At 42.9% G+C, this 244,924-nt stretch overlaps 5 protein-coding genes and 1 long non-coding RNA gene across 12 annotated transcripts; 3 read left to right on the plus strand and 3 right to left on the minus strand.

Moving 5' to 3' along the window:
- Positions 1–4,269: 4,269 nt before the first annotated feature.
- Positions 4,270–119,871, minus strand: ARMH4 (armadillo like helical domain containing 4). Of its 4 annotated transcripts, none has more exons than XM_072115766.1 (8): positions 119,655–119,870; positions 97,616–98,719; positions 89,349–89,546; positions 87,066–87,266; positions 81,522–81,785; positions 18,897–18,928; positions 6,140–6,274; positions 4,270–5,997 (listed from the first exon to the last, which is right to left on the minus strand). In XM_072115766.1, exons 2-8 carry the CDS (start codon positions 98,676–98,678, stop codon positions 5,932–5,934), a joined length of 1,959 nt encoding a protein of 652 aa, XP_071971867.1. In that variant the 5' UTR covers positions 98,679–98,719; positions 119,655–119,870; the 3' UTR covers positions 4,270–5,931. The 4 variants fall into 4 exon arrangements, with proteins under 4 accessions (XP_071971867.1, XP_071971865.1, XP_071971866.1 ...); XM_072115764.1 differs by having other exon boundaries at positions 4,270–6,000; positions 119,655–119,869; XM_072115765.1 differs by lacking the exon at positions 119,655–119,870 and adding an exon at positions 111,155–111,244 and having other exon boundaries at positions 4,270–6,000.
- A 3,361-nt stretch (positions 119,872–123,232) lies between these two features.
- ACTR10 (actin related protein 10) lies at positions 123,233–139,455 on the plus strand. 2 transcript variants are annotated; one of them, XM_072115768.1, is made up of 13 exons: positions 123,233–123,397; positions 125,922–125,994; positions 127,145–127,227; positions 128,542–128,650; positions 129,481–129,588; positions 130,613–130,680; positions 132,134–132,213; positions 132,660–132,695; positions 134,399–134,478; positions 134,558–134,631; positions 135,531–135,612; positions 136,539–136,740; positions 138,719–139,455. In XM_072115768.1, the coding sequence occupies exons 1-13, from the start codon at positions 123,321–123,323 to the stop codon at positions 138,898–138,900; spliced, it is 1,254 nt and encodes a 417-aa protein (XP_071971869.1). In that variant the 5' UTR covers positions 123,233–123,320; the 3' UTR covers positions 138,901–139,455. The 2 variants fall into 2 exon arrangements, with proteins under 2 accessions (XP_071971869.1, XP_071971870.1); XM_072115769.1 differs by lacking the exon at positions 123,233–123,397 and adding an exon at positions 123,626–123,678.
- Positions 139,456–144,081: 4,626 nt separating this feature from the next.
- PSMA3 (proteasome 20S subunit alpha 3) lies at positions 144,082–153,785 on the plus strand. Its single transcript, XM_072115773.1, has 11 exons — positions 144,082–144,241; positions 145,121–145,203; positions 147,379–147,502; positions 148,968–149,069; positions 149,151–149,224; positions 151,022–151,094; positions 151,489–151,554; positions 152,381–152,427; positions 153,223–153,290; positions 153,480–153,544; positions 153,626–153,785. The coding sequence occupies exons 1-11, from the start codon at positions 144,221–144,223 to the stop codon at positions 153,668–153,670; spliced, it is 768 nt and encodes a 255-aa protein (XP_071971874.1). The 5' UTR covers positions 144,082–144,220; the 3' UTR covers positions 153,671–153,785.
- Positions 151,023–172,809, minus strand: LOC140069730 (uncharacterized). Of its 2 annotated transcripts, none has more exons than XR_011848840.1 (4): positions 172,625–172,809; positions 169,639–169,750; positions 168,558–168,764; positions 151,023–151,984 (listed from the first exon to the last, which is right to left on the minus strand). It is a non-coding gene; the product is annotated as an uncharacterized lncRNA (long non-coding RNA). The 2 variants fall into 2 exon arrangements; XR_011848839.1 differs by lacking the exon at positions 151,023–151,984 and adding an exon at positions 166,908–167,354 and having other exon boundaries at positions 172,625–172,808.
- ARID4A (AT-rich interaction domain 4A) lies at positions 172,755–212,847 on the plus strand. Of its 2 annotated transcripts, none has more exons than XM_072115772.1 (25): positions 172,755–173,089; positions 174,600–174,656; positions 177,997–178,107; positions 178,865–178,930; positions 181,305–181,395; positions 182,250–182,329; positions 182,410–182,504; positions 184,025–184,154; positions 186,700–186,779; positions 189,784–189,857; positions 190,684–190,844; positions 198,205–198,277; positions 201,811–201,905; positions 202,040–202,137; positions 202,689–202,932; positions 203,647–203,894; positions 204,277–204,474; positions 205,180–205,264; positions 205,386–205,581; positions 206,444–206,500; positions 206,594–207,754; positions 208,745–208,849; positions 208,935–209,141; positions 211,399–211,545; positions 212,624–212,847. In XM_072115772.1, exons 2-25 carry the CDS (start codon positions 174,651–174,653, stop codon positions 212,725–212,727), a joined length of 3,912 nt encoding a protein of 1,303 aa, XP_071971873.1. In that variant the 5' UTR covers positions 172,755–173,089; positions 174,600–174,650; the 3' UTR covers positions 212,728–212,847. The 2 variants fall into 2 exon arrangements, with proteins under 2 accessions (XP_071971873.1, XP_071971871.1); XM_072115770.1 differs by lacking the exon at positions 172,755–173,089 and adding an exon at positions 173,145–173,308.
- Positions 212,848–217,701: 4,854 nt separating this feature from the next.
- On the minus strand, positions 217,702–222,549 carry TIMM9 (translocase of inner mitochondrial membrane 9). The gene is made up of 4 exons (XM_072114162.1): positions 222,431–222,549; positions 219,993–220,057; positions 219,422–219,517; positions 217,702–218,184 (listed from the first exon to the last, which is right to left on the minus strand). The coding sequence occupies exons 2-4, from the start codon at positions 220,029–220,031 to the stop codon at positions 218,050–218,052; spliced, it is 270 nt and encodes an 89-aa protein (XP_071970263.1). The 5' UTR covers positions 220,032–220,057; positions 222,431–222,549; the 3' UTR covers positions 217,702–218,049.
- Positions 222,550–244,924: the final 22,375 nt, after the last annotated feature.

The raw sequence follows: 244,924 nt of genomic DNA on the forward strand, positions 1-244,924 counted from the left end.
CTAGCCAACGACCATCCCCATTATATGTGTAGAAATGTAACCATGCAAAGTGCAGTTCCGATACTTCTACATAATCAATGCTTTCACACATAAAGCAACAGAAGGTTGAACCCTTTTTAATTGGATATCAGGTCATGTTGATTTGCATATAATTTTACTGTGACACCATGCAATACATGTTAAGAAGATATTTATTTAGTTCTCTTGTCAAACCAACGGTTACAAAGTCAAAATTCAAAGTTGCCCCTTTATTTATTGACATGGCTTGCTGTCCACGTCATCGGTACAGTAGAAAATTGACAAGCACATACTAGCATTCAAGAATATTTCTACATACATATTAGTATTGTCACATGTTTACACTATATTGAAAAATGCTGGAATTGGGCTACTTCATACATGGAATATATTTCATAGATGTCTCAATTCAGTCACATGTCCAACTTTACGTCAATCAATTGAGATCCTGTATGTTCCTCTAAGAATAAGACCCTCAAGAATAAAAAGTGGCCTGGCCCCTGGTTAGTTGTTCTTGCCTATAAGGTCAGATAAGGTCTGATACTCTTCAGTCAGCCTAATCATTAAAGCGGCTGCTGATCCCTTTTCTGTACATTCTGATGTGGCTCTCTGTTTCTCTTTTAGGAGAACATAACAGAAACTAAACAGGTGAATGGAATGGTTTCTCTTCCGTTACACTTCCATTATTAATAGCGGAAAAAAATACATGGGCCACTGAGCTATTTTTTTAACTATTTAATAATGGAATGCTGAACTGAGCCTGGAGTGAACTTAGCCTTATATTGTTATATTGCTACTTTATAGGACACTCATAAAATATATCACATCTATAAGTAGTGAGATAGGATTTCATTTTTGTTCACTAGGCTAGTAATTATCCTGACATTTCCCTATTTACAGACAACATCTGAGAAGACTAATTCACAGTTTGTATACTTGTTTACCGCCTTGTATATCTAGTAAAATCATTATGTTCTAGGCTCCAGTATTCTCATGTTATTGCATGTCACTTCCGTCCTGAAATATTGCGCTGGACTAAACAGAAGATGACTTAAAGGGGTTGTCCCACGAACCTAATTTATCACAAATCTACAGTATAGGACAGTGGTGGCGAACCTATGGCACGGGTGCCAAAGGTGGCACTCAAAGACCTCTCTGTAGGCACGCAAAGCACAACCTTAAAGTAGCACAACCTCGGCTAACTGGGACTACAGAAGAAGCAAGAAGGTATGGACAGGCTTGGACTATCATTGGAGCTCCTGGAGGGAAGCTACAATAATATTTCAAAATTCTCCTCCTTCTTTCTACTGTATTCATGTCCTCAAGATGCCAATACAATTGAAAGCTGTGACAGAGCAGTATTAAATTATTTCTTTAATTGCCGTGTTGGCACTTTGCAATAAGTGAGTTTTAGGCACTCAGTCTCTAAAAGGTTTGCCATCCCTGGTGATTGCTGGTGGTGAGACCGCTGGGGCTACCAATCATTGCTGATGTGTATGTGTTTCTGATGCTTCATAGGGGGTCATTTACTAAGGGCCAGAATCGCGTTTTTACGGCAGGTTACCCAAATTTTTCCGCTTTGCGCCGACAATGCCTGGAATATTGATTCTGATTGGCCGCTGTAGTGAGAGTATGTCTTGTCAATGTATGGGTTCATAACTACTGTAGCCATATACCAGTCTCATCAGTCACATGTTATTCCTACATGTCCTTCAGGCCTTTGTTCCCTTTAGAACTGAAAGTAATGAATTTCCATTCATCTATACGTTCTCTATAAAATGCAGAAATGCACAGAGCATGACATATGTGAGTAATATCAGAGCAGAGACAACCTGTAGGGTTACTATGTCACTAAGATGCTCTTTATGTGGCTGTGGTGGCGAACCTATGGCACGGGTGCCAGAGGCGGCACTCGGAGCCCTCTGTATGGGCACCCAGGCCATCACCCCACAATGAAGTTCACAGGACAGGACTCAAAGAATCTTCCTGCAGAATCCTCCTACAACGATAGACATATTGGCCCTCCTCCTTTCAACTGGGTTGGTGTCCTTAGGAGGCTGAAGGATTGAAAGTTGTCAAAGAACAAGGAGAAATAAATTACTGCTTAAATTGCTGTGCTGGCACTTTGCAATAAATAAGTGGCTTTTGGTTGAAGTGGTTTTAGAGGCTCTAAAAGGTTCGCCATCACTGGTATAGGTCATAAAAAGCATAGTTTTTTACAATTTCCAGTTGATAAGCACCCCAATATTTCTGCTGCCTCATGTTACCATTCAGTGACAAGTATAAAGTATACAGTTAAACACCTCAGTGCCAAAGATTTACTGCCTCTTAACTCTGGCAACTTTAAAGGGAATATGCAATCAGTTTTGACCATAAAGAGCTGGAGACAGGGTAATGTATCAGTCCTGGAGAACTGTGTAACCATACCTTAGTGTCTGTTGTTGGTAGAAAAGTGTGGAAATGCATTTATATTCCCGGATTGTAGCTGGATCTGGAGCACTCTGGTGTCTGACATCTCTCTAACTCCCTGCGTACCGCCTGCTGACTTTAGACCTCAGCGGGCGCAGGTCCGGATTCAGTTTTCTCCTGCTCCTGCCGTAGGGAGAAGGAAGATGTGGTTTATTACCGCTTCCCCCTTCTCCGCTCCTCACAGCATCACGGAGGAGCAGAGCTGGCGCTGCCACCGGCTCTGTAAACTCGGAGTGACCGCTGGGTCTAAAGGGGTTAAGCAGAGCCGCTGGGTTTAATTAGACCCTGTCCAGCTCTGATCAGAATCCCTAGTCACAGGTGGTGGTTTCCCCCTGTAACTGAGGCTCTTATAGATGCCACAGTTACAGGGGGAAACTTGTAAGGGTGGGGACACACATGGCGTTTTTGGTCCGTTTTTAGTTTTCAGATCATTTCCAGATCGTAAAAAACGCATGGGTTTTTGACAGGTTAGACCAATTATCTTAATTCAAACTGGTCAAAAACGGATGTGATTTGAAAACGCAAATGGTGCAAAAACGGCCTAAAAACACCATCTGTGTCACCAGCCTAAAAGAGAAAAAAAGTTAATGAGAAAAAAACTGAAAAAGTCCATCTGGGGTCTTTTGTGACCTCACTGGGACATATAAAGTAAAAGCACACACACACAAAATATTAATAATTTTGCATAAAAATACATTTGCATTTCCCATTAGAAAACAAATCACCCGCTAAAATGCAAATAACACTGCCATAGTCACCCCATTTGCCCATAACATACATGCCCATACATATTATATATCAAAACAACCAAAACAAAATAAGGAATTCATTAATAATGTTCAGCTTAAGTTAATTTGACAACTTAAAAAAATCTGTACTAATATGTAAAAAAAGGCTTTTTCCAATTTTATTTCCAAATAAAACTAAAAATAAAAAAAATCTTAAAAGTTTTATTATGTTTTAACTAGCTCTATGTGTCCCAAAAAAACACAGCAAAAAAAAATTAATTAGCACGCAAAAACAAAAAGTTATGGCCTTAAACCGCCTCATATGTAAATTTACTAAAAAGGCCCCGGTCACTAGAGCTTTTTTAGGCCACGTCACTAAGGGGTTAAAGGGGTTTGCTCATGAAAGAAGGCTTCTTCTATAATTCACTGATGGTCAGTGTAATATTCCAGAGTGTGGGCGGGAACTCTCTGAGCAGACACATAATGATCCATCTAGTTCTGTGAGATGCTGTGTGCTGACAATGTCCTTAGATTACCAGGGTCCAGGGTTTAGCTACAGGTTTATTAAGCTCCTGAACATTCTACTAGTATCTGACACATAGAAAAAGAGAGATGAGATCAGAGATCATGAAATTCATGAGATGCATATAACACACAATGACACTCAGCTCTGCTATTTTACATAATCAATAAAACACACAGTCAGCTATGCTATAAAGACCTTATCTTGCCTGTAGCCAGTAGAGTCAGTCTCTGCACAAAATGCCTGTGTCTGAGCTGGTCTTGTAATGCAGGGGGACGGGCAGGAGGCAGAGAGTACTGTAGTGTGGAATTATATCTGTAAAATTCTGTATTTTTGTTAATAAAAATTAGAAAGAGTGTTATTATGTTGCAATTAACAACCACACAGGTATGGTTACACAGCTCTCCAGGGCTGCTACCTAACACTGTCTAAAGCTTCGTATGGTCAAAACTGGTGACACATTCCCTTTAATTCTAAGAGAGAGTATTGTCCAGTTGCATGGAGTGGGTAACATTTTACTCTTTAACTTGGACATTTTTGTTTTGTAAATGAAACCTACAGATCTGATTAATGGATCTAAAGGCACAACAATAGGTAAATTCTATTAATAAAATATAGATGATGAATTACAAAGTACTTCTAGAATGTTCCTAGAATCTAGAATCTTTCTTTCCTAGAATGTTCTTGAATTCCTATACACTACTGTTTCTTGCACAACTTGGTTACTACAATTACTGAATCTCTGGTAAAATATACATCTAAAGAGCCTGTAGGCTACCATTCACCAGATATATGCGTAAGGTGTGTCCTTTTGGCCAACACTGGACCAATATATATATGTAACTCCGCTAAAGCTCTACTTGATGGTGCAGTGCACTATACTTTTCAGTAGAACAGCAGTCAGGTATATTCAGGTATATAGGCACATAAATGCATAGGCCTACAGCTTACATTTCCACTAACAATCATACCAAAAGCTTTGGTTTTGCTTTCCAAGCCCTATTTTGCATAAGATTCACACATTTTGACCAATGCTATTCACATCTATGTGACCAAAAGTGAAACAAAAATCCACCCATTTCCAGGAGTCCTCATTGGTTCCATCATTTTTGTCTTCTGTTCTTCATGTTGTGTTTCTCTTGGGTGGCAGATTAGAAATAAAGCCATAAAGAAGAGGAATACCTTTGATAAATTTTTAGGAGAGCTCCCTTAAAGGATTTGTCAAATTTTTTGCCATATCCCTGTTTGGGCATATGGATGTCAAAGAAGAAAGTCATATGCCAAGAACCCACCTATATTAACTAGAACTTCTAATCTTAACAAAGATTTGGTCCATACATACATCACATGGTCATCCATTTATTTGGATGATGGCCATGAAATATTACTATTCCCCATTATACTCCCGGTGTTAGGCATAGGAGGTGGACCAACTAGTTGGCAGGGTGTCTTTCTTTAGAAAAGGAGTTACCTTTGGAACAATCTTTTAAAAAAAAGGATACATACTGCAAAAAAAAAAATAATGAGTGACACCAACCAAAATCTTAAATCTTTTTTTTTTGCATTAACCATCTGGTTTGTAATAAGTTTAATTGAAACATTCATCCACATATTTTCATGGCTAAAACAACATGGGTTACTTTATCACTGAAACCGTGCTGAATATGTTTGGTAGCAACATGAACTTACATTGCCATAAAATAAGGGAAAAGCCACCATGGTTTCCAGAAACAGCACCACAGAGGTCAATAGGTTGTGTTTGGTATTGCAGCTCAATGTGAATGGTGATGAACTGCAGTACCGGCCTCAACCTTCTGACATAAAGTGGTGCTGTTTCTGTAAGAACACAGACATATCCTTTCGGTATTGTGGTCACAAAGTTTCCCATGTAGCTGTAGCCTAGATGTGTTCATACCTACTATATACATCTCCTGCGTGTTTGACAGCGACTGTACAAAAAATAGCTTGCTATAAAACGGATCACACTTGCACTAGAAGGACTTTGCATATTAACACGGATCATTTCACTGTTGTATAAAACAAACATGTACAAGACAGCATGCCGTCGACCTCAATGCATGGTAATCACTACAGGGTGTTATACAGCTGGCTGATAGCAGTGACATTGCAGGGACTCAATTCTCTTTCTTGCAAAACTGTCATGGATTCCCAGGGTGTTTGAAGCCGCTCCGATCAAAATTCATCTTCTGAACTGTCCGCCAAGAGCATGACACGGTCTTGCATGCTGTTAAACTCTCTCTGCTGGGGGAAACAAGGAAGACCAGTCAATAACCTGCGTCCTGCACTGTGGATATGGGGCGCCTAGATTGGGGTAAGGTATCGGGTTAGTCAAGGATAGACATAGACTGGGGGCTATAGATGAGCCGATTCTGTGGCTTACCTTTCTTTTATGTCGTTTGAAGACGTTTCTCCTGCGGCGGTTCATAATCTTTATGCTGTACAGAACTCCAAGGATAAAAAGTGCTCCGACTATACCAACTCCCACAGGTACCAGCATCCCAGACATGTATCCCGCCTGCATGGGAAACAGCAGCCACATAAATATTCAGAACTCTGTCTCTCTGGGGCAATTAACCCTATGAAATCTCCAGATTAAAAGTAATACCTTACATAGCCCAGCATCAGCATTACATTTCAAATTTGTTATTCAGCATATCCATAGAATTTTCAGTGTAGCTAAACTTCAAGCAAAATTAAGAAACTCAAAAAACACTACAATTAATATATCCATAAATTGACAGCTAGGTGTTACCATCCCTGGGTCTGATACCGCTAGCACTGTTGAGATGGTGCCAGACTGTGAATGGACCCCCACACCACCACCATTGAGTTGTACCCAGTTGTTATCATCCCTAGGTCTGATACCGCGAGCACTGTTTGGATGGTGCCAGGCTGTGTATGGAACCCACCACCACCACCCCCATTGAGTTATACCCAGGTGTTACCATCCCTGGGTCTGATACCGCTAGCTCTGTATGGACCCCACCACCACCCCCATTGAGTTATATCCAGTTGTTACCATCCCTGGGTCTGATACCGCTAGCACTGTTGGGATGGTGCCAGGCTGTGTATGGAACCCACCACCACCACCCCCATTGAGTTATATCCAGGTGTTACCATCCCTGGATCGGATACCACTAGCACTGTTTGGACAGTGCCAGACTATGTATGGAACCCACCACCACCATTGAGTTGTACCCAGTTGTTATCATCCCTAGGTCTGATACCGCGAGCACTGTTGGGATAGTGTCAGACTATGTATGGAACTCACCACCACCATAATTGAGTTATATCCAGATGTTACCATCCCTGGATCTGATACCACTAGCACTGTTTGGATGATGCCAGATGGTGTATGGACCCCACCACCACCACCATTGAGTTATATCCAGTTGTTACCATCCCTGGATCTGATACCGCTAGCACTGTTGGGATGGTGCCAGACTGTGTATGGACCCCATCACCATCATTGAGTTATACCCAGTTGTCAAACTATTCATTAATGCCCTCCAAGATTGATGCTTTGATGCAGATGTCCACAAACACATTGGACACAATCCAAATAGGCGTACATATACTTAAAATATAAGAATGAGTTAAAATTATGATCAAAATTCCACCTAAGCAAAGAAAATTGTAAAACCTTCATGAATTATTTCCATAACTTTAGTATTTTCTGGAAAGGTCCAGCCCTGATAGTAGAACATAGAATATTCAAGCTTTTGTCTCTTAAAGGTCACCTTTGCTTCAGATTTCTTGCTATGTCATATAAAATATATATTAATTCTGGTAAAACCTCTGTAATGTGAGTTAATGTATCAATTTTTCAACAGCTGCCATCTATCCTTCTTCTCACAATGATCAAACTGTATAATAAATCTTCATGATTACACACTCCGGTGACTACCAGTGCCGATACGGCCATAGGAGAATGTCAGGCTTACGAGATTATGGCCATAAAACCGAGCATTATTTTACACTGTTGACAATTGTTGTCCACTTCCTATCTTTGTAATTTTTTGTTAGTATAAGTCAATTTTTGGGGCTAATAATGATATGGTATAATATACTGATTTGATATCTTGATGAATTTTTATCATTTTAATTAGATTAAAAATTTCAAATGGGGCAGTGATGATGAGTCTTATAGAGACAGAGAGCCAAAACTACAGCCAAAAAAACGCCACTTATTTATCGCAAAGTGCTGACACAGCAATTTTATCAGTTCCCTGCTCTGCCCCAGCTTTCAACCGTGTTCGCGTCTTGAGGTCTCCAATACTGTTGAAAGAAGGAGGAGAAATTTGGATTATCATTGTAGCTTGCCTCCAGGGTCCACTTGAAGCGTGGGGCAGGAGATGTCCACACCTACTTGCTCCTCCTGCAGTCCCAGGAGGACCATGCTTTAAAATATTGCTGAACGCAGCAAGTTCTGGGCTACCCAGGACTATAGGAGGATGCTGCGAGTCATTCAATCTGCCTGGCAAACTCTGTGCTAGGATAACAGCCTGGGTGACACAGAGGTGGTCATAGGTCCTCCAACACTGAGACCCTTGTGTAAGACCCATATCATTCAGCTGGATTGAAGAGTAACACCAAGGAAGATCTATTGCTTTGAAAGACCCAACTTATTCATGTACTACACAAATGAGAGAATTTATTAAAGTGTCACCGGCTCCAGCTGTGCAGAGCTCGACAACATTATTTTTTTGCTATAACGGATTCATCATTGTAATGATGAATCTGTTGCAGTTTAAAGGGAACCTACCACCACGATTCTACCTATAAAGGTAGAACGGGTGGTCGGTGGATGTATGGGACATGAGAATGGCCCTTTTTAGAGCTAATCCCCACGTCCCCGCTATAATTTAAAAACTTTAATACCCTAATATGTAAATTTGCGTAAGCGGCTACTGGGGCGTGGAGTAGCCGGACATGAGGCTACACGTCGCAGCTACTCCACGTCCCAGTAGCCTCTTTTCTCCTCCTACTCTGACATATTCGGCGTACAGCTCCTCATAGCTGTGCGCCATCTTCCGAGAAGCCTGAGTTCTGCGCATGTGCAGTAGCTCCGGCTTCGGAGCAGTGGCCGCACAGCTGCGGCCCGGCCATTTTGCGCTTGTGCAGAATGCCTGCTTCCCAAACGAGGGAGCGCAGCTACTAGGGGCAGCACGCCAAAGATGTCAGGGTGGGAGGAGAAAAGAGGCTACTGGGGCGTGGAGTAGCCGCGACGTGTAGCCTCATGTCCGACTACTCCACGCCCCAGTAGCTGCTTAAGAGAATTTAAATATTAGTGTATTAAAGTTATAAAATTATAGTGGGTACGTAAGGATTGGCTCCAAAAAGGGCTATCCTCAAGTCCCATACATCCACCTACCACCCGTTCTACCTTTATAGGTAGAATTGTGGTGGTAGGTTCCCTTTAAGACTGCCAAATTCTACCTATAGACCTGTTTTAGACTTTAGAGATTTTTTGGCGCGCAGACTATTTCCTCTCTGACCAAGCCCCTTTTCCAGAGATCATGCCCTTTTCCAAGGTCACTTTGGAAAAGTGAAGAAAAATAGGTCTAGATGTCGCCTCTCTCCTAATCTCAATTGCACCTCGGGGAATGCTGAGCACTGAACATCTTAGTAGATGGAGTAGGAGCATGCATATCCGACCTGCCGATCCGTTCCCTTGTGGTACAAAAAAACCCTGTTCTTGTGATCTGTCCCACCCACCGTTCAGACAGTAGAGATCTGAACATACAGACAATGCGATTGTTTATATGATGTTTCTACTAGTTACTGAAATCCAATAAAACTTAAATATGAAAAAAAAAAAACGTGGACAATGATTAATCTGTGATGGTGGGGAGTAGAGAAAAAAATTACTAAGCAAAAATATTAAAGTATTGGTGCTAAAGGTTTCCTTTTAGACTAGACTGAAATGTTAATATCATCATGAATCATAATAGATTTTTCATGAGTTGTTATAGACAGATGTCAAAACTTGTGACAGTGAAGAGATTAAGCTCCTAAACATGATGTATTACCAAGAACGAAAAACTTCTCTCATATATTTTCTCCCATTAAAATTGACTGTGGGCCAGGGACTTCTGATGAGAATAGATGAAGGTTGATAAGAAATGGTTAAAGGCTGCTGTCCTCTCTAGGGTAAGCAATCCGTTAACCTTGAAGACTGTGATGTCATTTCTGACACTGATAGGATTCTTGGAGACAACACATGGTCTCGGCTCGTAGAAGAACCCTGATGCTTTGCTCTAGGGATCTAATGTGAGACAGAAATATTTAGCCTGCTCTTCACATGACATAACAAAATCACCTCCCTGAGGGCTCGGGGACAGTAAGGGCCTCGACCACAATGAACTGGTTTACTGAAAAAGCTGGTGATCTCAAAGAGATAACAACCTACTTACTAAAAATACAGCAAACAGATGAGGATATAGATATGCAACACATGCACTTTTGCAACAAGATGCAACATGCTTCATTTCAACTATGAATCGTTTTCTCAACCAAAGTAGTGGTCCCCATTGGGAACTTATTTTTCCCTCAAGCTGAAATCCAACATGTCTTGAAAATTTGATATACTGTAGGTGACTCTTGATGACAAAGGTTGGGTAGAAAGCCATCTATAGTCCCAAATTTCAGGGACAGTCACAGGAAATTCAGACATGCCCCCATTCTGAAAAGAGTTGGGCTTATGAAAGAGCTCCTCACTCAAAAGTAGGAAAGTCTTCCAATTTTAGATTTTTATTCTTGATGAAAATGTATACATACCTGTGGCCTTTTATTGAGTGTAAAAAGCCATAATTTGGTTATATAAGTTGCCCGGTTTGCAAAGCCCATACCTGCTCACAATCTGCAGAAAAAAGTCCAACTTGCCTGGCTTGGGTCTGAAAAGGGGCAGTGTTTGTACAAACGCTGACAAAGGTAGGTGTTGTCCTGGTAGAGTTAAATGACATCTACCATCAGATTACCTGATGGCAAAATTTGGTAATTGTAAATGCAAAGGTGCAGATTCCTTTAGTGGACATACATACACTAAGCTCTACATCTTATAAGATTACCACAGTCACGGTGCCTGGATCTATGAGTAAGTGTCCCTTGTTTATAATGATAGATTTTGGTGGTAGGTTTCCTTTAATGGGTTATTCCCATGAAGACAAGTTTCTCAAATGTACTCAAAATAAGAAAATAACACATTCTCTAATTCCCTGTTATTAATAAAAATAAAGTATTTCACAGATATAAGTCCAACCTGTCTGTACACAATCAGTCCTGCTGTACACAAATTCAGTTGCCCCTAGCCACGACCCTGGAACTTGCGACTTAGGGTCAGGGATGCCATCTTGGATTTCTATGTGACGGCCGTGGAGCTGAGTTTCTGTCTCTCTGTTCCTGCACTCTAGCCCCACCCCACTGCACTCTAATACCGCCCCCTGCAGTCTAGGACGGAGCTCACACAGACACTGATTTTGTGCCGGCAACAGCATGAGGAGAACTACAAGCTATAGACATATAAGTTCTTTATCGGGGAGGCACAGCAGATCTAGTGTGTTGTGGAATAGCAGAGATATAGGAGAGCTGACTGTGTCATTGTATGTAATAGGCATCTCATGGATCTCATCATCTCTGGTCTGTCTCATTTCTCTCTTTCTATGTGTCAGATACTAGTACAATGGTTAGAAGGTAAATGAAAGTGTATATAAACCTGTACCCTGATAATGTAACCCCATTGCCAGCTCACAGAAATAGAGGGATCATGAAGTGTCTGCTTAGAGAGTCCCCACCCACACCCTGGAATTTTGCACTTACTGTCACTGAGTGATTGGAGCTAAAACAGCAATACAACTGGGTAAAATTGCGAAGTAAAGGGTTAAAAATGATCTTTATTGTGTTAACATCACTAGGGGAATGAAATTTTCGAATATTCTTTCGTGGGAAAACCTCCTTAAAGACAGCAATAAAATACAAACTCAGCAATATCCACAAAATGTGGAAGACAAATCGTAAATATTTTTTTAAACTAATGAAACATAAAGAGTAGGGTGAGATGGTGTATTAGCCTATTTACAGAGTGTCTGTGGTGTAACCTTTCCTGTCCCACTTAGCACAAAGAAATCCAAACTGACCTTCAAGTAGACGCTCAGTTAGAATTCCCCTACGTAAGCAGCACACATCAGTATAGTGGCATGCATTACAATATCAGCATCCTCAGTGCTCCTTGTGAGGACAGAGTACGGGGAAGCAGGGGGTCCAATAGTGAAAACACAACAGATTGACCCTTCAAAAAGCCAACAATAGACTTATCTCCTTGGATATACTATCCCTTGTTCCAAAAATTAAAAAAGTGGATCTGAGGTTCCAGCATTCTTCAGTTATTGTCTTAAAGGAAAGCTGTCACCAGGGACCTAATTTTCACTAAAGACAGGTTGCAGAAGCCCATCACACTTGCAGTACAAAAATGCCTCCCTGTTTTCTATAAGCATTTGCATTACAAAATAATTGTGTGTTATAGCTTACCTTGCATCCTGACAAAATCCTGGAGTAGTCCCAGGGGTTGAGCTTTGGTTTGAATGCATTTCAAAAACCAACATGAGATCTGTCTGTGTTAGGCTGCATTCACACTACAGTATGGGGGACGTATATACGGCCGACGTATATGCGGCCGATATACGTTCCCCATACACTTCTATGGGCTTGCGGCGCCCTACGGGAGCGGTACGGTGCAGCACACGTGCGGCACCGTACCGCTCCGTAGCCCGGGAAAAGATAGGACATGACCTATCTTTTCCCGTATTACGGCGCCGCGGCCATACATCGCTATGGAGAGGGGCGGGGGTGAGCTGCGCTCACCTCCTCCTCCTCTCCCCACGCTGCCTTGTGCCCGCCGTGCTACTGTGCTTCGGGCTCACGGCAGTGTGCATGCAGCCTTACTCAGTCCTCAGACCTTAGCCCCAATCTTTATGCTCCTGTAAAGCTCCTCCCTCTCCCACTGATGTCAGCTCACCAGGCTGTGACCTCTGAGAAGAAGCAGGAGGAGGAGCTGTACAGAAGCACAAAGCTGGGGGCTAAGATCTGAGGAGTAAGTAACACAGACAAGTCACATGTTGTTTTTTAAATGCTTCCAAACCAAAGCCCAACCCCTGTGACTACCCCAGAATTTTGTCAGTGTGCAATGTAAGTTATTATATACTACCATATTGTAATGCAAATGCTTATAAAAGGCAGAGAGGCATTTTTGCACTGCAGGTGTGATGGGCTTCCGCAACCTGTCTTTAGTGAAAATGAGGTCCCTGGTGACAGGTTCCCTTTAAGATTTTAAAGAAGAACTCTAGTCATTTAGAAGAGGCCAATATCATAGAATAATCAGAATCCTAAAAATGCCTTTGCATGCACCATTTATATTTATAGGGATTTATCAGGTTAAAAAACAAAATAAAAAAAAATATGGAAACTGAAAACTCCATAAGAGAATTACCCCATTTGTTACTGGGAAACTGACTGCTTTACACTTAGAGCAATGCTGGAGGTACATGATAGAGGGAGATTAATGAGGGCTGACGCTCGCTCCTTACCAAGGCTCTGCCTCGATCGATACTGAGGAGCAATTCCACTTTGAAAATGGAAAACTGGGCAGTGGTGACAGTAAATAGAGGAGAAGAATTGGAAGATAATTCCACAAACAGGGACAATGACACAAACTCAAAGAAGCATAAAAACCGGCATTACAAGGGCGAGATGAGGAGTAATGTACAAGTTGGCGGGTGACTTAATGGCTTTTCTATTGTACTTTACTTTACTGCAAATTGGCTGCTTTATAAGGGAAACGACATAGGACTGATCTGGACAGAGTTATTACTAAATCTTAAGGAGGGCGGTTATCAGGGCTTGTAGTGGCACAAGGCCAGGAATTGCAACTTCCCCACCTTATGCCCCCTCTAACTAGTGGTGTGATGTGAGTTAGGGTTAGGCTGGGTCCTAGAGTGGGGTGGTGTATTGCAGGGACACTCCATGAAGGTGCATTAGCTATAGTCTGCGCCACTTGTTCATTCAGGTTATAGGGTATCAGTGCAATTCCAGGCCCTGTTGGGTGTACAATTGATCCGTTTGCATGGTCGTGCACAACCTGCTGGGCTGGGGGGAACAACGATGCGGCAACGTTTGATGAATCCCCCCCATTAGTTTTTTCATTTGTGATATGGGAAGTGTATGTGTATACCCTGTCTCTGTTATATGGCTCATAGTTGACTCATAGAGGGTGCTGAAAAAAATGGTCTTTCAGGGTAAGGGGTCTTCTTATAGGAGTGGTCTTCTGGGGAGTTTAATTATCTACTGCATGTGTGTATAATGTGTCTAGTAGTAATCCACAGTGACATGGGTGACAATAAAGTAAACCTGTTAGCAGGAATAGGATGTGTCAGGGAATAAATATTTATGTTGTGCTATAAATATATATGTATACGTTAGTGAGATAAGATGATTTGAGCCTTTAAAACCTTCCACTAGTCGAAATGTATAAATATTCCCATCCCCAGCGTGTGAGATCTGATTCCTATAACTGTCCAGCCCCATCCATCAGTGCGGATTAATCTGCACTGCACCAAAATGAACTGGCGCTGATTGTGTAGTAATAAAGCCCCGGCTCTTAGCGACTGGGACTACGTACAGCGCTCATCATTCAATTATCAATGTGTGTGTGTGGTCTGGATGGACTGGTTATTGTGCTTTATTAAATTCCTTAACAACAAACAAGAGCCTGGGTTCTCTGCAATGATCATGTGCTAGGGAAAACAGGCACGATGTTACAAGGTATAACGTAAGCCGAGCTGACAGAACGCAATAGATTCAGTATATGGATTTTTTCTAAGCAGACTTCTCAGAAAGTATTGTTTAAAGGGACACTACATGTTTATGTCATTTCATATCCAAGATTATGTGCTGATTAATTTTTTTTTATCTATTTTTTGTAACAATCACACCTCTCTGGACCCACTTGTAACTTTTTGGACTTCCTCTTTAGTTGATGATATCATTGGTCTGTGGCAATAATCTGGCCAAGTATAAAATAACTAAATTAATGCTCCTGGGGATGCCCCTCCTTAACTGGATGCCCTAGGAACTTTAGAACCTTTAGTACTTACTTGCAAATACAGCCCTGGTGTATTGCTGCTGTTAGAGGACGTACAACCAAGGGAAGTGCGGACGGTAAGTCCTAACGGTAAACCCACAAAGCTGTCCCAACCTACCTGGTGACCCTACCCTACTTGGTAGGTGACAACTGGGAGACATTTCCTCCCTGTACTAAAGTGAAACACAGAGACAAAAACAGGACAAAGCAAAACACGAGCGGAAGGTCATACAAATATGGGTGAAAACAAAGAGGACTACTCAGAACAGGAAAAGAGTCAAACAGAAGGTAAGGAGGTCAGCAAAGATCAGAAAAAAATAAAATAAATTAAATAAAGCAATACAGAATATGCTAGCAAGCTCCAGAGAAGACTTGTAGCTAGCACTATGGAGAGGGCATTTGATCTTCTTCTATGATATCAAAGGGGTTATGTTTGTAATTCAACCAGATGGCGCACTCACAGTGTAATATACAATTCGGTTTATTAAGGATCTTTTGTGTTTTAAGATCCTTAATAAACCGAATTGTATATTACACTCTGAGTGCGCCATCTGGTTGAATTACAAACACTTTGTGTTTTAAGATCCTTAATAAACCGAATTGTATATTACACTCTGAGTGCGCCATCTGGTTGAATTACAAACATAACCCCACTATCCAAAAATTCCTGAGTGATACGGCTATACCACACAGGAGATCCTCCACCGGGAAGCAGCACCAGATCATTTGCCATCTAAACCTCTAACATCTCATAGCGTTGTGCCTATCCTAGCACAACCCTACACGGTGAGCACAATTTTTCACCCAAACCTCTATCTTTTCAAAAAAGGTGTAACACTATTAGCGCTTTCCCCCTGTCCTCTCTTGCCATATTCTATCACTCTATGATATCAAAGGCCCACCTAACATCTAAGCCAAACAGAAAGACCAGGGGAGGAATGTGAATAGAGAAAGCATCTGTCCATCACAACGAACTTAAAATTGTCCTAATTAGACTGCTTTCTTGCATCTTTATTAATTAAAAAATAACCTTGTAAAATAGCCGGAGGAGCTCAAGCTTCCAGCACGTGAGCCCCTCTCGGCTTCCCCGGCTTTTAATTTATGCACGACCCCGCTGCAAGCCTCTTGCTGCTCCAGGTCGGGGAACTAGGAGAGAGCACACGCCTTGCTCTCTCCACGCCCTGGCTCTGACATCACCCGCCAGATCGTAATTCCCCGGCCGGAGCATGAGGAGGCTTGTAGCGGGGGCGTGCATAAATTAAAAGCTGTGGAAGCCGAGAGGCGCTCGGGGGCCATCAGCCTGATCCCCTCCGGCTGTTTTACAAAGTTATTATTTCATTAATAAAGATGCAAGAAAACGTGTTAAAAACAGGTCCCCCCATCCCCTAGACCAGTGATGTCGAACCTTTTAGAGACCGAATGCCCAAGCTACAACCAAAATCCACTTATTTACCGTGAAAAGCCAACATGGCATTTTAAGCAGTAACTTATTTCTACCTGTTCTTTCACATTTTTCAATCGTATCAGCCCCTGAGGCCACCAATACAGTTGAAAGAAGGAGACCAAATTCAGACTCTCATTGTAGCTTCTCTCCAGGGCCTCTCTGTAGAGAAAGAATGAAGGGTCCAGCAGGAGAACCTCCAGAGATAATGCAGCCCTGTCCAGACCTTCTCACTTTTCCTGCAGTTCAATGAAGTGCCGCTTTAAAACAGTGCTGAGAGCAGCATCTTTTAAGTTGCAGAAAGATTTGGTGGATTTGTTCCTGTCTGGTGAACTCTGTCCTGGGGTGATAACCTGAGTGCCCACAGAAAAGGATCTGAGTGCCATCTCTGGCACCTTTGCCATAGGTTCTCCACCACTGCCCTCGACTGAACGAGCAGGAAACTGGTTGTAGATGTCCTTTAACTGTCTGCAACCCATAGCAAAATCAGCAGGAGACAGATAGGTGTAATGGAAATCAATTAAGACTGCAAGGAGTATGTGGTATAAATAAGTACAAATCATAGTCCACAGCACATCCCATGCTGTACTTTACGGAAAAAGGATGACGCAGAAGCGCAAACTGGCACAAATGTTACACCTGCCCAGGGGGTCTGATGGTTCTTACAATTTATTGAAATACTCCATATACCCTAACTGATATGACAAAATAACATAAGATGCTGTCAGACAGAGGTTAAAGAAGAACTTCTCAGTACATATGATTATAATATGGTGGGCTCAAGTTGACTATACTAAGGAGTGAATTTCCATATTGCATGTAAAGTACATGTATATATTTGCACCCAATTTTCATTTCAAACTGCACATTATATCCCAAAGTGTAATATAAACAGTATCTGCAGACTTATATGTTTATACAGAAACCGACTACAAGCAAAAGTCTTCCTGTATATAAATTATTTAAAACTATTCATTAAATGGAACCTGTCAGCAGGTTTTACCCCACTACACTGCCAGTTACATCAGGTAGGGTATACAATATCCTTCCTAAATTCTAAATCTCATCTGATTACCTATAAAAAAAATCTACCCCAAAGACAGGCAAATATGACTCTTCTCATCCAATTTTCACATGAGATTAAGCAAGTTTAGTGGTTGCAGGGGGAGTGGCACTTCAGATGCCCTTATGTTTGGTTCTATAGCACCTATAAACATGTTTTTGTGCTATATCAATGATAAGAGTCTCATCTTTTAGATCCCACATTATGTTTTTGGGAGTTACATAAGAGGACATGTAGGCAGTTAAATAATAGACAGGAACTGGATCTCACAAGGCAATAAGCCTGATATAATCTAAAAGATTAAATAATGATCTTTAATATGACATCAGCATGTTTATAAGTACTACAGAACAGAAGATAGGGGCTTCTAAATTGACACTCCCATTGTAACCAGTAAACTTGACTCATCTAATTTGAAAATGAGATGAGAAGGGTTGTATTTGCATATGAGCTCGGAGGAAAACTGGTGAGATTTCACATAATTGAAGGAATTTAGCCCCCTGAGGGGGTAGTAGTTCAGTAGGGTAAAACCTGGTGACAAGTTCATCTAGAGATGAAATCAAGAGATGAAATAAGGGGTTTTAGGCCCATAAAAGAGTTTTGGTTTTTACAACCTTCCGAGGCCTTTGGCTTTTGCATTAACAGCTTTGACTTACCGTATATATACTCGAGTATAAGCCGAGTAGTATACTCTAAAAAATAAAGTCAAAACTCACCTTTCCGACGCCCCCGCAGGTCTTCTCTACAGGGGCAGGAGCTGGCTATATCAGGGGCAGGAGCTGGCTATATCGGAGGCAGGTTCAGGCTATATTGGAGGCAGGTGCAGGCTTTATTGGAGGCAGGTGCAGGCTATATTGGAGGCAGGTGCAGGCTATATTGGAGGCAGGTGCAGGCTATATCAGGGGCAGGTGCTGGCTATATAAGGGGCAGGTGCTGGCTATATAAGGGGGCAGACTGTTTATATACAGGGGCGGTTGCTGGCTATATACTGGGGCTGGCTGGATGGCTATATACTAGGGGGTTGGCTGGCTATATAAGGGGGCTATATACTAGGGGCTTGTTGGTTGAGGGAAGGGCCTGGCTATATAAGGGGGCTGGCTGTCTATTTATAGGGGCATATGCTGGCTATATACTAGGGGTTACTGGCAGGCTTTATACTAGGGAGCAATGGCTGGCTATATACTGGGAGCATGGGCTAGCAATATACTAGGGGACATGGGCTGGCTATATACTAGGAGCAGGAGGCAAGCTATATACTTTGGGCATGGGCTGGCTGGTTATATACTGGGGGGCATGGGCTGGCACCAATGTTTTTCCCACCCTAGGCTTATACTCGAGTCTCCCTGTTTTTGTGGTAAAATTAGGTACCTCGGCTTATATTCCGATCGGCTTATACTCGAGTATATACAGTAATTTGCTTCCATTATTTAATAACTACACAGTCCTCCGGGTTTACTCTTATGACATATCATAAGAAATTATTGAGAAATGTCATTTACCTTATCTTTCAACTTCTCCATCCAACTTCTTACTAAAAAGGATACAAAAAAATGACAATTAGTAATAGAAAGAAAATACTTGATTGGCACAGAAATCATATACACTGTACTATACACAGTACACACTTTAGATGTATGTTGGCCAAACCCAGCAATATCAGTGGGCTTGGCCAACACTCTACTGTGAGTGGGCTTTTCTCAACAGCAGATATCGGGGTATATAGGGGGGAATTTTAAACTATCAGATCAATTTGTTCTCGGGGAGATAAGACTTCCCTAGCAGAAGCAAAGCATCATCCAAATCAGTGTTCAGATGATAGATAGATATATATCATGTCTCCATCTTTAGAGCTATATTTACACTACAATCTTCTCTTGAGTTTTTGCTTATAGGCTAAATGTATCCATAGGGCCTAAGTGTCCTGTCCTATGGCAATTGGGTGTCCTATGTGCATACACCAATGAGTTATGTGGCCCTTTCCTTTTTTTCTGCGGTACTAATATATTCGTAGTAAATCACAATTTTCAGTGCAAAGGGATCTATATTCTATACTCTTTTGACAAGGCCCTATGAGCCTTGTGTGCCACATACATTGAGGATTTATGTTTAGAACATACTGAAAGATTTCGATTAGTGTTTCCATTTGCAACCACATTTACACTCGGAAAATAATGCAAAGTATCTGATTCACTGGCATGAAATCAAAAGCACCAAAGGGGGCATAGACTGCTTGTAACTCTGAGCTAGAATGGAGCCCCAATACACCCTTGTGCCCAACGTGTTATAGGCACATTGGGGCACATCTACTAAGGGTCCGCACACCGTAGTTGTGTCGGGTTTCCCAACTATTTCCGATTGGCGCCGCATTTAACAAGAGTTTTTGGCACACACGATAGGATTTTGGCGCGAGTGCCGACTTTCATGCCACACAAATCGGGGGCGTGGCCGTCAGACAACCTGACAGATTCGGACTAAGCGTAGGATTTAAAATTCAAATTGTGTCGCAAGACATGCACTCACATACACCGGGAAGAAGAAGGTGAACTCTGGTGGACCTGAGTGGGGAAGCGACACATGCAGGATATTGGGCGTATGATCTTAGTGAATCGCGCTGGACTTCATCCTCAACAGGCAAAGTACCTCGGGGATCGCGACAGGACCGGGTAAGTAAATGTGCCCCATTATCTACACTAGGGTGTATTAACTCTTGGTGCCCCTTGTGCTGTCAATTCTAATCACAACTGTGGTGTTAACAAATCTAGACAAGCATGACAGTAATGTGGAGAAGGGGAAAAGCCACACTAAGTGTAAGTTTATTCAGTATCAATGTCATGAAAGCCTCGGGGGTACTGAGGCTCGTGTGCGTCCCACTGGGACACGCTCTATCATTTCACTAAATGCAAAAACATGATTACGTTGAAAGCTCTCATTGTGATACAGACGCAGTGTCTTCTGCAGCCACGAGGCATTCCTGCTCCCTTTTGAAGAATATATTAGAGTTGTGTTAATATTTTATATTGCAGAGATGTTCTTTTTGTTAATAATACCCCGAGGCTGTTGAAGACCTTAAATACAGCAGTGACATAGAGCTCAATGCAGAATAGTCATCCACTTGTATAAACAGGCAGCTTTTTCACATATATAGATGGATAGAGATGTAGGGATTTAGACAGAGGTTTATATGGTGCACTGATTGTCAAGCTACATGCACTTATCCCCAAGCCACAGGACACAGGGTAAGTATGTGATCAGGGGGTCTCCATCAGCAGGAACACTTACCCGGCTGCCAATTTACAAGGATACTACTGACCAATAAAACTGAGTAACAGTGCAGAAATCAGAAACGTATCCTCTATATAATTTATAAACTGGGACCATCCATTTGAGGACATGTGGTTTTATACTAATAATAGACCACCATTTGTTGAACTGTGCAGTACCTCACATTCATCCCCCATTTATGTGCCTATAAAACCACATTATAAGACTAAAATTACACACGCACTGTATAGTATACATGCATTGTACAGTGCATTTACAAAGTCTATATCACCATATATTAGCTTAAAGCAAATATCCCTGTGTGATCAAATTCATACATAAAGTCATCTAGCAATAAGATTTGTGATGGACACAACACTTAATGGGCGTCTGTCACCAGAAGACCCATTTTTAGCACTCCCCCAGTCCCCACAGAGCATAGTACATACATTGCCAAAGTTTTTGTATAAAAAATAGGCTTTACAGAAAATTCTACATTAACTCTCAGTGTCTTGCCTTGTGCTGTGTGACTTGCCCCTTGTCCTCTATAGCCATTTGTCCCCTGGGAGTGGCTATAGAGGAGCAGCCCCCACCCTTGGGATATTGCTCCTCCATGTGTCCTTTTCAAATATATGAAAAAGCCCATCACTCGGTCAAAGTCAGTAAGAGGAACCTTTAATATATAATATTTAAATAATAATAATAACACGTTGAAGTTTACAATCAGTAGTAGGGTAAGTATCTGTAATATGGGACTGTAGGAGAATGTTATAGTAGATGGACAGATGATTAATGATAGAACATAAATCTGAAATATGATATAGATATATAGATGCATAAATAAAAAGTAGATTATATATAGATAGCTAGATAGATAATAATAGAGTAGAAGAGAGATAGAAGATCAATTGATAGATGGATAGATAGATAGATAGATAGATAGATAGGAGATAGAGATATAGATAGAAGTTATATAGATAGACAATAAGCTAGATAGATACATGGTTAGATTGATATATAGATAGTAAATAGACAAATTATAGGAAATAGATAGCTAGACAGACAGATGATAGATATATAGACAGGAGATAGATGATATGATAAGCAACTTCACCCAAGGGGTAAAAAAGGGCAATACATCCTCTGCCCACATGCAGGGGTCTCCTGGGAAAATGTCCACTTTGCTGTCCCTCATAATACTAACATCAGCTGCTGCAAAACCCTGTAATATAAAGCTTATCTGCTGAACATCACAAAAAACACCTCAGCTGTTGCAGAACATCATATCACACCCCATAGCTGCTGTAAAACCACATAAAACACACTTCAGCTGCATGTCTAGCTCCTGCCCTGGATGTCAGGAGGTCCTGCAGCTTTGTGCAGGAATAGAAACAGATATTGAATAGTGACCTCTCCCCATATGGGCCCAATTGGGGTCGCACACCCAGTAACCGCGATTGTAACACCCCCGTGGATTACAGTCAGGCCCGGCGCCAGCACCCGGCCAGCCCGGGCAAGTGCCGGGGCCCCGGGGTACTGGAGGGGCCCACTCGGGCCCCCGGATCAATTGTACCAGTGTCGCTATAAGACACTGGTACAATTGATCACCATCCGGATGGATCACTATTCTGCATCTATGCTGCGCTGGTCGGGAGCGCAGCATAGAAGCAGAATCTAAAACTCACCTGTCCCGGTTCCAACGATGCGGCGCTCCGCAGGGTATGCGACGGCTTTGAAGCCGGCGCACATGATGACGTCATCGGATCACGTGTGCCGGCTTCAGAGCCGGCGCGTACGGGAGGCCCAGGCCGAAGACAGCTGCAGGCGCTGCTCCGGGGGAACCAGGACAGGTAAATTCTTTCTTTTTTCTTTTCCAAGGGGTGTCCGTGGGGGGCGGGGTCAGTGTGTATACAGGGGGAGGGGGGGGTGTTAGTGTGTCAGCAGGGGGGGTCATTGTGTCCACAGGGGGAGGGGGGGGGGGTCAATGTGTCTGGAGGGGGTCATTGTGTCAGCAGGGGGGTTCAGTGTGTCCGCAGGGGAGCGGGGGGGTTCAGTGTGTCCGCAGGGGGGGGGGTTCAGTGCGTCCGCAGGGGAGGGGGGTTCAGTGTGTCCGTAGGGGAGGGGGGGGGTTCAGTGTGTCCGCAGGGGAGGGGGGGGTTCAGTGTGTCCCCAGGGTCAGTGTGGCCACTGGAGGGCGGTCCACGGAGGGGCCCACTAAGGCTCTGTCGCCCAGGGGCCCACTAAAACCTGGAGCCGGCCCTGATTACAGTGACTACACTATTCAGCTGATCAGTTGGATCGGATCTGATATTAATAGTCTAAAGACATATAAGAACATTTAACAAGATCTTCTACTGGTCTGACATAATCTCCTTTACATTTACCTAAATCATCATATATACAAAAAATACCTATAAAATATTCATTTTCAGCTTATTTTTATAACAAACCTCCAAAACCAATTTCTATTCTTACAGAACATTTCTCAGGGTAACATCATTCACAATATCATAAACCACCCAATTCAAATTTTTTTTTCTGTGCATGCATCAGTAATTTTATCCCTAAATCTTGATGTTTATGTATAATTATTAAATTTCAGGGCTGAAAACACAAGGTTTATGTGCACAATGAATAGTAACCAGAACAAACTGAAAGTGAAATATGTAGCATCACAATATTTCTGGCAGTAAGAATTTGTAATAATAAATGTATTCATGTGCAGATACATTACAAGCACATTTCTAGATAGGATCTTCAGCACATTGTACTAAATGTCTGTAAATTCTGATTTACACAATATTACATTTCCTGTATTGAGATAACTGATGTATAATAATAATGGGATTTTGTATTTTGGAAAATTCAGTTTTGTTAGAACGGCTCCTATGATAAAATGATCACAGGAATCAAAGGGACGCCTATGTAACAATATGCTAAAAGGGGGTTTCCTGTCCATCAGATAAGGGATAAATATCTAATCACTGAGTGCTACTTAGGGGACCCCCCAGTGATCATGAGAACAGGGGCCACAAATGCTGCATGTGGGGAGCACGCTCATAAAAATACTCTCATACTTCTATGGACTTCCATGGTGGTCTCCAACAGACCCATACTAGTGAATGGAGCAGTGACCAAGTGTGCCCACCAAAGGTCTACCCACAGGGAGCATTTGGGGATAAATCTCAGTAGTGGCAACACCAGTTGAACGATTGAAGAAAAGGAAACCAACAACTTTAAGACAATTAGACATATTCCAAATATACTCTAGAGAAACAAAGAAAAATCTTCTCTTGTCATGTCATTTTATTTTATCCTTTTGAGCGATTACCTTTTAGCACACACTTCACCATAGCAGCGATGACTCTACTAGAAGGTCAATGGGTACATTGCTCGGCTACAGTAAATGACCTATTTCACACCAGGCATTGAATTACAGGAAGCTAAGAATGTCTGAGATAGCAAAGCTATCACTGAGTGTGCCCTCAACGCTGCCACTTGGATGCGACTTGTCCTTCCATTCTTCTTCTATATCTTGAACTTCAATAACCCCATATGTAAGACAAACCAATTATGTAATGGAAAAAAGAAGGCACTTTGCCAGAGAACTCTGTGTATTCGGTATAAATATAGATTTACCTGCAGATCCTGTATTTTTTTTGTCACAAACAACCACAATTGTCTTTTGCTTCTGCATCTGGAGGCAATTATTCAGCGCTCCGTGCCACAATTATAGGTGCATTATACAAAATACATTTATGAAATTGTGTGCTACGGGACATGGAGTACACTTCATACAGGATGTTGCTCCAGTGGTTCCCGATCATAAAAAAAAAGTTCTCCAGTTATATTACACTGTTTGCTACACATTCTGAGGGGTAGCCGAAAGCCGTAACTATATCCATTGCTCCCATTCATTACATTTTGTGACCTCCAGCACTGATCAGATATCCTGATGGGCATGTGCTTAAATAATCAAAATAATTCCTTGATAGAAAATGCAATTTTCACTGAACAGTGAATTATGCATCTTGTAGGAGTTAACAGTAAAATAACATGAATAAAAAAGTTCTACAGGAAGCCACCAAAATTCTAAATAATTACCCACAGCTTAGCTGGCACTCCCTGATTCCAGTCCACACCGGAACAACAAAACTGAGGGCAACCACCATTGGAAAGTTGCCTTTTTGTGGCAAAAATACAATAAAGAGTACAACTAAAGGGGTTGGCCAGGATTAAGATGTTTTAATATGGGATCCAGTAGGTACCACTATGCCTGTGGAGATGAATGGTGCTGAGCTGTGCCAGAGGTACGGAGTAAGGGCTAGTTTGCAACGTTTTAAACCATATTTTAAAAAAAATTATCCCAGACAACCCCTTTAACAGACCCATTATGGGTCAATAGGGTAGAAAACAGATGATCACAATTTATAACTGATGTTAAACTTCTACACATATTTATTTAATCATTCATGGATCCCCTAAGAGTAGTCATGAGGTGAGTATTTTAATTTTCCCGTTTTGTCAGCAAAACAAGATTTTTTTTGTTTTCTATTTGCATAAGATCAGATTTTCTTCCAGAAGATATGATCCTTTATTTTTAGTCCCACAGTGGGGAAATTTACTGTGTTACAGCAGCAGAGAGATTACAATGACAGAACAATACTATTAAAGGGGTTATCCTGGTTTAAAATTTTTTTTATGGCCGGGCTGGGGAGGGCTAGTTAAACATAATAAACCTGTACTTACCTCCTCCGGCGCCGCCGATGTCCCGCGCCGCGGTCCCTTCGATCCGTGCCCCTGTTTGTTTACAGGGGCACGGAAGCCGCGCACAGGGAGCTTCCGGTCCGCGATGTGGACAGCTCCTCCCATCCGTCCCTATCTCTCAGCGTTGTAAGCGCTGGGAGATGGTGCGCATGGGAGCATCCGGCCGGCCGGAAGCTCCCTGTGCGCCCCTGTAATGAAACCGGCGCACAGAGAAGACGGGCCGCGGCGCGGGACATCGGCAGCACCGGAGGAGGTAAGTACATGTTTATTGTGTTTAAATAGCCCTCCCCAGCCCGGCCATAAAATTTTTTTTAAACCCGGATAACCCCTTTAAAGACTTGAGCCAGAAGTCAACAAAATTACTCTTTATTGTAAGTCAAACTCAAATTACTTTATCACTCATCTTACACTTACAAAATGTAAAAGTAAAGTCGCACCATTCAACTCAACCCACAATGACTAACCTAATCTAAATCTGATGGACTTGCAGCTGAACTTAACAGAATGTAATGTCAAGAATGGCGCCACTGTAGGTGGCTGTCTGTGCATCTGATCCGGTAAAAAAAATACTATCCTATCATAGAGATAAATGAACAAAAAGAAAAAATGATAAAAAAAGACAAGAAGAAGACAAGCAATGATCGGCAGTTTGATATTCAGTCTGTGGATGGGACCTGCAGGCACTGGTTTGATGGTGGGCACAGTTTACTTCCATTTGGTCCTTGTTGGTTGAACATCCTGATCACCACAAGGAAGAATGACTTTTGATAACGCTCTCTTTGCAGTTGGTCACTGAAGGTGCTACCCAATGCCACCACAGTCTCATGCATGGGATGGGAGCTATTCTCCAGAATGGATTTTAACTCACACAGTATCCTCCTCTCAGATACCACCTGCACTGTGTCAAGAGGACCCCCAGGACAGAGCTGGGTTTCCTACTGAGTTTGTCCAGTCTGCTCCTCTCCGTCGCTAAGATGCTGCTTCCCCAACAGACTACATCCCAGCAGAAGTGTCCCCTGCTCTCCAAATACCCTCAGCCTCCTCAACAGGTATAGCCTGCTCTTACCCTTCCTGTGAAGTGTGTTTATGTTCTCTGCCCAATCCAGTTTATTGTTGAGGAGGACTTCTCTATCTCAATGTCCATCCCCTGGAGAAATGCTCTTATGGAAGTCAACAACCATCTCTTTAGTCTTCCCAGCATTTATCCTAAGGTGGTTTTTCTGGCACCAATCCATGATACCCTGGATCAATTCTCTGTACTCCCTGTACTCACCAATAATGAGACTTAATATAGCCATCAGAAAACTTCTCTAGGTAGCAGCTAGTTGAATTGTACCTGAAGTCTGCTGTGTACAAGGTGAACAGGAAGGTAGCAAGGACTGTATCTTGAGTCCAACACACACAATGAGGCACATTTATTTACCCGTCCCGTCACGATCCCCACCGTGTGTTGTCCGACGAGAATTCGGATCTGCCGCGATTCACTAAGATCGCGTCCAATTTCCTGCATGTGCCGCTTCCCTCGCTGAGGTCCGCCGGAGTTCACCTTCTTCTTCCCGGTGCATGTGAGTGCTGATCTTGTGACATGGTTTGTCCGAATCAGTCGGGTTGTCCGACGTTCAGGCCCCCCCGATTTGTGTCGCATGCAAGCCAGCGCCGATGCGACACAATACGACACAATACGATCGCATTTTAGTGCAAAACGGAAAAAAACTTGAAACCCAACGAAAATTTGGCGTTCGTAGCCTTAGTAAATGTGCCCCAATATATACATTTCTATTTATATATATATTGGAGGGCAATGATCCAACTTAAAACTGACAAGGCAATCAATAGCTCCCTGTCTCCTCCTACTGAAAAATTTGTAGCAGCCACTTCATTTATTTCCATTGATTCTAGGAGCCGCATTCTGTTTTCTCATGTTTCCTACCGAGACAATTGACGTGATCTGTTAATAGTCAATTAATCTCAATCCTTGGGATTTTAACACAGTGCTAATCAGTTCTTCAGTATTTCAATCACTATCCACTATAATAAACTTTCTCTTAGTTCTTTCCTGCTGAATTATAACGTTAGTTTAACTTGGTGTAATGGATTTCCAATAAATAAAACACCTTTTATTCTTTAGTATGTGAAATATGACTGCTCTGCAGTGCGTGAAGTACCGGCATATCACCTGCTCAATATTCAATATTCTATGGATTTATTTTATCTTATCCTCTACAGAAGTTCCTTATGGGTAAATGTGATCAGTCAATGGTACTGGAGCTGTTTTATTAGAAATACTTTTATAATTGTAGCTATTATGACAAATTTTTGTAGGACAGCACGTTTCTGCCTGGACAACCACTGCAAAGAGAAGGGAGCTGATTGGGGAAGACTAGTAACATCAGACCCCCACTGCTATGATATTGACAAACCGGGCATCAATATGAAAATACTGGAATACCCCTTTAAAACGGTTTTCCAATGAAGATAAAAACTAGGCTAGGCAAAGGATAATAAGAACACATACTAACTCTGCTGTAACCTCTTGGTTCTTGTGTCACGCCAGTACTATCTGAGTTGGCCCAAGCCCTACTGGAAGCTCCAATGATTTCAGGGCTTCCAATCCAATTAGTGGCTGCTTGGACCAGGAGACAACACAGAAAGTTAAATCTTCTGGAAAATAAGTCAACTTATTGGATGAAGTGAATCCTGTGACCCTTAAAAGACAAAGTCAGACGCAACGCCTGAAACTAAAAGTACCAGAGCAATAGGAGACGGGGAGCTGGAGCATGGTAAGTGAGTGTTCTTTTTTAGTTTTTTGCCTCGCCCCCTGAGATTTTCCAGACTCATAAAATACCCCTTCCAAGATCTGTGTGGAGGTAACAAAGGATTTCCGCTGTAAAAAAAAGTGGTACATTTTGAAAGATTTCTGTGGCAAGTGATTCCAAATCGTAAAAGTGCTGCAAAATATTCCTGCGGACATGTCCCTTTTCTATAGGTCATCTGCTCATATTAAAGGGAACCTATCATCAGAAATTGGAGTAATAAACCGCTTCCAGTATGTTGTCAAGCAGCTTCAACAACTTCAAGAATATGTTTCTTCACGGCCCAGTCTGGTGGCATCAGCCAGAAAATCAACTCTTAAAGTAAGATGTTAATTGGTTGTATCAAGTCAGGGAGGCAGAGAGTTCAGCACTGAAGTCAAGCTCTCCCTGCCTCTGAACACCTCTGCTCATGTGATTAACATCATGTGCCGGCCTTCAGGAGATGTGTTCATAACATCCCTGCACGCAGGACCCTTATTGCAGTAAAGGGGCGTTCTAGGTCAGGGAAAGCTTGACTTCAATGTTAAACTCTCCGCCTCCTTGACTTCATAAAACCAATTTACATCTCACTTCAAAATTGATTTTCTGGATGATGCCACCACACCAGGTCATGAAAGGAACATAATCTAGAAGGTGTTCACCTTTGTTGCCACATACTGGTAGTGGTTTATTAGGCCAATTACTGATGGCATGTTCCATTTAGCATCAGAATATTATTTTGTCAGAAAACTGGACATAGTGTTGAACAATAAAAATATTAATTCAACAATATTTCCCATTTGCCGTGCTGAACGTCTGCCAGGGAATTTATGAGATTTTTCAAAGTTTTACAACAGATTGTAACTTTCTGTTCAGAACAAATTTGCATTAAATGACTTATGAGTTTGTGTAGGACGCCTGACATTGAGCGGTGCCTTGGGGAAGCTCGTACTGTTGCTTATAGAAACTTGTATTAGATATATCATATAAATCAACAGAAAAGAAAATGTTTACTGAACCATGACCAAACCATAGGGGGTCCAATGTTCTTCTATTTTTTTCTTCCTATAGTACAGGTGAGACTAAGGAAATATGTCAGGTGGATACATACATGTTATGTAGATTTTACAAGACCTGTAGATAAGCCTCAAATATGCTTAACCATATGCTTAATATGGTCATATTAAATTAATACATAAATATACATACAAAAAACAGTAATATACAGAACACGGGTTAAGAGGTCATCAAATTAACTCACAGTAACTAAAATCAACTGAACCCATGACTAGTAATTAATAAGTAGGTTAATTAAAGGGAACCTCTCACCAGGGACCTCAATTTTACTAAAACAGGTTAAAGAAGCCCATTACAGCTGAATTGCAAAAATGATTTTCTGCCTTTATTTGCATTATTTGCATTTGCATTACAATATAATTTTGTGTTTTAACTTACCTTGCAGCCTCAAAGAAGCATGTCCTGAGTGCCAGGTTTGTTTTGGTTTGGATGGAAAAGTATTTGACTTACCTGTGCTGCTCACTCACTCCTCAGCTCTCAGCCTGTACGGGGGCACAAAGGGGGGGCTCAGAGCTGAGGGGTAAGCAGGTTTCTTTTTTCAATGCATCCAAACCAAAACAAACCTGGGACTCAGGGTGCAAGGTAAGTTACAACACACAATTACACTCACCGGCCACTTTATTAGGTACACCATGCTAGTAACGGGTTGGACCCCCTTTTGCCTTCAGAACTGCCTCAATTATTCGTGGCATAGATTCAACAAGGTGCTGGAAGCATTCCTCAGAGATTTTGGTCCATATTGACATGATGGCATCACACAGTTGCCGCAGATTTGTCGGCTGCACATCCATGATGCGAATCTCCCGTTCCACCACATCCCAAAGATGCTCTATTGGATTGAGATCTGGTGACTGTGGAGGCCATTTGAGTACAGTGACCTCATTATCATGTTCAAGAAACCAGTCTGAGATGATTCCAGCTTTATGACATGGTGCATTATCCTGCTGAAAGTAGCCATCAGATGTTGGGTACATTGTGGTCATAAAGGGATGGACATGGTCAGCAACAATACTCAGGTAGGCTGTGGTGTTGCAACGATGCTCAATTGGTACCAAGGGGCCCAAAGAGTGCCAAGAAAATATTCCCCACACCATGACACCACCACCACCAGCCTGAACCGTTGATACAAGGCAGGATGGATCCATGCTTTCATGTTGTTGACGCCAAATTCTGACCCTACCATCCAAATGTCGCATCAGAAATCGAGACTCATCAGACCAGGCAACGTTTTTCCAATCTTCTACTGTCCAATTTCAATGAGCTTGTGCAAATTGTAGCCTCAGTTTCCTGTTCCTAGCTGAAAGGAGTGGCACCCGGTGTGGTCTTCTGCTGCTGTAGCCCATCTGCCTCAAAGTTCGACGTGCTGTGCGTTCAGAGATGCTCTTCTGCCTACCTTGGTTGTAACGGGTGGCGATTTGAGTCACTGTTGCCTTTCTATCAGCTCGAACCAGTCTGCCCATTCTCCTCTGACCTCTGGCATCAAGAAGGCATTTCCGCCCACAGAACTGCCGCTCACTGGATGTTTTTTCTTTTTCGGACCATTCTCTGTAAACCCTAGAGATGGTTGTGCATGAAAATCCCAGTAGATCAGCAGTTTCTGAAATACTCAGACCAGCCCTTCTGGCACCAACAACCATGCCAGGTTCAAAGGCACTCAAATCACCTTTCTTCCCCATACTGATGCTCGGTTTGAACTGCAGGAGATTGTCTTGACCATGTCTACATGCCTAAATGCACTGAGTTGCCGCCATGTGATTGGCTGATTAGAAATTAAGTGTTAACGAGCAGTTGGACAGGTGTACCTAATAAAGTGGCCAGTGAGTGCAAATGCTCTGAAAAGGCAGAAAGACATCTTTGCAATCCAGCTGTAATGGACATCTGCAACCTGTCTTCAATAAAAATTAGGTCCCTGGTGACACAACACAGAACTTTACTGAAGGTGCACTAATCATTGGCATAGGCAATAGTGATGAATATACACATCTCCTCATGTTAGAGCATTGATGACTGTGCAATAAAATACCTTCAGGCCTGGGGGTAAATGTTTTAATGAGTTAAATTAAAGACCAATTAATTCATTAAGGACTGAGAAGAATGCCAAAACACTTGTCTGCAGATTACTATCACTGATTTTATGTTTACTTGTTTTCCCATAGAGAATTACCGTACATGGAAAATAATTCTCCTTAAACCAACAATTCTCTAAAAGTACCATTGGTGATGTATATCACATCCAGCCATCCATCAAGCTTCTTAAAACAAATAGATTTCAATGTCCATTACTATTGTCCTCCCACATGTAACCATCCTGTCGGAAGATAGATGTGGTGGATATGTCTAGTCTGAGTGAATATACAAAGCTGTGTATATGACATTAGGAAACATGTATGAAGTGTACGTGTGAGTGTTTGACATCATAACTAATAGAGGACAAGAAATGCCTGATGTATGGTGTTGCTGGGAAACATTAGGACAGTCTCAAATACTGCAAGTAAGGAGCAAACATTCTCTGTGTCCTTAAAGTTAGGTGCACTGGGTCTGCAGGGTTTTATACATTAGTGTGCAGTCATCTCTGTGAGCACCTAGCTATCCTGGGACATCTGAGACTAAACAAAGAGAGCTTCCTGGTAGTAGAGGCCATATACACAAATGGTACATAAAAGAAAATAGAAGGTTATGCTGAGAAGAACCCCTGTTAGCACACCATAGGTTAGTACTGAAGTCAAGCTCTCCTCGACCTATGGAGAGACATTTTTGATGCCGCTGGATGTAGAGAAGGGAACACTATGGAGGGGAGAGCTTGACTTCAAGAATAATCCTTTCAGATGCCCTTTGATATTGTGTGTTTGTGGGATACTTTATAAGGAAATTCTGTTTAATTTCTATAGAAACAGGCTGCAATTTGCCCCTGCTATGTCAAATCTGTCTACAGGATTGAAGGCGTGTCTGTCTCCACTCTCCTATTACATAGCTGTGAGTGTCAACCTTTTCCGCTCTCTCTCTGGCTGTAGTATGCTATGAGCATTATTTTCAAAGATCAAGCTGAAAGTGAAGGGGCTAATCCTCCCTTCTCAGAGCTGTTTAACCAAACACAGGGAAATTAGATGTTAGCTCATGTAGCTTCCATAGACACAAAGGGCCACCACCCTGGGCCATGAAAGTAATATTAATTGAAAGGTGCTTAGCTGCTTGCCAACTTACTGGTCATTGTATATTAGGTTGGCTGCTATAATGGCTGCTGAGAGATTCCTTTTAAAGGGATTACATATGATCAGAATAATTTTTTTGGTTTGTCTCAAGTCTTGCAAAAATAATAACTAAAACTTACCCCTGTCCTTTATTTCGATCCAGAACAAGCCTATCATCACCAGCGGCCTCTGTTGGTATACAGAGACTCAGCAGTCATGTTGCATAGACAACACATCCCCAAGTCTGCCGGTGAAGGAAGTAACCCTTCTATCAGTTGGTAAGGGCAGAGGTGAGTTTTACTTCTTTCTTATTTTTAAACCAAATATTCTGAACCTGACAACCCGCTTTTATGTGATGGAAATGTGGTTTATAGTTTTGCCACTGCTGGGGATGCAGAGGTCAGATCCTACTAAATTTGGGGTCACAATCCTAGTATGTTTTCCACATTGCCCACACAGAAAAATTTGACTAAGTATAAAAAAGTGAGCCCCAGACTCATTTATTAAGAGCCCAGTGTAAATCTAGATTCCTCCTGGTATTTTTCATTCTGACATTGTCCCTCTTCAGGCTTCTGTTCTGTCCCCTCTGTCCTATCCTGTTTCTGATCAATAGAAATGGAGAATCTCTGCCGTGTTCATTTTCTGGGCTTTAATGGTGTTTTACTCCAGCTTTCTTATTTGTATCAAATACGCTCCTAACACAACCCCCGTAACGCCCACTAGCTACTGAACTGGAAAATTGAAATTCTGGGGTAGTTAATAAGGAGGAGCAGAGCTCAAGGTAAAGCAATGGATTTTTAATTTAACTCTTTATCCTCTAAATGGTTACATAGTAGATAAGGTTGAAAAAACACACAGTCCATCAGGTCCAACCTACATTTCTACAGTGTTGATTTAGAGGACGGTATAAAAAAACCAATTTCCAACTCCAAATTTCTAACTTATGTCCTTATGTGACCAACATTTATTCTTGGATTATAACCCTATCCCGTTTTTAAATGCTGCCATAAATTCTTCCATTACTACCTCTTGTGGTAGGTCACTATAATATAACTGTAAAGTACCCTTTATAAACATCCAAATCCACTTGCTTCCATTTGTATGTCCCCTGATTTTGCTTACCATTCTTGCAATAAAAAAAAAAGTGTTACTTTTTGGCAATGTAGATCAGATCCACCTCTAAGGCCTCTATTTTCCAAGCTGATTGATCACACTTTTTGAAGCCTAAAGTTCTAGGTAAGTTGTTCCATCCCATGTATCTCTTACTCTCTTCTATCCTTAATAATTCCTTTATTAATATAGCGCACCCAGATTACGCAGATCACGCTGCACAGAGCTTGCCAAATCAGTCCCAATGGGGCTCACAATCTAATCAACCTACCAATATGTTTTGGAGTGTGGGAGGAAACCGGAGGAACAGAAGGGAACACACACAAACACGGAGAGAACATACAAAGTCTTTGACCTGGATTAGACTTGGACCCAGGACCCAGCGCTGTAAGGCTGTAGTGCTAACCACTGAGGCACCATGCTGCCCATCCTTATTAGAATACCCCCCAAGTGGCCCCCACACTGTATAATACCCCCTTCCTATGATAACTAACCATATACAATGCCCCCTTCCTGTGGCACACCCACATTGCATAATACCATCTTCTGTGGTTCCCACATTACATAATACTCCCTGTCACCCTAGTTGTAAAGCCATCTTATGATGGCCCCATTTTGAATGCCCCCTAATGTAACCATCTGATAATTCTCCCTTTTAGGAGCCCCCCACTTTTAATCCCATTTCCTATGTTCCCTATAATACCCCTCCCTAGCAAAAAAACACTGTCCCTCTTTTAGAATCCCCCTTCTCTATAACCCGCTTATGGTGTTTTTCTATGGCACTAACTATTTTGCAGATTTTTAACAACGCTGACACTTATACTAAGCCCCCACTTATAGTGCCTACTTTTTGGTTAGAAGATTGTACCAGTGGTTTGCAATTTCGCCAAGAGCTATAGGTAAGAATCTAACCAAGGACAACATCTGCATGGAATAGGCATGTCCTACCACTGTACCGCCTTGCAGAATATGTTGGTGATATATGACATGAAATAAATGAATATGGGCCCCCCTGATTTTATAATAGTAATCAGACAAAACACTAATGTATTTGTAGCTTGTGCATAAAATAAGGTATTTCTGGTAGACTTGAGCACGGCAGCTTTCTTGGAAACCATTATTACGGAGTGCACAAATAAATGTTTAGGACTATAAATAAAACATGCCTTTCCTGCTTCAGATTACATCAGGCTGTATGTATAGATCTCTGGATGGATTAAATATCGGGAACGTTCATATCCGCTGCTTCCACAGAAAAAATAGCGGCTGCTGCGTGGTCTTTTTTCTTATGACTTTGCAGTCCTTATGAGAAAAGAACAACAGCAACTAGAAAATGACAAGATAGGATGCCATAAGCTGATCTGAAATGTTAAATATAGTATAGAGCAAAGTACAGGCAGGCCCTAACATAAAGGGGACCTGTCACCAAATTTTTTAAAAAAAACAGCTAGTGGCAGGTTCCCATAGAGCCCTATTAATTAACTGACACTCTTTTTTAATCTGAGTTATAAACCTGGTATCCAGGGTTATCTAGAGCAAGGCCTAATATCATGGCAGAATGTCATGACCAGGGTGGGTGACATCATCTCTGGTACTATAGCCTCCTAACATCAGCAAACTGTACCCTATGCATATATCTCACCACTTGCCTGCATGGACTTCTACTTCTCTCCATGTAGGTTGCTGTGATTTCATGTGCTCAGATATTTGCATGGTGTAAAGTTTGGTAACGTTAGGAGGCTAAAGGACCAGAGATGATGTCACCCTCGTCACATGACATTGACCAAGCTTTATTGTTCCCATGACAGCAAAGAATTTAGAATTGGGGTTTTTTCAAAGAAACAAGTTCGACCCTATCCATGGGACACCTTTTTTGCTGGACTTATTATTTGTTCAAAAGGCTTCAAGATTGTTATTTAACACAAGCACATTTAATTATAGTATTTTTTGGACTACAAGGCGCACCGGAGCATAAGGCGCACCATCAATAAATGTCTGCTAAAATGTCTAGGTTCATATATAAGGCGCACTGTACTATAAGGCGCACCTGATTATAATGATGAATGACCAGCAGGTGGCAGACCTGTGCACAGCTCAAGGCAGCTGTTGTCTGTAAGTAAGGTTCGTATATAAGGCGCACTGGACTATAAGGCGCACCTTTGATTTCTGAGAAAATCAAAGGATTTTTTATGCGCCTTATAGTCCGAAAAATACGGTACATCATATAAGCTTTATGACTCCTTAGAACAGAGGAGTGACTACCTCAGAGTACAATCTCAATAGCACTGAATGTTTTGGGGTTACATTCAGGGGTGTAACTTGAGGGGGTGCAGAGGGTGCGGTCGCAACCGGGCCCAAGAGGCTTTGGGGGCCCATAAGGTCTCACTTTCCCATATGAGAAGACTATTACTATAAACCATACATTATAGTTGGGGGCCTGGCAACGACTTTGCCCTGGGGCCCATCAGCCTCAAGTTACGCCACTGGTTACAATGATCATAAGAAACAAAAGATATTCCCAATTTCTAGGAAAAAAATACACATAAATAAAATGGGATTAATTTAAAAAAATCCTAAAATGCTACTTTATTTGTAAATAGGAGTACTGTAAATCTTGAGCCAAATAGGTTGATTCCTATAAGCCTGCATCGTCATGTTGACTGCATACAGGGTTAATGTTTAACCGGAGGCACAGATGATGATTGCTTATCTGGAAAATAATCCAAAAATTAGTCACAGCTTCCTATGAAATGGTGGAGGCAAGCTATATGAACGGAAAGGCATGTGTCTACAGCTGCAAGCTCTGCTCCCTGTACCGAGAGGCACGCTGGTGCAGAATACTAACGAACCTTATTAGCTCCAACGTTCCATGGATGCATACAAATCCATTCTCCTGCAGCAACTCCTGCCCATTGATCTTACTAGCAGAATACCAAATCCATCATTAACATTGGGACCTATTTATTTCATATGACCCAGACAATTCTGCACACACACAGCGGCCGCGCATAGACTGCAACATGCTGGGAAATATTTCTCCACCGCTATCAATAAAATCACTCATGTCATTTTCTTCGGGTAGCAAAAAAGGCTAAAACAACATATCAAAGAGCTTTTTAACTGAAAAAAAACTCAGACTAATACCCAGGGATATAAGCCACAAAGTTTACCACGTTTTAGCTTCACAACACAAGTGGCAAAAATAGACGCCACAGGGTAAAATGAAGTACATGTAGACCCTGACTTAAAGGGGTTTTCCTATGAAACAAGTTAGGCCCTATCCACAGGTACCGAGATAACCCCGTCAGAACCCTCTTTGCTCCCCGAGCTCTATAGAGCTGACGGAGATTGTAATGATGCGCGCCCGGCTGCTCTGGGAGCAAAGATGGGTCCATCGTAGGTCCAAACGTAGGTACATCGGACCCCATCGTGCACCCCTTTCTCGTGTTCTGTGGAGGTCTCATCACTGAGACCCCCACGATCAGTAAGTTAGGCTCTATGGATAGGGCCTAACTTGTTTAGTGGGAAAACCCCTTTAAGTCAGAGTACTTAATTTTACCCTGTGGCGACACTGCACAGGAACTTTACACCCTTGGTCTACTTTTGCCACTTCTGTTGTGAACCTAAAACGTGGTAAACTTTGTGACTCCATTTCTATCACAATCATTGGCCCCAATCTTTCATATTTAGCACTTTCCTTAAATGAGCCCTTCTTGTCCAGGTAGCTGCTCGTAGAGCATTTGTCTATGAATTTATCCCATGAATTTGTCACAAATGTCACAGTAGTAAATAATACTACTAATACTAATATATGGCGTGGGGGGGGGGGCGGCTGCAATTTTCAGGTCTTATTTTCAGGGGAGGCCTTATATTTCTAAGCTTAAATAAATTGTATTAGGTCTAATTTTTTTTTGGGGGGGGGCATATTTTAGGGGAAACAGGGTAATACTGTTATATCACAATATCAATACACATAATGTATATAGTCCGAGCAACGCAGTGTATAAAGAATCCAAATATGGTCTGGTGCAGGCCTCCACAGATTGGATATATTTGGAATGATTGGCTCAAAGAAAAGGCAGCACTCATGATATATTTTTCTTTTTATGGAAATCTACCTCCTGGAATCTTCTTGCAGAAGTAGATCCTGGGGCACATTCCCCAGTGCAGTGTGACGCAAATGTGGTGTTTGATATTGCTGGATATGGCCTTTTTTTTCTGGAATTACTTTCTTAAATAATATGCTAAGTTGCTGCAAAAGCTACTGGGGCGTCACCATAGCACCTGTGCGCTCTGAGAGGTATGGGTATTACACTCCACCAGTAACCCCCCAGCGACACGTCTGCACTGATAGTAAAGCTTCAAAGAAGCAGCGCTTATACACGCACATAGGAGGAGAGAGAGGAGATGTGGGCATTTTCTCCGAATGCCGGTTGGAAAACTGGAGACGGTGCTCATTTGCGCCACTGCTTGACCATCAGCATGGACGTTCAAGGGGATGTCGCTGCAAGGGTTACTGGGGGTGTGTAATACCTATAGCCACAGTAGCCTGCAAGAGCTATGGTGACGCCCCAGTAGCCCTTGCTACAAATTAGCATATTATTAAATAAAGATTTTTGGGACAAAGGAGGCCATATCCATCTATATCAAACACAACCTCTGCATCACGCTGCACTGGGGATCTACTTCTATAAGTAGATTCCAGGTGGTAGGTTTCCTTTAAGACTTCTGGCTGTCCCTTTATGTGGAGTTGTCATAATTATAATAGAATATGTTTTTTGTAGCTATAGAGAGGCTCAAAATACCTTCAAAAAGTTGTAACTATCACTCTTTTCTCTATCTGTCACATATAAACATAAGGTTAGGGAATAAATATATTTATATATATACAGGCAGTCCCCGGGTTACGTACAAGATAGGTTCTTTAGGTTTGTTCTTAAGTTGAATTTGTATGTAAGTCGGAACTGTATATTTTATCATTGTAACTCCGCCCAAAATATTTTTTGGTCTCTGTGACAATTGGATTTTAAAACGTTTGGGTTATCATAAGAACCAGGATTAACAATAAAGCATAACTGCAGATACTGTACCTTTGATAACTGTTATAGCTATTTATTGTAGCCTAAGGCTAAAGTACAGTAAATTACCAACATCCTGAGGTCCGTTTGTAACTAGGGGTTGTATGTAAGTCGGGTGTTCTTAAGTAGGGGACCGCCTGAAATGTAAAATCTCTGTGAATTATGCATTTAGCTTACTGTGGCCAGTGAAACTCTTTCAGCATTTGGTCTACAAACCGTGTGATGTCCGTCAACGACTTGCTGCCTGCATGAACAATGAGATCACTGCTGGAGCATGGCAGAAGTCAGGAGAAATGCCAGACCCCAGGAAGCTGGCAGAGGAGGAAAAATGGCAGCTGCTAATGTTCTGCTGCAATGTATACCTTACACCAAAAATGTCATTTTGATTTTTCTTTTTTTACTTTAGATGTCTTATTTTCCAGATGAGTAAGCTTTACGAAAACGGTGCTATTAAGCTCCACTATTGATAAAAACAATATGCAATGTATTCTGGTAAAATCAATAGATATTTACAACAATAAATAATAAAATATATATGTTGATGCGTACATTCAGGTATATGCTATATCTATGAATTTGCAATGATATCATTTTAGCTGTTTGCAGCCAGACTGCTGTTTCTATTAGCCTCCGCAGTATGTGGGCTGTCATGTGGTGTCCAAACCCCAGCGGTAATAAGGAATGACAAGACTCATCCCATGGAGAGAACATGGGGGAAGACCGAAGAAAGAAACGGAAGATTCATTGTATAATCGTGTGCCATAGATAGATAATAGATAGATATAAGAAAGCGATGGCTATTAGATAAAGTCACCATCCAAGATTTTGAGTGCTTGATCCTCCCAAGATGAGGTCAACATGAGTCATCGTTACAAAAGAGGGAGAAAAATATCAGTGGGTTTATTGGGTTTATTCCTTTGCGCTCAGGATGGATGCGCTCAGGATGGAACCACTGATTTTTTCAATGGTTTTGGAGTCTTGTTTTGACTTTTCATGTGCAGAATGTGTAGAAAGATAGGTAGATGGGTAGGAAACACATAAAAGATAGAAATATCATATAATAATATCATATAAGAATAGAGATAATATTGTACCCATATTTGAACATTTTTATGGTGCACCTTTCACAATTTTGCTCTAGGCAGCTTTTAGAGAGACAATCTGACAGGTAGGGTAAAAAGATAGAGATCAGACTGAGGGCCCACAACCTGGCCATGGAGCCTCTTCTGCACAGACATAGGTCATAGGTGCGCAAGGACTGTGCCAACCGTGCCATGATCAGGAGCCCATCAAAGACAAAGTCCACTGCCTGCTACATTGCTCACTTTAGGAGACTCTCCGATCTCCTCTTGGACATCAGCTCCATGAAGGAGGAAGAGAAAATCCTGATGGGGGAAGAAGAGGCCACATGGGCCATAGCGGCAAAATATGTAACTGCCTCCATGGACTGAGAGACATATGATACCAAAGACTGCTACAACCGACTGAACTCCATGTCCCACATCATCCCTCACCCTTTATCTCACAATCCTATATTCTTTATAACTTGACAAAGGCTTCAGACAGAGGCTGAAACATTTCATTATGGAATACAAGTCCGTTCAATTTTGTTCACAAGTTTTGGAGTGCTGCCAAGTGTTATTTTTGTAGATAGGTAGCTACAAGTTAGATGCCTTACATCTGTGTCTCAGTTTTCTGTTGCCGTTCAGCTGAGAAGGTGCTGAATTCTATACAGGCGGTCCCCTACTTAAGAACACCCTACTTACAGACGACCCCTTGTTACAAACGGCCCTAGATGTTGGTCATTTACTATACTTTAGCCTTAGACTACAATGATCAGCAGTAACAGTTACCAAAATTTTCTGTAATGAAGCTTTAGTGTTAATCCTTGTTCTTAGAACAATCCAACATTTTTTATATCCAATTGTCACACAGGTCAAAAAAAAAATTGGCTGGGGTTACAGGTTGGAGTTACAATTATAAAATATACAGTTCCGACTAACATACAAATTTAACTTAAAGGGGTATTCTCATCTGGGCACTCACATTCAGTTTCATTAATCTACTATATATTTCTTCAATTGGATGTTATTAAAAAAAATGCTACTGTGTGAAGATAATTTCCCATAAATGTAGTCATGTTGTCCCTTAGAAACGAGATAGCTTCCTCGGATACGGCCACCTCTACTGGAGAGATTGCACAAAGAAACAAAAAGTTTTTGTATATGAAATGTCCGGGAGTAACTGCATGTCCCACAGTCGTGCTGTGGTAATGATTGCTGAATCCAGGAGGTCAGGCAGGACTCCATAGCGCATGTCTGGCCACCGCTGCCAGAGTGTGACGTGGTCGTATCCGAGGAAGCTATCTGGTTTCTAAGGGACCATATCACTACATTTATAGAAAATTATCTTCACACAGGAACATTTTTTGTATTAACATCCAATTGAAGAAATGTTTACGTATGGTAAATGAATTTAATTAAATGTAAATGCCCTGATGAGAATACCCCTTTAAGAACAAACCTACAGAACCTATCATGTACGTAACCCGGGGACTGTCTGTACTGTGCTTTTCGGTTAGCAGTCTGAACTGCGCTCTCTTTACACGCAAGTAAATGTGCCCCATAGTTTGAAGTGCAATGAAATCTTGCATTGATTGCATTGCTGATCACCTTATGCGATTGGCCAGAGGCCATGCCCATCCCCAGGCACTCCTTGAACACTCTGATTAAAGCTCTGCGTGCGCCATCTTTCTTTGCTAGTCAGTTTGTATTGCTAGTTCTATTCGGTTTGTGCTGTAATTTCTAGTTGTCTTGTTTTGTGTCTGCACAGTGGCTTAGGGAGGGAACGCCCAAGTGTTAGCCACCAGTTAGACCAGATGACAGTTTGGGGGTTCAGTCGTCTTCTTGTGCCAAGGTAAATTGGTACCAGATTGTTAGACAGGTAGGTAAATTATAGATAGATAATGTAAATAAAATATAGCGATAGAGATAGAAATTAGATTTATAGATAAATTGATGAATAAAATAAATGAGATAGTAACAGTATTGTTGTACACATGACAGGGTCGGCTCCAGATTTCAGTAGGCACCTGGGTGACAGAGCCTCAGTGGGCCCCTTTGCAGTCAACTCACATGGCAGCGTTAAAAATTCAGAAACTATAACAGTCTCCTGTTCCCTAAAATATTTCCTAGTTTATCATACCAAACAGTCCCCTCATGGTTATTTTATACACAGCCCCCTCATGGGTATTTTGTATAAAGCTATCCTCACCCCCTATGGATTAATTAGATGCAGCCCCCCTCACCCCTATGTATTCCATACGTGGGCCCCCCAGATGCTCTGGGCCCCAGCACTTGCCCGGGTATGCCCAGTACTAGTGCGCGGCCCTGAACATGATGATTAAATTAACAGAATACAATTAGAGATGAGCGAACATGCTCGTCCGAGCTTGATGCTCGTTCGAGTATTAAGGTACTCGAGACGGCTCGTTGCTCGGACGAGTATTTCCCCTGCTCGAGATCGAGCATTTAATTAAAAAAACACAGTGAAGAACAATGAAGAATAGAATAAAAACAGTGAACACAGTGAACACAGGATCATTTAAGTGAAAAAGACAGTGAAGAACACAGTGAAGAATAGATTACAGATGTTCGGCACATCTGCTTACTTGTCGGAAGATACGCGCGGAACGGTGCGAACAAAATACTATGTGAAGAACAATATATATGTGTGAAGAACACATTGAAGAACACGGTGAGCAGGACAGAGACAACGGGGAGCAGCACAGAGACACCGGGGAGCAGCACAGAGACACCGGGGAGCAGCACGGAGACATGGGGCAGCGGCAGCACAGAGACATGGGGCAGCGGCAGCACAGAGACATGGGGCAGCGGCAGCACGGAGACATGGGGCAGCGGCAGCACGGAGACATGGGGCACGGAGACATGGGGCACGGAGACATGGGGCACGGAGACATGGGCACGGAGAGCAGCGGGGCACGGAGACATGGGGCACGGAGAGCAGCGGGGCACGGAGACATGGGCACGGAGAGCAGCGGGGCACGGAGACATGGGGCACGGAGACATGGGCACGGAGAGCAGCGGGGCACGGAGACATGGGGCACGGAGACATGGGCACGGAGAGCAGCGGGGCACGGAGAGCAGCGGGGCACGGAGACATGGGGCACGGAGACATGGGGCACGGAGACATGGGCACGGAGAGCAGCGGGGCACGGAGACATGGGGCACGGAGACATGGGCACGGAGAGCAGCGGGGCACGGAGAGCAGCGGGGCACGGAGAGCAGCGGGGCACGGAGAGCAGCGGGGCACGGAGACATGGGGCACGGAGACATGGGGCACGGAGACATGGGCACGGAGAGCAGCGGGGCACGGAGAGCAGCGGGGCACGGAGAGCAGCGGGGCACGGGACAGCGTATCTCCCGACAAGTAAGCAGATGTGCAGAACATCTGTAATCTATTCTTCACTGTGTTTTTCACTTAAATGATCTTGTGTTCACTGTTTTTATTCTATTCCTCACTGTTCTTCACATCTGATAACTTGTCGGGAGATAATATACGCGCGGAACAGTGAAGAATAGATTGCAGATGTTTGCATACATCTGATCACTTATCAGAAGACATTCTTTTTCAATTAATTAACACATTTTATTCCCGAACCATGGTCCCTTTGAAAAATGCTCGAGTCTCCCATTGACTTCAATGGGGCTCGTTATTCGAGACGAGCACTCGAGCATCTGGAAAAGTTCGTCTCGAATAACGAGCACTCGAGCATTTTAGTGCTCGCTCATCTCTAAATACAATGCATTGTTAGTCATGATGCCACTCTATTTTGGCTTTATACAACAATGGGGCACATTTACTTACCCGGTCCTGTCGCGATCCTTGATCCAGACTGTCCAACGAGGATGAAGTCCGATGCTATTCAACAAGATCGTGCGCCCAATATCCTGCATGGGTAGCTTCCCCGCTGAGGTCCGCCGTAGTTCACCTTCTTCTCCCCGGTGTATGTGAGTGCATGTCTTGCGACACAATTTGAGATGTTAAATCCTGCGTGTTTTACGAATCCGTCGGATCGTCTGACGGCCCGCCCCCCTGATTTGTGTTGCGCGAAAGCCAGCGCCGATGCCCAAAATCCGATTGCATGTGACAAAAAGCCCTTCTAAATACGGCACACATCAGAAATCGTCGGATATTCCAAAGATAGTGCAGTCCACGGACCCTTAGTAAATTATGCTATGCTATGGTAAGGAGCAGCCATTATATGTGCATGTATGTGTTGCTGAGGACCACCAGTCCTGTAACCGTGAACACTTGATGAGAAGATTATTGCATGTTTGGGTTAGTCCACATCTCATCGATGAAAAGAACATTAGTCAGATTATACACTCAGCAGAGCTGCAGCAACATAAAATAAGTAATTAATGTAATTTCAGGATTAATTTTACCGTAGGCGTCTTCACAGTCTGACTACCTCCCCCACGTATTACAAATTGTACTACTTTCTCATTGCTAGAAAATAAGATGTTGTTGTTAAAGAAGATGTCATGTGTACGAAATGTAAAACTTGATAACCATACAACAATGTGCATGGAGGGTCTTGCCATGGAGAGATGTTATCTGTAAATTATGGCGTCCCATCACAGCAGAGTTTTTAGGAACATTTGTCACATTAATCATGCTGACAAGCTAAACTTTTTCCTGATTCCGGTTTTTATTTTTGTAAATGTATGAAAACATTATAAAACCTATATAAATTTTATATCTCCCATGATCATACCAACCCAAAGAATTTGGGGGCACAGTGAAAGCCGTGAAAACCAAGCCCACAAGAAAATGGTGCAAAAGCGTTTATTCACCAATTTCAATTAATTTAATTTTTTTCCCCACTTCCAAGTACATGGCATGGAATATTAAATACCATTAACAATGAAGTGCAATTTGAAAGGCAGAAAACAAGCACTCACACAGCTCTTTACATGGAAAAATAAAATAGTTATAGATTTTTGAAGAGTTGAGTAAAAATGAAAATGCAAAAACAGAAAAGGGCCAGGTTGTTAAGGGGTTAAGCTTCCTATGCCCTTGTTTTTAAGAAAAAAGTGTTGCAAAAATTATGCAAATGAGCCAGAGGGGCTCCAGGCATCAAAAACACCTATGGAGCCCCTCATGCTCATTTGCATATTATAAAAAACCTTTTTTTTTTTAACAACGGGGCATTAGAACCTAAAAGGAGAGCAGATCCTGCCAGAGGGAGTGCACACCAGTATGTCAGTGTATTTGGTTTACAATCCTTCATCTTGGTGGTAGATGTCCTTTAAACACATAGGGCCTTATTTACTAAGGGTCCGCGGCCACACTTTCGTCGGATTTTCCGTCATTCTCGGGATTTGCGCCACTGTGACAGGTATTTAACTAGGGATTGTGTCGCACGTGATCGGATTTAACTTTCAAATTGTGTCGCAAGATCAAGCACTTACATGCACCAGGAAGAAGGTGAACTCCGGCGGAGCTGAGCGGGGAAGCAACACATGCAGGTTATCGGGTGCACAATCTTAGTGAATCGCGGCACAGTGCATGATGGTCGTACAATGCACTTTCGGGGAACGCGTCAGGACACTTAAGTAAATGGTGCCCCATAGTTTGAAATGCGAGCTGCAGATAAAGATCCTGTGTCTGTCTATTTGTTTTACTCTGTTCTGTATCATTCTGTTGTGTAGCTCACAGAACCACAAGCCTGACGTGGTCTGAAAGATGAGATTGCTATCTTTAATATGAAACTAAACGCATCTTTTTAGCTATTATAGAACCAAAGTTAGGGGCAACTCAAGTGATACTCACCCTGCAGCATCAAAATTTGACATGTGAAACTTAACATAAAAGAGGGAATTCTAGAAAGGACATTTCATACCCTACCTGAGCTAGTAATTTAATTGGGTATACTTTGGTGATAAGTTCCCTTTAAAACAGATTAGACAAGAAGAGACAAAATGCAAATTACCTGATATACAAACTAAATAGGTTCCTTTTAAAAAAGTTTACTGCTTGGCAAATCATAAAAAAAAAATAGGTCAAAGAGGAGAGGAAATTATTCAGGGCTGATATAAAGTTTTGGGCATGTAATGCCCTTTCAGCAGAGTGAATGGGTGACACTGAAGAGCATGGCTCCATGTAACAACCTTACTTGTGTGGGCTGAGAAAACATCAAGTGCTGAATCACTTTAAGGGTTATTAAGAAGTGAAATGCAACAATGAGAACTCAGTATAACTGCTGAAAATGTAAAGCAATTTCCTGCTGCTCTGACAAATAACCTGAGCTCTTTGGTGTACGTTTTTAAGGAATCATCAATATCAGAAATAAATGTTGTTCTTCGGTGTCTGCAGATTCCAAAATTTCTCATACATTGACTTTCCACGGCATATAATTGCACTAGAGGAGGGGAACTGCAGCAATTTATACATTTAATTAATGATTTTATTTTAGAAATTTGCTATGTAATATAATTTATGGAAAATCCAGCATAGGACAAGTCGTATGCATAACTTGTGCAATAGTATAGAGACCCTGTACATAGGGAGACGCACACTCACCAAGACTTAGAATTATAGGACATTGGATCAGTCATCATTGGAGAGGGTAGGGAGATAATATTGACACAGTGGGGCAGATTTACTTACCCGGTCCGTTCGCGATCCAGCGGTGCGTTCTCTGCGGTGGATTCGGGTCCGGCCGGGATTCACTAAGGTAGTTCCTCCGCCGTCCACCAGGTGGCACTGCTGCGCTGAAGTTCCCCAGAGGCGCGCTGGAATGCCCTGAAATTCACCGGCCTATACCTGGTGAAGGTAAGTATAATTTTCGCAACACATTTTTTTTCTTAAATGCGGCGGTTTTTCCGAATCCGTCGGCTTTTCGTTCGGCCACGCCCCCCGATTTCTGTCGCGTGCATGCCGGCACCTATGCGCCACAAACCGATCGCGTGCGCCAAAATCCAGGGGCAATTCAGGTACAATCGGCGCAAATCAGAAATATTCGGGTAACACGTCGGGAAACCGCGAATCGGGCCCTTAGTAAATGACCCCCAGTGTATATGTAATGGCCCGGAGTAGTGGGCATTACTAATTCCTAATGGGAGATTACTGAGAATTATTGGACTGTCCATTGGATCAGTCATGATTGGAGAGGGTAGGGAGATAATATTGGCACAGTGTATATGTAATGGCCCGGAGTAGTGGTCATTACTAATTCCTAATGGGAGATTATTGAGAATTATTGGACTATCCATTGGATCACTTGTCATGGGAGATCCACTGGTAGGGATATAATATAGGCACAGTGTATTGTATATGTAATGACCCGGAGTAGGGAGCATTACTAATTTCCACTGGGTAATCCTGCTGGAGTGGGAGATTACTGAGAATTATTCGACTATCCATTGGATAAGTCATCATGGGAGATCCACTGGTAGGGAGATAATATAGGCACAGTGTATTGTATATGTAATGACCCGGAGTAGGGAGCATTACTAATTCCCACTGGGTAATCCTGCTGGAGTGGGAGATTACTGAGAATTATTGGACTATCCATTGGATCAGTCATCATTGGACATCCACTGGGAACAAGTAGGAGGATAATATTTGCACAGTGCATATGTGATGACCCAGAATAGGGGTAATTTCGACGAGGCAATCCTGGTCTCATCCTACCCCTGCTCCACCCGAATTTCCCCCCTTCCTCTCCCTGATGTTATCTCACTGCAGCAGAGGGAATTTCAGCAAACAGTGCTCCTGCACAGTGTAACAGCCTGTGAATCTGCAGCACATAGGGGATCTGCAAATGCCCCCAACCGTCCTTCTGGGTCATTAGTACGATTTTAAAAGTTTATTTTAGAAGACAGGAGGCCATGGATAAGAAATATAAGGATGTTACCAAAGTCTATCAGGATGTTACCTGGTTTATCATGATGGGTTTTGATTTTCTTTAAATAAGGTAGGAAAGTAAGACTGGTGTTCTCATTATCTATTAACATGCCATAGATTCCTGGTATTATGGCTTTATGCTCAAGCCATATTTTTACTGCCAAGGATGGAACCGAATATTAAAGGGAACCTGTCATCATAAATGGGCATCATAAACCACTACCAGTATTTTGTCAAGCAGCTGTGCAGTTTCTAGATGATGTTTTTTTCATGGCCCATGGCGGTGGCATCATCCAGAAAATTATCTTGGAAGTGAAATGTTAATTGGATGTATAACGTCAGGGAGGCGGGGAGATTAACACTGAAGTCAAGCTCTTCCTGCTACGCCTCGTCCCATGTGATTGACATCATTCCCCGGATTTCAGGAGATCTAATCAATGATATTCCAGGGCATAGGACCATAAATAACAGTGAAGTTCTAAGGCAGAGAGAGCTTGACTTCAGTGTTAAACTCTCCACCTTCTTGACTTCATAAAACCATTTTACATCTCAATTCAAAGTTGATTTTCCGGATGCCAACACCATGCCATGAGAAAAACAAGATCTAGAAGCTACTCAGCTCTTTGACAATTTACCGGTGGTGGTTTATTAGGCCTATGTATGATGATAGGTTCCCTTTAACATCAAATAGAGCACTAAAAAGATAAAATGGTTTCAAAATCCATTAAGGAAATAATCCAAGTATAATGAAAGAGATACAATTGTGAGACAAGCAGCAGACATGATATATAGGTAATCCTATATACTGCTGTGTAGGGTAATATTTCATTTTTGTGACTAATGCCCTGGAAAGGCCGTAGTTTATTCCATCCACAGAATGAAGTCTTACTACCCACCCGGTGATATATAGACCTGACTATGTTTCCTTCAGCATTTGCTGCATTACAGACAGGGTAAACCCAATGAGTGACTGCCACATCCCTGCAATATATCCTCTCACTCCTTTAAATATAGACAAGTCGTCCATCTGCTGATGACTAAACACTTCCCCGATGCCAGCCTTGAGAAGCCGCCGGTTGTCTTTTGATAGGATATTGACAGATTCGTATTGAATGATGATCTCCCGTCAGTGATACACCACCAGGCACGCTAGATGCTAGAGACTTAAACAATGGAAACAATTTAATGGCTTTCCCAGGAAGGAGGAGAGGGGGGGGGGTGTTTATCAACATGTCTCATAGACAAATATATTTAAAGCCCGGATCATTTTACTAGCAATCATTTATTAATGAGAAAATGTATCCTGCGGCAAATAGTAGGGTCCTTCTTTATAGTAAAACACACTAGCAATGTTTACAATGCAGCAGTAAATGGTCCCATCTACCGTATCCCAACAAAGGGTTACACTACTGTCTAGTGTATCAGTGACACTTTAAGCTTCACCAGCAAGTTTGATCTGTCATCTGGCTGACAACAGAGAATTGTGCAACTAAAGACTCTGAGCCAAGTCATTGGATTGTGTTTTAGAGATGCTTTTATTGCTACGACCACACAGTGGACTCCAGAGCCAGGAAAGAGCAAAGATAAATGAAATATTTACAATCATTAATTGTAAACTATGCCAATCTGCTTAGCTCCACCTGCTCTATAACATGCTACCTACAGATAGGATACTGTGGGCAGATTTATCACGGCTTGTACGCATTAATACCAGAGTAAAGAGGCATAACTTATTCGGAATTCCTAGAGCCGGGAATTGTGATTACTTCTCCCCCTTCACCGATTGGGTGGGAAGACAGCAGTGCAGTACAATGGACCGGCACGGAGCGGGCACGCTCCACACCTGCACACCAACTATAGCTTGCACTAGGTTCAAGCGCAGGCTATAGCACAGTTTTACTCCAGGCCTAGAAGGAAATTGTGTGCAGTATCTATCAGGAGGCCAAATGCCCCCTACAGCATATAATGCATCCCCCCTATGTACTATCTGCTCAGCTACTCTTGCTCTATAACATGCTGCCCGCAGATAGGACACTGTGTACAATTTGCTTAACTCCTAATATTCTATAACATGCTGCACGTGGATAGGACACTATGTACAATCTGCTTAGCTCCTCCTGCTCTATAACATGCTGCCTGCAGATAGGACACTATGTACAATCTGCTCAGCTGCTCCGGCTCTATAGCATGCTGCCCGTAGATAGGATACTATGTACAATCTGCTCAGCTCCTCCTGCTCTATAACATGCTGCATGCAGATAGGACACTATGTACAATTTGCTCAGCTCCTCCTGCTCTATAACATGCTGCCCGCAGTTATGATAATATGTACAATCTGCTCAGCTCCTCCTGCTCTATAACATGCTGCCCGCAGGTATGATAAATATGTACAATCTGCTCAGCTCCTCCTGCTCTATAGCATGCTGCCTGCAGATAGGACACTGTGTACAATCTGCAAAGCTCCTCCGGCTTAAAAACACGCTGCCTGCAGATAGGACACTATGTACAATCTGCAAAGCTCCTCCGGCTTTATAACACGCTGCCTGCAGATAGGACACTATGTACAATCTGCAAAGCTCCTCCGGCTTTATAACATGCTGCCTGCAGATAGAACACTATGTACACTCTGCTTAGCTCCTCCGGCTCTATAATATGCTGCCCACGGATAGGACATCCCGTATAATCTGCAGAGAAGGTGCTTTTTTTTTAGATTTTTTTTTTTTTTAGAAAAATCATCTTAAATCACCATGTAACATATTGTTAATAACGTTAATAAATCATAGTTCACGAATCACGATACATACAGCGTATTTCCCAACTCTCTATATCTCAGAATGACATCAAATTTTCCTTTCGAAGACACCTGAAACGACTTCTTGTACAAAGATATGGAAGCACCGAGGCTCAATCCAACCGCGCAATAAGATCTGTGTAATAATTAGAGACACATAGACGGCTCTGTTTACGGATTCCTGCCTTTCCTTCCGCCAGCCAACTCATTCTTGTAGAAAATTGCCCTGGCTACAAGGTGCCTTTGAACGGCTGAGGTTTGTAGATGAAGTCATTACTATCATTCAGAAGCTTTAGAAGGCGGCCTCATTACTATTCGCATTTAAATAAGTGGAAGATTGTTCAATAACGGCACGTTTACACCAGTCACTTAAAGAGACATTGGAAAAGACACCCGCGGCCACGTGATATGAATGCTGTATGACTTACCTAAATCTATAATAATCTTAAAAGGGATTTCCAGCACAAAAACTATTTATTCAAATCATAGGATAGGAGAACCCCCACCAATCTTATATAAAGGGTCTATACAGTAGATAGGTCATTGATAGCTTTTGAGAGTTTGATGAATATACACTTTTTACTGCTATGTGGTATTTAGGTTAATATTATGTGCTAACAAAGCAGCTTCTCAATGTATACAGTTAAGAGATAAATTCAAGTCATCTGCAGCTACCACTAGAGGGAGCTCTTAAAGTTTACTGCATTATGTGTTATCATTGAGTTCCATATGTAAGTATTGTGCACGTAGCTCTTAAGCTCCCCCTAATGGAAGCCAAGGAGAACCACAATGTCAGCAAGGAATCAGTTCAATTTAATAGAAAGGGATAACCTTTAACTTACATTGAGTTCATCTATAGGTGGATTTATAAAGAGAGTTAAATGAGTCTTCTGGACTAACCAGTGTTTAGCAGTGACTTCACTTCATTACAGAAATGATTTTCCACAACAGTCAAGAGAGGCTTAGCACTACCAGTCTGGCTGTAGCCATAAACAGTATGGGGGTTCTGCTATTAGGAAGCTGAATGAGGGTGATTATTTTGTACTTTATTTCTTTTAATACCTGCCCAGGTCTCATAGAGTTTTTCAATTACATTTCTATATTTTGGTTAATTCTTATAGTGGAGTCTGGGTAAAAGCTTATAAATTTCTGCAGTGTTTAGGAACCAAACATTGGATGATTTGCTTTTATTGCATTCATTACAGAACATGGAAGGAGCAATTAAGTAAGAAATACAGCTATACTGCAACATCTGTTCCCTTTCGGGCTTCAGCGGCGTCCTCTGCCCGTGAAGTATGTCAGAAGATGCACGGTTGACTGTGATTTTGTAGCTAGTTTGTATTGTATCCTGCACTAGTCTGAATACTACCTTATTTCACAACCGTCTGTCTCCTGCTGACTTTGTTCTGGGCTGCAGACGGTTAAGCTAGCTGTAATAGACAGACGCTTTCTCCACTCACTTTCCTTCACTGTTAGTTTGATTCTAATGGATGTCAGGTGGGTGGGCCCAATCACTCTCTAGACCAGGACTCTGATATCTCATTGGAAAGCTGTCTGCTCACTTCCCAGTGCTTGCAATAAGACTTATTTGCAGCTTAATAGCATTTTATGGACATCAGCATTTTTGATCTTCTGACATTTGTCTGCTGACCATCCCTTTGTCTCTTGATTCTGTACTCCATGTTTTCAGGGAACATCCAACAGTTGTCACCCATCATCTAGGGTAGGTTCGGCAAGTTGATAGGGACAGCTGGATTGGCCTAGCTTAAGGGCTTCCTGTTTGTGCCTGCCCTGCCCTTCTCCATCCTATTGTACATTCCCAAACAGCAGCATTACATATACTTAAAAATTCATACCTCACAAGCCAAATTACATTTCTGTGGATGTTTTCCCCCCTTATAAACATAGAAGAGCAGCACCATGGGTGTTTGTTATTTGCAATGAGTGACGCATAGATCCTGGCATGAAATTATTTGAGCCCATCTATTGCTCAGACATATTAGTTTTAGCCCATTGGACGAAAAACTTCATCATCAATGTTTCTTGCATATTCTGGTCTCCATGGTGAAAAGTATTGCTGAGGTCAGAGGTAATTTGTATTTGTTCAGAATTGTTCCTGATATTAAACCTACCGTAAGTCTTTCTGACTCACTCTACGTCTGTCTCCTTTCTGTTTATCCTTTCTAAATTTCTTATTTTTAATACTTAGAAACTAGGAAGATTTACAGGGTATATAACTATGAATATACAGTTTTCTCCTAGTAAGAGAGACACATAGCCTGTTTCTTAATGCTCAGGACCGCAAGAAGACAAAAATTGTCATGGACAGTCAGAGACAGAAATGGTCGGGAGACCGTCAGAGACAGCAGGAGACAGAGACAATCTGAGACATTCAGAGACAGAGACAGTCAGAGAAAGAAATGGTAAGAGACAGTCAGAGACACTCAGAGACAGAAGTGGTCAGAGACACTCAGAGACAGAAGTGGTTGGCGACAGTTGAAGACAGGGCGACAGTTGGAGAAAGAGACAGTCATGTGTGATCTAATACTGATAGAGGCAGGGAGACAGTTAGGGAGAGAGAGACAAACAGGACAGACAGAGAGACAGTCCAGAGACACACAGAGAGACAATCACGTACAGAGAGACAGACAGAGATACAGTCAGAGACAGTCACATACAGAGAGACAGTCAGAGACAGACAGAGAGACAATTATGTACAGCCAAAGACGCCGACAGAGACAGAGACACACTCAAGAGAAAGACTGAGAGAGAGTCACATACAGAGAGACAGAGACAGTCCAGAGACAGACAGACAGTCAGAGATAGTCATGTACAGAGAGATAATCCAGAGACAGTCACATACAGAGAGGCAGACAGTGAGGCAGTCACATACAGAGAGACAGTCCAGATACCTTTACAATTACCACATTTTGCACAGCCGCTCTCTCTGACTCAGGGAACATCATAGACTAGGCTTTAAATTCATATTTTCACCCTGCTCTTCTTAAAAAAACACCTAAATAACACCAGGGAGCCATTGTCTGCTGGCTGCCACAGGTCATTAACATAAGCTCTGAACTTTGATTGGTTACTATAGGCAATAAATATAAGACAGCTTATGTGTGAGGTAAGATGTGAAATAATGAGTGAGGTTATATAAGGTGATATTAAAGATAGATATAGATATATAAAAATAGAAAATAGAAAGCGGGGCACTCTGTCGGAACAGTGCAAGGGGTGGCAGATTCAAGAAGAAATCCTGAATCTGGTGCCCTCTGCACTATACACAGGCAAACTGCATATAGTGCAGTTTGCACTGTTCTTAGTAAATGTGCCCCAATATGTGAGATAATATGAGGTAATATTATAGACAGATATAGAAAGATTTATATAGATAGAAAGAAAGGAAGGAAGAAAGAAAGAGATGGATAGATATAGAGATATAGGTAGAGATCGTGAGAGAGATAGATAGAGATATATAGATAGATGTAAAATATTTTTTTGTAAACCTATTCATTCTATTTTGTTATAGGTAAGAGCAGTTATTTACTATCCTGAGCTACGTTGGGAGCTACAGCTAGTGTCTATTAAAAGAGTAAAATGCCTTTCTTCATAATAAGGGACTTTTTTTATTGACATTAACTCTGAAATCTCTGCTGAATTCCATCTTGCTTTTTCAATCTTTCAAGAACAACTGCACCCCACTAAGTCTATAGAGAAAGGAGGGAGAAGAGAAGGGATGTAAGACAGAAGGACATATATTTTTTCCGTGGCCAAGCCAGTTCTCATTTAATGCAGCTTAAATCAATTTTTTGTGATGAGGAATTCAGTTTCTATTGCGACTACCACTTATAGGGTCCGTGAAAATAGCTAAAAATGTGAGAAGCTAAGTTGGAGTGTATTGTATAGCTTTTATTAAATAAAAAGACTGTCATCTGTAAAAAAAAAAAAAAAAAATCTATAAAAGACCAATGTATAAAAGAGCAATGAAAATGTCATTACAGAATTGTCAGTCAATGACCTGCTCCTGACAACCAAAGGCTCAACCGGAGGGGGCCAACAGATTTCTGTAATAGCCAACATGAAAACCCAGTATTAGACTTGCTACTGTAGTAATACGATATTTTACAACTCTAAGCTTCATATATCTTTTTGATTGTACTCTTCATACATCTTATTGATGTGACAAGGTCCAAGTATAACACGATTTCCCATTACGTGGAAAGATGTTACAATGATTACAATAGGGATTTTCTGTGACCATATTTTTAGGTAGGACACTGATCAGATTAACCATTCTAGGACCAGAGTAAGAAGCCTTACTATTAAAATGCCTAAATCATTGTTTGTTAAAGGGGCTGTGTGATTTAAAAAAACAAGCAAATGTATAATAATAAATCCTGGGATCTGGACATGGGATGCCAAAGCTCTCAACCTACCTCAACTCACCTGATTTGCTTATCCCAGAAAACGCTTTTGCTGGGAACCTGTCAGCAGAAAGTGACCAATGAAACCATTACCAGTATGTTATCAGACTTCCTGATGAAGTTTCTATCATGGCCCAGTGTGGTGACATCATATGAAAAATCATGTTTGAAGTGAATGTAAAAGTAGTTGTACAAAGTCAAGAGGGGAAGAGCTCAGCACTGATGTCAAGCTCTCCCCACCTCAGAATGCCAATTCAGTGTAAATAACACTCCTGCCTTCAGGGACATCATTAACCGACTCTCCTGAAGTCTGGTGTAAGGTATCAATCACAACTAAGGGGACATTCTGAAAAGGGAGAGCTTGACTTCAGTGCTATACTCCCCACCTCTCTCTGCTTCATGTAACCAATTTACATCTCATTCCATAGATGATTTTCTGGATGATGACACCAGACTGGCCCATGAAAGATACAAGAAGGTGTTAATCTGCTTCTTAACATAATGGTAAAGATTTATTGTGTCAATTTCTGCTGACAGGTTCCCTTCAAAGGGGTATTCTCATCTGTCATTGACCTCTTAAAAAACTTATTTGTGTGATGAAAATTTCCCATACATGTAGTCATGTTATCCCTTAGAAATGTGATTGTTGACCTTGGATACAACCACCACAGCTGAAGGGATTGCACAAATAAATAAATAGTTTTTACATATGAAATGTCTGGGAGTTACTACATGTCCCTCAGCCATCCTGTGGTAAGGAATGCTGAATCCATGTGCTCAGAGAGGGCACAATACTGCATGTCTGGCCACTGCTGCCAGAGTGCTGGGGTGGTTGTATCTAAGAACAGCTATCTAATTTCTAAGGGACAACATGGTTACATTTATGGGAAATTATCTTTTCACATGTGAATTTCTCTTTTGAATAAAATCCAGTTGAAGAAATGTATGTACAGGCAGTCCCCCAGTTATGTAAAAGATAGGTTCCATAGGTTTGTTCTTAAGTTAAATTTGTATGTAAGTCGAATTTGTATATATGATAGATCCAGACAAAAAAAATATTTTGCCCCAGTGACAATTCAAAATTTTTTTGCTGTAATGGGACCAAGGATTATCATTACAGACACCTTACAGCAGATTATTGCAGCCTGGACCAAAGGAGAGCACCCAGAGAGTATACAAAAGATCACAGTGGTCAGAGGGGTCAGTCTTTATCTGGGGGTCATCTGTAAGTCGGGTGTCCTTAATTAGGGGACCACCTGTATATGGCAGATGAATTAAATTACACGTGAATGCCCAAATGTGAACACCCCTTTAATGTATACAAATAAATGTTACTATACAATACTGCAATAGAGTTCCTGAGGCCTACCACAGCACCATGGTTACACCATACAGCACAGAACAGCAAACAGCAGTAATTTATGGTAAAAAGGGTGAATTTTTGTATTTTGGTTTTTATGGTCGTGTAGCACACTATTACAATATGTGAACTAAATTTTAACTTTGCAAATGCCTTTATTGCAATTCACTCAGTTTTTAAAAGATTAAAATCCCTTTAATGTTACCCAATACAACATAAAAAACAGAATGGACTCAAATTGCCACAGAAATTGTTATCCAGATTCTAAAAAAAAACAAAACTTCATTACTGTTGGATGCGCCAATTACAATCACTCAATGCCTAATGTGAAGTACATTTAAGTAGGTCAACCCCACTTGACCTTAAATTTGATTGAAAATAATCTGTCACTCACAAAATCAATGAAATTTGTACATGATTGATTTGATAATCTTTCTTTTCATCATACCAAAATGAGTAAACAAGATATAAAAAAGCAACCGCAGCTCCATCGTAATGAAACAGTAAAAATCTCATTGAATACCATGGAAACCAAATATTAACTTAAAGATTAAAGCTAACCATTGCTACGATATAAAACACATTTGCAAAAATGGTACCATAGTAATGAAAGCAAAAACTAGGAGTCACTTCTGCTCTGTGCCCACTCATCTCACGGTAAAGGAGTTTGGAATTTAAAAAGCCATTAAAAAAATGTTATCAAACATAATGGAGATGTTTGTTTTTTACAAAATATTTGTTCATGTATCGTGCCTGCAACCCATTATAGTAAATGTGGCAGTAACATATATAGACCGTAGTAAAAAAAAGAAAACCATTTGCGCTGTTTATGATTATATACATATTGGGGAAGGTTTAGCAGAAGTTTCTGAGGTAAAACTGTTCCAGTTGTCCATGGAAACCAATCAGAGCTCAGCTTTCATTTTATAAACACCTGTGGGAAAATGAAAGCTGCGCTCTGATTGGTTGCTATGGGCAACAAGAACAGTTCTGCTGTCAGATACTATTGATGATTTTCCACCAGATTGACTTGGTTTAAATGAATTTCATTGAGCATTTAAAGTAAAAAGCCACACAACACAATTATGAGAACTAGGGTGGCTCATGGTGCGTCTGCCACTGCTGTGTGGGGCCAGCAGGTGCCATGTGATGGTGCACTTGCCAACATTAGAACCTAAAGAAAAGGGGGCTACAGAACGGTGACATAAGGTTGGGGGCTACAGAAGGGCAGCATAAGGCTGGGGTCTACAGAAAGGAAGGTATACGGTGGAGGAGAGCTACAGAAAGAGGGGCGTAAAGAAGGGGGCACTACAGAAAGGAAGGTATATGAGGGGGGGAGCTACAGAAAGGAGGATGTAAAGAAGGGGGCACTACAGAAAGGAAGGTATAAGGTGGGGGGCTACAGAAAGGGGGGCATAAAGAATGGGGTACAACAGAAAGGAAGGTATAAGGTGGGGGGGGAGCTGCAGAAAGGGGGATGTAAAGAAGGGGGTACTACAGAAAGGAAGATATAAGGTGGGGGGAGCTACAGAAAGGGGGATGTAAAGAAGGGGGTACTACAGAAAGGAAGATATAAGGTGGGGGGAGCTACAGAAAGGGGGATGTAAAGAAGGGGGTACTACAGAAAGGAAGGCATAAGGTACAGGGTCTACAGAAAGGGGACGTAAGGTTGGGGGCTACAGAAGGGCAGCATAAGGCTGGGGTCTACAGAAAGGAAGGTATACGGTGGAGGAGAGCTACAGAAAGAGGGGCGTAAAGAAGGGGGTACTACGGAAAGGAAGGTATAAGGTGGGGGGAGCTACAGAAAGGGGGATGTAAAGAAGGGGGCACTACAGAAAGGAAGGTATATGAGGGGGGGAGCTACAGATAGGAGGATGTAAAGAAGGGGGTACTACAGAAAGGAAGGTATAAGGTGGGGGGCTACAGAAAGGGGGCATAAAGATGGGGGTACAACAGAAAGGAAGGAATAAGGTGGGGGGGAGCTACAGAAAGGGGGATGTAAAGAAGGGGGTACTACAGAAAGGAAGATATAAGGTGGGGGGCTACAGAAAGGGGGATGTAAAGAAGGGGGTACTACAGAAAGGAAGGCATAAGGTACAGGGTCTACAGAAAGGGGACGTAAGGCTGTGGACGATCTAAGGTGGGAGGCTACAAAAAGGGGGCATAAATTGTTGGGGGATACAAAGAGGGGTATTTTATGCAGGTCAGAAAGCAGAAATGGGGAATTATGCATGGTGGGCTGAAAGGGAGAGAAGACATTATACTGTGTGCAGCCTCTTAAAGGGGTACTCTACCTTGTGGGCACATAACTTTGTAGGGTTAGGGCACTAAATATATTTTTATAAACAAGTAAATATATATCATGATGGGCGCTATATATTCACACACCACAACGTACAGTTATGATTGGCCAATAGCAACAAGTTTCTGATGGGGTCCAGTCATTTTTCATTACACCCCTAAGCCCCAGATTAATTCTATCCAGTGGGTCCAAAGGCTCCCATTCTTTGGTCCCATACACACAGCTATAGCTACAAGAGATGATACAGATATTGGATTAAACTAATTAAATTCCAACATCTCCATTTTTTACAGCCTTCATTATACATCTTCTATATCCCTGGGTCGTATATGAATAATTATGCGTGTGGTTTCTAAGCAGATGCACATGAAATTACAAGTACACTTTAGAAATTCTAGACACCTTTCACTGAAGGATTTACATTCTGAGAATAAGCGATGCGAGCCATCACTAGTATTTCAAGTGAAAATGATTTCCACATCTAGCCCGGTACATTTTAATGGAAGAGGCAGCAATGTCACAATAAGAGTCATTTATGAGAAGAAGAAAATCTGCAATTGTGGTGTCCTCCTGATATCTCTGATGGGTGGCTGGGGGGTTTACACATCATTGCACTGGTATTAAGCCCCATGACTAATGTATGTTTTGCTTTTTGTAATAATCTAGTGATTTAACTGGGTCTAACAAGGCTCAGGAGAATACTTAAAGGCAGACACTTAAAGGGAGAATCTAGAAATAAAAGCTTTTTATATCACATACGGTTCAGTAACCGCAGATTAGACTTTGGCTGGGTGGCAGCACAAACCTAACATCACTGGTTTTGCCTTCCTGCTGGTGCCCCTCTAAGATAGACAAAATAGACAATGGTCTATTTTTCTTTGTCACAATATTTGACTATTAACACCATAAAATCCATCACCAAACTGGAACATTTCTGGAGCAACACATTAGGGCAGATTTACTTACCCGGTCCATTCGCGATCCAGCGGCACATTCTCTAAGCTGGATTCGGGTCCGGCCAGGATTTATTAAGGTAGTTCCTCCGCCGTCCACCAGGTGGCGCTGCTGCGCTGAAGAGCATCGGAACACACTGGAATACACCGAGCCGGGCTGAGTGAAGGTAAGTGCAATTTTCGCGACACTTTTTTTTAAAAAATGCGGCGGTTTTTACGAATCCGCCGGGTTGTCTTTGGCCACGTCCCCCGATTTCCGTCGCGTGCATGCCGGCGCCAATGCGCTACAATCCGATCGCGGGCAATTCAGGGGAAATCTGCGCAAATCGGAAATATTCGGGTAACACGTTGGGAAAACGCGAATCGGGCCCTTAGTAAATGACCCCCATTGAGGCACATTTACTAAGGGTCCACGGACCGCATTTCCATCGGGTTTCATGACTATTTCTGATTTGTGCCGCATTTAACAGGGGTTTTTGGCGCACACGATCTTATTTTGCTGCAATCACGACGACTTTCGTGCGTCACAAATCAGGGGGAGGGCTCTTGGAAAACCAGACCGATTCTGTGCCCCATTATTTAGTAACCTTACAGATAGTCACCAGCTTTTAAACTACTAAATTACCTATTTTATGTTACAATTCGCCCATTTAGCCAAAAAAATCAAAAGTCATATGCAAATAAGCAGAGAAGAGTCACTTTTTGTCTTAGATGAGTCACCCTTAGAGGCTATAGGGGGAGTGTCAAATCAGACTTCCCTATTTAGGCTCTGTAGTGCCTAGCATCATGTTTTGGTATTAAAGACTCCAAAGTAAGGGCATGTAAAGTGATACTTCCCCTCAAACCCCTCAAAGCTTATGATTTACAGGGTTAAAAGCTGGTGACAGATCCCATTAAAAGTTAGATTAATGATAAATCAGTATGTCTATGGAGTGGGATGGTCGATTACCCACCCCCTTGTCTGCTCTCAATCCAGTCATAAGATCTGTATCAACCCCAATGGCAAGCGGAGAAGAGACCATCCAAGCTTGTTCCCATCATCCAAGGGTCCCGCTACATCCTCACATTGTGCCCGTTGAGTTTCTATGGATTCTAATACTGAAGGTTTGGAAATGTTTTAATATAATTATATTTCTCCTTACGTTTTCTGTACAAGCTGAAACTCGCTCATCTATGTTACGTGTCTAGATGAAGGAATGTAATCATTAGCGGCTGAAATAAAATCATTATTCATTATCATGGGGTAGTTTTTTCCATTATTAATGGATTAACATTATAGATTGCTCTCAGGTTTTGTCTGCTTGCAGTATCTGGAGGGTTGCGCTACAATGTGAAGGGGGAAAACATTGCCGTGTTGCTGGTATTTGCAGGAACACTGCCATCTAGCAGCTGCTCTTCCTTCGCGCACCTCTAATCACAGACTTAAATCGCACAACCCACGTGAGATTGCAGCTTTCAATATTTTATGGATGTTTTACTAGAAGTTAGTGACATGTAGGAAAACAGAGAGAGAGAGACAAGAAAAAGGCGGCATAGTGTGGAGACTGCAGCAATGCGGTTCTATCTGCCGGCAGCTTTACAGCTAGAAACAACAGCGCCGCACATGATATACAAGATTGGCGCAGAAGGTACCAATAACAAAGCAATCGATGGTTGATGAAATTCACCAAGCACAATGTGACAAACTTCAATAAATTGCGTCACAAAGATAATTTGTTTTAGACATTTTTTTGTTTGATCTTAATCAAATAACTGTAATTAAAAAAAAAGTAATTTGTTCTAGTGCAAATTATTGGTAAAAAGTATTACTCATGTGAGGTAGTAATAGGAGGAATGGTTCTCAATAAGATAATAGTGAGGGACCGGGACTCTTGCCTTCTCCTTACATTGTTTCCCGGATTCTTACCTGGTCCTTTTTGGTCATAGTCCTTGGTGGGTCAACACAAGCCCTGGCACTTCCGCCAGGGCTAACAGGTGACAAAGGGGTTTGACCATGAAAGAAAGTTCTCAAATTTTAATCCCCAAGTTATGTTTATGCAATAAGGATAATTTTTAACCCCCTAACTTTAGAATTTTACTCAGGTTTATTTCTGTCTTAGCTCCTATCACTCAGACACTTCATGATTCCACTGGTGTTATGAGATGATGTGTGCTGACAATGTGCTTAACCCCATAGCGCAATAAGACGTAACCTTACGTCTTGCTGCGCATGGGGGAGTATGAAGAGCGCTCACAGGCTGAGCTCTCTTCATACTCACCGGGCATTTGCTTCATAATGAAGCAAATGCCTGTTGCTAGCACCCGCGATCGGGTGCAAAGCTGCCGGCGGCATTAAAGAGCCGGCGGCGCGTGGGCGCCACCATCTTGACTCCGATCGTCGATGCCCGTGACTTCATCGGGGAGCGGCGATCCGTTGCCATGACAGCCTCGGATCACACAAAGATCCGAGGCTGTCATGATCTAGGCTATCTTTTACAATGTGCGATTTGCACATTGTAATAGATGGTGTGCAAAATCCCCATATACTGCCATACTGTAGTATGGCAGTATATGATAGTATCAATCAGACAACCTAGGGTTAAAGTACCCTTTACACTTTTATTTAGTTTCTGAACATTCTACTAGTATCTGACACATAGAAGAGATGAGATGAGAGATGAGATCAATCAAATGGATATAAAACACAAAGACACACTTCAGCTCTGCTACATATGAGCTATAACACACACAGACTCAGCTCTGCTATATGCCTCTCTCCCGGATATAGACCTTATCTTGTCTGTAGCTAGTAGAGTATGTCTTTGTATGCTGCTTGCTGAATATAAATGCTTTTGTCTGAGCTGGTTTTGTAATGCAGGGAGGAGGGGCAGGAGGCAGAGAGCACTACAGTGTACAGACAAGAGAAGCTATTCATGAGAAGAACCTGACCATAGTCAGAAGCTTTACAGTCAATTTCAGAGGCAACCCAAATTGTATACTCCAGGACTGATAAAGACAGGTTGGAATTATATCTGTAAAATACTGTATTTTTGTTAACAACAGTAAATAGAAAGTGTTATTTTGTTGTCTATGTGGAAATACCCCTTTAAAGTACAGCTACCACCAAGTTGAAGAATGGGTAAACCAAACATACTTACATGCTGATGTGTGCCCCCTCTGGCTTAAAAAAATATACAAATGAGCCTGAGAGGCTCCAAGCTCCATTGAAACCTATGGAGCCTGAAGCCTCTCAGGCTTATTTGCATATTTGTAAAATCTTAAAACAAGAGTGGATCCCGCCAGAGGGGGCACACACCAGTATGTAAGTGTGCTTGGCTTACCTTTCATCCTGGTGGTAGATTTCCTTTAAGCAGGGAACTGGAAGAGGTGGCTGACTTCCCCCATCTGAGTTCCAGAGGGTTTAGTAGGTCATCCATTGCCTGACATACATTCATGACGTCTTGGGGTTTGACTGTGCTCTCACCCCAAACAAACTGGTCTGTGAAGATGATCCACGTCCTACTCCCTATCACACTTCTATCTCATTGGGGGTCATTTACTAAGGGCCTGATTCGCATTTTCCCGAAGTGTTACCCGAATATTTCAGATTTGCGCCGATTTTCCCTGTATTGCCCTGGGATTTTGGCGCACGCGATCGGATTGTGGCGCATTGGCACTGGCATGCACGCAACAGAAATCGGGGGGGGGGGGTGGCCAAACGAAAATGCGACAGATTCGGAAAAACCGCTGCATTTTTTTTAAAAAAAGGATCGCTGGACTCGTGCTTACCTTCACCAGGAATAGGTCGGTGAACTTCGGTGCATTCCGGTGGGCCTCGGCGGACATCAGCGCAGCAGCGAAACCTGAATCCACCGCAGAGATATACCTTGCATACTTAGATGGGCTTTCTCCATCTGCCAGTGCTCCCAGCTTTTAGAGTTTTTCCACTAGTCTTTGGTAGTCAGTAAATACCAGGACACTGGATATAAATTACTGACCTGATTACATAAAATGTTTCCTTCTGCTCCTGCAACCTGTTAAAGGGATGACTCTGCTCTGGACACCCTTCTACTCATCTTTTGGGAATACCCTTGTTTGAGACTATGAATACTATCCTTGGATTTTAATGTCCGCCTGGACCTTCCACTGTCCGTGGTTTTTGCTGTCCAATTGGATGTCCTGTCAAGGACTGTAAGTCAATCCTGAAAACCTTCTTGGGCATGGAAAAGTTCTGCATTCCCATAAAGTGAAAGTCCCCCTCCACACAGTGGTTAAAAAATGGAGAGTCTGTCTGCCTCTAATAAGTAGGTTGCTTGCCCTACTGTAAGCCTCAATCATTTAAAGGTATAATCTAGTGACAGTTGTGTCAAAAGTAGGTCCTGAAAAGGTGGTACATAGTACAGGTAGGTGATCTTTGAATACTTTTGCCCCCGTACTAGGTATATCACAGTCTATGAGCCACCCATAGAGTGCTCCTTTAAAACATTGTAAATGCATAACTCTCTCCCAAGGAAACAATGCCGGAACGTTCTAGACGTCTACTGTTTATTTATCCAGTAACATTATATTCAATGAGCTAAAACACAAACACCCTTGAAGTGTGACATATCCAAATCCTAACACAAAGCATTGCCTGGGCTTCATTTAATATCTTCCTGACACCTTCCTAATCTCCACTAGTCTGGTAAACACGCCTGTAATCCAGCATGGTTTTATTATTGACTCTCGCGAAAGATGTCCAATTAGCAGGCGTCTTCAGAAGAAACGCCGAAGCCTGTGTGTACCCGGAGTTTGTGAGGATGGAAGAAAGCCATACCATCCCATTCATGAATTATTTACGTCCAATCAATGCAGTCAATGATCCACTTGTTAAGATGCATGTAGGACTATTCTAGTCTGCACTGCCGAAAGAAAGGAGGGGATTAACTACAAATCTTACATTTTGGAGTTATTCTTACATATATTTGAATATTTGTTTTCTACCCTTGGATAGGAAATTAGACACAAAGTACAGAATTATTCATAGAAATCTGTGTTTATCCAATTGTAATTTGGAAGACAGGTTGCTTAGCACCTTTAAAAAACAGTGTTTTTTTGTGGTTAAATGGCTCATGGCTCTACAGGCAGTCCCCGGGTTACATACAAGATAGGGACTGTAGGTTTGTTCTTAAGTTGAATTTGTATGTAAGTTGGAACTGTATATTTTATCATTGTAATCCCAGCCAGAACTTTTTTGGTCTCTGTGACAATTGGATTTTAAAAATGTTGGGTTGTCATAAGAATCAGGATTAACACTAAAGCTTCATTACAGACACCTGTGATAACTGTTACAGCTGATTATTGCAGCCTAGGACTAAAGTACAATAAAATTACCAATATCCAGAGGTGCGTTTGTAACTAGGGGTCGTATGTAAGTCGAGTGTTCTTAAGTAGGGGACCGCCTGTATTGTACTAAACTACACTAAGGTTTTTTTTATCAATAAATAATACAATAAATAATACATTGCACTTGCAGGGAAAAGTGAAACATCCTCATGGACCTTCAGGATCGGCCAACCTGTATCTAAAATACTTGGGGAACTTTAGTTTTTCATACACTGAACATCCATCCTGTAGGGAAGACATAGATTACAAACTACCAGAACATTGCAGAAATTGATAACCTAGACTAACTCCATGATGGGGAGGGGGCTTCATCACAAGATGGAACAGTGACACCATGCTGCTTGTTTGATTGTGCCCCTGTTGAGTCCTGATATATTTGGACATAAAAAACGGAAAAAAAATTCAATACATAAAGTTGTTAATTTATCCTTGCTGCTTCCACATATAGGGGGTCCTTTACTAAGGGCCTGATTCGCGTTTTCCCGACGTGATACCTGAATATTTCCGATTTGCGCCGATTGTACCTGAATTGCCCCGGGATTTTGGCGCACGCGATCGGATTGTGGCGCATCGGCGCCGGCATGCACGCGATGGAAATCGGGAGGCGTGGCCGAACGAAAACCGACGTATTCGGAAAAACCGTTGCATTTAAGAACGGAAAATGTGTCGCTCGGGGCGCGCTTACCTGCACTCAGCCGGCCTCGGTGAATTCCGGCGCGTTCAGATGCTTTTCAGCGCAGCAGCGCCACCTGGTGGGCGGCGGAGGAACTACCTTATTAAATCCCGGCCGGACCCGAATCCAGCGCAGAGAATGCGCCGCTGGATCGCGAATGGACCGGTTAAGTAAATCTGCCCCATAGAGTAACAGTGAGTAATCTTACAACACTGAACGCAACACTATGGGGCTTATTTACTAAGGGTCAGCAGATCGCATTTCTGTCGGACTTCCCGACATTTTCAGGGATTGCGCGGCTGTGACAGCTATTTAGCAGGGGATTGTGTCACACTCGATTGTTTTTTGGCGCGGACCTGAGCGGGTAAGCGACACATGGAGGATATTGGGTGCACAATCTTAGTGAATCGCCGCATAGTGCATTCCGGTCGGACAATGCACTTCGGTTGAACTACGTCGGCCTGGGTAAGTAAATATGTCCCCATGGCCCAGATCTATTATTCTGGCTGCACCAGTTTTCTGTTTGACTTTGCACTAGAAAGAACATCTTTGGAGCTTGCACATGTATTTAAGGCCCCTTCTACACTGGCGTTTTTCACGCGCGAGTTCTGCGCGTGCATTTGACGCGCAGAACTTGCATTGCACTCTGTCCCATTGTATTCAATGGGTCTTTCTCCATTAGCGTTGTTTTTGACGCGCGTGCTTGCGTTCGTTTGCACGCGCGTCAAAATCGCAGCATGCTCTATTTTTGCGAGTCACGCGCAATTTTCACGCCCCATTCAAGTCTATGGAGATGCATCAAGAACGCATTGCACTCGCAATCATTGCAAGTGCAATGCGAGTGCAATGCGTTTTAAACGTAAGGGTTGCTAGGTTACCAGAATAACAGTATTTCCCCTGCTCGCGAACGATCATTTAATTAAAAAAACACAGTGAAGAACAGTGAAGAATAGAATAAAACCAGTGAACACAGTGAACACAGTGACCACAGGATCATTTAAGATAAAAACACAGTGCAGAACACAGTGCAGAATAGATTACAGATGTTCGGCACATCTGCTTACTTGTCGGGAGATACGCGCGGAACGGTGCGGCCAAAATAGCATGTGAAGAACAATATATATGTGTGAAGAACACATTGCAGATGTATTTAAACATCTGCAATGTGTTCTTCACACACATATATATTGTTCTTCACATGCTATTTTGTTCGCGCAGTTCCGCGCGTATCTCCCGACAAGTAAGCAGATGTGCCGAACATCTGTAATCTATTCTGCACTGTGTTCTGCACTGTGTTTTTCTCTTAAATGATCCTGTGGTCACTGTTTTCACTGTGTTCACTGGTTTTATTCTATTCTTCACTGTTCTTCACATCTGCTAACTTGTCGGGAGATAATATACACGCGGAACAGTGAAGAATAGATCGCAGATGTTTGCAAATTATCAGAAGACATTATTTTTTAATTAAATAACCCATTTTAATCCCAAACCACGGTCCCTTTGAAAAATGCTCGATTCTCCCATTGACTCGCGCGTGAAAAATGCGCCGAAAACGCAAAAAAAACGCTAACAACACGCGCGTGAAAAACGCAAAAACGCTAATTACTCCAAGGAAAAATGGAACAAAAACGCAGCCAAAAACGTCAGTTTTTCACGCATTGCACCCTGACGTGAAACGCAACGCTAGTGTGCAAGAGGCCTAAGACGTGTTTGTGCCAGTTTTGTGTTGCGGTTGCACTGTGCCCATAAGATAGAAACAATGTGCATCTAAAGTGTTGAGGTAGTGCTTAGTCTGAGTTTATGACTAGAGATGAGCGAGCACTAAAATGCTCGGGTGCTCGTTATTCGAGACAAACTTTTCCAGATGCTCGAGTGCTCGTCTCGAATAACGAGCCCCATTGAAGTCAATGGGAGACCCGAGCATTTTTTTAATAAAACTGAACAGTAAAAGAACAGTGCAAAAAAAAATTTCCAGATGTCTGCAGATGTTTTACTTGAACACATTGAAATATCACTATTCTTCACTTTGCAGGTGTTCGCGCGTGTCTCCCGCTAAGTTAGGAGATGTGCACGAACATCTGGAATGTGAAGAATATTGTTCTTTCAATGTGTTCTGCACTTAAATGGTCCTGTATTCACTGTTTTTAATGTTTTAATTCTATTCTTCACATTGCAGGTGTGCGCGCGTATCTCCTGATAGGTTCGGAGATACGCGCGCACAGCTGCAAAGTGAAGAATAGAATTAAAACATTAAAAACAGTGAATACAGGACCATTTAAGTGCAGAACACATTGAAAGAACAATATTCTTCACATTCCAGATGTTCCGAACATCTCCGAACCTAGCGGGAGACACGCGCGAACACCTGGAAAGTGAAGAATAGTGTTATTTCAATGTGTTCTTACAAGTAAAACATCTGCAAACATGTGTAATATTTTTTTTTACAATAAAAATACTTTTATTCAATTTATTTTATTAATTTACTGCTCGATCTCGAGCCGGCGAGATACTCGTCCGAGTAACGAGCCGGTCCGAGTATGCTAATACTCGACCGAGCAGTATACTCGGACGAGTATACTCGCTCATCTCTATTTATGACACATTTATTACAGCTACTCAACAGAATTGTGTTGCATGCTGTATGTTAAAGGTGAACCTAAAAAAAAGATAGTGCTCACTTCCCGAGCAGTGCAGGGGAAGCCAGATAATTGAAGACTGTACGCACCCTGCACACGACTGCAGTTTGCACTACCTTTCATATAGAAATATACTCAATACAAAAATAGTGAAACAAAATAAATGAAATATAATAGACAAGAAACCCAACAAAGCCCCATTCCAATTCTAAGATTACAAATAAAATCACATAGAAGTAAAGGTGAATGGCCATAAACCACAATGGACACTATCCAAATCTTCTTCCAGAGTGGGTTGAAAGCACATGGTACCTGTAGGATTTCTAATTTCTAGACAGCAATTGATTCCACACAGGCAGCAGTTATACAGTTAACAGTGCAGTAAAATTCTCTTTCTCATGGAAAAGCCCAAAGCTTGGTAGGGGTCCTCGGGCCACATTGAGAGGAAAGGATGGAATTGCTAACCCCCCACTCCAGAGCCTTATGTTTGACATCTGTGTAATAAGGACAAAGCCATTGGGGCACATTTACTAAGGGTCCGCACGGCACATTTTCGTCGGGTTTCCCAACTTTTTCCGTTTTGCGCCACATTTAGCTGGGGTTTTTGGCACACATAATCGGATTTTGGCGCAATCGTGCCGACTTTCATGCGACAGATATCGGGGGCGTGGCCGTCAGAAAACCCAACTGATTCGGACTAAGCGCAGGATTTAACATTCAAAATTCTGTAGCAAGCCGTGCACTCACATACACCGGGAAGAAGATGGTGAACTCCGGCGGATCTCAGCAGGGAAGCGACACATGCAGGAAATTGGACGTGTGACCTTAGTGAATCGCGGCAGCTCCAAATCCTCGTCGGACAACGCACCTCGGGGATCGCGATGGGACGGGTAAGTAAATGTGGCCCATTAAGTACTGCAATTTGGTGTGAAAGACTGTATGACCTTCACTGAGCCTGATCTAAACCCCGGCGTCTAACTTGTGAATTGATCAACAACATGTCAAACCTATGGATTTAAGATGGGATGTTGTAAAAACTGATATGGATCTACAAAAATATAAACAAAACGTATTGGGGAGAATTTAATTCCCAACCACCATGGTACTTCATGCCGGATTTACTAAGAGGCTCCCAGCTACAGTAGATTTCAGCTGTAGTCTCCATGTTTTACCAGTAAATACGATGAATGCCCCGATCTTCCCACTTTAGAAAACATTAGTCTGTGGGTCAGGAAACCAACAAAACAATTTCTGTCATTCATCAGGAAATTAGGCTTATAGAACTTATACGAAATCGAGTAATATTCCATAGAATCTATTCAACTTAATGGGTGCCCCAAAACTACATATTTCTCTGAAGATAACCAGAAACGGGGCTTCTCTATGCAACTGTTCCCAAAAGTTATAAGGAGAGGGATTGCCCAGTTGGGCCAAATAGATTTATAATACATGTTCCTCATTTTCGGTAATAGGATGAAGGTTGCCATAAGATGTAAGAGGAGAGAAGTTCATACATATTCATGATTCAGCGTGACAAGGGGTTCACAAGTAACGATTACTAAAGCCCTAGAGATTTATGCTGCTAGTACAATAATGAAAGAGTATTGACATGCAGAATGCTCATGAATTTGCAGAGTTATTGAAAATAATTATGGAATATTAATTAGAAGGGAACTATGTTACCAGAGGAATATGAGTCAATATGATCTTTGTTCACCTACATCCGCAAACTTGTATCTTGTTTATTTGTGGGTGTGGCTTGTCTTTGTTTATTGGTTTGGTTTAGGTTGTGATAATCGGTTGGGTGGGGGTTGTGGTAATTGGTGCTTATTCATTTTGGTGTATTGTAAGTTATTGTTTTTGCTAGGTATGAATGGGACTGGACCGGCAGGTAAGATATTGTATATATTGTATATTATGTTTGGTTTGTATTGTTATGTTTTTTACTTTTATATAAAATAAAAGATCTACAGGTAATATGTCCTTCCATGAGTTATCTGCACTGGGATCTGACCTGATCACTGCGCTGTTGCTGATCCCTTAACTCCCTTAACTCTTAATATTGTATTATATTTGTTCTTTATGACTATTAAAGAGCCTTTTGTTCTAATGACAAGGTCACTGCTCAGGATGGAGTTCAGCAGCTAAGGTGCGCTGTAAGACAAGCCTTTTGGAGGTGCCACAGTAATAGTTATATCTCAGTGAATTATGGAGTTGAACCTTCCCAAGCTGCTATATACGCCTTACAGTGTAAAGTTGTAATAGCCCCATTCAACACATATGATCAGTGTGTGGTCATCCATTATAGGGGGGAATTTATTAACCCACTTGCACCAGAATTCTTGCGGATTTGCGCCCAAAAAAATCCCTTGCGCAACATTCATCAAGACTTTTACAGCCTTTTGTGTCTCTTTTCTGACTTGTCCGATAATGGGAACATGTCCTCGAGAAACAGGTCCTGGTCTCGGGAAGAGGGGCGTGCCTTATGGAAATTAGGAGGTGTAGCACATTGTGGTGTACAGTTTAGACCAGCTAAGAGCAGGTCTAAAAGTAAAACTCGAAAGTCTTATACTGCAGCAGATTCGTCATCACAATGAGGAATCTAGTGCAGTGCTAGGATAGTGTTGTCAAGCTCTCATGGGACACAGTAATGAATTCCCCACTTTGCGCTTAGAGAAGGCAGTTTTTACAAAGATTTACAGTCAACAATTATTCCTCGTGACCCCTCATACACATACACACTAGTTTGTCAAAGTAAGTATGCATGCTTTATGGGAAGAATGGGAACGGGCTGTGCCAACAGCTATACTTCATCAATCCATATATAACTTTATATCAATCTGTTTAACTACACCTGACATATAACATGCTGATTGCAGATAGAACACTGTGTAGAGCTCCTCTGCTCTATAACATGCTGCCTACAAATAAGACACAGGGGTTATTTACCATACATTGGTGCACGGTGCATCAAGATTCCCCCCCCCCCCCCCCAATACTTTGGTGCATCACATATACCAGGAGGCTCCAGACTCTGCCTGGTGAAGAATTGCTCTTTAATCTGTGTCAGTTGAGACCTGAACGGGTGCAGACGATAGCTAGTGAGTAGGAGAGTGGATTAACACCCCACTCCTCTGCCGGCCCACTTGGCTTGGAGGGTGTAGGTGGAAATTATTACATTTCGCAGAGTCGCACCAGGAGTTCCGTTTATTTCATGGCTTGTATGCCCCAAAAGCCCTGATAAATATTCCCCCCCCCCCCCCCCCCCCCCCGTATGTACAATCTGCTCAGCACCTGCTCAATAACATGATTCCTGCAGATAGGACACTATGTACAATCTGTTAGATCCCCCTGCTCTATAATATATTGCCTGCAGATATGACATAGAAATCCTTTAAATCTAAAAAGGGAATGGGGGGCAGGAATTTCCTGCGCCAGCAGCACACTTCGCCACATGGTGCACCTCCATTCACACCCACTTTGCGTGGAGGTGGTGTAAAGTGGGAAATAATTACAATTCTTGGAATTGCACCAGGAGTTGCAATTATTTCAGTGTGTGTATGCTACAAAAGCCCTAATAAATATCCCCCAATATGTACATGATGTCATGCTGTCTGCAGAAAGGACCCTGAGTACAATCTGCTCAGTTCCTCCTGCTCTATAAGGGTGTGGGCACACCTGGAAGCATGTGTTGGATTTGATACACGTTGCAAGTGCCAAGTGTAACATATCCCAAACTATCCTGCTACCTGCAGATAGGACACTATGTACAATCTTCACAGCTTCTGCTGCTCTATAACATGCTACCAGTAGATAGGACACTATGTGCAATCTGCTCAGCATCTCCTGCTCTATAACATGCTGCATGCACATAGTACACTATGTACAATCTACTCAGCTCCTCCTGCTCTATAAGATGTGGCCTGCAGATAGGACACTATACAAAATCTACTCAGCTCCTCCTGCTTTATAAGATGTGGCCTGCAGATAGAACACTATACAAAATCTGCTCAGCTCCTCCTGCTCTTTAACATGCTGTCAGCAGATAGGACACTGTACAATCGCCTCAGCATATCCTGCTCTATAACATGCTACCGGCAGATAGGACACTATACACAATCTGCTCAGCTCCTCCTGCTCTATAACACTGGTGGAACGTGCTGGCTAAGGCTGGGAGCTTTGCTCAAGGAGGAGCGCTGGATTTCCAGGGGAAAACAAGTACAGTTTATTATGTTCCTAGCCTACATTTGGGGGGACATTTGAAAGCCGGGATAACCCCTTTAATATTAGGATTGTATAAGGGTGTATCTGCACATAATATTATATATATATATATATATATATATAGTGTAGAACATTTTTATAAGGTATATATTATTTTATATACGGTATGTTTATGGTTTTGCTATACATACACTAAGAAATTCATATAGCTGCCTGGAACAGGTGCAACATAATTGCATGCATAATTTGCACAATTTGGTAAATTGAGCCTTAAATCTTCAGCGTAGACTGAGTGCACCTGATGATACCATAGTAACTACAAGGACATGTAATTGGTAGAATAAATCACCTCTGCTTCCTACTGCCACATATAATTGGCCGAATAAATCACTTTTGCTCCCTTATCTTGATGTGCACTTACCACAATCACAATCTAACATCAATGCATTTAAGAGACAGACCCCCTGCATCACATGGGATCTCACTGTGGACTCTATTAATAATGTTAGCAAATGGTCGAGTATTTGTTAGTTTGTAGAGGAAAGAAATATCGGGGGTCATTTACTAAGGGCCCGATTAGCGTTTTCCTGACGTGTTACCCGAATATTTCCGATTTGCGGCGACTTTCCCTGTATTGCCCCCGGATTTTGGCGCATCGGCGCTGGCATGCACGCGACGGAAATCGGGGGGCGTGGCCAAGCGAAAACCCGACGGATTTGGAAAAACCGCCGCATTTAAAACAAAAAAAGTGTCGCTTGGGACGCGCTTACCTTCACTTGGTCCAACCCGGTGAATTCCAGTGCGGAACGATGCTTTTCAGCGCAGCAGCGCCACCTGGTGGACGGCGGAGGAACTACCTTAGTGAATCCCGGCCGGACCCGAATCCACCGCAGAGAACGCGCCGCTGGATCGCGAACGGACCGGGTAAGTAAATCTGCCCCATTGTAAACTTTCAAAAATCCAATGTGTCAATTCGGTTTACAACTTATCAGCGTCATTCAAAGCTTTGAGTTAATATATAATATACTTGTAAGGCTAAGTTCACACTACCGTTCAAACCTCGATTAAAAAAAAAAAGTTTAACATGTCAACATCCCATTGACATCAATGTAAATTTAAAGTCATCCGTTATGGCCAGTTTGACAGGTATCCGTTATCCATGTGTGTTTTCAAATGTAGGAAAATTACAGAAGCCACCGTCATTTTTTCCATCCAAAAAACACATGGATTAAGGATCCCTGGCTAAATGAACATAACGGATGACATAAAATTTACATAGATGTCAATGGGATTTTAATTGATACGTTAAAGCTCCGTTCTTTACTTTTTTAAAATTCGGTAAGGAAAGGAGGTTTGAATGGTAGTGTGAACATAGCCTAAGGAGTTGTGTACAAGGATGATGACTGGGATGAAGAAACTCTTGAGTTGTAGCCCTAATACACACGTTTGCCAATAGGCTATTTCGACTATTTTATACAGCACATAGTTGGGATATGTATAAATCCTGCCCACTAAACTGCTAATGTAACTTTCCCCACAATCAATTAAAGGTGTAATGGCCCACTGGACAGGACCGTTACAAATCTTTTACGCTTTAAATATCCCTAAAATGTATGTTTAGTATGGCCAACTGGATCTTATGCTCTAAGTTGTTTCTAAATGAAGTTACCTTTAATATTATATTCATTACTTTTAATAACGTAATAATTCCTTAGTATGGACACAATCTACTTACCATAACTAGTATTACAGCTGTTTATATTGACCAATGATGTGTCATGTTCAATGATTGTCAATCCAATTCTGTCAAAGGGCCCCTGGTTGAATGTCTGAACTCTCCACCCCCTCAGATAAAGTTTATATTAAACTCCCTGTAGCTGGGAAGTTCTTACTCAGTAGTGAGGGGATTTCGGCTCTTCTTAGTGATCTGGCTCATTAGACTCCGCTCACTAAAAAGAGACGGCTCTCCTGCGCCTGAAAGGCCCCCTGTTAAATATATAATAGGGAGCCGCAGGCCAGTGAGGCGCCTCCCACCACTCCACTTTTAACCCGATATTATTGGGTTAAAGGGGGCATGGTGAGCTGTTTAGGGGGGGGGGGGGTTAGTGAGCCATCGGCTCGTTCACGCAAATGAGCCGGCTCTTTGTGCCGGTTTGTCCGGGAACGACCCATCATTATTACTCAGATTAGTCCTGATCTTTGAGATGAGACCAGTGTGAGATTGATTCTGAGATATCAGGCCTGCTGCAGCTCTGGTCCCTGCCCAGAATTGCCCAATAACCACATCACAGTGCATGCTCCCCCAGTAGCCACGTCACAGTGCATGCTCCCCCAGTAGCCACTTCACAGTGCATTTTCCCCCAGTAGCCACGTCACAGTCTCTGCTTCCCAGTAGCCACGTCACAGTCTCTGCTTCCCAGTAGCCATGTCACAGTCTCTGCTTCCCAGTAGCCACGTCACAGTCCCTGCTCCCCAGTAGCCAGGTCACAGTGCCTGCTCCCCCAGTAGCCACGTCACAGTGCATGCTTCCCAGTAGCCACGTCACAGTGCCTGCTCCCCCAGTAGCCACGTCACAGTGCATGCTTCCCAGTAGCCACGTCACAGTGCTCCCCAGTAGCAAAGTCACATTGCTCCCTTGTAGCCGAATAATAGTGACTGCTTCCCAGTAGCCAAGTCACAATGTCTGCTCCCTAGAAGTCACATCACAGTGACTGCTCCTCAGTAGTGCAAATTAAATGGGAATGGCCCGTTAGAAACATCCCTTTTATGACCAATGCTAAGGATACACCCTATCAATATTATAAGCCACCTTTGCATATGCAATACCATATATAGTTAAGGGTCCAATCATATATCATAGAATGCAAAAATAAGTTTTTGGCCATCGTAATATAAGTTTTTGGCCATCCTCTTTCCATCTGTGCTCATTACTTTGAGTGGTTTGACAACAGAGGTGGCAAGAAACAGCTCAATGTTGATGGTGCTGGGTATTAGACCACCATCAATCTGGTAATTAAGATTAATTCTAAGAATATCAAATATCATATATAATTAAAATAGAAACTAGTACAGTTTTTCACGTTTCATGTCCAAAACCAATTCTGCAGATGGCTAGCTCCACAACATACACACCAGTAATCCACAAAAGATAATGTAATCCACCTAATCCTCTCCTGTAGCTGATGTTCTCAGGAGAATAAATCTGAACGAAACCTCAAGTACCACTAAGGATATCGGGTACTTAGAAGTTACATTAAGAACTAATCATCATAGAGTCACCTTAATCCACCATAACGTGACCCAATACTCTACTACAGATCCACTTACAAATTTAATTTAACTTTGTGTTGTGTTGATACTTTGTTCTAACAGACTAATTTGTATCATTGTAGTTATATCAGTTTTATGGGATATAAATGTTGCACATTTAACACAACTGACAATCTGTGACTTTTGCCCACCCAGTCTACCGATTTAAAAATAGTGTGTACAACCACTTTAATACTTCAATTAAGTATTTAGAAGGTTACAAAGTCTCTTGCTCGGAAGGACCTGGCCACTGTAATGCATCATTTTCCCCGGGCTGTACTGCAGGGAATCTGAGAACTCACCACAAGTCTACAGCTGATGATGGAGGGAGACACTTTATGACCTACTAATTGTTAGGGGGCAATTCTATTAAAATAGAATGAACCTTTTACTTAGAGAAAACCTACCATTTGATTTCATGCATTATGAATCAAACATACCTTGAGAATGTTGTAGCTACACTGATGCAGGATCATATCTTGGTTAATCCCTGAGCTGAGTGGTTTTGCTGAAAAAACAATTATAACATTCAGGACCTTGGGAGAGTTGGGTCAGCATGGCTGCCTCGATCAACACTGAGCTTGTTATTACAAATCGAGGTTAGTCAAGCATGACTAATCAACCTGAGCTGGATCACTCATACACAGCAACTGGGGATGGTGCAGAAATTGATTATTCTGTCTGGCAGGGAGAAGAGTGAATGCATCATCTTCTCCTGCCGAGAAAAACTGACATGGTGAAGGAGCATGCTGAAGGAGCCATAGAAGGGACAGAGCTTCATTATCATAATGTTATATCTGTTTTATCAGCAAAACCACTCAGCACAGGGATTAACCAAGATATGATCCTGCAGCAGTGTAGCTACAGCAGTCTCCAGGTATGTTTGCTTCATAATGCATCAAATCAAATGGTAGGTTTCCTTTAAAGTTCTCTCTTTAGTAAATACTTGTACTCCCCATGAAATAACAATCCTCCAGCATCTTTTCTTAGATGTATTCAATGTTTCCTCTGTTATTCCTCTTTGTAAGCGATGAATAAATTGACAACTAGGTGTAACTTTTTCCTTGGTCACAGGGGTGTGTCCTTACACAATCTAAATTGTCAGCACTGAATGGACAGTGATACAGGGGTAAGTGTAGGACAAAACCCAACTAGTAACATCTAAAATCAGTGAAGTAAGACGCTGCAGAAATATAAAAGTAATTACTAAAACAACAAGGTAAGGGAGGTAATAAGTTCTCTGTCCTCCTATTGTGTCTAAGGTAATTCATATTCCATGCCAGCACCAACAGACCAACATGTATTACAGACTGAATAAGGCCCGGTGCACAAAGATCAGAAAATCTACCTCATCGTACCTATGTCTGTTGTTTGTAGCAGCAGGACAGTGAAAAATGTATTTATATTCCATGTTTGTAGCTGAGCTTGGAGCAATGAGGTGCACTTCTGTGTGAGATCACACAGCATAGTCCTCCCCTCTGAAGAATATAAGCAGTATAAAGCTACTGGTTACAGCATCAGGGATGGCCTGGGGAGATGTTAGAGTGCAGAGATGTAAGAACACGGGAGTGTAAGGGGACTCCTCCAATTTCCCCAATCCCCCAAAGTCCATCTACAATCCTGGTATATAAATGCATTTGTCACAGTCCTGCATCTACTAAGAACATACATAAATGTCTGGTTACAAGGATTTCAGTGGCTGCTACCTAACACTGTCTATGACTTTGTATAGTTACAAGGACTGTCAGATTCCCTTTAAGCAGAAACTGTAATAGCTCTTTAAACCTCAAGGGGCGCTGCAGGGAAACCCTAACTTTTGGTTCTTTCACAGATAACACCTGCAGTGAGATAGAAATCACTGAGGGTTTAGATATATTCCCACGAATATTTGTAAAACATTACAGATCATCTTATGCTACGTTGTGTATAGTCTTCACTATAATGTCTGTTCCAGAACTTGACTGTTAAATGAAATCTTGTGAACCCTCAGATTTAGGGCTTTACTACTAGAGCACTAAAAATACTACGAATAAATGTAAAGACATGTCCCATCAATAATTCACTTAAATGGAAGTTAAATGGATTTAGAATTAAAGTGATTATATAACTTGTATAGAGTTTAATGTTGTTATAGATGCCTTAACATGAAAATGCTTTTTTAATTACATTTTTTGTTTTCTCAAGGTACCACCATCAGTGAATCAATCCTGATTATTTGCCGAAAATATTTTAAAGGGAACCTGTCAGCAGCAGCATGTAGTTTACAATACACTGAATACAACACTGTTACTAATATAACTAAGAGCCTGTAGGCTTGTATGAAACAACAACAGCACAGAAGGGTAGAGGGTGATATACATTTGTATATCACCCTCTTGTAAACGCAGTGCTAGCAGTACGTGTGACCACGCCCTAAGAGTGCCATTAGTTTTGTGGGGTAAAACATGGTGACAGAGTCCCTTTAAGTTCTGCCTATGGTTAAAGGGAATCTGTCAGTTTACCCAGTAAACGAGTACTTGTATTTTGTCAAACAAATTAACCCCTTCCAGATCATGTTTTTTTCATGGGCCATCAAAGTGGCATTGTACAGTAAAGCAACCTTTAAGCGAGATGTTAATTGCTTGTATAAAGTCATGGGGGTGGAGAGTTTAGCACTACAGTGAAGCTCTCCGTGCCTCAGAATGTCCCGTTTGTTGGGGCTGACATCATGCAACAGACTTTAGTAGATCCGATTAGTGATGTCTTGGGATGCAGGCGTGTAAATTACAGTGATGGGAAAATTTGGAGAAGGGGAGAGCTTGACTTCATTGCTACACTCTCCACCTCCCTGACTTTATGCAAACAATTTACATCTGACTTCAAAGTTGATTTTTTTGTATGATGCCACCACATTTGGGCATGAAAGGAGCATGAAGTGGAAGCTGTAACTATGCTTGACAACATACTGGTCGTTGGTTTATTAAGTTGATTTCTGTTGACAGGTTCCCTTTAAAGGACACCTGTCATCAGGTCTGTGTCACTATTTCTGTCACTACTACCTGTTGGAGCAGCTCACAAAGATCCCATCCCAGCCTTTATCTAGCCATTTCATACATTATTCATTGTAAAATCATCAATTTTTTATTATGTAAATGAGGCTGGTCACATGGTCAGAGGCAGTGATGTCACTCCTGTTACCCCTCCCCTCTCCTCCCCCTGCTCATGTCTGTGTGTAATGTATAGTAAAGCATTGCTAGTGTGTGTGCTGCATCTGCTGACATGCTGCATCCTCCTTATATACAGGTGAGAGACACAGACATCAGCTACACATGAATCTGACATGTTCTGCTATAACATGGCTGCCTGGAGCTGTTGTATCTTTCCTAAACACACACACATGCACACACAGGCTGCAGGGGGTGTGGCCACCAGCACCAGGAAGCACATCATTATACAGCCTCACATCATTATACAGGCTGTCAGTCATGCACTGGGGGTGTGGCTGTGCCTCCCACTCATGAATAAGATGGACAGCTTGAATATGCTAATGCTTCATTGGACATTTCACAGGTCATTTGCATACAGCTTTAGGACCTCATTGCTTAGGTTTACAGGCATGTAGAGGGACAATGGAGGGATAGAGGCAATGCTCTCTAATGGCAGTTTATGAAAATATATTTAGTTTAGGGGGGTTATTTTGCATGACGGGTTCTCTTTAAGGCAGTGTGGCTCTTGGTTGTAACTATGTATTTAAGTATGCTCATCACCTGCTCTAGTCAAGCACCTCCTTGACCCAGTTATGGGACAAGAACAGACCAGAGGGCATTGGTCCGCAAGTTAATCAGTTCTCTGATCTATAATTAATCACAGTTGAATAAGATTTGGACACCTTTCATAGTAAAGTATATCAGAAAAGTTCTCGAATACATTCAATTCACTCTTATCCCTCTACGCAATAAGTCACATTATGAATTTTACTGAACTTAAGTCATCATTGAAGGCGTCTTTTCTTATCTCCTGCTTGCAGTGACTATTGTCCATTATTACACAACAGCTGAATACAACTCCTATCCTATATGCTGCTTTATGGTATTTTAAGGCAATTAGACGCCTGGTCTATTTCAGAGCACTTTCTATTTCCGAATACCCTCTGGGAAGCTCATTCATGACAGTTTTCTTTTCTTTGCTACAATTGAAAGTTGATGATATTCATAACTGTGACAAGATATAAGGACGAGCAAGGTCAGGCTGAGATAATACAGATGATACGCGGTGGTGCGACACATGTACGGCTCATGCAGAGAATGATTATTGGGCTGGAACGGTGAAACGATCCAGTTATAGAAAATCTAACACAGCAAATTAAATAAATATACAGAGTATATTATACCTGGGTGTCATGTATGGTACAGCAGCATATTACATACACTTCTAGACTAGTCACATCATGACCCACATTGTCTACTATTCACTAAGTGACATCGTTATTTGTACCCCACAGGGGTGTCCTTTGGGTGGCCAGGAGAATAACAATAATCTGCAACATGTTCAGTGTGGTGTAGACCGCTGCTGCCCTCTAGTGTCTACATTTAACGGAAAGATGTAAGGGTCAGATCTGAAGCCGCTTTCAAAATTATTGTAGGGAATTGTTATCCTGAATATTTTATTGTTAGATTGACTTCAAAATTGATAAGAACCCTGTAGGATGTGCAAATTCCATATTGCTACCCAATGCAAACCTGATGCCAGTATGTATCACACTGCTCTGTATTGTCCCCTCGTGTGCTCGGCATCCTCCTCTTGGTCGTTGCTGTTTGGCACCACTTGTCTGTGATCTCACATTTTTGGCCGATCTCTGTTTCTGTCCACTGCCAGGATACAGCCAGTTATTGGAAACTAATACAAGCTGTTATATACAGCAGAGTTACTCTGCAGAGGACATATCATATCTCAGTAATTTTATATTTCAGTAAAGTGTAGGATAATGTACCAGGCTCCATCAATTATAAGTACTTAAAGGAAATCTACCATCATAATCAGGCATGATAAACCAGGAACACTTACTCCAGCCACCGGAATGTGGTAATCTTCTTATATTTGTTATGTATGGCCTCCTTCCTTCTAAAATCAACTTTTGAAATTATGCTAATGATCCAGAAGGGTACTGGAGGTGTAACCAGAAAACCTCTCTGCTGCAGCTGTTACGGTGTCTCATTCTCTGCTCTCCCACCACTTTCCCCCCTCCCTCTGCCTGATTTAATTTCACTGAAGCTTAGGAAGTGTCAAAACAAAGTGGAAGGGAGAAGGGCTCCTGCGCAGTGCAATAGCCTTTGAAGCTGCAGCATGAAGGGGCTATAGTAACACTCCCATAGCCCTTCTGGCGCATTCGCATAATTTTAAAAGTTGATTTTACAAGGATGGAGGTCAAGGATGGGTAAAAAATATAAAAATATTACTACAGTCACGGTGCCTGGATCTATGAATAAGTGTCCCTGGTTTATCGTGATTCATTTGATGGTTGAATTCCTTTAAGAAGACACCAAGAACCATCAGTGACCATGTAAATGCCCAAAGGTGCCAGTCGAGTTTTATTAATTTACAGTAGCATGTTCATATAAAATGGCTGCTGCAGAACTTCTTTTTCGAAAGCAAGGATGGCTGAAGCGCGCTGATCCAAATAAATGGGGCAAATGTCTGATGAGATAGACCCCCAGAAATTATGAAAACATGGGGCTGCACAATGCACAAAACAAGCAGTGGAGTGGTGGATTTCTATGGGACTTCCTAAAGCCTCATCATCAAATTTACTACTACTCAAAGGCCAATACCTCCAAATCTGTATGACTGCGACATAACGCTATTTCAATATTGTACATACATAGTAATTGCTACTTCTTACCTAGCCCCTGATTCTGCTGTTCCCATTCCATGGTGTCTGGGACTGGATAAGCTGCTCCTTCAATCAGGGCTACATTGCCATCATCTTCAAGAGGTTCTTGAGAGGACAGTCCTGGGAGAGTGAAAAGTAAACCGTCTGAATCCTTTTCTGAGCTTTCTGAGTCGTTATCTTTATTGTCATCCTCCTCCTCTTCATCATCGTCTTCATCTGCCTCATCATCATCATCATCATCATCTTCCTCATCTTCATCCTCCTCATCTCTTTCTGCACCAGCAAAAACAATAAAAAGATCAGAGAGCTTCCTGTGATATACCTGTCATAATTGTGCCACCATGTGTTGATTAATTTGGTAATATATCTTCATAAGGGAGTTTTTTTTTACACAGGTGCCTAAATATATTAGGGAAACCATAGCTGAAAATGCTAATTTAAACCAATGCCAGAGCTGTTGACATCCCCTGATTCCCTTCTTCCCAATTGTTCAAGTATATGGAAGAGTCAAGAAAAACTGCTATGCAAGTATACAGCAGATTAATATAATAAATTCTATAAATTCTAGATACACAATGTCACCACTGGGGGGAGCTAACTGCATATAGAATTCTACAGACAATTATTGCGCAAAGGGGCACAGTTACACGTATTGGGCAGTGTATAAAAAAGAAAATGTCTGCACAAGCCGGCACCGCCCCACCTCTGGTGCACTGATAAGCAAATTTTAATAAAATTAAAACCCTTATTTTCTCTAAAATAATAGATTGCTGTTAAATAAGTAAGGTATATCTGAAAAGCTTCTAAAGTGTCCTATACAATGCAGTTGTGCTTGTTTGAACTGCCAGACTCCCTGTCAAATGCTTCAAAATAATAGCCCCTAATAGCCACAAATGTAGCTCCCAAAGAGGTTATCTATCACATCTACATGACATATAAACTTGTACTGTATGCAAGGCCCTCACATCTGCTCCAACACTTATTTATATCCTTTGTTTTGCTCATTCGTGTGTCAGTCTTTACTGTAATCCTAGCATTCTATTCATGAACTGTGGTCAGAGCTATAGATTGATTATGGTAAAACGTAAATGCTAAAATTCATAAATAAAATAAAACAATGAACATAATATAAATAACATTAGACATAATGTGAATGAGATGAAGAATTAAAATAATATGTGATGTGTGTCTATGGAAACTCCTCCTTGGAACATTCAGACCTATTTTTTCTTGGATTTATCTTGACAGGTCTGAATGTAGTATCAGGAAAGAAATGGTGAGTACAGATGGTGCAGATGTTAGATGGGAAGGGAAGACAGGGATCAATGAGGCAGCAGAGCAGTTAGGGGGGAGTAATGGCAGGGTGACAGCTGAGTGACAACGTACCACTCCGGCAGTTCTGCACGGCTGGAGGAAAGATGTAGCATGCAAGCCAGCAAACTGAACAAAAGCTGAATAAAAAGAAAAAGTGGTGCCAGTCATAAGAAAACTGCAGACCAAATGACTCATATACACCTCATTAAAAGAAATACTGCTGACGAAATTAAGATTCGCTGTAGTGAAAATGCAAGGAATGCTGGGAAATTGCATAGGATCTCCTGCTGTCTGCTTAATTTTATGTGCTATAAATTGTGCATTATAAAAATCCCTATGTGCCATAGAATAATAGTAAAAGGTGATGTGGAGGGAGGGTTATGGGAAAAACTCTAGATACGGCACTTTTTATGACACCGGTAAACACGATTTGCATTTCATTTGTCTCTGTATTTCATCTACTTCCAGATCTTGGTGCTTGATTTACTATTGGTTTGTGCCTAAAAACTCACAAAAAAACACTCCAGTCACCATCAGGCATAGTGAAAACATAAGAATGGGTTGCGACTTATTGCACCTAAAAAATTGTAAAATTGCCACATAACACCTAATAAATCAAATGCATCAAGCACCCTAAGACAGACAGGAAGGGGGGCTGCCTAATAATAAATACCCCCCTCTAAGGTGGTAATTATCAAAATATATTTTCTTTGTTTCCCATAGAACATGTGACATGCATACTGACATGCAAATTGGTGTTACAATCTTATTTGTACCCACCTGCTGCAGAATGTAAATTCTGCAGTCATGGGGCTTAAAGAGTAACTAAATCATTTCCACATTTTTTAAATTTCAAAAGTAAATAGAGCGAGTCAATAGTAAACTTTTTAATCTACTTCATTCATTTTCTGCTTCTTTCTCCAGCACTGAGCAGTGTATCTGAAAGCATTCTGAGGTTCCTTCCACTTCAGAAAGATAAGGGGGGCTAATGATTAACTCTTTCCATACCTAGAATTTTTTTGCCTTGATTATTCATCGCTCTGAGGAAATTAAGACTATCCAGAGACTGCCTGTAAAGAGTTAAGGCGAACTTGCTACCAGGAATGTCATTTTTAGCTGGTGACAGGTCCGAATAGAGAATGTTATGATCAATTTGTTAATATCATTCTCAGAATTCTCAGTAGTGTGTGGTAAATTCCAGGAATGGGAAGCTGCCGAAGCCTGCGTGCTTGTGTCTCAGTCTCCTCATGCATTTTTCCTCTACTCTACGGCATCTCCATCCCCTTCCAGCTCACTGCTCATTAAAGGAAGTGGGGAGGAAGCTTTTTGATAGTTCCTTCGCGTGAATGACGGTAGTTGGCTTCCCTCAGTGACCCAATGGCTCACTCTACCCCGCCCCTAAATAGCTCACCACGCCCCCTTTAACCTAAAAAAAAGGTTAAAATTTACATATATATATATATATATATATATATATATATATATAAATTGGAAAAAGCGAGCAGCACTCCAAAGGTAGAATTCAAAAGTTGGTAATCTTTATTGAGGCAAGTGGCAACGATTCAGTGTTGGACACCTTTTTCAAGCCTTGCCTCAATAAGATCACCAAAGCCCCCCCCTCCCCCCCTCCTTAGGGGTTCCACAAAGCTGTGCGGACTTGAACTTTACTATATATATATATATATATATATTTAATAGGGAGCCATTCAGAAACCAGAAGAGCTGCCTCTTCTTAGTGAGGAGAGGCTAATGAGCCAACATACTAAAAAGAACCGCACTTCCCATCACTCCTGGTTGAGAGTGGAGGAGAGGAGACTGAGACATAGGCACACAAAGGCTGCAGCTGCCTGAACCCAGCACCTTCTGACACCTCCTGCCCAGGTCCTCTTCTATCCATTGCGGCTCCGACATCGGCTCCGTGTCCCCATGCGGTCCGTCGCACACATTAGAATGTCAGCAAGCGGACCGAGACACGGAGCCAACACTTTTTGGTTTTTTTCTTGACTCAAGTATAAGCCGAGTTAGGATTTTTCAGAACATTTTTGTGTTGAAAAACTTGCCTTATACTCGGAGTATATACGGTAATATTTATGATGAACCTGGTCACAATCATTAGACTTGAGGATGCACGGAAATCTCGGCAGGATGTGCATACAGTAAAACTAAAATAAGTTCCAGGACTTCAGGCTCCACTTGAAAACAAAATTCTTTTTAGTTACTATATGAGGATAAAAACCATCAAAACTTACTTAAGCAGTTTTGATGCTTTCATCCCGATGAAACCTGGAGTTCTTGTTTTAGTTGATGGAATATTTCTACAGTCATTTCTGTCAGTATCTTAGGTTGTGGAGCCCTCTGCTGGATTTGCAGTGTAACACCCAGTTTGACTCTGGTATTAATATTATTCCAGAGGCTTGTAGGTATTGCCTGAGGCAAAGAGTAATCAACCACTTCATGAAGTCACTGCACTGGAAGGCAGCGCTATAAAAAGATACACTACTTTAAAAAAATTGCTTAGGTGTGAAATAAAATATAGCGCAGATATGATCCAGGATTACTAGGAATACACACAGTTACAATATAAGTATATTACACCAGTGTGTGAAAGAATTATATACTTCATCATCCTATTATATCATACAACAATGCATAACAGGGTGGTCAGGGTCACACAACTATCTCATTCATTACATTGTAATAATAAGGCTGGCGTGAATCTTCATTGTCATTTTTGCAGATCTCATCATGAAACCATGGCAGTGCCTCAAAAGTTTACTGTGATAATAATAACCTAATAATTAATTATTATTATTAGCAACCTTAAGGGCAAAATCTGTAAAAATGATCTTCTGATGTGTCATAGATTAGAAACTCTTTCAAAAGGGTTATGCCACCGAACCCCACTAATCCAAAGAACAGTATCCAGCCTCCCCCCTGTAAACAGAGCATTAAATGGAATCTAACAGTAGTTTATTAACATATACAGTGGCATGCAGTGTCAAGCAGCAGTACTTGAGATCTGTGTAACCATACCTTTGTATGTGTTGTTAGTAGCAGTAGGACTGTGAAAAATACATTTGTAGTCCAAAATTGTAGCTGGACTTGGAGCTCTGCGGTGCACCGCTGTGTGAGATCTTTCCGCTAAACTGCTGCACGGCCCCTTCTCTGAATCAGAGCAGTAGCAGGCTTCTGGTTAGATATCACAGCAGAGAGGAGGAGCCGTTCAGCAGTTTGAATATAGAAATCAAATATGTATTTATTATTTGCTTTTGAACAACAGACTTGAATGGAAATACTTTAGTTGAACTTTTTTTGCACAACAGTACTCCAAGTCCATTTACAATGCTGGAATACAACTACATTTTATTCACAGTCCTGCTGCCACTAGTAAAACACAAAAGATATCTGGGCTGCTACCTAACACTATCTACAGATTTGTGTGGTAAAAAAGGCTGGTGCGTGCACAATGCCACTCAATTGATTCTTTATGGAGCCATCTACAGTGTTTGGCTGTCTCCCTAAAGGTGATGCCACACATGTCGTTTTGAACGTGTTTTTGGCCCATTTTTAAGCAGTTCGTCAAAAAACGCAGCCGTTTTTTTACAGGTTTTTCCAATTATCTTAATTAAAACTGGTCAAAAATGGATGCGTTTTCAAAAAACACATGCGTTTTTCAAAAACGTATGCATTTTTTGACAGACTGCTTAAAAATGGACCAAAAACGGGTTCAAAACACCATGTGTGGCATCACCCTTAGTCCGATACAGTACAAAGAGAGTCGGGTGTGCATGTGCAACTTGCTGCTCCATTGAAAGGAGTAGCTGGGAATAGGGCCGGCGCCAGCACTGGGCATGCCTGGACGAGTGCCGGGGCCCAGAGCTGCTGGGGGGGTCCACATAAGACTCAACATAAGAAATCCTCGGGGGTGAGGGGGCTGTATCTAATGAATCCATAGGGTGTGAGGGGGGCTTATTTCAAATAACCATGACGGGGCTGATAAACTTGGGAATATTTTAGGGAACAGGAGACTGTTTTCATTTCTGAATTTTGAATGCCATTATGTGCGTTCACTGCTATGGGGCCCACTGAGTCTCTGTTGCCCAGGGGTCTACTGAAACCTGGAGCCAACCCTGGCTGGGAACCCATTCTCCGGACCTCCACCAATAAGGAAGGAATCATTTATCCTGTGGATTCTTTAAAGAGAGACAGTGGGACTGATCATGAATGTATCACTCCTACCTTCAGATTCTATCCTGTCCAGCCCATACGATGCTGTGGTGGTGATAATTCTTCTGGTTGGGGGAATATCTACACTCACATGAGACATAGATGTGACTGTACTGACGATAGAAGTCGATTCAGCCTCTGTGGTGGCCATTAGTGGAACAGATGATGTTGAAGTAGCCAGAAACTCTTCATCTTTGGATGAGGGATTTAAATCTAGAACAAACAAAGGTAAGAAAATATACATTTAAATATATAGACAGATGGATAGATAGATAGATAGATAGATAGATAGATAGATAGATAGATAGATAGATAGATAGATAGATAGATACAAGAAGGAGAGTCTGAAGCAGCACAGGCAGGCGAGGGTGCAGCAGCCGTAGGACCCTTGGCTGGGGTCCGTCAAGATATTTGTAGGAAAGAGGCAGCACTCCAAAGTACGTGGAAAAGGGTGAAGCGTTTATTCCATGTGCAACGTTTCGGCGTTGTGGCACGCCTTTTTCAAGCATAAAGTGCAATGTGCATGTCCAAACATTTAAGGACCAAGCAGGTAGCTGATTGGTCAAGGTACATAGTGACAATAAATATGATACACAATAAAAATCAATACATATTTAAAAAAGATACATTGGGTATTGATATAAGCAATAGTAAATGTAACAGTGATATCATTTTTTGTGCAAACAAGCGTGTAAACAAACATAGTATAAAGTGCTAAAATACAGTCCTCCCACCGGTGTCTCGACCCCGCCCACGTCTCCTCCTCTTCATTCATGTATAATCGGTGGCTCGTCTCCATCCACCTGTTTTTGAGCGCCAACCGGAAGTGAGAGCGCCAACCGGAAGTGACTTCATCTACGAACCGGAAGTGACATCATCTGAGAACCGGAAGTGATGTCAGTTAAGGGCGCGCATGTGCTCTGGACACTTCGTTTCACACTCATTGACCACATTCCCCCCTTGAGAAGAGGTGGGGATAGAAGTCTATTATTGAGAAAACGCGAACTGATGTGGATTCACCGACTCAACACTTTACAACCACATGGTCTTAACATAGAATATAACCTTACCAGTGTCATTTGAGTTATGATCTGTTCTTATATGGCTTCGTATCAACTGTATACTGCATATCTTTATTTCTCATAATCATAGTTGTAGACCTACACTGGGAGATACCCTTATGTCCAATCTAATGTGTTTTTCTCTTTTTACGTTAGATACGTCCCTTTACTACCACCCCCATCCGACTGATGATCTCTCTTCCACGTCTCCATCTGATCACCGGTCCACTCGCTCCATCCACCAACATTTTCTTCGCATTGAGGTGGAATTTCCCAAAAAATGCAACTTTGGACCTTGGTACCACTACCGTATTCCTGAAAGGAAACGGGCTGGTCATTCTGATCAGCCCCGCCCCCCCCCCCCCCCCCCCCCGACGGGCAGGTAGTCCATAGAGTGAGCATTAACCACTATGTACTCACTACAGGTACCGCCAAGATCCATATAATTTTGTTTTTTGATTCATACACACCTCTATGCATTTACTGCACTTTGATGCTTTTTGGAATAGGTCTGCCCTGATCTAAAATGGCCGCCGCAACTTCTCCATGTCCAGAGCACATGCGCGCCCTTAACTGACATCACTTCCGGTTCTCAGATGATGTCACTTCCGGTTCGTAGATGACGTCACTTCCAGTTGGCGCTCTCACTTCCGGTTGGCGCTCAAAAACAGGTGGATGGAGACGAGCCACCGATTATACATGAATGAAGAGGAGGAGACGTGGGCAGGGTCGAGACACCGGTGGGAGGACTGTATTTTAGTACTTTATACTATGTTTGTTTACACGCTTGTTTGCACAAAAAATGATATCACTGTTACATTTACTATTGCTTATATCAATACCCAATGTATCTTTTTTAAATATGTATTGATTTTTATTGTGTATCATATTTATTGTCACTATGTACCTTGACCAATCAGCTACCTGCTTGGTCCTTAAATGTTTGGACATGCACATTGCACTTTATGCTTGAAAAAGGCGTGCCACAACGCCAAAATGTTGCACATGGAATAAACGCTTCACCCTTTTCCACATACTTTGGAGTGCTGCCTCTTTCCTACAAATAGATAGATAGATAGATAGATAGATAGATAGATAGATAGATAGACTATGATCTCCACACAGTCCTATCTACAGACCGTGTAAAGCACTGCGGATTTGGTGGCGCAATATAAATAAAGATTATTATTATTTGTACCATCACTGCTAGGGACTTCACTATCCGGGGTCTTACCAGCAGCTGATGGACCATCATTACTCTCATTCTGTGGGATCTCCATGTGCAGAGTAGAATTATCCATCACTGGATATGTCACTTTATCAGTCACTTCAGGTTCCCTGGTGGTATCTTGACTTGTAACATTCATCAAGATGGCAGCTGTCACAGTGACATTGCTTTTTTCGCTTGTATCTGTGGTCAGCTGTTTAACACCTAGCAAGAGAGATGGAGAACTTCTTTAAGGCAAAACCAGTAGACTGCAAAGATTTAGACAACACATTTATATCAGTACCAGATAGTAATAATCAGTTCTTCAGTGTGGAGTAAGATGTTGAGCAATAATGGATATGGTTCCTAAATATTACATATTAAAGGGAATGTCTCATGTGTAAGGATCAGCAGGTCATGTTTGGGCACATCTAGTTTGTATACATCTGTATTATTACATGGATTTATATATGGCCACCATCTAACAATGCATCTCCCCAATAATTGCCTGTACAGTACCCCAGAACTATTTTTCTATACTTCTGTGGGGGTTTGATCTCTCTGAGCAGCTGTATCCTGGAATCATTACTCCAGGTCTAGACAGGCCCCAGGACAAGTCACTGCAAGACCCTCAATAAGAAGACAGAGGGACAAATTTTCTTACCTGGTCCTGTCGCGATCCCCGCTCCGGACTGTCCGACGAAGAGACACTTACTCATAGATCCAATTTTTAAAATAACTCTAATGAGTCAGAAGGGCTCTAAGGGGGGGTTACCCAAGCCCCTCCACATTGTGCCTGGGTACATTCCCCCTCCCACTATGGGGATGCTGGGGGAGGGGGAGGGTAATGTAACAGACTGTGAAGCCAGAGCCCTTCTGACTCATTAGCATAATCTTAAAAAGTTGATTTTAGAAGGAAGGAGGCAATGGATAACAAATATAAGAAGTTTACCACAGTCCCGGTGCCCGGACCTATGAATAAAAGTCCCTGGTTTATAAGTCTTGATTGTGGTGGTAGATTTCCTTTAAAAACTGTATCCACTGTGTGTGTAGCATTGCTGAATGCGAAGGTTCCCCAAATGCTGAGCAATCTGTGTTGTTAACATTCAGTATACTAATTTGGTTCCCTACTACCAGAAAAAATTACAACTTCCAGTGGAAAGATTAAAGGATGCAAAGAGTTGTGGAGGTAGTTTATGTCCCTGTAATTTTAAGAGAACACTTACTTCTTGACCCTAGTCACAAGCCTCTTACTCGGCAAAACCAGTTCCCTACACTGTACTGAGGAGACCCAACCAGTGGGACAGCACAGTTGAAACAGTGCTGTCTACAGTTGGGAGTCTGTTCCTTCTGAGGGCAGGAAGGAGGGCACTAGACCTGGGGGCAGGAAGGAGGGCAATAGACCTGGGGGCAGGAAGGAGGGCACTAGACCTGGGGGCAGGAAGGGGGGCACTAGACCTGGGGGCAGGAAGGAGGGCACTAGACCTGGGGGCAGGAAGGGGGGCACTAGACCTGGGGGCAGGAAGGGGGGCTCTATAACTGGGGGCAGGAAGGGGGACATTAGACCTGGGGGCAGGAAGGGGGACACTAGAACAGAGGGCAGGAAGGGGGGCACTAAAACTGGGGGCAGGATGGGGGGCACTAGACCTGGGGGCAGGAAGGGGGGAACTAGAACTGGGGGCAGGAAGGGGGACACTAGACCTGGGGGCAGGAAGGGGGGCTCTATAACTGGGGGCAGGAAGGGGGGCATTAGACCTGGGGGCAGGAAGGGGGGCATTAGACCTGGGGGCAGGAAGGGGGGCATTAGACCTGGGGGCAGGAAGGGGGCACTAGAACTGGGGACAGGAAGGGGGGCACTACAACTGGGGGCAGGAAGGGGGACACTAGAACTGAGGGCAGGAAGGGGGCACTAGAACTGGGTGCAGGAAGGGGGGCACTAGAACTGGGGGAAGGAAGGGGGGCACTAGAACTGGGGGCAGGAAGGGGGGCACTAGAACTGGGGGCAGGAAGGGGGCACTAGAACTGGGGGCAGGAAGGGGGACACTAGACCTGGGGGCAGGAAGGGGGGCACTAGAACTGGGGGCCGGAAGGGGGGAACTAGAACTGGGGGCAGGAAGGGGGCACTAGACCTGGGGGCAGGAAGGGGGGCTCTATAACTGGGGGCAGGAAGGGGGGCATTAGACCTGGGGGCAGGAAGGGGGCACTAGAACTGGGGACAGGAAGGGGGGCACTAGACCTGGGGGCAGGAAGGAGGGCACTAGACCTGGAAGCAGGAAGGGGAGCACTAGATCTGGGGGCAGGAAGGGGGGCTCTATAACTGGGGGCAGGAAGGGGGACATTAGACCTGGGGGCAGGAAGGGGGACACTAGAACAGAGGGCAGGAAGGGGGGCACTAGAACTGGGGGCAGGAAGGGGGCACTAGAACTGGGGGCAGGAAGGGGGACACTAGACCTGGGGGCAGGAAGGGGGGCACTAGAACTGGGGGAAGGAAGGGGGGCACTAGAACTGGGGGCAGGAAGGGGTGCACTAGAACTGGGGGCAGGAAGGGGGACACTAGACCTGGGGGCAGGAAGGGGGGTACTAGAACTGGGGGCAGGAAGGGGGGAACTAGAACTGGGGGCAGGAAGGGGGCACTAGACCTGGGGGCAGGAAGGGGGCTCTATAACTGGGGGCAGGAAGGGGGGCATTAGACCTGGGGGCAGGAAGGGGGCACTAGACCTGGGGGCAGGAAGGGGGGCACTAGACCTGGGGGCAGGAAGGGGGGCTCTATAACTGGGGGCAGGAAGGGGGACATTAGACCTGGGGGCAGGAAGGGGGACACTAGAACAGAGGGCAGGAAGGGGGGCACTAAAACTGGGGGCAGGAAGGGGGGCACTAGACCTGGGGGCAGGAAGGGGGGAACTAGAACTGTGGGCAGGAAGGGGGCACTAGACCTGGGGGCAGGAAGGGGGGCTCTATAACTGGAGGCAGGAAGGGGGGCATTAGACCTGGGGGCAGGAAGGGGGCACTAGAACTGGGGGCAGGAAGGGGGGAACTAGAACTGGGGGCAGGAAGGGGGCACTAGACCTGGGGGCAGGAAGGGGGGCTCTATAACTGGGGGCAGGAAGGGGGGCATTAGACCTGGGGGCAGGAAGGGGGCACTAGAACTGGGGACAGGAAGGGGGTCACTAGACCTGGGGGCAGGAAGGAGGGCACTAGACCTGGAAGCAGGAAGGGGAGCACTAGATCTGGGGGCAGGAAGGGGGGCTCTATAACTGGGGGCAGGAAGGGGGACATTAGACCTGGGGGCAGGAAGGGGGACACTAGAACAGAGGGCAGGAAGGGGGGCACTAGAACTCGGGGCAGGAAGGGGGCACTAGAACGGGGGGCAGGAAGGGGGACACTAGACCTGGGGGCAGGAAGGGGGGCACTAGAACTGGGGGAAGGAAGGGGGGCACTAGAACTGGGGGCAGGAAGGGGGCACTAGAACTGGGGGCAGGAAGGGGGACACTAGACCTGGGGGCAGGAAGGGGGGTACTAGAACTGGGGGCAGGAAGGGGGGAACTAGAACTGGGGGCAGGAAGGGGGCACTAGACCTGGGGGCAGGAAGGGGGCTCTATAACTGGGGGCAGGAAGGGGGGCATTAGACCTGGGGGCAGGAAGGGGGCACTAGACCTGGGGGCAGGAAGGGGGGCACTAGACCTGGGGGCAGGAAGGAGGGCACTAGACCTGGGGGCAGGAAGGGGGGCACTAGACCTGGGGGCAGGAAGGGGGGCTCTATAACTGGGGGCAGGAAGGGGGACATTAGACCTGGGGGCAGGAAGGGGGACACTAGAACAGAGGGCAGGAAGGGGGGCACTAAAACTGGGGGCAGGAAGGGGGGCACTAGACCTGGGGGCAGGAAGGGGGGAACTAGAACTGTGGGCAGGAAGGGGGCACTAGACCTGGGGGCAGGAAGGGGGGCTCTATAACTGGAGGCAGGAAGGAGGGCATTAGACCTGGGGGCAGGAAGGGGGCACTAGAACTGGGGACAGGAAGGGGGGCACTACAACTGGGGGCAGGAAGGGGGGCACTAGAACTGAGAGCAGGAAGGGGGCACTAGAACTGGGTGCAGGAAGGGGGGCACTAGAACTGAGGGAAGGAAGGGGGCACTAGAACTGGGGGCAGGAAGGGGGGCACTAGAACTGGGGGCAGGAAGGGGGCACTAGACCTGGGGGCAAGAAGGGGGGCACTAGAACTGGGGGCAGGAAGGGGAGCACTAGAACTTGGGGCAGGAGAGGGGGCAAAAATGGGGTCAGCAGGAGGGGGAACTAGAACTGGGCGCAGCAGGGGGGGACCAAAACTGGGGCAGGAGGGGGGGGGCACTAGAACTGGGGACAGGAAGAGGGGCACTAGAACTGGGGGCAGGAGAGGGCGGCAAAACTGGGGTCAGCAGGAGGGGGAACTAGAACTGGGCGCAGGAATGGTGAACAAAACTGGGGACAGGAGGGGGGATGAAAACTGGGGGAAGGAGGGGGAACTAGAAATGGGGGCAGGATGGGGGGTAACTAGAACTGGTGGCATCAGGGGGAATAGAACTGGGGGCAGGATGGGGGGGACTAGAACTTGGGGGCAGTATTATAGGAATTAGAGTCTTGTACATAGGGGGCAGTATTATAGTAGTTATATACTAGTACATAGAGGGCAATATTATAGTAATTAAAGTCTTGTACATAGTTGGCAGTATTATAGCAGTTATATTCCTGTACATAGGGGGCAGTATTATTGTAGTTATATTCTTGTACATAGGGGGCAGTATTATAGTAGTTATATTCTTGTACATAGGGGGAAGAATTTTAGTAGTTATATTCTTGTACATAGGGGCAGTATTATAGTAATTATATTCTTGTACATAGGGGGCAGTATTATAGTAGTTATATTCTTGTACATAGGGGGCAGTATTATAGTAGTTACATTCTTGTACATAGGAGGCAGTATTATAGTAGATATATTCTTGTACATAGGGGGCAGTATTATAGTAGTTATATTCTTGTACATAGGGGGCAGTATTATAGTAGTTATATTCCTGTACATAGGGGAAGTATTATAGTAGATATATCCTTGTACATAGGGGGCAGTATTATAGTAGTTATATTCTTGTACATAGGGGGCAGTATTATAGTAGATTTATTCTTGTACATAGGGGGCAGTATTATAGTAGCTATATTCTTGTACATAGGGGGCAGTATTATAGTAGTTATATTCTTGTACATAGTGGATAGTATTATAGTAGTTATATTCTTGTACATGGGGGCAGTATTATAGTAGTTATATTCCTGTACATAGGGGGCAGTATTATAGTAGTTATATTCCTGTACATAGGGGGCAGTATTATAGTAGTTATATTCCTGTACATAGGGGGCAGTATTATAGTAGTTATATTCTTGTACATAGGGGGCAGTATTATAGTAGTTATATTCCTGTACATAGGGGAAGTATTATAGTAGATATATCCTTGTACATAGGGGGCAGTATTATAGTAGTTACATTCTTGTACATAGGAGGCAGTATTATAGTAGATATATTCTTGTACATAGGGGGCAGTATTATAGTAGTTATATTCTTGTACATAGGGGGCAGTATTATAGTAGTTATATTCCTGTACATAGGGGAAGTATTATAGTAGATATATCCTTGTACATAGGGGGCAGTATTATAGTAGTTATATTCTTGTACATAGGGGGCAGTATTATAGTAGATTTATTCTTGTACATAGGGGGCAGTATTATAGTAGCTATATTCTTGTACATAGGGGGCAGTATTATAGTAGTTATATTCTTGTACATAGTGGATAGTATTATAGTAGTTATATTCTTGTACATGGGGGCAGTATTATAGTAGTTATATTCCTGTACATAGGGGGCAGTATTATAGTAGTTATATTCCTGTACATAGGGGGCAGTATTATAGTAGTTATATTCCTGTACATAGGGGGCATTATTATAGTAGTTATATTCTTGTACATAGGGGGCAGTATTATAGTAGTTATATTCCTGTACATAGGGGAAGTATTATAGTAGATATATCCTTGTACATAGGGGGCAGTATTATAGTAGTTATATTCTTGTACATAGGGGGCAGTATTATAGTGGTTATATTCCTGTACATAGGGTCAGTATTATAGTAGTTATATTCTTATACATAGGGGGGCGGTATTATAGTAGTTATATTCTTGTACATAGGGGGCGGTATTATAGTAGTTATATTCTTGTACATAGGGGGCGGTATTATAGTCGTTACATTCTAGTACATAGTGGGCAGTATTATAGTCGTTATATTCTTGTACATGGTTTGGGTCACCGCAACATGAGGAACTGTATTGCGGGGTCATAGCATTAGAAAGGTTGAGAACCACTGTTCTAGAGGGTTCATGACTCCCTCAGACAGCGCCTAACCTGGAGAGGGCGCTGTTCACAACTACTCCCTTGCCATTGTACTGGCAAGGGTGTTGCACATGTCATAAGGTTTCCTGCAGGGACTAAAGGCATGGAGCATGACACAGGGATTTTCCTTATTTTTCTTTACACGCTAGACATACACTGCAACTTTGGCAGTGTCAAAGCTTCCATGCCCAAAAAGATTACAAAGACGATCTTTGTGTAGACTTTAGTTTTAATATGGGTTTACTTATTAAAAAGTATTTAGGCAGCTTTCACCTAGATATTTAGTAAAGAATGAATTTGTTTCTGCTAGAAACAGAAAAACACCCCTAAGCTTCAAGGATTGATAACTAAGCTCTGAATTAAATGGTTTGCAAATCTTTAGCAACTTAAAGGGCTTTTAAATAAATCTCTTCCATTAGACATGTCTCTGCATGTATATGTACCTGTGTCTTTGCCTCCTTTGATAGTTTTAGCCTTTCCTTGTTCTCACCATGCTGCCCTCTGCATATATATAGAACTTTTTCTCTCTCTCTGCTGTAGGCCATCCTTATGGCAGCACAAACTGTGTCTTTTCACTGTCCATCCTCAATGACAGAGACTGGGAGAGGGGTAAGGAGGATTAATCATAATCTCCTGCTGCAGCTTCCCCTATTCATCAGTGTTCAGACATGTAAACAAAGAATCACAGCAGGTCTGCACACAACACGAAGGTAAGTAGCAGGAATGCTGAATCACTTGATGAACATTCAAAGATTATTGTTAAGGCAGTATAGGCACATGGGAAACTTATGTAATAGAGTGTCCAACACATTTAAGACAAATCTCTTTCTAAACATACATTTGTCTGTTTGATCATAAATAAAGAAGCTAAAATGCGGTTTCAAAAGATGCCCAAGAAAGTTGTATTTCTCCTTTGAATAAATGGTTATCACATCGACAAATTAATTTCTCTGGGCTCATAAACAAAGCCATGGTTCCCACTGCCCCTTCGGAGATGAATGGCAGAGCTAAAAATTTCAGAGCGGCTCCTATTCCTGTCCACGTTTGCAGTCTTTTCTGCTATCATCGGGTGTGAGTGGATCTTACACATGAATGATACACTAGCCACACACAACGAACCACGGATCCATTATTGTAAAGGGAGAGACCCTTTGTAGAGCAAAACAGACTATTCCAACAATTGAATCAAATAAAATTATGTTGTATTGTGATTAGGAAGCAGCAGTAACTTAATGGCTGTGATCATCACATTTACATTTGTGACATTAGAAGAGTCACTGCGTAGAATTAACCTGTACCAAACCCAAATATCCTGTACTAAGCAATACACAATATACACTGTTTGCCTACAACAAAAAACTAAATAAACTGAGAAAAAAACATGCTGACACTTCAGATTTTCAGCATCAATAATGTCGAAAAAAGAAAGTGAGTAAAGTTAGTCAACCATCTATCTGCTCTGTATGGCACAACATCAGGTTTAGCTAACACAAAAAAAAAATCACAAGTCTGATCTAATCTTTTCAGGCAGCCATGACTTTTACGATCTCCTTCCTGTTAATTGAATCAGTGAGCATTTCTTACGCCTTACACAAAATAATTCCCTTCCCAGAAAAATAAAGCTTAGTGGTGACAGCGACTGACTGCCTGAGGGTAATCAGAAGAATTCAAGGAACGGTCCCTGCTTCATCCAATAGATCTATCAGCTGGAAAACAAGCAGTGGTTGAGACTTCCATCTGCATGGCTTACTCCCTGAGCAGTCGTTGCAATGTGAGCCAGGTATAAGCACTATGAGATGTGGCAACAAAACAGCATCAATTCAAGAGAACTCGGACTGATGTGACATTTTTATTTTACCTCTACACATTCCCGGCGTTATTTCCTTCCCTTACCTGTGTCTGCTGCAGAGAAGTCTTGACTTTGGTTCACCTCTACACTTGGTTGGGGTGTGAACACAGTAACATTGAGTATTGGGTTTAACTCAAAAGTGGAGTTTTCTGACCTGAGAGAATCAGGAGAAACCCTTACTCCAGATTCAGTAATAAGAGAATTGTCTGTAACATTGAAGACAGATTTATCATCAGATATAACAGTCATTCCAGAAGAAGTGGTGACCATTGCTGCCTCAACATGTTCTTCTTCCATATGATGCTTAGGATCTATTGTTGTAAACTCAGCCCTACCTAAACTTTTAGGACTCTGGGTTGTAACCTTTGTATCATCCCAGTCTTCTTCTAATTCTGGGATAGTCTGTTCTACATTCACATTACTTGTATTGACCATTGTGGTAGGGTCTGAAGGAATTTCAGTGTTGATTGTGGCCAACAGCTTGTCAGCAAGATTAGAGGATATGGTGGAATGGTCAATATCAGCATCTACAATGCTGGTTCTTGGGTTGGTTGTCAACATCTCTATGGTGTTGACCTGAGATGAATTTTCCAATGTGTTATCTTTTATATCCATTTTAGTCTCTTCTGTTGGAGAAAACGTCTCCTCATCATTCTCGTTGTTGGCTTTAACACGAGATGCCACACTTGGGATATAATCGGTGGTAGAAACTGCAGTGGTGAGAATTCCATTCTCAATCAAAGTCTTACTCTGCCCAGTGGGACCATCCCCGATAATAAAACCAAGATTAGTGGTCTCTGGGCTCATTTCATCCACTGCACTGTTACTTAGTAGCCTTGAATTATTTTGTGTTACATTGGAAGCAGCAAGTACATCGTCTGATGAGGTCACATAAGAAGACGTGTTATTTGTTTCTTTTTCCAAGGCAGATGGAGTGGGTGGAAGAATATTATCAGAATATGAGTTAACTGTTCCATCAAACCCTCTGTTGCCTTCAGGGATATTCTGCTTGCTCAGTCTCTGGAGAGAAAGACATATTGCGCTCGGTGAAAGCAGCAGGATGCTACATAGCACCCCACATATATGGAAGACGAGTGACCTCTTCATGGCAGATGATGGGACAAACGTTGTACCCAGGAAGTAGTATCCTAAAAGAAAGAAAGAAATCTATTATTTTGTATAACTACAAGTTGAATTATGAAAGGGATTGAGTTTTATGGCCAGAAACAGCCCAGAAAATCCCCTTTAAGTATAATCATGCTTCATATTGCATAATGAGCACAGTAAACATAATGGAGGGAGTGTTACAGGCATACAGTGAGAAAAAAAAAGAAGAGAAGGTCTTTCTAACTAATGTTTGCCAAAGGTAGTGTTCTCAACAGCAGTATAATGAGCACCGACCAGGAAAATAAATCATTTGCCCAGAAGCTTCTAATAAAAATGTGGCTATATTATAGCTTTCTTATATAACGTATAGTTCTTTGAAAAAAATTAGATGACAGCAACAGCAAGAAAAATCTGTAACAGGGTCCCATATACAGTCTATCATCTATATGTTTGCTTATGTAGCAGAAGGACCTTTGGACCCCTTCAGATACAAAAGTCATTGCTTCAATGCTACCGCTGTACCCCCCACAGTACTGTATACTCCACTGCTGTATACCCCACAGTACTGTATACTCCACTGCTGTATCTTATTATCCAGCTAGAGGAGAACATCCTGGTGCAGCTTTTATGACAAAATTTATGGCTTTTCCTCTCTAATTTCTTGATTGACATCTCCCTCTTAATAGGATCCAGCTCTGCAGTATCTATTTAAAACATATGCCAACCCACAATAAAAATATGGTAAAAACAATCTTTTTTAACCCCTATGTACCAATTTACAGCAGCCACCTTCTCATGGTTATCTTGCCTTCTAGTTATTAAGACTGGGAAAATTGTGTTTTAAAGGGAACCTGTCTACAGGGGTATAATTTGGTGGGGTGCAGATGGTGCAGTCATTTACAGGCCCAGGGAGCACATATGGTATCTTTAATTACAGGAGAAGACTAAATAAGACTATACACATATACAAATATATTGCAGTTAAGGGGCAATTTTGGCCAGCAGTTTTAAGTTAAACCTTTGTATTTCACTATATTTTTTTCCTTTAGAAATAAAGGGGTGAAGGGGTTCCCCTAAACCAGTGATGGCGAACCTTTTAGAGACCGAGTGCCCACACTACAACCAAGTCCCACTTATTTATCACAAAGTGCCAACACAGAAATTTAATTTGTGAATTATACTCCCTTCTCTGTCACAGCTTTCATTCATATCAGCACCTGAGGACACCAATAAAGCAGAAAATAGAAGAAATTTGGACGATCATTATAGCTTCCATCAAGAGTCCCATAAACAGGAAGAATTGTCATGGCCGGAGCAGGAGCTACAATGATAATGCAGATCTGTCCACACCTTCCCACTCCTCCAGTAGTCCCTTGTAGAGCTGTCACTTTAAAATACCTCAGTGCACAGCAAGTCCTGGGCTGTCTGGGACTGTAGGAAGATACCTGGAGTCATCTCTGGTGATGGCCTGGGTGCCCACAGAAAGGGCTCCGAGTGCCACCTCTGGCACCCGTGCCATAGGTTCGCCACCACTGCCCTAAACAATACAAGCATTAACCCCTTAAGGACGCAGGGTTTTTTCGCTCATTTCTCGCTCTCCACCTTCAAAAATCCATAACTTTTTTATTTTTACGTGTACAGACCTGTGTGAGGGCTTATTTTGTGCGTAACACATTTTACTTTCCTGTAATGTTATTTATTTTAATATGCCATGTACTGCGAAGCTGAAAAAAAATTCCAAATGTGGAAATTTTTTTTAAAAAAACGCACGTTCTTGTGGGCTCAGTTTTTACGACTTTGACTGTGCACTCAAAATAACACCTCAGCTTTATTCTTTGGTTCGGTGCGATTCGCAGTGATACCAAATTTATATAGGTTTTATTGTGTTTTAATACATTTTCAAAAATTAAACGAATGTGTACAAAAAAGAAAAAAAAAATTTTGCCATCTTCTGAAGCTAATAACTTTTTCATACTTTGGCGCAGTGTGGAGCTGTGTGAGATGTAATTTTTTGCGAAATGAGCCAACCTTTGCATTGCTACCATTTTGAGGTCTGTGCGACATTTTGATAATTTTTATAAAATTTTTTATGTGATGTAAAAAGGTGTAAAAGTTGCATTTCGGACATTTGGGCGCCAATTCCCGTCCCGGAGGTCACCGCCGGCCGTAACCGTTTTTATATTTTGATAGATCAGGCATTTTGGGATGCGGCGATACCTAATGTGTCTGTGATTTTTACTGTTTATTATGTTTTATATCAGTTCTAGCGAAAGGGGGGTGATTTGAATTTTTCTTTTCTTTTTTTTTCCACTATTTCTTAGACCATCTAGGGTACATTAACCCTAGATGGTCAGATCGTTCCTACCATATACTTCAATACTTCTGTATTGCAATATATGGCATTTTTGCAGCTCATTCATTACAATGAGCGACTGGCTCATTGTAACGAATCTGCAGAAGCCATTAAGCCTCGGGTCAAATGAAGACCCAAGGCTACCATGGCAACCGATCGCCGCCCCCGATGACGTTCGGGGGCGCGGCGATCGGAATAAAGATGCCGGCGGTGACTTTGCCGGCGGCAACAAAAGGGTTAATAGCTGCGATCGGTGCAAGCACCGACCGCGGTTGTTAGCGGTGGGGGTTTGATGCAATATGCAACAACCCCCACCCTTGTATGAAGAGGACTCAGCCCGCGAGCCCTCTTCATACATTCCCTATATCTCTGTGCCGTAGAGCTACGGCGCAGAGCGTTAAGGGGTTAAACAACAATTCATGTTTATTGCATTTCTGAGCACCCAGTTAAAACAAATTATAAGTAAAGAAGTTACGTTTTAACCAATCACATGATCACACAGTGCTTATTTGTTATGGTTATATGATTCCTATGAGCTTTAGATGTCTTTAAAGGGGTATTCCGGGAATATGAACGTCTGATAAAAAAAAACCATGATGCTATACAAAAATTAATATAACAAAACTCAATCTCATTAGTTACAAAATGGAGCTTAAAAAGTTTGATTTTATGATTCACAAAATTTTATGGCCTCTCTAAAGTAGGTGAAGTTATAACCAAGATGGCCGCCACTGAAAACTACAAGTTCCATGATCCTTTAGTTCTAAGTAACTCCTCCTCCTTCTTATTTTCTGCCCCCAGTGATGATGTATCAGACTGTCCTCTCTGTTATCATAGTAACTATGTGTAACTGCCATCACTGCACATTACATCACTGAGATGACGTCTCACCACAACACCGGCCATACTGGATGCAATGCAACCAACCGACTACAGCCAAAATAGTGATGATCACATGACCTGCCCAGGCAAGTGCAGGACATGTGATGTGGACATGTGACCTGCGGCCATCTTCTGTCCTGTGTCTTTTCCCCGTGGAGGAAATTAACAGACTGATGAAAGGGCCAGTAGCATTTTAATTGTTCATTACAGTCTATGTCACCAGCATTTTTCAGCTAAGCGGAGAAACATTTTAAATAACAACTAATTACATATTAGCTGATTCCTGGAATACCCCTTTAAGTTTAAATTTTATATATCTAGGAGAAGATTTATCAGAAGGGCCTGAGAGCAAAACTGTATAAGTTGCTCATGGAAACAAATCAGAGCGCAGCTTTCATTTTCCCACAGCTGTTAATAATATTAAAGCTGAGCTCTGATTGGTTTCGAAGGGCAACTAGAACAGTTTTACCTCAGAAACTTCTGATAAATCTCCCCCTAATATTTTACACTACTCCGTTGCATTATTCCAGACAGGCACAACCAGAGGGAGGCACTGGGTGCCATAGGAAGAGCAACAAGATATTCAAGGCCTTTAATAAGAAACAGGGCAAAGCCATAAAAAAAATCAATGGGAACTTCAGAATAAGTCACCAATCTATAATGAGGGGAAATAGGCACAGGCTATAATAAGCAACTGACACATTCTGTAATAACAAAATAATTTTGTTAAGGGTTGTACAATAGTTATAATAAAAGATTGAGAGTCAATCTCTGGAAAACAGAATCCCAATTAGTATAGGAAGTGTTCCCTGTGTGGCGGGGGTATTGTGTCTGGGTATGGTAGGCGTAATGAGACAACTCCCACATGTCATCTCTAAAGACAGAAGAAGTCATCTCAAGGGACTCCTCAAATCCAAAGCAACACAAGAAACAACTCACTTTCTCTAGGCACAACAAAGGGAAACAAAAGATGCATGTATAAAAGCATTATAGTATACACAAGTGCTATCATAACTCCTGTTTTCTTTTATTATTCTATTTTATACTTCTGCCGTGCAGCGCTGGGGTCCTGGGTTCTAATCCCTCCCAGGTCAACATCTGCAAAGAGTTTGTATGTTCTCTCCGTGCTTGCATGGGTTTCCTCAGGGTCCTCCGGTTTCCTCCCACACTCCAAACCATACTGGTAGGTTAATTAGATTGTGAGCCCCATGAGGACAGGGAACAATTTGCCATGCTTTGTGCAGCGCTGCGTAATCTGTGTGCGCTATATAAATAAAGAATTATTATTATTTTATATTTGGACTTTTAGATTCCAGGAACAAAAAGGCCCTTACATTTTGTAAACAATATGCAATCCATGAAGCATGGATCTGATGCGCTAGTGTCTCGGGGTTACCATGGAGACACTATCATCCTACTGATGAACGATGACCCACAATGCAATGTTTCAGCCCCCCCCCCCACCCTGTGACTGGCATACAGTGGCACTGCAGGCAGATAGGACTATGCTTGGTCTTGCAAACAGGACTGCAATGCAGTAAATGCTGACAATGAAGTATATTAACCTGTTTCGTGCCAGTGCACGTGTAAATGCCAGTGCAAACACACCAGTAGATAAGATGGTAAATGATCAGGAAGAACAATGTGCTGCAAGTAATCACATAAATGAACGGGAGGCGAGATTTTCTGAGCAGATGGTAAAAAAAAAACACATGCAAATGGAAGAAAAATTGTAAATGACATGTGACAGGGTAATGTGTTGTAACCCAGGGTGTACACAAAGAGAAGAGGAGCGTTTACTATCTAAGAGGACTAGGAATGTAGCATGCTAACTTTACCCAGGGTAATACATGTATTTCTATATGAAAATAAAGCAATGTTTCTATTCCGAGAAAAAGTTCATAGGTTTTGCTAAATCTTTTATATGCTTTAAAGTGTAGGGCTTTCTCATGAAGATTAACGTATTTTTCAAACTATAAGGCGCACAAAAAATCCTTTGATTTTCTCAGAAATCAAAGGTGCGCCTTATAGTCCAGTGCGCCTTATATATGAACCCTACTTACAGACAACAGCTGCCTTGAACTGTGCACAGGTCTGCCACCTGCTGTTCATTCATCCTTATAATCAGGTGCGCCTTTAATCCGGTGCGCCTTATACATGAACTTAGACAATTTAGCAGGCATTTATTGATGGTGCGCCTTATAGTCCGAAAAATACGGTAAATGCACTATTAGGGTATTAGGCTAAGTTCACACCGCCACTTTTCAGCTGTGGAATAAAGGAAACTAGAAATGGAAGGTGAACGGTCACATGGGATACATGTACAGAAGACACCCTTCCATCATCATTTTATTAATTATACAGAGACCTGTTATGAGAGAGAGACTCACATTCTGGAAGACTAAAGCCATTGTTACATTACATAGATAACTACCTATCTACATGACCACCATGTTAAAGTACATAATGCCATTGCAGGGGAGATGCCTGAGCTGGAATGTTTGAGCGGCTGGTTGAAGGGGCTTTAGCACTCTAGTGAATGTCATTTTGTTGCCATATGCCTTTACTTATAATAGTGGCTGTACTAGGTATTACATCTAGTGTGAACAGGACTGAGCTGTAATAACATGCAGATCATCTACTACAGGAATAGAGAAAACAGAGAAGCGGTTATTGCTGGAGAACTGTCAAAGCTGCGTAAATCCCAAAAATGGCGAACAGTCCAACAAAAGTGCGATCCGCAACCCATGAAGAGGCTGTTATCCCCTTGTATCCTGGAGTCTGCTCCAACTACTGTATTTCCCTAGCATTTGCATAGGTCAGATAGAAAGCTGCAGTTTAGGGAATTTGGAGAGGGGTGTGATTCCAGACTCTTGTTATAAAAAACAAAAGTCTTGGTTTACTATGGACATCTAAAGAATGCAATATCTTGTCATGTATCAAAAGAGGTATGGACTCTCAGGGTGTAATATTACCACTGTACAAAGCATTGGTTCTCCCTCACCTGGTATATGCCGTATAGTTCTGGGCACCAGTCCATAAAAAGGAGGCCCTGGAGCTGGGGAGGGTACGATGAAGAGCCACTAAAATGCTGAAGGGTATGGTGGGTCTCATGTATGAGGAAAGATTAAAGCAATTAGATTTATTTTATCTCAAAAAGAGACGACTAAGAGGGGACATGATGAATTTATATAAATATATGAATGTTTCATACAAAAAATATGGTGAAAAGTTGTTCCAGGTTAACTCAAATGAAAAGACAAGAGGGCACTGTCTGCGTCTGGTAATAAAGTAGGAAATGCTTATTCACTGTAAGAACTGTGGATCTGTGGAATAGTCTTCCTCAGGTGCTGGTCACAGTAGGGAAAGCAGAGAGCTTCAAGAAGAGCTAAAATGCCTCATCCAACCACTTCCTAAGCCTCTTGATGTATCCGGATGCGACAAGGTGGGATCAGTCTCCTCAAAATGTTTACACATGGGGGATTAACTTAAAGGACACCTGTCATCAGGTCTGTGTCACTTGTCCTGTCACCTTTACCTGTTGGAGCAGCTCACAAGGATCCCATCCCAGCCTTTATCTAGTTATTTCATACATTAATCATTGTAAAATCATCTATTTTTTATCATGTAAATGAGGCTGGTCACATGGTCAGAGGCAGTGATGTCACTGCTGTTACCCCTCCCCTCTCCTCCCCCTGCTCATGTCTGTGTGTAATGTATAGTAAAGCATTGCTAGTGTATCTGCTGACATGCTGCATCCTCCTAATATACAGGTGAGAGACACAGACATCAGCTACACATGAATCTGTGGTAACATGGCTGCCTGGAGCTGCTGTATCTCTCCTAAACACACACACATGCACACACAGGCTGCAGGGGGCGTGGCCACCAGCACCAGGAAGCACATCATTATACAGCCTCACACCATTATACAGGCTGTCAGTCAAGCACTGGGGGTGTGGCTGTACCTCCCACTCATGAATAGAGTGGACAGCTTGAATATGCTAATGCTTCATTGGACATTTCACAGGTCATTTGCATACAGCTTTAGGACCTCATTGCTTAGGTTTACTGGCATGTAGAGGGACAATTAAGGGATAGAGACAATGCTCTCTAATGGCAGTTTATGAAAATATATTTAGTTTAGGGGGTTATTTTGCATGACGGGTTCTCTTTAAGGGGAAGCTGAAAGTACAGTTGCATATGGACCAAGAAGTCTTATAGGGCCTATATGGACTCTTTTCCCAGTATGATACAACTAGTACTATAAACATCTCATTACAGGCAGTCCCGGGGTTACTTACAAGGTAGGTTCTGTAGGTTTGTTCTTAAGTTGAATTTGTATGTAAGTAGGAACTGTATACTTTATAATTGTAACCCGAGTCAAAATTTTTTTGGCCTCTGTGACTGTTGGATTTTAAAAATGTTGGATTGTTATACGAACCAGGATTAAAGGGGTTATCTGAGTTTAGGAAAATTTAGGGCCAGGCTGGGGCCTGGATATTTAAAAATAATAAACGTGTACTTACATCCTCCGGCGCTGCTGATGTCCCGTGCCGCGGTCCGTCTGATCTGTGCACCGGTTTGTTTACAAGGGCGCACAGGGAGCTTCCGGCCGGCTGGAAGCTCCCATCCGACACCATCATCCAGCGCTTACAACGCTGAGAGATAGGGACAGATGGGAGGAGCCGGCCACAGCGCGGACCGGAAGCCCCCTGTGCACGGCTACTGTGCCCCTGTAAACAAACATGAATGGCACTCACTCTTCTCTCAGTTCTTCTCTCTTCAGTCCAAGAAAGACTGTAAGCTCTTGCGAGCAGGACCCTCACTCCTATTGTTCAATATACCGTATATACACGTGTATAAAATGTGCTTAAAAAACCACACCTCGACTTATACACGAGTCAATTAAAAAAATAAAGTTATATACTCACCCTCCGCCGGTCGGAATGCTCAGCGTGGCTCCTCTTTTGTCTTCCCCGCGGCTCCTCTTCTTTCTTCGGTCTTCTGTTCAGCTGGCAGGGATGCAGCCATGTTATCTAACTGGCCGGCGCATACTTTGATGCGGCCACTGATGACGTCATAGTATGCGTTGACCAGGAAGATAACATGGCCGAGTTCCTGCCGGCTGCACAGAAGACCGAAAAAAGAAAAGGAGCCGCTGGGAAGACAGAAGAGGAGCCGCGCTTACATCAGGCCGCCGGAGGGTAAGAATAGGGAGCTGGCAGGCTGTGTACAATAGGGAGCTGGCTGTATACTACAGGGGGCAGGCTGGGCTGGCTGTATACTACAGGGGGCTGGCTGGGCTGGCTGTATACTACAGGGGGCAGGCTGGGCTGGCTGTATACTACAGGGGGCAGGCTGGGCTGGCTGTATACTACAGGGGGCAGGCTGGGCTGGCTGTATACTACAGGGGGAAGGTTGGGCTGGTTGTATACTACAGGGGGAAGGTTGGGCTGGTTGTATACTACTGGGGGCAGGCTGGCTGGCTGTATACTACAGGGGGCAGGTTGGGCTGGCTGTATACTACAGGGGGCAGGCTGGGCTGGCTGTATACTACAGTGGGCAGGCTGAGCTAGCTGTATACTACAGGGGGAAGGCTGGGCTGGCTTCATACTACAGAAGGCAGGTTGGCTGTATACTACAGGGGGCTGGCTGTATACTACAGGGGGCAGGCTGGGTTGGCTGTATACTACAGAGGGCAGGCTGGGCTGGCTGTATACTACAGGGGGCTGTCTGGGCTGGCTGTATACTACAGGGGGCAGGCTGGGCTGGCTTTATACTACAGGGCGCAGGTTGGCTGTATACTACAGGGGGCTGGCTGTATAATACAGGGGGCAGGCTGGGTTGGCTGTATACTACAGGGGGTAGGTTGGCTGTATACTACAGGTGGCAGGCTGGCTGTATACTACAGGGGGCAGGCTGGCTGTATACTACAGGGGGCAGGCTGGATGTATACTACAGGGGGCAGGCTGGCTGTATACTACAGGGGGCAGACTGGCTGTATACTACATGGGGGTTGGCTGGCTATATACTACTGGGAGCTGGTTGGCTATATACTACTGGGGGCTTGCTGGCTATGTACTGGGGGGGGGGGCTGTGACCAATGCATTTCCCACCCTTGGCTTATACTCGAGTCAATAGGTTTTCCCAGTTTTTGGTGGAAAAATTAGGGGTCTCAGCTTATACTTGGGCCGGCTTATACACGAGTATATACGGTAACTATATTTGTGCTCTCTAATGTCTTATTTTATTTGTATATGTCACCTATCATTTGTAAAGGGCAATGGAAAGAATATGAATGGAATATGGAATATGATCATGCAATATAAATTAAGATTATTATTATCACAATAAAACATGCTATATAGGGGAGGGAGGACCATCAGGGCATTCCACATTTTACATGTTAATGTTGAGTTGCCAACTACAGAACACAACCCACTGAAGGTCTACCCAGTAGTGGATTATAATATAGGGGTATTGAGTGGTAGAAGCCCAAGCCTTCTAGGGGGCCCATGGCCACCAAACCACCTGCCAAATTTGACCATGACCTTCACCCATTAAATCTTCATATATCTGTTCCTGCTCTCAATACACATGTGCACAAGAGCCATTTCAGGACCTTTAAAGGCCCGCCAAGGGTCCTGAAACCGCAGATTTGAAGCAGGCAGAAGGGACGTATCCTCCATTCTCTAAGAATGTAGGAAGTGAATTCAAGACTTGTAGGGGCTTTAATGTTCATACAGCCCAGGGCCAATGGCAGTCTTAATCTGCTAATGGGTCTATCCCCTTAAATCCCCTTGGTAAAGAAGGTTGACAGTAGGCAGTCACCACTCTTCTTACATGTTTAAATATATTATATTTGATATTTATATTATATATTATATTTAAATATATTATAAAATATATATATATATGTAAGGCCCCTTGTACAGATGTCGAATACAAGGCCCACAGGCCTAAATCAGCCCACGGCCTTGTGTTATGCGGCCCAGCTCCCTACCCTTTTTGCTACGCTTGTCAGGAGCACAGCAACGGGGAAGGGTAACCATGGTACTCACCTTTCCACATGTGGTGTGCATTCTGACACCTGTGGGGGCAGTGTAGCTACTGTAGGGGGGCACTGTGACTACTGTGGGGGCACTGTGTCTACTATGGGGGCACTGTGACTATAATGGGGTGGACTGTGTTTGTGGCTCTTGTGGGGCGGCACCGTGGCTACTGTTGGGTCACTGACTACTATGGGTGTACTGCGGCAGCTGTGCAGGGCAATGTGGTAACTGTGGTGGGCACTGTGGCTACTATAGGGGCACTGTCGCATCTGTGGGGGGCTCTGTGGTAGCTGTGAGGGGCAATGTGGCAACTTTGGGGAGCACTCTTGCAACTGTGGGGGGAACTGTGGCTGCTGTGGGGTCAGTGGCTGCTGTTTGGGGGGCACATTTGCCATGGCGAGGTCATTTAAGAATATGTTGAGCTTTATAATTGCCCTCAAATGGCTGATTGTAGTGGTAATGCGGTATAAATGTAACTACTGAACAGCTTGAGTATTTATACAATAATAAAATTACATTCAGGCCCTTTAAGGCAACCACAAGACTGAAGTGGTCCCGCGGAAAATGAGTTTGCCACCCCTGCTTTAGAGTAATAGATTTTTCAAAGGTAGCCTGTCCAAAGTTTCCATCCCTAGTTTCCATAAGAAATATAGGCTCAGAGGTGACGCCATGACCCTGGCTATAGCCTCTGCCTGCGCCATGACCTGGAGCATGAGCGCAATCCGGTTGTGACATCACATATAAACCTTCACATATACACCGGGAGACTCATTGCTGGGCCAGAATGCTGGAAGAAAGCTAAGTATAGCTTCTTTTTTGTTTTCGCACCACCCATGGCCTCTGTTAAAGAAAAAGCCTGGACAACCCTTTAAATGTGCAACTAAAAAATACAGAAGCATACTGGATTGATGTAAAATCCATGATTTTAGGAGTCCAGGTCCACAGGCAGTTTTCTCTGAATATGCCCCCATGAGAAGGAGGCCTTAGTAATTGCTAAATATGAAAGTCATTAGCTGAGATGTTGACATATAATCTAATTTTACAAACTGAATATGACTGTGTGTAGGGGACCTAACAGATAGTTAGTGGATAATGTCCTATGGCTAGATATAGCTTAACAAGATGCTTACGCTCACAGAAAATAGGTGAAATGCATAAAATATGCAACACTCCTGCCAATGCATGGGATAGGTCGGTGTTGCGAAAATGCCCTTCTCCATGCCAGTAGCTACCTGGTGGGATTGAGCACCTCACCAGGAGGTCTGCAACATGGAAAATTTAGTAATTGCAGCTTGAAGGCACTTCCTGGTAAGTAAAAAGTAAAGGAAAATTAAATTAAAAATTAAAAAAGTAAAATTCAAGGCTATTTCTGATATTGTTCATCGACACATTTCACTTCTGAAGTCAGATTCTATCCTGGAGCAGATTCTTGATGGAGGTTGCAGAATTGTATCAAAGAGGGGTCAAAGTCTTGGCAATTTATTGTCACCATCATTGTACAGTTCAGAGACCAAACAAACATGGTTATCCACACAAGGGTTTTATAAATGTGGAGCAACCAGGTGCACTACGTGTAAGTTTGCTTCTAATAAGAAGAAATCTTTTTCTGACAGTGCTGGCCAAAAATGCTTTCCAATCAAAGTGCAACTTGATGTACATTGGACACCCTACACGTAAATTTAAAACTAGGTTCACTGAACATCTTTATGATATATCCAACCCAGTAGGTCGCAACCTATCGGGTGCATCAAAACACTTCATTCAGATACATAAAGGTGATATCAGCTCGCCCAACACCTAATTAAAAAACAGAGCAGAGGTGGAAATTTAGGAGCCAGACTGGCAAATAGAGAGGCTTTTTGGATTTTTTCTTTAGGAACATGTTTCCCTCATGGCTTAAATTCAAGGAGACAACTAATGTATCACTATTAGTTATTCCGGTAAAATCAGTTTCCTTTCTCCCTGCCCCCCCCCCCCCCTCTCTTTCCTTCCCCTCCTCTTTCCATCAATTTTTCCGCTCAGTTATAAGTCCGTTTATGCATTTTAATTGCACTAGAGTTTAACAATCTTACTGCATTTTAATTATTTTCCTTTGTACTTTTTAGATTTCTACCCATCTTGCACTATACCCCTTCGGCCACGCGGTGTCGGTCGACGGTCCTAACAGGAAGCCGCGTGTGACTTACCTCGTACCGAAGGTGTGTGTTCCCCCGCTTCCAATCACATCTTTTACATTGATCCTCACCGCGAAGCCGAACGGACCTCTCCATTATTTATTTCTCCATCTGCGATGGTCAGCGTCTTGTTTCCTAGGAGATGCATCAGCTGACCATGCCTCCGATCACGTGACCGTTCCGAACATGTGATAATCATTGTCTCATTTGTTTGTTGCAGCGATCCCGGAGGTCTAATACAAGACATTCTTGATCAATGTTTTAAATGCTTTATGCTATATGGGGGTTTGAATTATGAGATCGTGTTATAAATTTCTCGTAATATACATTTATTGATTACGGAGGTCATTTTCCATGCCAGGGTTGGAATCGGAAGTTTGGGGGCAGAGCCTAGGGTCAATTTTTAAGTATAAATGTTTGCATGTTCTGTTAGTTGTTAGCTATGATTAAGGACAGTACACCTGTCCGAAACGCGTAAGCCGTGATGTGTCTGCTACAAGTGGATTTTCTGTACTGCTATTTAATGCCTCAATAAAGAACAAAGTTTTTCAATTGTTTGGAGCGTGGCTGGACCTTGGATTTTTGGTGCTACAAGTATACGTATACCCCAGCAGAGGGGTGGCCTGTGCCTCACTCAACACTCAAGGAGCAAGGTGAGCTGGTTCCTCCAAGTTTTCTATGTTTTAAGGCAAGGGGTAACATGTGAAATGTTATCAACCAATAATATAATTTCTACTATTGTAAAGCAAACTGGAAGCTGGTTGGATGGTGCTGCCACCTGACCAGGAGAGTATAAAAACCCCTAGTGGGCGGGAGCACAGAGGGAGACCCAAGAGGTTCTTATTAGAGTCAGAGACTTCATCTTTGAGCACAAGTCAGCAAAGCAAGCAGAGAAGTGTGCAGCATCTGCCTGTGCTGCACCAGCCAGTGTCATAATGCCAGGAAACAGAGGTGTCTCAGGCCAATGCCTGACACCCTGGGCAAGTCAGGAGACTAAGCCACTGTGCAGAGGTCCACAATTTGTATTCAGTTCCATCTTTACCAGCCCAGCCTGAAGTTACTACCAAAAATATCCATACTTGTATACACACAGATTGTTACACTCTTACACAAATACACACATTTATACACTTATACGCACACATTTATGCACTGATATTTACATTCATACACTTACATAGATCTCTTCCAATAGTTGCTGACCACATGGAGGAAGTACACGGCAAGAAATAGAGATGATAGATCCCTAGTCCTTTCATGCAATGTGCAGCATTATATGTATGTAATGTTGCATAGCCTCCAGTCTTTAGTGTGTCAGGTCAGATGTCGGGGCCCCTTGACACTTTGGGCCCCATAGCAGCTGCTACAACTGCTACCACTGTAGTTACTCTTAATCCCCTTACACTTGTCTAGCCTAGTTGAAGGACCTTTACTGTAGCTAGTAAGCCAAGTATAGTAGAGTTTCTTGTTATACATTGTCCCAAACTTAATTTTGTTAATCTTGAATATCCAATTCAGTTAAATACTAAAGGGACATTCCAGATAAAATAAATAGGCTGGTGTTATGTCCAATACAGTAACTGAGATTAAAATGTGTTACATACAATACACAATATACCTGTACCTTGTATTCAGTCTGATATGAGTATTCTTTCAAAGATGTTGGAGTGCTTCTGTAAGTGGTATTTATGTTATATAAAAATTGGCTGTCCAGTTCATGTCCTACAGATTATGTATAATCTACCAAACCTACCATGAAAACCAAGCCTGATAAACCAGGGGCACTTACTCATAGATCCATGCACCATGACTGTAGTAATCTTCTTATATAATTTATCCACAGCCTCATTCCTTCTAATATCAGCTTTAAAATTATGCAAATGAGTCAGAAGGGCTCTGAGGGGGGGCTTTAATAGATCTCCTGCTGAAGTTTCACATGCTGTTAAACTGTGCACAAGCACTTTCCCCTCTCAATGTGCGAGACTACAGCAGGGAGAGGGGAAATGCTGAGTGAGCAGGAGGGGGGGGGGGGGGATAACAGCCTGTGAAGCTGCAGCACGGAGGGGCTCTGGAAGGAGGCCATGGATAACAAAGATTACCGTAGTCACAGTGCCTGGATCTTTGAGCAAGTGTTCCTAGTTTATCAGGCTTGATTTTCCTGGTAGATTTCCTTTAATGTCTGAACCAAGGTAATCAACCATTTCGTTGCCATTTGATGTAGGGTGAGCACAGAGTATGGTGCCAGTAACAGACAGCTCAATACACTGTATAGTGGCCATGCTATGGTACTGCAGCTTAGCTTCTATGCACTTAAGCTTCCAGCCCTGTGCCATGTGCATAGCCAGGGTCTATGGCAGCTGATCATCGGATTGCAGGATGTCGGACCCCCACAATCTGATATTTATGACCTATCCAAAATACTACTGATATAAATACCACCTATATATATAATTGTTTGTGGAAGTTCTCTGGACCTGAAATACAAGAAGTAAAACAGCAATGATAGACTTCTCTGTGCCCTCTTGCTGGAGACTACATTCAGCCTCTCCCTAGTCTTAATCAGCTCATAACAGAGAGAATAGAAGGAATTGAACAATGGAATAAGCTAACAAACATAAGGCGTATAAAGGGCTAAGGTCCGTTTCAATGGCATTCAGCAGTTTGCCTGATACAGAAGAGGTTAATTCTGAAGAGACAACTCGCGTACCCATGATTGGATCTGCCAAAGACAGTAAATTGTATGAGAGTCAAGCGGCACCACATTCCGCTATTTCCCAGTTGGTACAGCTAATATGTCACTTTGTAAAAGATTATCCACAAGGACAAGGAGATTAATTATATGATGGCATTCATTATAATATCTGACTTTACTGGAGGAAAGCGAGTCTATCAATTAGAAAGTGACATCTTTATGTATTATAGCAGTGGGCTGCAGTATTCTGACCTGACACATGATGTCATGTTGGGAAGTCATCGCTGAAGGTGGTCCCTATTTCAGTCCTAGTTCCTACGTAAACATCTCCAAATAATCTTATGCCTGCACTGCTATAATATGAGATTAATAACAATCTTGCTGCTTAAATGTCAGTCTTTGGGGACTCAGGACCCTCTCCCCCTGCACATAAAATATATACTGAATAGCCTTTGTGGAGATTCAGACTGGATACAATTGATTATATATTGAACATAAGTGCAAGAGCTTCACTAACACAAAGACGCCATAGACTAACCATCCAATCTGAGGTGTGGGGTTCCCCATAATGTATATTTGGTGCATACGTTTTTACAGCCCATTCATCTGTATGGGCCATGCAATTTACCAATATACATCTGTTAAAAGTTCTGCACCGCTTAATTAACCCTTTACGCCCCGTGAAAAGGCTCTAGTGACCGGGCATTTTTAGCAAATTTTTGTAAGCGCTGATTAAAGGGCCGTAACATTTTTTTTTGTGCTACATTCAAAAATTTTTGTGGTGTTTTTTTCAGCTAGCTAAAAAGGTAATAAAAGTAAAATTTTTTTTTTCATTTTTATTTGGGGCCAAAAGTGGAAAAATGGCTTTCTTTGTAATTTATAGTACTTTTTTTTTATTTTCAAATTAACTAAAAATGAACATTATTAATGAATTCCGTATTTAATTTCGGTTGTTTTGATATATAATATGTATAGTCTCGGGCAAACAGGGCGACTATGGCAATGCTTTTTGTAGTGTAGCGGGGATTTAGTTTTTTATTATATGGGGAAATGTAAATGTGTTTTTATAAATATTTATTAATATTTTTGTGTGTGTGTTTTTACTTTATATGTCCCCATGAGGTCATAAAAGACCCCTGGGGAACATCTTCACTTTAAAAAAAAAAAAAAAAAATTTACTTCTTTTACAAGATTTCCGGCTAGAGGCCGCTGACGTCTACAGTCCGAGAAGAGTTAAAGGAAATTTGGAATTTGGGTGTGGTGAAGTGTCAGGGTAGCCACAGGAAAGACAGAGCCTCATTATCATAATTTTATAATTGTTTTTTCATAATGCATAAAAAGAAATAGTAGATTTCCTTTAAAATGTATATAGCCTAATAAAACCTCATATAGCCTTAAAAAGTAAAGCCTCCTGGTTCAGGTAATGTCTTTTAAATCTCCCCATAGACAAAGTGACAGTCGGAGACAGTCACTGGAATGAGAGTGTCTTAGACAGTCACTGGAAAGAGAGTTCTGGCGCCAGACAGTCACTGAAAGTGACTACCAGCGACAGACAGTCACTGGAATGAGAGTGCCAGAGACAGTCACTGGAATAAGAGTGCCGATGACAGATAGTCACTGAAATGAGACTGCCGGTGGAATGAGAGTCACTAGAATGAGAGTGCCAGAGACTGAAAGTCACTGGAATAAGAGTGCTGACGACAGAAATGAGACTGCTTGTGGAAGACAGTCACTGAAATGAGACTTCCGGCGACCGACAGTCACTGAAAGAGACTGACAGTGACAGACAGTCACTGAAATGAGACTGCTGGTAACAGACAGTCACTGATAGAGACTGCCGACGACAGGCAGTCACTGAAAGCGACTGCCGACGACAAACAGTCACTGAAAGAGACTGCTGGCAAAAGACATTCACTAAAATGAGACTGGTGGCAACAGTCTCACTAAAATGAGACTGCCAGCGACAAAAACAGTCACTGAAAGAGACAGTGTATAGATATTATAAATATTTTTGTTAACCCATTCTATTTTGTTGTAGCTAAGAGCAGTTATTTACTATCCTAGGCAATGCCAGGAGCTACAGCTAGTACTGTATATAATTACACTGCATATAGGGTGGTGTATATATTTATACTTGGGGTAGGGGTCTGTATGTAGAAAGCTGTATATAAATTCAATGGGGGGAAACTGTATATAGGAAACTGGTGTTGGAGCTGAATATGGTTTACTTTATATATTAAATGTAGAGGATCGGTATATAGAGGACTTTAATTAAACTGTGGCTAAAGGGTCTTATATGGGGGTCAGATTTTAGTTAAAGGACATCTACCACCAGAAATACTCATGGTAAAGTCCAATACAGTAATGTACTTACTCACCAGGATGTATTCTGTCCAATACTGTTTTTATTAAATCTTGGGACATTGTGATTTCACTAAATAAAAGCTTTATACAACATGCTAATGAGCCGGAGGCGCTCAGGTTTACGTCACCAGAGCATCTCCTGGCTCCGGGGGCTGATAATACATGCACATCCCCATTCTTCTTAACATAGCTGGGTCGGCCTTGTGCTCACTCAGACTGCCGGTGACGTCATCTGGCAGTCGAAAATCTCTTTGTGAAGCCCTATACAATATGATAGTTTATAGTATAGATTTTAATACATTAGGAGGGCCACACACAGTGGATTTTCTAAATGGGGGGGAAACTGTGAGTTGTCAGTTGTGTTGTGGGGGTATATATATATTATAAGCATGTTATCCATGTAACAGTGAATGTGGTATTTTTATGAGTGCAGTGTGGAAATATGCTGCCAGGAGCTGAAGACAACAAATTCAACAATGATAAACCATTTCCGGAAGAAGTTGTAAGTCCTCCTGAACATTGTCACCTTAGGCAGCAACAGGGCTAGAATCAGCCCTGCTTTTACTTTATCAGTCTTATCAGTTATTCCTGTCCATAAAATGGTTGTAGATGGGAGGGTCATGTGATCTCTAAATGTTCATGACTACTGTCCACCTTCCAGGACCTTATGTATTCATGAATTGGAGATTGGTCATGCACAGTTAGAGATCACAAATCTGCGGCCATTTTATAGACAGGAATTTCTGGCTGACGAAGTAGAAGACAGGAGGTTTAACTTTACATATCAAGAAAGTGGTGAATGTATATTGGTAAATGACTTAATATCCTGCACCTCCCACACATTAAAAGAAACTTGATGTAAAGTGTACAACCCCTTTCAAATGTATAGGCTACTTTAGGGCCACGTAACACAGACCGAGCATTAGGCAACAATAGAAGCAACATGTCAAATGGCACAGAGTTAAAAGACCGTAACAAAGATGCTGATCAGTGGTCCCCCATACAGAATGCATTAGGATGGCAGCACAATCCATGTTTACAACCAGAATTATGGTGCCCACAATGATGATTATTAGGTTGTATTCAAGTTGCATTTAGCTGATGTCCTATAATCCCTGCTCATATATTAAAATCTATATATATTGCTTATAGTAAGTTAAATACATATGTAATAGGTATTCATGCAGGTGCTTTAATTACAGGAAAGGTGTTAGATATGTTTGTATCCAACTTATGGAACCTTCAACAATAACCAGAATTGGGATTTTGGATCTCCTGTTCCCCCAACCAAAGAAGGGGAGGTTTTAGTGAAGCAGTACTTGAGCATACACACTACTAATTCCATACTATAGAACAGTGACGGCAAACCTTTTAGATGCAGAGTGCCCAAACTACATCCAAAACCCACATATTTTTCACAAAGTGCAGATGCGACAATTTAAACAGTAACTTATTACTCCCTGCTCTGTCACATGTTTAAATTGTATAAGCACCTGAGGACACCAATACAGTAGAAAGAAGGATAAAAAGCTTTTGTTATCATTGTTGCTTCCTTCTAGGGTCCTGGGCTGCCTGGGACTGCAAGAGGCCTTGAGTCCTGCGGTGGGTTGATGTCGAGAGTGGCCATAGAGAGGGCTCTGTGTGCCACCTCTGGCACCCGTGCCATAGGTTCGCCACCACTGCTATAGAAGTTTTGCTGCTTAGTGGTACAAGGAATTTGGGTCTTCTGTTAAAGTCATCAATGTGGATCTCAGTAGTTGGACCCCCACTAATTTACCACTTAAAGTTTTGTCCCTCTCTCTTCTATTTAGCCTCCCAGTGGCCCCTCATGTGTTTGCATGTTATTACTTTTTCTTGATTGCTATTGTTGTATATTATGTTTTGTGTTACAATGCATAAATAAACACTTAAAAAGGTGATAAAAACTTCTGGCAGAAACATCCCTTTAATTAAACATCCCACCACAAGCATTCATAAAACAGACCTCCTTTACATGTAATCTGGTGTAATCTCCCTCTGCTGTCATTGTATTGGATTAAAAATATGGATGTGGCTTTATGACAGCCTAGCACCCTTTCTCATGAAGAACTAAATAGCCATATTGTCATAAGTCGTGTTCAGGTCAGTCATGAGAAAACTGGTCAAATGTTCATGGAAAAGCTGAGTGACAGCAAACACACACCACACTGTAGTAGTAACTAAGCTATATTATACTTGTGAAAGGTTAATCTAGTAATACACTTTGCATTACACTTCACATAAATGTACAACTAAGCAGGTTTTCTGTTCAGGGCTTTAGGAAAGTTTTGTGTCAACCATTACAGTGACCTCATCAGTACACAGCTTTTTCTCATAGAGGGGAAATCTTGAGTGGGGATGCAAATTATGAAACCCCTTTAAGAGGAAATAGTATTTAGTTATATGGAACTTCTATAGTGTTCATAAAGTCCAAAGTGTTTTTACTGTGAATCTAGTAAGAAAAGCAGTGAGCCCCCGGGTGGTGATGTGGGCAGTCATACTACAAGTATTTCTGGTACAGTAGCTGCAAACATAGACAAGTTTTTCCAGATTGCAGCCATTGTCACATTTTCACATATTTCATTTAGAGTCTGTAAAAGAGGTATATATATATTCATAAAAATATATATTTGCGTTGGAAAATGTCACTTTGGTTATGTCTGTGGACTTTTTGTGCAGCACTACAGAATATGTTGGTGTTTTAAGTGAATGAACATTTCACCATAACAAGAATATTCCAATAATATTATATATGGGAAATAGTAAAGCAGACCTTAACCTTTTGTGTCACCCCCCTTCTTCTTAATAAATTATTAGGGCCCTCACCCCTGTTGTTATATCAATTTATAAAGCTATTACTGTGCAATGTCTATATGTGCCTGTGTACATAGCCCCGATTTGTAAAGCACTGCAGAATATGTTTTATTATATTATTATGTTATCTTATATTCAGGAGTGTTGGAAAGTTGAGTGGAGAGATATTAGTGGTCTTTAAGTAGTTACCCAGCTTTCCCATTATGAAACAACAAAAAAGAACGGTCTTTTTCTTATTTTAGGATATTCTATGCATCCACAATCGATCTGATACAATGTATCAGCTATTGTTTGAATATCATAGAACCATTTGCTTACTATTTAACAGGAAGGTAAATAAATTAAATAAATCACAGATGTATTCCTGTAAATGACACATAATATGAAAGTTCAAGGTGCCACCCTGCAGCAGGTCCCATCCTTGACATCATATATTCCAGCCTGCTCCATAGAAACATGCAAATTGTCACATAACCTGGTAAACATTGCTGCTATGACTTGCTGTTCATGTGCTCAGGGTTGCAATGGGCAATGCAAGATCAGAGCTGGTATTATGGCATTTGCCCATCCTTATACAATCAAAACAAACAATAGTAAAGGTGACAGCATGAGAAGGACCCTTACCAGCCAGTGTTCAGTGCAGCCTGTGAGCCCTTGGCATCAGTCATGTCCTGTGATCAGCATCCTCTCCATGCATCCAGGGCTGCCCTGCTAACGATCAGAGGCTGCTATTGATCTCCCTCTCTGCTCTCCAGTGATGGACCCGCCCAGGCTGGTGCTATTCTCCGGAGAGGGGCAGGTAGCACACACATCAATCTGACAGCCCCATTCTAGTGACGCGCATGCGCAGCCCTCCTCCCTCCATGCCCACACCATTCATTCCAGTCTGCAGATGTAGTCACAGCAGGAGCTGAAGGGGTGCAGGGGGGGTCCACTCCGGTCTTAGATGGGATGTTACTGATGGTGAATGTGCAATGTCACAGGTCATAGTATCTATTTCCTATCCATGCACATTTATGTACACTAAAAGAGGAATATTAGTGCATAAATCTATTCAAGCCTGGTTTAGCTTTACCCTTCAAATAATAAAAAATATATCTAAGAAACAGGAGGTTATGCTGCCGAGAAGCTGTTCTGCTACTTGTTTTGTTTCTGGTAAGGTTATGGTAAGTATTTAGCAGGGTTGCAACATTGTTGTTTTTTCTTATTGTGTAAAAATACCTAATTCAATTATAAAGTGTTACATGAATAGGTTAAATTGACTTTCTGGAGTTTTGGAAAGCTGGGTGATAAAAAACTGGCGGCATTATTCAGATTTGTGGTTATTTCTTATTGTGTAAAATACCTAATGCAATTACAAAGTGTTACATTAATAGGTTAAATTGACTTTCTGGAGTCTTGGAAAGCTGGGTGATAACAACTAGCGGTATTATTCAGACTTGTGTGTCCATCTACCTAGCCTTTTTAATCTTATCCTCAAAAAAGCAATGATGCTTCTTTATTCCTCTTCTTCTTCATAGATTGTAAGCTCTTGTAAGCAGGGGCCTCATTCCTATTCTATCCTCTGACTATGTTATTACTCTGTAATGTCTTATTTTCTCTATATATGTCCCCGTGATCTGTACAGCGCTGTGGAATATGATGGCACTATACAGATACAGATGTATTATTATGTTATTGTTAAATCGCTGCAACTAAATATTCCGATTATATTTATAGCTGATACATTGGGGGAATTTATCATTGAGTTTACAACAGTTTTGTCTGTGCGCCTGTTGCGCCTTATTTATGAAGTGTCGCGTATCAAAAAGTAAAACAAAAATATTGTAGGCAGGCGAACTACAGTAAATAATTATTCCATTTATTTCAGTATCCAGCAAACAATATATGTTAAAAACAATTAAAATGCAAGTCATTATTTTGATCTCCCAGCACCAATAACCAACTGGCATGGACACAACACTTGTCACATGGGTGGTTACCCGACAATCCCCTGCAATAAATATACAATATAATATACAATGGTAATATACATTATCAAAGAAAAAATGCAAGTTTAACAAATAAAAGTTTGTATGTTCTCTCTGTGTTTGCGTGGGTTTCCTCCGGGTCCTCCCACACAGCAAAAGCATACTGGTAGGGTGATTAGATTGTGAGCCCCATTGGGGACAGGGACTGATTTGGCAAGCTCTGTGCAGCGCTGTGTAATTTGTGTGCACTTTATAAATAAAGAATTATTATTATTATAAATGTATAAGTATACATTACCAAAGTCTAGAAAGTACAAATGAATGATGAGGGGGTTATTGGTAAAATGCACCACGCGTATTGCTGCACCTTCCTCACGGGTTTGAAAATTAATTATTATTTACTGAATCTCACCTGCACAATTGCTTAATTTATTTGATTAGTGGTGCCAACCTCTCTGTTTTTTTTTATGTTATTTATGAAGTGTCTGCACCACAATATTTGTGCTTTTCCAACACTCACTCTTTTTTATTTTGGGCGCACAATTTGGGCACATCTTTGAAATTCTGACACAATTTTTGGCGCACCAAAAAGCTGGTCTACAGAGCTCTATTTCACCATCATGAATGTGGAGACAGTTCTTACCCTTTTTGGCCCTGCTCCCATTCATTAACCCCTTGCTCCACAATCTAACATCCCATTGTAAATTATGGCACAATTCTTTTGCCAAAAAAAAAAAAACGGACCATGCACCACAATTGATAATTGCCCCCCATTGTATGGAGCTTTCAGCACTTATACTAGATAGATAGGGGGCATTCATTATTGGCTTTCCAACAGTTTTTTGCCTGAATCTATTTCACCCTTGCTGCTTTTTATGCGCCAAATGTATGAAGAGTTGGTGCCACAATATTGGTCCTTTTCTGACACTCAGACCTTTTTTGATTTGAGGTCGCTCAATTTGGGTGTGCTTGGTAAACTCTGTCTTTCACTTCTAGGTTCTCCATACTTTTTGGCGCACAAATTGGTGAACTAAAAGTTGGCCTACCAAGTTCTATTCACCTACAAGAATCCACAGGATAGGGCCTAACTTGCTGATGGGTGGGAGTCTCAGTGATGAGGATGCCATATATCACGAAAACAAGGGGTCCCATGGGGTCCAACGTACCTCAGTCGGACCCCTCGTCACTCCATGAGAGTAATGGAGCAGACAGCCGTGCATGACTGTTCTGCTCCATACATCTCAATGGAGCCGATGGAAATTGCTCTCTGTCAGCTCCATAGAGGGCTGTATATAGTCACTGTGTGGGGGACTGCATATAGTCACTGTGTGGGAGGGCTGTATATAGTCACTATGTGGGAGGGCCATATATAGTGGGTGGGTGGGGGCTGTATATAGACTGTGTGGGGGGGGGCTGTATAGGGTCTGTGGGGGGCTGTATATAGTCACTGTGTGGGGGGCTGTATTAAGTCACTGTGTGGGAGGGCTGTATATAGTCACTATGTGGGAGGGCCATCTATAGTGTGTGGGAAGAGGCAGTATATAATCTATGTGTGGGGGGCTGTATATATACAGTGGATTGGGGGACTGTATATAGTTACTGTCTGGGGGCTGTATATAGTCACTGTCTGGCGAGCTGTATATAGTCTGTGTGTGGGGGCTTATATATATTCTCTGTTTAGGGGCTGTATATATACAGTGGATTATACAGCGCATATAGTCTGTGTGGGGGGGGGCTGTACATAGTTACTGTGTGTTTGGGTGCTATATATATACTATAAAGGCTCAGTTCACATAATGCGTTTCTATTGTGCATTGGAATGCTTTGAAAGAAACGCATCATGAAAAGCATATGTGTTATATTAGTAGGAAAATATGTTTTGTTAATCCTTATTATTAATGTTAAAAGACAAAACCCATGTGGTTACTTATATGTTACTCTTTATAATATGTAGAAAGTTATGTTACAGATAGATAGATAGATAGATAGATAGATAGATAGATAGATAGATAGATAGATGAGAGACAGTTCTATAGATGTGAGATATATGATAGATAGACAGGCATACAGAGAGATAGAAAGATAATTAAAATTTTTAAGTAGGTAATGAATTAGCTATATATTAGATAACTGCCTAGTTCACACTCTAATAACAATGCCACTCGGTCTATGTAGAATGATCTGCCACAACGTTGCAGTTTGGATGTATTTCCACGCAGGCATTGCGATGGACAGCCAGTTACTGGTGTGAGGCCCCTCGTCCTGACAGGCCCCGCCCCCAGCAGTCAGTGATCCTGTGAGGCGGCGGCCGGGAGCGGAGATGCCGCTGTACGAGGGTCTGGGCAGCGGGGGAGAGAAGACCGCGGTGGTCATTGATCTGGGGGAGGCGTTCACCAAGTGAGTACCCGGCTATGTCTGTGGTACGCGGCGTCCTCGTTGGTTATTGTACGTCACGGGCTGTGCAGGCAGCGGGAGGACCGCAGCACCATAGAGTCGTGGTCAATCCCTGGTGTTTATACTGTGGAGCCTGGCCGCTCTGTATCACAGTTCTCCAGCATATGAAGCGCTATGTAAGCACTACAGCACCCGGGAGGGGTCAGTCCTGGTGCTGTCACGTGACCACAGTGCCCCTCACTTTCTATGTGTCACTATGGAGGTCCTGCCCGCCCCCGTGTATTGTATGTACATGGCTATGGGGTGATGCAGGGGGAGACATCTGGGTATCTGTAGTCTCCATTTATGTTGACATTTGCTGCCGTGACTACCATTATATTTAGTAAAAATAAAATGTACAGGCCTGAGCTGTAAGTAACTTACTGATAACTATGGTGATACCCTAATGTAGGGGCAGCTACACAGAGTCAGGGGCACTTTGAATTTTCTTTCTAGTCCCCACGGTTGCTGAGATATCAGTCCCAGTATCTGACCATTGTAATCCTCTCCACTGTCAGAGAGGAGGTGCTGGAAGGGGGTGTGTTATACTAATCTTCTCTGACAAATAGATCATAACACACGCCTCTCCTCTGTGCCAGCTCCTCCTCTCTGACAGTGAAGAGGATTACATTGATCATATACTGGGACTGATATCTCAGCAAATGTGGGGACTAGAAAGTAAAATCCAAGTGAATCTGTAAAGCAGCCCCTACAGAATGACTATTGTCCACATGTCTGGGGCAGAAGGGTGGACTCTAGCCTGAAGTGCTCATCTATCCACTGGGTACATGGTAAATACTAGGTCTGCATTGGTCTCTCTTCTGGGAACCAAACCTCTCTCCATGCATCCTGCCTCTCCATTCAGTCTATGTCACTGAACCTGACAGCCCGGCCTCCTCTGGTGTCGCACTACTTCTAGCCTCAGTCTTACAGCTGGTAGAGGCGTAGTACAAGGGGTAGGGAGCTTGTTATCCCTACATGTCATAACCTATCCTATGGACAGGTAATAAATGCTTTTGGCGGGGACACCCTTTCAATGTACCATGATATCTTGCTGTAGGTACAGTATGGTGACTAACCATTCATGCTAGGGGGCTACTATGTGAACAATCAATAGGCTTTTTGCCTTCATAAAATATTTGATGGAAATGAGCGACTTCTCATTAATTGAGCCTTTCGCACTGGGCAAAGATCAGAACTGATGTTTGTCTGAACTTTGGTTCTGATAAATGTATTAATTCTGAGACCCCCCACCTCCCTATAACCTGCTCATATTTGCACGTGGGAATTCACAGACCACGCACTGTCCCCTTGTAGTGGTCCATGTGTCATTAGTTTGTAACTTCTCTATAACTTATACATGGAAACCACAGCAGTGTGCATGAGCCTATAGCTTTGCACTGGGACCAAACCAATTGCGTGCAGCAAGCCTTATTTAAAGTTTGTATATTTGAAGGAATATAATAATATCGCTGGGGGTCCTAAGGCAGGGTTTCTCCCAATCACAGATGCATTTACACTGAAACCCTTAGGTTTTTTTTCTGCATTATCCAAAGACTTGACTTGTGATCAGATGCTGAGGTTACTTTACGCTTTAGCAAATTACAGTGGAAAGGCAACAAAAAAAGCAACGCATTGTGTGAATGTGGCCTGAAGGGATCCTCGGCTGGGGGTGGAGTGGACCCAGACAGAACAATATAGTCTGCAAACTTTTATTTTAAGTATGTATTCGCTAACTGAAGCTGAAGTAGCACACCCCGGCTGCACTGCGCATGCGTGATGAACCCAGAGCAGTGATGGCGAACTTTTTAGAGACCGAGTGCCCAAACTACAACTGAAAGCTACATATTTTTCACAAAGTGCCAAATGCCAATTTAAAGTAAATTATTGCTCCCTGCTGTGTCACAGATTTGAATGTATTGGTGTCCTGAAGACACCAATACAGTAGAAAGATGGAGAAATTTAGATTATTATTGTAGCTTCCCTCTAAGGTCCCCTTAACAGGATGAATCGCAGGCCCTGTGAAGGGGCTTCAATAATAGTCCAGCTCTGCCCACTCCTCCTTGCTCCTCCCTTACTCTTCAAGTCACTTTAAAATAGTGCTGAACATGGCACATTCTGGGCTACCTGTGGCTGCAGGAGGAGGAGTCCTGAATGGTGACCTTTGTGCAGGGTGATGGCCTGGGTGCCCACAGAGAGGGCTCCGAGTGCCACCTCTGGCACCCGTGCCATAGGTCCGCCACCACTGACCCAGAGTCTTATCACACACAGCATTGCGGGAAGATTTAAGACCCTAATTCACCCACATAGAGAGGGTGGTTTATGGCGTTTATGACAGGTTTTCTTTAAAATACCGGGCTAATCCCAGTATTACAAGGAGACTTCCTCCTGACTGTTGACCATAGAATTGCCTTTTCCCTGAGATTGGTCTGAGATGAAGTTTTTGCATTGTTCATATAAAGTTGTAACAAGGATTTCTGTGTTACAGGTGTGGATTTGCTGGTGAAAGCGGTCCGAGATGTATCATACGGAGCGAAATAAGAAAGCCTGGCGTTGCAAAGGTATTTTCTCTATGATGATGATCTGTTTCTATTATGTTTTCTTAGTTCTGGCTTATTATAGGCTCTGCAAGGAGGAAGGTTAAGTTGTGTGGTTCTTAGGGGTACGTCACCCTATGAGAATTATCTCATTTGCTTAGTTTTGGATTTTTAATTTAACAGCAGTGAAATCATAACAGCCATTAGTAAGCAGTATATAGACTTTTCAACATTGGGTTTTGCCAAAAAAAAGTTTTCAATTTTTAACCCCCTAGTGGTGTTTACACAATAAAGATCATTTTTGACCCTTTACTGCATTTTTTTGCAATTGTACTTGGTTTTATTGCTGTTTTAGCTTCTATAACTCAGTGGTGGTCACCTGTTGCCTCACCTAATCAATAAAAGAGAGTCAACACTGCTATGTCACCCTCTCCCCTGGATCCAGATTTTATCTTCTTTGTTGAGCAGCTGCTCCTGTGTCCTCTCCAGGCTGCTGTAGAAGCACGGCTGATCCAGGAAATGCCTGTGTCTTTAGTGCTGTCTGCCTCCTACCCCTCCCCCTTCTCCTGCAATGCAAGATAAGCTACAGGGAATTGTCCGACCATAGTAAGGAGTTTACGGTCGGATCTAGGAACAAACAAAAACTGTTAACACCAGGACTGAAGGAGACAGGTTGGAATTATATCTGTGAAAAGGTGTATTTTTGTTAATAAGTGTTTGTATGTTCTTTCACAATGACTGCACTGGATGGCATAGTGCAGAATACGGTATTGTTCCTATCAGTGCGGCTCTGGTTAACCAATGCAGGATAAATTACTGCAGCTATTAAAAAATTGTTTGTCAAAGTTTTCCATCACATGCCATGTTCAGTGCAGACTGAGGCAAAATTATGTGTTTTATGTTCCAGAAGGACTAGTTCACATCAGTTACTTTTGAGCTTCAACTGGGAGAGGTAGAACACACAGAAGTGCTGCAAATCTTTCTATGATACCTTATTGGTTTTGACAATAACTAATGCAAATAAAAGAATATTAAGAAGTTACCAAGATGTGAACTCCCATAAGAAGCGCGCGACCCACCAGGCGCTGAGCACAAGGCTCATATCTGCTTATTCTACTTTTTGTTGCATATTTCTTATAAACAGGTGTAGATCAGCAGTATTTTTCTATTCCAGCCAATAAAGGTTGTCCAGTATCACATCAATACAGAGGAGCTGTATTCCTACCTGATCGAGTTCATTCACATGCTGTATTTCAGGTAAGTGCTGTCGAATTGTTGTCATTGATTCACATGATGCGGATTTATTGCAGAAATTTCTGTAACTAAAAAAAATCCTCCCCGAATGAGGTAGTTTTATTGAAAGCTCGTTCATTTCTAGAAAAAATGGAACAGAATAATTTCTGCAACAAATTTGCTGTGTGTTAATTGCCCTCTTATGTATTTATTGTTATCAGCTGGGACTCCCCTGTTATTGGCAGAATGGCAGACTTCAAGTCCTCCTTTGCTGCCCAATATGACTTCAATGGTGTCTAGCGCCTCCAATAAGCAGTATTACCTGGAGAAATACACTGCAATTTCTGATACTTGTATCTGTCCATTATACTATTTCCAAGATATTCCCATTTAATTTCACATGAGGGAATTGGTGCACTCGGGTTGTTTCCTCCTCACCTACAGCACTGCATTTCCTGCCTAAATCGCTTCCCTCCTAGTGTCTCCCGTGCTTCTCACAAGACAATCTCCTCTTTACCTGACAGAGAAGGTACTGGTTCAGACAGGAATAGTAGTGGCCCGAGTGGACCAACTGCCTCATTATCATACAGATTAAAAATGGGCATTTCTCAGATTTAGCATAACAAACAGAGATAATAAAGGTATTTTGGAAAGCGCAGTGCATTTCTCTATTACATGTTACCAACAGATTGTAACCTTTGGGGAGGTGGTAGACTCAATTTCAATGCAACCTGTCATCAAAAAGGTTATTTTTACATGACGACAGGTTTTGGCCGAGTTCAGATTGTACATAGTTGGAATCATAACGTGTTGAAATTATTCCCCCTGTTGACATGTGTTTGGACAACAAAGGTAGAGGCAGCTGATGAATTGCACTCTGCATTATCATATATCAAGAGTGTTTACTTGGCTTTAGCTCCACTTTCGGATGACCTTCCCTGGGTTTCCTGTTTGTCATTAATAATCTTCATTTTTATGTATTATACAAAGTGTTGAGATCACCGGACAGAAGCTGAAGTCAAGCCAGATGCAGCGCTGTATAATTCATTAAATAGAACACAAGGGAATGAAAGTCATCGGCCATTTTCCATTAACGTCCAAAACGCTGCTTATCCTTTCTTCCCAATTACCTGATTGGAAAGAAACACGCTGCCCTCTTAAAGGGAGTGAGTCCTCCCTTTAAGAAGAGGTTATGCTGTAGTCATGCAATATATGATGTCCCTGCTTTTGCAAGACAACATACAAAACTAACTATAAGAAATGGCACAAGTGTTAGGACTGTTATTTATGTCCCCCATGTCTGCTGTGGTCACAAGCATTTCCTTATACTTCCTCCAGGCACTTGTTGGTGAATCCTCGTGACCGCCGCGTTGTCTTGATTGAATCTGTACTTTCCCCATCCCACTTCAGAGAGACTCTTACACGGGTTCTTTTCAAGTATTTTGAGGTAAGAAACTTTGAGGTTAAGAAATTAAGTTAAGTAATACATTAAAAAAATGCTACTTGATTTAATGGCATTTCTGAGGAAGGTCTTTAGTTTACAAGAGCAACTATGGTTGTGTGCAGTTCACACTCATATTTACTGTTTTTATGGATCATGTGACTGTCGCTGAAGATCTGAGCATATTGTACATAGTGTCCTATCTGCAGGCACCACGTTATGGACCCGGGGGAGCTGAGCAGATTGTATATAGTGTCCTATCTGCAGACAGCACGTTATAGAGCTGGAGGAGCTGAGCAGATTGCATATAATGTCCTATCTGCATGCAGCATGTTATAGAGCAGGAGGAGCTGAGCAGATTGTACATAGTGTCCTATCTGCAGGCAGCACTTCATGGACCCGGGGGAGCTGAGCAGATTGAGCATGTTATAGAGCAAGAGGAGCCGAGCAGATGTATTTATTTTTTTTAATCTGCAGTTATAATGTTATGGAACATTAAGCTTGTGGGAAATGATTCAGCATTTAAAAAAAAATATATATATATTTTTTATGCTGACATGCAGTCATCTAGTCCTGGGGACTGGTGCGATTGAAAGCTATCCAGTTGGGACTGCAGATTAGTCTGCAGTTTAGTTCAGTGTGCATTTCTATGATCCACTAAGGAAGCTGTCACTTAGCCAGTAGTAGGTTAGAAAAATTAGTCTTTTATACTTTCTGTCCTTTTTTATGATTTTTTTGGATTTACAAACTGCATTAATAAGAACTGCATGTGTCATGGCTTGTAGACATCCCAGTATGTGCTGGTAGCATCTCACCAGTCTTCTTGTCCCTGGCAGGTTCCATCTGTGCTGTTTGCTCCAGGACATCTGATGTCTCTGATGACACTTGGTCTCAATTCTGCAATAGTCTTGGACTGTGGCTATCGGGAGACGCTTGTTCTACCTGTATCCTCTCTTGTTAGTGATTATATGTGTAGTCTTAGGACACTGTACATTAATTTCTTGCTGAAACCCTGAATTCTAGGAAATTATCGGATCACAAAATCTGTAGGTTGTACATTCGCTTTAGATAGGAGGTTGATAGGTGAACCACTGTGATGGCCATTGATGTATTTGTGTTTAGTGACCATTGGCGAAGGTTGAACAATATTTCTGGTAATTTTCTGTCATGCCTAGCAACTATTGTTGAAAATGGTTGCCAGTTTTACGTCATTTTCTAGACACATTCTGTGTGTATGGCATTATAGCTCCTGGTCTACATGCTGATTGTGTTCATAGACATACTGACAGGCATCTTATTTGCCTGTATACCTCCCATTTATGATGGTAAAAGAAAAAGTATACTTTCAGTGGAAGCCATCACATGCTATGGGGGACAGATGCCATCCCTGATGTCCACTGAACTTATACTGTGGGTGTTTCCCAGTGATGTCATTGGAGACCCCCTGAACATTGGCAGCTACAAATCACTGGCTGCTGAGGAAATGCTGAACCAGAGGACTTTACCCACTGTATGAGTATACAGCGGGATAAACTATTCGGGATCTCCCCCCAACGTAGCGGACTGAGTACAATGCAGTGGAGGAGGGTCCTTGCATCATACAAAAAGCCATAAAGCAGAACCAATATTTGCTGTTACAATGTTGGCGCAGCTGTTCACCCGGGGGCTCAAAAATCCTATGTCTGTATTATTCAAGGACTCCCATCCACTGCACCGCTCATTGCCTGGGATCTGACCAGCAATGGGTACGTTTCCATGGGCCAAACATGTTCTGTGCAGTCAGTTTTAATCTGCATTGACTTTTTCACAGTTAGTGGTTAGTAGAATCCATTGATTGGAACGGAAACCACAAGTATTTCTGCTTAATAGTCATGCTGCTGCTTCATTTTTGGCTATACCTGTTGATACATGTTGATGTTGTTACAGCCAGGACATTTCTGTAGAGGTTTTCTCCTTTACAAGTGTTAGATATATGAAGGTATTCCTATTCTGAGCTGCTGGGGAGCCCTTCCCTTGGGTGGAAAAGCAATTCACAAGTAAGTGCTGAGATAAAGCTTTATTCACAATACGTTATTAAGTGAATACAAACATTAGAAGTGACACCAATTTATTGTTTTTATGTGTTCTATTTCTTTCACATCAAGTTTTTGCCCCTTTGTCAATCAGTGTGAAAAAGAAACCTTATTACATTGGATTTGTATTCTGGTTGCTTTGAATGGTTAACTAGGTGCTTAAAAAAATGACGAGCTGTTTTATCTCTACTACCCAAAGCCTTCTACGGCTCATAGATTTAGAGCTTTGTCTAATTAACAGTTAATGGGAACAGGATATAAGTTTAAAGGGATGATCATTCAAATACTCAACAAAATCAATGTCAGGTTATATTGCTTGCACTCACCTGCAGGTCCATAAGGAGGCGCTCTTTCCTCATCTTAGTCTCAAGCATGGGCCCCTTTTCAGACTCTCATAACTGACTATATGAACGGAGGTTGTGATAACTGAAAAACCCCCTTTAAGAGGTGTTGACGTGTCCTAATAAAACTTTGGACCTTTTGCCACCTCCACCAAATTTCCTTAAAGCTTTGATAAGTAGTGTTCCCTGATTTCAACACTGCTACAATTGTTTCTGTAGCTTTCGCTATTCCCAAAGAGCAGTGTTTTTCATTTAACCCTCAATATTATGATCCTCACTAGTGTCTGGTGCTAGATACATATGTTCTGTGCCCAGCTCCATGTTAAAGGGGTTGGCCACTCTTTTACATAAGTTGCCCATGAACCATTACTGCCTTAATAATAATAATCCATGGATGTTCATTAAGTGATTCAGCATTCCTATACTTACATTTGTGCTGTCTGCAAACTCTCTGGATCCTTGGTTTACATGTCTGTGCACTGATGAGTAGGAGGAGCTGCAGCAGGAGATTATGACTCATCCTGCTCTTCCCCCTACCCTCTCCCTTAGTCTGTCAGTGAGCCGGACTGTGTGTGAGAGAGACCCACTGGATGACGCCGTTAGGATGACTGAAGGAATAAGAAACAGGAAGCTGTGTATATATGCAGAGGGCAGCATGTTGAGAACAGGGAAAGGCTGAGCAAGGTGAAGGAATATGTACATATTACAGGCATATACAGGTACATTACAATGTGTATTAGAAAGTGGCCAACCCCTTTAAGTATGTGCCAAGGCATCGATTACAGAGGTGTTTATGATATGAGTGATTCCAGGTAAGTCACTGGTATCCAATCTGTGGCTTTCTATGTATTGCAACACTACAAATTCCTGTCATTTTGAGTAGTACTGGACTGGGAGAGACACAGGTTTGATACCCGGAGGTGAACCATGCTTGCATTATGGAGCCTCACGAATAATAAATTGCTTCTAGAGCTTCCTCCGCGATGTCTATTAATGTTTATTATGAATATTCTGTTAGTCCCAGGTTTTGTCTGCATCTCTGTGATTGTAAACTCAGTTTTTCCTCTTCTATACAGAGAGCTGGAGGCTCAGTTGTTGGAGCAGTGCACTGCCGATACAGGGACAGCCAAGGAGCAGAGCCTCCCGTCTGTGATGAGTAAGGATACACATAGGTTCTAGGATTAAAAGAAAAGTTAGAACAGGAGGAAAGTTGATATAATACAAAGAAAATGCAATATTCCCCTGCTTCAGTGCTGCCACTTCACTAGTCGGCAATGAGGAAAATGATCACAATAGTCAAATGCTAGGGGTGAGGCTAAAATGTACAACGCGATACTGCGGAGACCGGTGATTGGATACCGAGGTCACATGGATGTTATGTCTTCACTGCGGTAAACTGAGAGCGTCTGAAAATGTTGCAATTACGCTGCTGGACAAGTAGGACCTGAACATGTATGTTGCCATCCTCTGTTTTATTATATCAAGTTTTCTGCTTTTAGAACAGTTTTGTTCAATCCCATCTTTATTTATCACTGTGTGATACATGTAGGTTGTATCGTCACTGAGACTGTTTGTATTGACAGTTGTTTTGTCCCTTTATAGGCAGCGTACCAGAAGAAGTAGTGGAAGATATTAAAGGTAAGAAACATAATATGATATTCGATATTAACCTAATAAAGAAATCGGCTGCTTTTCTGCCTTGGTGTGACTACACTGGATAACAATTGCCACCAGTTTTTAGCTGATTGGACCTGTACATATCAAGTCCTGCTCTCAGCTCATCTGGTTGTGATTGTGTCCAGTCTAGGAGTGGAAAGTGAAATGGCCTGCACTGATACATTGTAGCAAACAATTGTATTGTGACATTGTGCGGTTTACCCAGAGGTATAACTGAGGACAAGGGACACATATGATACATACACAGGTATATACAGACCTGACAAAGCAAGGCAAAACATGTGTTGGGTGGTGTCCACTTCTGGTCTGTACATGCCTGTATATGGATTTAGTGTTTGTCCCTTGTCCTCTGTTATTCATCTGGGTAAACTGCAATACCTGTTTGTAAGCAAATACCTTGACTTGTTCTGAGGACTAGAACCTCTATATAGGTTCTTGTGATCTATTTATCATGAATATTTAGTTATTTCACCATTGATGGACTCTTTTAGGTAGATTTATCAGAAGTGTCTCTGAAATAAATCTTCTAGTTGCCCATGAAAAGCAATCAGAGCTCAGGTATAATTTTATAAACCGCTCTATAAACAGCAGATGAGTTCTGCTCTCAGACACTTCTGATAATTCTCCCCCTTTCTATGTATGTTGTTGATTTGTTTGATTTGATCTAATACAAGTGTTATTTTATGCTTTCTATATATATATTGTTTTGGTGTGATTTGAGTGGGGGTACAATGTGTCTATGCCCCCTGTTCATTGTATTGGTGTTCACTACCAGTGTGTTGTCAAACAGCATAACACCTTCTAGAGCATCAACTATGAAGTGAGATGTAACTTGGTTGTCAAAGAGGTGAAGCGCTCAGCATTGAAGTAAAGTTCTCCCCCATCAGAACTGTAACTGACCGTCCAGCATCCGGTGACATCATAACGGTCTTTCCAGACTGATGTGTGATGTCCATTACAACGGAGAGGGAATTCAGAGGCGGGGGAGAGCTTGACCTCAGTGCTGAGCTCTCCATGACTAAATACAACCATTTTACATCCCACTTCAAATTTGATTGTCTGGATGATGTCACAATGAACCATGAAAGAAACTGATAATCTGATAATCTGAAAGGTGTTAATCTGCTCGAAAACAAACTGGTTTCTGCTGACGGGTTCCCTCTAAGTTCAAAGAACATTATCTTGAATTGAGATGAGAGCAGGACTTGCTGTATACAAAACCTGTGAATGAAAAACTACATTGTATTCACCGACAGCTAAACCTGTATCTTGCGAATTAATCGATGTCTCAGTAGTCGGGATAGGCCATCAATGTCAAGTAATGGGTGCCTGGCTTGGCTCATACACTGTGTTGTCCTGAAGTACCTGATAGGGCAAATATTCAGGGAGGTGGAAACAAAATAATATCCCCCCCCCCCCCTCCCAGTGCCAATGCTGCGGTGGTCTCCTGGAGCCAGAGCAAGGGAAGTACATTTTTGGTTTTTTGGTCACCCCTCTCCCAACCCCTAGGGAGTTTCGCTATTCCTGGCAACCACTTTAAGCCTTTTTTACTAGAAAAAAAATTTTTTTTAAGCTTTCCCTGACAGACCAGTGACATCACGTTTATTACTTGCGTATATCGGGTCATTTTGCTGACGGGGATTCTTTCTATTATACGGTTGCAGTTCGTGTTTGTTTTGTAAGTGACCTGCAGCGAGGACTGAAAATCCAGGCTGCCAGATTCAACATTGATGGCAGCTCTGAGGTAGGTTTCTTTTCTGAATTCATCATAATCTTCAACTTATCTAATATTTTAGATTAAGCATGTTATTTTTTTTTCCCAGCGTCCTGAACCACCCCCTGATGTTGACTACCCACTGGATGGACAGAAGATTCTGCATGTGAAAGGAGCCATCAGGTTTGATGCCGTTTATTTGAGTGAAATTTGGTGTCTTTTGATACAGAATGTGAAAAGGGCCATAGAAACCCTTGTATTTCACATATAATGCACCATACGGTTGACTTGTTTTTTAATACATGCTGCCACACACGCGCATACAAGAACCAATTACCAAGCTGGAGAGTTTGCCTCCATTTTCTTCTATTCTCACTAATGTGGATATTCCTGGATGTTTTTATTACAAACAAATAAAATTCATAAGTGGGCGGACAATGGCTTACAAGAAAATTTCTTTCCTGAGCGCAAGTAAGCCTCTTCATACAACCACAAAAGGGGTGATACTTAAAGGCATTGTCCAATTTCAGCAAATAATTGATATAATTTTCCGATATACACTTTCTTTATCAATTTATTAACTGTTTTCTAGATCTCTGCTTGCTGTCAAGCTATAGGAAGCTTCATTGTTTAGTTCTAGTGTATAAAAACCGGTCCCTGGTCATATGATGTCCTTCAGGTGCACGGTTTGTTATATCCCTGGTCATGTGATGTCACACAGGTGCACGACTCGGTATAACACACAGCTCTGATTACTCTGTGATATGTCGTGCACCTGGGTGACATCACATGACCAGGGACCAGTTTTTATCCACAGCAAGTAAATAATGAAGCTTCCTATAGAAGGACAGCAAGCAGAGATCTAGAAAACTGTGGGGGGCTGATACAGAAAGTATATTGGAAAAAATTAACAACATTTTCACTGGAGCGTTGTCTTTTTTTATTCTTTTGCATCTCGCATGCAATTTTTAGTTTGAGCTTCTTTATCATGTGGTAGTGGTTTCTGACTTCTGTCGAATGCTCAAGATGAAGGTGTCCAGGACTTTGTGCAGTTTCTCTATAATGTGCTGTTTTCTCTGCAGAGACTCTGTGGTAGAGCTGTTGTTTGAGCAGGACAATGAAGAGGAGTCTGTTGCCACTTTAATACTAGACTCGCTTGTACAGGTAACACAGCCTTCATTATTGATAGAGTACAAATCTTCTTTGCACATAATCCTCTTTAGAAATAGTATAACATGTGTATAAAGCTCCTGTGAAGACCATTTGTCCTTTGGGCAGCAAACAAGCCCGCTGGTACCTTCAGCCAACCAAACATATGTGCGCAAGAGGTAGGGAATACTGCGGGATCAGACTACACAGGGATGTCAGTTGTATCCAACTATAGAAACGCATAAGTCTGTATAGGAGCTGGAGACCTACTAATTTAATCCAATGAGTCCTTTGCCTCAAATCTGCAGATCACGTTATGCCATTTTCATTATAATCCTGTTGCTTTTACACCGTGAAAAGAGCTGCGGATGAGGATCCCAATGGCACCTATTATGGGCTTGTTTTTCTCTGACAAAGCTGCTGAAAGTTATGATACATTATAAAATCCTCTGCATAACCTGCTGTAGATATACTGCACACTTTGAAGTTGGTTTTTGGTATGTAAAACCATCTGTACACAAACTAGTTTGGCCCGTGGAAATGGACCCATGTGTTGGTCTGATCCTCAGGACTGAACACAGTGCAGTAAACATTAGTCCTTGCATCATACAGCAATATGATCTAAGGACTCCCTGTCTGCTGGCCGGACTGCAGCACCGCTACTGTAGTAGCTCAAAAGCTGAGCAAAGGGGCTGAATACTTAATTTTCTTGTTTAATAAAGTGGCAAAAATATCTACGTTTCATTTCCGTCAGGATGGAGTGTACAGAGTGCTCATTAATGAGAAAAAATAAGAACTTTTTTGATCTTGCCATTTGGCTGCAATGAAACAAAGAGTGAAAAGGTTAAAGGAGTCTGAATACTTTACGTACCCACTGTATATACTAGATGTGTCACAGATCACAAGGTGAATGTTTATGATCTCGCCCTCTTGTGTGTCAGTGCCCTATAGATACCAGGAAACAACTATCTGAAAACATTGTGGTCATCGGAGGCACAGCAATGCTGCCAGGATTTCTTCACCGGTTAATGGCCGAGATTCGATACCTGGTGGAAAAGCCAAAATATAAAGAAGCCCTCGCCACCAAGACCTTCAAGGTGCATAGTCCACCTGCAAAGCCAAACTGCGTGGCCTGGCTGGGAGGTAATGTATTCTCACTTGTAGGAGATGAAGTGTTGTCTGCTCAATATTGCCCTCATCTCAATTGAGAGCATCTTTATGAGAATCTAGTCAAGGCTTTACCCAGGCAGTGTAGAGAAAAAAGTCTTTAGAAAGTCGGTGGTCACTCGGGTATATCTGGCATGTGGCTGCTGTGACCAGTGATTGGCTGGTCACATGTCGCATCAGCTCTGTTAGTGTCAAAGGGTTGCTGTATTTATCCGCTATTGCAGATTAAAGGAAACCATCCACCTAAAAAAACATTAATTTTACTCACATTAATTAATACTCACCCTAGCTCCTCTTCACCTTGATCCCGGCGCTGTCCGTCGCTAGTCTTGACACGCTGGGATCACCTAGAAAACATGCAAAAATTATAATTAGCAGCGCTGGGACAAGATGTCTGGCGATCCGGGCTGCTAATTATGCACACCCCCGCTCCTCCCTCTCCTCCGTCTCCTATGCTGAGGGAGGTGGCGTGACACGATAGGTGTGAATATACACCTCTCGCGTGACATCACCTGACTCTCCCATGCTCCCAGCATGGGAGAGGGAGGTGCGGGGCGTGCATAATTAGCAGCCCAGAGTGCCGGACATCTTGTCTCCACACTCCGGGCTACTAATTAAAGTTAGTAGCCCGGACAGTGCGAGGGTCTAGGTGAAGAGGAGTTGGGGTGAGTGTTAATAGGTTTTGTTACCTTTTTAGGTGGTTGGTTTTAAAGGGGTTGTCCGGGAATTTAAAAATGGGGGGAGGGGGCTGCAGAGATGACGTTGATGCCTCTACTAACGTTTGTAGAGGCAGGTTTTTTTTTTTCATTCAGAAAAGCCTCAAACATATTTTAAGCAGGTCTCATCTCCCCTCTCCCTATATTGGGGTCGATGCTGCAGCCCTCCGCCTGATAGGTTATGTGACCATAGCTCAGTTATTCAGTACAGGCTCCGGTCACATGACCTTCTAAAGCAGCGGAGAGGGTAAAGCTGTGTTCACCGTGGTGTTTACTTTGCGTTTTAAAGCGTAACACAACAGCTGAGCCAAGAAGATTTGACTAATTACTTTGCTGTCAACATTTGCATTTAAAAAACTCGATGTTAATGTAAGTGTCACCATTGTGGTAACAGTTTTGTTTTGTAAACACAAATGTTAACAATGGAATTGGGCACAATCTCCTCCCCCAGCTGTTGTATTGCATTTCAAAACACAATGTAAACGCCAGGCGTGAACGCAACCTCATGCAGGGGGCAGCTTGCATTTAAAAGAGAGGGCAACAGCACCCAGCAGCATTTATTAGTGAAAGCGTGTGTCCTCATCTATATCATGTAGAAACAACACTGTGAGAAGCAAGTATAGGTAATGTGCTGTGTGCATTGTGCTATTTTTGTATGTGCAATGTCTGATCTACATGTGAACACTGTGTACATGCTTATTCACTTGTATAATGTATGAATGTAGTGTTTCTGCTTGTACTGTATATGGTTTGTGTAACCCCCCCCCCCCCCCGTCATATATAAAGCTTTTGTTTTTATTACTGGACAATCCCTTTAACACTAATGAATTAAGCTGCAATATTGTACACAGGAGTCGCCTTCTTCCCTAACCCCAGACAAATAATGACTTTCTGCAGGAGCTGTCATTGTGCCCTCGGAGTCATTTGGTTATATTAAATCTATTGCTTAACTGAAGGGGCCAGTATCAATAAACTTTGACAAACTGGTATTTGTACAATTATTTCTTATGTTTTGTAAGTTTTTTTTCAATATGCTGTCATAGAATCCTTGGTGACGTCCCTTTTCTGGATAGGCTAATAATATGGTGATGGTTAGAGTCCCCCAGGATGGCTGTACAGTGCACCATGTGTAATTGTTTAGTATACTATGTATTCACTAAACTATCAACTGGTAAAACACTTCATGTGCATTTATTCAATTTGCACCACATTATTCTTAATCTTTATTTCCCACCCAGGAGCAATATTTGGAGCTCTGCAGGATATCCTCGGAAGCCGCTCTGTGTCTAAAGAATATTACAATCAGACCGGCCGTATTCCGGACTGGTGCTGCCTTAACAATCCTCCTCTTGAAATGATGTTTGATGTTGGAAAGTCTGCACCTCCGATGATGAAGAGAGCATTTTCTACTGAGAAGTGAAGACTGCACCAGAAATCTGCAAAAAGACTACGCAAAATCCCAATATTTATTATATTTGTTATCGCTAACCAGGCTTGTGTATATTTGTATGAAATAATTTTCCTTGTTTACACAGCATAACTGTAGGTAGTCATATTCCATGAGCTCCTGAGTATTATGAAACCATGTAATATTACTTGCAGGGCTTCAGCATTCCTTCATGTGAGCACTGATCATACAGTGGACCTGTTGGCTACATGGTGCAGGCACATATTTTGGGATACCTATGGGTCTTTGCTGTGGTGCAGCCTATAGGTTTATGATGTTCTGTTTACTAATATAATAGAGAATTGCTGCCTTTACCCATGAGAGGTCTTCTTTAAAATGCACTTGTTCTTGGATAAAGCGCTTGGCTGTGTTCCCTATGTGAGTATAAATGTTGCTATATAAGTCTAAGGAGATGGGACATTAGTTAATACTTGGCCTTTTAGTGGTAGCCACAGGTTAATGTTTCCACACGTTGTATTTGTATTCACCTGGTATCTACACAATAAACAATCGCATAACTATGTTCATTTTACTGTGTATGAATTTTACTTCTTAACAGGATAGCGACATTTTCTTCAAGTTTTTATATTTAAAGGGGCTTTCCAGGAATTTCATAAAATGAAATGAATACAATGCTGGGTGCACCCCCACAAAAATGTCAATTTCTCATTAAAGTAAACCTACCATCTTGAATCTGGAGTAGATTCGGTGGCAGGTTCATATAATAAATATAATTGGAGCCCTTTTTAGGGCTAATCCTATAGTGCCGCTAAGTTCTGAAATGTTTTATTACCCAAATATGTGAAAGAGGCTACTGGGGGCATGGAGTAGGCAGAGCTGAAGCTACACGCCGAGTCTACTCCATGCCCAGTACCCTATATATATATTCAGTGCACAGCTCCTGTAGCTAGCGGCTGTGTGCACTCTGTTCCGCTCTGGCTTCGGGGGACAGTATGCGCAGCTACCAGCTCTGCATAGAGAGTCTATCTGCTGAAGATCTCATGGTAGGAGCTTCAGCTCTGGCTACTCCACACTCCAGTAGCTTCTTTCACATATTTACATATTAGGGTAATAAAACATTTCAAAACTTAGCAGGCACTGAAGGATGAGCCCTAAAAAGGGCTCTGATGATATTTATTAGATGAACCTGGCACAGAATCTACCTTAATAGGTAGATTGGAGATGGTAGGTTTCCTTTTAGTTTGTCATGTGGTCTTAAGCATCAATTAAACCTTGAAGGGAACCTTGAATAATAAACCATTAGCAGTGTGTTGCCATGCAGCTAAACACCTCAATTTTGTGAGATGTAAATTGGATGTATAAAGTCAACAAGGTGGAGATTTTAGCACTGAAGTCAAGCTCTCCTTTCCTCATAATGTCCCCTCTCCTGTGTCTGAGAATATTCACCAGGCTTCAGGAGAGCCAGATAGTGATAATCCTGAAAGTAGAAGGGGCATTCTCCAGGTTGGGGGGGGGGGTACTAAAATCTCCACCTCTGTGGATTTTATACACCCAATCTATATTTTACTACACAGTTCATTTTTCAGGTGAGGCCACCATGTGGGCCATGAAGAAACACGATCTAGATAGGTATTATATCTGCTTGACAACAAGTGGTGGTTTATAAGGTAAATTTTTGCTGACAGGTTCACTTTAACAACAACTTGTGCTGTTCATACAACAATGAATTGTCTGCTGAGGCAGTGTCACTCTTTTTGAAGGCCCTCAGCTCATTGAGGTTCCGGGGGTATGTAGTTAGGAGCCTTCACACAGCAACTCAGTAGATCCAAAAGATTTTCAATGGATTTCAGGTCTGTAGAAAGTGCAGGCCACTCTATTTGAGGTCCTCCAGTCTACAGCAGCCATTTTCTGATGATGCAACCTCCATAAGCCTGTGTTGTTCATGCAGAGGCACAGTGACTGAATTAATGATGTTATACAAGTAGTATTGGCTTTTCACTGTTACTTGGGACCTGGGTTCATGTCCCAGGGTCAACATCTGCATAAAAAGTTTGTATGTTTGTGTGGGTTTCCTCCCAAACTTCCAAAACATACTGGCAATTTGATTGTGAGCCCCATTGGGAACAGGAACCGATTTAGAAAGTTCTGTGAAGCGCTGCATAATCTGTGTGCACTATATAAAGAATTATTATTATTACACAGTGTCCAGTAGGGCAGTTCTCTAGTTACCAGGTACACCTGCACGCACTGTAACACCACCATGTGGCAACAGTGGCTGATGCTGCTTTCCTTGACGTCTCTCATCAATGTACATCACTGTGGCCTTTTTTGGCTCCTCGTCCAATGTAGAAGCTCTCTGACCCATGCACAACAAAAAATTCACAATAACGGTTTGATCCATAAATCCCCCCAATACATTTACCGGTTCAATTAGTCCTCCTCATGTTGCTGCTCTTACTTTGACAGTGCAACATCCCCCACCGGGGCCTAGCCTTTTCTTAGGGCCTGGAGGCAGCCTGGGCCCAGAATACCGGAGTGGCTAGTGGAGCACGCTGATGTCACGGTGCTTGGTATGGGGACAGGTCTCCAGAAGGTGGTGTGTGCAAGAAATATGGAGGGAGAGGCAGATGTACTGGTTCTCCCTGGGGCAACCCCTGAGTGTCTGTAGGATGAATCTACAGCTGCTTATTACTTCAGGCTTATTGCACTACGCCTTAGGTGAGTTGTGCAGGCTCACCTGATGGGGAGAGACAGATAGATGGCCCTATTTGCAACTACCCCCTTGCCTATACATTGGCAGGGGTGTTGCATACCCCTAGGTAATTGAAAGAGCCGCCCACGGCTTGACTATGGACTGGATGGGAAGGGGAAACCCCCGAAGCCACACCCCCAATCACTCCCTGGCCACGCCCCAAATTTTAACCATATTATAATAATAAAAATCATCTCAATAATAAAAATTTTTTTTAACCTGATTGGGATTTGAACCTAGAAACTGCAGAGTCCATGAGTAATAATGACACAGCGTTTCCACCAACTGAGCTATGATCTCAGTGATTATCTAGCTGAGGAATTACTGCTACTGTTACACTGTGACACCGATTTAATGCCTTGGTATATAGAGAGGGATCTTCTCAGAGATTATTATTGTAATTATTGAGACTATGACTAGGTCATGGTGTAACAGTTGCAGATAAGTTCTTAGTTACCAAAAATCCTTAGCTATATAATCACTGGCCTCATAGCTCAGTTGGTAGAGGCTCCTATCTCTAATGCAGAGGGTCTTGGGTTTGTATCCCAGACTGGGCAAAAATGTATTTAATTACATAAAGAGCTTGTGTCTGGGGAAGCCCTGGAGACCATATATGGACAGATGCTGAGCTGAACCTGATGATGTGGTCCCTTCTCTCTACCCCATGTCTGCTCTGGGGAACCCTAGGAGATGCAGTGACCATATATGGATAGAGATCTGGACCTGATGACGTGGTCCCTGCTCTCCGCTAACCCGACACTTCTCTGAAAAGGATTCCCTGCCCGATGTCTGTAGAAGCCATTCTGTACTATTAGTTCAGGCTTTGAAAGTATTTGCTATGGGGACACAGAGCCGGAACATGCAGGACCTGGAGGGAAAATCCGTGCCTGTGAGGCGGGGCAGAGGTAAGAAAAATGGGACTGTCCCAGACGGTTGGGAGCTATGATTACAGTGAGGCTCTATTGATCAATTGTTATGTGTTGTCTTGATCTCATGCTGTAAACAGCATGATGAGGAGGACTGTGAGAGCGCATTCACACGATGCGATGCGTCGTGCGTTGCGTTTTTGATGCGTTCCACTGGCTTCAGCCTTGATTACATGCTGAGGTTACATTGTGTTTCCACTGCATCTGCTAAAACGCGGCATGTGACCTTAGCATGTAATCAAGGCTGAAGCCAGTGGAACGCATCCAAAACACAACACGACACAATGCATTGTGTGAATGCGCCCTTAGAAAACTAATTCTAACTGAACCAGGACATTTATTGATGGATTCATGAAGCAAATCCCTAATTTGTTTTCATGTATTAACAATTTTGCTGCAGATGAATTCTGTACAGGGATTCGCAGCAGATACATGACATCTTATGGAACATTTATCACTTTGATAATCTGGCGCCACATGAGATAAGTCTCCTAACAATACTGATGCTTTTATATACAGGCGGTCAGTGGCGTAACTAGAGTCCACTGGGCCCTGGGACAAAATTCCTAATGGGGCCCCCCCCCCTCCCCAACTATACCTAAAAAAAAAACCTCAAAACCCTTTCTGCTGACCGATATTTCAGTGATTATTACATATTCTGCCCCCCACAATGAATTATTAAATATTCTCTCCCCCCACAATGAATTATTACATATTCTCTCCCCCCACAATGAATTATTACATATTCTGCCCCCCACAATGAATTATTAAATATACTCTCCCCCCATAATGAATTATTACATATTCTACCCCCCCCACAATGAATTATTACATATTCTACCCCCCCACAATGAATTATTACATATTCTACCCCCCCACAATGAATTATTACATATTCTGTCCCCCCCACAATTAATTATTACATATTCTGCCCTCCCCCACAATTATTACATATTCTCCCCCCACAATGAATTATTACATATTCTGCCCCCCCCCCCCAATGAATTATTACATATTCTGCCCACCCCCCCCAATGAATTATCACATATTCTGCCCACCCCCCACAATGAATGGGCCCGATGGGCCCGGTCTCAATGGCGACCGCTGCGACCGCGGTCGGTACGCCACTGCAGGCGGTCCCCTACTTAAGGACACCCGACTTACAGACAACCCATAGTTACAGACAGACCCCTCTGACCTCTGGTGAAGCTTTCTGAATGCTTTACTATAGTGTCAGATTGCAATAATCAGCTGTAAGGTGTCTGTAATGAAGCTTTATTACGTTTTTTTGTCTGGATCTATAATTATAAAATATACAGTTTCGACTTACATACAAATTCAACTTAAGAACAAACCTCCAGACCCTATCTTGTACGTAACCCGGGGACTGCCTGTATTGGATTTATTTCCATCGAATTACAGGTTGTGTACTGCAGGCCTCCCACCACTGGAGGGCGCGCTTCTACACACGCTACACACATTTACCATGTTTAATTTTGCTGACTCCAGTCACCGCGCATGCGTCCTAAAAAAACGTCTCTAAGTGGTCAGGTCCTGAGCAATCAGAGGGCGCGATACTGGCTGGTGAGTGTGTGGAGGAAGACAGGAGTGAAAGTGCCGTCTCACCGCCACATTCAGTCCAGCGCTGTCAGCTATGAGTTCTATCGGGACCGGGGTGAGTGACCGCTGTGTCCCCCCGGGGAGGACGCCATGTCTATCCGGGGCCGCTACCTGAAGCGTCTGAGTCATTAGACCGGGGATGTGCTGGGGGGTCTGTGTCTCTTTGTGCGGTGTGGAGAGCGGGAGGGCAGACAGTGCAGCACCCCCGTTTTAGGATGGTATATTCCTGTATCTTCGGAGCTGAGTCATTGACTGCTAGTGAAAGTGAAAGTTCCATCACTGCATTACAGGGGGAGCCGGCCCTTTGTGGTTCCTAGTGTGTGTATAAGATCTCTGCTTGCTGGCAGTGAGTAACCCCGTTCTTGCTAGGAGGGCTCTTCATGATAGTGATGACATCTCTCATTCTTGGGGTGCAGATTCAGTGCTATGTCATCCTCTATGTACCTGTACTGCTATACTTCTACATGAATACCTTTAAGGGATTGTCCATATTCTCATTCCCTTATGTTTACAGCCCCTCAGCTGATGTCAGTAGTGACAACTCCTATGTGCTGCAACCAATCACCGGCCTCAGTGATGACACAGCACGCACATCACATCCCTGTTGAGGCCAGGTATTCACCTGCTGTTTTTGCTGAGGCTTGTAAAAACGTCGATACAGGAAATTGAGAGAATAGAAGATTTTATTTATTAGCTTTCCCATATCTGCAGCTAAACAGTTGAAGAGGACAAGCATACGTCCACCCATAAGTGAGAAAGGGATGCTCTATCTCCAGATTGCTGGGGGTCCTAACAGTCGGACCCTCACTGATCAGCTTCTTGTCCCCTATCCAATGGATTGGGGGTACTTTACTAGCTTTACTTCCTCTGTGGATCCAGCCTGGAGCCGCTCATTTGCTTTAGGATTTATGGCCATTTCTTTGTTTGCTTGCAGTATGATCTGTCGGCCTCCACATTCTCACCGGATGGCAGAGTATTTCAGGTAGAATATGCAGCCAAAGCAGTGGAGAACAGCAGGTAAGTGCTGATCTAGTTATCAATTACAAATAAAGAAACAGAACAGATACAAGTGATATACTGTGTAACGTTTGGTGTTGATGAAGATCATTTGGGCCGTTTACTGGGCATAACACATCTATTGTTCTTTTAAAGGATGTGGTCGACTTGTTTTTAAAGCTAATTGAAGACTGCAGTGTGTTAAAGGGAATCTGTCACTAGTTGTGACTATATAAAGCTGCAGACACTGTTGGGTATTGGCCCTGGTGATCTGTGTAACCATAGCTTTCTGTATATTAGTAGCAGGGGTTGTGAAAAATGCCTTTATGTTCCAGGGTTGTAGCTGGACTTGGAGCCCTAGGGGAGTGTCCTCTGAGCTGTTTCCCCACACAGTGGATGTTGCACTTTCATGCATAAATAAAGGACGTTAAATGCACTGCCTGGAGCCTGGCTGAGCCGTTATTTTCGTTTATTTAGTGTCCTCTGAACCCCAAGTTCTGTTCCCCTGCTTCTCCCCTTTGTTGTCTTAAAGGGAACCTGTCACAAGGGACCTCATTTTTCACTTAAGACAGATTGTAAAAGCCCATGACACCTGCAGTGCTCATATGCCTTACTGCGTTTTCTTAGCATTCGCATTACAATATAGTTGTGTGTTATAACTTACTCTTGCACCCTAACAAAATCCTGGGGTAGCCACAGGGGTTGGGCTTTGGTTTGGATGCATTTCAAAAAACCACATGTAACCTGTTTGAGCTGCAGGCTGTCTCCATGTTAGTGCTCCTGTACAACTTGTCCCTCCCCTACTGATGTTAGGCTGACCAGGCTGTGACCTCTGAGAAGGAGCAGGAGGTGTAGCTCGACAAGAGCACAAAGGTGGGGGCCAAACTCTGAGGAGTGAGTAACAGACAAGTCACATTTTTTTGTTTTTTTGAAATGCATCCAAACCAAAGTCCAGTCCCTGGGACTACCCCAGGATTTTGTCAGGGTGCAAGGTAAGTTATAACACACAATTATATTGTAATGCAAATGCTTAGAAAAGGCAGAAAGACATCTTTGCACTGCGGGTGTGAAGGGCTTCTGCAAACTGTCTTAAGTGAAAATGAGGTCCCTGGTGACCGGTCCCCTTTAACGAAAAAGAGGCTGGCTGCACACAAACATGCTCCATGGACAGAGCACAGTGCAGTGGATAGTGAAATATGCTGCAAGGACTCCATGTTACAGTGTTGGCGCTGCTGTTCAGCCGGTATACAGGGAGTCCTTACAGCGTATATCACTATGATGCAAGGACTCTGATACAATACACTGTGCTTGTTCCTTGGGATCCGATCAATACTAGGTGCTGGTTTATGTTTGTGCGCAGCTGACCTTCGCAGAGGGGAGGGGGACGTAGTACATCACTGACTGGCGGAAGCTGCAGGGATGTGTTTTCTATTAGTCCCAGTTGAGACGTGTGGCCCGTCGTTAAGTGGAACATCTGCATTCGGATGGGGAATACTGATTCGGTTAAGCTTGATTTCTTAACAGACACTTAAAGGTGTTCTCCAGCCTGTTTGTATACAAACTTGCCTCTCTTCCCGCACTGGTTTCTTGGTGAACACTAACCCAGAGCTGATCATGTGCTGCTTGTATACAGACTGGTGGCAGAAACGATACATCAAAGTAAAGAAGCCTCATCAGCAGGTCTGTAGTGGAGCTGCCCAAGTCTGTGCTGGAATGAAACTACATATAAAGGGGTTTTCTGCACTAAAATATCAGTAACATGACATCCATAGACATCCAGTACCCCCACTGTTAAACTGGACAGCACCGATCTGTGTAGTGGCTAAACCCAATCCCTGCAGTTTAGCTCTCATTCCAATGCCTGGGAAGTGATCTGATGTAACCTGGTCCGACCCCTGCACAGAGAACAGAGTGATCTTCGTTGTGGTTATCTGTGGGAACCCCATCAATCTGATATTGAGGACCCATTCCATGGATATATCTGTAGGATGTATGCTGTTATCCCAGATCACACCTTGTGTCATAATAAATAGCGTAAAACTGCTAGACTTCCACGGAATTCCCTGTGATTTCCATGAGAGCCGTGTCATGTCTGTTCTCTACACATATTTGGCAGTTGTAGGTGAATTCACGTTAGTTTCGTGTTATGATGATGTGGCTTCTTAGACATTTATGTGTACGTCTCTTCTTTTTCAGCACGGCCATCGGCATCAGATGTAAAGACGGCGTTGTGTTCGGGGTAGAGAAGCTTGTGTTATCGAAACTTTATGAAGAAGGGTCTAACAAGCGCATCTTCAATGTGGATCGGCACGTTGGCATGGTAAGGAACATGCGACTTCAGACACCATTCCATACGCTTTATGTGGAGGAGGCAGTGGACACAGAGGTCACCATCAGCAATGTTCCTCCTGGAAATAGAAGAGCCTGCACAATGTCCTGCCGTTCTTTAAAAGGGATTTGAATAAATAATGCAAAATAAGCCAGGCACCGGCTGCTTTCTATATGTATAGATGTAGGGGTAGCCTGTGTCGGGAGTTAGGGTAAAGAGTGAGGTTATTTGTGGTTAGGGAATGTGATGGGGCTCCCTGAAGAGATGTTTTTTAGGGCACTCTGGTAGTTCAGTGTGAGTCTGGCTTCTGAATTAAAGGGCTTGTACCCGCTTATATTATTGGATAGGGGATAATAATCTGATCGGGGGGCCCAAATAATTATGCCTCCTGCTGCTCCATTCACTGTTTCTGGAGCTTTGGCAAATTGTAAAGCGCATAGTGAATGAGAGTGCAGGAGATGCAGAACACTGTGCTGGCTCTTTCTGACACTCCCTTTGGTTTGAATGGAGCAGCAGGACACTTGCTCGCCCCACCGTCAGTTATTTAGAATAGTAGCCCTGTTCTCGTGGTTGGACCTTCCACCAATCTGATAACATCATAACTTGTAAAACCCCTTTAGGAAAATATTGCGGATTGTTTAGTGTTTAGTGAGGTTAAGTAATTTGAGATGTGAGTGAATCAGAGCAGCAATTGGGGTTTTAGAGATTTTTTTTTTTTTTAAAGTGCAAGTGATTGAAGGTAGGATGTAAAGGAGAGGTTGGAGTTAAACACGAGCGCAGCAGGCCGGGTGCCCTGGATTTGTGGGCTGAAAGGGTTTGATCAGTGAGAGGCAGTATTAGAAAGATTCTGCTTCAGGTAGAGGGAGCGCATGGTGTTAGAAACAGCAGAAAGACAATCATTAGTGTTCTGCAGTAAGGCAGGGGTAATGTATAGCCGGGTATCATCAGCGTAGAGATATTGGAAACCAAATCTGCTGATGGTTTGTCTAATGGAGAAAGTGTAAAGGGAGAAGAGGACCTAGGACTGAGCCTTAATGAAAGCCCAACAGTGAGAGGAAGAGATGGATACGGAAAAGGTGAGAGTGCAGTCAGAGAGAAAACCACAAGAGCCCAATGTCCTTTAGGCCAATGGAGTGAAACCTCCCGAGGAGGAGCTGGTGGTCTATAGTATCAAACACTGCCCAAAAGAATGTGGAGAGAATAGTCACCTTTGGATTAATATAATTAAATGCAAGGGATCACACAATTATTGTCTCAAAAAGAAAACTGGTGGAAACTAGAGCAAAATACTCAGTTCCGATCTGACCTACAGGTTGCAATTGGCAGAGTTTGCAGCCATATTCACTAGGAGGCCGGAGGCTCTTGGCGAATACGGTCACAGGAGCTCCAGTCTCCATGAATTCCCCCCGTTGTGCTGTGTCCTCTCCCTAATACTCCTGTTCTGTATAATCCGCAGGCTGTCGCTGGACTCCTGGCAGACGCCCGTTCCTTGGCAGACATTGCTCGAGAGGAAGCTTCCAATTTTAGATCAAACTATGGCTATGACATTCCCTTAAAGGTATGATGGTCCTGAGTGTAGTTTTACCTCACACTGTAGTAAATGTTTTAGCTAATGTAGGTTATTATTGATTCTTCCTAGCATCTTGCAGACAGAGTGGCCATGTATGTACATGCCTATACACTATACAGCGCTGTCAGACCCTTCGGATGCAGGTGAGGAATGCTGCTGTTTGTTTTTAATTCAAACTTTTACGCAGTTCACCATACAGTATAATAAACATGATAAAATGATTCTATGGGTTAGTATGATTAAGGTGATGCCAAACATGTACAGGTTTTCTTAGGTTTTACTACTTTAGCAAATAAAAAACGCCTTTTTTACGGAAGCCAAATTGCCTATGTGTCGCCATATTCTGAGAGCTAGAACTTTATTTTTATTCCTCAGTCAGAGGATAAGGTTTTAGGCTGCGTTTATTGTGGGAAAAGGGTAACGGTTAGATTAGACCTGTTATAGGGTACATCTGACTTTTTGATCGCTTTCTCTTACATTTTTTTTTTTTGGGGGGGTGGGACCTCTAAAGCTGTAAATTTTAATTAGTTTTCATGTTTATTTATTTTCTACCCTTAACAATTCAGGTATAATTCCAGCTTAGTTGGCGCTATGGACACAACAATATCAATTTTGCGGGGGGAGGTGTATGGTTTGTTTGTTTTTAAATCACAAAATATAAATAGATATAGGCAAATGGGTAATTTTTGTGTTGTGCTTTTTTTTTTAAATTTCAAAAACTTTACTTAACTTTATTTATTTTTTTACTCTACCACTGGGGATCCCTTGATCCCTCGTACAATACATTGCAGTACTTCTGTACTGCAATGTATTCTGTCAGTGTTTTACTTGGACTGGGCGTAATAGGCCACCGTACATGGCAGACACAGAGCTCTTTGTCAGACCTCCGACTGCCATGGCAAACCTCCCAGTACACCGCAGCCACATTCATCTCAACTCAAATCCTAGTAGGGGTGCACAGCTCCTGGTGACAGGCGATCTCCCTGCTGTGCATATACAGCAGGAACCAGGTTATATGTAACAGCCTCCTGCTGCGGATTGTGCTGATCCCGAAGAAAATATGGATCGTCCTAATGCAGCAATGGCACGACAATTAGAACAATTTATATCGTCTGGTGTCCTTAACCAGTTAATGTGACGCATCCCTGGCTGCCAGGGACTAGAGGAGCAGCGAGAAGTTAACAGGGCTTATTATCATTGGAGCTCCTGCTCTGGGCCCTGCAATTCTTCCTGTTTAAGGCACTTAAAGAGGACCTGTCACCCAGAAATTTGGCATACTAAAGTAAGCAGCTCCTAGTGCTAAAACAAACCCCGCAGTGTTAGAATGATAGTTATGGAAAACCTCCGATAACACTATCTTAACACTGCGGCGGAGTACAATGTAAACGCTGGAACAGCTCTCAAAGCTGTCCAGTGTATTCATGAGGAGGCCTCTTCCCCGGACCGCCCCCCTCACTCCATAGGCCGGCGGTGACTGCCGCGCGTTTTGCAGCAGTCACCGCCCCCAAACCCACCCACAATCCCTCCCCCTCATGAATACACTGGAACGCTTTGAGAGCGGTCCGGTGTTTACATTTGTACTCCGCCGCAGTGTTGGATAGCGTTATGGAAAACCTCCTATAACGCTATCATTCTAACACTGCGGCTGCAGCTCCTAGTGCCAAATTTCTGGGTGACAGGTCCTCTTTAAAGTTACAATAATTATCTGAATCTCTCCTCTTTCTACTGTATTGATGTTTGCAGGACACCGATACAATTAAAAGCTATAAATTGCTGCTTAAATTGCCGTGTTGGCACTTTGTGATAAATAAGCAGGTTTTTGTTGTAGTTCTCGGTCTTCACCATCACTGGCCTATGGCAGGTTCTGATGTAGCTCCATAAGAAATTGTTGTAGAACCAAATGAATTGTACCTCCTTTACAACATTTTTGTGTTTTTCAGCTTTATGTTGGGCTCTTACAATGAAGATGACGGGGCTCAGTTGTACATGGTTGACCCATCAGGTGTATCTTATGTAAGTTTACAATATTTCTAGTGTGTTTGTGTATAATCCCCAAAATCTACGACTCCTTTTCTATGATGAGGTATTAGTCCCTGCATGCAATTAATAGTCTGCTTGTAAAACTAAGCTCCTGTATGTCATCCTTGTCCACTACTCTCAGCTTTGTGAGTCCAGTTTCAGCTGAAGATTTGGGAGTGATTCCTGTGATTAACTGGAGCAGAAAATGCTGCTGATCGCCTGTGTATTGCACTTACCTCAGTCCATAAAGTCTCGTCTCCTCCCATACACATAAACTGAGCCAGCGTGCATGTCACATATAGTGCAGTTTTATGAGAAGTTTGTGAGTCAATCCACTTATTCTATATAATTCTATATCTGCTATATATTTACTTTCTCCACCCTTCAGGGCTACTGGGGATGTTCTATTGGGAAAGCCAAACAGGCAGCCAAGACAGAGATTGAAAAACTTCAGGTGAGTGTGACATTGATGTAGAGAAGAAGTGGGACCATGAGCTTACTGCCTGTGTGACAGGGCTGCAGAGCCAAACTTCCAACTTCGACTCCTCACTTTCCCCAACTACGACTCGAGCTCCATCAAAATGGTCACCGACTCCACAGTCCCGTTTTTTCCAGGTCACTCTAGGAGTACTGTGATAACTGCAGTCATTCCTTGCCAGTGCCTTATTTCTCTATTCTGTAACAGAGGAGCTTCACTACTGAGCATGTACATAAAGTGCAGCCACATTCATCTCAACTAAAATCCTAGTAGGGTTGCACAGCTCGTGGTGACAGGCCATATATGGCCTGGGAAGCCTTAAAGGAAATCTACCACTTCGGAAGAAACACTCTCCTCCGTCCCTCCTCATTTTGATCCCAGCACTGTCCTCCGCTAGACTCGACACCTAGAAAAAAAAGACTCAGAATTAGGAGTTGTGAGTGCAGCTGAGAAGTCCTCACTTCTCCTTGGTCCTCTCCTGTCGCTCCACTCTGTCCTGACTCCTGACGCTGGTTTTATGCATAGGGTTAAGGACACAGAAAAGAGGGCGCAGGAGTGGTAAGTACTTGTCAGCTGTACTGTACTGTACTGCTCCTGGGTCCTGATGCTGCCGCATACAACCAGCGCGGCACAGAGCAGAGCGGCACATGGAGGAGAGAAGAAGCTGCAGTGTGATGCAGGGAGAAGAGTCAGGAAAGGAGAGGATTATTATTATTTTTTTTATTTTTTGTGGCTTCCTGATTCACATTTATTACCTGGTGTCTTGTTGGAATTAATGTTCTTTTTTCCCTCCCTCTATCAGATGAAGGAAATGACATGTCGGGAAGTAGTAAAAGAAGTAGCAAAAATGTAAGTATGTATTCAAGTATTTGCACCTTTCTGATCGCTGCAGAAGCTGCACACCCCAAATAAATGGCCATCCATGTGTGATCCCCTGACTTCAGCAGTGACAGGGAGACATGGGGCAGAGGACTGCTATATACTGTAATGTCCTAAAGGAAATCTACCACCAGGAGGAAGGATTGTACACCAAATACACTTACATGCTGGTATGTGCCCCCTTTGGCAGGATCCACTCTTCTTTTGGCTTCTTATGCCCTTGTCTTTACAAAAAAAAGCCTTTAAAAAATTATGCAGATGAGTAGCTGTTGATTTTGCCTGGAGCCCCTCAGTTCATTTGCATAATTTAAAAAGCATCTTTTTCATAAAAAATGAGGGCATAAGAATCTAAAAGAATATCCTTTTACTACTTCATCCTAGATTTCTTTTAAAATCTTTCTAAAGACTTTGAAGCGACTAGTCCAGTGTGTGTACTGGATGATTTTACATCATATTATATATCTGAAAGCGCTCATCTATTTGTGTCTCACTGACTGTCTCCGCCAAACCTGCTTATACTTTCCTTGTTATCTGCACTCATTGAGCTTCTGCCTTGTTTCTATCAAGACTAAGTGCAGGAGAAATATCTGAGTGAATAGCAGCTTGGGGAGGATAAGAGCCAAAGTGTAGAAGGAAGCACTCGCCGTCACTAGTTCTATTGATTGATGCAAAGTTATTGTCCATTTGAATTCCATTTGTGTGCGCAGTTCTGTGATTTACCTACAAAGTGTAAGGCCAGATTCTCATCCTTTCTTTTCCTTCCAGTATCTATATAGTCCACGATGAAGTAAAAGATAAAGCATTTGAGCTGGAGCTGAGCTGGGTTGGAGAAGGTAAGTGTTGTCCTGGCTGCTACTTCTGGAGTCTGATAACTACTAGAATGTACGAAGCCCCATGAGGCTGCTGCTGCTGTCTTGTATATCATACAATGTATTGGACATTTTGTGAGTGTAGAACAAGAAAAGCAATGGTCTGAATATCCGCATCACACAGGAAAGTAAAATTCTTTTTTTATTTTTCAGTCACTAATGGAAAACATGAAATCGTACCTAAAGAGATCAGAGAAGAAGCAGAAAAATATGCAAAGGTAAGATGTCCATGTAGTATAGTAGTAACCCAGGGTATAGCGTCTGTGTGCCAGGTCTAACCCCCTCATTCTCTCTGGCAGGAATCTCTAGAGGAAGAGGACGACTCTGACGATGACAACATGTAATTTCATTTCTATTGTTTCCGCTCGATTATTTCAACCTTGACTCCAATTACTGTTTTTATATGTATGTATGGACCTGAACATGTAGCGACTGGCAATAAAACCACTGGTTACACGGCTTGTCGCTGAATCTCTTGTACTGATCACTAGTCGTCATCCTGTGGATAAAAGGTAAAACTGTCTGCCTTATTTTATCCCATTTTCCAATATTCATTTGATGGGTTGTCCATGATTAGAATCTGTCACACCGATCAGTGCATTACTGTCAGCACACGGGGTAGAACATGTCTTGTGTGTAAGGTGACCTTTGCGGCTAGGCATGCAACCTATTTGAGACCATTTGGACTGTGGTTTCCAGCATTGGGTTCAGATAAGCTGATGATCCCCATGTTCTTCATATCGATGGATGACAATTATTAACTATATCAGTAGTATCCATCATGTGGCACTCAAGCTCTGGAAGACATTGCCGAGTTGTTGTGTGCTCAGCCATGCAGCGATGGGATGGTGGGATGTGTAACATGGACATTGAAATGCAGGTTTGTTTTGCAGCACAAAATGCAGAGTTCCTTTTTTCCAACAAACGAGGAGCATTGAACTGTAATAATAATCACAGTGGGGAAGCAGGGACTCCTTGCATCATATTACTAGATCTATCCCCAGTGTGCTTAGTCCATTGCATGGCCCTTGATTTCTGGAGTGTGAACCTGCCCTAAGGCTTATTGTATACCAGTGACTATAATGGGGTCTGTTGGACCTCCACATCTTTATAGCAGATGTGACGTTTAAAAAAAAAAATAATAATAATAACCCTACTGCAGGATATTTAAAGCAGATGTCACCTTCACACCGTATTCATTGTATGTACTGGCAATGGTACACTGATCTGAAGACCTTGATTCACCCTACAGGGATCAAAGTAGTTACTGTTCAGATTAGGGATGGGTACAATCCCATCCTATAGCATAGTGTATGCCATATGCCACATCATTCTGTGTGTATGAACACCATTTAGCAATGACTTCAACTACTTGCCTTACAATAGTAGATATTTGGGTGGAGGCCAGTAATCCAGTTCCCAGCAGTGGCCACTAGGTGGTGCTACCTCCCTGTCAGTGGGGCATCACGCTGTGTGGGTGTGGAAGACTTGTCTCAGAACCCGCTGGCTTTGTGCCAATGTTGCTGTTTGTTCTGCACTAGTGGGGGAGGAGGCGGATGAGAGGCCATTACAGCTAAACTATGACTACTGCACACGTCCAATCATTATAAATACTATTGGGATATGTAGTAGGACCAAGGGGTTCCACTCCCCCCCAGGTACCCTACTGTCATGCCATGGGCATTACTACAGAGTGTAAAGATTTCCTAGCATGTAAATGGCAGGGATCTCATTTTCACATGCCAGGAAGGAAGCCGGCACCATAGGTTACATAACACAGCTGTTTCTCTAGAACTGGGGATTGTTCTGTCTTCAAGGTGCCCACAATACTGATTTATGCCGATGTGCAATTTTTACAATCACCAAGGGAATACGTTAGAACGGCTGGAAACTTTTAATGTAACTTCATTAAAAAAAAGTTGCATGATGGGAAGTAAAGGGGTTTTACAAAACACATTGAAAAAATTTCCAATAAAATTGGAAAATTACCTCCTTAGTGTATGTCCAGCGGTGGGACTCAGATTGTAGAAGGAGGCCATGATTGGTCTGTAGGGTGACAGGGGGCAGTGTGTGTGCGCACCTAGTGTCCGCTACCCACACCAGTGATGGTCTGCGTTGTGCAATGTGCTGCAGAGTAGTGAAAAACTTGTAGGTGCAAGGATTTATCAAGGGGACTTCCTTTTTAATGGGCTTTTAATAATTGCTTTTTTTAAACCAGACCAGACCAATGGTTCATGTACATCCTTAAACTGCATTGTGATGAATTGTCTTAATTCATTTTATTAAATTCAAGTAAAAAAGACCACTACAAAAATGAAAATACACAACAGAATAAATTGTTTCCACAGATCCATTTGATGTACCACAAAAAACATTGTTTTCAAAATGATTTCATATGACATCCTGACATAATACTGATGTAGTTTCATATAAAAGTGCTAATGCCAGTGCATTTATGTGCTTAAAGGGAACCTACCACCACGATTCTACCTATAAAAGGTAGATCGGGTGGTAGGTGGATGTAAGGGACGTGAGGAGAGCTCTTTTTAGAGCTAATCCTCACGTCCCCGCTAACTTTTAATAAACTTCATTCCCTTAATATGTAAATTTAGTTATGCGGCTACTGGGACGTGGAGTAGCCGGGCACAAGGCTACACAGTGCGGCTACTCCACGCCCCAGTAGCCACGTTACTCCTCCTACCCTGTTGTGTGCGGCGCGCAGCATCCGACAAGCCGGAGTTCTGCGCATGCGCAGTAGCTCCGGCGTCTGAGCTGTGGCTGCTCAGCCGCGGGCCTGCGTCAGTACGCCAGGATTATCAATACATATGACTCAAAAAAACAAATAAACCCTACATAAGGGTAGGCTCGGGTTACTATTAATTTTCCCAGCAAAGATCTCTTTTGAATCCACTTACTCATAATGTATAAATGTTTGAGCGAGGGTGCGCTGCCCCGACACGCGTTTTGCGTATCCCTGCTTCCTCAGGAAGGCCTGTGAGGGGCGTCTAGTTTAAAATTGCTGCTGGAGTGGGTTTCAAATAAGGTGAATTTACCTTAGAGATAAGTTAGTTATTTTGTGCTGCCTATTTGGTTTGGTTTTAACAATTGCTGTTGTAGGCCACCAGATTTAATAACTCGGCCCTGGTAAGTTGTATACATACTGGATTTTCATGCACCGACACAAATTTTAAAGAGAGCCTACCACCACGATTCTACCTATAAAGGTAGAGCGGGTGGTAGGTGGATGTATTGGACGAGAGCCCTTTTTAGAGCTAATCCTAACGTCCCCGCTATCTTAAAACTTTAATACCCTAATATGTAAATTTTCTTAAGCGGCTACTGGGGAGTGGAGTAGCCGGACATGAGAAAAGAGGCGACTGGGGCGTGGAGTAGCCGCGACGTGTAGCCTCATGTCCGGCTACTCCACTCTTTTCATTTTCAGGTGATTTTTTTTTTTTTTTTTTAGTGGGGCAGGTTCAGCCCCACTAAGGAGAGAATGTTCAGTCTTTAAAATAAGAACTCTCAGTTCTGAAGATACCTATTGTAGGCATGATGTCTGTACAGACCTGAAAAGCAGGGACTCAGATGTGGCTGTGTGAAAAGGTCCCTTCCTGTATTGGCACAGTAAACACCAAACCAATGTAGGTCAAACTGCACAAATTCTCCAGAACATGTGAAGCTGTTGCTCTGCATTTTGCCTTCTCCCGGGTTAGAGCATGTTACGTGCACAGGGGTGTGACATGAGTGAACAGTCGTGTCATATTACATGTGCGGAGCAGCGTGCTGTGATACTACACCCAGGTATGTTACTTACTATGACAGCCAGACAAGCAGCAAGGTTTCTGCTCTTCCGATTGCTCAGCTATCGGCTTTCTCTGCACAAAAAGACGTGGAAGGAAACTGGAGAACTGGGTGTTTTGTAGGTTACAGTCTGGCTGCAGCTTTCATAGGTGTCAGACGACAGCATGTATGTCATCAAAAAGGTACAATATGAACATAGCTTTAGATGTATGGGTGGCTTCCTTTCAAGGGTTCACCCAGAAGTTAGAACATGATAGACAGCCCTGTCATGTACACATGCCACAGCGAAGCCTATGGAAAAGTGCAGACAAAGGCAAACTCTTCCGTTTACTGTTCCACCAGGTGTATATATAATTCCAGACTGTAAGCTCTTGGGAGCAGTGCTGTGGAATATGACGGCACAATCTAAAGATTTACTATAGGTTTAGTGTCTACATTAGGGATCTGCATCCATATCCTATGGCAACTATAACTGTTTTCCTTAAAGAATCAATGTATTAAACCCATGGATCCGAAATACAGGATTATGAAAACCTTTCACACCCCATGATGGCCATTACAGCTGCACCCCCACCAAAATTAATAGGGGTGCATAAAGTGGAAGAGCCATTTCCTTGGAAGGTACAATGTTATGCAGCAGTGCAGCCTTAGGCTAGGGCCCATCCTCCTTGCTTGCTGTGTGCATACTTCACAGGCTTACTAAACGCTGTACAGCAATCCTGGCACAGAATCTATGAGTAAACTGGGCACCTTCCGCGTTGCTCACGTGGAGCTTTTAAAACAAGTCCATTTATTACATACAGGTTTGAGGTCTGAGTGTCAAATGATGAAACACAACATATGATAATAAGACAAGCTCTTGGCTATTACTATGAAAGGTTATCATCCATGATGGGAAGTTCCCAGGCACCAGCCTCTCCAAAAGAAACTTTATAGCGCACAAAACGCATTCAAAGTCTATTTTCTAGTCCCTGTATTTGCGAGTAAGGTAGGTCCCCATAAATTTCTATGGGTGCATACAAACAAAGATTTCAGCCTCATGAGAAAACTTGTATTCATCCTGAATCATTTAGCAGCGTCCTGCAAAAAGAGATGGCATGTAGCCCATTTTTGCAGATGATGAATGAACCCCCACCAAATATAAATAATGGACCTAGAAGGAGGGGAGGGGGGGGGGGGGTTTGCAAGAAAAGTGTCTAAGGCTACATTCACACGAACGTATGGGGAACAATTATATATGGCCCGCATACACTATGGGCTCACAGCCCTGTACTGATGCAGTACAGTGCAGCTCCATAGCCTGTAGAAAGATATGACATGTCCTATCTGTCTACGTAATACGGCGCCATGAGCTGTATACTCCTCTGGAGAGGGGTGGGGGGTGAGCTGCGCTCATCCCCCTGCTCCTCTCCGCAGCGCTGATGTATGCCCACTGTATTACGGTACGGCAGGCATACATCGTGTGAATGTAGCCTAAGGGTAATATCTAAAACAAAAATGTAAGCAAATGTATCACATGCAAGTTGTATGCAGCAACAGCCGTCACACTGCCTTACTAGGACCGGGATTTCACATCAGTATTTGTAAGCCAAACGCCAGGAATCTACATGGAAAAGGAAAGTCTTCCACATTTTTACTTCTATTATGGATTAAAAAAAACCCAAACAAACAATCATTTACACAGACTAAAAAGAGGAAAAAGTTAGAGATGTCCTGTAACTACTTTTGGAGAGTAGTCAGGACTACACATCAGCAGATATCGGTATAGAGCAGGGATGGCTAACCTATGGCACCAGGTATCTTCCAGACAGCCCAGGACTTGCTGTGCACAGAGGTATCTTAAAGTTACAGCTCTACCTGGGACTATTTTCTGCTTTATTGGTGTCCCCAGATGCTGGTATCAATGAAAACTGTGACAGAAAAGGGAGTATAAATCAAATTAAATTTCTGTGCTGGCACTTTGCGATAAATAAGCGGGTCTTTGATGTAGTTTGGGCACTCGGTCTCTAAAAGGTTTGCCATCACTGGTATAGAGTGACGTGGGAAGCTCACATGACCCCACCACCAGACATAATACACACCCACAAGTGCTAATTGTGCTGGGTTTTAGTTTTATAAGAACATCTTGTTACTTATGGACCATCAGAGTGACAGACACAGCACTCGCTGGGATAGGTGCTGCTGTAAGACACCTAGCATAGTCATTACATAGTAAAGCATTGCTGTATGTGTGCACCAGCCTACATTACTCAATAAGGGTGTGATCGCCTGAAGGTGTCTGGGGGCGTAGACGCGATACAAAGAAACAACGTAAAATCCACACTATGTTACTACTCGCCAAACCACATACCAGAGAGAACTGCAGGAGAATGTCACAATGTTTAGACAACGGCACAGGATCTGCTCGGAGGCACGTGACTCCACGGGAAAGCTCTGGTATTGGAACAATGTCACTGGGTAAATACCACATGACAGACAAGCTACAATCCAACATCCTACAAAATAGATTTACCTTCAGGATGGCACCAGACTCATGCAGACAACTGTATATATGGCGGCCAGACCTGGCTGCACAAACAGCACTCAGCTCATGGCCATTACTGATCTGCATTATGTGCAGTCACATTGCGGGGAGCACACGAGGTCTCACCTTACAGCAACATTGTGCCTCGGTTTATATAGCAGGTCCTATTCTTACCCAGATTTACAGAACAACCAGCATGTGCTCCATGTGCTTATCGTGGGCTTCAGGGGAAGTGTGTGGCCCATTGGAGATGGTCACTTCTAAATACACTGTACATACAGTCTGAGGTGCATTATAGAACATACTGCTGAACTAAGGCATGGATATTTCTTTGAGGTAGAACATGTGTAACAAGTAGAGTTGAAATTCAGCTGTGTACACATCCCCTTCAGAGCGCTATATACCACATTAGTTTATTTTAGCAGGACCCACCAACTATTTATTGGGCCTCCATGTTCCCCCCCCCACCCCCCAAACATGCCTGTCCATTTTCAAGATGATAAGCCACTGCCAGTTGTCTGGCATAGATAACACATGCGTGCTGTCTGGCATGTGTAGGGGGAGGGGGTTGCGAGAGATAGTAGCCTGCACATAACTATGTAATGTGAATAGATAGCACAAGCGCTAAGGTGACCATTCACGTGTCAGAGGATTTGGGGAGGATGCTTTACACAACTGCGCTCTGTGGCCAGATTTCACAGACCGATTACAGTCCCTGGAACCCAAGCCTTATAGTGATACATGATACAAGGAGTCCCTTCTTCCCGTTTGTATCACACTCACCTCTGCACTGTAGTCAGTCCATGAAGTCTGGTGAGCTCGTGGTTTGATTCATATGACCAGTCATATGCTGCTGGCCTTAAGCCAACCCCTTTAATAAAAATGTGACGCAAGGAAGCCCTTGCACTGTGAAGTGGATGAGGCTTGCATATGAATGCTGAGGCCACTGGTTATACAACAATGTGGCAGAGGTGAAGCATAAGTCTGTATTGTGGGATGATGCAATTTGTGAAGTTCTGGTCTTCAGTAGTATACAAAACAATTTACCATTCATTACAGGAAGGAGGACTAAGCAGAAGGTACAGACAGTCACCTGTTCTTTTCACTGCACCAAGTGTCCTTACATGACCCAGGGTCAGCTAATAAGCAGCTGCTTACAGCATACAAGACGGGGGCGAGAGTCCAGCAGTCGCCACTAGCACAAGGCACAGAGAAGCTTCCTCCAGCTATAAATAGTCCTCTCATCCCTGTAGTAGCTGAAGCCTCCTCTCCTAGGAAGCAAGGTGGAGCTATGGAGGCCCCCTGTAGGGACAACGCAAGCATTACCATAGCAACAGCTAAAGCCGTGTAAAGAGCCTCGCTAACGGAGGAAGACGGCAGCTCCAGTCACTACATGCACCAAAATAAATAAATAAATGAGCAGGATATTACTACAGGCGGTCCCCTACTTAACACCCGACCCCTAGTTACACACACACACACACACACACACTTCTGGATGTTGGTAATTTACTGTACTTTAACCTTCGGCTACAATAAACAGCTGTTACAGTGTCACAGGTGTCTAAGTTTTATTGTTAATCCTGGTTATGACATATATACTGCCAGTACTGTATTCCTGGCACTGCACTAAGAAGATCTTCATAATCTCATAAAAGATCATCATTGTAGAATTTTGTATTTCATGCAGATTCCACATCTCTGCTATATCTATACATCTATATCTCAGCAGACCTATTCTAGCAACAACGTGCCCAGATACAATTATATCCGAGTCATAAACCACTTCCCGAGATAAAGGATATAGCCAACTACAGCCAGAGAACGAGCTACGCAATTACATCCTGGGACTAGTAATACAGCTACATCCACGTCACCTAAGAAGCCTTCCGTATAACACATGGAGGATTACTACGGAGAAACCTTCCTAGACTGTACCTTGTACGCCATTTCCGGAATGTTTTTACATAAAACACAAGTCTCATGAGGCCAAACACAGGATGGCAGGGTAATGCTTTACTTCCAGTTAACCCCTGAAGCTCAGCTTTGTGAAATGCAGCAGATATTAACCCCTTAAGGACGCAGCCTGTTTGCAGGTTAAGGCTCGCAACTTTTTTTTAAAATTTGACCAGTGTCTCTTCCTGTCGTAATAACTTTTGAACGCTGTTACTTATCAAAGCGATTCTGAGATTGTTTTTTCCCCACATGTTGTACTTCATTTTAGTGGTAAATTTTGGCTGATAAGTTTTGCGTTTATTTACAAAAAAAAAAATGATGAATTTTTAGAAAAATTTGCCATTTTCGAAATTCAAAATCACCGCGTTTTCAGGCAGATAGATTTACCACCTAAATAACATTTCCCATTTGTCTACTTTACATTTTCATAATTTTTGAAATGTTTGGATAATTTATTTTGACGTCACGCGGCCTACAAATCGAATAGCGATTTTCCGTATTTTCGGAATTGACTATTTTGGGGATAAATACTGTTTGAAATCAAATTTTACATATTTAGCAACAAAACCCCCTATATAACCAACCCATTTTCAAATCTGCACTCCACAAACTATCAGAAACAGCATTTACAAAGATTGTTAACCCCTTGAGATCTTCATAGTAATTGAATCAAAATGGCGGTGAAATTTAGAATGGTCAAATTTTGTCGGTTATACGTTCATTTAGCCCTAAAATTTACACATTTCCAAAAGATAAAAAGAGAAAATCCACCATACAATTTGTTCTACAATTTCTCCTGAGTGCAGCGACCCCCCACACGTGGCCGTTACTTGTGTTATGGGGGCACAGCGAGGCGCAGAAGGGAAGGAGCGCCCTGCAGCTGCCAGGATTTTAGTTTCCTCGGTGCCCCCTTTTGAAGGCTATAAAATTTTCGCTTTTCCGTTATTTGGGCCATGTGACGGCATTTTTGTTGCGGGACGAGATGCTTTTTCCAGTGTTACTATTTTGGGGTTGGTATCACCTATTGTTGAAAATTTTGGAACTTTTTTGAGGTCATGAGTAGAAAAGCATCAGTTCTGTACTGGATTTTTTACTTTTTTTTTTTTCGTGTACACCGTATAGCCTAATAATCCTGTTATCTTTATTCTATGGGTCGATACGATTACGGGGATACCAGACATGAATATTTTTTCTTATGTTTTACTAAATTTGCCAAATAAAACCCTAATGTGGGGAAAAATCTATCATTTTTGCATCGCTGTCTTCCAAGTGGCATAACATTGTTACGTTTTTGGCTACAGAGCTGGTCGATGGCTTGTTTTTTGCGGGACATGTTGTTCTTTGCAACAATATCATTCTGGAGTACATATGTTTTGTTGATCACTTTTTATTGCATTTTTAGTGGGATATAATAGGTAAAAATCATAATTTTTGGCGGGTTTTTGACGTTTTTTTTTTATGGCGTTCATCATATGGGTTCAATAGTTATTTAGTTTTATTCTATGGATTGTTACGGACGCGGTGATACTATATATGTGGGGTTTGTGTTATGATTTAGACTGAGCGTTATACGTCTCTTTATATGTTTTGGGGCTTATGGGCATTTTTAGTGATTTATAAAGTAATTTTTTATTGAAAAACATTATTTTGTACATTTTTTTACATGATCCACCATGGGATATGAACAAGCAATCATCTGATTGCTTGTTCTTGATAATACTCTGCAATACTAATGTATTGCAGGGTATTATCAGTGCCAGCCTATGCAGATGCATAGGCTGACACTTTGCCTTTAAGATGACGTCACAGACGCCATCTTAAAGGTAAACCCTCCAGGCTTCTCTGGGGTCCCGATCGGACCCCAGAGGAGCCAAAACAGCGATCGGCCCCCCGAAAACGGTGCAGGGGGGCCGATCGTGGGGTAAAGACCCCCAGAAGGCATGTTAAATGCCGCGGTCGCGTTGACTGCGGCATTTAACGGGTTAAACACCCACGATCGTAGCCCACTCCGACCGCGGGTGTTAGCCGGGGATGTCAGCGGTAGATTACCGCTGAAATCCCGCGGCTAACGATGCCGGTTCGGCTGCTATGCAGTACAGCTACGGCGCAGAGCGCTAAGGGGTTAAGAAGCTGACAGTTCAATAAGTGTTTATTAGACCAAGTTCTTAGGCTACATTCACATGATGTATGCCCGCCGTACCATAGTATGGCGGGCATACATCGGTGGCGCCCCTCTCCATAATTAGACACGTCCCATCCTTCTACAGGTTACGGAACGCTGACGCACATATGCTGTTAGGCCATAGAAGTGTATGGAGGATGTATATACGTTCCCCATACGTTCGTGTGAATGTAGCCTTAGTTGGCGTTTCTCTTAGACTTGGCCCCGTAAGTCTGCAGCACTGGCAGTAAAGTGAGTTATATTGTCCGCACTGTGCTGGAAGAGCAAACAAGACTGGGGTTACCAGGTTTACAGACGAGCTGATTAACTCCTCGGCTGCTGGTTTCGGGTACATTGAAGGCTTCCTTTTCATTGCAGGCAAGCTGAAAGTGTTCACATGCTCATATCTGTGCAGCAAATTTCTTTTGTCGAATTAAGGATGTTAAAGGGATTGGCTACTTTTGCTCATGTAATGTGTGTACGAGTTCAGTGGCTTCACTTTACAGAAATTCCTGACCATAAAACGGCTGTGGTCTTTTACCTCAAGAAAGTAGTGCTGAACTTTAAATAGATGTAGATTGGTAAATTATCTAACATCCTGGCCACCCCCAAACTACAAAAAACATGAAGTACGATGGCCATCCCCTTTAAGGAGAAAGCAGACAGACCGCCTGTGAGCCAGGAGCAGCAAAAACCCATAACACAGCTTGTGACCAAAAATATGCCAACACACGCAAAACCTCTACGTCTATTCTAATTCTGACCATAGCGTAGTAACGTCAGCCCAATCTTACACATCAGGGTATGGTCACACGCTTACTTTTTGGCTACGCCTGTTTTAACTGGCGAACAAAGAACTTTTACTGTGGAGAGAGGAATGACAGGAAAAACAAACCCAAGATCAGTCCCATGGACAGGTCAAAGAGCAGATCGGACACTAAACACTTTCATTTACAAATGTTATTTATCCTCTCCAGGAGGAACCAAAATGTCAGGCTGCCCTTTCATTATTAAGAAAATAGACTGGTAACCTGTAATACAGAGCGGAGCTATGGAAAGCTGAACATTTAGAAGCCGTCACATTAATAAGTCAGATGTGTTCTGTCTCCTTAATGTGGAGCTTACAGGTTACATGTAAAACTACATTCACCGACTTCCTGACTATACAAGAAGGTAAATGTCCAACCACTGCTTAAACAAAAAGTGGTTGGTGTAAACTTATTAAGAGTCAATCTACGCATCATTTTTTTCCGCCAAACTCAGACAAGGCTGCTCTTCACTTTATGCAGTTTAACAATAAATGTGCACCATAACGGTAAAGGGGTTGTCCGAGAGTTCTGGAAAAAAACCACACTAAAAAGGTGGCAGGAGGGGCTGCTAAAAAAAAAAAAAAACAAAGAAAAAAAAAAACCAAAGATCCGGCCAGACACGACAACCATCCGGGCTGCATTCACAATGCTGTGAATAGGGACGGGTAGGCGTGGCTGGTGGCTGGCCAGAAGCTGAATCCAGCGACAGCAGCACTGGACACCGGAGGGTGCCAGAAGGCAAGTAGATCTTTATTTTTTAAGCAGCCCCTCCGGCCACCTTTAGTTTTTTTTTTCAGAACTCGGACAACCCCTTTAATTCTCCTGACATATCCTTCATATTTCATATCCTTCCTGACATATTTCAACAAAATACCACAGCACTCAGACATATAGTTACCCCCTTTATCGCTACAAGTTATTCTGGGAGCTTTCAAGCATCCGGAACGCATCATGAAATACATATGGGAAGTGATGCAACTACAAGATAAACAGAGCTGCTCCATGACTGTAGATCATACTGAAGTGGTAACTAATGCAAGATCTGGTGATGTGGATCAATGTATTGTTAAAATGGATTATAAGGTCACATCAAATGTGCATTTAATCAGTCTAATTTATGATGCCATTTTAATCATGTATGTGTTGAGTGAGACTATATATGGAAGGGTTAGGGAAAGGGAACACACAACTATGAATTTTAGCTAGGAACCTAACCTGCTCATTGGTTAAAGGAAATCTACCGTCTGGAATTTACTTAGCGATGTAGATCCAGTGGCAAATCTCCAAGCGCAGGATGATCAAGGCAGTGCGTTTCATATTGCCGTTTATCTCGCCCTTTGCCTGCGCAGACCATCCCTAAAGCCACTGGGTGCAACGGCTTCGAACATCTCAGATATAAAACCCATTAACCCAGGAGCTCACAGGGTATTACACCAAGTAGCCCCTGCAGCACATTAGCATATCATAAAAGATCATTTTTAAAGGACAAAGGAGGCCATAAACTGCTATACGAAACTAACTTTGCCAAATAGATTTGAGATTGTAGATTTTCTTTAAAAGGGGCTTTGAAATAAAGGTTTCTCTTTTTTATTATCCTAGACAACCCCTTTAAAAAGTAAACCAGTCACATTTCTCGAGAAAGTAATGGGGAGCGAACCCTCCACAACAGAACCTGCTGTCACATTCTTAGAATTACAAAGCTGCAGTATTTTCCAGCCAGCTGAGAGGTGATCCCAGGAGCTGGGACTACATGTTGTATGTACACAGTTTATAAAGACAGTCCTGCCTTCAGCGTGCGCTCTTCAAGGATCTACAAGCTCTTGACATCACCACATCAGAATTTCCTCCAGTGTCAGACGCACATGGCGGCATCTCGACAGATTTATAGCGAAGCATAGTGAAAGACTTACATCTAACCCCCAGCATTTTCATTGGATTTTGTATCAACAATCCGCTGCAACAAAGGCTGAGCTTCAGGACTCCCACCAATCTTTTGCTGGCCTTAGAGCTGCACCACACGGAAAAACAAGAACAGGGATCTAAACAGTTATTATTCTGGCAAACCCTGGTCCACATTGAGAGTTATATTACCTGACTTTATGATAAATACACTTTAGTCTTAATTTCTATTGAGGCAGGTTGTTAAACTCATTTTCAGCACATCAGAATAGTCAGCTTTTTATAGCCAGTCACCCCCCTGGTGCACACACAGCGTATAACCCCATGCTTACGTCTACACAGTGACCAAGAGTGAGTGAGAAAGCTTCCACGTGACAAAATGCATCATTAATCCAGAAGGTGACAAGTCACAATAACTTCATACACACCAGTTGTTGTGGTTAAAAGGATTTTAACTTTATTTGATTATTAAAAATATCACATATACAGAACTTTTCAATTCCTACCACTACTCTACTGCAGCCAACTCCCAACCTTGGGGATCGCCATGGTCTACACAAAGAAGCTTCATCTCAAGTAACAGGACTATTCTACATAATTCCCATTTAGATAGAGTAAAGTATACATTGTAACTATATTTAGACATTCACATTAGAAAAGCCAACTTCTGACTAGTAAGGATTATTCACTATGTAAAGGCTTTGTTTGGATGTTTCTTGCTTACGGTAAATAGATCCCAAGCAGGAACACAATCCAAAGCCACGTCTGTACATCCTATAAGACTCTTAGCAGGTTTTACCTGACCTCTGAAAGACGACAAGCATCTATGTGTGCATCAGACGAAGAGGACACTCCTTCTCATCTTCTCCAAGCCATTCCTACAGAGGTAGACATATTGGAATAAATTCTAGAATACATTACAGAACTGGCTGACAGCACATCATTACATTGCATGTAGCTCTTACACAGGATTTATTATTTTCCAGAGATTTAACAGAAGTGTCTGGAGGTAAAACTATTCTAGTTGTCCATGGAAACCAATCAGAGTTCAGCTTCAATTTTATAAACTGCTGTGGGAATATGAAAGCTCATCTCTGATTGGTTGTAATGGGCAACTAGAACAGTTCCGCTATCAGACTTCTGATATCTCCATTCTCTGGTCCTTCATCTTTTGTGAACTTTACCTTTCGGGACAATGCCAACATTCACCTAATGCCTGGGAAATATCAGAAAATGCATCAGTCTAAAATAAGTGGATGTCTAACAAGCCTGACTCCTAAGGTTTTAGATTAGCTTTTACATATTAAACTTTATGATTGATCACAGTTACAGTCCCTTTATTTGTCAAATGTAAAGATCTTTGACCACCTCCAAAGCAAATTCAAGGTAAAGAGTAGTAATATTTATAGAATACCAGTCACTAAACTGTTAGCAGGACCCCTTACACAACTGGTCACTACAGTGTTGGTCTACTGGGAATGCATCGGCTTAAACAATTGAAAAAAAGTCTCAATTGGCGCTCATTATTAAAACAGAACCCGCCTGTGTAAGAGCCCTTGGGGCGTATTCACGTGGTGTAATGACAATTATATTTTTTGCTGGAAAATTGAGTTTAAGATCCATTATGCAACGCGGATATGGTCTAAGAAAAGAAGTCCATTGGAAAATGTCCCTCACTCCCATTGTTCCATATGACAATTTTTACTCCAATGTAATATATCTGCATATGTCCCCAATAATTTGTAAAGAGCTGCAAAATATGAATGTGCTATATAGATATTATGCCAAAATACTCTTGTACCTCTAAATGACATAACTAAGGGCATCCTCAGAATACCTCAGGCCTATAATGGCAAGAATTATATAATAGAACGAGAATTACAGGATATTTTTCTAGAATGTCAGATATTTTTCAAGTATTAAAAAAAAATGTAAAGTAGCCAAGTAACATTGTTTTATTCAATGTATGATAAAATGAGCAGCGGTCGGCATTCTGAAGATTCTCGCTTACGATCAATATATTAAGATCATAACTGAAAGTTTTATCACTACACTATTTCCATCTAACACACCAAATATACCTGCAGGGGGAGCAATCCAAAATGTTTGTTCAAGCGACCAACAGCACTCACTATCCAGACCTCACATTTTCACGTGCAGACGAGTATTGGCTTTACGGTAGTAACCGCGCTGCGGAGCAATGACAGCCAAGTCTCATGGTAGTGTCCTTGTGTGTGGAGACCCTCACCTTGTTGAGGTCCTCACTCTAAGGGGAAGCAAATTTTTACCTGAAAAAAAAACAAAACAAAAAAAAACACTGACTTAATATACATAGATCCTAAACTGTACATAGAACGCTCACAATCCAACAATGCATATAGTAAAACCACAACGCAGGAAATTCAATGAGCTGAACTTAGCAATAGAAGTTTGCTGCCTCCTGAAAATTAACTAGAAAAAAAAAAAATAAAGCTGTACAGGCCAGGGCACCTTCTCTACAGGAATTTTATAAAAAGCTAGTAGTTATATACACACCTTGCCCCCCCCCCCCCCTATTTTTATTTAAACAAACACACCAATATATACACATTTCTAATTAAGGTCACATATGACAACATGCCACCAACAGTCCTAGGTATTGTCCTCCTTAACAGGGCTACTCCCTATTCCCACTTTGGGCACAACTGTCCATTGCCACAACATAACATAACCAGCTCTAACTTGGAGCGAGGCTCCCCCACCCTTGGTGGCCTCATATCTCTCTCCATTCTGCATGGAGCACCCATGACTAAGGTTTGTACAAGTCTGTATTTAGGTCCCTGGCCTAAAATGTTTTTCCTAGGTAATACTGTAACGCTGACAATGTTAATATTACAGTCACACACCCATCTTTGAGGTCCCCTTGCCCCACAGGTTTTCACTAGGCTGTAGTATTGAAGCTTGAGCTATTAGTGGGTGCAATGTAATAGGATTGTCACTGCTCTAGCGCCTAGGAAACAAAATCCCTCTGGGGAAGCTCCGAGACAGCAGATAGGAAAGTATGCGGCCATGTTATTTTTAGTAATGTGCCTCTTGGGTTAAAGGGGTGTTCAGCCTTGTAGGTTAGATTAAAACAGAAGTGTAAATATAGTTTACAACAAAAATATAATTAACAGCACTTGCCTCAGCTTCCTCCTGGTGATCTGGTGCTGCCAGGTATTTGCTTATGACTTGTCAGCAGTGGGCTAAAGCAATGCTATGTGAGCCGAGACCACCCAGACAGGTGTGCAGGTAACTGGGAGAAAGCAGAGAATACCGTTTCATTTGTGTTTTGGCACATAAAAAAGGACACCTACCATCAGGAATCTACTCATTACGGTAGGTTCCCTTTCATAACCTAAACCATAATCTATCCTTTCCTAACCATATAACAAGGTCTAACCTCAGTGGTGGCCAACCTATGGCACGGGTACCTATGGCACTCAGAGCCCTTTCTGTGGGCACCCAGGCCTTCACCCCAACACAGAGTTTGCTAAATATGCCTCAATGCTTTCTCCTGTGGTCCAATACAGCCCAGGACATGCCATGCTCAGAGCTATTTTAAAGCAACTTCCTTGGTTGCCAGTACTATAGGAGGAGCGGGAAAGTGTGGATAGAGATGGATTGTCAATGGAGCTCCTGCTCCGAGTTACCTGGAGAAAAGCTACAATCCAATGTTCTCCATCTTTCTATTGTATTGGTGTCCTCAGGATGCCAATATGATTAAAACCGGTTTTTACAGCAGGGATCAATAAGATACTGCTTATATTGTCATGTTGGCACTTTGCAACATATATGTGGGTTTTGGTTGTAGCTTGGGCACTCTGTCTCCAAAAGGTTCGCCATCACTGGTCTATCTAATATACAAGTTTTTCGAAGGGCATTGAGTAGCTTCTCTAGAGTGGGAGCAAAGCCCACTCCACGCCCTAGTAACCTCTGCTGTCACTTCCTTCTGCTGCACCTGTCGTTTATATATCTGCCAGCACCTTCAGGTAGTATTCAAAATATCTTTAAAATTCCCTCCAATATGCTAGATCTCCTCTGAAAAATAAGCAGAAGAGAGTCATTTTTGCATACGATGAGCCAAGTTTAGAATCTGCAGGGCATTGGCTCTTCAGACTCCTACCTGCGGTTCTATGGTACCTAGAAACTTGCTTTTGATGTCAAGTTGAATATCAGAATCTCATCTTTCAGACAAAGATGCAGATAAAGGTTTTCTACCACCAGTCTGATGGTAGACTAGTAGAACTAACATGTGGGATGTCAGTCACAGGTACTGGAACGGAGCAGCATGACTGTCAAGAAAAAATGTACGCCACCTGAGCGCCTCTAGGCAGCGTCATCTTGTAATCTATACATGTCCCGCCCAAGGAGTATGCAGAAAGCTGACGCCTTGCACTCTCCAAGCTTTGGGCGGGACTATGATGGCATCATAGTATCATAGTTTATACGGTTGAAAGACGACATGTCCATCAAGTTCAACCAAGGAAGGGAAGGGATTGGATGAGGAAGAGATTTAGGGGAAACAAATCTATATAACATAACAGTCATTGTTATTTGGGTGTAAAAAAGGCACCTAGACCCTTGAACCTCTCTGCTGTCCCTGCTGTGACCAGCATCTGAGGCAGGCTACTCCACAGATTGACAGTTCTTATAGTAAAAAAGTCCTGTTGCCTCTGGTGGAAACCCACCACTTTAAAATGACCCTTCTGACCCACAAAAACCTAAACCTCGATTTCTCCAGGCGGAGATGGTGCGGGTCGTGCAGAGGCGTTCAAGTGACGTAAACTCTTGACAATCGTGCCGCTCCTGAACGTAAGAACAGTTCCAACAGCTGTGACAGACAAACATGTGACTTCTACGAGTCTACCATCAGTCAAACTGGTGGCAGAAGTCTTCGTTCTCCATTGACTTCCATGACCAAAGGTCATGAGCTGCTGTGCCATTTCATAACAGAAGAGGGAACGGAAGCTGCAGAAAGAGGTGTGAACTGAGTTAAAGCAAGATGAATACGGTCACATTTATGTCATGTGACCAATTCCAAAGAAACCTGCAACATTTAATGACCTATAAAAAGGTTCTGTTTGATTCCAACTTCAAGGGGTTCTCCAGTGACATAACTTACTGATCGAGGGGGGTCTCATTGATGGGACCTCCAAAGATCATGAGATCAGGGCTCAGTTGTATCCCAAAATGAATTGAGTAGCCGTTCTCTCCCGCGTCAGCAGCTCCAGTTATCTCTTTGGCACTGAGATTGCTGAGCACAGCGCTCAGCTTCCCCCACTGATCAGCAAGTTAGCTGCTATCCGCAGGATAGGGGCCAACTTCTATGTCACTAAGGAATCCCTTTAAGTGTCCATATAATGAGAAGAATACATCTCCGGACGTATGCAGACACTGTGTGCTAGATGTAACCAGCATGAGCACAAAGTCGTGTGCATAAAAACCCAAAATAAAGGTCACATCCCAGAATAAGCGCGATTGTGCCACAAATTTTGAGGCCAGATCTTGGACCCCATCACGGTTGTGTGCATAAGGACTCAGGCCACGTTCACACTACTGTCAGGATTTTCATTAAATTAAAATAAATAGAAAAATTGATATATTGAACATAACCGAAAACGTGTCAGTTACAGTCAGTATTACTACAAATCATCCATCTAGTTATGCAAAGTAATGGAATAAATGTTAATTATTTGTGTCTCCCATTGACTGCAATGTAAAAATGACAGCATCCATTGCTCACAAATTCTTTCCAAACGGGAACAAAAAAAAAAAGGAGTGCGGCAAAAATAAAGTGCAGAACAGAAGATAATGGATGACACAGATTACATGGATGTCCCTGGGAATATAACTAACGCGCAGTGAAGGAGGGAGGATTGTACGATAGTCTGAACTGAGTCTAATATTCATAAAGTGACATCACCCCCGGAGTATATGTGACACGTCAGGCCGCCATTACGAGCAGCTGTCGGCCCGCACAGGGCTCAGCACACGCGGAAGCCGCGCTCCTTTGCCAGTCAGGACTTCCTGTGACGCGGATGATGTCACCTCAGCAAATGGATTCCAATGCCAACAACGTCACAGCCTTGATGTGACCTCTGAGACGGGCTGGAGGCGTCTATCTTACCGTTACGTGCCCCTCCGGCGCCCTCATCCGCTGTATGTCCGGAGGGGATAGCTGTAGAGGCCCCGCTGCCCGGCTCCATGGCGCCCGCCGGCCTCCCGCAGCCCTGCGCCTCCCGCACAGCTCGCTCCTCCTGTCCGTCTAAGCATAAAATGGGAAACATCCCCCTTACAAAATGGCGCTGAGCCCTTTAGCGAGCGCATGCGCACTCCGCCTAAGCGCGCATCTGTCCCCGCCCCCTTGCGCAGCCCTTTCAGCTCGCTCTAAACTCGGCTTTAGTTCCGTTTCCAGGAAACAGTGCAGCCAATGACATGACAGGGACAGCTTCAGCCCTCAATCCGTGCAGCCAATCAGCGTTCCTTTAACTTCATCCGGATGCCCGCTGTCCACTCGTACGCAGTGAGGGCCTGTCTTCGCTGTCAGAGATCCAATACACATCAAGGATCAGAATGAACCAATCCGCATGCAGTATGATCATACCTGTATTCTGAAGAGCCAATCATAATTTTTCATTCCCGCAGCAAATCAGCGTTTTGTATCTTCCGACCAATTAGGCGCTGTGTCTGCTCCCCACGGCATGAGGATGAGCCAATGGTCTTCGGAGAAGGATTGGTTCTGCTCAACAGCTTGTTATTTCGTTTATTGCTTGCAGTTCCGTGCAAGTGGGGAGTTGTAGGAGCCGAGTGTGTGAGTGCAACTTTCACCCGTTTTGGGGTCACTTTAGGGTCCGGGGCTGCGCTGGAGGGATGAGGTTACGGTGTCGGGGTTAGGAGGGGGGGGCGGGATCCTTCAGCTCGGGGCATCCGGCTTGGCCGGGCGCTGACTTCTCCGGCCGGAGTTTGGAGGTAGGTGACGGCGCTGGGAACTGAATGGCCGGCGGCTGCGGAGCGCCGGGAGCCGGGGGGGTGCGAAGCGGCAGCGGGAGAAGTGCGGGGAAGCCGGGAAGTGTCTGCGGAGAGGGAGGAGGGGGCAGTGGGCATACGTGCTGCCGGGGCATGTCCGTGTCACCCTGCGGACAACTTCCACCAGGGAGCCCGCAGGGGGATGCGCTCAGGCCGGGGGTGAAGGGCTCTGACACGGATCCAGCCAGAAATGGCGACGTGACAAAGCCAGGCTCCCCCTCTGCACATCCAGACCACCCTGATCCTGCCGGGAAGCTGTGACAGGGGCTGCACCCCCAGTCCTGCCCTCACATGCCCCCCTCAGGTGGTGGGCTCTGGTGTCTATGACACTGGGCTGTCAGGTCACTGTCAGGGGGGAGGGGGGCACCAAAAAACTGGGGTCCCCATTGTTGTCAATTAGATTTGAAACATGATGGAAGTTTGCACTGTCACCCAGCAGGGAGCGCCGTGTGCTACTACCCCCAGACAGAGGGGCACATGGCCAACCTGAGAGGTCACTACACCACCCTGAGTATATGGTTATGGTGTAGTATGGAGGCTGTCACCCAGCAGGGAGCGCTGTGTACTACTACTACCCCCCCACGTCCACTTAGACAGGGGGGCATATGGCCAACCTGAGAGGTCACTACCCTGTGTGTATGGTTATGGTGTAGTTTGGAGGCTGGAAATTCGTGCTGTCACCCAGCAGGGAGCGCCTTGTACTACTACCCCCATCTTCACCTAAACAGGGGGGCACATGACCAACCTGAGAGGTCACTACTGTTAGTATGTGGTTATGGTGTAGTATGGAGGCTGGTAGTTTGTACTGTCACCCAGCAGGGAGCGCCGTGTACTACTACCCCCCAACTCCACTTAGACAGGGGGGCACAAGGCCAACCTGAGAGGTCACTACTGTTAGTATGTGGTTATGGTGTAGTATGGAGGCTGGTAGTCTGTGCTGTCATCCAGCAGGGAGCGCCGTGTACTACTGCCCCCCACCTTCACTTAGACAGGGGGGCACAAGGCCAACCTGAGTGGTCACTACTCTATGGAATATATTATGATGTAACATGTCTGTCTCGTCTTCTTCCTTGCAGTTGTAGTGAAGACAAATCTTCGAGCTGGAATCCCTCAAATAACCTTGGACGATGAAGGTAAGACCTTAATACCTCCAGCAGGTGAGGATAGCGGTGCCATGGCTGCCCGTCACTGGTCATACATGTAGCTGCACCCTCAGTGTATGTAACACGTGTGCATGCTGTACGTCTGTAGTAGAGTGCGGTGCTGCCTGATGTCTCTAGTCTTATTACACGCAGAGCCTTATCACAGTGCAATAAAGAGAGAGGTGACCGGCTCGGCACTGCTTCATCTGCCCATACTTTGTTCACAGAGAGCGCCGTAGGGTTTAGGCAGTGTTTACTTTGGCACTTCATCTCTTCAGAGCCGGCTATGACGCTCACTGTCACTAGCTTTAGACGTGTCAGTTTGTACTGCTTCTTTCTTGTGGTTCTGCTCTAGCATATGCTGCCTGCTTAGTTACTATACTCCCTGAGGAACTTTCCCTGGCGTTTGCCTCCTTTTATCAGTTTTGTGCTTGTCTGTTTGCTTAGGGCTTTATATGCAAGTCAGATGCATCCTGTGAGTTTTACTATGTAGGGCAAAGCAATGAGCTCCCCCGCACGTGCCCTGAGTCTAGGGGCAGCATCTTGAGAGATATTGATCACAAGGCTTGGAGGAAGTTCTGTATTAATCCCGTGCACATGGTCTGGCCTTATAAGTTGCAAAGCTGGGGCTCTTCTGATAATTTGTGCCCCTTTTAAATTTTACTTTCAGCCGTTATGTCCCTTTAATACCGGGGCATGTCGTCTATTCATATCATGTTTGGCATTTCCCTTTTGTGACTTGTGTGTAGATAATTATTGTAACACGCGGAGTGCTTTTCACGGTATCAAAGTTGATTTGGGTTATTCAGTACTGGCAAAAGATGTGTAGTGGGGAACGTAGGGTTAAAGGGAGGTGCACTCTCTTACCAAGATGGCGATACACCTTGGTAATCGAGTGTGCATGTGTTCTCACCGGGGAGAGGGGAATAAGCTGCTGCTAATATTCCAGGAGGCCGCGATTCGGTCATGTTTTTGTTGTGTTTTGCAACATGGTGCAAACACATTGGGAAAAACGCACGCTCTTATAGGATGCGGCTTTCCTCGACGCGTTATAAAACGCAGCAGAAAAAATGCCCACGTCTGAACATGTTGTTGTTGTCCTCCATTTATGCTCAATATCTGCCATCAGGGGATGGTTGGGGCACCCCATATACATTAGTTGGTTCAGCTGAAGGTTCTCTAATATGTATGGTCACTGATCGTACCATATAACATAGTATAGTCTTTGCTCTCTATATCTTTACTGTGAAATCTCCCTCGAAAGAATTCCAGCGGTCCTACTCATTTCATTAGAAGTATATGGGGACAGACTGCGAGGGAGAGCGGCCCTGGTGTCATGATGCAACGACCGATTCACATACACTTTGGACGTGACTGTGACATTTATTGTCAGCTACACAGTTTTGTCATCTTTCCTCCAAGCGCAGTGCAGTGGAGGAAGGTCTATGTAGAACATCTGAATGGGAAATATTTGTGTTTTGTATAAAACAATCCTGATGTGGAACAATATAAATTGTAAATAACTGAGAACTAAATCTTGACAATATACACTAGATAAACATTGGAAGAAACTGCTTATTAATCTTATTTACATTGAGATGTTTGCGATCCCCGTTGAGGGCAGATGTCTGGGATAAGAATGGTGGGTAACATTGAATTTGAGCTCTTATTGAGAACACTTGCTATCTGAGAGCACACGTGTATGGGGGATCAGAAGAAATGGCTGCCCACAAGATGAGATTTCTCACTTTTTTTTTTTCTCCCATCTCCACCTTGTACTTGTACGCTCAGCTGAGCTTTGTGTGCAAGTGTATTGCAATGGGGAGAGGAGAATAAGCTGCGACTGGAGACCTGTAGCAGAGTTTAGAGGATTGAGAATATCGATCCGCTTCCATAAGACAGGGCTCCTACACACATAATCCAACCAGGTCCAGGCAATTCTGAATCATGCATATGGCCAGCAGAGGTCTGTATTGTGTGTGTGTGTGTGTTAAAGATTATATATATATCTATCTATATATCTAACACACACATAGCATACAATACAGACCTCTGATGCGTGATTCGGAATAGTCTGGACCTGTTTGGATTGTGTATGTAAGAGCCCTCCCTTATGAAAGCTGATATTCTGAATCCTATATCTATATCCGGCCATCAACAGCCTCCCAGTGACCTCAGCACTCGATGAACAACTTTCTAAAACAGATCAATGTCTGTCTGTTTGCTGGTGTCGCCTATTTTCTGCCCCAGTAATATAACTGCAACATTGACATGTATATATCATATAGGTACTGGTAAAAAAAATTCATGGGACTGAAAATCTGTATTGGGAGCCACTGTTGCGAACGAGATGACATGCGACAAATCTGACCCTGTTATCATTTTACATGCTCTTGTTAAACACCTCTGTGAAGGTAGCATTGCATATAGTATACCCCCTGATGTATCATTTACCTTCCCAATGTGGGCACGATTGAAGCTGCTTTCTGTTTTCAATATTGCATTACATTAAGCAATTATTGATTCAATAATATTATGCACTAACAGTAAATTTTGTGACGTGGCATGCAGATTGCAAAGTTGCATTGTGACATAGTTACCAAAACTCCAGCAGATTTGTTTTTATTGTATACGGTTGCATATTACTTTTCCAGCATGGCTTATGTTGCACACATTTGTCAATTTGCATGCAACAGAATTGCAGGTCCGCCTGCAGATCTTTCTGAAATAGTCTTGACATGCAAGTTTCAGATAAATCGCACAAATCTTTGGTCACATGTTACGCAACTGTATTTGTTGTGAAGCCTTAGAGTAATGTGTGGGTTGATTCTGCAGCAGAGTATGGGATAAACCTAGACATGGGTGCCCTGAAGCCCTCTCTTCAGGTTCTGCCTCAGGTTAAGTGGCAGATCTGATTGACATCTTCATAATAATAGATATGCTGCAGATTTATATGATTGCTAAGTGATCTAAAGATAAAAACAGATGAATGACTATAAAGATTTATACAGATTTGTGAAATAGTCAGCATTTTCTTTCCACTACAGCTGAATGTGCCCTTGGGGTTACATGCTCAATGGTGTGAATGAATTTTTAGTTTAAGGAATTTCTGCAAACTTTTTAAGTGTCTAATAATTTTTAGCTGCAGTACAGAAATTCTCTGGTGCCATATGGCAAGTGACAATGGTGGTCACATTAGAATGAGCCACTTTTTATACTTCTCCAGCCCAGTAAATTATAAGTATGTATTATGTTTATTGTAAATTACTGTAATGGTTCTTGTTGTTGTGTGGATTGTAAGTTTGTTTCTGCATTCTTTTTGTCTCTTTAGGCAGCGGATGAGCCTGCCTACCTAACAGTGGGGACAGATGTCAGCGCTAAATACCGGGGTGCCTTCTGCGAGGCAAAGATTAAAACTGTTAAACGTTTGGTGAAAGTAAAGGTACGTGATCCAGTACAGCACTAGAAGAACGCGTCCATATTTATTGTAAGAGTACTAGCAGCAAGCCCAAATCCAAAAGGCAGGTATTCCTGCTACAGACATGGGACTCACATACATTATGAAATAGAAATAACTCTGCTGGTTCTCTGTTTACCAGGGAACTTGATGATTTGATGTCTGCAGTGATGTTGCATGAGAACAGAGACCAGTCATTTCCTTCTAAAGTGACATTTAATTCTTAAAGGGATATTCCCGCAGGATTTGCCTGAAGTGTCAGACAAGGATCCCATCTCTGGGACCTCCGCACACCTCTTCCGACTCCTGCCTTGCCTGGTGGTATGACCACAAGTAGTTGCATCCAGGTGATTGTTAACTTGTATTGGATTTACCACTTCTTCATTCTCCACCTGCAGCGGCCGGTGGTCAACTTACCAGGCTCGATAGATTGTGTGTTTTGTCCTTATAACAGTCATCTTCTAATTCTCTTGTTAATGCAGTCTCTGCATCATCATATCAGGTTTATTATCAGCCCTTTCCATATAAAGTCTATATAAACCAGAACATCTTGTCATCGACTTGGTTCAGAAATGCCAGCGGTGTATTCCCTGTGACCTACCTCTTCACGCCTGTGCCAGTTGCTCGATAATTGGATTTCCAAACCTCTAATTGATTTACTCTTCTGCTTCCCTCCACGAGGTGCTGTGTTTTACTGTGCCGGCACTAGAAAATAGTTATCTGATTGTGGCTTCATTTACAGGTCACTCTGAAACAAGACAGCTCTACACAACTGGTGCAGGATGACCAAGTTAAAGGGCCACTAAGGGTAGGTGTATCTCATCCTCTGTGTTATGTAAAATATATATTCACATGTTCTTTTAGCGTTTTAACAGAAGGTTGTCTCCCGAAGAAAATCCTGGTTCGTTTGACTGGTGCAAATAAATGTCACAAAGGGTGAAGGAAGTGCCCCCTCTAGATGTTTGACTTAAAGGGGTTGTCCAGTGACATTGGATAGTGGCCAACTTGCTGTTTGGTGGAGGTCTCAGTGACGTTGTACCCAGACTAATGTTCCATTGAGGGTAATTGGGGCGGCAGCATACATGTGCAACTGGCTGCTCCATTCTTTCAGGTTGCAACTGGCTGCTCCGTTCTTTCAGGTTGCAACTGGCTGCTCCGTTCTTTCAGGTTGCAAGTGGGGGTACAAGAAATCTCCTTTCTCGTGGTTTGTGGGGTTCCATCACTGTGAACCACCCAAGGATCCTGTGGATAGGGGCTAACTTGTTATTGAACAACGCTTTTAAAACTATGGCTCAGAGCAGTAATACCACTAGATTCTCTCAATCTATTAATGTGATTTTCCTCTGATTAAAAACTAACACTCGCCATTGTGGTGGTCATTAAATAACATGTCCATAATTCCAGTGTCAGACAAACTTTGTAGTTGGTATTCTCCAATATGGAGTTATCCCAAATTAATTGGCTGATGTGTGTGCATGGCGGAGAAGTTCATTGTCACCTGCTTAATGCTTGGGATTGACGTGGAGCATATTTTCATGTGTCTAATGTATCTGGGGGTTTGGCTGATATTGAGAGAGATGTTGAATTATCGTATGAATAGAATGTCCTCTGTTTCCTCGATACAATTAGTTATATACGCATAATTTTTAGATGGGTTCAGGTTTTGAAGTTTTCCTTCAAAATGGTTATTGCAAGAAATCTCTTGTGTAAATGAACATAGTATTTTATGGTGTGTTTTTGGATCTGGTCTTGGTGTGGCAGGTAAGGTCTCAGATCTGGATGCTTACAATCTGCTGACGCTCACTGCTCCTGCAGCCCCAGCTTTCCTTTACATTTAGAGGATGCGATGATGTCTCATTATACCGTAGTATGTTCTGGGCACTGGGGAAAAGAGCTGGAGGTGGATGGGGAAGACTGCAAGGTCAGCTGTAATCATGACTGTTTGAGAGTGGAAGGTTTCTGCAGCCACCAGAGAGAATAACCCCCAGTATTATCTTCTCCTGCAAACTTAGGAATAATTTGGATGAATGTTTTTAGTGTAAAGATGGAGAAAATAAGGGGTTAAGTCTTGCCATATTGTTGTCTGCAGGTGGAGCTGGGACGACTCAAGGCCAGATTCTTTCAGCACAAAGCGACCTGTGCTGTAGTCAGCTTTTTGCAGGTTTACTGCCACAAAAAGAAAATTCTGCGATGGAAAGTCAGCAGCTTGTCCATTCCTGCTTCTTCTACTATCTCTGAGGACAAGCAGTAGCGTTAGGCCAAGTTCACACCATCATTCGTTAGGTTCCAGTACACATTCCGTAACAGTGGAAAAATTGGTGTAGAGTTCCATTTTTTTTTTTTTTTACTCCATAATTGTTACTGGGCGGCTCTATGTGGTAACCAAAAACATTCACTTTTTTTATTGCCGTTACGTTCTTAAATAGAGAGTGTAACGTAAAACCTAGATGTGGTGTGAACTCTGCCTAAGTAGTGCACTACATGTCATAGGACTTGACATAGGATGTGTTTCATTTTTCTTTCTTTGATATAAATATTTTTAATTAAATTAAAAGCTACTTTGAAACCAGTCTGCTTTTTTTTTTCTTTTTTTTTTTTTCCCTCTGCTCAGTGGTTAAAAAACATGGCTGCTTTCTACCACAAACACTGCCAGACCTGACCGTGCTTAGCGTGTGGTGTTACAACTAAGCTCTCTTCATCTCTGTATAGCTGAGCTGCCATACCAGCACAATCCATGGTCAGCTGTGGCGCTGTATTTGGAAGAAAGCTGCTATAGTTTAAAACTTTTGGACAAGCAAAAGTTCTGATGTATTTTTCCAGAAAGAATAATGCAGCAAACTATGCTATCCTCACCATCAGAAACATCAGAACTCTAACAGAAATAGAACCGAGCCATCGTTGTTAGGCCCCATGATCACAAACCACAAAAGTCTGTGGCACGCGGTGGTGGTATGATAAGCAAGCGCTGTCTCACCGCACCCGTGACCATGCAAACAAAAATGTAGAACATGTTCTATATTATGGCGCTGGACACCAGCCTCCATATGTAGAGGGGAGGGATGAGGAGCAATCGTCCCTCCTCTCCCCTGCACCTAGGTGTAAGCTTGCCTTAAAGACCAATGAATGCCAAGCTTTAGTATAAATTTGTGCATCCTGTAACCTTTACTATTGGTGTCTTGTAGGTTGGCGCCACTGTTGAAATGAAAGCACCTGATGGATCTCTCCAGGAAGCAGTTATTAGTAAGCTGACTGATGCGAGTTGGTATACTGTGGGTGAGTATAAGCTTACATTGCATATTCAATAGCATAAATACAACTGAGTTAGTCTATAGATTTGTTATTAGGAGTAGAGGGGATTAAATAGACAAATATGAGCAGTTGTCTTACTATGAAGCCAGAAAGACGGGCTGATCTGCGAAAATATAAGCTGATGGTTAAGTAATGACTTAAGGAACAGTTCATGAATTACACAGAGAAAGTTGGCTGCAATGGGCTGTGATCTTTCTCTGGATATTGCTCGCAGCTAGCAACACGCACAACTAGGAAGTAAAACTTTTCATGCTTTTCACCAGGTCTTCCTAGCGGCTCTAGAAGCAGCTTGTTTTGCTGGTGAAATCGCAGCCAGTTGAGTGTTTCTTCCTACAGTTGCTGCTGCATGGGAAGCATACATCTTATATGTAGGTAATTTGCATGTATTGACATGTGAGTGGTTTCTTCTTCTGGATCAGAGTGGCCAGTGGTGCTGCTCTGACATCCATATGCCCAAATAGGAAAAAATTACCAATGGTTATAATTTTGGCACAGCCCTGAGGTCCAAAGTGTGTGGTGGCCATACTCCTGTTAACACCCTGTATTCAATCTGACCATAGAAGATGTGACTTTGCTTTACAGAAGGTGGCAGTGGACTCCTTGCAATGACTTGTGGACTCCATTATGTAGCATTACCTTGCACAAGTTATTACTACACAAGGTGATCACTTTGGGGTTTTGTGTAAAAATAGCAAGGAAGTCACTGTATGAACCGTGTTACTTTCCACATCTTGTTCACTTTACATTGTAGCACTGCCGTTTACTCCATCTTGAGTGATCTGCTTTTTATGGGTTATGTATGGCTTTTCCTCTTCTAGTCTTTGACGATGGTGATGAAAGGACTCTAAGACGGACGTCCCTGTGTTTGAAAGGGGAAAGGCACTTTGCTGAGAGTGAGGTAAATCTAATGAAGGTTTCTCAGTAGATTCATATATGTTTATTGTTCTCCGTTTAATAACATGTTCTTGTTTCTTGCAGACTTTGGACCAACTTCCACTAACCAATCCAGAGCATTTTGGCACTCCCGTCATTGGGAAAAAATCCAACCGGGGAAGGAGGTCGTCCCTTCCAATGTAAGCATCAAGCAAATCTCCCCTCTGTGTATCTCATATATCCCTGATCCGTTTTACTTGAGGAAGCCATGTATAATGGAAACCTTTTTTTTTTTTTTTTTTTTTTTTTTTTTCCCACTCTTTGCTGGATTATAATATGGTGGCGGAATGATCATAATATGAGCCTTTAAAATATTTACTCCTTTTTCTCTGAAAGCCTGGGAAATTCCAGTCCAGCGACCTGTTTACTGGAGTGGCAGCCACTCTTCAATTATAATGTTACCATAGAGATTACTCCCTTGTCTACAAAAGCATAAATATAGAGCACCGCTGGGTGAGACGGAATTTGTGCTAAATGACATCTGTGACTTTATGCACAATGGCTTTTGTTTCAAGACACTTTTGAGTTTTTCTACAATATGACATCAACAATAAATCACTGGTAGTTCTGTATGGACCATCTAGGCCAGTGATGGCAAACCTTTTAGAGGTCGAGTGCCCAAACTACATCAAAGACCCGCTTATTTATCACAAAGTGCCAACACAGAAATTTTAATTTGTGATTTATACTCCCTTCTCTGTCACAGTTTTCATTAATACCAGCACCCTGAGGACACCAATAAAGCAGATAATAGTCCCAGGTAGAGCTGTCACTTTAAAATAGCTCTGTGCACACCAAGTCCTGGGCTGTCTGGGACTGCAGGAAGATACCTGAAGTCCTCTCTGGTGGTGGTCTCAGTGCCCACAGAAAGGGCTCCGAGTGCCACCTCTGGCACCAGTGCCATAGGTTAGCCATCACTGATCTAGGCCGTCTTCACTTGTTTCATAAGTATTTCTGATATCTGCATTAGATGCCCTAATATTCTGCCTCTAGTAATACACTGGTGATTCCAGAAATTCCAAAGAAATGATCTGTGGCACAGAGCAAAATTGGAAAATGTCTCTAATCCACATTTCTGCCTCATAGGCTCTCGCTAGTACATGTTGAAATGTTCTATGCAAAATTCAACATCTCCTTAAAGGCGTTCTACCAACTATTAAAGTTATCTCCTATCCACAGATACGGACACTCAAAATCGCTCAAGAAATAAACTTTATTGTGGCAGAACCTGAAGGGCTCTGGGGTCTGTAGCTGTTTGTTAAGCCTCGAGCCCCTCACAGGCTGATTTGCATAATTTTTAAAGCCTTTTTTTTTTTTGTCTAACGTGTGGAATGCTTCTTCTAAAAAGGTGATTTCAATTGAGCTATAGAGTGTCTGGATAGAATATTTGTATAGGATTATCTGAGATTCACAGAATGGTTGATTACTTTGCACCGAATGGACACAACTGATCAGGAAGTGATGGTATCATTTACCAATGTTCCTGTGTTAGAAACACTACTTCTGTTGTTCGTATTTTTATTTTCTACTTATGGTTTAATGGGTTATCTAATTTCATTAGAGTACTCAAAATATTTCTACCTGGAGAGGGTCTTCTAGTTATAAAAGATCAGGTACTGCCTAGACCTAACTCCTGTCTTCCACCATATTTCTTTAATAGGACAGAAGACGAGAAAGAAGAAAGTAGCAGTGAAGAGGAGGATGACGACGTGAAACGGATTGGGGATGAATTATTGGGAAAAGTTGTGAATGTGAACTGCAGCTCTACTAAACAATGCTATACGGCTGTGGTGAGTGCATTTATAATGGTATTGAGCACTGTCAGTGCAGTGTTTAATTAAATCTGTATGAGACATGAATGTAGGATGCTGTAGATTTCCTTGGACACACTGGGCTCCTCACTCGGGATCAGGCTTTTTGGGTAAGGGTCTCTTGGCTATATAGACGTATATAGATATGAATCTGTTATTGAAACTTTCCAGCTGTTCACAACTGTTCAGTGTTCACATGAATTTGACGAAGTGTCTGTAGCGCTTTTCATAGTGTGGACTTCCATTGGGAGAAATGAATGTATAAGCGAAAGTTTACCAAGATAAATGTACTTAAAAAAAACCTTGTCTAAAACATTTTCCAATTGCTAGAGACATGTTTACTCCTAACTAGACATGGGGAGGGTATTGAAGGAGGAGGAAAGGGCTGACTAGAAACAAAGCAACGTGCACCAATCTGTTGTTGCCAACCAAGACAACTAGTTGATATGGTTAGATGGGATACACCAAATGTATCATGCTTCCTGAGCCACAAATAAAGGGCACCTTTTCACTGCTTCTGCCAAGTAAACGCTGTACAAATTTAGCAGAGAGGACGGACAAATACATGCCAGGAAACAGTGTGTTGGTATATTTGTTACATAAAATCGGGGGTTGTGGCAGTGAAGTAAGGGATGTCATTACCCTTGGCCTCCATCTCTCTAAAATCAACTCTAATGTTGCTAGTAAGAATGGGGGGGGTGTTACCAGAGTCCCTCCTTGCAGCAGATTCTCAGGGAATTACTGTGCTAGATCCCCACCCCCCAACTGTGTGCTGACACTTCCTCTTGTGATCTGTTATAACGCATAATTTTAAAAGGTGATTTTAGGAAGGAAGGAGGACAGTGGACAGTTATCATGATGGACTTTGATGGTAGATTTCTTTAATATTGATGGCCTCTTAGAGGGTTTGACTCCCATAGCTCTCTCAGGGATATGATGTATGTAGTTTTTTTCTATTTTGCATCCAGATAAATGTTTGGGGGTATCAGAAATCCCAACCCTCACATAATTAAGAAAAAAATCTCAAAAGTTTGTTTCCTTTTGGCTTGCCCTTTTTGTTTTTTTTTTTTTTTTTTTTTTTTTTTACTTTTGCGTTTGTTACTTCTAGTTGCTGGTGGCTGCAAGCAAGAGCTAATAATGGTATTGACTAATGTAGTAAATGGAAGGCCCTGCAAACAATGGCGTCCTGGCAAATACAAGCTCATATAATGCACTGCACCTGCGGATGGTGTTACAGCTCCGTTTTCATGTGCGCCACAACATCCACACGCAGCTTTGCCAGGGGTAGAAGGGGGTCAAGTATCTCATGTATGGGGTTTCTGAGATATATTGGTATCTGATCCGTTATGTGATGTGCTGATGACTGTGTCTCACAACTTGTACACTTCAGGCCAGTTTCACCTGAGGCTTTTTCTATGGGAAACAATCGGGTGCATGTACACTCACATCTGCTGGACAGAACTGCGACGCAGCATAGTGACCTCCCAAATGTCCACAGTGCCACTGAAGCTTCGTGTAAGATCACTGGCTGGTGCAGAGCTGACCTTATTTTCCCATTTTTCTGGCACACAACAATGGACACATGACCAGGTCCTGTGGAAGCTGTGGTATTCTGAGAAGGTCAATGATACGTCTGGTCACTATCAGTCCTGTAAAAGCCTACATTGTAATCTGCTCTTTTGTAACCTATCCCTGACTCTCTGTGGAAACCGCAGTCTCTCTGTAACATCTGTTCATTGCCTCTTTAAAAGTTGGCTTGGCACCCGTCCACCGGCAGCCCTGTCTTAGCAGTTTAGTACAGCCATACATAGCTGGCATTCTGTCTGGGCTGCGTTGCTTTCTTTTGTCGGGAATTCCTGTATATAGAAAAAGCCTATTTATCAAGGTTGGGTTGGAAACGCAAGCCGGTTGCAGCACGGCTGACATATTACTCTGTTTCGGCTGTGGACAGAAATTCTGTTGTCTGCAGTAGAAATGGAGCAGAGAATGAAACTGTTGCACATAAGTTTGGGATTTTTTTAGGCTTCTTAGTTGGGTCAGCAATATCCTTCCTACTCCCAAAGGAAAAAAAAATTCATTATACTAGGAAAGTTAACCTCCCAATTCATGTGATATGGTGGATGGCCAGACACTTGTCAGCCACTCCCAACTCCCTAATATTATGCACCCTCTCCAAGGTACAAAGGTACAGAAGAGTCGCGCAGTAGAATTTACACCACATCTATACAGAGATGCCCCATCTGCTGAGAGTCTGGAGAGGGGTACACATTAGGCCAAAGTTGTGGATATTTAAGCAGTAATAGGGTCAGGGTTGCAAATTTGCATGAAGTTGTCTTGACCCCAGATGTTGATCACGGAACCGGTGACGTGACTAAATGATACATTGCCACATCTCCAGTTGATCTTTAGGACTGTTTTTGTTCACTCAAAAAAGTATGACCGGTCACCGCAAAGTGCACAACATGAACGTGATCGGTAAATTTTGTTACGTTGATACTAAAGTGTTAATGTTTTTCCTTTTCAGGTTGTTTCTCCTAGTTGCAGTGATGATACATCAGTGAAGAAAGACCAATGCTTGGTTCGATCCTTTGCGGATGCAAAATTGTAAGTGTTTGCGACAATTAAATTTTAGAACGTCGTTCTTCTCTATTGGACACAATCCCTTGTCCTGTGCTCACCGTGTCACACCTGTAGTCAGTGTGGAGTTGCAGTTCATTACTACATGTATTCGAGTAGATTTGTTTTGTTGTTTTGTTTTTTTTGCTACACAGCCATTTTTTATTTTGTGTAGATGAAGGACAGCCTCTGTGTGGAAACATTGCGTACATAAATTGGATCTTGTTTGATCAGCATGCATCAGTCTCGCCTAGCGCGCACAGGGGCACATCTGTCACACACTAAGCCAGCTTTTAAAGCCTCCACTGATAAACTTGGTGGCAGTGCTGTGCCAGCGGGCCAGTTCTACACCAGGCCCATGTTTTGTGCCTGAAAGGCTTGTGCACAGGCTGTCAGCTGTGGCCCTTTCACACCCCACACGTCCACTTGGTTTTGAAGTGGCATAAGGAGGGAAATAGGTGCAACTCTTGACCATGTTCTAGGAATTGTACCTATACAAGGGCTAGTACTCTAGATTTTAAGTGTACAAGCTCTGATAAATTTAGGGGATAAGTTAGGGGAGATTTATCATGTGCTGGCATATGATTAAGCAACGCCCTTCTTGTGCCGCCGGATACATCAGGAGACTCTGACTACTAATATATCCAGAGACGCAGCCGCGCTGGTGCATAAATCTACCAGACCCTGACTGGTGTATATTTGCACTGACCCTCACCAGTTTCCCATCCTGCTAAAATTGCTGAGCATAGCGCAGCCTGGCACTCGCTTAAAGAGGACCTGTCACCTCAATTTTCGTCACCAGGAGCTGCTTACTAAAGTAAGCAGCTCCTAGTGCTTGATCAAACGCCGCAGTGTTAGAGTGATAGCGTTACCGGAAACCTCCGGTAACGCAATCAAACACTGCGGCGGAGTACAATGTAATCATCGGACAGCTAGCAAAGCTGTCCGATGTATTCATGAAGGGGCGGTCCGAGGCGCTGCCTCTTCCCGGACTGCCCCGCTCGCTCCATAGGCCGGCAGTGGCTGCCACGCACTAGGCGGCAGTCAACGCCCCTAGCCACGCTCCAACCCCGCCCCCTCATGAATACGTCGGACAGCTTTGCGAGCTGTCCGACAATTACACTGTACCCCGCCACAGTGTTAGCGTTACCGGAAACCTTCAGCTATCTATCACTCTAACACTGGGGCGTTTGATTGAGCACTAGGAGCTGCTTACTTGGGGATAAATTGGGTGACAGGTCCTCTTTAAGTTAGGAATTCTGGAGATACTTGGTCGCTGTGCTCAGCAATTGGCAACATTCCTTTCTCCTAGTTTTCGTAGTTGGGGGTTCTAGCATTTGTATCCTCACTGATCACCTTGTAATGTCCTATGCTATGGAGCGGCGATAATATGCACACTTGGTACAATGCATAAAAGTAAGAGATGCTGCGCTGACTTCTTTTACGTATTTGTTTTTGTGTCACTTTAACCACTTTTATGGCTCTGTGAATGTATGCATCTAAATGAGAGCAATGCAAGTTTTGGTCATCTTGAAAGGATCTTCTTATCTTTCTGTAGCTGTATTAGTGGAATGCTGCCTCCTTGTGGTCAGATGTGGGTGTAGATATAAACTTACTGTATACCTCTTCTATGATCATCTTAAAGGGAAGCCTCTATCATAAAAGGGTATTTTATTATCTACTACTGTTTTAAAATCTGTTTTGAATTTTACAGATTTTATATTATTTTGGAAGTAATAGTCTATGTAAAAATTAAATGCAGAATATTGTAATTCTGTATTCAAAAAGAAAAAAAAACCCTGATACTCAATAACTTATGCCGTAGACACAATGCCAGCTCAGTAGTTCTCTGCAAGGGTGATGACAAAGGGCAGTGAAAGCAGTTTGTAAAAATGGACTTGCACATGAGAGATTTATCCGTACATTCAGATAATGTTTGTTAGATGTGATATGCATGGTTCTCATACACAAAATTGGCCCACCACCTAAAATGTACAAAAGCCTTCAAACTCTCCACCATCTGCCAATGTTGGGGGACAGAAGAATCGGCATTCAGCTGCCTGATTTTTTTTTTACGTTTTGTAAATGTGAAACTTGACAGCCGACATATTTAACCTATACCCTATACGTATGGTATGTAGGTCAAGTGGCCCCTTGATAAGCCTTTCATAAAAAAAAACAATTTGTGGCCCTAATTGCAGAGAAATATATACAAACCATAATTTGTGTGCACTATGTGTGTATCCATATGTTTTATGTTTTGATATGTTGATTTAAAGGAAATCATCCATAGAAATCCATGATAAACCAAAGGCACTTACTCATAGATCCAGGCAGACTGTGGTCTTGTATTTATCATGGCCTCCATCCTTCTAAAATTATGCTAATGCGCCTAAGAGCTACCATAGCCACTGTGATCTGCTTCTACCGTTGCATCCCCCCCCCCCCCTTCCTCTGCCTGATGTAATCTCACACAGTGGGAGGGGCATGTATTCCTGCACAGTATAACAGCCTGTGAAACTACAGCACAGAGAGGCTCTGTAAATGCCCTTCTGGGTCTTTGGCAGAATTATAAAAGTTGAATTTAGAAGGAAGGAGGCTATGGATAATACATATTAGAAAGACCTCAATGTATACAACACAAACTCTTCTATGCAGGCTTCTCAGCCTGCCTTTTCCCCTCGTTACCTTACTGCCCATATTTCACTTGGAGGAAAGGGAGGCCAAAAATTGAAAACCACTCTTTATTTGAGTGGGACGGGGAAACGTGGATCAGCAGGGCAATGAAATATGTTGCACAGAAGAGGAGTTGGGGCAGTTATGGCCTGACAAAGAGCAATAAATTGAGGGCTATGCTGCTGTCCATTCACATCCAGTTGGCAAGGAGTGCAGCTCCTTTCTCAGTACTGCTGGGGGCCTAGACGTATTTGTTCTTTTGTATTTATTTTTTTGGTAATTTGCTAAATGATATAATTTATTTTTCTCTTTTTAGCTATTCAGTGGCAAGGAAAGATCTAGAAGAGCTTGACATGAACGCATTGAAATCAGAGAGCCCTGCTAAGCCAGGTAAGTGGATAATTGTATGGATCGTCTTCTGCCCGCAGATGGGAACATCCGGGCTGATATATTAAACTGTTTGCAACAGAATTATGTTAGAATTTGCACCAAAACATGGTTTAAAATGTGTTGCGCCACATTTATCAAGGGGTTTAGACACTTGAATAGGTGCCAAAAATTATACAAATGCAGAAGGGTTTTAGTGGTGCAGTTTTCTGGAATAAACCAAGCTGACTTATAGGAGGAGCAAACTATGACTAGATGGACATATCATCCAGAATCGGACACTGTGATATTTCTGTGCCTCGGTATAAGACACTATTAGTCTTAGACTCTGTATTAGTCTTAGACTAATTTTGATAAATCTGTCCCACTGTCTGTATTATCTTTGCAGGGGAGTAATAAACTAAGGCTGGCGTCTATGAACGTGTTTGTTGGGAGAAAAGGAGCATAGTGGGTTAATGTTGATAGGGGCTTATTACAGTATGTGTAGCCATTAGAATATGATTGCATCTATAGTTACTGCATTTTCTCCTGTGACTTATAAGTTATCCTGTGGGGCTAGCTTGCTGGTCAGGGGGGTTCTGAGATACCTCTAGAACAGCTTTGGATAAAAGAGCAGTGGGGACGATTAAATCCCCCTGCTTCAGTTATTTGCACAGGTTGTCATGATGTCTTCAAAGACTGGTTTTACACTACAAATCTTGTAAAACTGTTGCAAAAGTGACGATTACTTGCTCAATGTAAGTAAACGCTCAGTTTATACAAGACTGATTTATCTTTGGTGTAGGGAAATAGTCTTATATATATTATATTTCTCGCCCCTTCCCTGCAGGCATAACAGAAGCCATTGCTTTCTTCAACTCCCGGACAGTACCCAGCAGTTGGAAAATGGACATAAGTGAAATATTGGAGTCTTCCAGCAGTGATGAAGAAGACGGGGATGCAGATGCCAGCGATGCTGAGCAGAACAAAGCGGAAGAGGAAGAAGCTGAGGTGAGTGTCTGTAGGACAGTGTCTGATGTGCTAAAACTCTTACTTGACCTATTATGGCTTAGTAGACCTGTTTTTCCATGTTACATACAGATGTGACCTGTATGTAATACAAGATGCAAAACAGTGTGCATCTTGTGTGTCATCCGTGGCTGAGCTCCACTCACATCCTGATGACAATTTAAAATGACTGCCCGGAATGCAAAAGGGAGTAGGAATAGAACTAGAGATGAGCGAACATGCTCGTCCGAGCTTGATGCTCGGTCGAGCATTAGGGTACTCGAGACGGCTCGTTGCTCGGACGAGTATTTCCCCTGCTCGAGATCGAGCATTTAATTAAAAAAACACAGTGAAGAACAATGAAGAATAGAATAAAAACAGTGAACACAGGATCATTTAAGATAAAAACACAGTGCAGAACACAGTGCAGAATAGATTACAGATGTTCGGCACATCTGCTTACTTGTCGGGAGATACGCGCGGAACGGCGCGAACAAAATAGCATGTGAAGAACAATATATATGTGTGAAGAACACATTGCAGATGTATTTAAACATCTGCAATGTGTTCTTCACACACATATATATTGTCTGGAGCACAGTTTTTGTGAGTGATGGGTGTCCTTGAAGGAGGATTCCAAGACCTCAAACACACATACTGTGGTTATGGTGAGACAAAATGTTTTGCATGTCTATCCACTTGTACTCTCCACTATGTTGCTGACTGTGTATTATGATGGGTTGAAAATGAAAGTTGGAAATACTTCCCATATACATTCCATCCTGGAACCCTGTTGTGGTGAAGCTGTGTTTAATAAAATCTAGTGTGTTTGGAAGGAGACCCTGCGTTGTAACACTCTGCCAATGACCAACCACTCGTTACGGACCATGCGTTTCGGGGCAGATCGCTCCTTTCTTCAGGTCCAGATGCTGTCCTGAGATTTGTTTATTAAAATATGGTGACGTTAAGCGGTGGCAACAAAACTCAGCACATCATAGATTTCATGGCTTCGTCATCTGTCATGATAGGATGATGCATGTGGAGGTCTTCAGATGTAAACTGTTTTGGAAGGGATTCTGAAAACATTCCTACCTCCATCTGCAAATTGTCTGGTCTATGTTTGGTGGTCTGATATTGAAGCTCTGCTCCATTGCAGTGAATGGAAGCTATAAAGCTAGACACAATCTGTAGGCAGGTGTGACCCTCTCTGGAAGAAAGCAGCCCAGTCTTTCTAATGCTGTACAGCTCCCTTCACACCTGATCCTGGATTATATGCCAGGGTTTAAGTTTCTTATGGTATCGGATTGAACACGTGTTTTATTTTGTGTGTGTGTGTGGCTAGCAGTCTGTTTCTTCTAATGGTACGTAACGTATCGCTAACCACTGGGGTGCATAGTGTCCTGCAATCACACCAGCGTGTGGAAAAATTCAATGAATGTCAAGTGGTTTTAATAACCTTTTACAGAGTTTGAAGTCCTACATAAAAATGCTGGAGGAAAAAGTCATGCGCAGGACGTGCAATGTCTTTTTATAAGCGACTATCACATCATTACTTGGTATAGATCACACTTTAATATCTGGCTGCAGCATTTATGACCAAATAAAGCAGAAAACTCTATGAAAGAAGCTGCACTCTGTTTTTGGCCTCCCCCATCTTTCTTTCTTCCATTCATAATTTAAAGGCGTTGTACCAAGCTTGGTTGTTATCCTCTATCCACAGGATGGGGATTTACAATCTTATCTGTGGTAGTCTGATTGCGGCAGGTTGAGTTTGTTTCTGGTTGCACCATTTAAGAAGAGAGATGGTAATCCCCAAACACAGCGCTCAGCTATCTCCAGCACTTTCATAGACTGAGCGCTGTGTTCGGCATTATCGGCACTCCCGTAAATTGTATTGGCACATTGGGGCACATTTACTAAGGGTCCGCGATTCCGTCAGGTTTTCCCGAATATTTCAGTTTTGCGCTGAATTGCCCCGGTTTTGGCACACACGATCGGATTGTGGTGCATCGGCCATCACTAAGTCAGTATGACTAAACGTGTAGGTCTGATGTGTGCCGTTTTCACTTTGCTGTATTATGGATTTTAAAGCTTGGAAATAAAGAATCATTGATTTTATCTGCATCTCCCGTGAAAGTGCTGGATTTGTTCTTGGATGCTACACTTGCTGCTCCGTGGAAGGCTTACACGGTGGTCCGTGCACCCGGAGTATTTCTGACTCAAGTATACCAATTTTTCAAATTTTTGTGGTGCATCGGTGACGCAACAGAAATCTGACAAACCGCGGAATTAAAAAAAAAAAAAAGAATTGTGTCGCAAGATCAGCACTTACATGCACCGGGAAGAAGACGGTGAACTCCGGCAGACCTCGGCGCAGCAGCGACAACTGCTGGATATCAGGCGCACAACCTTAGTGAATCCCGGCAGGCCCGAATCCTCGTCGGACAACGTGCCGCGGGATCGCGACTGGACCGGGTAAGTAAATGTGCCCCATTCAGTTTTTCAGATGCAGTTTTTAAGCCAAAAGCAGGGGTGGATCATAATGGGTGAGAACATATAACTGAGAGAATCCACTACAGGCAGCCCCGGGTTACATATAAGATAGGGTCTTTAGGTTTGTTCTTAAGTTGAATTTTTATGTAAGTAGGAACTGTATACTTTATTATTGTAATCCCAGCCAGAACTTTTTTAGTCTCTGTGACAATTGGATTTTAAAAATGTTGGCTTGTCATAAGAACCAGGATTAACACTAAAGCTTCATTACAGACACCAGTGATAACTGTTATAGCTGTTTATTGTAGCCTAGGACTAAAGTACAATAAATTACCAATATCCAGTGGTCCGTTTGTAACTAGGGGTCGTATGTAAGTCGAGTGTTAAGTAGGGGACCACCTGTACTTTTCAGTCCACTCCTGGTTTTGGCATCAAAAACTGCATGTGGAAAACTGAACATGTGAACACACCCATATTCTTAAATGGACCATCAATTGGTGAGAACAGGGCCGCCAGTTCTTGTGATTGGAGGGGATTTGTTCCCATGATCGGTGGTGGTCCCACTGATGGGATAACAATGAACTTGATAAAACTGCTTTAAATAAGTCCCTAATCTTTTGATGCAGCAAATGCCATTATGTGTTTTTATCTGCATTGCGTTTACAAAAACATAAAGTTTCTGCAAGTTTCTCACACTTTTTTTTTTTTTTTTTTTTTTTTTTTGTCAAAGCTGAATTCCCATTTTCCCAAGAATTCCCAAGAAAGAAAATTTCAGCAGTGTCAGCCAAGCAGAGTATTTGTATGTGAAAGGGACAGGGTCCTTCTTCCACTTGATGACTGCCTTCTCCCTATTATACATAGGGAGGAATCTGTCAATGGGGAGAAGGCATTGGGAAGCAGACGCTTTATGTTAGAACGTAAGGTCTGCACTGGTGTTATGGAAAAATATATGATTAGGAAAAAAGTAACCCAGCAATATTTTGGAGCCCCATTCCTGTATGATGGATCACAGTTGGGCACCTCTGTACAGCAACGTGGGCACCTCTCTATAGAGAAGGGAGTTGTGACAGCCATGGTTATAGTTATACTGAGGTTTTGCACAGCTGTAATACTCCTTGTACATCCCTTAGATTTTGGCTAATAATTGTGATGATCTGGTGGAATTGATGATTTTAACAAAAAGATGACTTAATTTATATGTGGAATATTCCACTACCCATGTGTCCGTAGCCGCCAGTTCTATCGTACATGGACTCCTTGCTGTTGTACATGTCCATAGAGTTTCCTGCCAGAGCCTGTAGTGGACAGTTCCACGAAATCCTGAGATCCCTCCATTTAAGGGTTAAGGAATCGGGACAACCAGCCCATCAGGTATAAAACTGGGAGATCATGATGATGGCTATAAAAAGCACCAGGTACAGTATTTGGGGAAAATTACTCATATTTTGAGCTTAGAAATTCTGATTTCCTGCTTTGAGCAGGGCCAAAGTGCAGAGATTGTACTTACTTGAAAGTAATGGTGGTCCGTTATGAGATTTCATCTGTCCTCTTTTGTCACTTATCTGTTGTGGTGATTGTACATGTGTGAGTTCTTTTCGCAAACTTTTGTTTTTGGGATTTACCGTCCCAAAGATAGAAGTGCTGAACTGTCCCACGAAGCAAGTTTACCGGCACAATCTCTTCTGTGTACAACCGGCCTTAGATGTCTGGTTTTTGTTGTTGTGGTTTTTTTTTGTTTTTTACACATTAGGCATTATTAGTCATTTTGTGTAGTTTGTGTTTGTACCCCCGTTTATTGTTATTGGACCAGAAGTAGGTTCCATGTGGGTTTACGTAGTATTGTCTGCTCTCCGCTGCTTATATCTTTGGTTATTGGTTTTAGCAGAATTGTGACAGTCCAAACCTTATCTTGTCTATGGCCACATGCCGATTTTATAACAGACTGATATTTTTGTGTGTGCCCCCCGCATACTCAGCATCCCCCCCCCCCCCCTCCCTTATCCTGCTGTATTCTCCCTGTAAAGTTACAGCACAAAGGGCTCTGGTAATGCACTTCAGAGCCCTTCTGGCTCATTAGCATAATTTTAGAAGTAGATTTTTAGAAGGAAGGTGACTATGGATATCAAGTATAAGAAGATTACCACTGGATCTATGAGTCGGTGTCCCTGGTTTATCATGATGGATTTTGATGGTAGATTTCTGTTAAATGTCTCACAACTAGATGTATGTTTGTGTGGTATCCATGTATTGGTCAGATCTGTGGCAGTAAAGTTGTCCTGCGCGTTCGTATATAGGATCAGACCGGTATATAACCCCTTTTGTGTCTGGATCTCCCTCTCCTATTGGTGACGGGGAGCACCTAGAATAATGAAGCATCGCTCCGTCGTGTCACTCCTGACTCCCGTGGCCCAAAATGACCTTATTTCTTATATGTTGATACAGGCGCGGCGGAGGACTGGGGGGGGGGGTCTTTCGCTGTCTGTACATTAGGGTCAGGACTTTGTGTAACGTAGGAGACGGAGGGAAGTGCTCGGTACACTTATTGTGTCTAGTTGTTGAGGAACATTTTCTCCTCTCCTCCCCTCCCTCCCTCCATGCCTGCCGATGGTATTTTTTGTCTATGTGAAAACACACAACGCGTTCTCCCCCCCCCCCCCCCCCCCTACTCAGGGGCTGCCTAGAGTGTTGCCATGGAAACATGGTGGTGGGCATAAAGCACGCATGCTCGGCCCAGACAGGAAGGTTGAGCAGAGGCTTGGCAGGCTGCCAGGGGAGGTTCGCCAGATGCTTTGAAATGGGGCCGTCGTTCTCTTTTTCTTCATGTAATGTCTGATTTTTTTTTTTTTTTTACGGGAGGGAGTAATGCAGGCAGAGCAGCGAGCGTGTAGCTACCCTGAGCTGTGATGCAGGCCTGCAGGGGGGTAGCAGCGGGCTCGCCTGCCTAGCCAGGACATGCATGAACAATCCCCATCCTGTGGCTAGGTAAGCATTATGTGATGTTATTTCTGCTGCATCCACAGCATTGTATCCAGCATTGCCCTGGAAAGTGAGATGGGAAGTAGCGAGGAGCTGACATGAGGAGGCAGGGCAGACAATAAGTGGGATCTGTCACACCGCTCCTATAAAGAGAACCAGCTGCCCCCCTCCTCTTGTTGTTGGGTGGGAGCGAATCCTTAAGCAGCGGGGTGGTCTGCAGCGTATGGGAAGTTTAAGTCGAGACCTGAGACGTAAGAAAAAAAAAATCCTAGGAGGCCGAGCTCAGATCTTGATGAGGAGTAGCATGAAGATGTGTTTTATATAAGCTAGGTATGAGGGTTCTGCCTGCGTGAGGGTAAGGGGGCTTAAAGGGAGGGTTTTTCTGTATTGCAAGCAGGATTTTTAACTTCTTCATGACAGGGCATCCACAGATATGGAGGGGGCGGAGAGGAGTCTATATTGATTTACAGGCTGCTGCAATTTAACCCCCGAGGCTGCGTCTAAAGAAACGCAGGGATCTTGTTTTCCCGGAGTTGGTGCCGTCCGGTGAAGGATAACAGGGCTTTAGCATCTGGTATGGCAGCACATGAGGCAGGTGGGTGTGGATGGGCAGCACGGATTCATTATTTTTGTCTCTGATTGGATTCGCTCTTGTAAGGTTTGGGTTTTGGTAGAACTTGTGTTCTGGGATGGGATAGGATAATGTTCAGCCATTTTCCCCCTGCTATTGTGCATGCCATTTGCTATACACGTCCTCTGACTGACTAGCCTGTCTGTCTCTCCCTCCCTGCTCACACAGCACAATGAAGGAAGCATGGAGCTGGTGACAGAGCACATTCAGCCGTACCATTTCTTACTGAAGATCAGCTGAAATCATTTTATTTCTTTTACGTAGTATGATGGAATATCTAGTACACATTATCATTGTATACGCCAAGAACGTGTCCGGCACATGTGTAAATGTCATGCGTCCACACTCGATGGCGATTATAATGACAAATGGTCAGCATTGTAAAGGAAGTGTGTGTGTGTGTGTGTGTGTCTCATTCCTCACCACACTCTAATGGATATGTGGTATTGGCAGGGACCGCAGGTGTAATACTCTATAGCTCATACCATATCTGTGATGTATTTCCAAATATTTAAGGCAGTTATACTTCTATATATTTACATATAGTTTGACCTCTCCCATGGGATGCTTCACAGCTCCCTATGGATAGGGCAGGGGTGAGATGCGCTCACCCTTCTACAGTCATGCATGTTCTAAGACCCAGGCATTGCATATGTTTGCGTGCATTGGTTCTAAGTAATATCATTTGGACCAGATTATCAGAGCCTATGGGCCGATCTATACCGTGTACAGTGCAGGGCTTATAGTGGGTACAAAACACACATTGTGTAATAGCTATTCCTGAAGGATTTTTTTAAATGGGAACCTGTCTCTAGGTTTAGGGCCACAGGCCCATTGTTGGCGCACCATGTAAAGTTTGCCTGCAGCTAGGCTTACTCTATCCTTGTCTCCAGCTGCTCCGCAGTGCCTGGACTAATCTCCGAGGGCAGTACAGCTTGTTTCGGTGCTCAGCCGTAGTGAGGTAAGGTCTAATATCATTGGTGTGGAGCTTATGAATTGCACCTTTCTAGTAAGTAAAAATCCAGAGAGTAGCCTGTAATGGCAAGGACTTGGACCCTAAATTTGGACCCCAACTGCATAAGGATATGTTTGGTGGCCTCAAACCTAGTGATGCATTCCCATTTAATCTGGAGATGTAATTGGGGTTCAGAGATGGAAGTGATAAAGTATGTTCTCTAAGCTCTTGGCTTCTTGATGCAGTTGCTGATAACCTTGCCCCTGGCACTCCTTTCTTACAACTCCTTTTCCTTTTTCTCCTTGTAGCCGGAAGAAGAAGCAGATCCGATTGAAAGGGACGACTTCCTGCAGCAGCTGTACAAGTTTATGGAAGACAGAGGTAAGGGGCTGATGACCAACAGGGACTAGGCAGTCACCAAAACCAAGACCTCAAACCCTGCAAATGCTCACTGCCACTAACCTCCATATTGAAGGTGGCAGAGTCCTTATGAAAAGACAGATTATTATGTGTATTGCACCCACAAGAAAACAATATGTAGTAGACCCAATTGGAGTGAAACGTGCTGCTCTGGCCTGCTCTAGAGCCACTGTGTACACCTCACTGATATACATATACAGCAATTTATAAAGCACAGCTCCTCTGAGTAGACAGAATAAGATCAATAAGAGTAAAGACCTTGAGAAATGGAAAGATTAGGTTTCCAAAAGCCAGAATACATCGGATGCATGTACCCGCTAATTATCTAGGTGTGGCAGAAGTTCAGCTTTAGCAGCTCTTACCTGTCGCAGCATGGGCCCCTCGCACTTCTTTTATCCTATACATTCTTGGTAACCTTAGCACACTCCTGACGAGTACCTACGATTCCTAATTCAGAAGCTCCCTCAATTATCTGGAACTAGGGGGAAAAGTATGTTTGGATTTTAGGTTTGTTCCAAAGCGACATATCGCCAAGTACAGAAAAATATTGACCATATATAAAAAGAGGCAGCTGAAGGAAAAATTTATTACTCCACAACTTTCTCACTTCTGACATCTGGCATGAAGACTATAGCTATACCACATCACCTGATGACCAGAAAGGTTGTAGTAAGAAGATCTTTCTGTCATGTGTGACACCGCAGCACGAAAAGCCCCCCATGATAAGTTTCCCTGACAGGTGTAGGCTTAGGGAGAATGCAGAAGCAAGACCTAGGGGACGACAACTTGAAGGTGCTGTAGTCCACCAGTTATCCTTGTAAGGACTTGAGACTGAGACCGGCCTGCACATAGGAGGCACCTGGGTTATGTGCAGGATAGGTTCTCTTCAAGAACAAACCTATAGAAGCAGTCGAGGTGATTTGGACACTAATCTTTACGGCCCGGAGGTTTAGTGGCTCAAAACACCCTTTAGAAAGGGTTCTATTAAAATAAGAAACATTACCTGGTTCCGGTGCACCAGTCGTGAAGTAAAGCCAGCGTACTCCACCCCGGCTTCACTGCGCATGCACTGTGGTTACACCAGGGATGGGTCCCACTTCTCCTCATCTGACCATCTCTCGGTAAGTATAAAGGTTTTTTATAGTGCCCACAGAGGTATTTGGTAAAGGGCTACACTAAACTACCAATCCAGAAGGACCTGTGGGTCCCAAAATGCCCTGACAGGTCCTTTTTTACTGTTTTCAATGAATGAATTTGTATGCGAGTTGCTCAGAAAAACATTTTGTCCCTTGAATAAGTGTATTTTCAGAATATTGGGTTGTCATTAGAACAACATTTTAATAATAAAGCTCCATTGCAGACACCTTTGATGCCTCTTACAGCTGATCATTGCAGCCTGGGGCTAATATTCAGTAAATTATTATAATCCAGAGGTCCATATATGTAAGTTGGGTACTGCCTGTACTCGCCTTCTGCAAAAACTGTTACATTTTCTTTATTTTAATTTAATATGGATGTGCACTAAATCAATGAATTCAGAAGTGATGGTCAATCCTAAAATGTCTCATCTCTCCTTCAGAATGTGAAGTCTGAATTCCATCAACTCTTGTTTCCCATATCTACTATATGTGAATTGGCCACGGGTCACCGCAGTCCCCATTTTTATATGTGGATTTTGTGCCATTTATGTGAAGTCAGATGTTCGGCCCCCTTAGCTTTTTCTCGCTGACTCACTGAACAGGAAAAAAGAAAATATGAAATTTCCATGATTGAAAAAGATGTGTCAGGAGAACATCTCCCACACACACTCACAGGAAACTGGAAATAAGGGGTACCTGTCGCCTACACATGGAGGGAACAGCTGTCTGGTGGGATGGAGCAGTAGTCGACGTGTTAGCTGATTTGGGGGAGAGATCTAGCATCGGGAAGCCATTTCGCCATCAGAGGCTCACAAATTTAGGGGGGGCTTTTGATACACATAGACAGAAGGTGATCCAGAAAAAATCTATTTACTTGATAAAATACTAGGACAACCTGAAATAAAGGTATAGCAGAGCTTGAATAGTTACACCACAGTAAATATCCACTTATATATCCCGGTTCTAGGCACTCTATAGCATGGGTGCCCTTCATCTGTCCCGGACTTTTATATTCTAACTTGGTAGAGAAGAATTGATGAATTTATCTGCAATATACTTGTATTGCTTACTTTAACTGTGCACACGGAAAATACCTGACTTTCGGGTACTGGTTTAAGTTACATGCAGCTGTGGGCTCTCTGCCTCCTCATAAACCTGACATGAGTTTTTCTACTTTTGCAGCGGCTGCCTCCAGGCTTCAGACTGTAGGCTGTCCCTCACCCACTGACCCGACCAAGGGCCCATGCCGCGGGGGGTTGCTCGTCTCCCCAAGGCAGTGACTCGTTCTGTAAGTTTGGTCGGTCTGTGTGGGGGCCCTAAGGTTTTTCACTGATCTCATATTGGGAAAGGTGCCTGTTCCTGTGTAATTTATCTGGACTTCTTTTTATGAATTCATTGAAAGGCAACTGCAATTTAAAGATCTCATGTCCAAGGTTACATTGTAGCCAGCGCAGTCCTGTATACTCTATTGTGTATTTTGAGGTTGTCCACTTTTAGGACCTCTTTTCTAGAAATAATGAGTTATAGACCTAAAGGTCCTTTATGTCTAAACCAAGTTGATCTCATGTTTTAAAGTTCTTTCTTCCTTTTGGTTCATACATATATAAGGTTCTTTCTTCCCTTTGGTCTGACTTGTCTGTTTTGGTAAATCATTATATTGCCATCAAGTATCTGGAGCATATTTTCTTGGAGATCAAATCCTAACCATACATTTTTAATTAGGATCCTATGCTATACAATTCCTCCAATATTCCTAAGTGTTATGCCAGCAGCACATGCCCATTGGTGCCTCTTAATGAGAGCCCCTAGAAATTAAAAAATAAAAATTTCTTTAATATCTGCTCTGTGTGATACCTCTGCTATTCCTCATGGAAATGTATGGATAGATGCCAATTCACTGGGAGCCATAATTCTCCTTGTGAATTGGACAGTCTGATTCGCATTGTAAAGAGGCTTCTTGTCATTGAAGTTATGTTTCTAGAAGGAAGAAGCATGTTAAAACGAGGTTTCCCAGAATAGTGTTTTTTTTTTTTTTTTTTTTTTTTTTTTTTTTTTTTTAAATGGGGGAATGAGTTTTATCAGAACAGACATGTCAGGAGAGCGGCAGGTCCTCTTTCAGCATGTACTCATATACTTTTGATATAGTCATGCCAGTTACTTGCTGGTTTACCATAATGTTTTCTCTTTCACTCTTGTCACCCTTTCTGTCTGTATACGATTCAATTATGTGTATACAGTAATCATTCATATATCAATCATATATCATATTGTATATTTGAACATTTTTATTTGCTGCCAATCTTACGGAGTGTTTTTTTTTTTTTTTTTTTCTCCCATCTCTATTGCAATGACTAGGAACACCAATCAACAAGCCACCAGTATTAGGCTATAAGGATCTGAACCTTTTCAAGCTTTTTCGACTTGTGTATCAGCAGGGGGGTTGTGACAATGTAAGTAGAAGCAAATTTTTGCATTTTCCATTTTTTTTTTTTTTTTTTTTTTTTTTCTAATTTTAATTATCTGTGTGAATAAGTGTTTTGTTATATATGAAAATATATACATAATATATCTCTATTTTCACCAGATTGAAAGCGGCGCTATATGGAAGCAGATTTATATGGACCTTGGCATTCCTATTTTGAATTCGGCAGCTTCCTACAATGTGAAAACGGCATACAAAAAGTAAGTGGCAAAAGGGGTTGTCCTAGACATTCCCATCTCCTTTAATGGATATGCAATATATGTATATGAGAAGGAGGTATCCTTTTGGAAAACACCGGATGGAGAGATGCAGCAAGCTACGTCATTTCATTATGCTCCTTTCTGCTGAGCTAAAGTACGGAGGCAATGGGGGACAGATGCAAAGTATTGCATCCCTTCCCGGCCGCCACTAAGCGTACACTCTGAGAGGTCCCTCATGTTATTACTGTTCAGAATTCATGTGCAAGAAGCAAAAAAACTGCCCGTGAAAAGGGGAATACAAATAAGAGAAAAAGAGACTCCTGTAAATAAATCTCTGGCCTGGCAACCCATTTCTGACTGACCCTAGCCAACTGCAGTCCACAACCTTGTTACAGCTCTGCCATCTCCAGTCACTGGCCACAGCGGTGACATGTGGTGTCTCAGCTGTCATGTCCCTGCTGCAGTAAGCGAACAGGGCAAAAATAAAATATCATACTCCATTCGGCTTGCAACAATGAAGCGTCTAGACTTATTTTATGTTCTGATTGCAGGTATTTGTATGGGTTTGAGGAATATTGCCGTTCTGCAGAAATTCAGTTCAGGACTATTCATCATAATGACCCTAGACCAGTAGAGGAAAGTCTGGCTAAGGAAGAACCAATGGAGAACGGTGACAAGGAAGAAGCCACAGACCCCCCAGTCGACACAAAGATAAAAGAAGATGATGATGATGATGACGACACTGATTGTACTAGTGACAATGAGAAGGACGAGACTGAGGTCAAATCGCCACGGGTATTTCCAACTTATAATATTTTTTCTATAGTTTTAATGAGCTGAGTATTTATGGGTTAAAGAGCTAGTTATAGTTGTGATTCTGAAGGCCCGCTTATTGCATCTCTGTAAAGGTAAACTATTCACACCTTAAAGTAGTTTTCTAGGAATAGTGTCCATGTCCCCAGATCCTGGTTCCAGCATATTTACTTGACACCTGCTGAGATACTTTGTCTGCCTCAAAACACCCTGGTGACATCCGTGATGTCACCAGAACCTGCAGAGGCCACTGCCCAACGTGGGTCCCATGAGTAGTTACACAGAAGTCGGAGCAGGCATAGTACGCTTGGTGAATAGAAACATTGTAAAACCTGAACCTATATCTAACTTGCAGGGTGCGTCCTCACGTTCAGTTTTTGAAGCCATGGATCATAATGGGAGAGGACTTATCATTGAGTAGTGCGATGACTCCTCTATTTTCACTCCATTCCTGGCTTGGACATCAAAAATTTCATCTGAAAAACTGAACATTTAGATGCACCCTAAGGGTTGTTCTGAACCTCTGTTTTGGGGGATTAGGACAGGTGTTTGAAGCCCTTGAAGGACTTCTACCACCACGATGAAAGACTGTATGCAAATGAGCCTGGAGCCCCTCAGGCTCATTTGCATACAACCCTTCATCTTGGTGCTAGATGTCCTTTAAAGACCCTGTTTTAATGACTATCTTTTCTTTAGGGGAGGCGGAGACCTGCTTGTAGTGTAGTATCCGTCACAAAGGATCCTGAAGATTGTGATAAAGGGAAGGACAACAATAAGGAAAATAAAGATGTGGAAGAGGAGTCGGACAAAAGTGATGAGAAAAAAGAAAATGACACTACTCCTGGAAGGAGAAGCTTATCCTGCAAATCGAAAGAAAGGAGAAGCCGGAAACAAGAGGAGTCCGATCAGGATTCTGATGAGGAGGATGAAAAGCTCTGTGATGGGTAAGTGGAGGAGTTGTTATTCCCTTGGAAGTGTATTGGGCACTTCAGACACTTCCATGTTCCTGACAATCTGCATTGATGTTCAGTCAATTTTATTTTGTACTCAATTGAGCTCATGATCTAGGTCACTGGGTTACCATTAGGTATAAGCCAAAAGGCACTTATCAGAGCTGTGCCTTCCTATTAGTGACCATGGCTGCACTCTTTGCTGTTCCAGAATAATTACCAGGAGGGCATCCTTGCCATAATCCAGTATTCATGATAGATTTTTTTTTTTTTTTTTTCGTAGACCTGCTAATGTGGACATAGCACAGATTTATTTTGCTGCCTTCATATCTGGGAGCCTATTTTTCTCTTTTCACGTTAAGCTTGTTTTCTGCAGGAGGGATGATACAGACAATAAAGGAGACAGCGAAGGCGACGAGGACTCTGAGGATAGAGACTGTCTCGCAGGTACCAAAGTGAAAGTCAAATATGGAAGAGGGAAAACCCAGAAAATCTATGAAGCAAATATCAAGAGCACTGAAGTAGATGGAGGAGAGTTTCTGTATCTGGTCCACTATTATGGCTGGAATGTAAGGTAAGACTGAAATTGTCTTTCTTGGGTTTCGACTAGTATATCTTGAGGTAACTAAAATGTCTTCAATAATATACTCAAAGTTTACATACACAAGATAGAAGACCAGATTTTCTTTCTAAATTATTTACCGATTGTAATGAATGTTGGGCTCTATAGATCCTCTAACCTCAGATGTTCAGTCTGGAGTAGTAGGTGAACATATAAAAGGCCTGTCTCTAACTAAAGAAGTAGGACATTTTATATCCTACCCTGCATTGCACATTGTACCAGGGGTTATTACTATATGCATTCAGGTGTCAGAAGGAACGGTTTTATAAAGACAAACCTAGACTAGCCATTACAATGATCAACTGATGAACAAACCCAAGGATATTTTAATGGCAAACCAATAAAGAATTCGTCTATGTGTGTAAGTCACTGTTTTAGGCTGCATTCACACACATGTATGGGGGACGTATATACGGCCGACATACGTCCCCCATACCCTTCTATGGGCTCACGGCATGGTATGGGAGCGGTGCGGTACCGTACCGCTCCGTAGCCCAGGAAAAGATAGGACATGTCCCGTGCTGCCGTGTGCCCGCCGTGCTACGGTGCGGCAGGCACATGGCAGTGTGCCTGTAGCCTTAAAGTGATTTACTACAGATTAAGTGTGTACACAGCAGTTCCTCAAGCAGTTGGTAATTCCAATGTATTCTCTTACAGATACGATGAATGGGTAAAAGCTGACCGAATCATCTGGCCTTCAGAGAAAAGCGGAACAAAACGAAAGCAAAATAAAAAACCCAAAGTAAATGCAAACCTTACAGTGTACTGCTTGGTTATTATCTATAAAGTTTAAATCTTATGTTCTTTTGTTGGGTAAGGGAAAAATGTACCACATATCAAAGTGCACTTCTCTGTTCTTTCAGAATAAGGAGGAGAATGATGACAAGAAGGACGATGATAAACACAAAACAAAGCGAGGACGTCCTCCCTTAAAATCAACTCTGCAGACTAATGTGGCCTGTACCCTGCCCAAGACTCTCAATAGTGAGAATAAGGCGGCCAGTAAACCTGTGAGGAACAGCCTACCTGACAACAACTTCATGTCCAATGGAGTAGAAGGTAGGGGCATAGCTGCCAAAAACCATCATTGCCTCCATGCTCTTTAGTTTTTATGATGGTTAAATATATTGATGGACCACTCTCACCTTTTAAGGGTTTCCATCCAATTATAAAATTGTACGTAGACTTTGTTCCTACCTGATGTGTTCCTGTTTGTTCCTACCTGATGTGTTTTGAGAACACCTCCCCCTGACAGCTGATGGACACAGTAGAGTGCTGTAGCAGCTATCTCAAATCTCCCCATTGAGAATACAGACATACTAATAGAGTGTTCTTGGTTGGTGAGGAGATTTTGGAGGATTATTAGCTCGACAAACCTTTTTATAATGCCTCACTGTAAGGGTCCATGAAAGCAGAATTACATTTATTAAGTGAAGGAACTAAATAAAAATGACACCAGCACTTCCTTGCTTATTATCCTTTTTATCCTATTTTTTTATCTCCTACTTGTTTATTAATGAATGTAGAACCAGTTGTCTTACAGAATGTGTCGGCCTGTAAGAGAACTGGCTGTAACAAGAGACTCCATCATTTGTGCAATGGGACAACAAATTAAGAGTGAACCCCAATTAATCTAAACCCCACCCTATCTAGCAGACCTCCAGACAAACCTGGATCAGCAGGAGATTATCCCTTGCGTTTTCTGTAATATATATGTGATACTTTTTGAGCACTTTTTGCATATCAACACAGAAAAAGGGAGGAGAAAGTTATCTCCACTTTACCCTTTCATTCATTTCTAGGTTTAGTCTTTTGGACACCCCACAGCTAGAAAACATGTTTGCTTTATGTTTGTAGAGTAATGTCTTTATAAAGTGGTTTAGCTTTCCTCTAATACCAGTTTTGTATTCATTTTGAGCAGCTCGGAGGAGGACAAGGAGGAGTTCAGGAATGTATGATTCTGATAGATGCTCTAATGGTGAGTTCATATCATTGCCCTCGTGATGGTGGCCAAAACTTGTGTATAGGAAAGTTCATTTTATAATTTATTTTTTTTTTAACCTGATTTCAGCTTCATCGACATCGGAAAGCGAGTCAGAGGAGACCATTAAAAACACACCGGTAAAGGAGGAGATTTCACCAAAGGTTGAAAAGGAATCTGAGGAAACTGAAATCTTGACCACAAGCATAATAGCAGAGCAAGAAGCGGCACCCATTGTCTGTGCACCAAAAGATCAGGAAACAAGCCCAATAAAGCCAGCTGAGACCTTACAGCAAGAGGTGGAAGAAAGTGAACAAATTGTTCAGAGTTACGGGAAGCAAACAGAACAAATTGTCGAGGTCAAGGACACAGAAAATCTGCCAAAAAAAGGGAGAAGAAGCAAAACAAAAGATCCTTGTGCAGAAAACCAAATAAGTGTTGAAGAAACGCCAGAAGAGTGTGTGCAGGAACCCAAGGTAGAACCCATAGTAGAACCTGAAGTGTTAGAATTACCATCACTTACCTCCTTACAAGATAAGGAGTTGCTCTTTGTTCCAAAGGAGTCGGAGCCTCCAGTTGATCAACAGACAAAGGAGAAAAAAGCTTGTAAAAGGAAACCTGTAGAACAGACGTCGCCGGAAAAAAAGCAGCGCACGGAGTGTGAGCCTGAGCTGCCCATCATTACTGCGGAGGAGAAACCTGTAGAAATCTGTGAAGCACTAGAACCCATCAACATTAAGGAAGAGCAGGTGCAGAATACCAATGAGGAGATGCCCTCCCTGACATCGGAGCTAGATCATGTACAGAGCACTAGGACTGAGGATTATGGCGTGCCACTCAATGACATTGCAGGCATTTCATATAAAGAAGAGCAAGAAGACATCATGCCCATGATCGGACCAGAAACTCTGGTTTGTCATGAGGTGGACTTGGATGATTTTGATGAAAAGGACAAAGTGGAGGACATGGTCATAGTGAAGCCGGAGCCAGAGACGCCGACAGCATTTGCCCCCACACTGCAGCCCGCAGTGCTCCCTCCTCATACTTACTCTGAGCCTTCTCCCCTCGCACTGAGCCACGATGAGTCTCATAGCATAAAGAGCGAGAGTGACATAACCATCGAAGTGGACAGCGTGGCGGAAGAATCACAAGAAGGCCTTTGTGAGAGCGAATCTGCTAATGGCTTTGAGGCCAGCACCACATCGAGCAACTGCAGCATAACCGCTCAAGAAGCAGAGATGCGGGACAAAGGTAATAAATGCTGAATTATGGCAAAGCTGTCCTTATTCTATCATTACTGACAGGCCCCAGCTATAGCGACTTCTAACATTGTGCTCTGCACAAGGAACACCATCTAGCAGCATACATTTAAAATTGGGAGAAACTTTCCAATAATTTGTGCATCATACTGGGTAAAGCTTCACAAGTTGGAACCAGCCACTATGGATTCCTAAACTAGGGGATTGGGTGCTATAAAGTTAGATACATTTCATCTGCCAGGATCAGAGATTTTGTATGACTTGGGTCTCATGCACATTAATGGATGCTTGCCCGAGCAATAGCCCAGTCAAGCATCCAGATGGTTGAAGGAGAGAGGAGGGATGAACACTCCTCACCCCATACAGCAAAATATAGGACATGTCCTATATTTTTCCATGTTCAGTCAGTGTTTATAAGACAGCGTGTGCTCACTGCCATAGGCTTCTATGAGGGCCATCATCATGTTCCTCCATACGTTTGTGTGCATGAGGCCTTGAAGGAAATTGGGCGTAATAAGGACGCTTATTCATAGATCCAGGCACACTTACTGTGGTCATTTTCTTATGTTTGTAATCCATGGCTTCACTCCCTCTTTATTATAAATTATAAAATTTTGCTCATGAGCCTGTGGGGCTTTGTGGGTGTTACCATTCCCCCCCAGTGCTGCAGATTGTCAGGCAGTTACATTGAGCAGAACATGTCTCAGAATTATTATGACTACTTTAACTTGTAGCAGACATGTACACACATCTGATACCCATGGTGCCTATGAGTCTTGTGGCATCAAGTTGCATACAAATTGCACATTCATAGTGTGTTCCATCACTTCACTTAAACGCAACCAAAAGCCAAAAATCCAGTTATCGTAGGTCACGTCCCAATTCGATTAGTCATTAGATGTGGTGATAACCCTTTTTCTCACGTACTGAACACAATCAATGGCTTTTCATTGGTGTAATATCTTGGTTTCTTCCCATTCAGGCCATAAACGCATTAGTGACAGCAGCATGGGAGCACTGGCAAAGAAACAGAAGCGTACACCAAAGCGAATAAATTCATCAACGAAAGCTGAGAAGAATGGAATAGGTGAGGTGTCCGCACAGGAGCCTAATGAATGACCAACTCTGAATCCTACACCTGAATAATAATGTTTTGTTATTTCCTGTTTCAGGGCAAAGCAGCGACAGCGAAGACCTCTCTGCTGTGGACAGCGCAAGTAAATGTTCTCCCCCTAAACACGTAAATGTCCCCAAGCCTCAGAAGATCATGCGATCACCAGCAAGGATCACATCTCCGCATACAAAAGATCTGGAGAAGGATAAGCATCGAGAGAAGCACCTACACTCCTCCAGAGCGCACAAGTGGTCGTTACAGCTCAGTAAGTATAAAATATATTATAATATATTACTTTATATAAATTTTATTATACTTGGCCCTACGCAATACATGCAAGAGGATGTCTTCATAGTGAACACTGGAAAATATCTGTGTAACTCTTTGTTTCTTTTTGTTTTGGATAAAGTTCAAGCAGTAAATGAACTGCTTGAAAATAGATGTGTATATGATGCAGGACACTTTACATCTATCTGAGGAATCCTTCTTAGAACTTCATTTATTATAGCCCTAAAGGGCACAATTTTGAGTTGAGTTATAAAATGTATGCAAATCAGTCTGTATAACTCGCCCTCACTGTTTCAGTCCCACCTGGTCCCTGATATCACTGGCTCTCTGTAATCTGAATGGCCTAATCCTGCCCATTCAGATTGCAAAGAGCTGCCTGGACTGGAAGAGCGAGTGGGAGTGAATAAATTATAAGCAGAGGCGCTCCGGTGATGTATGTTAATCAGTCTGAGGCTTAATTTTTTTGTATAATGCTGTATCGGCAAAATCACAGCGTACAGGGTTATAATAAAAGAAGTTCTGAGAAGGATTCCTCAGGAGCTTGTAATTCGGACTAGTCCACAATCCGTAAATCTGATGGTACCGATAGATGTCCTTTAACCTACATTCAGGAGCTGACGGATTACACTTTAAGATATAATCCGTGTTGGTTGCTGGGGGTTTGACTCTTTAGGCGGTGGTCACACACAGCATTTGAATTGTGGGATTTGGCTAATGTTGCGCCAGAAAAAAAAGTCCATTGTACGACAACTTTCATTAGGTTACAGATGAGACTATAGGGGTTATCCACTGTTATAGCCTATAGCTGACACCCCGCTGTAACACCAGCATTTGGACATGACCATGACACCTGAAGTTTACCCAGCTGACGCGTAGAGCAATGGAAAAATAAAATGGCGCCTTATCTCAATACTCAAAGTGTGTTTGTTTTTTTTTGTTTGTTTTTGTTAATTCCATCTCGGAGTCTGTATTTTCCCACCACTGGACTCTAAATGTGCAGAATGGACGTCATGACACATTGGGGCAGATTTATCAAGCAGTCTGAATGTCAGAATATTTCCAGTTGCCCATGGCAACCAATCACAGCTCAGCTTTCATTTGACCAGTGCTCATGAATATTTTAAAGGGGAGCTGTGATTGGTTGCCATGGGCAATTGGAAATATTCTGACATTCAGACTGCTTGATAAATCTGCCCCATTGAGCACTATGGCATTTTTCACATGGATTTTAGGAAAGCCACTGCAAGTTTAGAAGGGCCTAACTTACTGATTGTTCAGGGATGGGACCCCCACAGATCATAAGAACAGGGTTTAAGTCATTGGTGCCTGAATGCCCAGGTCAATGTCTGGAAATGCTTTACATTATCATAACAATGACATGTAGACTTTAACTTTTGATAGGATAGTTATATTTAGTTACATTGACAACAAATTTGGGGGAAAAAAGCTGCTTTTTTTTTTTTTTTTTTTTGTAACCTTTACCGAAATACGTTATAAATATGTACAGCGTTATTCCATCACCTTTTCCCAGGAACAGATGCAGATGCACTCTTGTAACTTTAAGAGTGGATATATCTGGTTCTGTGAAGCTTCCATACACAATCCAGGTATCATATTAAAGGAGAGATTCTTCTATTTAATATGACTCCAAGGTCAGGAGATACAGCCGATGGTCACTGTCATGACGTTTATAAACGTCTTTTCTGCACGAGGCATGTGCAAATAGGATCTGTATAGCCATATGGCAGTAATGAAGGGGTTACAGGAAATCTACCATCAAAATCCAGCATAAATTTACTCATACTCCTAGATCCAGGAACCGTATCAACTTGTACAATTAGAAAGAGCTTGAAAGGCTACAGTGCTGCAGCTTCACAGGCTGTTATCCTGTGTGCCCCCTCTCCCTGCCTGATGTAATCTCACTGCAGAAGAGGAAATTTAGCACACAGTGGGAGAGGGAAGTGCTCCTGCACAGTGTAACAGCCTGCAAAGCTAAAGTACGGAGGGGCTCTGGAAATGGAAAGTTGATTTCAGAAGGAAGGAGGTCATGGATAAAACTTATAGATCCAGGCACGGACCGTGGTAATACTTTATAAGTAAATGTCCCTGGTTTATGCTGAATTTTGGTGGTAACTTTGCACAAACACCAGGTTACATCCATATGCAGAGGCTTTTGTACCAATTGAGGTTGCGAATTCTAGTGCTAATTGCATGTTTTTCCATATATTCCATAGGTGAATTGGACAACATGAGCGGAGCAGAGAAGATTGTATATCTCCAAGACAAATTGCAGGAAATCAGGAAATACTATATGTCTTTGAAATCTGAAGTAGCAACGATAGACAGGAGGCGGAAGCGGTTAAAAAAGAAAGATCGTGAAGGTAATTTTTTTTAAATTTTTTTTATTTAGCAATAATACAAGTAGTTGCCATCACACTGTCATGAATGTAAGCCCATAACGGAGTGATAAATGGAATCATCAGGCATCACCCTGACATAAATGGTCTTTCAGAAATCTTTCCATGAATGAAAAGGTTAATCCTCTGCTGATCAGTAAGGCTGGCTGCACACGGGCATGGTCAGTGTGTGAACCACTGATGTGCGCTGGCCGGATTTCAGCACAGTTCTGGGCTGGACTTCTTGCATATATTATACAAGGAGACCCTTCTTCTATGTTGCTTTGGCTCCTGTCCTTTGCATTGTGGTCAATCTGTGAAATCCATCCCAGATCAGGCAGAAAGGTCAGGGAGAATTGGAAAGATTAGAGGACCCGTCACCACAATTTTACCCCCCTGACTAACAATGACTTCTGATAAAGGGTTGCAAATTCTCCCCATATAACCTAAAATTAGCTGCCAGTGAGGCACTGTACCTTTTTTCTGATATGCAGAGTAGCTTCACTCTTATCTCCCAGGCTGCCAGTGTCTATTCAAATCACTACTCTGCCTCCTTGTAGTTGAGGACCAGCTGCTAATATTCAACTACAGACATATAAAGCTCTATGTACAGATGGGAAATATTGTGTCACTATACCTGTACAGCTCCTCCATCCTGCTCTTTCACTCACACAGGGACAGAGCTCACCGTATAGTGACCTGACAACACTGGGGGGCGGAGTAGTTGTACAGGAGCACAAAGATGGGGGCTGGGAGCTGAGGAGTGTGAGAGCAGCACAGACAAGTCACTTTATTTATTTATTTTTTTTATTTTGTCAATGCATCAAAACCAAAACAAACCTAGAAGTTAAAACACAATTATATTGTAATTCAAATGTACAGAAAAGGCAGAAAGACATGCAGGTGTGATGGGCTTCTTCAACCTGTCTTTAGTGAAAATAAGGTCCCTGGTTATAGGTTCCCATTTAGAATGTGTGTGCATGCATGTATTATTTTTATTATTATTATTATTTTTTTTAATTTTCTAATTTAAACAAAACCATATTTTATTATTCTTTTTCAGTGTCCAACACCGGAGCGTCAACGTCATCAGCGTCGTCTGAGACTGGAATGAGCCCTGCGTCCTCTTCTCCCCCACAGAACACACTGGCTCTAGAGTGCAGGTGATATGTGCCCTCACCTCCACTCCAGCAGCCGCTGCCATGGACACTTCTCCTCTCCCTTCCCCTTAAATCCAAACACACAAAAAGCACTCAACCAGTTTGACATTGCCAAGTATTTTTTTTTTTTTTTCAAAATTTTCTCTGCTGGATTGCTTTTTTTTATTATTTCCATTTAGTCATTTTTTTTTTTTTTTTGTCTTATTAAATCAGACTATGATTTAGGAATAGGAGACTAGCAGTCAGCGCGCCACAATGGCTTCTTATTTTGTTCAACCTTAACAATCTTTTTAGAGTAAATTCGACAAATGTCTGAATAAAATTTCAAGGAGCTTCTCCCAGGTATCCCCCCTCCCCACCTAAGCCCAATAATATAGCAAGTTCATACAATAGACAGCCGTGTGCGACGAGAGATACAATCCCCGGCAGCTGCACTTTACGACTAAGCTGCAAACTAGCTCCTGATGTTTGTGTTTTTTACAGGCTGTGTTTTCGGAAGCACTTGCAATGTACAGAACTGCCAAAGTCCAATGTATTCAGCAGAGTGCCCAGTTTTAAAGCTGTAAAGCCAGACAAAATAAATTGTGAAAGGGAATGTAGTAGACTGAAAACTACATGAAGAATAAAATGGTCTTCCACTTTTTACAGGAATTTAGAGCACAGAATTATGCAACTATTTTAAATGTTTCTTAATGTTTACAGTGGAATCGCGAATCCGTTTTCAGTGGACTACCTTACCCCTTGGCAAATCTATTTTGTCTTTTTTTTCTTTTTTTTTTTTTCTAATGTAATTTTTCAGAGTTTTTATTTTGTTACAAAAAGACAAAAAGAAAATATATGACGACAGCGAAGTTATTTAACGAGATTTCTAAAGCGGAAATTTTTTTTTTCTTTTTTTTTTTTCTTGTGTAAAATAAGGTATTATCTTGCAACCTGTTAAATATATTTATTCAGACATTGGATGTTGTATTTTTATGTATTTTTTAAAATATTAATAAAACAGAAAAAAAAAAAATTAAGAGAAGGGTCTTAGCTTAGTTCTCTCTTCCAGTACACCTTTAGCTCTTGGCTCGGGTCACACAGTTTGTGTGGGGTTTTTTTGTAAGTCAAAAACAGACTTTATACTTTTTCTTTTTTAAATTTGTGTGTTTTTGCTCTACAAAAAAAATCCACTCTGAGTGAACCTAGGTTTTAAAGGAAATCTACGATCAAAGTCGGGCACTATAAACCAGGGGCACTTACTCATGGTAATCTTTCTGTATGTGTTATCCATGTCTATAAGCAACATTTTAAATTATGCTAATGAGTCATTAGGCATTATCAGAGCCCCCTCCATGGTTTAGCTTCAGAGGCTGTTACACGGTTTCCCCTCCCTCTGATGTAATCTCACAGCAGCGCACAGTTGCTTAAATGCTCCTGCACATTGTAACAGACTGTAAAGCTACAGTACTGAGGGGCTCTTGTAATACCCCACAGAGCCATTCTGTCTCATTAGCATAATTTTAATAGTTGATTTTAGATGGAAGGAGACAAAGGATAACAACTATAAGAAGATTACCACAGTCATAGTGCCTGGATCTATGAGCAAGTGCCCCTGGTTTATCATGATTTTTGATGGTAGATTTCCTTTAACATACTTTTTGCGTCCCGACACTCAAAATTATGAAATCTGATTTCATAGTTTGTTCCTCCTTGCTCCTTCCAGTTTTCAGGTAGCTGTTCTTTTTTTATTTGTATATTTAATATACTGCCAAACTCATTATATATATTTTTTTCCTATCCAACCGTTGAAGAACTTCTCTCCAATCGTTGCGATGCAGCATTACAGCAAAGAAGCTTTGACATGTGAGGACTGTGGGTCATTCCATAGGCTATTACATTATGTAAATAGATCTTCCTGAAACCTGTATTTAAGAGTTTTTTGCATATACATTATGTACAAAAGTGATTTTTTTATCAATTTTTTATTCATGTTTGTACATTAAAAGAAAGGGTTTTTAACCCCTTTTTTCTGTGTTTATTATGTGTAGAATAATGTAGATTTTTCTAGAGCGATGTTTTTCAGCCATTTGAGCATAACCCACCATTCATACGGTCTGTAATGTATGTATGACTGGTAGATCACCAATGGTTTCTTTCAGTTTCTCCACCTTCACTTCCATGAGATCGGGCTACACCGTATATATAACACATTGCGCCTTCTGGACTCAGACTAGTGTTGTGTGGAGAACAGCGGATAGGAAAGGTTCTGTATATCAGAAACTTGTTCACAATAGCCGAACATCTGAGCAAAACACTAAAAATGGGTAATAATTGCTAAAATAAAGTTTTGGGTTTTTTTTTTTTTTTATTCTTCTATTTTGCTGCATTGTGAACTTTGATTCTTTCCAGCACAGATGATTGGACCTTCTCAGCTGCCAGAGGGGGTGTAATATGCACTTTTTTCTGTTTTTCTTAAGCAACGCAGAGTTGTGTATGTAAACAGCGCTCTCTGAAGAGCATCAATAAAGGCCATGGTTTAAACCTTTACATTTTTGCTCCTTTTTTTTTTGTTTTTATGATGGGTATTGATGAGCGGACCACATCCAAATGCCAGTAACAATTTTTGGGGATGGTCATCGCTCCTAATGATTTTGCACTGCAAAATGGCTGAGCCTGGTGTGGGGCCTTGGCTATTTAAATGCCGCTGGCACCAGCAGCTAAACAGTTAACACCTGTGATTGGTTGCTGGCACCAATCAAAAGCGTTAATTGCGGGGGGGGGGGGGGGGGGGGGGGAGATCGGTGTTTGGGTTGATAGTTGACCTGAACCAGGTCTAGTTCCCACCGCCTGCCCCCTCAGGTCTAGTTCCCTGTCCTATGCATAGAGGAGAAACTGGGGGATGATGTGTTGATGACATCGTGACATGTCCTTGGCTGTACAGAGAAGGTCCTGAAGCACAGTGTGCTTACTGCACACATGTTTTATAGCATTATTGTGTTGAATCACAGCAAAAGTGCAATAAAGTCGCAGGGCGATGGCCGCGGGCTGTGCACCCCTGCTTTCAGGGGCGTAACTAGGAGAGACTCCCCACTTAAATATACATATTTGTCTACTCACACATGCGAGTTACAATCACACAATTATACACTTATGTGCACACATATAGAGCATATACACAGGGTCTGCATCAGCATAGGGCATACCTGGCAAGTGCCAGGGCCAAGTGTTCCTTGGGGGGGTCCACATAAGGCTGTACAGAAGAAATCCATGCGTGTGAGTGGACTGTATCTAATGAATCCATAAGGGGCTGTTTGGTATGATAAACTAGGGAATATTTTAGGGAACAGGAGACTGTTTTAGTTTCTGGATTTTTAATGTCGCCATGCAAGTTCAGTGCAAAGAAGCTCTATCGACCAGGGGTCTAATGAAACCTGGAGCCGAACACACACACACACACTGTACACACCATATGTTATATACATATTATGCTGTACAACCCTTTTTAAAGAAAATCTACCTTTTGATTTGATGCATTATGAACCAAATATACGTTGAGAATGCTGTAGCTATACTGATGCAGAAACATATCTTGTTTAATTCCTGAGCTGAGTGGTTTTGCTGAAAAAACAATTATACAAACTCAGGATAATGATGCTCTGTCACTTCTGTGGCTGCTTGGCGCTTCTCCTCTCACATTAAGTCTGCACTGCTCCAGAGAATGATGTAATTACTGTGTGTCTGACAGGCAGAAGTAATCAATCGCTGCACCATCCCCCTTCTGCTGTGTATGAGTCATCCAGCTCAGGTTGATTAGTCCTGTCTGGACAGTTCAGAAAGCTTTGTGTAATGTGTTTATGAAGGGCAAGCAGCATGCAACACAGCGTCCTAAATTTTATAATTGTTGTTTCAGCAAAACCACTCAGCACAGGGATTAAACAAGATATGATCCTGCATCAGAGTAGCTACAGCATTCTCAAGGTATGTTTGCTTCATAATGCAGGAAATCAAATTGTAGATTTCCTTTAAATGCAAGATGTGAACAATTAAGGTTTCTATTGAAGGGCACAGCCAATAAAACCATAAACATGATATCATAAAGCATCAATTATTTGCTGAAAAACGGAATACCCCTTAAAGGTTCCTGCTGTTCCCCTTAATACACATAATTTTTTCATAAATGATGAATCATCCAGTTCTGTGAAATCTAGTAGAGGCCCAAGGGATCTGTGTAGGGAAGGAAGGTATCACCTAGCAGGGGCTTTCCTGGAGGTTAAGGCACAGTTAAGACTTTTTAAAATAAAACTAAAGTTGTTGCCCTTAAAAGTGTTTTTTTTTTTTTTTTTTTTTTTTTTTTTTTATGCAGCGGCTTTTGTGGTGAAGATGCAGTCTTTCTTCATCCTGTTGCCCACACGGTTTAGACCAAAAAAGTTGCTCCATGCAGACCGACCAAACCCGAGTTCATTGATTCAAGGTTTGGTCCAGTAAATCCTTCAAGAACATGGAGCAACTTTGCTGCACCAAACATCTTCAAAGACAATATGCTTTAAAATCAGACTAGCTATCTCCTGCAGTCTCTGGATTGGGCAGTTTAGTAACCAATGGGAACTTTCTACATGAAAAAGCGCCCATCTGTTAGGCCGCATTCACACGACCATATGGGGGACGTATGTGTCTATATGTGTGGCACAGTATCACTCCGTACACAGGAAACAGATAGGACATGCCCTATCATTCCCTGTGTGCATGGCCCGTATGCTTTGCATCTCTATGGACAGGGGAGGGGCGTCCGCATCCCGCCGGATGTATGCCCACCAGGCACGTTGGTGTAAATTCAGCCTTACTCCTAACAGACGTAAACTCTATATGGTACCTGAATAACCAATACAAATTTCCTCTAAGTGCTCTGTACTCCCTGTCACAGTGTTTCAGGCTATGTCTGTGGACCAAGTTGGATACAAGTTCTTTTTTTTCCCTCACAAATACAGGAATATTCAGCAAATTATTTTGTAACCAAGTTTATTTCCAATGAATAATATGGCTACCATGGTCTTCAATTTCACATCTTCCAAAAGAGGTAAGAAACACAAACAAGTAATATCATCTGTGTGTCTGCCAGTCTGAGGTCTGACAATGGAATCTCATTTTATTAGAAGTCTTCAGGATGTCTAGTGGTTGACACTTGTTGGGGGGCACAGCCCATGACTGTCCCCCCCCATTACCAGTCTCTTCCAATATCAGCCATTCTTCAGCATCATCAATGCTGGGAGTAGTCCCGTCCCTCCAGGGCGTTCTTTCCGGAACATCTCTGCTTGTTGTCGGCTGGACAGATAGGACCTTCTCTCAGACCTTATCGAGGCTGACCAATAAGTCCTGCTTTGGCAGCTAAGGCTTCGTTCTGCTGTATGTGGTACTCCTGAAATCTCATGGATATCCTCTGTGTCATTTTTAGATACTTTTGTAGACAATGCTCTGAGCAAGTAATCTAACAACAGGGAAAGAAAAGTGCACTTTAGTAATATCAAGTATTAAAATAAGAATCAGCTTCAGGCTACAAGTACATGTTCATGCAGCTGGGCATGAATAGGTCCGGCTTTGATTCGTGCAACTCAGACAATGGGCCTATCCATTGGGAAATGGAACATGCTCATTGAAATACATAAAGAACATGGCAAAAACAAAATCGGTTAAAAAAAAAAAATTACCATTAACATTAAAGGCCATTTTAAATTCAGGACCCGCCAAGTGCCTTGAGGGTGGTCCTTCAACATGAAGTGCTCCCCTTTTAAATGGGTTGCACCGCAGACCCGCCCTTTGTGGTAAGAAAAAGCTTTTGCATGCAACTAGAAGAGTTTTCACTCAGAACGGAGTTGGGAAAAGTTCAATGCACTTCATAGTGAAGGGCACCTGAAAGAACTGCATTAAAAACTACTTTTTCTACATTTCTGCTACTACTAACCAAAAAGCTCTGCTACCATTGTTTACTTCAAGTACAGAAGAATACATCTTGGTCTTGTACAGACACACAGTTCATAGAAGAGATCATAGCTGTGTCTCGCAAAATGACTAGTAATTTAAAGGGAAACCTGTGAGGGCGATTTGTGCCACTAAACCACCCACAGGTCCTTATGGGCCGGTGGTGTAGTGTCGCACATTGCCATGTATGAATTTTGAAGTGTGCACCCTCTTTCTTTAAAAAAATATATATATATTGTATACTCGCCACCGTCCCTGATCCTTCAGCACCTGCACACTGTGGATAGTGAAGCTGGGTGGACACGTTCTCACTCACAGAGCCAGTGAGTCAGTGTCACAGAAGCTGTACATCACCCCCAGGGACAGTCAGCTCAGAGCTGGTGAGGGGCCCTTATGAGTAAAGTTGTGCATACACTGGCTGCTCTGTATATCAATATGGTGGTGACAGAGATAGCCAAGCGCCATACTCTCGAATCTCTGTCAGCGCCATAGATGTAAATGAAGCTGCAGGTACAACAGACCCCCGTTTTCATGATCTGTGGGGGTTTAATAACTGAGAACCCATCAATCAGTAACTTGTAGATCACTGGAGAACCCCTTTTAGACTCGTGGTACTCCTAGGGATGCCACTAACTCCTGCACACAGATGTGTGGTGACAGAAACAGGGCCAAGACGGAAGATGGAAGCAGGGCCACAGAATTCACCAACTAACTTTTCCGTAATGTGTACAGAGAACAGGACATACCTCTTCAGGCTTAACCTCTCGTGTAGTAAAATCCTTTACACAGTCCAGGAAGCAGTTTTCTGTCAGTTTATTGTAGGTCCCAAGAAATTCCCTAAACTGAGAACAAAGAAAAGTTTGTCAGTAAACTTTGGCCGTGCACCAGTTATACATGTGTACAAGTGGACTGAAGAAACCTGCCAAATAATAACTGGGGCTATTGTAGCGCCAGGCATATAAAAACCAGATATCTGAACCAAGTTATGGGACCAAAGAGAGGACTGGGTACAGATTCTTCTGACAAATACCAAATACTTGAAAGGCTATTAGCACTATGGAGTCAAGAAATGACAAAACTAAAGCGCTAAGGACTCGCACGGTTTCGCCATCAAAGGACAGTGGGCGGTGCCAATCGAGTTTAAACCCATGATTGGTACTAATATCAAGCCTATAAGTAACCTCCATTCAGGGTAAGTGTTGTGCAAAGGTTAAAACAAACATTATATCACACCCCTTTAAAAAGGATGTATGGCTGTGAAGGCACATAAGCAGGATTACACATGTTAGATGGTAAGAGCTTATTGTGGCCACTTACCTGCTTAATTTGGTCCGATTCTGAGATCTGAGCTGCCATGACTTCTAGAAATTATAATCAGTTACCTAAAAAAAAAAAAAAAAGGAACATAAAATACATGTTATACATATATTGATGCACTAAATATGCACACATCTTAGGTATATCCATAATGCTTAATGTGAGGGGATGGAAAGCTGTGATACACAGATAAAGTGCACATCCAACATATTCTGAATGGGTGACCTTGAATAAAAAAATGATATCAAGGTCAAATTATTATTTCTAAATAAAAGGGATTTTTCAACAGGAAAGATCAGCGGGGACCAGAAACATCATTGTAATGAAAGACTCTTGCACCCTTTTGGTACAGCTCCCAAGTCCCACTAATATGAAAAGGACATCAAGGCTGATGACACCCAGCTGTATACTTCTGCACATAACATCCCCCCTGCCTTAATCCAGAACTCCAGTGACTGTCTCTCTGCTGTCTCTAACATCATGTCCTCTCTCTTCTTGAGACTTAATCTTTCTAAGACTGAACTTCTTATTTTCCACCATCTACTAACTGACCCAACCCTGACCTCTCCATCTCGGTCTGTGGGATCACTATAGCACCGTGGCAGCAGGCCCACTGTCTTGGGGTTGTGCTGGACTCTGACCTCTCCTTTTCACCATTAATTCAATCCCTTGCTCACTCAGAAATATCCCTAAATATCCCTAAAATACTGATTGTCAAACGGATTCACTCTGGACTAGACTACTGTAACTCCCTAATAATCGATCTTCCACTTCCACTAAATTCTCTACTCTACCATTTATTCTTTATGCAGCAGCCAGGCTCGTCTTTCAGACCTACAGTATGTGCCAATGACTGCTCTGGCTGCTTGTCTCCTTCCAAATAAATCATCACCCTCATCCACAAAGCTCTGCATAATGCAGCAACTCCCTATCTCTCTTCTCTTGTCCCATTCTATTGCCCTACCCGTGTTCTTCGATCTACAAGTGATTTTAGATTAATGCAAACCTCTTATACACTTCTCCAGGACTTCTCCTGAGCTGCACTAATTCTCTGGACTACCAGACTTATGCCCACCCTCAAAAGTTTCAAACATGCTCTTAAAACACATATTTTTAGGCAGGTCTATCATAATCACTAACTGCATGAAATGTCACCTCTCTCGTTACTAATCAATCCTGTGTCCTCCTCCTGTCGGTTATCTGGCAAACACCAGATACATACCAAGCTCCAGGCTTCTCTAAAGTCACTTTCACCTTGGACTTTGTATAGATGGTGGCTGATGGTTGGTTCAAGCAGCAGAACTTTTATTTATTAAATTATATTATACTATTCCCTTATAAAAAAAAATGGCTGGACCATTATACAAGCTCTTATACCTCTTGTGTCATCCCTCTCATCCTCATAGACTGTAAGCTCTTGTGTCACCCCCTCATCCTCATAGACTGTAAGCTCTTGTGTCACCCCCGCATCCTCATAGACTGTAAGCTCCTGTGAGCAGAGTCCTCACTCCTATTGTTCCATATGAATGTTTGTACTCTGTAATGTCATATTATATTTGTATATGTTCCCTATGATTTGTAAAGCGCTACAGAATTTGATGGAGCTATATAAAGAGTATTATTATTAAGGGCATAGAGGAGATATATACATATATGTGAATGATCAAACCTTAAGGGCAGTCCTGTGTGACTTAATTCCCAGCATCATATGGATAAATGACGCAAGGAGACCCCACTTCCCTGTTAAACAGCAGCGCTATAGTAATGTGTCGGTGCTGTTGTATAGCTGGGAAGCAGCGACTCCTTGAATCACATATTGATATGATGCAAGGAATCCTATCCCCAGCAGTGTAGTCAGCCCGTAGCAAGGTCTTGGATCACACATCACATGAAATATAAGTTCATTGTATCCTAAATTCATCCTGTGCACACCGCTGAACTGTAACTGCCTGGCCTGGGTGTAGCCAAGTCTCTGCCTGATGCAGTGTGCATTTTATTAAACCATGGTTGCAGGATTAAGATGGAAACAATATTCCAGCTGAATGGAAGGGTTAAACTGTTTCTGCAAACACAGTGCCACCCATTTAATGGCCCAGCACCATACACGCAACTGTGGCTGTGCCTGGTATTGCACCTTCATTCATTCATTCAACAGATGCACAGGATTCAATCACATGGTGTAATGTTTCCATCTGGTTTACTACAACAATTCTAGATGAAGGCAGAGCCTCCAACACCAGGGACACACAGGTTCAGGAAGTAGGACATGGTGGCTTGTATGCGGCAAGGGTGTCCCTAGGACACAGCAGCAGAGGGTAAAGTGCACATCACACAACTACTAGTCATAGCTGAGCAGTAATGAATTCACACATGCAACCCCTCCACACCGCACTACACCCCCATCCCCTGTAAGAACACCCGAGACCACCCGTACTGACCTCCTCGCCGCAGCTCTACAATCTCCTCAATCTGCAGGAGGAACACGTGGGCGGGGCGACGCGGGTTTCCTCCCTGCAGATTCGTCACCTTCAAGAGCCACGGTTTACTAAAAAGTAAAATAAAATATATAGAACCTCTATAGCACGTCACGTGATGAGTACAATAGATAAAAATCCAGTAGTTACTGCATTCTTTTTTATTTTAGGTTTATTTTATTTTTTTATAGAATGTTGAAATCTGAAACGATAGGTAGATTTACGAGAATGGAGTGGGTTTGAGGGCAAGGGAAGGGGCGGGCCTCTCATGGGAAGTGTATATATTGTGCTTCATATATTACAGTAGTGCGCACGTCACAGGAGGCGGAGACCATGTGATTTGCAGTTTTTGCACGTGTATGTGGAGGGGAGGAGTTACATAGGACTTTATGTTTAAGGGATTGTGACTAAATCCCATGACTCAGAGGTACCCGTCCTCCCCAGTCATGGGATTTAGCTGGCTCTGTATGAGCTGTCTATTTCCCATGACTGGGAAGGACCTATTCGCCCCCTAGTGGTGAGGTGCTGGATAGTTATAGGATTTAGCCTTCTCACATAGAAGAGGCTATTTCCTATAACTCAGAGGGACCTGGTCCTCCCCAGTCATGGGAATTAGTCTGCTCAGTATGAACTGTCTATTTCCCATGACCTGGAGGGACTCTTTATTCTCTTATTGGTTTGGACTTGATCTATGAGAGTTTTTGGCTTCTTCACACTAAATATACACTTATTTTATATTTTGTATAATTTTTAACATTGACTAAAGTACCAAACTCTACCATTTCCCCTTTTCCAGAAGGACCTTTTCTATCTACTATATGGGGAGATTGGGTTATGTAGGAGAAGGTCCTTCTGAGTAATGGGGATTAGCCGCCTCATATAGAAATGACTATTTCCCATGATCCAGAAGGACCTTTTCTATCTACTATATGGGGAGATTGGGTTATGCAGCAGAAGGTCCTTCTGAGTAATGGGGTTTAGCCGCCTCATATAGAAATGACTATTTCCCATGACCCAGAAGGACCTTTTCTATCTACTATATGGGGAGAATGGGTTATGTAGGAGAAGGTCCTTCTGAGTAATGGGGATTAGCCGCCTCATATAGAAATGACTATTTCCCATGACCCAGAAGGACCTTTTCTATCTACTATATGGGGAGATTGGGTTATGTAGGAGAAGGTCCTTCTGAGTAATGGGGATTAGCCGCCTCATATAGAAATGACTATTTCCCATGATCCAGAAGGACCTTTTCTATCTACTATATGGGGAGATTGGGTTATGTAGGAGAAGGTCCTTCTGAGTAATGGGGATTAGCCGCCTCATATAGAAATGACTATTTCCCATGACCCAGAAGGACCTTTTCTATCTACTATATGGGGAGATTGGGTTATGTAGGAGAAGGTCCTTCTGAGTAATGGGATTAGACGCCTCATATAGAAATGACTATTTCCCATGATCCAGAAGGACCTTTTCTATCTACTATATGGGGAGATTGGGTTATGCAGCAGAAGGTCCTTCTGAGTAATGGGGTTTAGCCGCCTCATATAGAAATGACTGTTTCCCATGACCCAGGAGGACCTTTTCTATCTACTATATGGGGAGATTGGGTTATGTAGGAGAAGGTCCTTCTGATTAATGGGATTAGACGCCTCATATAGAAATGACTATTTCCCATGATCCAGAAGGACCTTTTCTATCTACTATATGGGGAGATTGGGTTATGTAGGAGAAGGTCCTTCTGAGTAATGGGGATTAGCCGCCTCATATAGAAATGACTATTTCCCATGACCCAGAAGGACCTTTTCTATCTACTATATGGGGAGATTGGGTTATGTAGGAGAAGGTCCTTCTGATTAATGGGATTAGACGCCTCATATAGAAATGACTATTTCCCATGATCCAGAAGGACCTTTTCTATCTACTATATGGGGAGATTGGGTTATGCAGCAGAAGGTCCTTCTGAGTAATGGGGTTTAGCCGCCTCATATAGAAATGACTGTTTCCCATGACCCAGAAGGACCTTTTCTATCTACTATATGGGGAGATTGGGTTATGTAGGAGAAGGTCCTTCTGAGTAATGGGATTAGACGCCTCATATAGAAATGACTATTTCCCATGATCCAGAAGGACCTTTTCTATCTACTATATGGGGAGATTGGGTTATGCAGCAGAAGGTCCTTCTGAGTAATGGGGTTTAGCCGCCTCATATAGAAATGACTGTTTCCCATGACCCAGAAGGACCTTTTCTATCTACTATATGGGGAGATTGGGTTATGTAGGAGAAGGTCCTTCTGATTAATGGGATTAGACGCCTCATATAGAAATGACTATTTCCCATGATCCAGAAGGACCTTTTCTATCTACTATATGGGGAGATTGGGTTATGTAGGAGAAGGTCCTTCTGAGTAATGGGGATTAGCCGCCTCATATAGAAATGACTATTTCCCATGACCCAGAAGGACCTTTTCTATCTACTATATGGGGAGATTGGGTTATGTAGGAGAAGGTCCTTCTGATTAATGGGATTAGACGCCTCATATAGAAATGACTATTTCCCATGATCCAGAAGGACCTTTTCTATCTACTATATGGGGAGATTGGGTTATGCAGCAGAAGGTCCTTCTGAGTAATGGGGTTTAGCCGCCTCATATAGAAATGACTGTTTCCCATGACCCAGAAGGACCTTTTCTATCTACTATATGGGGAGATTGGGTTATGTAGGAGAAGGTCCTTCTGATTAATGGGATTAGACGCCTCATATAGAAATGACTATTTCCCATGACCCAGAAGGACCTTTTCTATCTATTATATAGTGAGAAGGTCACATGTAGGAGAGGTCCTTCTGAGTTATGAGATATAGACGCTTCATATAGAAAGGACTATTTCCTATTTTTGGATTAGATGTCATGCACTATGCACCTGAGACTATGGGACTCCTGTGCCCCACTCCTTATACTGAATGGATGGACCTCACGCCCCAGACCGCACACATTCCTGTACACAAGGCCTTAGACCCCATGCACACAAATGGCGCCTGGTCTTGATTTCGGTGAGCATACGTTGTCTCACCGCACAGTGGGATGAAAAACAAAGGAAATGTCTTTTAATTTGCTCTGCTACAGCACCAGCCGCTCGCTTCTCCGGGAGAGCAGCGATCACTCCTCCTCTCTCCTGTGTGCGGCTGTATGATGGCCGGGGAGAGCAGCGCTCACTCCTCCTCTCTCCTGTGTGCGGCTGTATGATGGCCGGGGAGAGCAGCGCTCACTCCTCCTCTCTCCTGTGTGCGGCTGTATGATGGCCGGGGAGAGCAGCGATCACTCCTCCTCTCTCCTGTGCGCGGCTGTATGATCACCCGGGAGAGCAGCGCTCACTCTTCCTCTCTCCTGTGCGCGGCTGTATGATCACCCGGGAGAGCAGCGCTCACTCCTCCTCTCTCCTGTGTGCGGCTGTATGATGGCCGGGGAGAGCAGCGATCACTCCTCCTCTCTCCTGTGTGCGGCTGTATGATGGCCGGGGAGAGCAGCGCTCACTCCCCCTCTCTCCTGTGTGCGGCTGTATGATGGCCGGGGAGAGCAGCGCTCACTCCTCCTCTCTCCTGTGTGCGGCTGTATGATGGCCGGGGAGAGCAGCGCTCACTCCCCCTCTCTCCTGTGTGCGGCTGTATGATGGCCGGGGAGAGCAGCGATCACTCCTCCTCTCTCCTGTGCGCGGCTGTATGATGGCCGGGGAGAGCAGCGATCACTCCTCCTCTCTCCTGTGCGTGGCTGTATGATGGCCAGGGAGAGCAGCGATCACTCCTCCTCTCTCCTGTGCGCGGCTGTATGATGGCCCGGAAGAGCAGCGCTCACTCCTCCTCTCTCCTGTGCGCGGCTGTATGATGGCCGGGGAGAGCAGCGATCACTCCTCCTCTCTCCTGTGCGCGGCTGTATGATCGCCCGGGTGAACATACATTCATCTGCTTGAGGACTTACTCATGAGTACATACTCCCTGAACTCACTATTATAGTCTGATGTATACTGAAGGGAAATGAGTCAGTAGTGCAGACTGTTCACTATAGAAAAGACTAGACCAGAGCTGAATGTACAGGACAGAGACGGATAGAGCAGAGCTGTCACTATTCTAGGCTGTACAGAGAGAGACGGATAGAGCAGAGCCGTCACTATTCTAGGCTGTACAGAGAGAGACGGATAGAGCAGAGCCGTCACTATTCTAGGCTGTACAGAGAGAGACGGATAGAGCAGAGCCGTCACTATTCTAGGCTGTACAGAGAGAGACGGATAGAGCAGAGCTGTCACTATTCTAGGCTGTACAGAGAGAGACGGATAGAGCAGAGCCGTCACTATTCTAGGCTGTACACAGAGAGACGGATAGAGCAGAGCCGTCACTATTCTAGGCTGTACAGAGAGAGACGGATAGAGCAGAGCTGTCACTATTCTAGGCTGTACAGAGAGAGACGGATAGAGCAGAGCCGTCACTATTCTAGGCTGTACAGAGAGAGACGGATAGAGTGGAGCTGTCACTATTCTAGGCTGTACATAGACGGATAGAGCAGAGCTGTCACTATTCTAGGCTGTACAGAGAGATACGGATAGAGCAGAGCCGTCACTATTCTAGGCTATACAGAGAGAGACGGATAGAGCAGAGCCGTCACTATTCTAGGCTGTACAGAGAGAGACGGATAGAGCAGAGCTGTCACTATTCTAGGCTGTACAGAGAGAGACGGATAGAGCAGAGCCGTCACTATTCTAGGCTGTACAGAGAGAGACGGATAGAGTGGAGCTGTCACTATTCTAGGCTGTACAGAGAGAAACGGATAGAGCAGAGCCGTCACTATTCTAGGCTGTACAGAGAGAGACGGATAGAGCAGAGCTGTCACTATTCTAGGCTGTACAGAGAGAGACGGATAGAGCAGAGCCGTCACTATTCTAGGCTGTACAGAGAGAGACGGATAGAGCAGAGCCGTCACTATTCTAGGCTGTACAGAGAGAGACGGATAGAGCAGAGCCGTCACTATTCTAGGCTGTACAGAGAGAGACGGATAGAGCAGAGCTGTCACTATTCTAGGCTGTACAGAGAGAGACGGATAGAGCAGAGCCGTCACTATTCTAGGCTGTACACAGAGAGACGGATAGAGCAGAGCCGTCACTATTCTAGGCTGTACAGAGAGAGACGGATAGAGCAGAGCTGTCACTATTCTAGGCTGTACAGAGAGAGACGGATAGAGCAGAGCCGTCACTATTCTAGGCTGTACAGAGAGAGACGGATAGAGTGGAGCTGTCACTATTCTAGGCTGTACATAGACGGATAGAGCAGAGCTGTCACTATTCTAGGCTGTACAGAGAGATACGGATAGAGCAGAGCCGTCACTATTCTAGGCTATACAGAGAGAGACGGATAGAGCAGAGCCGTCACTATTCTAGGCTGTACAGAGAGAGACGGATAGAGCAGAGCTGTCACTATTCTAGGCTGTACAGAGAGAGACGGATAGAGCAGAGCCGTCACTATTCTAGGCTGTACAGAGAGAGACGGATAGAGTGGAGCTGTCACTATTCTAGGCTGTACAGAGAGAAACGGATAGAGCAGAGCCGTCACTATTCTAGGCTGTACAGAGAGAGACGGATAGAGCAGAGCCGTCACTATTCTAGGCTGTACAGAGAGAGGCGGATAGAGCAGAGCCGTCACTATTCTAGGCTGTACAGAGAGAGACGGATAGAGCAGAGCCGTCACTATTCTAGGCTGTACAGAGAGAGATGGATAGAGCAGAGACGTCACTATTCTAGGCTGTACATAGACGGATAGAGCAGAGCTGTCACTATTCTAGGCTGTACAGAGAGAGATGGATAGAGCAGAGACGTCACTATTCTAGGCTGTACATAGACGGATAGAGCAGAGCCGTCACTATTCTAGGCTGTACAGAGAGAGATGGATAGAGCAGAGACGTCACTATTCTAGGCTGTACATAGACGGATAGAGCAGAGCCGTCACTATTCTAGGCTGTACAGAGAGAGATGGATAGAGCAGAGACGTCACTATTCTAGGCTGTACATAGACGGATAGAGCAGAGCCGTCACTATTCTAGGCTGTACAGAGAGAGATGGATAGAGCAGAGACGTCACTATTCTAGGCTGTACATAGACGGATAGAGCAGAGCCGTCACTATTCTAGGCTGTACAGAGAGAGACGGATAGAGCAGAGCTGTCACTATTCTAGGCTGTACAGAGAGAGACGGATAGAGCAGAGCCGTCACTATTCTAGGCTGTACACAGAGAGACGGATAGAGCAGAGCCGTCACTATTCTAGGCTGTACAGAGAGAGACGGATAGAGCAGAGCTGTCACTATTCTAGGCTGTACACAGAGAGACGGATAGAGCAGAGCCGTCACTATTCTAGGCTGTACAGAGAGAGACGGATAGAGCAGAGCTGTCACTATTCTAGGCTGTACAGAGAGAGACGGATAGAGTGGAACTGTCACTATTCTAGGCTGTACAGAGACGGATAGAGCAGAGCTGTCACTATTCTAGGCTGTACAGAGAGAGACGGATAGAGTGGAGCTGTCACTATTCTAGGCTGTACAGAGACGGATAGAGCAGAGCCGTCACTATTCTAGGCTGTACAGAGAGAGACGGATAGAGCGGAGCTGTCACTATTCTAGGCTGTACAGAGACGGATAGAGCGGAGCTGTCACTATTCTAGGCTGTACAGAGACGGATAGAGTGGAGCTGTCACTATTCTAGGCTGTACAGAGATCGATAGAGCGGAGCTGTCACTATTCTAGGCTGTACAGAGAGGGATAGAGCGGAGCTGTCACTATTCTAGGCTGTATAGAGACGGATAGAGCAGAGCTGTCACTATTCTAGGCTGTACAGAGACGGATAGAGCAGAGCTGTCACTATTCTAGGCTGTACAGAGACGGATAGAGCAGAGCTGTCACTATTCTAGGCTGTACAGAGACGGATAGAGCAGAGCTGTCACTATTCTAGGCTGTACAGAGACGGATAGCGCGGAGCTGTCACTATTCTAATCTATACAGAGACGGATAGACCAGAGCTGTCACTATTCTAGACTGTACAGAGACGGATAGAGCGGAGCTGTCACTATTCTAATCTATACAGAGACAGATAGACCAGAGCTGTCACTATTCTAGACTGTACAGAGATCGATAGAGCGGAGCTGTCACTATTCTAGGCTGTACAGAGAGGGATAGAGCGGAGCTGTCACTATTCTAGGCTGTATAGAGACGGATAGAGCAGAGCTGTCACTATTCTAGGCTGTACAGAGACGGATAGAGCAGAGCTGTCACTATTCTAGGCTGTACAGAGACGGATAGAGCAGAGCTGTCACTATTCTAGGCTGTACAGAGACGGATAGAGCAGAGCTGTCACTATTCTAGGCTGTACAGAGACGGATAGCGCGGAGCTGTCACTATTCTAATCTATACAGAGACGGATAGACCAGAGCTGTCACTATTCTAGACTGTACAGAGACGGATAGAGCGGAGCTGTCACTATTCTAATCTATACAGAGACAGATAGACCAGAGCTGTCACTATTCTAGACTGTACAGAGACGGATAGAGCAGAGCTGTCACTATTCTAGGCTGTACAGAGACATATAGAGTGGAGCTGTCACTATTCTAGACTGTACAGAGACGGATAGAGCAGAGCTGTCACTATTCTAGGCTGTACAGAGACGGATAGAATGTTCAAAAACTGAAGTGAGAAAAAAAATAAGGACATTTTTTATTTTTTAATATACATTTATTCAACTTTTTTTTTAATATGGCACAATAGAACATTCCCTCAATAGCAGGACAAGCTCCAGGCCTGCTGCAGTCTTCTAGTGGCCTCAGAGGCCAATAATAATTCTTTATTATATAGCGCACACAGATTACGCAGCGCTGCACAGAACTTGCCAAATTGGTCCCTGTCCCCAATGGGGCTCACAATCTAATCAACCTACCAGTATGTTTTGGAGTGTGGGAGGAAACCGGAGTACCCGGAGGAAACCCACGCAACCACGGAGAGAACATACAAACTCTTTGCAGATGTTGACCTGAGACTTGAACTCTGGTCCCCATGGGTATAACAAAGCACATAGCCCTTTTAAAGGAAACCTTCCATTATGGATCTACCTACTAAGGTAGATCCAGTGGTAGATGCATCTAACGTATGTAAGGATAGCCCTTTTTAGGGCTAATCCTTTACTCCCCTCTATCTTTCCTAATCTTTAATCAGGGTAATATGCAAATTTTCTAAAGAGGCTACTTGGACGTGGAGTAGTTGGAGCTGAGGCTACACGGCGTGGCTATTCCACACCCAGTAGCCTCTGTAATCCTCCTACCCAGACACCTGGCTTTAGAGCCCAGATAGTGCAGCCGTTGGCCTGTGTTATGCACATGCACAGAACTCCGGCTTTGCGGACAACTACGTGCAGCTCCTCATAGCTGCGCGCTGAAGATGTCTGGGTAGGAGGATTACAGAGGCTACTCCACGTCCAAGTAGCCTCTAAGTATTGCCCTTATTAAGGATTAGAAGAGATAGAGGGGAGTAAAGGATTGGCCCTAAAAAGGGCTATCCTTACATTTGTTAGATGCACCTACCACTGGATCTACCTTAATAGATAGATCCGTAGTGGTAGGTTTCCTTTAAAGAGGACTTATCACCATGTTAAATATGTTTTACTAAACTTCCAGTCATGTAGGAGGCAGTGTGGTTGTGTAGCACAGCGAGATCACACTCGGCATACACCACGGGTTCAGTATCTTCAATGACACTGTCTGCCGCTGATGGCACAGTGTAAGAGAAGATTAGCATAAATGGATGACCACTCCCTTGCTGCAGGCAAAAGTGCCATGAAGCAAGCCCCCACATGGTGGGAAGTTCAATAAAACAAGTTTACCATGGTGATTGTCCTCTTTAAGGACTTTTTGTTCTGACGTCCGTGTAGCTGTGATCTTCTGTGATTACTTTTTCTCCCTTTGCGGTAACGCGCTGCCTCCAGGATCCTATATGGCACATAATCTAAAGGAGAGATAAAAACACACCCAATATTACCGGCAGGCATAGAAGTAGATTGTAGGATGGAAAAAAAATGAAAGGGGTGTTTCAGTGTATCCATGGCTGTATTTAGACTTGATGCCACCGTAGGCACTTACAGAACTAAGGCCCCTATTGGTTTAATCAGGTTATGGCTTTTATTCTAGTAAAGGGCCCCTCCCATAAAGGACATCATCACCAGGATGAAGGATTGTAAATCAAGCACAATAACATGATGGTGGGTGCCCCCTCTGGCAGGATTTGCTGTTTTTTAAGCTTCTTATGCTCTTAGGCTTTAAAAATTATGCAAATGAGCCTGAGGGGCTCCAGTCTCCATTAGCACCTATGGAGACAGGAGCCACTCAGGCTCATTTGCATAATTTTTAGGGACTTTGTAAAAAAAAAATAGGGGATAAGAAGATAAAAAAGCAGATCCTGCCCAGTATGTCAGTGTGCTTGGTTTACAATCCCTCATCCCGGTGGTAGATGTTCTTTAAAGGAAACCTACCATCATGGATCTACCTACTAAGGCAGATGGGTGGCAAGTTCCTTTAATTGAGTGTAGCCCCCCCCCCCCCCCCCCCAGATTGTTAGATAAAAATGTTATAAACACTTATGCAAATTTTCTTGAGGAGCTACTGGCGATACCCCACTCAGCCTATAGTCAGTGCATTCTTTGATCGGGACATGCAAGTATTTCTGCTATGCTCCCACATATAACACCAACAAAACCACTGTCACCAATATTTTATGGCAGTGGTGGTGAACCTATGGGACGCTTGCCACGGAGGGCACGCAGAGCCTGCCTTCTCTATATTAATCAGTGAAGTTCAGGACAGGCAGGAAAAGCTGCCAATCGCAGAGAGCTGCAGTGATCCTAGTGCTGCCTTACACTCTCTCACTCCCTCCCCCTCCTCCGCAGGGAGCTGCTGGACAATGAGGCAGAACGGAAGGAGCACACAGTACAGATGAGTACAGCAGGAGGCAGGAGCTGCTCTGTGTGAATGTCACACAGCGCCTGGGGGGAGGTCACACAGCGCCTGGGGGGGGGGGGGGGCTGGTCACACAGCACCTGGGGGGGGGGGACAAAAGACAACAGGGGACACATACCCCCAGCCACATTCATCCCCTGCCCCCCCACCACACATACCCCCAGCCGCCATCATCCCCTGCCCCCCCACCACCACACATACCCCCAGCCGCCATCATCCCCTGCCCCTCAACCACCACACATACCCCCAGCCGCCATCATCCCCTGCCCCCCCACCACCACACATACCCCCAGCCACCATCATCCCCTGCCCCTCCACCACACATACCCCCAGCCACCATCATCCCCTGCCCCTCCACCACACATACCCCCAGCCGCCATCATCCCCTGCCCCCCCACCACACATACCCCCAGCCACATTCATCCCCTGCCCCTCCACCACACATACCCCCAGCCGCCATCATCCCCTGCCCCCCACCACATATACCCCCAGCCACATTCATCCCCTGCCCCCCCACCACACATACCCCCAGCCACCATCATCCCCTGCCCCTCCACCACACATACCCCCAGCCACATTCATCCCCTGCCCCCCCACCAGACATACCCCCAGCCATATTCATCCCCTGCCCCCCCACCACACATACCCCCAGCCACATTCATCCCCTGCCCCTCCACCACACATACCCCCAGCCACATTCATCCCCTGCCCCTCCACCACACATACCCCCAGCCACATTCATCCCCTGCCCCCCCACCACACATACCCCCAGCCACCATCATCCCCTGCCCCTCCACCACACATACCCCCAGCCACATTCATCCCCTGCCCCCCCACCAGACATACCCCCAGCCATATTCATCCCCTGCCCCCCCACCACACATACCCCCAGCCACATTCATCCCCTGCCCCTCCACCACACATACCCCCAGCCACATTCATCCCCTGCCCCCCCACCACACATACCCCCAGCCACCATCATCCCCTGCCCCTCCACCACACATACCCCCAGCCACCATCATCCCCTGCCCCCCCACCACCACACATACCCCCAGCCACATTCATCCCCTGCCCCTCCACCACACATACCCCCAGCCACATTCATCCCCTGCCCCTCCACCACACATACCCCCAGCCACATTCATCCCCTGCCCCCCACCACACATACCCCCAGCCGCCATCTTCATCTTCCCCCTAGCAAGATACATATATCCCTCGCCACACAAACTTTCTCAGCCGCCATCTTTACATTACCTTCCCGCTCCGGAATTGGCACCCTACACCTCAGTAAACCCCCATCACCCCTGCCGTGCTTCCTACTGTTACCACACAGCAGCCGTCACAGTAAAAACTAAGGCTGCGTGTGCTCTGCAGAAGGATCTGCGCCGTCAGCGAGTCACGTGATTCCGGAACGTCACGTGGCACAGTGACGTCAGAAGGTCCCTCTGAGTTATAGGATTTAGCCGCTACCTTAAGGGATGGGGGTCATTTTACATGGGACTGAATGTTTGAGGTTACATTCACATGTTGCGTTTTGATCAACCATAATCGCATGCTGCGGTATCATAGGGTTTGCAAGGGGTTTTTTTTCTTGGGTTTGGTAATGTGGTATATAAGTTGGGAATGATAATACTCGTAGGGTTTGGATAAATTAAAATTGGTAATCAAATGGGTTGCGGGGTGGGGATTTGTGGGAAAATTGTACGTTGTAATTTTGTGTATTAATTATGGATTTTTGTACAATAAAATTAAAGATAAAAAAAACCACAAAAAACTCGGGTTTGCAAAATGTTATTGAAACACAATGTTACCTCAACATGTGATCACGTGGTAAGCCCTTGGAATACATCTCAATATGCAACGTGTGAACACGGGCTGAGCGGCATAGCGGTGTACATAGGAATGAAGGAAGAAATCAATGGTACATGGAGCAGTATCTGCAAGAGGGGCTGAAGGGCAGGAAGCAATATTTTTTCATGGGACTGTTTTCAAGGGAGGGGAGAAATGTTTTACATGGGACTGAATAACAGGGGGATAAATAGGGGTGTGGTGTTTTATTTATTTATTTTGTATTTTGATTGTGAGTTTGTGGCTAATGAGCGCGGACTGGCATTCGATCGGCAACCGTTATGGAGAAAGAAGCCTTGTCATCGGGAGACCTGACTCTTCCTCATCTGTTACCTGCGCAGCAGCTGTAGTGCAGTGCACCTTCAAGACTCCCCCTACTCCTGCTGTGTGATGGGATGCCCTCCTTGAGATGTTAGGTAACCCCCTGAGTGTTGTGATTTTGATGCCGGGGGAGGGGCTCAAATGTTACAATTTGCTCCAAAACAGGGCTTGAAGTTGAATAATCTCCTTCATAGTATGACCTGGTGGATTACTGGTGGCAGGGCAACACTTCCTTCACACATTCCATTCACACATTGATATGTTCTTTTTATCTGATATGCTCTCTGCCATCTGACTGCTAAAATAGTCCCAATTTCTTAGTCTGACCATGACCTAATGGGTGCTACCCTGGACAGTGATTGGCTTCGACCTCTCAAACACCCTTGGGGCTTGTATCACTTTCTGTTAACTAATCCCCAGATTTCAAATACAAAAAGAGAGTTGACCAATGCATAGTAAATAGTATCACAAGACCAACACACTAAATATGAAGTGAAACCAGAAACAAGAAAAAGACTAGTGTGTAAAGGCTAAAGAGTCAAAAACTTTAAAAACAATCCCCAGATTTGTCAATAACTTGAAACCCAAAAAGTGCAAAGTTACCTGGAGTACTTTGTATGCCCCCATAATATTTAGTGGTTTAGGGCAGGCACTCACCATCTCACAATACACTACTATGCTGCTTGTTTTGGCCCCTTTTGTTCCACTGGTTGTGTCTGTAGAACAAGCCTGTATCTCCTCTTCTCCCACTGACCTGCAAATGTGGCTGAAACATAAGCAGGGACCTACAGTTCTCTGCCCACAACTTTCTTCTTCACTCTCCCTGTCGGACAGTTTGCATCATATATTCAAACTTCGATCTCCACTTTTGCCTGCAGACAGTTTGTTTCAGAATCCCAACTTCAATTTTCTGTTTATTGATGATGGATGGACAAGGGCTCTACAGGATTTGCAGCTTCTGCCGGAGACAGCACTGTAATGCTTCCCATCTTCACATCAAATGCTATAATCAGAACATCCATTTTAGAAGGGCTTTGCCTTTATAACCTGGGGGTGAAGGTCTTCTTTCTTGTACAGTACCCACAGGAAAGCCTCCCTACAAGACATAGTGGGAATGTGACTTCCACAAGTCTTACTCTTTTAGGGAATGGCATGGTATGGCCAGTTATATGGCTAAGGTCTCAATTAATACCCTTTTGGTTGAGACTAACTATAAAGTATTTGTAAGATGGTACTTGGTGCCATCGTTACTCCGTACTTGGAGTCTATCCTTGACTTCAACCTTTTGAACTTCTCTCAGGCAGGGCTGTGAAGTCGGTAAGCCAAACCTCCGACTTTGACGCCTCACTTTCCTGAACTTTGACCCTGACTCTAGCTCCACAGTCCTGTTTTCCAGGTCACTCTAGCAGTGCTGAGATAAATGCAGACATTTCTTCCCAGTGTCTTATTCCTGTAATCTATAGCAGAGGAGCTTCACTACTGAGCATGTACATAAAGTGCAGCACACATTCATCTCAACTAAAAGCCTAGATCAGGGGTCCCCAAACATTTTATGTAGGGGGCCGTTCACTGTCCCCCTCAGACCGTTGGAGGGCCGGACTTAAGTTTAAAAATAAATAGCGGTACATGTGACCGCATCCATAATACACTGGTACCCCCCCTCAATTATTTAATATACTACACTCCCTTATGAACTATTTTATATATATTGGCCCAATTAATTAATTAATATACTGGGACCTCTCTCCATTAATTATTGAATATGCCTCCCCCCCATTAATTACTAGACTGCCGCTCATAATTAATTATTTCCTACACCACCACCATTAATTATTTCCTATGCTGCCCCTCCCCCATTAATTATGTCTTATGCTTCCCCCCACCGTTAATTATTTCCTATGCTTCCCCCACCATTAATTATTCCCTATACTGCCCCTCCACTATTAATTATTTCCTATGCTGCCCCTCATAATTAATTATTCCCTATACTGCCCCTCATAATTAATAATTTCCTGTGCTGCCCCCCACCATTAATTATTTCCTATGCTGCATCTCATAATTTATTATTTCCTGTGCTGCCCCCTACCATTAATTATTCCCTATACTGCCCCTCATAATTAATTACTTCCTATGCTGCCCCTCATAATTAATTATTTCCTATGCTGCCTCTCATAATTAATTATTTTCTATACTGCCCCTCAAATTAATTATTTCCTATACTGCCCCTCATAATTAATTATTTCCCATACTGCCCCTCCACCATTAATTATTTCCTATACTGCCCCTCATAATTAATTATTTCCTATACTGCCCCCCTACCATTAATTATTCCCTATACTGCCCCTCATAATTATTTCCTATACTGCCCCTCCACCATTAATTATTTCCTATACTGCCCCTCCACCATTAATTATTTCCTATACTGTCCCTCATAGTTATTTCCTATACTGCCCCTCATACTAATTATTTCCTAAGCTGCCCCTCATAACTAACTATTGGCCCCCAGCCACCACAATCTTTTTACTGCCCTTTTTAATAAAAAATAAAAACCCTGTACTCACCGCCGTCATCTCGCGGCCGCGCAACCTAGTTCATGGAGCGATGTGCGCCAGGGTTGTATTCCAGCCACATCGTACCAGTAATAGTGCTCGAGCGGCCGTTTCCGGCCGCATCGAGCACTATACAGTGACAGGCAGGAGCTTCCTGTCCTGTCCGCATGTGGCCCGTGGGCCGTAGTTTGGGGAACGCTGGCCTAGATGATGGGGTGCACAAAACACAGCTGAAGGGCCACATGCAGCCTGTCAAGCCATGATTTGCGGTCCACATCCTGCTGACAGTCAGAGTCCAATGAGCACTTCCATAACTGATGGAAATCATTAGTACAGGAGGCTGGGTAGCAGTGAGTACAGCTGAGAAATTATCACTCCTTCAGGATCCTCTCCTGCCTCTCCACTCTGTCCTGACACTGGATGTATGCGTCAACATCAGGACCCAGAGCAGAGGGCCCACAGGGGAGGAGCCAGGAGTAGTAGTCAGCTGTAATATATTTCTCCCGGGTTCTCTCCTGTTCCTTGCGCAGTTCTGCTCTGGGTCCTGGTGCCTGATACAACCAGCGCGGGACACAAAGCAGAGCTGCACATGGAGGAGAGAAGAAGCTGCTGAGTGGTACACGGAGCCGAAGAGCCAGGAAAGAAGATTTATTCATTTTTTGTCTGCTCTGGGGTCTCCAGTATTATTAGATTTATGCTCTATGGGTCTCCAATATTTGCCTGCACTGGGGTTCCCCAAAATAATTAGTTTTATGCTCGGGGGGGGGGGGGGCTGGGGGGGGGGTCACCAGTATTTGTCTGCTCTGGGGGTCTCCAGAATTAGTATTTTTATACTCTGGGGGTCTCTAGTATTCTATGTCTCCAATACTTTTATCATCTGCTGTGGGGTCTGCACTACTATCTGTCCTGAATGGAGTATTTGGTTTCTGGGTTGGTATTTATTGCTGTACTGTGATCATGATCATGAATAGAACGGACATTTAACTGATTTTTTTTTACAATTTATTATATGTTTGTGGAGTCAGTCACTGACTCTGACTCCACGGCCCTGCTTTCACAGGTGACAGTTCTTCTCAATCAGGTCTAAAAACAAGGACTTCTCCTGGCCATAATATATTGCTGATGAATTCTCCACCCTGGTGTCCGTGATGATCATCTCCACAACGCGTCCCTAAATAAACCACATGAGTAAAGCATTGGCATTTCCACGTTAATTCATATGCAGCGCTAGCACCCTTCATAGAACACCCCTTTATTATTATATAGCACAGCACCCCTATTTACTACAGAACTGCCCATTAATTAAATGTAGTACAGCAACACCACCTCTCAATAAATAATATGTACCGCAATATACCCTCAGTAATTAATATGAAGCATAGCAGTTTATTAATATAGTGTTAAATTTCCCTCTGCTCCCTCCCCTCACTTATTAATTGATGCAGAGTTCAGATTGTTCCCCCTTAATTATTATTGCGGAATTCAGGGACCTCATTTTCACCTAAGACAGACTGCATTAAAGCTGCATTGCACATATAACTTTCTGCCTTTTCAAAGCATTTGCATTACAATATAATTGTGTGTTATAGCTTGCGTTGCACCCTGACAGAATCCTCGCAAAACCAAAAAAGATACGGTAGGTATGGGGCAGCACCGTGTATATAAAAGCAGCTGGTGCACGTCTTCTCAGAGGGTCTGACACGGACCCCAAGATCCAACAACAGTTAACGGTGAAGCAGCACTCCGTTAGGTAAGTAAAGGTATATTTTATTCCACCATATGAATGCGACATTTTGCCTGTTCTATCAAGGCATTCTCAAGCATAATGAGTTAAAAGTCAGCTGACTTAAATAGTGGTGAGACAATCCCGACACATGTGTAAAACAGTGACATGTGAAGATATCCAGAAGGTATACAAAAAATACAAGAGAAAATATACAGTATAAGTAACATATAACATGTATCAAGTGCTATATATTCCAACAGCATTAGAACAATAAAGTGATTAGAAAACCACAAGGAGACTCCCGTGTCTCCATAGTAACCACCACAACGCTATGCATAGTCAGAGATATGGATATCGTGTCTCCAAGCATGAACAAAGTGCAACTGCAGAGTTAAAAATAAGGGTATACAGCAATGTGCTGACGCATGTATCAATCATGATTTACATGAAAAGGTTCAATAGTGTTTCTGCTCGGAAAACGTAACAATGACCATAATTCTTTGCCGAACAATTGGGATCAGAGGTACGAGCATGCGTAAAGAGCAGGATGAGTTTACAGTCATGATGTCACAAGTCTCTATAGATCGATCAATCATGATGGTGGCTTGGCCAGTGTGGGTAAAGCCTTGGCTGGGTCTCACTACACCAATAAGGGTAAAGAGTTCATTTTGGGACTATTTGAGATGATTCTCACTTTAACTATTTTATGTTCAATGAGGAGGTCTTTGTACAATTACGAGGTACGGCTATGGGGTCCAACGTGGCCCCAGCCTATGCTAATATTGTGATGGCTGAATTGGAGTGTCCCATCACTTCAGTCTAGTACTGGAGTGGTGGAGATACATCTATGACATATTCTCCATCTGGCTAGGGATCCACCCAGCATTGGACCACTTCCTAGATTTTCTAAATTATGTGGATCCAGATATAAAATTTATTGGCTGTCTATGGTTGTCTCAGATTCTAATCCTCATTTTCATGACACCAATGTATATATAATAAATAATGGCCTAAAAACAGATCTCCATGTAAAAGCGACAGATTGTAATACCCTCCTTAGGTACGAGAGCCAACACCCTCAGGGTATGGTTCGATCCTTACTCTTTAGCCAATTATTGAGGGTTAAGAGAATTGTGGACAATGAGGACACACAGAAGATTGAATTATTCAAAATAGGCAAAAATTCATATATTTGGTATATCTAACACATTATTTTTATTGTAGCCATAGTAGCTTATCCTCTGGCCCCAGGAATGCTAAATACTAGTGAGGTGCTGCACAGGGGATTTCTAAACCTAATATTAGAGTAACAAATATTTCCAGGCCTAAAAATCAATGTTGGACCTTTACAACATTGTGTAATGATAAACTGTCCATATCAACCAATCATAGCTCAGCTTTCATTTCTTGCTGTGCTATTGAGAAAAGAAAACTGATTGGTTGCTAAGGAAATGCTGTTTCCTATTGGACAGTATCATTTCTCTGCCCCATTATACATGTGATGACGATGATGATTTTGTTAAAGAGGATTTTTAAATTTGGCACCAGAGAGGAGCTGTGATAATAAAGATGGCTGCACCATGTACTAGTAAGGTAAGTAGCTTAGGGTGATGTCACAGTATGTGGGTAGCAGGTGATGGTATCCAGGACTCCATTATGATGTCACATTGTGTGATGGATCCAATGTTCCAGTTCTGTCCTGGATGTCACTTGCCTAGGAGGAGTGTTTCTGGATGCATCTCTGAAGCAGGATTTGTCAAAAAACTTAGTTTTTTGGTGTTTTTACATTAGCTTTTTGGCCTAGAAGAGCTCAGTTTCACAAAGGCCACATATATTTTGGGTTCAAACCCAAAAATGCCAAGGCGTTCCTCCAGAAGGGTCCGGGGCCTGCCAGCACCAAACCCCATGGCACTGGATGAGCATTCAATGGAAGAATCACCTGTTGGTAGCCGCACTCGGAGCAGGCATTTCCACCAGAGACGGCAGAGACATCCCAGGTCCCAAGTCCGGAGCCGATCCCCTATAATATTGGAGCAAAGCAGCCGCTCTCCACCTAAAGACGATCGTGAAGACATCATTCCTGCTACCGGAGAAGATGGACTCCATGAGGACTTCCTACAACAGGACCACGAGGAGCTGTCATCTTGCCGGATATGTCTGGAGAGCTACACAGCTAGAGAGCAGATTTCACATCTGACATGCTCACATAATTTCCACCAGTGCTGCATCAGGAGGTGGATGCGAGAAAGAAATACATGTCCACTGTGTAGAGCTGACATTGACTTGTTAGTGCCCGCCTTGTTGGAAGATGTTGGTATCATTTATGTCACTGCCAGTACCATGGTGGATCTTACAGCCCATGTACTGGTATACTCTCAAAACCAGTGGAGAAATCTTGTCCAGTTATAAGGTCTACTGTACCAGTAACACCACCACCTGGAGGACCTATCCCCCCCTCTAATCTCTCTCTCTCTCTTTCTCTCTTCTCTATCTATCTATCTATCTATCATAATATATATAAAATGTCTCATCTTGTATACGCAGAATTGTATAGAATAAATCTATTTGATATAGACTATAACTGACTATAACTCTGTTTTCAGTATTCTTTCTCTGGTTCTATGTATTTGTAAATTTTGTTAAACATATGTCCCTTGTATGATTTACACTCACCGGCCACTTTATTAGGTACACCTGTCCAACTGCTCGTTAACACTTAATTTCTATTTAGCCAATCACATGGCGGCAACTCAGTGAATTTAGGCATGTAGACATGGTGAAGACAATCTCCTGCAGTTCAAACCGAGCATCAGTATGGGGAAGAAAGGTGATTTGAGTGCCTTTGAACGTGGCATGGTTGTTGGTGCCAGAAGGGCTGGTCTGAGTATTTCAGAAACTGCTGATCTACTGGGATTTTCACGCACAACCATCTCTAGGGTTTACAGAGAATGGTCCGAAAAAGAAAAAACATCCAGTGAGTGGCAGTTCTGTGGGCGGAAATGCCTTGTTGATGCCAGAGGTCAGAGGAGAATGGGCAGACTGGTTCGAGCTGATAGAAAGGCAACAGTGACTCAAATCGCCACCCGTTACAACCAAGGTAGGCAGAAGAGCATCTCTGAATGCACAGTACGTCAAACTTTGAGGCAGATGGGCTACAGCAGCAGAAGACCACACCGGGTGCCACTCCTTACAGCTAAGAACAGGAAACTGAGGCTACAATTTGCACAAGCTCATCGAAATTGGACAGTAGAAGATTGGAAAAACGTTGCCTGGTCTGATGAGTCTCGATTTCTGCTGCGCCATTCGGATGGTAGGGTCAGAATTTGGCGTCAACAACATGAAAGCATGGATCCATCCTGCCTTGTATCAATGTTTCAGGCTGGTCGTGGTGGTGTCATGGTGTGGGGAATATTTTCTTGGCACTCTTTGGGCCCCTTTCGTACCAATTGAGCATCGTTGCAACGCCACAGCCTACCTGAGTATTGTTGCTGACCATGTCCATCCCTTTATGACCACAATGTACCCAACATCTGATGGCTACTTTCAGCAGGATAATGCGCCATGTCATAAAGCTGGAATCATCTCAGACTGGTTTCTTGAACATGACAATGAGTTCACTGTACTCAAATGGCCTCCACAGTCACCAGATCTCAATCCAATAGAGCATCTTTGGGATGTGGTGGAACGGGAGATTCGCATCATGGATGTGCAGCCGACAAATCTGTGGCAACTGTGTGATGCCATCATGTCAATATGGACCAAAATCTCTGAGGAATGCTTCCAGCACCTTGGTGAATCTATGCCACGAAGAATTGAGGCAGTTCTGAAGGCAAAAGGGGGTCCAACCCGTTACTAGCATGGTGTACCTAATAAAGTGGCCGGTGAGTGTATATATCTATTACATCCTAAGGGTGCAGTCACATGCAACTCTAGCACCTGATCGAATATGTGTTTCTAGTGAAAGGTGTGCAATCAGTAACCAGCACCCACTGGGGCAGATTTATCAAGCTGTCTGAAAGTCAGAATATTCTTTGTTGCCCATGGCAACCAATTACAGATCAGCTTACATTTTACCAGTGCTCATGAATATTTGAAAGGGCAGTGCTGATTGGTTGCCATGGGCAACTTATAATATTCTGACTTTAAGACAGCTTGATAAATCTGCCCCAGTGTCTTGTGTTGTTTAAATGAAAGACACCGGGTGCTGGATACCGATGTAAACGCATATGCAATTGGGCTGAGGGCGCCCCGCCCCCATGCGCTTCCATTGTGTTTCTAAACATGTAAAAATACATAAGCTTTTTCTGAGTTGCCAAGCGCTGTATGCTATTTTCCAATTAAACGCTTAAATGATGTAAGACACCGGGTGGTGGTTACTGATCGCACGCATTTAATTGGAAACGCACATGTGATAGGGCCGAGCCCCATCTCCGGGCACTTGCATTGGGCTTCTGAATGCATTGCAAAGCCTACCACTTTAAAATTAGACTTATAACCCACAAATATCTTGCAACAGCTCAGGGTGAGCTGATGCCGGATAATATCTTGACTAGTAGCAGAAACCAATGTTTTTAGCGTAATATTCAAATCCCCCTTCGGCACACGACGACATTGCTCTGCGCACCTGCGCGCGACCGTTCGTGTGCATTATTATGAGGTGCCTGAGAGCCGGTGACGTCACCGAACTCTCGGGCACACTTGAGCATGCGCACATTCCCTTCGGACGGTCGCGTGCACGGTGCGCCGAAGGGGGATTTGAATATACCGCTAAAAACACTTTTTTCCCGGAATACAGCGGTTTCTGCTACTAGTCAAGATAGGTCTGGCATCAGCTCATCCTGAGCTGTTGCAAGGTATTTGTGGGTTATAAGTCTAATTTAAAAATGGTAGATTTCCTTTAAAGACCACTTAAAAGAAACAAAAGAAGGCTACAAATACTCACATCCGCTCCTATTCATCTTGATGTCCATCAAGATGTCCAGCCCTCCAACCTGCTTATTTTTCATGCCTCTCATGTGACGTCATCTCACTCTCCCATGCTCCCAGCATAGCAGTCAGGGGGCCGACATCTTGTTCCTGCGCTCCGGGCTACTAATTATAAGTTTGTTTTCTGGGTGATCCCAGCGTGAAAAATATATACATTTTTTTAGTGGTTGATTTCCTTTAACTCTGCTCCTGTATCTGCCCGTGTTTACACTATCCATCCCCTTTCCTGTAGCCTGGCAATTTTTCCTGGCGGGGGGAGCTATAGCGATTGGGCTCATCAGAAGGTGGCTCAGCAGTGGTGTGATGTGTAATAATAAATATTTATATAGCACAATCAAATTCTGTAGCGCTTTACAAATACAAGAAGATATTACAGAGTAATAACAGTCATATGGAACAATAGGAATGAAGTCCCTGCTCACAAGAGCTTACATTCTATGAGGATGAGGGGTGACAAAATAGGTATAAGAGCTTGTATAATGGGCCAGCCATTCTTAATTGGGGAATGGAATATAAATAAATGAATAAAAGTAAATGCTGCTGCTTGAGCCACCCATCAGCCACCATCTTATAAACTAAGTCCAAGGTGAATGCGACTGCAGAGAAGCCTGTAGCTTAGTACCTGGCATTTTTCGGATAACAGCAGTTAGGGAGTGTGATAGATCTGCCTAAATAAATGGGTTTTAAGAGAATGTTTGAAGCTTTGGGGGTTGGGCATTCCAGAGAATTGGTGCAGTTCGGGAGAAGTACTGGATACATGATTGGAAGGTTCGAATTAAGGAAGAGAATAGACTAAGATCCCTAGCGGTTGGGCGATAGAGAGAGATAATAGAGGAGAGGTAGGGAGGTGCAGCATTATGCAGAGCTTTGTGTATGGGGGTGATTAATTTAAACTGTATTCAGAAAGAGACGGCAACCAGTGCAGTGATTGACATAGACAGAAGGCATCCGTGTAGTGTTTGATCTGAGACAAGCCTGGCTGCTGCATTGAGGGTGGATTG

This window comes from Engystomops pustulosus, chromosome 7, assembly GCF_040894005.1.
Source record: "Engystomops pustulosus chromosome 7, aEngPut4.maternal, whole genome shotgun sequence".
Lineage (NCBI taxonomy): Eukaryota > Metazoa > Chordata > Amphibia > Anura > Leptodactylidae > Engystomops > Engystomops pustulosus.

What these genes read in the sequence shown, in the direction of transcription:
- ARMH4 (XM_072115764.1), bottom strand. Translation starts at nt 98,678, where the DNA reads ATGAAGAGGTCACTCGTCTTCCATATATGTGGGGTGCTATGTAGCATC. An exon ending in TGATGGTCCATCAGCTGCTG is followed by an intron (nt 87,267 to 89,348) that starts GTAAGACCCCGG and finishes TGTTTGTTCTAG; the next exon opens with ATTTAAATCCCTCATCCAAA. An exon ending in TCAAACGACATAAAAGAAAG is followed by an intron (nt 6,001 to 6,139) that starts GTAAGCCACAGA and finishes TGTTTCCCCCAG; the next exon opens with CAGAGAGAGTTTAACAGCAT.
- ACTR10 (XM_072115768.1), top strand. Translation starts at nt 123,321, where the DNA reads ATGCCGCTGTACGAGGGTCTGGGCAGCGGGGGAGAGAAGACCGCGGTG. An exon ending in GGGAGACGCTTGTTCTACCT is followed by an intron (nt 129,589 to 130,612) that starts GTATCCTCTCTT and finishes TACAAGTGTTAG; the next exon opens with ATATATGAAGGTATTCCTAT. An exon ending in TACTAGACTCGCTTGTACAG is followed by an intron (nt 135,613 to 136,538) that starts GTAACACAGCCT and finishes CTTGTGTGTCAG; the next exon opens with TGCCCTATAGATACCAGGAA.
- PSMA3 (XM_072115773.1), top strand. Translation starts at nt 144,221, where the DNA reads ATGAGTTCTATCGGGACCGGG. An exon ending in GCTATGACATTCCCTTAAAG is followed by an intron (nt 149,070 to 149,150) that starts GTATGATGGTCC and finishes GATTCTTCCTAG; the next exon opens with CATCTTGCAGACAGAGTGGC. An exon ending in AAGCAGAAAAATATGCAAAG is followed by an intron (nt 153,545 to 153,625) that starts GTAAGATGTCCA and finishes TCTCTCTGGCAG; the next exon opens with GAATCTCTAGAGGAAGAGGA.
- ARID4A (XM_072115772.1), top strand. An exon ending in TATTATGGCTGGAATGTAAG is followed by an intron (nt 204,475 to 205,179) that starts GTAAGACTGAAA and finishes ATTCTCTTACAG; the next exon opens with ATACGATGAATGGGTAAAAG. An exon ending in CATGTCCAATGGAGTAGAAG is followed by an intron (nt 205,582 to 206,443) that starts GTAGGGGCATAG and finishes CATTTTGAGCAG; the next exon opens with CTCGGAGGAGGACAAGGAGG.
- TIMM9 (XM_072114162.1), bottom strand. Translation starts at nt 220,031, where the DNA reads ATGGCAGCTCAGATCTCAGAATCGGACCAAATTAAGCAG. An exon ending in AATCGGACCAAATTAAGCAG is followed by an intron (nt 219,518 to 219,992) that starts GTAAGTGGCCAC and finishes CTTTGTTCTCAG; the next exon opens with TTTAGGGAATTTCTTGGGAC. An exon ending in GAGAGGTTAAGCCTGAAGAG is followed by an intron (nt 218,185 to 219,421) that starts GTATGTCCTGTT and finishes CCCTGTTGTTAG; the next exon opens with ATTACTTGCTCAGAGCATTG.